This window comes from Sphaerodactylus townsendi, linkage group LG01, assembly GCF_021028975.2.
Source record: "Sphaerodactylus townsendi isolate TG3544 linkage group LG01, MPM_Stown_v2.3, whole genome shotgun sequence".
Classification (NCBI taxonomy): Eukaryota; Metazoa; Chordata; class Lepidosauria; order Squamata; family Sphaerodactylidae; genus Sphaerodactylus; species Sphaerodactylus townsendi.
In genome coordinates, this window is record NC_059425.1 from 78,550,695 (window position 1) to 78,794,487 (window position 243,793).

At 42.8% G+C, this 243,793-nt stretch overlaps 4 protein-coding genes across 5 annotated transcripts; 1 reads left to right on the forward strand and 3 right to left on the reverse strand.

The window, feature by feature from the left end:
- Nucleotides 1-107,104: 107,104 nt before the first annotated feature.
- On the reverse strand, nucleotides 107,105-120,636 carry LOC125438624 (sulfotransferase 6B1-like). Its single transcript, XM_048507091.1, has 7 exons — nucleotides 120,376-120,636; nucleotides 117,932-118,044; nucleotides 117,447-117,536; nucleotides 115,510-115,636; nucleotides 114,619-114,713; nucleotides 109,946-110,102; nucleotides 107,105-107,790 (listed from the first exon to the last, which is right to left on the reverse strand). The coding sequence occupies exons 1-7, from the start codon at nucleotides 120,569-120,571 to the stop codon at nucleotides 107,657-107,659; spliced, it is 912 nt and encodes a 303-aa protein (XP_048363048.1). The 5' UTR covers nucleotides 120,572-120,636; the 3' UTR covers nucleotides 107,105-107,656.
- A 4,282-nt stretch (nucleotides 120,637-124,918) lies between these two features.
- CEBPZ (CCAAT enhancer binding protein zeta) lies at nucleotides 124,919-156,002 on the reverse strand (the record flags this gene model as incomplete). Its single annotated transcript, XM_048505064.1, has 16 exons — nucleotides 124,919-125,190; nucleotides 125,744-125,825; nucleotides 125,912-125,973; nucleotides 126,629-126,712; nucleotides 127,957-128,147; nucleotides 131,630-131,690; nucleotides 132,187-132,287; nucleotides 132,915-132,981; nucleotides 138,680-138,748; nucleotides 139,037-139,139; nucleotides 139,704-139,757; nucleotides 149,124-149,212; nucleotides 150,540-150,702; nucleotides 151,911-152,142; nucleotides 152,867-154,362; nucleotides 155,820-156,002. Coding segments are annotated over 16 exons (3,177 nt in total), but the record flags the coding sequence as incomplete, so codon positions are not given.
- Nucleotides 156,003-156,131: 129 nt separating this feature from the next.
- NDUFAF7 (NADH:ubiquinone oxidoreductase complex assembly factor 7) lies at nucleotides 156,132-170,650 on the forward strand. Its single transcript, XM_048484561.1, has 10 exons — nucleotides 156,132-156,285; nucleotides 158,710-158,873; nucleotides 160,289-160,369; nucleotides 160,973-161,083; nucleotides 161,871-162,078; nucleotides 163,794-163,852; nucleotides 165,730-165,843; nucleotides 169,160-169,303; nucleotides 169,721-169,894; nucleotides 170,197-170,650. Exons 1-10 carry the CDS (start codon nucleotides 156,213-156,215, stop codon nucleotides 170,395-170,397), a joined length of 1,329 nt encoding a protein of 442 aa, XP_048340518.1. The 5' UTR covers nucleotides 156,132-156,212; the 3' UTR covers nucleotides 170,398-170,650.
- Nucleotides 170,651-178,852: 8,202 nt separating this feature from the next.
- Nucleotides 178,853-242,161, reverse strand: PRKD3 (protein kinase D3). Of its 2 annotated transcripts, none has more exons than XM_048484573.1 (19): nucleotides 242,037-242,161; nucleotides 237,789-238,792; nucleotides 215,115-215,253; nucleotides 214,091-214,222; nucleotides 213,545-213,702; nucleotides 212,896-213,085; nucleotides 210,112-210,189; nucleotides 208,112-208,301; nucleotides 207,096-207,219; nucleotides 202,928-203,005; nucleotides 198,335-198,611; nucleotides 190,287-190,339; nucleotides 188,094-188,166; nucleotides 185,870-185,976; nucleotides 184,898-185,059; nucleotides 183,686-183,784; nucleotides 183,089-183,356; nucleotides 180,298-180,383; nucleotides 178,853-179,493 (listed from the first exon to the last, which is right to left on the reverse strand). In XM_048484573.1, exons 2-19 carry the CDS (start codon nucleotides 238,074-238,076, stop codon nucleotides 179,320-179,322), a joined length of 2,676 nt encoding a protein of 891 aa, XP_048340530.1. In that variant the 5' UTR covers nucleotides 238,077-238,792; nucleotides 242,037-242,161; the 3' UTR covers nucleotides 178,853-179,319. The 2 variants fall into 2 exon arrangements, with proteins under 2 accessions (XP_048340530.1, XP_048340537.1); XM_048484580.1 differs by lacking the exon at nucleotides 242,037-242,161 and adding an exon at nucleotides 239,791-239,922.
- Between the last annotated feature and the right edge of the window lie 1,632 nt (nucleotides 242,162-243,793).

Genomic DNA, 243,793 nt, shown 5'->3' on the forward strand with positions numbered 1-243,793 from the left:
AAGAAATCATGAGGATCCACAAGGATCCATGTTTTTCAAGCAGGTTTTTGCACCACTGCGGCACCATGTGGGATGTGTGATTGTTGTGTTCAGACATGTGGCTAATGGCTGGAGTTATGATGTGCTGGTGATTTTGGGATAACTTAGTGCAAAAATCATGAGGATCTCTGTTTTTCAAGCAGGTTTTTGCACCACTGTGGCACCACAGAGCGTGGGATGCATGATTGTTTGGGTGCTGCCTGTAGACTAAGACATGTTTTATAGTTTCATGGTGGTTTCATTTAATTCCAATGCAAAATTATATGAATTCATGAGGATCTGTTTAAAATCATCTGGATCCGGCTTTTACCGAGATTTGTGAGTTGGGGGATGTTCTATAATGTGATGGTGACTTTGAGATGACCTGGTGCAAAAAAAAACTTTATTTGGTGGGGGGGGGGGGCTCAGATTTTGCCCCGGGCTCCATTTTCCCAAGCTACACCTCTGCTGAGCAATCAAGCTTACCTTTCTTGGAGAGAGAGCCTTGCTGTTTAATGCTACCATTACAAATGTTCATTTGTTACTAATGAAAGACAATGAAAGCTTAATGTGATGGCCTTATAAATATGCAGCTGTAGAATATTATTTATTGCTGAAATTAACGTTGCAGCCGTATTTATTTTGATAAATTCTTACAGGAAGTGGAAATCTGTTGCCTACTATTTAACATAAAGCAAATTAGAACGGTGACATTTTTATGGCATACTAATTAATGAGAAGCTCGAGTGGAATTCTCATGCAAATATTGTACATATTGTATGACAACAAGATTAATACCAAAGGATTTCATTGTGATTAGAGTTGTTATGCTGAGCATTAAATAAATTAACTGTAATGAGGCACATTTTCACACAATCTTTAATGGATAGATTTCTTCATGGTTAAGTCTAATCAAATTGTGCAAGTATATTCTTTACCCATCATTATTCCCAATGCAGAAAATGGTGAGACCCACTGCAGACTAGTTCCCTCACTGTTCTTGCATTCACTGTTCTTGCAGAGTATTCAGAGTCATCAGGGCAAGAAGGCCTGTCAAAGCCTTGGTGAGCTCTCAGGGAAACTGGAAAGTAAATAAATGGGATCACTGGGCACAGTCCCTCTCTCACAGGTCCAGTACTCATGTTTAGTTATAGAGGTTTCTAAAATTATGTATTTATTTATTTATTTATTTATTTATTTATTTATTTATTTATTTATTTATTCGGTTTATAAACCGCCCTCCCCCTAAGGGCTCTATATAGTAGCTTTATAAAATTATGCACAGAATGGAGGGAGTTGACAAAGAGATCTTTTTCTCCCTCTCCCAAAGTACTGAAACTGGAGGGCATTTGGCGAAGCTGAGGGGCCATAGATTCAGGATAAACAAAAGGAAACACTTCTTTACACAGAGTAAGCAGAATGTGGAATTTGCTGCCAGAGGATATAGTGATGGTCACAGGCACAGGCAAAGTACGGTTTTGAGGTAGACATGTTTCCCAATAATGAACTGGGGAAAGAGAAATGGGTGTGGTTTTAATAATGTAAAGGTTACTTTAGGCTGGGAAATGAATTGCCATTTCTCCTTAACTTCCTCAAGCTGCATTGGGGTGGGGAGGTTATATCATTCTATAAATCTGAAGTCATTTTCCACTCCAGGAATCCATCTGGAAAAATCCTCTGTACGCTATCTGTACATTATAATTATATAGTGGATGAAGACTGCATGAGATTTGAATAAGTCTGGGTGAAGAGGAAGAGTTTAGTTGTGTGCTTGATTTCCACACATGCAAGCACAGACAAAGAAATCAAATACATAAATAACATGATGATTTTACAGTGGCACTAGGAAGGAAGGGCAGGAGACATAGTTACTAGGTTTGGTCAGTACCCTAGAAATTCGGTAAAATTCAAATTCAGATTTATTCAGGCATAAAATTATATGTATGCCCGAATAAGACAAATAACATGTTCAGATATACCCAAATATTCGGGTAAATGTCAGGTTGATTTTTTTTTTTGCATTTTTGGTGTTTTTCTGTGTTTGTGCCTGCAGGGGGCATAATTTTAAAGCTAGCGGCACCAGGTTATCATCCAGAGACTCACCAGATGATATCAATTGAGTTTGGTAAGGTGTGGTTCAGGGGGTCTAAAGTTATGGACCCCAAAGGGGGTGCCCCATCCCCATTGTTAACAGGAGCTAACAGGAGATGGAGCTACCCATTTGAAGGTCCAAACTTTGGCTCCCTTGAACCAAACTTCACTAAACTAGGGGGATATTATCAGGACATTTTCCTGATGAGTTCCTGAAATGTTTGTGCCAATATCTTTAAAAATGCACCCCTGACAGGCACCCCAGGAAATTTGCCCAGATTCTCTGTTCTGCAGTGCCTTCACTCCATTGTAGCCAATGGGAAATTTCTAAGTGTGTAAGCAGGTTGCACATTTTTCAAGATAGAGGCACAAGACATTCAAGGTGCCTGCAGGAGGCCTCTGGGTAATAGCATCCAGGCTTGGTGAACTTTGCTTCTGCGGGTTTAATGTTATGCCCCCCAAAAGGCTTATTTTGTTTCCCTGCTATTACCAGGAGGACCTCCTGGAGCCACTTTGAAAGTCTGGCGCCTCTATCTTCAAAAATGTGCAGTCAGTGCTTACACAGTCAGAAATTCCCCATTGACTACAATGGAACCACTGCAGAGCACAGAATCTGTCAGACTCTCCAGCAACTTCTATGGTGAGAAAAATTAATTAACTTTTCCAACCATAGACTTCAATAGGGCTTGCTGTTATGCCCAGCTGACTCTGTCCTGGAGATTGGAGGGCTCGGGGGCGGGGGTTGTTCTGGGTAGGGGTGCCTAATTTCCTGCAGGGCTGCTGGTGCGACCCCTCTTGACATCAGCATATGCTGATGAACTGCCAAGAAAGTCTGGGTGGCCATATTGACTAGGGTGGTCAGTACCACCACAGCAGCAAATGATGGCCTGGAATCATGTCCACATCTGTTCAGTCGACCTGCCTGGGGAAGTCATCCGGGAGGTTGGTCCAGCCAGCCTGCGTGGGAAGGGCACTTAGCCATGTTTTATTGTTCAATTTATCATCAAAAGTTGCTGAATGGTTAAGGCCAGACTCAGCATATATTTCATTTCAGTCCAATTCTTTACCTTCATTTGGTCCAAGGTGCAATGATGTTTTTCTTTTTTTCTTGTTCATCTTCTTCCCTGAAAATTCAGCGTATTAAGTCCCCTGCTGAAAATTCTTCTGCAGGCTACTCCATATATTTTCAGCATATTAACCTATGAGTGATGAATTTAATGGCAAGCTAAGGAGTTTTATCGCATGGTGGCCCTTAGATCCTACACGACCAAATACGTGATTGTATTTTAAGTGGTTGTCTCTAATATTCTGTTTAAGCATACTTTTTTTCTCTCAGAAGGCAATTCCAAAGATTAAAAAAAAGATAGAACACATCCTTGTTGGAAACGTGCCCCAAATCAGAAAATGAAATGAGAGTGACAACTGCCCAGCATACAAATATGTACAACTATGAAAAACTCAGTTTATTCTACATCACACAAATTGCAATGAACTGAGCCTACATTGGTCAAGTAACTAATTTACTGATCACATTGTAGAAAATAGTTTGTCATAAAATCCCAAACCCTGTCTTGCCCATCATATAGTCAGTTTGTGAGTGTGTATGTGGCCCTTGCTTTCTGAATTCCAATATGCCACAAATATGAATGAGTTTGTCATGCCTTATTCCTGACATAGTCTTTCCAGAAACTGAGAAATTTTTCCATCATCTGACATCATAGATTTCCCCAATTTAAATTCCAATACCCTTTGATAACACATAGATATTTCATTTTTTTAGAATTAGTTTTTGTTAAGATTTTTTGGCAATTGAAAGTATACACAAAAAAGAGCTCTATTACAAGGTTAAAAGGTTCCCGATTTCCAGGGACATATATACCATGGGGACATGGGGAGTCAAATGTCCCTGGGTGCCCCCCATTTGGTCACATGGGGGCACAAAAATTCAGGTTCATTTGTGTGTGTTTTATATTTTTTTAGTGTTTTTTTCAGTTTTTGGCCTGCATGGGGGCACGGTTTTTAGGCTAGCAACACCAAAACTTCAGGGGTTTTTTTTTGGAAGACTCTTCTGATGGTACCACCTGAGCTTGGCAAGGTTTGGTTTGGGGGTCCAAAGTTATAGACTCCCAAAGGGGGTGCCTCCATCCCACATTGTTTCCAATGGGAGCTATAAAAGATGGGGGCTACACCTTTGAGGGTCCATAACTTTGGACCCCCTGAACCAAACTTCACCAAACCTGGGTGGTATCATTAGGAGAGTCTCCTAAAGGTACCCTGAAAGTTTGGTGCTGCTAGCTTAACAATTGCACCCCTGACAGCAGGAACCCCCCAAGTTTCCCCAGATTCTCCTTTTAAATCCACCCCCTTCGGCATGGATTTAAAGGGAGAATCTGAGGTCCCCAGTTTAAACATTGAAAGGGATGCTGTTTCACCCCCAAACAGCATCACTTTCAATGTTGTTTTAACTGGGGACCCCAGATTCTCCCTTTAAGGTGGATTTAAAAGAAGAATCTGGGCTCCCTAGTTAAACACCATTGAAAGCAATGCTGTTTGGGGGTGGATGTCACTGGAGGTGTTTTTTGAGAAATGATGGTAACATTTGTTTGGTCAATGTTTTCCTGATTTTGTAAGAGATTTACATGCTTAATACCCACTTGCACTGACTTGGAGCTATTTCTCAGGCTAACAACCTACCTCACAGGGTTGGTGTGAGGACAAAATTAGGAAAAAGTTGGTGTGGAGAAAGCCATGTATGTTTTGCTGGGGGTGGAAGGTGTTTTGTGAGCTGGTGCAAAAAAATAATTGTTTGGTCACTGTGGGGGAGGGTGGCTGCCCATACCAGTGGGGAGGGGGAGATGCCAAATGAATGGACTTAATAAATGTAAACAGTACTGCCACTTTGTTCTCTGCTTGGGACCTCCAATTTGCAACTTTAGTTCCCAATAGTGCTTTATTTTTAATTATTAATGAGTCTGTCACATAGTATATTAATACATTTTTGAAACATTTTTATGGCTAATTAAGGTTTGATAATGGAAGTCTTTGCTGGTGAGCAAGAGAAGTAAGATTTAAAAAAAACTAAGGGAGGATCACCTACTTTGTTTTCAAATAACACCGAATGCATAAAAATATCCAGATTTTTTAGGTTCCCTTAATCTGGGGCATCCAGGACCATTACAGCTAGAAATAGTATGCTGAGCAGAGTCCAGTTCTGATCCAATGTAAATTCCTTTGCAAGAAACAAAGTAGATATGGTTTATACATATGGATACCAGATCCAGCAACATGAAAGCATCTTGGTGTCATGGGCCATCCCCTGGACAGCAATGAGTCTTCAGGGGATGAGCAGAGCCCAGTATGCCCAGACCAGGTTGGGAACCAACAAGGGATGGGCTTGGAGTAGCCGGGGGCCCTGCAAGCTTTACAGGGTGAGCAACAGCCAGGTCAAAACTCAGAGCCAGAAGTGCCTGCTGAAGCAGGCCCTGCATCCAGCCCTGCTGCAGCTGCAGAAACCACCCTGAGCCCCCAAACTGATAAGCAAACAAACAAAACCAATTAATGAGATGGATGAAGCAGGCCAATAAAATGAGGCCCAACCAGCGATGAAGAGCAGCCATGACTTACCGCGGCAGCCATTGCTGGTGGGGAAGGGACAGCGTCCATGATGCTCCCCCCTTCCACTGTGCCTCACAAGCTCTCCAGAGCTCAAGAGGCTTCAGGCTGGCCGGGCAACGAGGGCCTGGCAGGCTTCAGGGCATCAAACAGCGACGCTGGGTGCCCTGATGTCACCAAGGAAGGTGGGGCTGGGCCTATTTAGGTCAGGGCCCGGCCTTCCCACCTTCCCATTTGCCCCCAAATCAAGGGTTGATGAGGTGGCCCAGAGCTCTAGACGGCCAGTTAGCCCAGCACGCTCTGCATCCCCCCACATCCTGGCCTCTCGCGGCTCAGGTGGGGTTGGTAACTGTAAGAGGAAACACCCTGCCCCAGTAAAGCATACCCATGGCAGCGCGTGGGAAACGTTCTCATGCAAAGCATGGCCAAATTGATTCAGCACCTGTCCAAGAGCAACAGCTGGTCAGAGGCCCATGACCATTCACCAGATTTGGACTCTCCCAGCACCAGGGGTTCCAGGGTAGGGGAGGTTTCTTTTTTCTCTTATCAGGTCTACAGTGATGAATCCACGGAGATTTCATCCACGGGCAGCGAAGAAGAAGAGGAGCAGAGGCGGTCTCACAGATCCCAGACCCGAAGGCACAAGACTTCTCAGCGCAGATGTTCAAGAAAGCACCATGACACCTCGTCGTCCAGTGAGTTGTCCTCGGATGAGGACTCTGCACAGGCAGATGGGTTTTACTGGGTTTCACGTGAAGGCATCCCCTCCCTCCCCTCCCTTTGGCTAAACGCCGTGATCTCAGCTTAGGCCTCCCACAGGGTGGAACGGACCATGACTCGGTCCTGTCCAATGGTGAGCTGCTCCAGGAACCCCCAGGGTGGCACCTGCCTAGGAAAGTTAAAGACCAGGCATTGGATGGCTATTACGTGGACGTTTTTGGTTTTGTTTACCTTGAACCAATTTTTTAAATAAAATGTTTTACCACTCTAAAAATGGTTGCAGTGCTCATAATTTCTCAAAAGGTTAGGAGAGCTATCAGCTACTTCCCTCAGGCAGCAACTGAGATGCTGTTGGTCAATAACAAAGCCACCTAAGAGACAAGCATTATTCTGCCTGAAGAAAGCTGTACCACCCCTGAATGAGCATGTTTACAGTTTGGAAGTAGTACTAGATCATGGCATCTGGTTGAAGGCTCAGCTTGACCCCAAAGTATACAGCAATTTTACTAGCTATGACATTTTTTACTAGACAAAGGGTCTTTTGCTCAAAGATGATGCCTCCCTCCAAGTGGTTTCTGTCCCAGTTCTTGCGTTAAACTGCCAAGGACTCAAATGTCATTTAGAGAGATGGTCATTATTTTCTTCAAACCATTTAGCATCACCCACTGCTGGAGACAGACTACTGATTCAGATTAATTATTGTGATTGTGATGCTCACCTGTGCTTAGTAGTCAGAACTAAGATACTCACAGGTTTCTGCTTGTAGGTTCACTCAGCAGAGACAGGAGTGTTTCAAACAACAGCCATTTATTAGGAAGAAGACACAGGGAGCGGAGTGCCTAGCTTCACAGCAAAGATGCTCATGCAGTCTACAATTCTAACAAAACTAATAAGCAGGGACTCACCCAATGAGACTAAACCAACAAATGAATATGACAGAGGGAAACAGACTGTTCCATAGTATTTGTATTAAAGTAAGTAATGCCTCTTCCATTGTTTTTTGCAGACTAACAATATTCGTGAGACAGTAAGAATTAAAATTTCTTCTCTTAGCATAACTTCTTCAAACTCTTGTGGTTATTTGCTGCTTTTTGCTGCTTGTAAAACTGGTTGTGGTGCCTATCATTTTTTCAAGGTCATACAAGAAATAACATATTTTCAAAATGTGCTGTTTGTGACAGTCAGAGGATTTTTTAAAAAAAAATTGATTTCTGGTTCACCATTTAACAGAATGACAAAAATCAATCCATCCAGAAAGTGACATTAAAGCTACTGAAGGCATCATTATGGGATGACATTAAATATTCATTAGAACCGCATTTAAACCAGGCCAACTATACATTTGTTTTGCCAGCCAGTCTGAATACACCTGCATTTTCAAGCAGCTTAATCAAATTCATGGAGTCTCTTTTCTGCCACACACTAGCAGAATTTTAAATCCTTACAAGGTGCATGTTTTTCCAATTGAATTGTAGAAGAATTCGACCATGATATTTCTGATACGATCAGTATTCTATGCTTATAATATTGGGGACTCTGTACAGATGTCTCTTGTGTTCACAGTAAAGTACCAGAAGTGTGTCCTTTAGAATCTTGCTTGAAAGAAAACCAGAATTTCTCAAAATAAATCTTGTCATAGAGCAGCATCTCATATGGATGTATTAATGGCGATGTATTATATTAATTTTGATCAGAAATAACTACATACCAAGGGGCATACTCTGTGCTGGATTCTAGTTTCCTAGACAACTCCAATTTCAAAGCTTCTATTTTAAAGATGTTCAGGATTGATCATGAGAACATAAAAAGTGCCCTATTGCGTTAGCCTAGTAGTTAATTTAACCCAACATCTTATTTCGTTCAGTGGCCAAAAAGTTGTCTGGGAGGGGTAACAATAGAGCACAGGAGACAAGATTTCCCCCTGATGTTGTCTCATAACTGAGAATCCATGTCAATTCTCAATTTGGGTCATCATAGCTTCGAAGACACATCATCAACATTTTTGAAAAACAAGAAAACTATATATTGCCACAATCAGTGTTCAATACAGTGGAGCCTCGGTTTTCACCGGTAATCCGTCTGGCAACACTCGGAGAAAAATGAAACCGACGAAAACTGAAGCTATGCCATTGCGCATGCACTACGCAAATAGCGTAGCAAATTTACACAAAAAACGTAAAGTTACGCAAACAGCGTAGCCAAAAATGGAGGCACCTGGTGAAAACTGAGGCCAAAAAACGGCTGGGGGCAACCAGCGAAAACCGAAACCGGCAAAACCCAAAGGTGACGATTACCGAGGTTCCACTGTAATGTATTCTATTGACTAAAAGGCAGGCAGAGCAAACATCCCAAGGAATCTTCAGCAAATGGCAAACTGCATGGAGGAGTCAAGTGGCAGAACATGGTGGGTGGGAGAAAGTGAAAGCAGAAGACTTATAAGTCGGACAGGAAAAATAAAATGCTTCCATTCTGTGCTGACAAAGGAAAACAAAGTGACAATGACAAAGAGCCAGCCTTTTCCAGGTTTGGGCACTGTGCAGCACCTGCCCACCAACATGTTTGCTCTCTCTTCCAGCATAGGTGCTACTTACACCAGTGGGGTGGGCGAACATGCCAGCATGGGCCCACACCACTCCCAGAACTACTGTTGTCCTCCCTCTACTCTGAATTCAGCTACCCGAGAGTCAGCGTGGTGTGGTGATTAAGGTGGCAGACTAGGACTATGGATATTCAGGTCTGAATCCTCACTCATGCCAAGGAAGATTGTTGAGTGACCTTGGACCAGTCCCACATTCTCAGACCTTGTCCTAGCTAGTATTAGGATGGAAGACCTCCAAGGAATATCATGGTGGCAGGCTATGGCAAACCACCTCCAAGTATCCCTTGCCTTAGGAAGTCAGATGTGACTTAATTTAGACCAGATAGAGTATACCAAAAATGTGTGCACCACAGAACTAGACAAGAGCATTACAATTACTGACCAATTAATTTTCACTTTCTTTCCTAACAATGATTAACATAGAGTTTACCTTTTTCACTACTGGTGCACACTAGCTTAATATTTTCATCAAGCTATCCACTACAACCCCAAGGTTTCTTTTCATCTCTGCCTCAGTCAGTTCAAGCTCTATCAGCTTATATTTGGCATGAGGATTATTTTGCTGTTGTTACTGCAGGGTGCATCACTTTACACATACCTTTAATGAGCTTCATTTGCCTCATTACTACCCACTTACCCAACTTGTAGCAATCCTTGTGGAGATCTTCACCATCTGTTTTAGTTTTCATCATCCTGAACAATTAAGTATCATCTTGTCACTGTGGTGGCAAAGATCTTGCCACAAGATCTTGCCATTGTGATGCATGCCCTAAACATTTGAATTAAATTACTGCAGTGTGCTCTATGTGGGGAAGCCTTTGAAGACTGTCTGGAAGCTGCAGTTGGTATAGAATATTGCGTCTAAAGTATTGATTGGAGTGGGTTATAGGGACCATATAACTCCAGACTTGTTCCAACTACACTGGCTTTGAATTTGCTTTCAAGCTCAATTAAAGGTGCTGGTATTGACTTTTAAATCCTTGTATGGTCTGGAACTAGCATATCTTTAGGACTACTGCAGTGAACCCCCACACTTTCCAATATCACCCAGGCAGGGAAACCACTCACAGAATGATCCTGTCAGTTTTTCCTGCCTTTTCCCCTTCAGGGACTATGAAGCTTCAGAACATGGTAGCATTTAGTTGAAAGAACCTCCCCTCATCCCTGTAACACACCCAGAAGATGAAGAACGCCAGCTGGGGAGAGAAGGACTGGGAGCCTTGGCAACCCTGGCAGCTGGCTCAGCTTCTCGCCTCCTGCCGAAGGTGAAAAACTGAGCTGGTTCTCGGAGCACCCAGTCCTGTCTTCCCCAGCTGGAGAGGGAAGGACTGATAGCCCTGGCTCCCGGAGGAAGGAAGCTGAGCCAACCACTGGGGCTCTTAATCCTGCCTTCCCTGGCAGGGAGTGGGGCTCTGATGGGCAGAGGTGGGGGGGGCGCCTGGAGCAAGTGTTGTCTCTGGGTGCCGTCCCCCCCCCATACGCCTCTGCTTAAGAAACTTGGGTGCTAGAGCTCTTAAATGAAAAGTGTATTTGTTTTTTCTTATTTATATCAAGGATGACAAACTGCCTAGAGAAACAAAAGCCTGTCCCTTTAGTAGAGGCCAAAATGGGATGTTATTTACCAGGTGATCCTATTTCCCTCCTCCAGAATCTTCAGATGTCCATTTCCACATTTAAAACCTCTACTAAAGGAACGAGACTTTTTCTCCAGATCAGTTGGCAACCCAATTTACATCCCATCTCTGCTAGAACAACAACACTCCATGATCGGTTGTAAGATAATAGTTCCTAGGTTTACATGAGTAGCTTAATCACAGAAGAGAAATTTGAATCCACAACTCTTTGCTACAAGTCTGCTACTATACTATATTTAATTGCCACTATGGAATTAAGATGGAATGCTCCTACATCCTTTCCCCCATCAAACTGAAAGTTTAACTGCATTCTAGATTGCAAAGTTTATGGAAGCAATGGCACATTAAAACCAGGACAGCCATTTGAATGCTTCCAGCAGCCCATTAGAGCCAGTTTCCTCATTTCCTAAATTTACCAGGGATATTCAAAGCTTTGTCTTTTAGCACACCGACTGCACATTTAAAATGTTCCAGTAGGAAGGAGGATGAGCAGAAATGATGGATGGTGAGTGTCTGATGGATACTTCCCAGCCAAAAAATGGTGCCTGGTGTAATTAGAGTTTCCTTCCAGTAGCCATTATTTCCTCTCCAATGCTCACTGATTTCGATTTCTTGACCTACCACTATTTCTCCTAATATACAGTGAGTACTATTTATCAAAAAAAATGACACTTTCAAATAAAAATGCAGCTCAAGAATGTAAGGACATAGCCTCAAGCAAATGGCAATCTGTCCTTTTCTATTGTGACAGGTCTAGCACTTGCTGTAAACAAGGGCTCCAATCATGGATCATTTAAAGCTTCTGCATTTCTCCATCTGTTCAACTTTGCAATGCTAAAGTTTCTTTTGACACATTTTAATCTTACACCTTCTTGTAAAGAGCTCAGCGCAGGTTAGATCCCATTTTATTCCTACCGCATCCCTGTGAGGTAGACTAGATTGAGTTACATGTTACATAGGAGATGCATGATCAGATCTCATGTTTGAAAATTAAAAAAGCAGTCTTTGGAAGGGGAGAACTAAATCTGTTTTATGGGTGCAGGGACCACTTCACACTTTTTTCCATGGGGTTTTCTTGACGGGAACCGCCACACACCCCTCCCCCTGGTATGATTTGTCCAAGTGGGGGGAAATATAAGTATCCACATTGTGCCTTTATTGTTTCTCAATAGGACTAGTAGCAGCATGAAGCAGAGTCTGGTTTCTTTGGGGAAATGGCTATGGATCCAGGTGTTGGGTTATGGTCCCAATCTAAATAATTCACTTTTCTCATAGCAGCTTTCAAAGACCAAATAATATTTTAAGAAAGACTGTCACACATCCACCATCCATGTAGTTCAAACCTGTCTTGCCTGAAGTTATAATAGAAAACTTTGTGGCAAGTCAGGGTCAGGGATATGATTCCGGGCTTCCCAATCCATCCTTCTAGCTGTTGTAACATGGGAACTATTAAGAAAATGATCCTTTCACCTAAGGCTGCTTGGGCAGATGCTGTGTTTTCTTTGCTTGTCTGTACACCGTCAGCATCCCACATGGTGCTGGAAAGAACACTAAATGGCCAAAAGACAGGTCCCTGCCCTGCAGAAATGACTATCTGGATTTCAACAGGCAGAGAGACAGTACAAGGGTGAGAGGGGAGGGAGGACAAAGATAAGGCAAAAGTAACAAGTGACAAATCAATGGGAGCAAATGCATTTGCATGCTTAGACTGCTTAGGTGAGAAACTGGCAAACTTTCTTCAACTGTGTTTAAAGCAACATAAGCTGATTCCTTGCACTTGTTTGTACTATCAAATGTGGAATACATATTCTGGCAAACAAAAATGAATTGTATGGACAATAAAACAAGAGACATTTCAATAGTTTTGAAAAAAACAAAAAAATCAATTCGCATGTCTTAAAAATGATTTTTTTTCAGATTCCAAAAGCTTTCCAGTTTCATTTGATTTTAAAAAACATCATAAGTCATTGATCTTTTCCAATGGAATGTTTTGATAAAGTGCAGCTCTCCCCCACAGCAAAATCTTTGAAGAACAATTTTGATGGCACATCTTGCTTGTCAAAGTGCATTTTTGTTTGTGCCCTCAGCAAAAGCCTGAAAAATGCATTATTATTGTTTTCCTGGTGTGACAACTGCACAAATGTTTAAGCAGCCAGGAGAATATTTTTAATTATGTAGACTAAGGTGCAACTATCTGGGATCCACCCAGGTAGCAGAATATCTGAGAATGAGGACCTAACTGACTGTCACTGGAAAGGTATATGGTTTTTAGAAGAAACAAAGGAAAAGGAGCAGTCAAGCTAGAACCAAGGAAAGAGGATCTGAAAGAGCAAAGAAATCCCTTCTTGAGAATGGATTCTCTGACAAGTGCTAAAAAAGGAAATAGGTTGGTGATGGTTAAGTGCAATATCTATTATTCTTTCTGAGTCTTCACTTCACTGGAAAATAGTTACAACTACTGTAAGAAAAATCAAAGTGTAGAGGGACATTTGACTCTCTTGAACCTTTCAAGGATATATGAACTATTCCTACTTATTCTATATCATGCCTGAATGATTTTTTTCATTAGGCTATCATTCCATCACTGTATCATTTGAGCCATAGACCCACAGCACCTCAGCAAATGACAGAAAAATCATTTTTAATGTCCCCATATAGCTGGGTAAGCACAAACACACACCATGGCAACAATTTTAGTGAAGTCAGTTGTGACTAAGTCCTACTGAAAGCAATGTGTTATTGACAACTAAATAAAATGAGGACAGGAAAACCACATGTTCCACTCAAAGCTCAATGGGATAAAATATATATATACTTGATGGATAAACATGTAGGAAATTGGTTCCTTCTCTTTCAAAACAGTTTGCAGGGCCATTCTAAGCACAGTTGCACCCATTGATTTAAAAGGATGTAACTTCTGAGGATGATGCTGTTGGTTATGACTAACTTTAGCTGGACTTGGCTGCATTCATGATTCATGAATCTATTGACTTTGTTCCATCAGTCACAACTGCTTCTCAACAGTTTGCTTTCTTCATCTATAGCTCATAACATGAATTACCTCCACTGCCAATATGTACAGAAATAAATTATCAGAAAAAGATCGGGGGCGGGGGGGGAGAGATATGCTTTAAGCATTTATCTATTTACATCATTTATACTCTGCTTTTCTTCACAGCAGGGATCTAAAGTGGCTTACACTGTTCTCCATTTTACCTTTGCAGCAACCCTGAGATATTGTGTGACTGGGCAAGGTCTTCTAACAAGTTTTCATGGCAAAGTGGGTTCAAACCTGAATCTCTCAAAGTCTAGTCCAACATTTCTAACTGCTACACTACACGATCTCTTGTGTTACAAGTACTACAATAAAAAAATAGTCCTTAACAATTGTTGCCTAAAATGCTGGGATCCAGCTTCGGCAGACTATGCTTTAGTGAGAGGCAGGGTAACCTCAGGATCTTTTCCACCAATGTTACAATAGGTATTTCTCCCAAGAAATCTGCAAGAGTGTGGGGTAAAGGTTAACAATTTTATTGGAGAGTAAAATAACAAAATGTCAAAAGCATACAAACTAAAGTAGCAGATAATTCACACAGTCCTAGGATGCATATAGAGTTATATATGATAATTACCTGATCTAGGGGTAGAATGGTCCGATGACTAGAGTCTGACAACCTGCTTGTTGATGTAACACTTAGCCACCATTTTGTCCATAGCAACGAGCACTTCCCTGCTCCAAAGCAGACCTGTAAAAGAGACCAGAGCATGTCTGATTGTTCTCAGTCCCAGCAAATTAATGTGGTTTCATGTCAGGACCAAAGTCCTTTGCTTCAAAACCTTGACAGTGTGCCCTCCACTTTGTGAGTGAGGCATCACTGGTTACCAGAACCATGGGGACAGGGCCCCCTAGAGGCATATTCATCTTGCTACCATTTCAGTGAGCATAAGACATAGTGGGGTATAGATAACCTACACCATTGAGGGTCTACATTGATCTGAAAAGCCCTGACAACCCAATTTTTCAGGGTCCTCATTCAAAGCCTGGCAAAATACACTGTGGACATAGCTGAGGCTATTAAGCATCAGAATTGTTTGCACTTTTTGCTCTAGTTCAATATTGATCATGTTACATTTTTATGCGAGTGTTGTTTTTGCCCGTAACCAGGGTGTAACAGGTTCCTTCAAAGATTATCTGCCATGTACAAGACGAACAGCCAATCATCCAGATAAGGAAATATGGTGCAGCCATGCAAGGTAAAAAATTCTACTACCACTGCCACTACCTAAATATAAGCCCTCAGGGCAGGTAACAGCCCAAAAGGAGAACACAAAACTCATACACACTGTTGTTTATAGCAAACCTGAGATATTTGCAGTCATTATCAGAAATGCCCACATGAAAATAAGCATCTTTAAGGTCTATGACCACAAACCAATCCCCTGTTTATGAGCGGTAGGATGTAAGGTATTAATAGCATACAAAACTTCTTAGGATGATAGTGGTAATATATTTATTCAGTCCCCTCAGGTCCAGGATAGGGTGCTAGCCACCATCTTTTTCTCTTAACAAGGAAATATCAGGAGTAAAACCCTTTCCTCGGAGACTCGGAAGGCACCCCTTGTAAGGAACTTTTGGTCAACAATGTGGTAACTTCTGCAACCAGTGCAGCAGATCACAGATAATCTGGTTGCGCTTTAGAAGATAAGGGAGGAAGAAACAGAATTCTGAGGAATAACCAGGTTTAATAACAGACAAAACCCATTAGACAACACAATAACCAATTGGGTAAAAACTCAGATAAACAGTTTTCAAATAATAGCTTATGAGCAGGAAAGCAGGAAGGCTCTAGTCAGGCAGATGACTTTTTGCTCATAGAAACAGAACCATCAGAGGAGTTATTTCTGTTTTCACCCCTGCCCCAGGCCTGATACCTGGGTTGTTGGAAATGGGATAGTCCTAGCCTATTCTAGTTACCCTGCTACAGCTGCTGGCCCCTATATTGGGGATAATAACTATAACAGTATTGTTTACCAGGATAGTATGCACGGCAGAACTGTACAGGACAAGGAGAAGCTCCCCTGGGCAGCTTGTGATATTTCCGTGTACCTGGTTGCAAGCTTCTCCTTGTGCATGCCATGTAAGTTGTCAAATGGTAGGTCGTCTACCTGGCGCTAAACATCTTGTGGCAATGCTGACCATCTAAGTCAGACACAACATCACATTACCACACTGGAAGCTATCACCCTGGTTGAGCCATAAGTGACATGCTTTGCTGCATTTATCTGGGACTTTGAAAGCTTCAGTCCTTCCACCTGCAGAAGGCATAATGGGTCTGCATCTCCCTGGGAACCATCAATGGATGAGTCAATTTGCTGCCACAGATAGTATTGGTACCTCCCTATCATGATGAGGTATTGAGCAACCCTGAGCACCATTGATCCTGCTGAGTAGATCCAACGTCCCATTTATGTTCTTTTTTCAACAGGGTCATGACTGAGCCCACTTTAGCCATAGATGGTAGGGCCTTCACTGTCAAAGAGTTAGGCATGGGATGATGGTAGAAATAGTCTGAGTTCTCAGAGTGCAGTTTATATCAGTTCTCTATCCTTTGGGTCACAGCTGACTCAGAGGCCAGTTTGACCCAGATTGGAGAGGCGATGCAAGTGATGCTCTCTACCATCAGCAGTTTCACCTGCAATGCGTCAACCTCTTCCACAATATTGAGAACTGGATCAGCAACCCTGGGCGCTTTGTGTAAAAAGTCAAAATTGAGGGCCTTGGCTATCCAAATGGGCTGTTCTCATACTGTTTCTGTGATTCGGCAGATGTATCTTGAGCACCCACAGCAGTCATCCCATGGCAGATAGTCTTCCTAGCCATCGCCAAACTTGCCCCCAGAGTTCGATTCATAGGGAATCAATGGCATGGGCCTGGATGATGCAGGGGTAGACCAGGATCTGTTGAGTGCAGCTCCCCACTGCTTCTGCTGGTGAAAAAGGACCAGGCCCTGGGGCATTAGCCATTGTTGCATGCCTGCATTGGGGAGGGTGTACTCCCAGACCCCCAGAGGTTGAAGGCATGCAGCTGCAGACAGTCAGGTTGGTGGTTCTGGGCATCCCAGTCCATGGTTTCCTCCAAGGAAGAGGGGTACTACAAGTCACCCAAGGAAGGGGACAGAGAATGCTGGGTATTATTGCCACCTGCCCTTGGATAGGAGGCTACGCAAGTCATGGTGGCCAGAGAAGGCTGTGTCCACCACCCAAAGGAGCACCTTTGGCTGAGGCAACAAGCCTTTGCAGGCACCATCTTTTCCCTCAAGAGGAAAAAGTCTCCCCAGTCAACTTTGACTCTGGAGTCTTGCTCCAGGGAGGTAGACTAAAGGTGAGGTGTAGGAGTCTATGCCCTTCTAGAAGAGGCTGACTGTCTATGCAGTGGGGCTTTCTTGCACTGGTGGCTTGAGGGAATTATAAGGCTCCCAAATGACCACACATTCCTTGTGGTCATTTAATGGAGCAAGAGAGCAGCAACAAGAGTGACAAGACTTTGCATGCACTATCTTGTCCCTCCTGAAGAAAAAGTTGCCTCAAGTTCTCAGGACAACTTAACTGATAGAAAATCAAATGCAAATAACACAAAACCTACTCTAACTAGTAATGTGCTAAAGAAAGAAAAAACTAGAAAAACTAACTAAAATAAAAATTATAGTCAGAAGTAGAATACAACCACTCCTCTTGGCAGCAGAGTTCTGAAGGGAAGGAGTATACCCCTTCTCCCTAGTCACATGTCCTGGGCAGGGAAAGCAGATAGCTCAGGCTGTGACTGGGGGAGGGGAGCCCTCACCTGATAGCTGTGAGCTTTAAAAGGCTAAAAATGCTCTGTGACAGGCCTGCATCAACACAGTCCCATGAGGGACCGTAAAGAGGCCACAATGACAATTTTGTTCCATATCTTCTCTTACGTCCCTACAGGTTGTGAATATCTAGAAAACTGAAAAGCCTGTTTTATGGCTTTTCAATATCATCCCAATATATAATAAGTTTTAATTATTTAGAATCAAATCTAGAGAAAGTCATGCTCAAGTCCCATCAATGGGGCTAATTTGTCCCAACTCATCGCCACTTATTTCAGTGAGATTTAAGTACAACTGACTTCCTACAAATTAAACTCTGACCATTTTCCATTCATTTTACTCATCCTGTTTCAGCATCTGTATGTTCAGCTGATTTGTGATGCAAAATTAGCCAGTTTTAGGGGAGCTGCTTTATTTCTGTTCTGACTGGATTTCTGGATTGGTCAGTGGGTGGTTACTATGTTTTTTTTAAAGCTCATGATATCTTTTTAAATTATATTATAAAATGTTGATGTTATTTTATGATTCTATATTTTATAGCTGCCTCAAGCACACAGTGAGGTATACTAGAAATAGTTTTAAAGACATCCGAGTTTTAGAAAAGTTGCTCTCACAACTGCAAAACAGAATGCAAAGTAAGCTTCAAAACTGTTGTCTAATAAATAGACAATAGGTAGAAAGTCAGTAATCGTTCATAAAGTAATTTTCACTGATTTAATCAGATCATTAAATGCCTGCTGGAAAGAACTAGTGGTTCCGTAAAATGTAATGACAGGTTGTCTAGCTTGGTGTAGAAATTCAATAACAGTGCAGCCGCTATAGCAAACAAACCCTTCAAGCACAGGCACAGGCTGCCATGAAGTCTTCTGAGCAAGTTGTACAGTAATTAATGGAAGCAGTAACAGGAATTTTAATGGGGGAACTTCATAGTGGATTGTGTCCATCACTTTTCTCATCAATTTACCAGTCTCAAGATACTACAACAGGGCTTCAAAGGGGCCTAAGCAACCTCAAATAATTGTGACTTTCATAGGAGTGGAGAGATACTCACAGAAAAGCAAACATATAAAAAGAACAGAAAAGGGTTTTTCCCCTAATTCACTTGTCTCTATGTATAAATAAAGGTGGGTGTCTTTAGAGCTATTTTCCCAGAGTATTTCAGATCAAGCGATGGATCGGTCTTTGTGTTCCCATCTGAGTTGCTTTTGGTATGTTTGTTTTACAGCCAGAAATAATGCCTTATTGACTTACATCATGTGGGTCTCCCAGCTGGGCAGGAGTTGTGACACAACAAAGCAGTGCATTTACCAAACAGAGAACTCTCAGATGCATGCAAAAGATGTGGGGAACAGTTATTAATAGCTCAGCATGCCCTTCGTTTGATTCACAGTGCCAGATTCTTGTTGCTTTCCAACGAAAAGCCTAATATTTCTGGTAGGCCTATGGGAGTGATGGAGAGAAGATCGGCTATGTTCCAAAACACAGATCTGAGAAAGCAGATGTTGCTATTGACAAAAATAATAAGGAGCAACTAAAGAAAAGCAAGAAAATAAAAAACAATGCAATCAAATGGTTCTTTGAACAAATCGCTATATTTGTAGCAAGAAACCCATAATTTAACATCCCTTTCATTCTTTTGTTTTTAAATTCAGTGAGTAGAGAAATACTGTGAGAATCAGAAATTTGGACTGTGTCATCAAGAGATAAATTATCAGACAGGCCAAGTAAACAATAAACCTCTTAAGAAACAGCTGTGAAATCCAGGCACTTGTCCATGCAAAAATGTATTATGCTGAAGTGAGCAAGCAGGTGTCCAGATTCCCAGCTAACATAAACCAGCACAATCTGAACAAACCTGTGAATCTATTTGTGTTCAATATCAGTTAACAAAGAATATGGGATCCTATGTAAGCACAGGCCTTTTTCCATAATTCCCAAGTATAGTACCAGTGAAAGGGTATCACACAATTCAGTGTGTTTATTTTATTTTTCAGCCTTTTACTGAGAGCCTTTATGCACAGAGTGCTTTGAGTGCATTTTAGTCCTTGTGCAATATTCCCCAGTCCAAGCACAGTAGATTAAGAAACGATTTACATTGCAAGCCTATGTTACTCAATAGTAGATTAATGAAGATACAGAATAATGTGCAGTGACTGCATGTCACTTACTTGTAACTGAATAAGCACTGTGGTCAAAGAGCACTAAGATGACATCCATTTCCCTTTAAATGGGCTAGATTCAAGGTCAGGTACGGGACAGAGCATATGCTTTGCACATAGGTGCCTGATCTGGTCCCTAGAATCTCCTGTAGTGCTGGGAAACATCTCTTCCTGTGACCTTGGAGAACTACTACCAGAATAGATAGTACTGGAATATAGCAAGGGGTGCTTTATCTGAGAACTATCATAGAATAGAAAGAATGTAGTTAGTACATAATGCTGCAGAAAGAATTTGACTAGAGTGAGTTGGGGCTGCAACATCAGTCTTGTTCCATCGACAATAGCTTCCAATTTGCATCCGAGCTCAGTTCAAGGTGCTGGTATTACCCCCAAATACTCTATATGGCTTGGGGAAGCATAGCTGATTGAGCACTTCCACCTACAAGGGAATGAACCTGTCCCATTCACACAGATCAGATAGACAGATAAACTTTATTACAGTCAAAGACCAGAAAAAGTTATAACAATAGAACCAAACTTTGCACATCAGTAATAAAACATAATATGGTAAGCTATAAAGGTGTGCTACTAAGTTGCGTTTTAAGTTATATAAACATTTTAAATCCTATTTAATGTACTCTAAAATAGTACACATAAATTAATTATTTAGACATTTCTCTTCTATTTAATACTAAAAATATATAATATAATTATTTTAAAAAATAATTAAAAATTGTTTATGCAAAGTCATATTATTAACTGCATTTGAACAACCTTTAAGTATAAAATAGATTTCTAAAATTTTACAGTACACAGTCAACATAAAACCTCAATAAAATAATTTAAAAGAGGAATATTCCATCAACTTTTAAAACACTCAGATGGGGGAGTCAGTATCACAGCACAAAATAGCACAAAAGATCCTCTGTCCTCCTACCCACCTGATTTTCTAAATGTGTTGATTAAAAGGCAAAATTGTGCTACGGATCTAGAGACCCATTGATCCTTTCCCAAAAGTAAGTGGGAAATCCAGAGAAACCCCCCCAAAAAAGCCAAAAGTTTCAGGCTTTTTTCAAGAGACTCTTTTTAGCTCCAATACAATGGGGCCTTTATGTAGGTGAAAAAAATTCCTCAAAAGCAGAAAAGGCTTTTTTCTGGAAGTTTTCCATCTTGGATTATCTGGATACACATGACAGACAGACCCTCCCATCTATCTATATCAAGCAACAAGTGCTCTCCAGCATTTCCAGTCTTGGGCAAGTATTTCAGCTTCTTCCCATGCAATATTCAGTGCTTTCAGGTCTTACTCGAATGTTCTCCTCCTGGCGTTTCGGGGATGTCCTTGCTGTCATTTGGAATCAGGAAGTATCCACCTCATTGCTATATTTGTGATCCAACCATTCTCCATGCGAAGGATGTGGCCAGCCAGTCAATCTTCTGTGTGCAACAATGGTAAGGAGTTTGCACATGCCACTTCTTCAGAGCACCTTTTAATATATACTGTATTTTAAATGCTGTTTTAATATTGTTGGAAACCTGAGAAACCCCTGGGCTCCCTGGCTCTAAAGAGACACTGGGACCCACTCTTAGTGCCCATGCAGCATTTTTAAGGCAAAACCTGCTGTGGTGTTGCTTGACAGGGACTTGCCCTTTAACAGCCTACTGTCTGATAGTCAGCTAGGATACAGTCTTCAGCCAGGGATGGAGAAATGAAGAGATGAGTCACAGCTGGGATATAAGGGGTTAGCAGCTTCCCACAGGAATTGCTCAGATCCCATGGGATTTCCAGAGGGGTGGAGTCTCCAAAGGGTTTGGCTCATGACAAGATAGATCCTTCATAAGGCAGAGGGAAATTGGCCAATGAGGATATGTTGGTTCTTGTTCCTCAAATTAACAGGAGCAGTGTCAAGAGAAAGGAAGAGAACGAGGATGAAAATAATTTCATTCCCTCTCAGTCTGAGGCCTGTGGGAGGGTACACAGTTCCTTTCCACTGGCAAGCATGTGCCAGACTCAACCAGTCTGTTACAAATCTCTTAAACGCTTTCATGCTGAAATGTTGAAATATTTTTATGTTCTTAACAACAACAACCTTTATTTGGCATTTTAAAATAAGTTCTAGAGCGTTGCCAGACATTTTTGAAATACAAATCAAGAGTACATTCAAAACGCAGACAGGAAGACTGTATATAGCAGTATACATTACTTAGAAAGTTATGTCACTTGTAAAAGAAATTTTGCTACTTTTTCCAAGAGCATGACATCTGTGTTGTTTAACAGAAGCTCCACAACAGAACAGTCACTTTCAGATTTGTCTAGGGCCAGCCTGGGAGAGAAATTCCTAATGCCCACATATCTCGGACAGTCAAGAATAATGTGAGCAAGAGTCTCCACTTGATTTTTACAGTGTGGACAAACTCGATCCTGGAGAGGGATGGATAAGTAACGACCCTTTGTAATGGCCAATGGGAAAGTATTGGATCTGGTCCTTGTGATAATTCATCTCTGTTGGGGTTCAGTTAATAATTCAAGATATTTGGCTATGTGCCCCTGTTCCGGTATTATTCCGACAGAGAGGGGTGAGCATGATTTATTTGCTTGCCCCAACAAGATATGATATTCCTGTTCTAGAAGTCTCCTTTTTAATGTTTGGAAAATCTCTCTGGGTGTCAGCATACAGAGATCTTCAAGTAATAAACCTACTGAGTAAATTTTTGATTTGAGAAGTTGATACCATTCAGAGGCAAATAGGTCTGGGCGTGCAGTGTATTTTAAACTGCGCGCATCAGAGTTAAAACATAATTTGATCCAATACTTGAATGTATTCAGCCATGCTCTTGTTTCAAGTAGGTTCTGACCAATTTCTAAACATAATACAGCATATGGTACAGAGTGTGGTAATCCGAGTATTTTATAGAGGAAACCAGATTGTATTCTTTCAACCGACTTGTTCCATGCAGTTATCCATAAGGGAACTCCATAGAGAAGTTGCTGAACTACCTTGGAGTTGAAAACCTTTAGAGCTGCTGGGACATATCCCCTTCCCCTGGTGTGAAAAAACTTTACCACTGCTGAAGCAATGTGATAACTTCCTTTTACAGCAATATTTCTATGTCTGGCCCATGTGGCTTTATGATGGAAGGTTAGGCCTAGATATTTAAAGGACTTGGAGTGTTCGACCTTAACCCCATTAATAAGCCATCTAGAAGGCTTAAATACATTAGAAAAGATGACAATTTTTAATTTTTCTGGGTTTAAGGACAGGAAGTTAGATGTACAGTACTCCATGGTTTTTTTTAAGGAGCCTTTTAAGGTCCACTTGAGATCTAGAGATCAGTATCACGTCATCAGCATAAAGTAGGAGAGGTATGGGTTTGTTTGAAAGAACTGGGTTGTGTGCATTAACATCTGACAACACTTGTACCAAATCATTAATGAATAAGTTAAACAAGACTGGGGCCAATACACAACCTTGCTTAACACCTGTCATGACGGGAATCTTAGGAGTTAGGTCTCCAGAGTTTGTACATTTTATCTGGCAGGTTGTGTTTGAATAGAGAGATTTAATAAGTAATAATAATCTAACATCGATCCCCATCTCTATTAACTAAAGCCACAGCAAGTCTCTTACATCTGAATCAAAGGCACTTTTCAGGTCGGCAGCAAAGATCTTAGATCGCCCCCTTGTTTTGTATTTTAATAACAGGAAGTTGAGGATCAGACAGTGATCAAGTGTAGAGCAACCTTTTAAAAATCCTATTTGCTCAGGGTAAATAATTTTTCCATCATTGATCCAGGTACATAGCCTATTTAACAGATGTTTGGCATAAAGTTTACCAGAGACAGATAAAAGGCTGATGGGTCTGTAATTAGCTGGTGACATATGGTCACCCTTTTTGAATATTGGTGTTATTATTGCATTTACCCAAGATCCCGGGATAGTACCTGACCTATCGACCAAAGTGAACAGAGCGGCCAGAAGGGGGGGCCACCAGTCTGGAAATGCTTTGTAAAAATCTGGGGGCATTAGATCCGGGCCAGGTGATTTATACAGTTTCAACTGAGCAATTAATAGTCTGATTTAATAGTCTGATTTCTGAGACTGCGGACCAGGATGCCACCTGACTGAGAGGTGTCAGGTCGTTCTGAAAGGCCGGTTCATTGTCTCCTTTAAATAGACTTTGAAAATATGTAAACCAGTTCTGGGGGTTAATATTAGACATTAAAAAGGTTGACGTGTGCATGGCTCCAACAACTAATGACCAGAACACTCTTGTGTTGTTACTCCTTGAAGCTTGTATTAGAGCGTTCCATGGGGATTCGATGGTCTTTAGTTTGTTTTCACAAAGCAGTTGCATTAGCCGGGACCTGAGAGAAAAATATTCTCGAGGTAAGGTTGCTGCTTTGCCGCTTTTAAAGGCATTGTAGATTTTTCTGATCGGATTTTTCACCATTTTACATTCCTTATTGAACTCCTTGTTCAGAAATTTGTCAGAAGGAGGTTCATTGGGACTTGAGTAACTTGCAACTTCATCTGTAATGGTTTCCAAGAGTGCCTCATACTGTTCTAAAAATTGGGTTGGTGATGTTGTTGCTATTAAGTCTTGCCTGGCTTTAGTTAGGAGGGGAGAAGAAAGAAAATCTTCAAGTTTCCTTTCAGTGGCCCTATTCCAAATAATTCTTGGAGCTCTAGTTAAGCATAAGCTATGAGAGCTAAAATTAAGAGCTGCCTTTTTCAGAAAAAGCACAAGTGGCATGTGATCGCTCCAAACCTGACAGTCCACTTGAAAGCTCTCAACCTGTTCGAAACTTGCTTGAGAGGCTAGTATGTAATCTATTTTTATGTTCACCATGCTGGAGACTCTGTTTGGGTGGAAAGGCAGCATAGAACTATAAAGTTCAACATCACTTTAAAAATAAAATAAACTGCTTAAGAATGGGAACAAACCATTGACACTTTAAAAAAATATATTTATTGGTGAGTGCATATTCCAGCATTTAGATTGTGTAATTGTGGGATATTTAATGTGACTGTGACCATTCTACCTCCATTTGTGAGGGATCACTCTACTCCTTGGCACAAGCCAAAGAATAGTCCCACCTGGCCCAACTTGTTCAGAAACATCTAGGCAGCCTTTGTGTGTTTGCCAAGACAATCATGCAAGCCTCAGTGACAGGACATGACTGAGAGTGATGAAACTGGTCAAGAGAAAAAGCAGAAGCAGGACAATCTATGTGAGTGAATTGTAGCAAAGAGGAAACATTGGCTAGTTTACTAGTCCAAAAAAGATGTGACACTGCCCAAGAGAAAAGGCCATGAAAAAAATTAATCCAATAAGTCATGGCTAGCAATCTGACCCAGGGATGCAGGTATAGATTTTTTATGGAGCCAACACAGCAATTTAACCTGAATACTGAGGTTTTAGTTTAGAAAAAAGGTTGGCTCCAAGGCGCGCGTTACTCGGAAGTAAGCTTGGTGGTAGTCGGTGGCTGTGCTTTGAAGCAACTATGCAACGCTTTGAATGGGTGAATCACAACCCTAGGAGGGTTTACTCAGAAGCAAGCCCCATTGCTAGCAATTGAGCTTACTCCCAGGTAAAGGATCGCACTTTAGTTCTTCCCATGAAAATCAGTGGGGTTTAACAGCACTTAACAGGGTTACCTAATTGTTGTGCCCAGCGGCCCAGGCCAGCCTAGATGTGTGGGGAAGAGATTTTCTGCCCCCCCCCCGACGAACTCTGCATGCACATGCCCACAGAGAGGGCTCCAAGTGCCACCTCTGGCACGCGTGCCATAGGTTCGCCACCACTGCCATAAAGCAATGGACTGTAACTGATGTGTTATATGGAGAAGATATTGCATTATTCCTGGTGCAAATTACATTAGTATGCTTTAAAATGTACAGTTCCCCTTCATTAAGGACCCTTCCGCACATGCAGAATAATCCACTTTCAATCCACTTTCACAATTGTTTGCAAGTGTATTTTGCGATTCCGCACAGTAAAATTCAGCGTCAAAGTAGGTTGAAAGTGGATTGAAAGTGCATTCTTCTGCATGTGAGGAAGGGACTTAAGTCTCTGACTCACATTGTGCATTTTGATGGTTTTGAAACTAAATGTTTCTGTTCCACTGAATGGAAGAAGTACATACTTAAATATCAAAGGAGTGCTTCTATTCAGCCATGATCTGATTCTCACTGAAGTTAAGGGTCAATTTTGCAGAATGGCTATTGTATTGTTCTTCCAAACACCTTAAACAGTGAAGGTACTGGAGTAAGCAAGCAAGCAAGCAAGCAAGAAGAAGAAGAGTTTGGATTTATATCCCCCCTTTCTCTCCTGTAAGGAGACTCAAAGGGGCTTACAATCCCCTTTCCCTTCCCCCACAACAAGCACCCTGTGAGGTAGGTAGGACTGAGAGAGCTCCAAAGAACTGTAACTAGCCCAAGGTCATCCAGCTGGCAGGTGATGGAGTGCAAATGCTAATCTGGTTCACCAGATAAACCTCCACAGCTCAAGCGGCAGAGTGGGGAATTAAACCTGGTTCTCCAGATTAGAGTGCACCTGCTCTTAACCACTACACCATGCCGGCTTTTAGAGAGCTACAAAGCTACAAGGATTATCTAAGAAGCAATGAAGATCTCTTGAAATGTGTCTCACTAAACGACATACAGGCCTGGACATGGAAGCAACAGACTATTTCCATAAATGAACAAAGTAGCATACTTTATTTAGTGCTAGAATGTGAAGAGAGGGCTTCAAGATTTATTTATTCGTAGTGCTAAGTATCTCAGAATTCAATATATTCCTGTGGTCAGTAAAGTCGATTTTTATTGATACTTTGTTTATACCTTATAAAATTTTAACATGCTGCTAAAATATTACAGACTCAACTGAAAGAGCTACAACTAATTAATGAGAACATCTACAGGTAAAGCATTAGTAGATGTCAACACAGTATATAAGCCATATTTCTGAGCAGTATTTTGACTTGTGGGCTAAAACATGAATTGATTAAGTACTGAAACTACCATTAGTCAATAATCAGTGCTGCATAAATGAAAATATATTATAAAAATGAGTCATAAATTTACATGAACAAATCATAAGCATAAGCATAAGCATAAGCATTTTATTGTCATTGTGCACGCACAACGAAATTTACAGCAGCATTCCTCGATGCACACAGTTTCAGACTCATACAATTTCAGACTCATGCAATTTCAGACTCATACATCATCATCCCCCACCCATCCCTACATAGCCCCAAATACATCAATATGAAGCAGCGGAGTTTAGCATAGCCACAGCTCTAGAGTAGAAGCTGTCTCTAAGCCTCTTTGTCCTAGTTCTGAGGGCCCTGTATCGTCTGCCAGATGGTAGCAGTTTAAAAAGAGAGTGTGCTGGAGCAGACGGGTCCCTTAGAATAGTTTGGGCTTTATTTAGACTTCGGGCATTATAGATTTCTCCCAAGGAGGGAGGGCAGCCGATAATCCCTTTGTGCAGTATTGATCACCCTTTGGAGCCTTCCTATTCGCCACTGTGCAACTGGAGAACCATACACAGATGCAGTAGGTTAGGACACTCTCTATAGCACAATGAGTAAAAGGACACCAGAAGTTTTCCATCTAGTTGTTGCTTCCTTAAAAGTCTCAGAAAGTACAGTCTTTGCTGGGCTTTCTTAACCACCGCGGTAGTCTGTACTCCCCAGGTCAAATCCTCTTTAATCATAACGCCCAGGAATTTAAAACTAGCCACCCGCTCCACTTGATCTCCATTTATAGTCAAGGGCTGAATTTCTGAGCTATTCCTTCTATAGTCCACTATGAGCTCCTTTGTCTTGTTAGTGTTAAGAACCAGGTTATTTTCCCTGCACCATGAGAGCAGTCGGTCCACTTCATTCCGATAGGCAGACTCATCCCCTCCAGAGATGAGCCCCACCACCGTTGTGTCATCAGCAAATGTGAGATCAGCTTGTGGCATTAAAGTCAGCCCGCAGTCTCGTCCTTATTACTTATTTATTCTCTTTTTCAGTAATTTGGTGAAACAATATGGAGCCCAGTAACATGTGCTAAACAGGTTCTTCTATCTAGGAATCAATCAACTGAGATTGTTCAGCTAATTAGTAGCCTGTTTTGTAACTTGTTAAATGAACACATGTGTAAATAAATTGATATTATGTGGTATAATCCTGGTTGGATCTTCAAGAGGAGAGAATGACTCCATCAAGTGTACAGCAACACTGAATTTAATGAACAAAAAAAATGGATCCAATATAAATTGGCCATTTTCATTAATTCCCCCTTCTTGTTGCAGTCTCAACTCAAACTTGATCTACTGAAACCGAGGGCTTCTAATCTGACCAGTCTCTTCTAGCCTGGAGACAGACTGCTTTTATACTTCATGTTCTCATTCTCTCCAAGTGTTGCACACCAAAATAGCATGTCTGCTCACACCCTGAGACAGGCCTTAGTTCCACACACATCTCCTCTCATCAAGAGAATGATCTCCAACTGCTCAATGCCAAGTTGGTTGGATGTTGCATCCACATTCAAATCAGCTCAAGTAGATGCATATGATTGGGTGGTTGGCAGCTAGTAGGTAGAAGGCTAAACAACCTCCTAGTGACTACAATTCTTTATCCTCAGGAATAGCTTTTTGTGAAAACCAGTGGACTGCAGCAGAGAAGGGAGGCAGGGAAATTCCATTCTGCTGATGTAAAATTTAGTTTGGTTCCAACTGCAAAGTTACTGAATAATCACAGTTGGAAGCAAAGAAGTAAAGGTTTTTACATGCATCAAATTTGGAAATAAGGACAAGTCCCATGATAGTAATAAACAGAATATATCAAAGTCCAAAAAAAATTAAAGTTTACCCACCAGCATTGTCATAGAGCAATGTATTGAATATTGACACCCACTGGCCATCAACTTCATCGACTTCAAGAAAGCTTTTGACAGCATTCACAGAGAGGCCCGCTGGCAGATCATGCGTTTGTACAGAGCACCAGCAGCTTTCATCACCATCTTCAAAGACTTCTACATACAATCGAGCTGTTGCATCAAGACAGATAATAGCTGCATAGACTTCCTTGAAATCATCACTGGGGTCAGACAAGGCTGCATTCTAGCTTCACTTCTCTTCCTTGTTGCCCTTGACTACATCTTGCAGAGAACTGGAACACGCTCAGGCAATGGCATACACTGGTCTGACCAAGATCACCTTGGCGACTTGGATTTTGCTAATGACATCACTCTGCTTGACGAAGATGAACCAAAGCTGCAGCGCATGACGTCTGACCTGAATAGAGAAGTGGGCAATATTGGTCTCAGGATAAGCACTGATAAATCAAAGATCACATATGTTAGCTCCACAGCCCGAATACAGGGAATCATCAATGGATGCAGCTAGAGAAAGTGGAGAGGTTCACCTATTTGGCAGTGTGATCTCCCAGAATGGAGATGCAGAGGCAGATGTCAGGTGCTGCAGTGGGGAGGCTACAGCCATTGTTTAAAGAATAAACAAGATCTGATGCTCACCAACCATTGCCCTAGTGATCCTGGCAGCCATTTATGCTAGCAAAACCTGAAAGGCATCAACAACAGGCTCAATGTCTTCCAACAGAAGTGCCTATGCTGAATCCTGAAGATCCAATATTATGACTATGTCACTAACAAAGAGGTGCTCCGAAGGAGCAGTATGTGCAAACTCCATACCATTATTGCACACAGAAGACTTCAACTAGCTGGCCACATCCTTCGCATGGAGAACAGGTGGATTACAAAGATGGCAGTGAGGTGGATGCCTCCTAATGCCAAATGACACCGAGGACACCCCCGAAACACCTGGAGGAAACGCATTTGAGCAAGTCCTGAAGGAAATGAATATTGCATGGGTGAGATTGGAACGCTTGCCCAAGATCAGAAATGCTAGAGAGAACTTGTTGCCCCATATGCTACTTAGCATGGGAAAATCTAACATGGGAGGATCTAACTAACAAACCAGTATTGTGGAAAATCCAGATTTAAAGACATATTGCCATAGCCTTGTGTTCAACAAACTGTCAACATTATGCACATGGATTTTTCTCCACAATGTCACACACAAATGTGTGCAATTGCCTATCATCCCCAATGAAGACATTCCAGGATACTCTGGTCTCCTGATCTCAGAAGTGTTGAAAGAATATATCCCAAGGCCTTTTGGCCCTAAGATGCTTTATGTGGAAGAAAGCATCTAGTATTATATTATGAATCAGTTTCCTGTTGAAAGAATGAACTGTAAAAGGTACTCCTGGCAGGTAGAAGCCTAATTTTCTGAATAGTCTGATCATGTATGCTTTAAATTTCTTTGAACCTCCTAAGCTTCTGTTTTGCTCATAAAAAAAGACTCAGGTTTGCTGTATAATAAACAAAGCTCTTGATTTCCCTTCCACAAACACAATTCCTAGCTGATACACCCAGAAATCCAGGAAGAATTTATTTGCCCATTTCCAGCCACTATTGGTGGGTCTGTATCAAGAATGAAACCTTGTCTAAATAAATCACCGCCCAATAAACCCATCTTAGGCATGCTTATTCAAGTATCTCTTCTATCATAGGTTGACTATTCCATCTTTATAAAGCCAGATCTCTAATTTGAACCAGTGTGGTTCAGGACCCTTAAAAACATCAATCAAAACAATTCAAAGACCAGCAATGGACAGCTGGGTTCTTAACTTCTGGCACAGATCCAGAGGTGACAAGGGGACCTGGGGGTGCATGTTGTACCGGGCGCGTGCATGGGAGGGGGGGAGCAAAAATTTCAGGTTTGTTTTTTATATTGTTTAGTGTTTTCAGTTTTTGGCCTGCATGGGGTGCAGTTTTTATGCTAGCAGCACCAACATTGCAGGGAGTTTTCGGGGGGCTCTCCTGATGATACCACCCAAGTTAGGTGAGGTTTGGTTATGGACTCCCAAAGGGGGTACCCCCATCCCCAATGTTTCCAATGGGAGATAATAGGAGATGGGGGCTACACCTTTGAGAGTCCATAACTTTGGACCCCTGAACCAAACATCACCAAACCTGGGTGGTATCATCAGGAGAGTCTCCTAAAGATACCCTGAAAGTTTGGTACTGCTAGCCTAAAAACTACACCCCCTGCAGGCCTAAAACTGAAAAAACACTAAAAAATACAAAAAACACAAATGAACATGGGGGGGGGAGCAAAACTCAGATTTTGCACCAGGCTCCATTTTCCCTAGCTATGCCAGCAATGATCCTGCACCAATTTAGACAAATAGCAGATTTTCTCCATTGGCAGCCAGGTAATTCCAAATCCATAAAAAGGGCATTCTCAGCCCTTCACTTGCATAGTTAGCTCCCTTGAAGCATCTACCATTATTACAAACACAGAGCTACCAGACTGTTCCTTATCAGCACAGCCAGAGGATGATTTCTTCTCTCTCATTTACTCTCCTTCCTGAAATTAAACCTCTAATGTGTTCTTTTTCCCACCTACATAATTCCCATTCTTTGATCAGGACTTATTTGCCTTCTTGCCAGCCAGCCTTTCTCAATTGCAACCTGGTTAGGGACTCCCTCCTCTCTAACCTAGGTTCCATTCCAATCAGTCCAACCTCTCCTTCTGGTCTCAATTCAGTCACCTATCTCCTGTAGCTAGGTTAGTTTCTTTGTGTCAAACTGGAGTACCACTTCTTTCCCCTCAATGGAGCGCCACAATCCATATTGTTTTTTGTCTGCACAGCAGCCATATCCCCAGGAATATTCTTTCCTGTGGATCAAAAGGGACTGCAGAGGTGGGGAAAAGGCAGACAAAATCTATATACTGGTGGTAGTTGGTTGGATACAAGCCATAGATTTCAGCTAAGAACTCTCTGAGGCCATTTCCGCACGGCCTCCTTGCGCCCCCACGCCGCCAAGAGTGCTGGCGGCGTGGGGGCGCAAGCCCGCTCGCACGCAAGCGTGCGAGCAGGCCAAGCGGAGGCCGCTCCGCACGGAGCCGCCTCTTCGCCCTCCTCCGTTCTACTCATGATGTCCTCGTCGTCGCCTGCTGGCCGTCGGAGCCCCGCCCACGCTGCCCTCCGACCCCTGGAGGTCGGAGGACAGTGTGGGCGGGGCTCCAACGGCCAGCAGGCGTACAGCGACATCGTGAGTAGAACGGAGGAGGGCGACGGCGTTCTGGCCGGTTCGCACTACCGCCACCGGGAAGGCGCTTTCCTTCAACAACAACCCTTTAAAGGGTTGTTGTTTAGGGCGGCCTGGCGCCACCCCTGGGGAGGGAAGCGTCGCCGGGCCAAAGGCGTTGCAGCAGCGGCGCCTGTGCGAACGGCGGCCTGGGGGCGGCGTTTTTACCGCCCCCAGGCCGTCGTTTATAGGCCGTGCGGAAACGGCCTGAGTTTGTTGCAGTTCTTTGCAAAATAAATATTCCATCCTAAAAGGACCTTTTCCCCAGATGTGCTCTACCTAAATGCCATTCTGGTATATACTCTGAAGGTCAAGAACCTGACCCTAAGGAATTGATAAGTACGTGCTGAAAGAACTTACTCTTAGAATTCATTGTTCAGTGGGTTTTCTATTAACAATTCAACAGTATCTAGTTCTCTAGATGCTGCTATTTACTCTGCCTTCATTCATTGTTCATCAATTGCTCAAGGCTTAGCTCTCCATTGTGCTTAAAAATGTCTGCCTCTGAGGCACTTGTTCAGCTGATACACAGTTGTTAACATTTGTTCACAGGTATGCTGTCACTGAGGGGGTCATCTTACATTCACATACAAGTTGAAGTTATGATGAATAATAATTTTGTGTATGTATAACCTTTTTAAGGGGTCTTCTGACATTCAGAGTCATCTTCCTTTCCAGAAAATACAGTAAAATGCAAAGCTCAGGGGAAAATCAAGTGAGATAACTCAATATGTGGATTTCTTGGTTTTAGAGACAAGTGATCATCTAATACTAATTGTAGGGTAGAAGTTCTCTTAACTCCCCTTTACCCAATTTTTCCATAAAATCCAACAAACCTTTTTTGTTCTCTCCTTAGGAATTTGAAGTCAGTTTCTAATCAATTGTCAGCAAAGAAAAAATTGAAGAGTGAAAGGGCAGGAAGGATCTGCAAAAATTCAGAATTTCATTCTGTAGATGTTCAGAGGGAGGCAGTGTCTTCCCAAACCTTCCTTCTCTCTTGCTAGAGTATCACCATATGATGTAGAACTCAAACAACTGCAAGGGCTGAAATTTTAAAAAGGGTGCATTGAGAAGTACAAGAGAAACCACTTCTTTAAAAAAGAAAAACGGAATAACAGGAATAAATTATTATCTCTAAAACACTGAATAATTGCTGGGTATCCCCTCCCCATAAATCGCACCCCAGGCTTCAGCCTGGCGGCGCCGTTGCAGCGGGGAAGGAATGAGGGAAAGCCTCCTCCCCCTGCCAGCCGGCCAGAGTCTGTCTATAAAAGGCTGCGTCGGCAGGGCCCCAGCCTCTTTCGAGGCCGGCAGCTTCAGAAGGCCCTCCCTTCCCTCCCAATTTGAATGGTTTTGAGGTTTTGTTGATTGTTATGTTTTGTCGCAGTTCACTGGGCGGTTCGAGCATGAGCACATCCTATTTTGGGAAGGCAGTAGCTTGCATGCCGGACCTTCCACCTCGGGGGCCTCCATATGAGGTCCGTGGTGGCGATAGAGCTCTTGAAGGCAAGCCTTGGGGCCGCGCTGAGAGCTCGCTGCCCGGCAGGGAGGGGTGTCACAAATTGGGTTTGCATCCATGTGGCACCTAGTAACTTCCTGTTCCAGTTCCCTTGGGGGATGTGCCGGACAGGGGTTCTGTCCAAAGGGCCTAAGGGGTCAGCTGGGGCTGCCCTATAACCAGGTTCAGCGGTTCGCTGCCTGGGGGCCAGGATGTGCTCTGTTATGCTCGTCCAACTTCAAAGTTTTGTTATTTGTTAATAAATTTGGGCTGTGGCCGATTTCTTTTCCAACAAACATGTGTCATGGTCATCAATTGAACGAGTCTTCACACATCCGCATGCAACTTCACTAATTAAGAGGGTTGCTCAGAATCATCAAACTGATAGTTTAAGGTAGTGACAACTTTCTTAAACAGCCCTTGAAAGTGTTCAGGCTGAAACAGCTTGGTTGATTTGTCCTAGGATTCAGTTTCCCCTCCTGACCATTTAGATCAGGGGTAGGGAACCTGCGGCTCTCCAGATGTTCAGGAACTACAATTCCCATCAGCCTCTGTCAGCATGGCCAATTGGCCATGCTAGTAGGGGCTGATGGGAATTGTAGTTCCTGAACATCTGGAGAGCCGCAGGTTCCCTACCCCTGATTTAGATAGAGATGTAGAACCAGGTGTCATCAACCTGTTGATGACATCCAGTTCCCAAGCGATGAATGATTTTTCCTAAAAGCTTTACCTAACAACAGGGATGAGGCTGCACCCTGTGGAACACTAAAGACATCAGCATTATAAAGTAAGAAAGTGTAATATCCACAGGAGCTTTGCAGTCCAGGTACAGAACTTCATCATAGGTTTGCATTTCACTTTGCAAAATGTGCATCTATTAACAACATTTTAATAAGAATTATTTCAGTTTCGATTTATCTCACACTTCCTATTTTAGAACTAGACTTTTGAGACTTCTGAGACTTCTGAGAACTAGACTTCTGAGACTTTTAAGGAAGCAACAACTAGATGGAAAACTTCTGGTGTCCTTTTACCGCTGTGCTATAGAGAGTGTCCTAACCTACTGCATCTGTGTATGGTTCTCCAGTTGCACAGTGGCGAATAGGAAGGCGCTCCAAAGGGTGATCAATACTGCACAAAGGATTATCGGCTGCCCTCTCCCCTCCTTGGAAGAAATCTATAATGCCCGAAGTCTAAATAAAGCCCAAAATATTCTAAGGGACCCGTCTCATCCAGCACACTCTCTTTTTAAACTGCTACCATCTGGCAGACGATACAGGGCCCTCAGAACTAGGACAAAGAGGCTTAGAGACAGCTTCTACTCTAGAGCTGTGGCTATGCTAAACTCCGCTGCTTCATATTGATGTATTTGGGGCTATGTAGGGATGGGTGGAGGATGATGATGTATGAGTCTGAAATTGCATGAGTCTGAAATTGTATGAGTCTGAAATTGTGTGCATCGAGGAATGCTGCTGTAAATTTCGTTGTGCGTGCACAATGACAATAAATGCTTATGCTTATGCTTTAGAACTATGGCCCTTTCTGCACAGGCACTGAGCGGGGGTGCATCAGCAAAAACAATGCCGACACACACCCCTGGGACCGTTCACACAGATGGTTCTGGGAGGGGCGCAGGGGAAGGCGCAGCCTTCGCACACGCTGCACCTTCCCCAACCGGCTTACTTGCTCTTGCTGGCTCCCGTCGCCTTGTGGAGGCCAGGGGACACGCACCCCTGGCCAGAGCATTAGCGCTGGAGACGGAGGCCAGTGGGGCATGTCCCCTGGCCTCCACAACATGACGGGAGCCAGCAGGAGCAGGTAAGCCAGTTGGGGAAGGTGCAGGTAAGCTGGCTGGGGGAGGCGGGAGGGAAATGCTGCCTTCTAGCCACTGCCGTTTGCATGGCAGCAGCTGGAAGGCACCCCTTTTGAAAAACTTCGCTCATGGAGCGAGGTTCAAAAGGGGTGTTTCCATGCCGCTTGAGCGACACGAGCACGGTGCTGCTGCGTTGCAGCAGCTCCTGCTATGTGAACGCTTCCCCAGGGACAGCATTTGTGCCATCCCTGGGGCACTCTATTCCACTCGTGCAGAAAGAGCCTGAGTTTCTTCCCCAGGGCCACAGCTAAATGCCTTCCATACTGCAAAAATAGATATGCAAGGGCACAGTTGTTCATTTACTTTTAAAGTACTTTCATTCTCATTCTTTCCCTTTCATTGGTACTGTAATCAGTGTGTGTGTCTGTATGCGCATGCACACGTGTACATACATGCATGTAAATCACAGCATTCTTTTACAAAAGTGGTCTAAGATGCCTAGGCACACGTAATGTACTAAGTATTTTATCAAAGCTTACAAAGAAAAGCAAACACAAAAGCAGCACAGAGAACAGCAGTGGTTGGAAAAGACTAAAATAAAAAGAATAAACCAATCAGCAAAAAGGCACTCATGAATTTATTGGGAGCATATACATTGCCTGAAGCGATCAGTTGGCATACAAAAAGCTTTTTTTAAAAAAAACAGAGGCAAGGGATACATTCACCTCAGGGCAGTTAAAGCTTTTAAAAGGTTTATAGCACTTTAACACCAGTAAGCATTCACACTTACTCGATTTTCTAAAGCACTCTAAAACCATTAAAGTACTTTACCCTAGGCTGCCTCCTAGCATGGTGTAACATAAAGTGATTTAATACAAAATGTTGTATGTGCTTTACTACCACTCCACTCAGCATTAGTAAAGCCTTATCTAGACTGGTGTTTACTTCTCAGCACTGGATTAGGGAAGAAGCCAAAAACTGAAAGTGTTTCAGGGAAGAAGGAAAAATAAAGAGTCCAGACAAGTTTTCTGATGAGATGTAGGGGGGATTATGTGCAGTTAGGAAAAGAAGGTGTAAGGAGGCAAAGGAAGACAGTTCTCACATAGAGTCATAGAAACATAGAGTCAGAAGGTATCTTCAGGATCATCTAGTGTTCTAGTGCAACCTTTTGCACAATGTGGGAAATTCACAACAACCTCCCCCCATGCCCAGAAAATGACAAAAAAAGGAAAAACCCTGCAAGATGCCTGGAAAATCTAGCCTAGAGGAAAACTGCTTCCTGACCCCCAAAGTGGTGTTCAGCATTACCCTAGGCCCATGGTGGCGAACCTTTGGCACTCCAGATGTTATGGACTACAATTTCCATCAGTCCCTGCCAGCATGGCCAATTGGCCATGCTGGCAGGGGCTGATGGGAATTGTAGTCCATAACATCTGGAGTGCCAAAGGTTCGCCACCACTGCCCTAGGCATGTAAGAAAAGGTCATGGCTTGACCCTTCCTGCCTCCTCATTCTTTGCCGAAGTTCACAGAATTAGTATTGCTGTCAGATGGCCATCCAGACTCTGTTAAAAACCTCCAAAAAAGAACAGCAATTTAGCACTACAAGCTTGCTATGGTACGCAGTACAAATTTTCAGCATCTTACTCAGAAGTTAGCCCACTAGTACACTTTAGATTAGATACTTCACTTGCCTCAGGTTCGGATATGTACATGAACATACTATTGATGATTTCTCTCGACGAATCTCCCCCATCTTACTTTCTACTACCTGACACACTGGGCTCTTTTGCGTGCCAAGCTGACTCCTAATTTTTGGAATGGTCATTCTCCAGGGTTTGAGATCAGCTTGGTAATGAATGCTCTGCTATATTTCCCCATGTTTTCTGGTACCATATGCAACAATATAATCTGAGGGCAGGAAACATCATTACAACAGTAACCTAACATAAAGGTACAAAAAAAGGAGTGCGTATACTTCTCAAAAGATTTGAGTGATATGATTGAATCAGTGAATGCACTTGTGCCTTGGGAGAATTTTTTTAGTCTGATTGCTAGCACAGTATTTATGATCTATGAATAAAACAAGAAAAATTGTGCTGAGGGATGTGGTGGGAGGAGGGAAATATCGGGAAGGTAGGGTTGTGTGGATTATTAGCCCAGGTTTGACAAGGGTGTGGATTTTTGATGAGAAAAAAAATTGGAGGCAGGATTTTGCTCTTTCTCAGGACAACTCAACCAATGGCTTAAAAAAAACATAGATGTATAAGCTTTCGGGGAAAACCTGGGGAAACCATGAAAAAAACCAAACTTACTCTGGCAAGAAGGAAAACTGTTGAGCAATGGGGGAGAGGGAAACCATTGGCATTCTAAAGTGCCATTACTAGTGGAAATTTTACATGTAGAATATTCCACTAAAAGAAGCAGCTTTTAAGAAAGTGAAAACACTGCTTCTTAAATCAGCCTAAGAATCCATATAATCTGTTTCCAACAAAGTAAGTCTACCAAGTCTCCAACATCTGGTACTGCTACTGAACACACAAATTCCATTTAGTTCCCATGACTTTTAACAGTTGAGATACCTATCTTCCATGGATTCATCTAATGGACTGTGCACAATATTTTATTATTTTTCATTTTGGGAATTTGTTAAAGTTTTTTTAAGTGTTCTTTTTCTTCCTTACTATTATTCTGCATGTTCTGATTCTTTATCTAAGTTTTCAATTAGTTTAATTGTTTCCAATTAGTTTAATTGGGAGAACAATTCTGGCCATAACTTTTTATCTGTCCAGGAAGGATAAAAATTCTCACGAACTGAAACCTTCTCCCTTCCAAGGATTCTCCATGTCAAATTTCATGTGGAGAAATGGTCTAGGGATGTGCTACCCAAAAAAAACATGGGTTGAATCTGGATATCAGGGAATCTAAAAATATTAGGTTTGCTCGTTATTGGCATTCAGAGTTTCTTCAGGATTCTGGTATTATTCAGCTGGTTGTTTTTAAGTAAATGGCACAAACATTGTATCAGAGTTGCTAGTGCTTGAACATGAAATAATCCCCAAGTTTCAACTGAATTGGACCAAGAGGTTCAATTCTATTGACCAAGAGGTTCAATTCTCAGCCATTCTCCATTGTTTCCTATGGGGAAAAAATCTATGCTTTCTCTCAAGCAAAGAATAGCCAAAGACACAAGAGCAAGTAAAGCAACTACTGGCCAAAAGCCTTTCAAGATATACAGAACTGACAAACCCAAAGAACCAATGCAAAACTAGAGAATTCAGCAGAAGTGCAGGGTAATATGTCAGGCCTAAGACAACAAATGAATAACCTGACAATTGAAGGCAATTTCAAACCAGAGAATCTTCCATGGTAAACCAAATAGGAACACTGGTGTAAGCCAAGGAAATGTAAAACCAGAGAATTGAAGGCAATGTTAAAACACAGGATTCACTGCAATCCATAAATCCAACACAAACCAACTTGATCAAAGAGCAAAATGTTGCAAGACCTATGGAACTAATTTGAAAGCACAGAATTGATCTGGCAAGCCAATATGAAGTCCTGGGAAGAAGACTCTGACAGAGACACACAGCAAAAATGAAATGAAAAAAATTCCTGGAAGCCTTACAGCCCAATCCAGCACCCTGGGCAGCCAGGGAAGGTGCCGCTGTGGCACCACTCTGCCACCTCCAGAGGGCTTTCTGGCACCATGGGAAGAGTGAAAAATGGGAGGAAAGCCATCTCCAGAAAGCCCTCCAAAGGACTTAACTGACTTACCCAAAATCAGTAATGGTGAACCTTTTCAAGACCAAGTGCCCTAATTGCAACCCAAAACCCACTTATTTCTTGCAAAGTGCCAACATGGTAATTTAACCTGAATACTGTGGTTTTAATTTAGAAAAAACCGTTGGCTCCGAGGCTCATGTTACTCAGGGGTAAGCCTGGTGAAGCAACCGTGCAACGCTTCGAATGGGTGAATCACGAACCTAGGAGGGTTTACTCAGAAGCAAGCCCCATTGCCAGCAACTGAGCTTACTCCCAGGTAAAGGATCATGCCCAGGCCAGCCTAGATGTGTGTGGGGGGGGTGATTTTTCACCCCACCACATGACTAACTCTGTGCACGCATGCCCACAGAAAGGGCTCTGAGTGCCACCTCTAGCACCCGTGCCATAGGTTCGCCACCACTGCCCTAAATGGTGGTATAAGTCGAAGGGTTGGGGCTGCAGCAGAACAGCTGTAAACCCGAGATGGAAGTCAATAAGGTCAACTCCACCTCCAGGAATGCCTCCATCATGCCCCCATCATGCCCCATACAACAGACTAAAAAATCCCTTTTACCCTGAAATTTGTGTTTGAGGTTTTCATGTGAAGGGGATGCTCTTCGTATTATTGACTTAACTGGGAAACTGATTTGAGTACACCATACTGTACCTTACTGAGTTCTACTGGGAGCAAGTGGGTGTAAGAGCAGGTGCACTGTAATCTGGAGAACCGGATTTGATTCCCCGCTCTGCCACTTGAGCTGTGGAGGTTTATCTGGTGAACCAGGTTAGCTTGTGCACTCCAGTACGCGCCAGCTGGGTGACCTTGGGCTAGGTAGATGGGGCTGAGCTCTCTCAGCCCCACCTACCTCACAGGGTGTTTGTTGTGAGGGGGGAAGGGAAAGGAGTTTGTAAGCCCCTTTGAGTCTCCTGCAGGAGAGAAAGGGGGGCTATAAATCCAACTCTTCTTCTTATGCTTGGACCATTATCAGGAGAGCCTGATGGGAGAAGAAACACTGAAACAAATCCCCCCTTCTTTTCCCCTCCCCCACTAATTTCAAACATGAATAGGAAGTTGTCTATCTTTTTCCCTCTTAGGTTGTAAGAATAGGTGGGGGTGGTCTCCTATTAAATGAAACCAAAGACATGAATTGTGCAATTCCTAACAGAGTTATATTCCACTAATTCCATTGATCTCAGTGGGCTTAGAAGTGTGACTACTTAGGATGGCACTGCAAGAGCTCTTGGGTCAACTTCTCATTACTGTGATCTCTTGGAACTAGGTCTCTCATATTGCTGATGGCAGCACAAACATACTAATGGCACAGAGATGCTGCTGCCTGCCTCTGGCAAAAGATCTCCTGCATCCCTCCCCTGAGGAGGAGGAGAGGAAGCATAAGAAAAAGTGCTTGGTTCAGAGTCCTAACTCTTACTTCATGGATGTGAAATGTCCAGGTTGCTACAGCGACACTTGCCTCCTTTCTTCTACCCCAATTTGCAACAACTGCCTGCCTGTACGGCAATGTCTGCAAGCAAAATATTTGCCTCTGTCTGGCTAGCATCAAATACTGTTTTTTCCACAACAGAGAAGAAACCATGTTAGAATTTGCCTGCATCAACCTACCCTGGGTCCTTTTTGGAGAAAAGCAAGCTTTGAAAGGTCATAAATAAATAAATAAATAAATAAATATCCCCCCTGGTGTATGCAAACAAAATGTTTGCCCCTATGTTTGAGCACTGCCTGAGAGAGAACAGAATAGCAAGGAAAAGGGGGTGCTGCATTTAAACAGAATACCAACAAAAATATCCAAAGTTTGTAGCTGGTGAAAACAACACTTCGGAAAGTAGACCTTCTTAGCAATCCTGATGGTAAGATCTCTAATTGTCAAATGTCCTGTTAAATAGGAGTGTCTTATACTTACTCTCCATGCTTACTCTCCTCACTTCTTCAGACCCTCTTGAAATCTAAACCAGACAATGTATTGTCGAAGGCTTTCATGGCTGGCTTCAACTGGTTGTGGTGGGTTTTCTGGGCCACACAGTCTGGAAAACCCACCACAACCAGCTAAACCAGACACCTAGGTACCAGACTAACAGACAGCTCTAGAGAATCATAGGGAGGAAAGGAAGAGATGTTTAGCCATAAGGTACCAGAATTGTGGACAGGGAAAGTACTGCAGGAGCCATTTCACTGCCATAGGAGGAAGAATGTCCTGAGATTGCAGGGGACAGTTGTCAATTGAGCTGTCCCAAATTACCACTGGATATAAAGAACTGGAGTGAAGACCTGCAGATATTTTCTGGTATGCATGTTGCAAACCTAATAACAATTTTGAACCAATGTTATAGTTATATCGTAGCAGAGAATTATATCACCAGCATAAATATGTCATTTCAAAGCATCCAACCTCAAATGCTGTGTAATGGATGGCAATATAAGAGTTAATAAAGTTTTGTTTAATTGTTTCCTTGTTTGAAAGAGAAAAGCTGTTCTATCAGTCAGCCCTTGTGAGTTTTAACAGGGTTTTTATTGCTTTCATGACTCAGCTTCATAAAAATGACTTATGCTTTTATTTACCCAGACTTATTTCAGTTCAGGCATCTCATAGCCCCATACATAACTCTAGCCGATGCTGTGACATACTGAAGCTGCACTGTGTCATTCCTATGTTACTTTTTCAGCTTTCCTTACACAGTACTTGGGATTGGTTTTGAAAATGTATGCACTTTTTTTCTCAGTTCCTTTCAAAAGCCTTATTTATAGAAATGGAAGGATGGGGATTTTGTTTTTCTGAAAGCTCTATGTGATATTTTATGTCCTTATGACGGGTACTGCTTGAATAAGTGTAGGCATCATTTTCCAAGGCTCTGCTGCATGTCATTCTAGCTGGACTTTAATAAAGTATTACAGTAAGATTGCTATCATTTCCTGTAATGTGGAGAGAAAGTTACTGCAGGTAAAATGGCAGAGAGACACGATGGCAGATTTTCCACACTAGAATGTCTGGATTCCTCCAGCCCAACTCTGAAAGCTAATTTACATGCAGTCTTGCAAATTTATCTGTCTGGTTAATTTTGCTGTGTGCACTAAATAGGTAGGCTGTCTTAAGAAAATTGTCAAACTTCAAGGAAAACTCACTGGGTCTATAGTCTTATTAAAACGTAAAGTCTGCAGCAAAAAATGACCACCCAGCTCTGTCTCTGCCAACAGCTACTGCATACATCTGATGGAGTGGACTGGGGCTCACCAAAGCTTTGCCACAATAATTACTTAAAGTCCCAGAAGACTCAACAGATTATATTCAGTGAACCATAAGTGGTGCTTCACTTGCAGAAAGAGATGGTCCACTTCGGTCTTCCATCTAATTCCCATCATGGTTCCCAAAATACTGCCTTTAGAGTCAAGAGGGCCCACAGGAAAATAGCTGGGCACAGGGTTTCCATTTTCCCACCAGGGGCAGTGGATCGCATGGCTCCTGTTTCTCCCTGAAGCTCCTGCAGCAAGTGATAGAAACATAATGGGGGGAAATCAGTCATGGAACAGTGAGATGACACCTCCAGGGATAACTAGTCAACAGTAAGAATTGCTGGACACTGTGGTTTTAAGATAGAATTTCTAGTGATTACTACAGAGGCATGTCATCACTTCCAGGTTTTCCCCAGAAGTGATGTCACCCTATCTGCCAGTGGTGCCCCCCATGTCCCCAGGACTCCCAATCTCAGCTAAACATGATGTAGGAATCTGCAGTGAAAAGGTATAGTCAGCAGATGCCCGTTGCACAAGCACATAGTTGTTTTGGCTATGACTGTGGCAGACTAACAGACTAGCCCATCTGAAATTTAAAATACAGGGGAGGGGGCAGGGCCCTTCTTAGGCCTTACTATGAATTTTACACCACCAGTTCAGACATAGTGAACCAGTCCTTCTCTTCTGTATTTTTCCCTATTAAGAATTACACTACCACAGAGGAGGTCAAGCCATATATTCTGAATAGGTTCCTGTAGGGGCAGTGTCTAGTGCCTCCCTGTTGTTTCCTTTAAGTCTTTCTGTGATTGCATATTACTATTCAGGACATTTTGACCTTCAGATCTTGAAGATTTTCTTATACATTTCACATGGTACCTATGGTTTCATGCAAAGTTTAAAACAGAGTAGGTGTTTTCATTTCACTTCAAAATCAGTGCTTTTTCATTTAGTGGTCTGTAAAAAAATCTTTTTGCTTTTTTGGTATAGTTGTGCAGTTTGTCTTTTTCACATCTGCTCAATTTAGTTAAGTCTACTATAATTATTTCACAAAGCGCTATGCCTGACTTGGTTCTGTATCTTTTTCTAATGGTAGTATTTTTTTAGTCTTTTATTGTTATTTTTTATTCCTTCAAAGATTTTTATGCAATTTTCACATTTATCATTTTCAACTGCTATTTTATTAAGTGCTTGTTTGTTGTCTGTTATTACATCTGCAGTCTTTTTAAAAAGTGCTTTCTAGAGTGCTTGAAAGCTGACCTGAGGTGAAGATTTTCTGACAGTATGGGGGAAGAAGGTAAACCATAGGCTATAATTTTCTTCTTATGAAGGCAGTTAAGGATGGGTGTCCTGGTGTTTGTCTTCTTTCTGGTTGGTTGGTTGGTTGGTTGTGTGTGTATATGTGTGTTTTCTTTTTACTAAAGTATTTGGCAGAAGCAGAATGCATGACAGTTCTTTGTTTTATCCATTCAGAGATTATGACAGAGTTTTTGGTAAAGTTAGTATACCACTAGTTTGTTTCAGTCAGTTCATTTGTGGTCTGAGGAATGACTCCAGTTTTTTTTTAATGGGTGGTTGTTTCTCAGGCTAGTTGCTGATCAGGTTACTGCAAGATATACAGTGCAAACATAAGAAAAGCTATTCCAGTTTAAGCCCATTCATTTCAGTGGACTTAGACTGAAGTAACTCTGCCTAGGATTTCACTGTTTGTGATTAAGTCTGTTGAAGCCTTTTGCAAAACTCAGCTTTCACGATCATGATTACTAATGTTGCTATTACTAATAATATTCATAAAGATTCATCTAGCTCCAACACTGCTCTAGGTGATGTACAAGCAAACTAAGTAACATCACTCCACAGAGTACGTACAGTCCACATTTACAAAAAGATAAGAAGGGAAATGTAGATGTTGTAGCTTGATCACAAGGGTGCAAGAGGGAAGGTGAGCCCTGTCCTACACTCATGCAGCAGAAAGAAAGAGGTAAAAATGTGGTGGGAGAGTGCTCAGATACTTTTTTGTGTCTGCTGTCAAGTCACAGCTGGCTTGTGGAAAGATTTTCAAGGGTAGGAAATGTTATTTTGCTATTGCTTGCCTCCACTTCATGACCCTGGTATTCCTTGTAAGTTGCCCCCTCAAATGCCAGTGCCATGGGGGGAGGAAACTGGTGCCTGGGGCAAAATAGTACCTGCCCGCCCTGCATGCCCCGCACCCCTGCCCCTCCCAACACCCCTAACTTACCTTTAAAAGTTAAAAGAGCAGCCTGCTCCAATCCGTGGGGGCTGCTCCGGGCTGTGGGGATGACCTGAGGGGAGCCAGATTCTCCGCCCCCCCCACCCTCCCCTCCCTGTGGTAGTTCCACTTATGTCAAATACTAACCACAGCCAACCTTGTTTAGTTTCTGATATCTGTTGAGAGGCTAGTTCTAGACCTATACAGGTCAAGGCACTGAGGTGCTAGAATGGCCTGTATCTGTGCAGACTACAGGTAGGTGGTTGCATCTTTTTTAAAGTGTCTTTTTACATAAATAGACTGTTTCAAGTACAGTGAGGATAAAACGGAAATGATTGTTGCTGCAGGAAAAGTCTTCCGTACTTCTTTTCCATGATGGAATATATTCCATATGAACAATTTGCACAGCACTCTGTAGAAACCGAGAAGATGTGTAGTTTATGTGAACCGGTGAGATGGGCTAAAATTGAGGGGAGTCAGAGGGTGGAGTTTGTAAATTTCCTGAATGGTCCCCATATCTTTTCACCCTAATTTGATTTCTGTCAAATACAATGGTATCTATAAATCATAGATAGCACACATTTCTGTAATGGCAGTCCCATTTACAGAAAGCAGATGCCCTTTAGCTACTGAACATGAATCTCTGGCACTTTCTGGAATTCCTGCTACGTCTATCAGACTATTCACTGCACTGCAAATCATTTCAGTTACCTTTGATGGATAAAGCTGCCATGGTAGATCATGTTGTACTAACGCACTATAATATGAGGATGCCTCCGAAGAGATCAGTTTCACCTCCTGGAGGGATTAACCAAGCATTTTAATGTTCTGCCATCTTGTACTGCATTCCCCAGCAGTGTACAATGAAATAATCATTCTATGTGGGGCTCCTTATGAGGTGAAAGGAGAGTTGTTGCCATTGTATTGAGCAGATATTGATGTCTACAGTGTTCCCCTGTGCAAAGAATCAAGAATGATCAGAATGTCTCTTGCTACATATCAGGCAAAGGGAAAATATGATCTTGGGAAAATATTAACTATACAACAGCACAAAAACAGCAGTCTAGAGAAAGAAGCCCCACCCCCACCAATCAAGAGAATGAACAAACTTGAACTAGTGAAATAAAAGATTACCAGTAAAAATATGTCAAAAAGTTCCAGTACATACAGTTAATCAATTATTTTCGCAGCTGTAAAAAAGCTAGAAAGAGGATACAAAATTTCAGCTCCCACATATGTGAAAAGGTGATGACCTCCAAACCCTTAGGCACAAGTCTTTCCCCTATCTGTTTTCAATGATAGAATCATTCACAAGACTTCTATTAAAGCAGAGTTAAGGCTGGATATCCACTGATGATTCTACAAAAATCTGGAGCCAGACTTGGATAAAACCCTTAAAAAAACATTTCTGTCTCCTCAAATGTAATCACAATTTTTCTTCTTCAACATGGCTGAAATATAATCAGGACACAAAATCAAATTGGTAATCCCTGCTGGAAGCTGGTTGTCAATTTCCCAGCTGGCCTCAGGAGGTTATTCTAAAAATTCATTAGGCAAACCAGGATTTGTCATATTTAAAGCTTCAGTTCCTATTATAGTCACCGACACAACTCAGTGGATTCCAAATGTATTATGGCACAAAAATGTTATGCCTTGAGGATATCCAAGTGCTAAACTTTTTGAGCACAGCAACCTTTCTAAGCAATTTCACCATCATATTGTTTGCCGTTAACTGGAGCTTTTCTCATCTCTCGTTTAATTACTTTACGGTCACCACTAAAACTCAACAAGAGACTTCCCTGTCCTTGTTAGCAAACTTTCATTGTCAGTATCTGTTCTCTTTCTCTAACCTTATTGATAAACTTTATTCTAGATTAGATTACTACAGTGTGCTTTATGGAAAGTTGACCTTCAAAAGTACTGAGAAACTTTGGCTCATTCCGCACATGCAGAATAATGCAATTTCAAACTGCTTTCAGTGCTCTTTGAAGCTGTGCGGAATAGCAAAATCCACTTTCAAACAGTTGTGAAAGTGGTTTGAAAATGCATTATTTTGCGTGTGCGGAAGGGGCCTTCAAGTGCATCAGCCAGGATGTTAACTGGAATGGGTCATAGGAATTATATCACTCCATTTTGGCCCATCTGTGCTAGCTCTCAATTTGTTTCCAAACTCAGTTAAAAGTATTCATATAGAACTTTAAACCCCTGTATGGTTTGGGGCCAGCATACCTGAAAGAACATCTACTTCCATTTAAACCTATTCAGCACTAATTAAGGTAATTTGGGGGGACTCAGCTTCAAGTGCCCTTGTCTTCTGAGATTAAACAGGTGGCAACCTGAGAGAGAACCTTCTCAGCTGAGGCACCAAAATTATGGTTCTCCCTCCACAATAATATTTTTCTATCACCAATTTCTGCCAGCACATGAAGACTTTTTGTTTCATCTGGTGTTCCCTTAAAGATTCTTCCTTGCTGCCAAGTGTTTTTAATACTGTTTGACATGTTTTAATGCACATTTTAGTTTTGCTTCTAAGTGTTCAATGATATGTTCTGTAATGTTTTGTTTTAACTCTTAGCCTCCTTGGTGGCCCTTGCTCGATAGAAAAGCAGAATACATATTTTATAAATAAATAAAACTTCTGAGGTTATGTTCAAGGCAGAGCTTATGAGGACTCCCACTGTATACACTTCACAGCCCATACATCATTCCTTCCTTTTCAAAGATCCTTCAGTTGCACTGTTCCATAGTTCCATAGTTTTTCCATATTGACAGTCTATCACTTGAGCAACAGGGCCTTGAAATTGTCTTAAACTTTACATGGTCTAGCAAATTAATGCTAGACCAAAGACAGCAACACCCCAACACCCACCCACCCCCACAAAAAAAATGGCTGTAGGCAGTCTTCCTAGCTGAAGTTTGCACAGCTAGAAAATGAATTAACAGGCAGGCAAAATGGAGGATCAGCTTGACTGGGAACTGGGAATTCCATTGAAAAGAAAACATGGAAAAACTCACTACAATGTAAACAGCCATGAGGTAAGCACTGCATGCATAAATGGCCAATGTCTACTCATTTTTCTTCTTTACTGCTTCCTCATCCCCTAGAGGAGACAAAAGAAGAAAGAGTAGTGTATACTAGACAGTGGAGGCACCACCATATCTAGGATATATATTACCTTATGCAATCAGCAGAGATTACATACTCGCATCCAAAAGGTTCTGGTGGGAATGGAGCTAAATTGGAGAAACACTCCCCAGTCCTCCTGAAGATAGGCCAAAGAACAAAAGAGCATATTTTCATTGTAAAAATAACACTGAAAAACTGAGGCACAGCGATGAGTTGAGGAAAACAACATAAACAGCTGCAGGGTACAGTCTTTGATCTGACATTTCATCATACAGTAAACTTTATTTCTGTTTTCACCTTCAGCAAGTAATGAAGCAGTAGCAAAAAGAATGTGACTGTTATGTGGCATAACTACTCCAGTGCATGTAATTTCCAATGCAATAGGGGGAAAATCCATTTCCTCAGTGGCAGACAGGCTGGTAGCTACAACTTGCAGTATCTTGGTTCAGTCACTCCTGTACTTGAGCCACTGTCTTAATCCCCTTGTAAGACATCAGATACATTAAGGGATGGGGAATGTCAAATACTTGACCCTCTGTAAAGTCTTAAAACAAAGTTCAGCTGGATGCATTTCTTTAGCAGGATAAGTATGGATTTCTTTTCTTCTCTTAGAGATTCTTTTATAGGCTGAGGATCAATGGATGCACACTAAAAAAACTCTCCAGGAACTCTGTTACAGAACATTCAATAGCTGGCTTTCTTGAATGATCAATATTCTTGTCTAATTGAAAAAAAGAAAACCCTGTACACTTGTATCTTTTTCTAGGAGCTGCTAGGAAAACCAGTGCAAATCCTACACATTTTGAACATCATTTTAGAATTTTCGGCTTACCAGACAGGCTGCGGCTCAGTGACAGATTATCGGTTTTACTTGCAAGAGGTCCCAGGTTCAGTCCCCGGCATCTCCAGTTAAACGCATCAGGCAGTAGGTGATATGAAAGAGTCGCTGGAAATCTTCTACTGGTCATTGCAGACAATACTTGATAGACCAACTCATAGCTTCTTATATTCAGATTGTAATGCTGAGAAGAACCCTGTCTCTTTTTTGAAAAAGTACCTGGTTTTTGAACATGCACTGTCCTTTCATCCTGTCTATGCCAAGCAGCAGCTAAGCAGAAGGGAACCTCATCAAGGAGACAAGTAAATCTGACTCCCCTTTTAAAAAACTCAAGCTGGCCAGATATAGCCAGCCATCTGCACATGACAGAACTAACTTGTTTGCAACTGTTAAGGCCATTTGCCACCTCTATGTAATTTAGTCATGGAATAAGAAGACGGGATTTCTTCTGCATTAGAAATTGATTGCATTAGAAATTGACGGGAAGCAAAAAGAATAAATGGACAGTTCTCACAATGGAGTAAAGTAAGCAATGACTGTTAGGATGACTGTTAGGACTGGTACTCTCATCTGGAATAAAGGGTGACCAGTGTAGTGGCCCAGTTTGCAGGTGACACAAGATTATTCAGGATGGAGGAAACCAAAGGTGACTGTGAAGAGCTCCAGGAAGATCTCCACAAATTGGGAGAATGGGCAACAGTGTGGCAGATGAATTTCATTGTTAGTAAGTGTAAGATGTAATGCACACTGGGACACAGAGGCGTTCCTCCCATTGGGCAAAGTGGGCAGTTGCCCTGGGCGCAGCCCTGTGGGGGGCTCAGGTTTGTTTGTGGGATTTTTTGTATTTTCAGTATTTTTTCATTTTTGGCCTGCAGAGGGTGCAGTTTTTAGGCTAGCAGCACCAAAATTTCAAGGATGTTTTGGGAGACTCTCCTGATGCTATCACCCAGGTTTGGTGAGGTTTGGTTCAGGGAGTCCAAAGTTATGGACTCCCAAAAAGGGTGCCCCATCCCCCATTGTTTCCAATGGGAGCTAATAGGAGATGAAACTACACCTTTGAGGGTCGATAACTTTGGACCCCCTGAACCAAACTTCACCAAACCTGGGAGGTATCATCAGGAGAATCTTTTACTGATACCACCCAGGTTTTGTGAAGTTTGGTCCGGGGGTCCAAAGCTATGGACTCCCAAAGGGGGTGCCCCATCATCCATTGTTTCCAATGGGAGCTAACAGAAGATGGGGGCTACACCTTTGAGGGTCCATAACTTTGGACCCCCTGAACCAAACTTCACCAAACCTGGGTGGTATCATTAGGGGAGTCTCCTAAAGATACCCTGAAAGTTTGGTGCTGCTAGCTTAACAATTGCACTCCTGCCAGCAGGCACCTTCCAAATTTCCCCAGATTTTCCTTTTAAATCCCCCCGCCTTTGACATGGATTTAAAGGGAGAATCTGAGGTCCCCAGTTTAAAAATTGCAAGTGATGCTGTTTCAGGGTGGGGGAGAATCAACCCCAAAATAGCATCACTTCCAATGTTGTTTAAACTGGGAACCCCAGATTCTCCCTTTAAGGTGGATTTAAAAGGAGAATCTGGGCTCCCTAGTTTAAACACCATTGAAAATGATGCTGTTGGGGGGTGGATTCCAGCATCACTTGTTTAAACTAGGGAGCCCAGATTCTCCTTTGAAACATTGAAAGTGATGCTGTTTCCCCCAATTGGGGGTACTGGATACAACACCATAAAATGTTTTCATAGCAGTAATAAAACATGTTGAAAGCATTTTGAAAATGTTTTCAAAAAATTATTTCTGCTGTGTGGCATGGCTTATTGCTGTGCTCAGATTTGTGAGTTGGGGCATGTTCTATAATGTGATGATGACTTTGAAACAACCTGGTGTAAAAATCATTGTGCCCATGGGGGGCGCCAAAAATCATTGCACCCATGGGGGGGCGCCAAACTCCAGTTTGCCTAGATACGCCACTTGGCGTAGCTACAAGGGGGGTGCGCGTTGCATTGGGCACGCGCCTGGGGGGGCATCAAACTCAGGTTTTGCCCAGGGCTCCAGTTTGCCTAGTTACGCCACTGCTGGGACAAAAAAAATCTCAACATCAAGTATAATGGTGTTTCAACTTCCTGTCACTGAGAGGCAAAAAGATCCTGAGATCATAGTAAATGGCTCAATGAAAGTTTCAATCCAGTGTGTGGTAGCAATGAAAAAGGCAAACTATGCTGGAAATTATTAGAAAATGGTTTGAAAATAAAAATGGCTGATATTATAATGCCCCTGCATAGATCTATGATGTTGCCTCATTTGGAATACTGTGTGCAGTTCTGGTCACCATATCTCAAAAAGTGAAAAGCTGTAAAAGGTACAGAAGATGGGGTTAGGGTTAGGGTTACTGTGTGCAGTTCTGGTCACCATATCTCAAAAAGTGAAAAGCTGTAAAAGGTACAGAAGATGGGGACCATGGTAATGAGGGGATTGGAGCACCTTCCTTATGAAAAAGGCTAAAGAGTCTGGAACTTTTTAGTTTAGAAAACAGATGACTAAGCAGGGGGGATGTGATAGAGCTCCATAAAATGATGCACAGAGTGGATATAGTTGCAAAAGAGGCCTTTTTTCCTCTCCCAAAATAGTAGAATTTCAGGGCAACCAATGAAATTGAGGGGCAGTGGATTCAGGATAGACAAAAGGAAACACTTCTTTACACAGCAAGTCATTAACATTTGGAATTTGCTGCCAGAAGATGTAATGATGACCCCAGGGTGTGTGTGTGTGTGTGTGTGTGTGTGCGTGCGTGCGTGCGTGCATGTAAAGTGCCCTCAAATCACAGCCAATTTATGCCAACCCAGTTAAGTTTCAAGGCAAGAGACTGAAAGAGGTGGTTTACCATGCCTTCCTCTGTATAACTACCATGGTACCCACAGGCATAGACAGCTTTAAAAGGGGATTAGATGGATTAATGGAGGATAGGTCCATCATTGGCTACTAGACATGGTGAACAAGGAGAACCTCCACATTCACCCTTTGAATTCTGGTGCCAGGAGGGAAGGCCTCAGCCTATATGCCCTGTTGTGGGACTTCCAAAGAAACTGATTGGCCATTGTGTGAGACAGGATACTGGACTAGATGAACCACTGGTCTGATCCAGTGAGGTACTTATGTTCTTATGGCAACCATAAAGGATTTAAACTGTTTTTTAAACGGTTACAAGTTTTAGGAGCAATGATACAGTGTCTTGTTTTGAATGTCTTTAGGGACTGGAATCTTTAAGGCGTGTTTACAATATCTATTTATTTCCATATATGTAAGCAAAGCATGATGGAAGCAAACAAGCATACTCTTGTTGCTATATTTTTCAGCAGACTTTTAATGTACAAAGCAAAGCCACTATCCTGCATTAGAAGCGACAGTGTAAATTCTCCATTATCCCAACCAGGATGTTAAACTCATAACGGCTTATCTCAAATTACAACAGCTTCCTTTCATCTCAGGCAAACCAGAGTCCCATGGCACCATTAAGGACTAACAAAAATGTATTCCTGCATAAGCTTTCATGGTCTACTTCTTCCAAAGTTATGAGTGGATCCTTGCTATACATACTTTTTATGTAGGAGGTGTGGAAAGAAGAAAAATAAAGTGCATGGGAAAGGAACCATGAAATATAGGGAGTACAGGACAAAATATAATGATATAAATTCAAATCTACTGGGGGAAAAAAACAGAGACCATTCACATGCTAACACCTGTAATGGTTGAGGAGTCCCAGGTTTTGCTAAGGTAGTTAATTGATATGGTGATAAAGAAATCGCCATCACACAGATATACCTTCAGAGTTCTGTGGATGAATTGCCCACTCAATAAAATGCCTTCTAATAATTAGATTCTGCTGAGGATGTGAGTCATCCCTGCCCATCAGCCAGTGATAATCATCAATCTATACTGTGTGGTTCATAGTAACAATGGTGGAGCTATGCCTCAGTGATAGAATACATTATGTGCATGCGGGAGGACCCAGGCTCAATCCCTGGAACCTTTAGTTTATTTTAAATTTTATTTTTATTAATGTTTCAAACAGAAAGCCACCTCCTAAGCAAATAGTAACCAAAAAAAACGCCTTTTACTTTAGTTAAAGGGCTCACAAAGCAGGTGCTGGTACTCTGGGGAGCCACAGATGACACACAGGGCGGATGGACACAATATGACAGCTTCATAAGCTCAGCTTACCAACAGATGATGTGCTCTTCCTTGACACCCCAGAGTGACATTCTTGATAATATTTCTTGGTAACAGAAAAACCGCATGGTGCACTGCAGAGGGAAAACAGGTACAGCAAGACACTGCACCTCAAATGTTTATCAACTCTATGCAGAAATGAGAAATTCTGGCCAGCCTACAATGCTAAACATACCAATAACCTATTCCTTTGCATCAGGGGCATACTGCCCACAGGGATAGGGAGGTCAAATAACCCTTGGTGCACCAGCGGGGGTGCAAAATCTCCCCCCACCCCCCTCCTCCCCATGCTGACCCAGAGAAACCCAGAGGACTGAGGAAAAACAGCCCACCACAGGAAAAATATTTCTACCATACATCAATGGAATCACAGATCAAATAGGAAAACTGATGAAAAAACATAACCTACAAACCATCTTCAAACCTACCAGGAAAATACAGCAGATGCTATGCTTTGCTCAGCAAAGGACAAGAGAGACCCCCTCACTTCTGCAGGAGTCTATCGCATACCCTGTAGCTGTGGAAAGGTCTACATTGGAACCACAAAATGCAGCATTCAGATTCATATTAAGGAGCATGAAAGACACTGTCGACTTAACCATCCTGAAAAATCTGCAGTAGCAGAACATGTCCTAAACAAAACTGGACATAACATTTTATTTGAAAACACTGAAATTCTGGACAATTTAGAAGGTTACTATGTCAGACTGCACAGGGAGGCCATTGAAATTCACAAACATCAAGACAACAACAAAAAAGAAGAGACTCTGAGAATGAACAAAGCTTGGCTACCAGTACTTAAGAACACCAGAATCAAAGACCAAGGGCATGCTAAGTTCATGGACAATGGACTCCACCCAGTCACAGGGTTTGCATCCACCAATACTGCTGCTGCAGGGAATGCAAATGCGACTACAAATGTAAATGGACTGATAACCCCACCCGCAATACAATGCACTCAACCACACCTTTGCATAGCAAGTTCCACCCAAACACTTACTGATTGTTTCCCCACCCTGGGACATGGACAATATATACCCCACTAAATATTCCCTTCCCACTAGACACAGTATATAACAGACTTCTCTCTGTGATAAACCTCTGAAGATGCCAGCCAAAGATGCAGGCGAAACATTAGGAACAAGATCTACTAGACCACAGCCACACAGTCCGGAAAACCCACAACAACCATGCCCAGTAACTTTAATCAAAGATTTCTACTGTCTATCTATGATCCACACAGTGGTGATTTCTTGGCATCCTACTACTTTTCTGATGTTTATAGCTTTGATTGCATGTATGTCTGTGAACTGCTTTATTGGCATCATTTATTTTTGTGCGGTCAATCATTTTTGATGTTTTATTATGATCTTCAAGCATTCCTTTTGAAAAACACAGACTATTAGTTTTCTTAATAAATAACTTTTTAAAAGAAAGACCTGCTTACACATTCTGTTCATAAAAGCAATGTGTGTTGGAGTAATCAATACTGGATTGGTGCTGAATAAAACTTGAAAGAAAACTCTTTGTTCCAAAAGAGCGAAGTCATAGGTGAGATGCTCAAGGTTATTGCAAGTCTTTCAACCTGCCTACTGATCTTGCGCTAGGCCAGTGCTACACATACAAAGGTTGTGTCAGATTCCTTTTTTGAAAAAAAGTGCTCTGCTGCACCAAAGCTTTCTCTAGCTTTGATGATGACTCTTCTGAAATTGCTTATTTTTCAGATCAGTGGAGAATGATACTGACGGGTCTTGGATCATTACAGAACATGAAGATCCTTGCACTTCACACTATATTGCGAGTGACAGCAGTATGTGGACTGAGCCCCTGACAATATAATCAGCAAGCTGTGTTATAAAACTGACATCTGAAGGAACGGGGGGGGGGGGGGGGTTTACTGAAAAATACTTCCTGTACATTCAGCGCACTTGGTTAATTTCATTCCAGGGTTTATATTAGATAACGTTCTTAGATCACTTCCAGGTTGCAAGGTCACACATTCATGAGTTTTAGATTTCTTCTCATGGCTATGAAGAACTAACAAGTATTATTTCTCACAACTTAGCAATGATATTACAAAAACCTGCAGCTTTTGAATTGTTTACCACTCCCCCTGCTCTGGTGTTTCTAGTGGAACCATGAAGAAGACAAAGAAGAGGAAGAAATGTTTATACCCTGCTTTTCTCCACCTTAAGGAATTTCAAAACAGCTTATAAATGCCACCACCACCAACACACACACACACACACACACACACACCCGGCAAAAAACCAGGCACTTAGTGAGATAGATAGGGCTGAGAGAGTTCTGAGAAAACTGTGATTAGCTCAAGGTCATCCAGCAGGCTTCATTGGAAAATCAAACCTGGTTTTCCAGATTAGAATCTGTCACTCTTAACCATTATACCACACTGGCACAATGATGCAGAACAACAGAACAGCAGAAGAATTCAACAAGACGTACACTATTTTGTCAGTACATTTGGAATTGTTTGTCAGTCCCTGGATACATCTGGGCCTTTGGCACTGATATAATCAAAATGGCAGGGACTGGAAGAGCTTCTGTAATAACAGCCTCTGTCTAAGCTTCCCCTTGACATCAAAGCATTCCCCCTGGCCATAATCCTGACCCATCATTAAATTGATTTTGTCAGAGTTGCAAGTGTGCACCTGTGTCATGGGGACTTGTTGCTTTCTCAGTCATCAGCAGTGCATTCTTGAGACTTCCAATTAGGAGTTTCAGGCTGGGGTTCAAGAAAAAGAATTATTGAATTGCATGATTGTGCATGCAAAACGTTGGGGGTCCCCCTTATGTATGGAACTCAGTCGTGTGCAATTTGGTTGTTTGTAGGCACCAACAGCCTTCTCATAGCATTTTAGCAACTGCTTATCTTAAATCAGTTGGCAAGTTAATATCCCAGTCAGCAATTTCTAAGCCTTTTCAGCTGAATCCATAGATTCTCCCAAAGCTATCAATCCATGCTTCTGCTCACCCTATAGTATTATGTAGGGTCAAACACAGTTGGGGGGGTCTTCTGATAGGTTGGGTCTTTTATTGTAAAAAATCAATTTGGGCTGCCCTTTGGCAAGCTGTGCCCCCCACAACAAAAGCTTTATTTCAATATTAAGATGTTTACAACCACTCACAGTTAAATGTTTCACATGAAATGCACAAGAATCACCCAGTACTGTATTGCTGCACTCTCAGCAAAAGTCACAATTTATGTGGGCAAACTTCAGAGAGACAGGGTAAGAAATCCATTTTGTTCAAAGATAGGCTGAATTCCCACTGAAAATTTAATCTAGATACAACCAAGTTTCAAAAGAATCGGCACCTTTTCATCCAGGTTCCAACATCCTCACTGCAGCATGTTTCTAGTGAAGACATCTAGGCCTGCCCCTAGGGGGGGATGCCTACTGTCAGGGGTGCAATTGTTAAGCTAGCAGCACCAAAATTTCAGAGTATCTTTAGGAGACCCTCCTGATGACACCACCCAGGTTTGGTAAAGTTTGGTTCATGAGGGCCAAAGTTATGGACCCTCAAATGTGTAGCCCCCATCTCCTATTAGCTCCCATTGGAGTGTTTTTTCAAAAAGGTGCATATACAAGCAGGTCTAGGAAAATCCTGTGATAAGGGGGAGGAGCACCAGAAATGGGACTGATCTATGTTCTGGTATGGCTGTGAGGAGATTTTGAGGGAACCTGGATATTTCGGGTGACTATCCCAGGATTAATTGCCAGTGATGAAACCACCATAGAGGCTATAACTAGGCCAATTCAGGATTAAAAATCTAGCAGATTAACATCTGGCAGTCACCTCATGAAAAAAATTGGACTTCATAAACCTATTCTCTCATGTGGTCTACTCGTCAGACAACAAAAATAGATGAAGCATACAACACCTGTACCAGAAAATGATTTAGCACACAATCTTATGTTAATGATCTGATCACAGTTTTAGGAAAAGTAGAAGGCAAGTTGAGGCAGTAACATGAATATCAAAAACAAGATGAACTATATTCCAGTCCAATTCAAAATTCAAGTCTTTTGGAGAGAGGGCTTATACAGTACCTAAGAAACTAAGCAATGAGTTCTTGCCAAAAACACTGATTAAAAAAAACAGGGACAGACTTGGTTGGTATGACAACCAGATCCTGGGAAGGGGCAGACTCAAGTATATGCCCAAATATAGAAAGCAAAGGTGGGCTATGGGAGGAGGGAAAGATTAGGAGTATGACAGGCAGTCTATATGTCTTCACAGCCCAACCAATGGATAATGTTGGAAAAGTTGCTTGGGAGGGTTTAATGAGAAGAGTATAAGTTATTGGTTGTGGTGAGTTTTCCAGGCTGTGTGGCCATGGTCTGGTGGATCTTGTTCCTAACGTTTCACCTGCATCTGTGGCTGGCATCTTCAGAGGTGTATCACAGAGGGAAGTGTACACAGTGTACACAGTGTGTAACAGACTTCCCTCTGTGATACACCTCTGAAGATGCCAGCCACAGATGCAGGCCACACAGCCCGGAAAACCCACCACAACCAGTTGAATCCGGCCGTGAAAGCCTTTGACAGTATAAGTAATGTTTGTGAACAATAGAGCTCTGAGACTCCTCCCTGAAGCTCACAGGATGTCAAACTCCCCTGCATATACAACAAAACTCTTGAAACTTCAAAGTTCAAAAATTTTAATGTTGCCTGACAGGACAAGGCAGAAGCCTGTTCTAAGATCACCCCTCAGAACAGTAGATAATATATATCAGTATCCCCCCCCCCCCCCCAAGTGTGAAAGTAACACAGAATACCAGCTCTCCAGATTGCCAAGGTTACATGGGCAGATAAGCCACGTGTGAAGACAGAGCAGAAGCAAAGCACAACTGTAGAAAGCATAACTGTCCCAGCAATAGCCCAGCCCCCATGGCACCATCCTGACACAGGAGATCTCCCGAAACTGCAGTTTTGAACAAATAAAACTTTGAAACAGAGGAATCTTTTGGAACTGGTTTATTTAACCTGGCAGGGCTTTGCTCTGTGCTTAACAAGTGTACTGTGTGTAAATGAGATACCACAGTTACTGTGTAAATAAAAACATAGTGCAGCAAAACAGAGCATGGCAAGGAGCCTTCACAGGATTGCATTTAATTGATATTGGTAATTGTTAGTGAGGTATGGGGTGTAGTGGCTGGAGATCCCTTTCACCAAAACAAGGCATTTGTCTGGGGCTTAGAAGTCTCACAGCAGGCAATGATTCCCTACAGTGCATCGCCACAAAGACCATGTCATGTCGACTTCCTTCAAGCACTCCAGTCTTCCCCATCTGACTTAAGCAGGCCTTCAAAGGAATAATCTGGATGGGAGATGCCATAGAAAGACCGCCTCAGGTTGCAGGTCTCAGAAAGTAGACATTTCAATGTATATAAACTGCAGGAATATTGTGGGACAGGAGTTTATTTTGGGGTTTTATTTTGTTGGCTTTAAAATGTTATTTTCAATTTTGATTTATAAGCTGCCTTGTGGTACAAGGAAGAGCAGGATATAACTATACCAATTAACCAATAAATAAATCAGGCAGATATATCCATCTGCATCTTTACAGGCCTTTGGGATGCATTTGAAGACCACTCTCTTCCTGAAAGCCTTTGATTGTGTTTAATCATATTTTATTTTTTTGCCTGGAGTTTTAAACTGGATTGGTACTAATTATATGAGTTGAAAATATAATTACTTAACAATTCATAATTATGTGACCAGGATGTTACTTGTTCTTTCTGTGAGCACAGTGTGTGAAAAGGCTCCTGGTGGCTTTTTGCTGTTGTGTTCTTTTGGTCTGGGAAGATCTTAACCTATGCTTTTTCACTACATTTAAGGTGAGACTATTACCTATTGAGCTTGTAAGAATGAACATAGAAAATATCATCCATTAAGAAGTGTGTTTTCCTTAAGCCTTCTAAAAAGTGGCATCCCATGACATATAATGATAAGTTAATGCAAGAAGACACCAAAGAAAATAATAATTTAATAGAAGTTACTGAAAAAAAACTAAAATGACAAAAGGACCCAGATTACATTAATTTCATAATAGCAGTTCTACTGATCTGAAAAAAGCCCATTCAGTTCTACCAACACATGTTCATGTAACAAACTTCCTTCCTATTTTGTTTCTGCTGCCATCTGAGGGGTTGCATCCATCTTTAATAAAATAGTGTAAAGCTTTCAAAAGCACCTTGATTGCTAGTTTGCTGTCATAACCACTCTCTTGCAAGAAAAATAGTTTAGTGCACTGACTGTGCATGAGTTTTCTGTCTTTTTATATATTGTTCTTCTGCAACACCAGGAGAGAGCACCGGATGTACTGGTTGCAGGAAACTGTCTGTCCCATCTTCATGATTCATTTGCTGGCATTCTAGGATTACAGTGTTAGAAATAAAAACAAGACAAACAAGCATTCCTTCCTAGAGTATCTATTTATACTCTGTGGATACCAGAAAACCATGTTTCTATTTTCCCCATTTTGACAGCTGTAAAATAGCTGATGCGTCCCATCTGCCCTCTGTGGCCTATCCGTTACAACAGTTCTCCAAGCAGAACAGTTATTATCTGCATCGTGCTCTGATCACTGCTCTGCCTCAACTTTATCACAATCTTGAGCAAAGCAGAAGCTTCAGTCAAGTCTCTGGATACATTTCAGACTCGGTCTGGTCACCAAGGTGCTTAAACACATCTTTTCGTCACACTGGAGTCCAAGAGTTTTGCCATGTGTTTAAAGCTAAATGTGTTTTGTTGACGAGGGATGCCCTGCTAAATGGAATCTGAATCAGAAGCAGCCACTCAAGAGTTGAAGTCCTGTCTTTTGCCAGACCCTGAGAGTAGGTGCACTTGGAGTGAACAACAATCTGAAAAAAATTGACATTAGATGAGGAGCAGTTTGCTCACACACCCAAAAATGAAGGCATGAGACAGAGGTACATGGGTTAAAAGTAGATATTATTACAAGGCTGAAATGCAGCCATCTGTTCACATTACTTAGCCTCTATCTCTATCTAGGGGGGTGCAGGTTTAATCTAAAAGCAGCCCACTGAAGGTTGTTTACAGAAGAGCAAGCCCTTTTTTGTTCAACATTCAGCACAGCTAATGCTGCTGTGCCTTGCTTTATATTGCCTGCACAGACAAGTATTTAGACACTCCCTCCCAAATTTAACCCTCCATATCTTTCTATCTGTCCCCTCTTCCTCAGCTCCCCTTCTTCCATTTTTGGCTGGTCTGCCCTACTGCCAGCCAGTTACTCCCCACTGTATCCCTCACTTGGCTAGAAACTTCTCTTCCCCGCTTATTCCACCACACGTCCTGGTACCATTCTGGACAACCCTATTCCTATCTCTTCTCTTCAGGTTGGTTGACTCTGAACAAACCACACTAAAGAAACATAATTTGGATTAAAAGTAACATAAATTGGGTTTTTATGTTAAAGTAATACAACTGAACACTAGGACTCAGGGACATAGGTAAGGGGGGGGTTCACGAGTTCAAACCCCTCCCTTTACACGTCCGGCTTGCTTGAAACAACGCATGGAACAGAACAGCCGGAAAGTCAACTCAGTCACTGAACCCACCCCATAAAAAATGTATACCTATGTCACTGCTAGGACTATACAAATGGTGGATGGTTTTATTGGATTACCACATATAAATTGCTGTGGCATTATTACAATTGCTCTCCATTGTATATTTTTATGGTGATAGAACAATAAAGTGACTTGCTGGTTGCCATCTCCCTTTCATCTTTAACTTTTCAAAGATTTATTATCCATGTGCACAAAAGACAAAATGATCCCTTGTTCTCACTAAGTTCATGTTCTATGTTTTCATGTGTAAGGGATGCACATCATGTGACAGGCCTGATGAAGGGACTGATTTAGCAACAGCTGATAGAAGTTTGCCTTTCCTGGCAATATTTCCATCTTTTTGACAGGTGGGGAAAGGAAGGTTTATCAGGCTAGCAAAGGGCACAAGGCTCAAAAAGGCTCAAAAATATTAGGACAGATGACCCATTTTTTTTCCCTGTGTTATCACATAAGCATTTTTCACCACATGTCTGACAACGATTGTCTCAGTCTCTGGAGAAAGAGTTGCATTTTACCCGCTTCTCAGTCATTTTCTTCACTATGTTGGTTGGAGTGAAGCTGGTTAGAAGAGAGTGATGCAGCTGCACTCAAGTCCTTCACCTACCCTTGACAATAAGAGCCCAAGTGTGTGGTTTATTTGTTTGTTTTTATTTTCTTGCAAGCCACTCAGTACTAGCATGTTGCCTCCTCCAAGACTTTTGCAGGACAGTGATTAATGGAGTCATTGTAGTGCTCGTTGATTGACGATGACTTTTCTCCCAATTCACTATCCTCATCTATTACTTGGGACATTTGTAAAAACCAACATAAGGTTGACTTTGCTGGTTTAAAGATTTTAAAGCACTTAGTGATAAAAGATTCATTTGTGCTCTCCAAAAAAATCTATCATGTAATTTCCCTCATCACAGAGGTTAACAAATTATTTCCAAAAACAAATTTCCATTATCAAAAACAAAATTATGGGCAAGATAAAGGAAAGGTGATTTCTTTGAGTAATTATTAAGTACACTTAAGGCTTTTTCCTGCATCTTTCTTCCTCTTGTCCCAAGAGGTACATACTGAGGGCAAATGGTTTCATGTAACTATTAGGCTGTTTTTGCATGGTCAAAATATCCCAAGTGAGCACAGAAAATATCCCTGTGCAGCCAGGAATTCTGCGTGGTTCCTGAAGCTACACAGGGTTTGTTCCAGTTTTGCATTGCTATTTTCCCTTTGCCCTGCAACTTTCAAAAACATAACCCAGTTTAAAGCCCTTCTGATCAAGTTTGTGAGCCTCCTGGCAAAGATGTTTCTATCTACAGGCATGAGGTGCAACCCATCCCTTGCCAGCAGTCCCTCTTCATGCAACCACAGACCATGGTCCAGGAACTCAAATCATTCCTTGTGGCACCACTTGCTAAGTCAGTTGTTCACCTCCATTATTCTTTTTTCTCTCCATGGGTCATGGGAGTAGAGATGAAATGACATGGGAGTAGAGATGAAATGACAACCTGTGCATCCAGTTCCTTCAGCTTCCTTCTGAGATCCTCAAAATCCTTTCTGATGTCCTGAAAACTACATCTAGTAATGTCATTTGTTCTGACTTGGATTAAAAGGAAGGGATAACAGTCAGTGGCCTTGACAAGTTTTCTCAGCCTCTCTGTGACATCATGGATTTTTGCCCCAGGGAGACAGCATACCTCTCACAACATCTTGTCAGGTCTGCAAATCGCTGCATCTATTCCCCTCAGCAGGGAGTCCCCAAACACAACTACAAGTCTCCTCTGAGGTTTTGCAGGGGCCATTCTATGGGCTGAACCTTCTATTATCTTGCACATTTTCTGAGGGCTGACTCTGTTGCTCCTGTGCCAGTTCCTTCTCCTCACTGAGAAGGGAGTGATCTTCAAATCAATTTTGTAGCTTTAAGTGCACAGAATACACTCCTAGTCCCTCTATTTCTTTTGTCAAATTCCTCCAATTGCCCACCTCCAGTGTTTGAGAGCTGCTATCTTCCTCAGAGAAATCCCTGATGTGTTCTTTACCCAGTACCATCTGTTTCACACTGTTGAGGAAATCTTCCTGTTTCCTAATGTCTTGAAGGATAGATACTTATGCCTCAAGCTGCTGGACCATCTCTTCTAAGAGAGCAATCAACTTACACTTGCCGCAGGTGTAGCTACACACATCCTCCTGCAAAAAAAAACATCCCACAGCTGTAGCAAGTAACTGCAGCAACTCCTTCAACAGCCATATTTAACAGTTAGGTAGTGCAGAAACAGAACTCAGGGCCTCCTTTCCAAAAGTACTGTATGAATTTCTTCTACTCTCTCTCTAAAGTAAAAGAGTAAAATAACTGCTTTCAGAGAGTGAGCAATAGAGCTGATTGGCACTTAAATAGCAAGCCCCGCCTCTCAGAAGCCTGAGAGAAGCACACAGCCAGAACAAGAAAACCAAAGAAAAGCAAGAAAAGCAAGAAATTAGATTCCGTATCGCTCATAAAACACAACCATCTTTGAGAGTTTTCAAGAAGTCTGGAGGAAAATGTTCTGTCCTTGCAACAGAAGTTTAACATATGGAAATGTGCAGCTGAAGCTTTCTTGTCATGGAGGTAAATAATGTCACTGTTTTTTAAAAAAAAAAAACACACATTGCATTGAGCCATTATTACAGCCCAGTTCAGTTTGTGAGCCTCCTGGCAAAGATGTTTCTATCTACAGGCATGAGGTGCAACCCATCCCTTGCCAGCAGTCCCTCTTCATGCAACCACAGACCATGGTCCAGGAACTCAAATCATTCCTTGTGGCACCACTTGCTAAGTCAGTTGTTCACCTCCATTATTCTTTTTTCTCTCCATGGGTCATGTTTTTCAACTGGGAGTAGAGATGAAATGACAACCTGTGCATCCAGTTCCTTCAGCTTCCTTCTGACTTTGGGCCCGGAAGTGGAGTTGACCTTCATAGGCTTCCACTGCCCACCCAGCCCCTGCTTGCCAGTGGAGCTGGTCTCAGAGATATGTCATGTTTTTCATGGTGTATCTCCATTATCCCCCATGAGGAATTTGTGCTGACTGCTTGTTTTCTTTTTGTTTTCAGGCTTCCCACTCCATGAGGAAACCCTTTGGAGAGGGCACAGCAGCACCAGAGCTCTTTATTAAGTATTAATACTTAATTACTTTATTAAGTATTAATTAATATTAAGTATTAATACTGATATTAAAAATATTTTAATACTTTTTAACAGTCATTATTTGAATCCCACCACCATCGGAACCTGTTGTTAAAATGTTTGAATCCCACCACTGATTCCCCACCCACCAGATCTGAATTGGGCTATTAAAGGAACAGGATTTTTTTTTCTCTCCTAGCAATCACCAATCCTGTTTCAGAGTCTGGCAATGTCCATAGTTCCTTCTTTAAATATATTGTTTGAGTCTGCACCACAGGGGCACCATTAACCTTGACCAAGGATGGTATTTGTACATTGCACAAAAATTGCTTCTGCTGAAATAATCAATATTTATTTTTCCAGAAGTTCTTTATTATGTTTTTTCAGCTTTAGTTTTTTTTCAGGTGGAAGGGGCACCATGTCTATAGCTGGCTCCATCTTTATTCTAAGTTGGAGTAGTAAAGGGTCTTTATACACAGTTGTTGCTATTGGATTATATCCTTTTGTTTCCATGATCCAAGTGCCTCTAGATTGCATGGTAAAATTGCACCTCTGGCTTTGCCTACAACTGAGAGCGCAGCTGTGACTTATTGAAAAGTGCCAACATCTACTTTTGAATTCAGGAATCCTGGGGTGAGAGCATTTAGTAGATCCAAGGGCAATTTAGGAAGATGTGGAGTTGAATATTTGGCTGGTGCCTCTGTAGAATCTCCCAAAATAATTCTTCCTGTCATTAATTTGGAGGAACAGCTAGGGAAACTTTGTCTAACTGATTGATCTGTGTGACTACAGCTATGGAGATAGGCATAGTTCAGTATAGTGCATGTATTTCCTATTCAGGATATGGCTTGCTCCTGGCACGTCTGTTTAAAATGATGGCAGGTAGAAGAGCTGGAAAAGTCCCCTGTTTGAAACACATACAACTGAGATAGCCAATAGGAGAACTTTATACCATTAAATTGGAGTGTAGTCCCAATATGGCTAAAAATACTTGTTGGTTGAGGATGCTTCACAGAGGAAGAGCTTTTGAAAGTGCAGACAAACACGTGTTGCATTTTGAGGATTATTTGACACAGTTGAGAATTGTCCATCATAGTCTTGCCTGATGGCTTTGGAGATTCCCTGAGAAGAACACAGATACAGGTGCTAACAATTGCAGTTGCAAGTACAAGAAGCCAGAAGGAAGCCGACAATTAGCCACATAGCTGCAGAGTTACTCTTCCAGTTACTCAATGAGCAAACACTTCAAGTCCCAAGCAATATCGTAGTTTTTGATGTATAACATCAGGATACATATGGTATACCACCTATGAAGCAATAGAAAAAGACAATTTAAATAGAGTTTATGAATGCTTCTGTTTGGACTTGCATGTGAAATAACTGTATATATTATATATAGTTCTATAGATGAAATTTATTGTATATTTACTCACATGGTGTGTTCATGGGTATTATGGTAGTTTAAGTTTATGATTTATGACACTATATACATAAATAAGATACCTGTATAGGATTGATATTCAATGTCTTTTTGTAATTTATTTATTCTAGTGCCATTGTTCTGTTGCATATTGTTACTATATAATTCCTTGAAACACTGAAGTGCCTTTGCCAATCCAAATGGACAATAAAATGCTAGAATGTTTGGTGTTCTAATTTGGAGTACTTCTACACAGCAATGATTTCCAGGTATCTACTCTCAGCTCTGTAAATACAGAGGCATCCACAGTTGCATCAGAGCACCCATGTGCAATTTTCCCTGCACTTACTTTGCCATAGCACCCCCTCCTCCCAACAGACAGATCCTTTTACTACTATAATGTCCTGAGTCTCAGGCTGCTACACTAATGATGAAAAAGGGTTCAAATCCCTCCCTCTATACATTGTACTTCTCTATATTAACAGAGCACAGTCCAAGTGCCCTGGCTTCCTCCCCCTGCTGCTAAACTTGCTTAGATGCTTAACTTTCTAGGCCTCTTCTTTCACTAGTTTCAGAGTTCATCCAGAGCTCCATACACTTTAAAAAAGAATCCTCCAACTGTGGTTTGTTCAGCAGAATGGCATCAAAAGAACTGCTGGACCATGCTATTTGAAATTAAGATGAAACTTTGGTAGAATTGAGTTTGTGAGAAAAGAGAAGCACACAGTGAATCAATAGCATGCAGATTAAAATTTGCCTTGCAAAGCCTGAAAGCTCCTTAGCTGCTCTGCAAGACAGTGATGCTAAAACTGTGAAGCTATGAGTTCAGACAGAAATCTGTTGGTAGATTCATAGAAGTGGCAAAACCAGCATAATGAAGTCATGACAGAACAGATGAGAGTTCTTGCGTTATAGCCATTAGAAACCATGAATAATTAAGTTACATAATACATCATCTGTAAACTAGTACATACAAGCAGGGGATCCTTAAGAACTCCCTCTCCTTCCCCTTCCCTTTTCCTCCCCCCACCTCCCCCCATCTGCAACACGAGCTCCCAAGCCTCGCCTGACCCCCTGCAGAACCACGATCACCTGTTCACCTCCCTGGCCACCATGGTGGCAGACCCTGCTGCTCCCTCGTACCTGTTACCCACTCAGCTCACATCATCATGGGCAGCTGCTCCTTCCTTTTAAAAATTGGTGACCAAGAGCTCTCAGTGTAGTATCGCAAGATTTAAGTATTGCTGTTAAAACTTTTTTGTATTCTTCTGCCGCCGCCCCACCCCCCAGGGGTGCCACATCAGGTCTGTGCAGTATCTGTACCATAGTCCCTCTGTCTGGGGCTTTTTGATCCACACAGGATCCATATTCAGAATTATAAACATGATTGTAACAACTACACTGGCTGATGAATTTGCTGCTGCACTCAGAAGCAACTTCCATTCATAGGGAACTGGAAATTGTACCCAAATGAGGGTCCCAGCCATTGACTGGGAGGAAGCCAATAGTAGTTGTTACCAGAGGCTAGTAAATGGACAAGTATAATAACATTATCAATAGTATTGAGCTGCCTCAATTTTTTTAGTGCCTTGGAGAATGATTTGCTGTTGGCTGCCCATTTTTATCTCTCTTGTGACACACTCTGCTGACAGATTAATTCAGCAAAGCTTTCAATATAATAGTTTTCTTGCCCAAATGGTTTACCTCTGAGTGACCCCCTCGCAGGTCAAGAGCACAAACAATGTATCTGGGTAAAATTAAATTAGAGACCTCTGCCTGGTTATACCAAGGTTCAGAATTGGATAGTAGCACTTTATTGGGGGAAGGTTCCCAGAAATAAAGCAAGTGGAAAATAGAATCAGAGTGTAGATCTTTATTGAGAAATATAGATCAAGAAAAGCAGAAGGCACTGAGACAGCTGTAGGCTTTCACACCCATACACAAATACACAGAGCCTTCACCTTAGGTCGATTTCCCACCGAAAAAAATGAATGCAGATACAAACCAGTTTGGGAAAAATCGGGACCTTTTGAGCATGGTTTCAGCGTCTCCACAACAGCTTCTGCCTCACAAACGATCCTTGTTCCCAGAAACGCAGCAGCAATGAAGGATTCCCCACTGAGGCGGATTGAACATGCAATCCACTCAAGGGCTATCCTGATTGCCTGTTGCGTTGTGTTGGGGCAGGATCTTTTTTAAATTTTCAAACTTCTGGATCCACGTCTCTGCAAGCATGCGCAGAACAACCCTATGCGGAAACGGGTAAACAAAGCCCCATTTCGACATGCCCTCCTGTTTTTAAGTGAATGCAAGATTTACTACTGCCTGGTATTGCTATTTATTGTTTTAAACAGTCAGAAAACCAGTCCAGCATTGCCTCAGATCCACGTGGATCTAATTGGATGGGAGGCTCCACGTCACTCACAAGGGAGGGTAATACAAATCTGGATTCAACCCCCGATCTTCCCCACTGCTCCACATTCGGCATGTGTTTTTAAAAAAATCTACTTCCTATCAGGTTCTTAAAAAACATGTGCTGGGGGGGGGAAGAGCGCCAGACACGGGATGAATCCGTTTTCGGCGCCAAGGTAATGGGGAATTCTGCAGGAAACCTGGATATTTTGTGTGATGAGTACACATCTAATCCTCAGTGGGGAATTGACCTTAGACAACCTAATACCTAAGCAATAAAAGCATACAATAAAGGGGAAGGCAAATGAAAACATGCAAGTCTGTCCTAACACAATGATGGGGTCTTGAGGTCCTGGGTAAAAGAAAAGCAAAGGAGAAGGAAGGAGGACTTTTCCAGTGGCTCTTCTTCTCATAATGTAATGTCAGCAAGTGCTTTAGGTGGAATATTTGAGCGACTTCCATACTGTCATTCTGGTGGAAAGGCCTTTCTGGAGCTTCATCTGAATTTTACTGAAATATGGGGAATCCATTATGCATGTCCATGTGGTCTGAAATCAGTGTGCAGTTCCAGGTTTCTGTTTTATTTCCTTTTGGTGCTAGAACAATCATCTGAGTTTTTAAATATAAAAATAATTTCTTCCATCCAAATTCTTTAAGCTTGCCGTATTAGATGAGAAGGATTCAATCCACATGCCCAGAAAGCATAAGTGGTACAGTCCTCATGTGCCATGTGCTGACATCTTGTGGAAGACTGATTGCATGGAAAAACCAAAATAGTCCTATACTGAGATTTCATTTCATGTTGAAAACTAACATGTTAGAAAGATGACTCCACTGCAAGTGTGCAAGGGTTTTTGTCTTTTTCAGGGATTGTTTGGTGTTTCCATATTTATCTATCAAAAACATTTTTATTCTGAGGTGATAACTGGCTCTTGAGTGTGGTAGCATTCTTAGCTAACTGCAGGGCACTCTGCAGTCTAGGCCTGTGGTTACAGTAGGGTATATCGTCTGAGTCCTAGTGATCCATAGTAGCTAACTTAGTTTCAGCACTCATTAGTCATTCCACATTAGTTAATTCATCATTAAAGGATGTGACTTAAGGATCTGGATGGTCCAATGCCTGCCATCAGAAGAGGACCAGCAATGAAGACTATGATTTAAATGGTATTTAACAGACATTTACATTTTCATTACCTTCTCTTGGGCAAAGCAACAATTCTGCACATCTAGCTAACATGCTTATTAATTACACAGGTGACTGCCAATTGCCTAGGAGCAAAATAAGTTGGCCACTTTTAATACCCTCAGTAAAATCAGCAAGTTCCTGTATCAACGTGAAAGTGATCACATTGTTTTTATTCTGGCAGCCTCCCTAAAAAACTGTGAGATTACCTGGGGGGGGTGGGGGCGGTCTGCTATTTCTATTTAGATGCCTGGCCCAAAGCCAAAGTATATACATAGTCTTTACAAGTGTCTTCTTTTTTTTCCCTGAGATAATTAACATCCCAGTGCTTTAGAAGTATGCCATTATAGTCCATAATTTAAGATTTTTTTTAAAAAAATGCATTGTATTGCAGAGAAAGTAATGCAGGCAAAAAGAAATCTGATGAGCATTTTATAATACTTGGAAATACTATCACTGTTTCTGAACTTTTCTAAGCCAAACTTTACATTAACTTTCATAGCCAAGATACCTTGTCAGTGGACAGATGTAGACTAATTTGCAACCAATGTACCCCACTGGGGTTCATAGTCAACGTGGTGTTCAAGGAACCATTATAGTTAATGAGTTGCTTCTAATTGCACCTAATTTCCCAAATAAGATATTGAAAATAGATCCCAGAGAGACAAAGTATGTGTTTTGGTCATTCATACACATCTTGGACACTCAAGAAAACTAATGAGCTGCTGTGAGAACTAAGGCACAATATGTGATGTGACTACCAGTTTTGTTTCTTTTAAAAGGAGAAAAATATTAACCACCTCCATCAAGAGCCTGTCTGTGCCTAAAACAAACTTTGAATTATTTCATTTCAAAGAATAATGTAGCCTTACAGAAGATAAAACTATATCTGCATTTCATGTCCCCTGAACACCTAAATCTTGGAAAGTATAAACCTCGAGGTACCTGCAGGTATACAGTGAGCAGGAGACATTTAGGGCTCATCCATCTGTTCATGAAACTTCAAGAATAATCCCAGTAAAGGAGGAAGGGCCCAGGTAGCCAATGGCCCTTTCCCCACTTCCCTTAAGCCCTGCGCTACTTGAGGAGAGTAGTGCGGGGTCCCTCGGCACTCCCCTCACCTCGAGAGGAGGCTGGCGACCAGCGCAGCCAGCCCTCGAAGCTGCTTTTCGCTGTCAGCAGCCCCTCAGTCAGCGGCATCCCAGGCGCTCTTCTGAACCAAGCGCCTTTTGACTGCAATCCCTGCACAGAGTGCCGAGAAGGGTGCATTGTGAGGAGCTTCTGGGCGCGCGCCTGGGATGTCGCGCGCTGAGAGCAGCGTGCGGCATAGGGGGGATGGAAGCGAGTGGGGAAAGGCCCACTGTCTGCCTGCTTAATTTATCCTGTCCTTTTCTAAATGAGAGCTGTAGCTGGAGTCCACAGGGCAGGCTGGCAAAATCCAGTCTTCACAGTCTTCACAGGATTACTCAGTCTGGAATTAAAGAGTCTCAAAATGATGTTCCAGCTAAGGCTAAAGGCTGACTGAGGACTTAAATAGTTCTGCCAGTAGGGGTATGCCCCTCTGGAAAAGATTGCTGGTTAATGTTGCCAACCTCCCTCTGGGGCCTGAAGTTCTTCCGGAATTACTTTTGATCTCCAGACTACAGAAATCACATCACCTGGAGGAAACAATAGCATCAGAGGGCTCTATGGTATCTATGGTATCACATCCCCACTGAGCTCTTTTCTCTTCCCAAACTCCATTCTCATCAGGCACTGCCACTAAATCTCCAGGAATTCCCAAAACTGGAGTTGGCAACCCTACTGCTGGCAATTGAAAGTGTCATGATTATGCTGGTGGGTGCTCTGGTTGGGGTGGGATACCTCTTACCCTCTTGACAGTTGAGGAAAGGTCTCAGGGACCACAACTGATTCTGGAGTGGTTTGTTTGAGTCTGAACAGGAAGGCAGGACTACCTCTCAAGGTAAAAGAAATACTCCAGTTTCTTGAGGCTTTTCATAAGCATTGGAGGAGCTTCTCGAGGTGCCCTAGATGCTGCTGTCTGTGATTTTTCCAGGACCCCAAAGGGTAGAAGGATCCAGTCACTTGGTCCCTGACAATTTTATTCTCACAACAGAGATGCAGCTGAGAAAAGAACCAGTCCCCAAGGCTATCTAGTAAATTTAATTAGCAAGTTTTTGAACCCAGGGTTCAACAAAGGTTTAATTGTTGTAATGAAGTTACTTTGATGGGTTTAAATATGTTATTTTATTATTTGTGTTTTAATTTGCTAGCCATTTTGGTAGCCCTTATGATGGTAGAAATGTGGGGTATGAATTTTGTAAAATAAATAAATAAGTAAACAAACACATAAACTCCTGTGTCACATTCCCTAGGGTTTTTTAAATTAATGAAACCTTTGCAAGTCCAGTTGATTTCTTAGAAAACATGCTTAATCCTACCATTTTAAATCAAAGAGGCCTAAAGTGCCTACACAGCTAAACTGTGCCCAATTTTTTAACCAAATACCCCACTGAAAAATTACTTTAACTGCAAATGAAATGATTCAGATAATAACTACCTTTTCACTTTTGAGAAAATACAGTTCAACATTATGGTATTATATTCTTCCCTCTTTTTAAAGGAACATTAAGATAAACTACTCTTTCCTGAAGGTAACTAGTCTAGAATAATTTAGCCTCATGAATCATAAGAAAATTCATGTGATACCAAGGCTTGTGATATCCATCAGATAAAATCCAAAAGGCACCACATATAGCAGCTTGCAGATCGTTCCTGAAGGGCTAATGCCCTGATACACAAATTCATAAAAGCACCTACATTTTTTCAGTCCATGTGTGCTTGAAGGGAAATTGTGAAAGTGATTACAGAGTTCATCCACTCCCTACATTTCTTCCTTGTGGGACTTTTAAAAAATTTAAAAATTTCTTATCTACAGCGGCCGCCTTTGCTTCCAACTAAATGTGGATGAAAACAGCTCTGATATGGTACCCAAAGGCAAAATGGATATTAAATTGTGCAGTCTTACAGCTATGCTTTTGCCAGGGGCTTGTCCATCTTCCATGATCAAGAGGCACTACCCGATGAGCTCTCTTTGGAAGACTGGGCCAAACTGTCAGATGATGAGGTGCCATTCTTTTTCCTGAGAGCTCAGCTCTTCTACAATTAAGAAGCAGACACAGCAGCCCTCCCCAGAGAATCCCTCATTATAAACAAATTGAATATTCCTGTCACACCATCTTAAAACTACAGGGCTTTCTTTGCTTTTTTAAGGAGAACTTACAATTTTGAAGAGTAATTTTCACAGGCAAATTTGCATGTAAGCAATTTGCAAATATAATTTAATTTTACCCGACCTTTTTCCTTGATGGAGACTCAAAGCCACTTACATTGTTCTCCTCTCCTCCATTTTATTCTTACAACAACCTTGTGTAGTAAATTAGGCTGAGAGTGCATGACTGCCCCAAGTCCACCCAACAAACTTCTATGGGGATTCAAACCTGGACCTCTGGATTCTAGTCCATCAGTCTAACTGCTATACCACATTGATGAAAGAGGGTTGCACCTACCTGTAACCGTTGATTTTCTAGTGGTCTTTTGTGTAGGCACGCACTGGGACTGCACGGGGAGAGGCTGGCCACAGAGACAAACGTTCTAATGTTTTCACTGTGGGAGTGCTCACCCTCTCAGTTGCATTCCTGCCAAAATTTGTGGCTGAGAAAAGGGAGTGCTTCTTCCCTCAGTTCTGGGACTCTTTCCTCTAAACCTCAATCAAATCCTGAGAGACATTACTGACTGACTCCAGTATCAGAGTTGTCCACTCTCTTGATTCCAAGTATGCTGTCAGTTCTGAGTAGTGCATGGGAACCACATCACCAAAAGGATTTAAAATAGTTCTAAGGGAAATAATAGTTCCGCTTGGGAAATGCAAATGTGTGGGGGGTGGGGAATGTGCTCATATATTCAGGATTGATGCAAAACACAAAAAAAGCTTCTACAGTCTCTGTAGGACCGCATGCTTATTCAGCAGTGCATTCTGTTAGTCTGCATTAGAACTACTAGTAATAACCACAGGCGTAGCAAGGGGGGAAAGCACCCTGTGCACTGGTGCGTCCTCAGCCCCTGTCCCACCCTGAAGGTCTTCTGGGAACTGTAGTTCCTCAGGCAGTTTCTACCCTGAACTGTAAATAGGCCGCTTTTTTCAGCCTGAAAAAGTACTAGAAAAAGAAAAGGAACTAAGGTAAATGTGGGAAGGGGGTGGGGGTGCAAGGAAAGGGGGGAAGGGCCGGGGGCGACGCATGCACAACGCATACACCCCGGTGCACAACGCATACACCTGGTGCACAACGCATACACCCCCGCCCGGTGGACAACGCATACACCCCTGCCCCTTGCCGCTCCGCCACTGTGTGGAGGCTTATCTTGTGAACCAGATTAGGGCGGATTTCGCATGGGCCAAAAACAGCAGTGTGAAAATGGTGTAAGCCCTTTTACACAATTTTAAACCGTTTTACACCGTTTTCACACCACTGTTTTTGGCCCATGCGGAATCCGCTTAGCTTGTGCACTCCAACACATGCCAGCTGGGTGACCTTGGGCTAGTCACAGTTCTTCGAGTCTCTCTCAGCCCCACTCACCTTACAGGGTGTTTGTTGTGAGTGGGGAAAGGAATGGAGTTTGTAAGCCCCTTTGAGTCTCCTTACAGGAAGGAAAGGTGGGGATATACATTCAACTCTTCTTCTTCCTTACTTGTGGTTACTGTTACGCATGTAAACTGGAGATGGGAGACATTTCAACTACATTCTGTAGTTAATGGCCATGGGTTTTTTTAATCATGAATGGTATTGATTCTGACTGTGGAGATTCACAGATTCTATATGCTACAATCTCCAATCATTGCTAGCTCTGGGTTGGGAAATACCTGGAGATTTTGTGGGTGGAGATGAAGAGGGCAGAGTTTGGAGAGGTAAGGAACCATAGCATGGTACAATGTCATAGAGTCCACCCTCCATACCAACTATTTTCTCCAGGGGAATTGATCTCTGTAATCTGGAGATCAGTTATAAAAGCTGGAAATCTCCAAGCCTAAACTGGAGGTTGGCACTCCTAATGGCCATTAGTTCACCATTTGGTGTGAGATCACCAGGTCTTGCCCCATGAGTCTTGGAGTTCAGGATGCTGGGGATCTCTCAAATCTCGGTGGGGGAGTAATCACAAAGAGAGGGCAGAAATTTTAGCAAACCAAGACTTGGACACTGCTAGGCAAAGCAGAAATTAAAAACAATCCAATTCAACAGTAAACAAAGCAGTGTGGTTATGAACTGTATCCAAAATAACCATTTTAACTTTTAGTACAACAATTTTTATTATTGTTGTTGTTGTTTTACTATTCAGTTTTTTATTATTGTCTCTACTCTTATTTCAATTTAGTCTCAACTTAGTTCTGTATTGTAACATCACTGTTTATTATTGCAAATGACAATTAACCACTTAGGCAAACCCTGTTACTTGATTGACTCATAATACAGATAAGAAAATATTATCAAAGAAAAGAGTCAACCAAAGAAAGTAATCTTGAGTGTCACCAAGGAAGACCCTCTGGATGCAATCTTTGAAATTTTTGTTAGTGTAACTTGTGTTCTTTTATGTTAGGAATTGAGAAATACACAGCATTCTGTAACAATCACTGAACGTAGAATTCTAGTACCGAGTTTATAATTTTAATTTTTATCACTTAATTAAAAAAACACAAAATAAGCATGTGATCAGGCTTCTTCCAGTGACAATTCAAAGGCATTACCAGCTTTTCCAAAAAATGACCACAGAATACAAAAGTCCATGTTGCAAATGTTCTTAACAGATTGCATAGAATGTACTGTCTTGGACCTAGAACCCACTGCAGCCACTGGAGAAGGCCAACCCCATGGACGCACAGGCAGACAGACAGCCTTCCATCTCAGACTGTCAAGGCAGTTTTTCACTGAATTACTTAATATAAGTAAAATAAATTGTACATATCCCTCCATTTATCTCAAAGGGCTATCTGATTCTGAGAAAAAAATATATGGAGGGGTCATAAAATTTCACCTGTGCCATAATTTTAAAATAATGCTGTTTGGATCACTCAGGCAGTGTACCAGCTCTGACTATAGCAAGTACAGAAGTATTAGAGAGATTTAGCAGAAATAGCTTTGGTAGTTCTTATTTGTCAAAATAATAGTATTGATATTAAGATATCTCACAAGTTAACATTGCACAGAATAGAATAGAATTATACAGTGGACATATTTCTACATAAGATAAATTTACATAATTTTCTATGACTGGAACATTTGGCTGGGTTTCATTTGTTTCTTGCTTCCAAGATTCTATATAAGAAATGTGAACCATCAAACAGACAGAGAACTAAGCTTCCTGATAAATATTTCAGCTGAAAATACCTGGGCTTTTAATGAGTTGCCAGTTTTAAACCATCTTGCTTAAAGGGCTCACCTCTACACCAGCAGCTGTGCAAATAGACTTTATTTGGACAGACATTTTGTACTTCAAGTGTCTTCTCTTCTAAATAAACTTTACACTGCAGAAAGGACTGGAGGGGCCTCTGTTGTTCCCTGGTGTAAATGGATAGAAATCACATGAAGTCACGTGGGATCAGCATCAAAGCTAAATTTGTCCCACAGTCTACAGCCATGTGAAATTAAATCACTAAAGTCTTTCTTGTCTGCCTAGGGACATTAGCCAGCACAGAACAGAGCAGGTCTTTAGGAAACATGGAAAAATGGAAGCAATTCATAAAAAACTGCTGATCTTCTCTTCCAGACTGCTTCCAGACAAAGGGTGCTTTCCTGTTACAGCAACACAGCTTTAACAGTATTAATCATCCCTGTTCACAGTTTATGGAATGAGGCAAGGCTATGCTTCCCATCAAATGACAGTCTTGAGGCATAGTAATACAGCTGCTTTTTTTTTGCTTAAATTGAAAGAGATATTTATTCAAGGGGAAGGCAGGATGACCCCCACAGGAAAATAAAAAATGAGGGGAGGGAGGAATATTGGCTTAAATATTAGTTCGAGATGTGTATTATTCAAAATATTCCAAAGTGGTCAGGCCTCTATGGGGCACGAAGGATTGGAACATCCCAGGACCTCTGGCAAGGAATCTGGAGCCATCAATGCGGTTAAATATGTCTGGGTGTGGACAGCTTCTGGAGTAAGGAGGCCTACAGGAAACAGTGGGCAGCAGCCAGGGGTGTATCGCCCAGGGGGACATATGGGGTCAAATGTCCCTGGGTTGTGGTCATTTAGTCACCTAGGGGGCGGAAAATCGCCCACCATACCCCTCCTCCTTCCTTCCAGGTCCATACACTGACTTCATACTCCATACACTGGTGGGGGAGGGTTGCCACCTATACGGGGACGGGAGCGGAAAACTCTGATTTTGCACCAGGCTACATTTTCCCTAGGCCTCTGGCAGTAGCCCTGAAGTCTTTCCCCCATGAACAATGACCCAGGAACCAACTATCAGCCATAAGGTGCAAGGGTCCTTCTTTAGTCTTCATCCTTACCACTCCCTCCTCTTCATTTTAATTCCATAAGGAGAAGTAGGCCAGGGCATGAGTGTCTGTTCATAAAATGTTAGGAGTATTGTCCCAATATTTCCAGAACAACTTTCTGACACAATAACAGTACTCCCAATATTTAACATAATGATATTCATGTCCTTCCTGACACACAAAAAAAATTACATGCACACCCAACAGATCATGTGTGAAGGTTTACTTATCACCTTAGAGCCAAGTGAAGGAGCTGTGTTCATTAGTTTGCCTAAAGATATCCCAGCTGCCTTTGGGGGGAAAGGAAGGAAGGAAGGAAGGAAGGAAGGAAGGAAGGAAGGATTTCTTTCTAAGTTTTTTCTCTTCCAAAGTTCTCCTTAGAGAATTCTTTGATCAGCTGATTAACAATCTTGCAGGAGTATATTTGGGGGTTTTTTAATTAAGAAGCTAATAAAAATAAAATAAAAGGAGGCATTTTAGGCTTTCAAGGGATAAAATGGGGAAGGAGAAACTGAAGGAGAATGAGAATCAACTACTTGATTATGCTTCTGGAGCAAAACTGCGTTAGTAAGCATAACATCTCACTGTTACCTATTTGTATCTTATCACATCCGTGTCAGGATTACTTAATTTATTATATAGTTGAATAGCCATATTTGTATTAGTCTGTGCTCTGCACTATCAACTTTGCCTGTTCAGTGCAGGCTATAATGTTTCCCCATACATCAGGACAATGAACAGCCAAGAGAATACACACACACACACATTCCAACACAATTTTATAAACCAGGGCTGATAAATTATACAGCAGAACAAAGACAGCTTGAGTTTATTTTTGCTGGATTTCAAGACTGAACAACAGACTTGATTTTGTTATTCATGTCACGAGATGGCAAGAAGAACATTGCTATGAGAATACGAATGGGGGACTAGAAGATGCTAGTTTTCCACATATAACGGTCAACTCAGACAAGGTCATGTATACAGTCACAAAGAAAAACTGTGTTTCAGTACACAAACATAAATGTAAGATCCAATCCTGCATTTCTGACATACACACGCCTAAAATCATAAGCCATCATAACCCTAGGGAGAACAGAGTCAAGCCAAGTCTAGAGCCACAGCACAAATGGCTCTGCTACCTGGAGGCATATTTTGACTCTGCATGCTGAATAGCAACTCCTTTCTTCTACTCTGAACTGCAATTCAATCTGCAGCTCTGAATATGCATTAGATTTTATAACCACACAGAAAGCTCAGTAAAAGCAAACATTTTGTTCTGCTTCTTTATGGGTTCTATGCTTTGTCACTAGTCATATAATTTCAGCCACCCGAAAAGGTCCAGATAAAAAGCAACATATTCTGAAATTCCAATAAACTGTAGACATGAGTGGGTGGATGAATGGATGTAGAGTCACATGTTGGCAAATCTGGTAAAGAATGCTTCTTTAAAGAGGTACACCCCATTTACACTGCAATCCTAGAGTTATACACTTCTAAGCCCATTGACCATTTTACTTTGGTCAATTGAAGAATCAGTGGGCTTTGAAGGGTATAACTCTGTTTTTGATTGCACTGTTAGACTCTTCAATGCAAACTATTTATCTTACCTGTTTCACACAGAGCAGCCCTTTCAACCTAAAGTATAATCATTGTATGTATCTCTTTGACATGGGCTATACTAAACTTATTCAGCTAGCAACCATTGGGAATACTGCCCTGTTCTCACTTCTGCTTTCATTGGGTTGCAGAAATTCAGCAGCTTTGTAGCAGAAATTATATAGAAACAGGATGCCAACTGGAAAAGATGTTGGCCTAGGTTCAGAAGAGAGCAGAACTAAACTAAACTAAACTACAAACTTTCAGTTAAAAGAGCTGTGGCTAAAGAAGAGGACCACTAAGATGCCTGCAGGTAAACCTGGCAAGTGAGCAGTAGTAATTTTTAAAACCAGAAGACTTGAGGTGAAGATTGTTAGCAGGGTGCTAGGTGCTCAGAGAAGTGGCAGCCATGCTCATTAAAAGATAAAGGCAAAGGTTTATTAGGGAACTACATTTCAGATAAGAAAACCCATAGTAGGTCGAATGCACTCTGTTTTCCTTTGCTTTTCCTGTGCAAGCAGGGGGAAAGTCACACTTTTCCTGCTTTCAGAACTCAGGCAGTGAGTTTGGGAGCAGGGAAAAAGTGTTCACAACCAAGAATCTGACCCAAAGAGAATGTACACTCATGGCAGAGCAGTCCACGTGTGCATAAGTGACCATCAAGATTTACATCTTAAGATTGTAACTTCCCCTTGTTCATTTTGAAGTAAAACAGTGTTTTCTTGTTGTCTGAATCTACTACCAATTAACTTCATTTGGTAATCCTGTATGCAAATATGTAGGGGGGGGGATTATTCTGCACTTCTTGCATGATGTGCATAATATTATAAATCTCCATACATAGACAATTTTCACTTTCCTCTTGTGGGGCTTGCTCTCCATCTACATTCTGCAGTACACTGTAATGCCATTCAACTGTGACAGCTTACTTAAAGGAATCCTGAAAGCTCATTTGGAGATATGCCTTGAAATCTGGCACTCACACACATTTTAAAAATTCTGAGGACCTAGTCCCTGATAAATATGTGGAAAATGTGCAAAAAAAATTGGGAAAGGAGAAACATGTTGATTGCTAATTGCACAAATGCAAATTGGATCAAAATGATATAAAACAGATTTTAAACATCATGCACAAAGGAAAGACATTGAGGGCTGGGCAAGGAAAAATTTAGAATAATTACTCCCTCCCCCCAAAAAGATTTTGAGCAGCTACGTCAAATTCAGGATTCTTGAACAGCCACACGTTCAGCTGAACATCTGTTTGGTGGTTGCAAACAAAGAGATGATTGCTCATCCATCAGTTTGGTGTTTATGAACAGTTCAAGCCTGTTTGCCGGATTACTTTTCAAGTATTAAAACAGTACTGCACATGGCAAAGCAATCAGTAGTGTTTCCAGTGCTGATTATCAATATAGGTTTGTGCATGCCCATTTTTGCACAGCCTTATGGGAGGCATAATTCCCCCTCATGTTGTTTAATGGACCTGCTGTAGCCATCCATGATTCTAAGCAGAACCAATCTGTCATGATGTGCAGATGCAAACGCCTTTAAAATTAACACTGCAAGGAAATTAAACTCTACCACTTCAGCTACTGAGCAGATGCAAAGCTGCTTGACAGACACTTGAAGTGCCTAACGGCCCAACAAACATATTGGGCAGCTGGCTCACAGGTCATCACAGCTGTGGAAGAAGGTGTGTTTGACTAGTAAATATGTTCTCCATGAAATTGGTAGCATCTCTACTCCAAATGGGTTTTGTAGAAACAGAGGGATGAAAAACTGTTAAACTGTTAAAAGGGGTGCTGAGTTTATGAAGTATTAATTTTATGGATGGGAGAGGGTGTGAGAACACACTCAGGATTAGGAATAGAATGTGCATACATTGTGCATTAAAGTAAATAGAACAGTGCAGTTACCATATGAAAACTGACCAGTGTCACTATGTGTGAAAGAAGGCAAAGGGGAGGGAGGAACTTACAGACCCTTAAAGGAATTGGGAGAAGCCTCTCCAGTAGTCCAGATTCTCTCACTTTATTTAACTGAAAAGCCTAGCAGGTGCTCTCTTGCTGCAGTAAAGCACTTGCTTATGATTTCTATAGGAGAGAGTTAAAGTGAGAAATTATAAATTCCTAAAGAGATTTCTAGCTTTTGCTGAAGTCCTGAGATTTACAGGCATTCTGCCAGTGTTGCTTCCTTGATCTTTTATGAGAGCAAAATAAAGCAGGAAGACTGCCTGGTTTCTCAGTCCCTGAAACTACCCAGGCTTGGGAGATTTTGTACCCTTAGTCCCTGTCCCCCCACTTGGCACCCTGGCACTTGCCAATGCTCCAGTCGAATTCACAGCTTCCTGTGGCTACAGTTCATTAAATATAAAACTGTCAGGAGACTCCTCATGCATCTCATTAATGCATCCATGCTTCATTTGAAAGGCAGGATTATTGTATTGATTGGGTCCTGGAGATATCAGAGGTGGATTAATGACTTCTGACAAATAGCTAGTATCTTCCCTTTTTTACCCTAAAGAGAAATATTGGGGGTTTTGAAAAAGTTTTGTATTTTAAAATTATTTTTTCATCAATTATCTTGAGGTCAAAGTTACCCAAATCCCTCATGCATACAAATAAAGCTCTTGTTCCTGAAATCTGTACATTTGTCTTATGCTGAAGAGATCATTCCAGGGCACTGTTTTTCCTTTGCAGATGAAATGTTAGATGAGGATGAAAAATGCACACAGAATTTAGGAAATATTAGACTTCCAATGACTGTTGCTTTGGCATTTTTTAATTCCACCATGTGGGTTCTTCCTTCTGTTTATCTGATATTCTGCAGTGACTCCTGCGCTTCCATGCTTCCATGCACATTATGAAAAATGTGCCCCTTCCTTGCTGCTGTCTCAAAACTTGGATAAAAATCTGCCATTTGATATAAATCTTCCTGTGAAATGCTATCGGCCCCTGTGGAGAGATAACCTTTGCTTTTATTTGCATCTGCCTAGGTTGACTTATGACAGAATTATGCCCCTAAAATAACATTTTAATAAGTGTTTACATGCTACCACTCCCCAAAGACTAGGCTGATAAAATTCTTCCTCGAAACTAATTATGCTTCAAGACAAGGTTACTCTCTGTGGGTAGTGCACCGAAATCATGCTGCAGAAGTGGACCTTAAGGCAACGGCAGGGCTCCTCCATGTGGACAGCACTGCAGATTTGTACAGGTGGAAAAGTAGGTAAGTTAGCCTGCATTTCAGAACTTGCAGTCTGTCCTATTTTAAACTATTTGAGACTTTGAAAACATTGTTTTGGGGTCAAACAATATATCGTGCAGAGTTCCATGCTCCTTTTCTCTACCTTTTTAGGAACTCAAAACAGTCCTGCTCTGCTATGTCTGAGTGGAAAATGGGTAAAGGGAAATAGGTTGCTTCTCTCTTTTCCCTCCAGCTATTTTTCAGGTAAAAATTTCCCTCCCCAAACTTTTCTCTCTGGTGGGGGGCATGGGAAGCAATGGGGTGGGAGTACAGTGCTCCCTATAACATACAATTCAAGCCAAAGTTATAAACCTGGCCTGTATATTTCTGGATGAAGTACTTTATGAACAAATCACAGCCACTACTATGCACAGCAGCAATCAGCCTTTCACATAAATTGGCAGATGTTGGTAATAGTACATCACAAACTGTGTTTCATTTCCCAAATATTTTGTGCAATGCATTTATTTGTTTATTCATTTATTCCATTTCTATACTGCCGCTCCCCTTTCTGGCTCAGAGCAGTTCACAACGATTCATAAGAACAAGATAAAATACAAAAACCATAGATGTTTAAAACAATGACTGATTTAAAATCTATACTTTCTAACCAGCTCAGATGGCAAAAATATGGCCCATTGTACACAAGGTGTCTGGTGTTTGATGGGGACAAATTCCATTGCAGCAAGATCTCTTGTACAGACATATTTCCTTGAGCCCTGCTTTCACTTTCCATTCTCTCTGTGGCAAGCAAGACCACATCTAGCATGGTTTTCAATTTGCTTTGCTGCCAGAGTAGGCAGATTTGCCAGTGAGCACAGCTTTACCCCAGACATTTTCCCTCTCCCCAGTCAGCCTACCTAGCTCCACCTTTCCCAATCCCTCGTATTGCTGCCCATACCTTACCCCTTTTTCTCTCTTCCATGTTGCTAGCTCCTTGCTGCTTCTCTAAATTCTCACATCGAGACATCAATATCTCAATATAATAATACAAGATGGCTTTTCCAAGGAACAGTACAAGCAGGACCTCTTTTTGACTCCAACCCCCAACTCTACTTCTGCCCTCCCTGATGACCAGAAGGGCTTTTTTAAATGTTATTTTAAACAAGCCTTTATTTTAAAAGAAGACTCTCTCTTTTCTGACGGCAGCAGCAGTGGCAAGAAGTGTATGTGTGTGTGTGTGTGGAAAGGAGGGGAAGGATAGGGAATACCAGCTCTACACATGGTCCCCTTCTTAAGCAGTATGTAGTCCAGGAAATTGCTTTGCCTCTTTCATTTAGGAGGAGATTTTTTGGAAGAGGCTACAATATTGATATATTGATATTACAATAATTAAGAAGCTTTTACAGAGCCAGCGATCTTGAGACTATTGGAGATGATGAGATCTGTGCCTTTAAGAATGACTTTATGGGCTAAATTAAGAGACCCAGGAAAAGCAGGGCAGGGATTGTTCTCAGCAGAAAAACTGTGTGGCAGGATGAGTGCCTCCTCCATTGTAAACAGGAAAATGCAAGGAGATCCTACTACAAGCCCACTGTGCAATAGAAAGTCCCAAGGTAAGTGTTCCATGTATAATGGGCCACATCTCATTAACAAAGAACTCAAAAAATCCTACCAAAAGGGAGAAGATGGAAACAATTTCCACCTAATAGGAGAATAGCAGGAGAGATGGTGGACAATGGACGGGGAGGGGGAGGGGGAGGGGGAAGACCAGAAATGGTAACCACTGCTGCCTCAACCATATGTCTGGTGGAACAGCTCCATCTTACTGGCCCTGAAGAACTTCATTAGATCCTGCAGTGCCCTTGTCTCATCAGACAGAGTGTTCCACCAGGCTGGAACCAGGGCCAAAAATTTATTTTCTTCATTTATGCCCTGCCAATGGAGCCCCAAATTCTCCTTTCTTCCATTTTATCCTGACAACAACTTTGTGAGATAGGTTAGGCTGACTGGCCCAACGTCACCCAACAGTCTTCCATGACATAGTGGAGATTTAAACCCAAATCTCCCAGATTCGAGCCTGATATTCTAATATTATCATTTACAAATTAATACAACCAGTCTCCAAGAAATAATAAAAAAGAATTATGTATCTAATTCAAGAAGGGTGATGTTGGCACTCAGTACCATTGGAGTATGTTGGGAGTGAACCCAAATGTCCATATCTAGCCAGCCAGCCACGCCCCCCCCCCCACACACACACACACACCACAATACTGCAAATTGATCTTAGAGTAGTTGAGCACTGGCTGTGCTTGGGCTGGGATAGAGCTGTTGGCTGCTAAGACCAACACTCAGGAGTCACCTCTTCAAGCTGCTCTCCTCTTTCCTTTTGGCAGCAGTGGGAGAATTTTCCCGTGAGTTCCTCATGGGTCCCCACTTGTAAAGCTCTGAACCCTATGCCACACCCCATATTTAGCTGTTAAAATAACTCTATATTGTGGAGAGTGCATAAAGTTATAAAATGTGTTAGTCTATAAAGTGTCACAAGACACCTGATTATCTTCTGGCAGTTAATGTAGAAAGCCAAGGCAAAGTATTTGCAACATGAGGTTTCACATTAACATTAATAGATAACAGAGCCGAGAGCCGCTGTAAGTCTCATGCGAGAAAACACCCTTGAAACACCTACTGCTAGATATACCTAAATATCCAGAAATAGATATATTATCAGGACACTTGATATAGTAGATATATTTATAGCTATAGGCAGCCTGGCATATTATCATTGTGATGCCTGAGATAGCATTCCAATTGGCATTCTTCCATACAGATATAAACAGTTATAATATTGCTAAATAACACCACCAAATTCCTCTAACTACTTTGGCTAAGAGCCATCAACAGATCTCTCCATTTATTTGTATGCTTGAGCTGCCCTAGAGGTGCCAGGTTCATTCCCTTGAGTCTCCAACTGATAGGACCTCAGACCCTGGAGAGCCACTGCCAGTTTGAGTAGACAGTAACTGACCTCAATGGAACAAGGGTCTGGTTCAGTATAAGGCAATTTTATGTGTGTTCAAAATAAAAATCATTAAAATGGACAACTCATTGAAAACCCAGCCAGTTACAGCTCATGGGCTAGAGTCTAGATCATTTGAAGCAGATACATTAGAACAGTGGTTCTCAACCTAGGGGTTGGGACCCCTTTGGGGGTCGAACGGCCCTTCCACAGGGGTCACCTAAGACTCTCTGCATCAGTGTTCTCCATCTGTAAAATGGATAAATGTTAGGGTTGGGGGTCACCACAACTTGTATTAAAGGGTCGTGGCATTAGGAAGGTTGAGAACCACTGCATTAGAAGAACATTCACAGTAGAAAACATTTACTACCCATGTTCTCTCTTCTCATTCTCTTTGGCTCCCTCCTCCTCTAGGCCCTTTAGTCCCATGGGTACAGATTTAAAATGTCTTTTCAGGGTCACACATAGCAGGCTTCCATTTGTCAGCTTTGCCTCACCCTATGTTGTAACTCCTTCAGGCAGTCTACAACTACAAACTGCCTTTATAACAGAGAAGACCAGCTGTATATGTTATTTCTCAAAAATACTGGAGCCAGAGCTGAGAAGCACCCTACTTCACCAGCCAAATGCATGTAATTTAAAAAAAATTAAATTGAACTTGGAAAAACAGAGTAAAATTGTTGTGGAACATTGCCATCTAATGGTCATCCAAACTCATTACAAGTTAAAATATAAATTCCAAAATAAACCCTTGGCAGCTCACTCATTCAATCTGGTTTTATTCAGTAGCGTATCTACAGAAAGTGACTCCAAGGCAAGAACTGTTTTGCCACCCTCCCCACAAACACATACATGCATCTGGCACCCATCTTTTTAATAACTGGGCAAAAAAGTCAGTATCCTGCCACTTACAGCTAGTTTTGCTTAAAGCAGTCCAAAACTATTACATCTGCTTCTCTCATATTTAGAATCCCTGAGTACCATGCATTCATTAAAACTTATACTCTAACCAAAAGCAACAAACCCCTACAACCAATAGCTCTTTGATCTGGAAATGACTTTTGAAATGTCACCACTTTGCACAGTCTTCCAAATCTGGTCGATAAAGGTGCTTTCTATGGGCGTTTCCCCACTCTCGACGATCCCCCCTATGCCACACGCTGCTCTCAGTGCATGACATCCCTGGCGCGCGCCCGGGCATCCCCGCAAGGTGCCCTTTACAAGAGCGCCAGGGATGCCGTGCGCTGAGGGGGCGCGACAGCGGGAGCGGCGGGGCAGCTGCGCTGTCGCTGCCCGTGTTGTGGGGAGTGCCAGGGGACCCCGCGCTACTCTCCTTAAGTAGCGCGGGGCTTAAGGTAAGTGGGGAAAGGCCCTTTAATTCCTCCAGAAGCTGTCCCAAAGCAACAACAGATGTAGTAACTGAAAAGGCACGTGACTAGATCATACCAATGAGGACCAAGCCTAGCACAACAATGGCTCCTCAAGTAACATGTGCCAAGAAAACCCCAAGAGTGGATACTGGGAGAGAGGCTCCTTTACATACAAAGGTCTCAGATCGTGAAGGACTAAGCAAAATAACTAACATCAGGAATCAAACCAGGAAACAAACAGCAAACCAAGGAAGCAGGTTCAAACTAGACATTTAGGTGCTGCTTTTCCTCTAGCATCTAAATGGTTATAAATTGTAACAGCATACATTTCATTAATGCTTTTATGCTTGAGGCAGTTGAAAGCACCATGTTATGTATACATTTTTTTCAGAACTGAAAGAACAATTGCACTTTCAGCCTGTTTTATTCAGAATTTATTCCCAATGAGTTCAGCTGAATATTCTGCAAATTAAACTTAAACTTAGTACAGTGGCATATAAAGCCATAGCTACCTTTCCTCCTGTATGTTTTGTGATTTAATTTTAAAAAATAGAAATATTTTGCTATTTGCTATTTTACCCCACACACTCTCTTCCCATCTCTCTTAGTCCTTTCTTCAACATCCCTCCCACAAAAACCTCAGACCCCACCCCTTCTTTCCCCCCTTTCTGCATCTGCTCCATCTTCCTCTCTCCCAAATTTCTCCACCACCAGCCCCACCTGCCTCTTTCCCCCCTCTTTGAATCTCATCCACAGCCCACCTCTTTTCTCCCTCCTTCCATGGCCACTCCTTCCTAAATGTGCTTCCTGGGGTTTAATCAAGTGGAGCTTACTTCTGAATAGACTTGCTCAGGTCTCATCCCTTAGAAAGCAGCAGCGGCAGGCAGACAGGCAGGCAGGCAAGCGGGTGGGCGGGCAGGCAAGTGGGTGGCACTGGGAGGGAGCTCAACACACAAGATGGGAGTGCCCCATCCCCTGCCTGGCTGCTGTGCCTTCCTTTCTGCCTTCACTCTGGGGGTGCCAACCCAGGGCAGAGGTGCCATGGGCAGAAGAAGCCCAAGCAGAGTTCCCTTTCTACCTAACTATCCTGGAGTCTAGTCAGCAGTGCTCCAGTTTACTCATCAGAATATCATAGGGAACCCTGGCAAAAGCTTTACTAAAATCCAAGTAAACAACCGCAATGGTGTTCCCATGATCCAGTAAGCTCATCACTCAAATTAGAGAAGGAAACAAGGATCCACAGAGACAAATCTGTGCTGATTTCTCCAGGACACCAAGTTTAGATGCTCACAAACTGACCCCTTTAAAATCTGCTCCAGTATCTTCCTGGGACAAAGGTTAGACTGACTGGCCTGGGTCATCCCTCCTTCCTCTTTTGAATATTCGGATAAAAAATCGAGCCCTTCGGGGATGAGGCGGCCTATAAAGTTAATAAATAAATAAATTAAATAAATAAATTTTCCCTCCTCCAGGCTTGTGACACATCTCCTTCCTCCAAGAGGTCTTGAAGATGATTGACAAAGGCTCTGCAGTTCTTTGAGCACTCTCCAGGAAGTTTTTTTATCACTCTTAGGTGCATACCATCTGGCTGGGGAATTTGTATTCAACAGTTGTAGCTAAGTGCCTCTCAACAGTGTCTCTGTCTATGTCAACCAGCAGCCTAGATGCTGTGGCTTGTCTATCACCATCTCTAGATGAGCCCATTCTCATCTTCAGGGGAAAAACTGAGGCAGAATAGACATTGAGCCTTTCTGCTTTCTCTTGTCAGAGTTTCTCCATTTTCACCCAACAGTGGGTCTTTCAGCTCTTTTGCCTTGTGTTTGATCCTCATATATCGATAGAGGTCTTTCAAATTACTAGCTGCCTGACCCTTTTAGCTGGAGATACCAGGGATTGAACTGTGGACCTTTCAGAATACAAAGCAAATGCTCTATCACTGAGCCATGCCATCACCTCCCCAAATTAAAATCTTGCATGTCTGACTTCCGGTTTCTGACAGTACTATGGAAGAGTGTTGTCTCCTTTTCGCTCAGGTGATGTCTCCAAGTGACTGCAGTGCCTTGGATTAAAAAGTGCTATTAGAGAGAAAGGCACTGTGCTCTGCAGAAATGGGAATGGAGAGGTGATGGGCACTGGAAGAAAACCAGAAGTCCTGACTGTTTCACCCATCGGAGCCTGCTTTACATCCTCTCAGCAAAAAGACAAGAAGCAGTTTTTAAAACCATTTAAAGCAGTAAGTGATGTCGTTTTTTTCTTCTGAAGAAAGTAAGAAATTAAAAAAGGAGTCTCACTTATCATCATATACATCATCCAGCAAGAATTCATTTCTTACAAACAGATAAGTACAACAGAGGCCCTTTCCCCACTTACCTTAAGCCCCACGCTACTCTCCTCAAGTAGCGCGGGGTCCAGCTGCACTCCGCACTTCAGGGGCGGCGAGAATGCAGCCGCCCTGGCGCTGCCTCTCTCGCACCCCCTCAGCACATGTAATTCCTGGCACCTTTTGAAATGGGGTCGTGGGGAAGCCAGGGTGCGCGCCAGAAATTGCGCGCGCTGGGAATTGCGCGCAGCAACCCTCGGACAAAGGTAAGTGGGGAAAGGGCCTGAGTTATGCACCAGATTTATGAACTGCATCATAAATTTGCCATGTTGGATTGAGAGACCTTGCAGAGAGATCTGTTAGAGCTGTATTGCTGTTGGTAGGGTAGCTGGTACACCATCTGGTAGTTTTGTAGTTAAAAATTAAGAAAAACCACCAAAAAAATCATGAAGGATTACCTGAATTAGTATATCTCTATGCAAGTATGACCCATATGATAATTTCACAGCCACTATAGCCAATTTTTTTAAAAAATCTGTACTTCTAAGTCATTTCTGACCTCTGGGTTTTTTATTTTTCTGTTCCCGCTTTTGGACTCTGAAGGGAGAACAGAAGAAGTGATCATTGAAATTAAATGTGCCTGTGTATTGATATGCGGCATACAGTTGAGATTAGGAACAAAACATTACAGAAGAAATGGAACCATCAAAAATTATTACAATTGCCACACCTACACATTCTACAAATCAACTAATGTTGTGTCAGGCCAGAAAAATAAAATTTGGTCAAGATCACCCTAATCATTAGCTAATATATTGTCGAAGGCTTTCACGGCCGGAATCACTTGGGTGCTGTGTGGTTTCCGGGCTGTATGGCCGTGTTCTAGCAGCATTCTCTCCTGACGTTTCGCCTGCGTCTGTGGCTGGCATCTTCAGAGGATCTGAGATAATTTTGAGATAATTAATAATTTTGAGATAATAATGAGAGATAATTTTGTAGACAGAGATGATCCTCTGAAGATGCCAGCCACAGACGCAGGCGAAACATCAGGAGAGAATGCTGCTAGAACACGGCCATACAGCCCGGAAACCACACAGCACCCAAATTAGCTAATATACTTATAGAGTGAGCATTAGTAGAATTCATTTCATAGTAGCATTATTGACAGCAGTACTAGCAGAAAGGCTCTTTCTTTACACAACCTTAGCTCTATATTATTAAAAATATATTAAACCAAAGATCCTTTCTTCTTTCACAGGGGAATAAATTCTGCATCCCAGCAAGCCACGGGGTTGCTTGCTGAATTTTGTAGACAGAGATAACAAACAGGATTTACCACAGTCCCATTGTAAAATGCAAAATCAGTAACAGAATATGGGGAAATAACTTCTTTGACTTAAAAGGCCAGCATATCAAGGACATGGGTTTCCCCTTTTTTTCCATCAAAACCTCCTTTTCCTGGGGCAATAAAAATAGCTCCTTTTGAAACCCCAGTGATTGTATCTGAGAACCAGTTTTTGTTGTATCCTTACATATCATCTGTGGGTAAAATACAAATCCCAGGGATGTGTTTGATGCTATAAAGACATCTATGAAACCATGTACTAGAAATGCTGTGTTTTAGCAAGGAAATATGATTATTCCTAAATGAATAATTATTGCCCAGTATAATTCTGTCCTGGTTAGGTAAGTATTGTGTTAAATTCTAGAGAATAGAAAAATATATGTGTTACCTGTCAGCTACAAGGCAGCTAACTTTGTGACCTTAGGGCAGGGGTCTTCAAACTATGGCCCTCCAGATGTTCATGGACTACAATCCCCATCAGCCCCTGCCAGCATGGCCAAGTGGCAGGGCTGATGGGAATTGTAGTCCATGAACATCTGGAGGGCCATAGTTTAAAGACCCCTGCCTTAGGGTAACGAACATTTGGCAAGGAAAGGAATTCCTCTTCCAGGAATGATGTCTCTCCCACATCAAAGTCCAAAGATCCTAACTATCCTAAGATGTTGTGATTGTGCCATGTAAACTAATCTCTTGTGATCTATTATTTGGAATTCCTGGTTTATTGTGTACTTCTGAAGAACACAGATGTATTTTACAAGATTTGTAAACAAGATTTACAACAAGATTCTACAACAAGATTTGTATACCGCCCAGTTTAGAATCTGCCATTTCTAGATAAGGCAATTGATAAGGCTCCAGCAGTTCCTGGATAACACAAACATATTGGATCCCTTCCAGTCCGGCTTCTGCGCTGCTCATGGGACAGAGACCGTGTTGGTTGCCGTTGTGAACGATCTCCGGCTACACTTGGACAGAGGCGGTTCGACGCTGCTGGTGTTGTTAGATCTCACCACAACATCTGATGTGGCAGATCTTGACCTTTTGGTCCACTGCCTCGCTGGTATTGGAGTGCAGGGTTCAGCCTTGTGTTGGCTGACCGCATTTCTCCGAGACCGGGGACTGCAGATGGCGTCAGCGGGTGAGATCTCCAAACGACCCCCCATTGTATGAGGAGTGCTGCAAGGAGCAATCCTCTCCCTGATGCTTTTTAATATCTACATGCACCCCCTGGCAAGTCTGGTTTGGAGTTTTCGGCTGCAGTGCCACTAATATGCGGATGACACCCGACTGCGGCCCCTGATGCTCTCCAGCGTTGTTTGGACTCTGTGGCTGGTTGGTTTAGTGCAGGGGTAGGGAACCTGCGGCTCTCCAGATGTTCAGGAACTACAATTCCCATCAGCCCCTACCAGCATGGCCAATTGGCCATGCTGACAGAGGCTGATGGGAATTGTAGTTCCTGAACATCTGGAGAGCCGCAGGTTCCCTACCCCTGGCTTAGTGCAAGTCGGCTGAAGTTAAATCCTACAAAGACAGAGGTCCTGTGGCTGGGTCGGGGGGAGTGTCCAGTGGCCTTTGGCCTGCCTATGCTACATAGTGAGGCGCTAAAGCTGGCCTCATGCGCCAAGAGCCTTGGGGTGATCCTGGATCCATCATTATCATTGGTAGCCCAGGTCACCCAGACGGCACAGGCGGCTTTTTACCATCTGTGGCAGGCACGGCAACTGGCCCCATATCTCTCCTGTCCCAATCTGACACTGTGATCCATGCCACGGTCACCTCTAGTTTAGATTACTGTAACTCGCTCTACACAGTCTTACCTTTGGCCATGATCCGGAAATTGAAACTCGTGCAAAATGCAGCAGCCAGGGTCTTCTCTGGGACAGCTTTTAGGGACCGGATTACACCGGTCCTGTACCAACTGCACTGGCTATCAATCGAGTACCGGGTCATGTTCAAAGTTTTGGTTTTGACCTTTAAAGCCATTTGCGGCCTCGGACCTGCCTAACTAAGGGACCGTCTCTCTCTGTATTGCCCTGCCAGGCCCCTCTGCTCCTTGGAGGCAGACCTGTAAGTGATCCCTGGCCCCAAGGCGATCCGACTGGCCTCTACAAGGGCCCGGGCTTTTACAGCCCTGGCCCCTACATGGTGGAACAGGCTCCCAGGTGACATCAGGGCCCTGCGGAACATACAGAGTTTCCGCAGGGCCTGCAAAGCAGACCTGTTCTGCCAGGCGTTTGGCCAACTGGGGTAATATCGAATATTTGCTACAAATTAACACCTGGCCTCCCATGGGCACAAGGAAGGGAAGGAGGGGGGGGAAACAAAAACAAAAAATTTCTGATGCCATCAACAAATTATGGTTCTTTTAATTTTTGTGAGGGTGGAATGTTTTAGCTGTTTAATGTTTTAACGTATTTAATTGTCGTGAACCGCCCTGAGCCCCTTGGGGGAGGGCAGTATATAAATTGAACAAATAAATAAATAAATTGCCCCCTTTTGATGTATTCTGTTTCCCATGACATTTCCTATAAAAATAGAAACTGCATCCTCTCAGTGCTTCACTCAGGAGGAGCCAAACAAGGAGGTAACACAGCCCTCCAATTAAAGCTTATTTCTTTTGACCTTCTGTCTCTCTGTTTCATTATTGGCCTGGAACATTGAGATACAGAACTGATATCAAAATGGGACATATCAGTGTCATTGTTAACTGAATAATTCTTAAGGTTAGATTGTTAAGATTAGACCTGCATCTTCCTAGAGAAGAGGTCTAATTTTTCATTCCCCAATTCTTAGCAGACCTAATGTGAGACATAACTATCATCCCAACTATTCAGATGAAAATCAATGCATGTGCATCACTTCTTTCATGGATGTCTTTGTTCCTATTAAGTCTCCTTCATCTCCCTGCCCATGATTTATAATAGGAGCGAAGCATAAATTTAACAGAATGGAAGCAAAGCAGTTCTTGAGATTCTTGTGGAGGGGAATTATAGTGTATCTGCTTTTTGATCAGTGATTGCTTGAAAAAGATTACACCTACCACCAGGAAACGAGACACATACTGCCCATAAACACCAATTATTCTGAAGAAAGAACAGCAGAGGATAAAATCATGCCTTGTTCTCTTTCCCTCCTCCCCTATTCTGCAGGTATAATTAAATCTCAGGGAAAAATTAAGAGGACCTAGATTCTCAGTTGACAATTATTCAGTCGCATCTGGCAATCCACAGAGAAAGAAGATTACTATTTAAGTCTGTATATATATAATTTCTCCCTCTCAGCCTTGTTTTCACACTCCATGCCATTTCATTGTAAATATTTTAAAGAAGCTTGTTCATTGTTGTATTGCTGGAAAAGCTTTATGTATAGGCAAGGACTGTAAGCAAAATGTCTGTTGCAAAATCCATTGAATTAAGACGAATGTTCTCCAGTCAGGCACCAATACAAACCCATAATTTCTTTCATAAGCATTTTTCTAAATATTGTTTGTTTTCCTTCTTCTCTCTGAACAGTAAGTAAGTATCCTTCTTCATATTTGATTTTTCTTGCCAATTTATCTTCATGTTTGGTATACAACACCCCTGTCATTTCAGTAGAATAATGTATTCTTGTATCACCATCTCCCCTTTCTACAAAGCACAGTTCTCCCATTTTTTTCATCACACATGAAAGCTCACACATGTACAAAAAAAACCCGTTTATTATAATAAAAGTGTGGCTATGTCAGGGGTACTTTGCTCCCAGCATCAAGTAGCCTGTATAAATATTAGTTTCTCTTGATATATACAAGGTTTGTCAAATGGAAAGGAGGGAGATTATGGCAGGCTTCCTTTCTTATGTCAGGTTCAGATGAGACATGTATTTTAATGCAGGACTCTTTCATGTCTGTTTCCTGCATGCTATCCAGTGGTGGGATTCAGCAGGTTCGCACCACTTCGGAGAACCGGTTGTTAAAATGGTGCTTGTAAACAACCAGTTGTTAAATAATTTGAATCCCACCACCGGAAACGGTTGTTAAATTATTTGAATCCCACCATTGATCCTATCCCACCATCTACTAAAAGCACAATTTGGTTTGAACACAGCAAGGCATGCCCCAAAATGGCATTGCACATGGGGTATAAAGAAAGAAAGATTGTGGAGAGGTGGGATGGAATCTTTCCTTTCTCTTGGGTGGGTCCTTTTGATCCACATCCCAGTCTGTATAGTAATGAGAGCGGCATTGTGCTGGGGGGGGTGTCTTTTTTAAATGCAGTTTTTTTGAAGAGAAAGGGAAATAAAGGGGGAATGTGACAGACAAATTTACAACTGCAGGAGGGGTGTTTCCCAACAGCAAGAAGTGGCCATCAATCAGCCATGGTATTGATGCTTCTCAACTGCTGATGGTGGTGGGAGGGCAGAGCAAGAATAAAAGCATGCTAGAGTAAAAACTAGGTGGGGAGAAGGAACAACATCCACAATTTGAACATGGGGATCCAGAGCAGTGGAAGTAAAAATTATTTCCATCTTCTTTTTACAGGGTAAAACACACATTGATTTAGTGGCTAAAAGCTGAAAGTGTTGCAGGAGGAGGAGAAGAGGGGGTGGGGCAGGTAGCAGGCAAACAAGAATTGCACTCTCCAAGCGCCCCCCTCCAAAACAAAACATTCCAACCCTTCCATCCAAACCCCACAGTAACAGGGAACATCTTCTCCCCCTCTCCCCATCTAGATAGACACAAGGGAAAAAAGAGTTTGTTCCTTCTTTCTCCTTCTAGTAGGTCTGCTTACTCCTTTTCTTTAAACAGGTCAGCTACATTTGGGCTCCAAGGTTCAGCCCCCCTGCCCCCCTTTGCTACTATCAATGGGCCATTGAGGGGCTAGGGCTAGAAGACTGTCCAGTTATTTCATTGCAGATAAAGAAATCTGATGCACACACTTAAAAAAGATAATTCCTATCTTGAAAGACACAGTTCTTTAGTCAAGACATTATGGGTCTTCTACACAAATTGGTCTTCAACCGCTAGATCAGGATCCACAAGTGTTTGTGTCATGATCTAGAATGTGTTTCATTGTGACACAACTAGTATTTCCATTTCTTGATTTGTGTGTTTAAGGGCGGGGGGGGGGGGTTGCAAGAGAAGAGTTGACATGGGAGAACAGAGGATACCTTCTCTCTAATGGTTGTCATATAGATTAAGATCTTTTGGGTTAGACATTTTAAAGATGTGCATGACATCAAGTTGCACACATTAAAATTATTTCTTCCTTGAAGGTATTAAAAAGAGCCCTGCTCTCTTTTACACCTGGTTACCCTGAAGAGAAAACTGGCATATTTGATCCAAAAAAGTGTGAAGGGGTTAAATGGTTTGAACCTTCAACAAAAATTACTGCTGACAGAACTTTTCATTGGTGAAGTATGGTTTTCTGATTTCCTCCTTCTGACCCCGACCCCCCCCCCCAAACAGTCCTCTTATGGGATGGGTGACTTAAGAAGCTGCATGAGGAAAGAGGTCTGTAATAGGAAGGCTAATTGCAAAAAAAAAAACCCTTCCCTAAACAGAAATGTTAGGCAGATTCCACCCAAATTTCATTTATTTATATTCATATTTCTTCTGTCAAGGAGCTTGGAAGTTTATTCAGCAAGAACACCAGCAACATTCAGAGTTGAAGAAATGCAAAAACAGTGGCCTAGAATGATTTAAAATAACAGGCTTCTGAAGGCATGAGGGATCTGTCTTCAGATGTGCTAACAGTGAGCCTAGAGAGTAATGTCCTCCTTTTATTTTTAAAATATTTAGCAAGACCTATCAGCATACTCACAAGGAAAATCTGTAATGTTTTATAAGCAGAGATTGTGCGCAAGGTTCAGCTGAAACACTGAGGCACCATGTTTCCCAGCCATATGAACAGCTGTTTGCTTTCTGTACCTCCTTTTCTCCTGAACTGTTCCCAGTCCTCAGTCTCCCTGGGAATATAACAGGAACTAATTTAACTCTATGTATCACAGAAAATTAATATTTAATTACAGCAGGCATTCCTATGATTGCTTTAGAGGAAAAGCCAGATCATTCAGAATTTGGGGGACTGAAACAGAATTAATGAGCCAACAGTGAAAATAAGAACAAAGCATCATAAGGAAGTGCTGACGCCTCTGAGAATGACTGGGTAGTGTGTATCTACTGGGCTAACAATATCGTCTACCTGTTCAAGGCTTTTTTTATTTTTGATTTTGACTAGTTTTGCAAATTTTTATTTCTAGTCCCAGAAAATGATGTGAAGGCATACTCTGCAGTTCTGTCTCTGAAGTGAAGAAAGCCTGTTTCAGTAAGGGTTATGGGGTAGCTTTGCACAGACTGCATCTCATTTAAAGTGGGCCACGATACAAGCAGGTAGGGATGGTGTAGCCCAGGGGTAGGGAACCTGCGGCTCTCCAGATGTTCAGGAACTACAATTCCCATCAGCCCCTACCAGCATGGCCAATTGGCCATGCTGACAGAGGCTGATGGGAATTGTAGTTCCTGAACATCTGGAGAGCCGCAAGTTCCCTACCCCTGGTGTAGCCCCATCTCTTCAGATCTCAAAAGCTAAGCAGGGTCAGTGGATGGATGGGCAGCCATCGAGGAAGGCTCTGCAGAAGAAGGCAATGGCAAACCGATTCTGCTTCTCACTTGACTTGAAAGTCCCTTGCTGGGATTGCCATAAATCAGCTGTGACTTGAAGGCACTTCACACACACACACTCCCACACATGCAATCCTTTCATTGCCCCAATTTAAACCAACCTAGGCTATCTATGTACTAACCTTCATTATGATGAGTTTAAATTACATACTGGTCATGTGCTGGGCACATGGGTCTGTTCTTCCATCCCACAAGTTTCCTGCATCGAAGTTTCCCTAGAAAACATGATTAAGCCACTCTGAGCTTGTTGAAGGTATACAGGTGAGTGATAAATCAAAATTCCACAGGTGTTCATGTGGTTCACCTTTTCACAAACATTGGACTAGATGAGAGTAGAGGAATTGTTATGTGATGTCCTAGCAGTGGAAGTTTTGTTTAGACAGTCTCCTTACATCCCTAATTTCTCCTCTGCCCAGCAGCCAAAGGAGAGAAGAGTGCCCCTCAGGGGCAGAGCGAGGGGGAACTGCGCCCAGGGCACATGCACCCCTGACATGCCCCTGCCCACTCCCACCCTGGACTTCCATGCCACACCCCCACACCAGCGCATGCCTAGGGCATCGTGCCTCCCCACCCCATTGGCGCTATGCCACTGCTGCCCCCTTTTCCTGTGCTCTTTGGTCATGCTTGTTTCCTCTGAGACATTTGCACTGGTACAGAAGAAGAAGGCCTTGGAGGGTTATCTGGTGTTGCTCTTCCAGAATACCTTTTACATAGCCTTGAAAACCCCATCCTTGCATATTAACCTTTCACCAGGGGAGGCATCAAAAAGGCTGGTGGGACACATGTATTGCTGGACTGCAGTAGGGCTTTTGAAACTGATTGGGGCAAATCAGAGAAACTGGGAATGCTCTCTGCCCTGCTGGCTGTCACATAAAATTGAAATGCAGGTCAGGTAATGCTTCTGCCTGCCTATGCACTTAGCCAGTTATAATAAATGGGTACCTGCACTGTTAGGTGAACAGCGTGATGACAGCATTCACTGACAAGGGGAAAGCGGTGCCTTCTTCCTTCTCACTATGCTGAATCAGAAGAACGACGGAATGAGATTTAGTAAAACACCCAGTCCTCTCCTCTTTCTATACTAAGGATTCATTTATTGCCATCTTATATTGTGAAAGTAACTGACAAAAACAGCACATTCTGACACTTCATTGAAAATATACAATGTCAATAGCCATATTAAACAGCAGTGGGTACAAATAGTCAGAAACCAGACTGTGGCTCTGTGTCCCCAAAGCCTGTTCAAAAAGGTGGTATTGTACTGGTAAAAAACCAAAAAATCTTCTTCTACCTGTTAGGGTATATGCTCTCCCACTTGAATGTCGATGCTTTGTGCTACTTAAGTTCCCTATGAATCCTAATCAAGATAGGATAAATATGATTTGTAAAAGGATTTTTTAAATCTTATTTTTGCCTCCAAGAATGGTGTGCATCATTCCCCCCTCATATTTAATCTCACAACAATCCTGTCAAGTAGGCTACGCGGAGACATAACAACTGGCCCAAAGTCACCCAAGGAGCTTTATTGCCTGGGGAAAGACTTGAACATGGGCTGATGTCCTTACTGCAACTTTTGACTGTATTTTTTTTCAAAAACTGTCACCAGTAACCACTCTTGAGACTCAAAAACTGTTGCTGTTTGGAACAAAAATAGTCCATGCATGAGGGTACTTCCAGCTTCAGGGACTGGTATAGTCTGCTTGTGCACAAGGAATACACCTTTTCCTCTACCTCAAATACCATCCCCCATGTCACCATAAAATGTTACAACTCTCTGCAGAGTTTAAAGTTTGTGAGTGTAAACAATATTTTTGAAAGAATCTCACAAAATCTGAAATGTTTGGAAGCCCAAAACTTAACTAGAGAAGTTGAACATCGATACATGTGAGACTGCAATGCATGTAAAAGAAAATGATCTATATTTTACTTCCTGTTCATTTCCAGGTCAGATTCCTGATAGTATAAAACTCCATTCATGTAACTTTAATCATTGTTAGAGCAGGTGATCTTTGCCCTGAGTTCTGATGCACATTCTCCTAACCTCTCCAATTAATTCAGCAGCTTCTTTCATTGGACAGCTCCACTCAGCCATAATTAAACAGTCCTGCTGAGACAAAGGGAAAATTAACATAGCACCCACTAACACACACACCCCCCTCCATTTTACAGGGAAAACTAAATTGTGATGTTTACATGTTAAAAAGCAAAGTGGGACTCACTAGGGAAATCAGGGTTCTCTTTACATTTGTTTACATATTTAATTTTTTAAAAAAAACTACCGAATTTAAAAATACAAATAAAAAAATTTAGAAATTTAAAATAATAAAAGCAGCCACATTTTACAAATCAAATTAATAAAAACTACAATAAAAATAATTAAAAGGCAGAGACTAAAACAGCAAGAATAAAAAATAATTGTAAAACAGGTTTTATATTCTGTAACTGCTTATAGATGGCAAATTTCTGCAAATGTTTTCACAAGGAACCTAGCATTCAGCAGTGCTGGGGACCATGACCTATTTTGCTATTGTTTTTTAAGCTTGCTGTATTAATCATTAATTTTTCATTACTCTTTTATTAATCTGATTTTTTTCAATGTGATTGCTTTTAAAAGAGTGATTTTGGCTGCACATCTATGCATACTTTGTTGGGAGTCAATCTGTAGACATCTCTAAGTAAACAGGATCCAGCTGCAAGTCTAGTGATCATAAAAACAGATGATATCTACTAAGAGAGGTATTTTGTTAGAAAACAGAAAGGATACCCTAATGGAAGTTTTTCTTAAAAGTGTGTGAAGAGTGTCTTTAATTTGTTAAGGTGATGCAGCTAGAGAAAGTGGAAAGGTTCTCCTACTTGGGCAGTGTGATCTCCCAGAATGAACATGCAGAGGCAGATGTCAGGTGCTGCAGTGGGAAGGCTGTAACCATTTTTCAGAGAATGACCAAAATCTGGCACTCACCAACCATTGCCCTAAAGACTAAGTTCCGCCTATTCACCTTCATTGTAATCCCGACAGCCATTTATGCTAGCAAGACCTAGGAGGCATCAACAAGCCTCAGCAACAGGCTCAACATCTTCCAACAGAAGTGCCTACACCAAATCCTGAAGATCCAATATTATGACAACGTCACTAACGAAGAGGTTCTCCGAAGGAGCAGCATGTGTAAACTCCATACCATCGTTGCACACAGAAAACTTTGACTGGCTGGCCATGTCCTTCATATGGAGAAATGTCAGATCCCAAAGATGGCAATGAGGTGGATACCTCCTGATGCCAAAGGACAGCGAGAATGCCTCAAACCTGGAGGAGAACATTCGAGCAAGATCTGAAGGCATGGGAAGAGGCTAAAACACTCATCCAAGACCGGAAATGCTGGAGAGCACTTGTTGCTCGATATGCTACTTAGCATAATGGATTTGATGATAATGACGCACTGAGCTTTTTTTTTTTCAGTTTTAAATTTAAATAGGCTTCGTGTAATTTTCTAGTGACAGATAGAAGAGTAATTATGTGGATCATGTCTATTTACTTTATTCTTACAAAAGGAACCATCACAACTTTCTTCCAGATAAGAGAAATAGTCTTGAGTTGTTTATCATAGAGAACAATGGGGCCAAAATCTCAGCCCACCATTTTGGATTTTATTATAACAGGTCTACTGGAACTCCATGCATACCTGGTGCTTTTCCTTGTTTCCTATTCTACATTATGTATTCAGTGGTCTTAACAAGCACTAACAGCTAAAACCTGACGTCTCCAGTCTCAGTTAGATTTTCATATTCTACATGTACAGCATGACCACCAGAATAAAAGAACTAAAAAGTAGCAGATAACATGGTTAATCATAGCTGCACTTTTTTATTGGTTACCAATTGTTTTCAATCCTTTTTAGCCAACTTAAAATTGGTTAAAGTATATTCCGATCTTCTCCATCTGAATTCCTTGTAACAAGCTCTCTGTTTACTCAGGTGGATCCAAAATTCAAGTCAAACCAATCACTCTTCCTTTCTTTTAGCTGGCTGAAAAAGGCTAACTGGTAAAAAGGTTTGTATAGGTCCATGATCTGACTTAAAATATCATAATATGTTGAAACTTCATTAGTATAATTTAGACTTCTGGGTGTAAATTATAGATTGAGTGAAAGACAATGTCCATTTTCTAAGGCTTTCACAGCTGGAATCAACTGGCTATTGAGGGTTTTCTGGGATGTGTGGCCATGGTATAGTAGTTTTTGCTCCTAATGTTTAACCTGCATCTGTGGCTGGCATCTTCAGAGGCATGTCATGGCCAGGACAAGTGGTAGTAGAAGAGACCTTGATGGGTTCAAAAGTAGAGTCAGGATGCATGAGGACAGGGGCAAGAGCCCAAAGAAAAACTGGTGCAAAGTGGGGAAAAACTGGAAGGATTTGAAATGGTAAAGTGCTGTACTAATTACTAGTCCGAAAAGGATTTTGTCAAACTGATAAAACTCTTGCTATCATTGTACTTATCAGTGTAAAAGCAGTGACGGAGCCCCATATGAAGCAGTAAGGACAGACCTGTGTATTTGTTACTGTGCCCTACAATTCAAGCATTTGTTTGGGGGCTTGTGGAAACTGATCCATGCCAAAATTCTTTTAACCTGAAGTCGTTCCTGTTGGGTAAAAATAATGGAGTACCACTTTAGACATAACACTGCAATACTGTAAGAGGTGCAGCCCCCCGTTGCCTAAAAATTACCAGTTATACTAGTGTTAAAAAAGCCATTGCTTTCCTTTACCGCAATTATGTTACTCATTCTCAAAATAACCCCAAAGTTAAACATCCCCTCAGTGCACCTTGCTGACCTACTCAAGTACTGTGTACCAGCTAGAATGCACTTTTCCATCAGGTGCACTTATTCCCCCTCTCTCAAACACAGATTCTTGGAGTATTAACAACCATAAATAACTACAAAGCAATTTAATTTCAGCACTCCCAAACAGACTGCCCTGAGTAGACCATTGAGGCACCATTAAATACAGGTGGTCCTGAAATAGAAGTGGGATTGAAAAATCACTGAGTTCTTTAAATCACAAATGCATTGCAAGGTACTGGTGCTCTCGCCAAAGCACCATCATTAGAGAGAACACAATTGCAGATAATTGCCACCGTAGTATAATAGATACAACTGTATTTCAAGTCACCCTTTCATTATAAATCCATTTGGCTTCTCTTCTAATTGCCAGACTGCCATCAGAATTTATTTGATGTCATCTGTGCCTTGTACTTTTATGTTCCTTTTATCATAATTTGACATTAATTATATTTCCCATTAAGATGCTGGAAAATGCTGCCATTTGAACCGTATGTGTTTTGTAAATGAGAAAATGGATTTCGGAGGCCTCATCTGCTTTGGTTCCAGTTTGCTTTATTAGCAACCTGTACCATAAGTCTCTCCCTTTATGGGTTAATCATTGCTGTTCTGATGCAACTATCTTTCTCACAAAGAGGATTTACAGTTCGCTCTCTTTTCCACAAGCACTGTCCAAGGTTTTTTCCTCCTGTTCCGCCTTGTTATTCATCTCTATACTTGCTCTGTTGTTGCCATCTTAACTTGAGCAGAAATTTGTTTGCTGAACTGGAACACAAATCTGCCAGAAACTTTTGTGTAAAGCTTTGGGGAATCACTTGCCCAACATTTTCCCTTTCTAAAAAAGCTCCTTCTCCAAATTTCCGTCATTTGAGTTGTGATGCCTTTTACTTTTCTTGTCAGCATTCAGTGGAGCCAGTGGACTGCAAGCCCTTAAGAAAGGGCAGCCCGCTAAGACAAGAGCAGAGGCACATATAGCTCTACACTGCCACTTCTGACTTGAAGTGGCCTTCTTCAAACCGAAGCACTCCAGACACCAAAGAAGCTTCTTCCCCTCTCAAAGTCTCAAGCCCTCCCTGCTCCCATTTGGTGGGCACTGATGGCCCCAAGAATGGCTGGGTCCAACAGGTGACTGGCCCATTCTTGCACCATGGGGTTGCCAAATATCATCTAGAGGTGAGAGGATTCTTTCCCAACTGGTTGTTTAGTAATCTAAGCAGGGCTAATTTACACAGTCATTGGCACAGATTTAGGAAATGCAGCAGCTTGATAAAATATTACCACTAGTCAGCTCTTTCCTATAAAATATTTGACAAGGACCATAAATAATAAACTAAACTGATAGACTCCAATCTTTTAAATTTTGTTTCTGCAATAAAGAGCTATCTAGCTTATTGACACCAGTTGCCCTGCCCGTGAATAATACTGCTGTTATGGGGTTGAAAGGCAGCGTGTTTGAACTAATAAATGGATTCTGGCTGCTATTAATAGGGCAACTCAGCAGCTCAAAATAACAGAGCTGACCAAATACCAGTAAAATAATCCCCAAGGAAACATCTAAATTTTCTTTAAAGGAGCAGACTGTCTTATGTTTATTCTAAAGATGCAAAGGGTTTTCTTCCATTATTAACTCACCATCTCCAAATTTAGTGCCCTAAATCTTCAGATCCAGTGACTTCTTTCCTACAGTAATCTGCATGCTTATCTCTCTCTCCACTCTGCTTTTGCAGTGGGACAACCATGAGCTAGCTAAAGGAATGTGGAATGTTGGCTGTCAGGGTCTGTTCCCCCGCTGTGTCTGACAGTGAAGATGATGGCCTGTTATGCCAGTCTTTTGACTCCAATGGAGGTGAGACCCCCCGAAGCCAGACCTGGCAGCAGTGACTCATTGGAGGATGAGGAACCAGCTGCGGCCACACTGGCCTCTGACCGCCTTACAGAACCAAAGCCAGCACAGCAAGCACCCCCAGAACAGTCCCAGAGCTCACCTCCAGCGCCCCCAGCTTGCAGTCCTCCTAGTTCCCCTACCCTGCTAGAGCAGCGCTGGCAACGGCTGCGTCGGGACCTGACAGAGCGACAGTGATCAGCCAGACTGGCTGCTCACAAAATGTGCGTGCTCACAGACTCGGCTCCCTAAAGCAAGATGTGAGTGCTCACAGACTTGGCTCCCTGAAGCTTGGCAATTAGGCCCACGTGGATAAAGAGGGCTGGTTGCTGCTTCATGCCTTTGCAGACAACAGCTCATGTTGATGGCTGCCCTGCTCTGAACCTTGTGTTAGACCTGACTTTCGGATTACAACTCTGCTTGTGAACTTACTTTTGCTCAACTTGTGGACTTACTTTGTGTGAACTGTACTGACCTTGTGTTGCTGAACTTGTGGTCTTACCTTGTGTGAACTTTGGTGAACTGTTCTTGAGGACTTAGTTTGAGTGGACCTGGCTGCACCAATGGAGCGGTGAGTTTCTGTCAGTTTCTTTGCCTAACTTGTATCAAGTAAAGCTGTGAGTTTCTTTGCCTATCAAGCAAAGCTGTGAGCGTTCACTACACCGTGCCTTGTGCCTCCTTTGAGGCCAGCCCGTGACAGTTGGCAGGACACTGAGCACAGCAAAGGCACACAACCTGATCAAAGCTTTATTCAGGAACTCACATGCTCAATAATGGAGAGGAGAGGCAGAGATAAGTGTTCTCACTACATCACCTGCTGAGAGGGAGGGAGAGGGAGGGACTAAGTGCGAAACTTCCAAGAAGAAGCACATTATAACCCTAAGAGTAGCAATCTGAAGCCCGATGAGAAATGACACTTAAGAAAAGGTGCTGACCTCACCATCCTATCTAATTGGCCTTTCCTCTTGTTGCCCCTGCAGGGTCTTCTTCTCTTCTTAGTACACCAGACATTGCTTATTCCAACACAGAATAGGCCCTAAGATAGGTTCAACCTCACTGCAGCAAGAAAAAAAGAACACTGAGACTGTAATCATTGCATGTATACATGGAAATAAGCCCCATTCAACTTTTATGCAAGGACTCACGGGGGTGGGGGGGAGGAAACCTTCAGGTTGTAGTAAAAATAGGGTCTTTGGCTACCCAGTGAGTTCACAGTAGACAGGGGGTTGGATTCATCAGTGTGTGCATGGAAAGGAAAATGTACTTCTGCAAGCAATTGAACAAGGGCTGCAACAACACGTGGCACATAAATATGATCTCTAATGAAATAACAATGAGCATATGGAGCAACACAATATACAACAGATGGGTTTCATGATTTTAATTGGCTTTTGAAATTCTATCCAAAGAAACACTTTGTACTATGTCTTGTGTATCCAGGAAAGATAGTTGGGATAGAATCACTTTCGCTTAACAGAAGCAAATGATGAGGAATTATGGTAGCACTTCCACCGGGACTGTTGCATAGGTAGAATCTTCCAGGGAATCCAACCTATGATATTTAAATTGGGCACTTCTCAACTCACAGTTCTTGCAGCCCCATGTCAGCTGGTCTCAAAAGAGGGACATTCTCAGAACTGGGACTCCTTAGAATTGGATCAGATCCTTGTTTACTGAGCCATTGCTTGAAACCCATGGACCAGCCCTCTGCTTTCTTGCCTCTCTTCCCTACACAAACCCTCTTGCCCTACACAAACCCTCTCTTCCTCCCAACAAACTTCATGCAAATAAAAAATCAGCTCCTGCATGATGTTCACGTTTAGTACCCAGTATCATGCCCTATTCAAGTCTTGCTTCCAGCTTCTACCATGATCCTTGTTCTACATGCTACAGAGGTCAGTGCTATCAGTCACAGACCAGGAAAGGGATTTGGAAGTCTTAGTTGATAGTTCCATGGGAATGTCAACTCAATGCATGGCAGCTGTGAAAAAGGCAAACTCTATGCTGGGGACAATTAGGAAAGGAATTGATAATAAAACTGCAAAGATTGCCATGCCCTTATATAAAGCCATGGTGCAACTGCACTTGGAGAACTGTGTTCAGTTCTGGTTGCCACTTCTGAAAAAGGATATTGAGGAGATAGAAAAAGTGCAGAGAAGGGCAATGAGTATGATTGAGGGATTGGAGCACTTTCCCTATGAGGAGAGGTTGCAGCGTTTGGGACTCTTTGGTTTGGAGAGGAGACGTCTGAGGGGTAGAAGTCTATAAAATTATGCATGGGGTAGAAACTGTTGACAGATACATTTTTCTCTCATTCTCACAATACTAGAACCAGGGGGCATCCATTAAAATGTTGAGGGGAAGAATTAGGACTAATTAAAGGAAACATTTCTTAATGCAATGCGTGATTGGTGTTTGGAATATGCTGCCACAGGAGGTGGTGATGGCCACTAACCTGGATAGCTTTAAAAGGGGCTTGGACAGATTTATGGAGGAGAAATTGATTTATGGCTACCATAAGAACATAAGAACATAAGAACTAGCCTGCTGGATCAGACCAGAGTCCATCTAGTCCAGCATTCTGCTACTCGCAGTGACCCACCAGGTGCCTTTGGGAGCTCACATGCAGGATGTGAAAACAATGGCCTGCTGCTGCTGCTGCTCCTGAGCACCTGGTCTGCTAAGGCATTTGCAATCTGAGATCAAGGAGGATCAAGATTGGTAGCCATAGATCGACTTCTCCTCCATAAATCTGTCCAAGCCCCTTTTAAAGCTATCCAGGTTAGTGGCCATAACCACCTCCTGTGGCAGCATATTCCAAACACCAATCACACGTTGTGTGAAGAAGTGTTTCCTTTTATTAGTCCTAATTCTTCCCCCCAGCATTTTCAATGGATGCCCCCTGGTTCTAGTATTGTGAGAAAGAGAGAAAAATTTCTCTCTGTCAACATTTTCTACCCCATGCATAATTTTATAGACTTCAATCATATCTCCCCTCAGACGTCTCCTTTCCAAACTAAAGAGTCCCAAACGCTGCAGCCTCTCCTCATAAGGAAGGTGCTCCAATCCTTCAATCATCCTCGTTGCCCTTCTCTGCACTTTTTCTATCTCTTCGATATCCTTTCTGAGATGTGGCGACCAGAACTGAACACAGTACTCCAAGTGCGGTCGCACCACGGCTTTATATAAGGGCATGACAATCCTTGCAGTTTTATTATCAACTCCTTTCCTAATGATCCCCAGCATAGAGTTTGCCTTTTTCACAGCTGCCATGCATTGAGTTGACATTCCCATGGAACTATCAACTAAGACGCCCAAATCCCTTTCCTGGTCTGTGACTGATAGCACTGACCCCTGTAGCGTCTATGTGAAGTTTGGATTTTTTGCCCCTATGTGCATCACTTTACATTTTGCTACATTGAACTGCATTTGCCATTTCTTAGCCCACTCACCTAATTTATCAAGGTCCGCTTGGAGCTCTTCGCAATCCTTTGTGGTTCTCACCACCCTACATAATTTGGTACCATCTGCAAACTTGGCCACCACGCTACCCACCCCTACTTCCTGGTCATTTATGAATAAGTTAAAAAGCACCGGTCCCAATACAGATCCTTGGGGGACACCACTCCCTACATCTCTCCATTGTGAGAACTTCCCATTTATACCCACCCTTTGTTTCCTGTTCCTCAACCAGTTTTTAATCCATAGGAGGACTTCCCCTCTTATTCCTTCATTGCTGAGTTTTCTCAACAGTCTCTCGTGAGGAACTTTGTCAAAAGCCTTTTGGAAATCCAAGTAGACAATGTCCACTGGTTCCCCCTTATCCACATGTCTGTTTACACCCTCAAAGAACTCTAGTAAGTTTGTAAGACAGGACGTGCCTCTACAAAAGCCATGCTGACTCTTCCTCAGCAGGTCTTGCTTTTCTACATGTTTAATAATTTTATCTTTAATGATAGATTCTACTAATTTACCAGGAACAGATGTCAAACTGACTGGCCTGTAATTTCCTGGGTCCCCCCTAGACCCTTTCTTAAAGATTGGTACCAATCTTGATCCTCCTTGATCTCAGATTGCAAATGCCTTAGTAGACCAGGTGCTTGGGAGCAGCAGCAACAGCAGGCCATTGCTTTCACATCCTGCATGTGAGCTCCCAAAGGCATCTGGTGGGCCACTACAAGTAGCAGAGTGCTGGAATAGATGGACTCTGATCTGATCCAGCAGGTTTTCTTATGTCCTTATGTTTTGGAATTCAAAATGACCTGGACAGATTAGAGAACTGGGCCAAAACAAGCAAAATGAATTTCAACAGAGAGAAATGTAAGATATTACACTTTGGCAGAAAAAAATGAAACACACAGATATAGGATGGGTGACACCTGGCTTCACAATACTACATGCAAAAGGGATTTGGGAGTCGATGTGATGGCCAAGAAAGCCAATGCAGTTTTGGGCTGCCTCAATAGGAGTATAGTGTCAAGATCGAGGGAAGTAATTGTATCTCTCTATTCTGCATTGGTTAGAGTTCACCTGGAATATTATGTACAGTTCTGGGCACCACAATTCAAGAAGGATGTTGACAAGCTGGAATGGGTCTAGAGGAAGGCAACCAAAATGGTAAATGGTCTAAAATCCATGCCCTACAAGGAGAGACTTAGGGAGCTGGATATGACAGCCATGTGAGTGGCTCCCTAAGGAGAGACTTAGGGAGCTGGATATGACAGCCATGTGACATGACAGCCATATTTAGATATTTGAAGGGATGTCATGTTGGTGAGGGAGCAAGCTTTTTTTATTCTGCTTCAGAGACTAGAGCCAGGAGTAATGGGTTGAAGGTGAAGGAAAAGAGATTCCATCTAAACATCCGGAAAAACTTCCTGACAGTAAAGGCTGTTCGACAGCAGAATGCACTACCTCAGAGTGCAATGGAGTCTCCTTCTGTAGAGGTTTTTAAAGAGAGGCTGGATGGCCAACTGTCAGGAGTGCTCTGATTGTGTGCTCTTGCATTGCAGGGGGTTGGACTTGATGGCCCTTGGGGTCTCTTCCAACTGTATGATTCTATTATTCCTCCACAGGTTTTATCCCCTAGCTGTCTCGACTGCAGTAGTCAACAGTAATTTGTCTGCAGCACGTGGAAACACAGAATGGTTAAAAGCAGCCTGTGGAAGAACATCAGAGGAAGAACTGCAGCTTTATCCCCTCTTGCTGGTTCTCAGAGAAACAGGCAAAATCTACAAGTTGACACCTCTCTGTCCTACTCATCATCACCTTCTTTTCCGTGATGGAGATATTCCTAGTCTCTCTGGAAGGTACAGGTTATCCAGTGCTCTACTGAGTATCTTCTTAAGGCCCAACTTAAGAAAAATGCATCCTAGAAATCTGACACTACAGAGTATTGCAGGTCTCTGAAAACTGCCACAGAGAAATGTGTGTTCTGATTTTGGTTTTTCTTGCGCATATGAAAGAAAATGTTAATGAAAATGAACCTCTTCACACATTCAGCCGGCTTTGCAGTACACATCGTACTTAAGTTTTGCTTCCAGTTTTGTTCCTGCTAAACACTCCTTAAATTTTGCATCCATTTTCTGGTTTTGTGTTTCATTGAAAAGGCTCTTCCAATCACCTACTATACCTAGAACAAAGACAAAATTGGGGGGTGGGGGTTGCAGTGAAGGAAATTTTGACCATATAGGTAATTTGACAATCAAGAGCAATGTAATAGCTTCATAACTTTAAGGTAACTAGGCATTTAAAAAAACCACCCAACTTGCTTGAATTGGGAGATGAGAAGGATCTGAACATAACAAGAAATTCACAAGGTCTCTTCACTACCAAGTCCTTGGTTTTGCTTGCATGCTGCTTGATGGTACCATACTGTGGTACCATCAAAGTGCAAGTGATAGAGAAAGCATGGTTTTGTGAGTGTGTGTAGGCACATGTATGCATGCAAGTATGTAGAAACAGTACTTCAAGGCCCAATGGCTCGGTTCAAAGGTATCGCCTCACCTAGACATATGAAGCTGTCTTATACTAAATCAGACCACTGGTCCATCAAGGTCAGCATTCAGACTGGCAGTAGTTCTCAAGGGTTTCAGGCAGAGGTCTTTCACATCACAACATGGTGTAGTGATTAATGTGTTGGACTAGGACCTGGGAAAACCAGGTTCAAATCCCCACTTGTGCCATGGGAGCTTGCTGAGTGACCTTGGGCCAGTCACACACTCTCAGCCCTGACCCTGACTAGTATTTAGATGGGAGCTTTCCAAAAAATATTAGGGTCATGACACAGTCACAGACAATGGCAAACTACCTCTGAAGATCTCTTGCCTTGAAAACCCGGGGTGGGGGTCAGCATAAGTCAGCTGTGGCTTGACTGCAAAAAACAAGCAAGCAAGCCTAGATGCCAAAGACTGAAGTGAGGAACATCTGTATGCAAAGCAGGTTTTCTACCATTAAGCTGGGCCTCTAAGAGGGGAAGACTGGGGGGACAGAAGTCGAGGGAGGAGTGAGCTTCGGGGACCCTAAAGCCAGCCTCATGCTCTATTCAGCCCAATGCCATTCCATTTATTTTCTTTGCAATGTAGTTCTGCTTGCAGTCACTAGGGGTGTAGGAATATCGGAGCACAGTAGCAGTGGGTGAGGCACAGAGAGTGAAAGTTACCTGTGTGTGAGGGGGGGGAACCCCACCTGACGTCTCACACAGCAAAGTGTGTATGTGTTTCACTTCCACTCATATTACTTAACAGTATTACCTATTTACTGTTTTCAATGCTCATCTCTGGCCATCTGCACGAACATTCTAAGGGCATACCAACCCCTCAGGCCACAGACATGCTGCACGAACATTCTAAGGCTGACAGTTAAATACAGCCAGCTTCATGGCCTGGTGCGCCAGGAAAAAGACATTTTACCTGGCTCAGGTATGGACTTTTGGTGATTTGAAGGTCCGATTACCTGCCCGCAACAGGAAGGAACGTCATGTGAAAATTTGGGGGTGATCCGTCCAGCCGTTTCAGCGTTAGGGCATGACTAACAAAGTCACTGTTAGCTTTTTATATATATAGATAGGATTGGGGGGTGGAGGGAGTGTTTCAAGATAACCTGGACAAGGATATTCCTTTCATTTTTGGTACTGAAACTCCCACAATTATCCTGAAGCTGGTAGTCAATTTTGAGTCTCCTGGTTTTACTCTCTGATGAGTTATGCCTGCTGCAAATGGACAGATGGACAGACAGGATGAATCTATTATTGAATTTATTATTATAGTTTCATAATAACAGTCAGCCAAGTGATTTGTTTTGTTGTGATATTTTGTTTGGATCAGGGTCCTATATGGGGAACGGAGAAATAATCATATGTGTGCGTCCACAGCTCTTTCAACCCTGTTGACATAGCACCAAACCAAGGGTTGACATCACATATGTACTAAACTATAATATTCCATCCCACTGTATAACGTGGTAATTGTGGGCCAATTTACAATTTGCTTACTCTCAAGACCTGCTGCAGAAATTCTGAGGATGGATATCCTCTGCTTTATCTCACCTTTCCTTTTAAAGCATTACAGTATTACAAGTGATGAGAACACAGAATAGCCTGTCAAATATAACCTTAAAAACAGGCATAACCCTTATGCAGATAACAAAAAAGTCATTTTCAGTAGATAGGTTATGTATAATCATAAGAAAATGGAAGATTGCTCATCATCTGATGCTACAAATCATGCTGGTGGGGGAGGGGGAGTCAGAGAACAGTATTACTAACTACCCTTTTTTTAAAAGCTTACCTTTCCGGAAGATGAGTGGACCAGCTGCACCATGCGTCTCCTTTGATCTCTCCCTCACCACTTGGAAAGAAGCTCTATCTGCAATTGCCTGACTTTGCTCCAGCGTAGGAGCAAAACAAAAAAACTCAGCAATTTGCTTGACTCCAGTAAGCAAGTCCTGAAAGCAATGTAGTGGTACATTTACTTATTTAAAATATTTTCATGCTGCCTTACCACCCAATCAGGGGTTACAAGGCAGCAAACATAAAAAACATTGGAACATTGAAACAATGAAAATACAGTCAAAATATAAAATTCAATTAAAATGCATGTCAAGGTAGCAAGTACAGTTCATTGCCCATTGTAAGGCTAGTAGATTGTGTCTCAGTACTGGATTTAGAGCACAAAGTCATAATCAGTGCCTTCCCTGGCCTAATCATGTCAGAGTCACTAAGGAGCTATCTATCATACATAGAGTTTAAGTTCATGTTCATGCAAATGTATTGGATCCCTTCCAGTCCAGCTTCTGCGCTGGACATGGGACCGAGACGGTCTTGTTTGCCATTGTGGACGATCTCCGACTGCACTTGGATAGAGGTGGTTTGGCGCTGCTGGTATTGTTAGATCTCACCACAGCGTTCGATGTAGTAGATCATGCCCTTTTGGTCCACTGCCTCACTGGTATCGGGGTTCGGGGTTCAGCCTTGAACTGGCTGACCTCGTTCCTCCGGGACCAGGGACAGCAGGTAGTGTCAGGGAGTGAGATCTCCAAGTGACACCCCATTGTATGTGGGGTGCCACAAAGAGCGAAACTCTCCCTAATGCTTTTTAACATCTACATGCATCCCTTAGCAAGTCTGGTTTGGAGTTTTGGGCTGCGGTATCACCAATATGCGGATGACACCCAACTCCTGTTCACAATGGAGGGCCACCTGACCTCAGCCCCTGATGCTCTCCAACATTGTCTTGATGCTGTGGCTGGTTGATTGAGTGTGAGTTGGCTGAAGTTGAATCCTACAAAGATGGAGGTCCTGTAGCTGGGCCGGGGGGAGTGTCGGTGGCTTTTGGCCTGCCTACGCTTCATGGCAAGACGTTGCAGTTAGTTTCGTCCACCAAGAGCCTTGGGGTGATCCTGAATCCATCTTTATTGCTGGTAGCCCAGGTCACCCGGACAGCCCAGGTGGCTTTTTACCATCTGCGACAGGCACGGCAACTGGCCTCGTATCTCTCCCGTCCTGACCTGGCCACTGTGATCCATGCCACGGTCACCTCTAGACTGGATAAGTGTAACTCGCTCTACGCAGGCTTACCTTTAGCCATGATCCGGAAATTGAAACTCATGCAAAATGCATCAGCCAGGCTCCTTTCAGGGACAACATCTAGGGACCAGATTACGCTGGTCCTATATCAGCTAAACTGGCTGCTAATGGAGTACCAGATCATGTTTAAAGTTTTGGTTCTGACCTTTAAAGCCATTTGTGACCTCGGACCTGCATATCTGATGGACTGTCTCTCCATGTATCGCCCCTCTAGGCCCCTCCGCTCATTGGAGGTGGACCTGATGGTGATCCCTGGCCCCAAGGCGATCCGGCTGGCCTCTACAAGGGCCAGGGCTTTTACAGCCCTGGCCCCTACCTGGTGGAACAGGCTCCCAGATGAGATCAGGGTCCTGAGGGACTTACAGAGTTTCCGCAAGGCCTGCAAAACGGACCTGTTCCGCCAGGCATTTGGTCAGCTGGGATAATATCAACATCTTGCCACATAATAAACATCTGGCCTCCTGTGGGTAGAAGTAAGGGGAAGGGGTGGGAGTTTTAAAGCCATCTGTAACGTTTTTATGGTCCTTACTTATTGAGTACTGATTGTTAGTTGTTTTTAATTTTTATAACTGAGCCCTTTGGGGGAGGGCAGTATACAAATTAATTAATTAATTAATTAATTAATTAATTAATTAAATGTTTCTTGGGTCCAGGTCCACCCTATGGATTGCCAATCAGAGATGCCTTTACAAGTTTCTCACCAGGAATTCAGTTCCCAAAAGTGCAGGCTCCATTTACATTGGGGATGTAATTAACTAAGAGAAGGTGCTCATGCCTTCCATCTACACCATTTTATGTGCCTTCCATCTGCACCATTTTAAGACTGAAAGTAGCCTTCGACGAGCACTATTTGCCTGGTTGAGGAAACCTTCACGTACCCTGTCAGTATAAACGGAGCCCTCAAGTGGGCAAATAGTGGCCCACACTTGGCCATTTCAGGATGGGAAAATGGCACAGAGGGAATGCTGAAGCCCCTTCTCCTCAAGCACTGTGATTCTTGATCTGGCATGCCTGGTAACTAAGGCTCATGAGTATATTCTGACAATGTAGACACAAGGAGGTCCACAAATACATACTGATTATATGGTATACAATACATAGGGTTTCTTCCCCCCAGCACCATTCAGCTGGCCAGCAGAAGTCTTGCCAGGATCAAAATAAGGCCTAACCCTCACATAGTCATTGACGTGTCGACATCATTTCCAGCACTCATCAGAAGGGACATAATCACATTGCGAATGACATGGAAACTCTGTTATTCGACCTCAAACTCCCTAGTAAAAACAGCTTCCACCATAAAGTTTTTGCCCAGACACTAGACTGTTCCCACTTCCGGCAACTGCAGGAAGTGACATCAGTACGTTGCTGCTTACATAGGGGCTAGACCTCAGTTTGATGCTAGTAAGTTCCCTCATCACCTCCGTCCCCACCCCCTGCAGTTGTAACAATACATACAATTACAACTATGCTACAGAGATGTGAAGAAGAAGATGCATGAGGATTGCAACAGTCAGAGGAGCATGGGATGCACCGTTTCCCCTGACCCACACACTCAAGGAACACCAATTTATTTGGTAAGAAAATTTACACAGTTCTTGCCATTAGCATAGGTTTTGAGGGTAATCCTCCTAACAAAATAGTTCTGCTGTCACAGTTGCGGCGCAACAAAAATAAAGCTGCCAGATCTTTATAACTGGGCTTGTTCTTTTTGCTTTCTTTAAAAATCTAGTTTGTCACAGTAATCACGGGGGGGGGGGTTGTTTTGTTTTGTGGGGGGGTTGCCAAAAAGATTTTTTATATGATGGCATCCCACTTATGAAACATCCACACACAGAGATTTTCACCTGGCAGCTATTCTATCAAGTTTTAGGTGCCAAATTAAATTATTCTATTTACCCATATTTTAGTGAACAATGATTTTATTTATTCATTTATTTTATGACTATTTTATTCACCTTATACAGAGCTCTCTAGGTGGCTAATAATCAAGTTAAAAGATTTGTATTTGCATCTATATGCGACCCCTTGCTCAGCTGGTACGGAGCTTTGGGCTGATCTGCCATCAATATGCCGATGACACTCAGCTCATTCTGTTGATAGAGCGGGGAACGGTCGCTGCCCCTGCAGCTCTACAGCTTTGTTTGGAGGCAGTCGCTGGTTGGTTGCAGCAGAGCAGGTTAAAACAGGTTAAAACTTAATCCATCGAAGACGGAGATCCTTTGGCTTGGCCGTGGGAGCGAGGTTGGGAACTTCCAGCCGCCGGTGTGGGACCTCCTCCGTTCGCAGCCTGGGGGTCCACCTGGATTCGTCCCTTTCAATGGAGACCCAGGTGGCCCATACAACCCAGGCTTCCATTCTTCCATCTTCGTCAGGCCCGGCGGCTGGCTCTCTTCCTCTCCCACACTGACCTGGCCATGGTGATCCATGCGACAGTCACCTCCAGGTTGTAACTCGCTCTTCGCGGGCCTACCCTTGCATTTGATCCGGAAGTTACAGCTGGTCCAACATGTGGCGGCCAGCCTGCTCACAGGGGCCCCTTTCGTGATCATATCCAACCTGTGCTGCGTCGCCTGCATTGGCTCCCAGTTGAGTTCCGGATCATCTTCAAGGTATGGGTGTTGACCTTTAAGGCCTTACGCGATCTGGGACCCTCGTACCTTCAGGACCGCATTACCCCATATGTCCCTTCTAGGCCTCTGCGCTCAGCAGAGGCCAATCTGCTGCTAGTCCACGGCCCCTCCATGATGCGGCTGGCCTCCACCCCTGCCAGGGCTTTTACGGCCCTGGCCCCTGCCTGGTGGAACCCCCTTCCTCCAGCTGTCCGGGCCCTGCGGGATCTTGGTGAGTTCCACAGGGCCTGTAAAACGGAGCTGTTCCACCGGGCTTTTGGAGTGTCCGGACGCTGATGCGCCCCCTCCCCTCCCTCCCCCCTCCATTCTAGTTTCCTGTACTGGGGTCCCTTTACCATCTATGGGACCCCTCTCCCCCTCCCTTCAGGAAGGTTTTTAATACGGACTTCGTTGCCGATGCTGTTTTTATATGTTGATCGCTGTATTTATTTTAAATGGATTTAATTGTATGTTTTAATTTGTTGTTCACCGCCCAGAGCCCTTCGGGGGTAGGGCAGTATAAAAAACTCAAAAATAAATAAATAAGTTATTACTATTTTGCAGGCTGTTTTTACTGGCTATATCACATTATGATACTTTATTGTTGTATAATCTTCTATTGTGTACATATTCAACCTATCAAATTAGGTGAGCTCTGCTTCAAGTTAAGCTCTGGATCCTGACCTGGTCCCCTTGTGATTGCAAGTCAGGCCCTTTAGCATTAGGAAGTAAGATATCCCTTGCTAATAAATATGAATAAGCCCACCTCTTTTAAGTCTTCATAGGTCAGCAGCAGAACATTTTCATCATCGATGTGTTTGTTCCATGCAACGGCATGGTCAAAATAAGATCCCCAGACCACTACAGATTGAAGACAATGTGTCAAAATAATTTTATTACTACTGGAAGGTGCCACATCCTTAACAGTAGACTATTACTAAAAAGCTTTTGTTGTGGGGGCACTCTATCCTTTCATACCCCATAAGAGTCATAGCCACTCAGAAGGAAAGAGAGTTGATTACTATTCTCAAAGAGAATCACTAAGTGCAATCCTAGGAAGAGTTATTCCAGTCTAAGCCATCATTTTAAAGGACTTACACTGGAGCAATTCTGCCCAGGATTGCACTATAAGAATCTTGACAGTTTTTCCCAACTCATGATACAAGTCAGCTCTTTAAGAAAATATTCTGTATGCTTGCCATTCAACTTGGAGACAGATAACAGATTTTTCAGAGTACTGAATATGATACAATAAAGTCATCATTGCTCCTAGTGTGTACATTAATCCTAGTCTTTCTCCGGCAAACAGGTTTTGCCGGATTTTGTAGTGGTTCAAAACCATGTTTGACCAAATGTAACAATATGACAAAACAAATCCCAAACAGCAATATTTCTAGCATAGTATTTTCAACTCTTTTCAAATCTATAATCTTTTTCAGATAGATGTATCAATCAAAGCACAGTGGATGAAAAGGTGCAGATGTCTCCACTTCAGAATACATTCCCTTCTCCTTTGCAAGGAAAATCATAACTGCTACAAAGCCCAACTCTTCCCCTGCTAGGGGAAGCAAACAGATCAGATAGGTAATGTAGTCATCTTAATACATTTTTCCTGAGATTGTAAACTCCCAAATCATACAAGAGTAACGAAGAGTACCTTTCCCATTCATAAATTCTGAAAAGAACTCCTCCCAAGAGTCATAACTTGGAACGCTTGGAGCATTATTATGAAAATGGTACAACGATGCAGCTGTATCTTTAGGATTTCGAAACATCACCAGTATCTGGAATGAGATAAACAGGACAACAATTTTTAACTTGCCTGCTCAACAACAAGACCACCATTTCATAGTCTGCTCTAGGTGTCTTAGGTGTCAGCTACAGGTAGAAGTGAGTAATTCTTGCATCAGGTCAAAATGATAGCCATGGTTAAGTCCATGAGATTCCTCAGCAAGCACAATCTTGGGCGCCCTCTCCTGTTTGATTTTGCCTCCCTAAAAAGCAGGGGGAGCAGAAAATCAGGTATAAGTAAGTAAGTAATTGGATTTGGTATACCACCCAATCCCCAGATGTATAAGCAGATATTCTGCACACAGAATCTGACCATCGAGGCTCTATCAGTTTCATGGGGGTGCCCCAGCCGCATTCTTTGGACAGTGATTAACAATATTTCATAAACTATGGGCCAGCAAAGTATAGTGGTCAGAAAGCTGAGATTAGCACATGAGAAACTTCCTGAACAGAGAGATCATCTCTCAGCCTAATCTACTTCACAAAGTTGTTGTGGTGATCAACCAAAGAATAGAAGAACAATGTATGTTACCATGAGCTCCCTGGGGGGATTATGGGACTTAAATATATATATATATATATGTAGAAAACTGTGCATTGTGCGAGCATGGTGTCGTGTGGTTAGATGCCAGAGTAGAATCTGAGAGACCCAGATTCAGAACCCTACTCTGCCAGACGCTTGGTGGGTAACCTTGAGAGGAGAGGAGGAGTAGAGGAGAGGAGTAGCACGGAGAGGAGAAGTGGGACAGACATCACTAGGTGAACTCTGGTTTTTCTTTTTGGAAGCAGTGGAGAGGAGTAGCAGTGGAGAGGAGAAGTGGGGCAGACAGCACTAGGTGAGTTCTGCTTTTTCTTTTTGGAGGGCTTTTCTCAAAGCCAAATCTTTTAATCTTTTAACAGTGTGTTTTAAACAGGGGATTTTTTCTTGTATTCTTTGTTCTGGCCATGTGCCTGCTCCAGGCTTCTGAGAGGTGGGGCTTGCTATTAGCTCTGTTGCTCACTCTCTGGAAGCAGGTGTTTTACTGAATAAGGACACATCTTGAGCAGTGGCATATTTGCCTAGGGACGAGGGGTACCCTCTGTCCCAGACGCCACTAATCTGGTCACGTGAGAGTGCAAAATTGACCCCCTCCCCACGTAACCAGGAAGATGGAAGACTTCCTGCTGCCTTGTCATCTTGGCGACCTCAGCCCCGCCCATGTCATCATTGGCATGGGCGGGACCAAGGAACCCCCCCCCTCACTGGCTCTGCTCCCCCACTCCCAGCTCCCAGTTAGCAGCCCCTTCTGCCCTCTCCTCTGGGGAGAGCAAAAGCAACTGCCGTCCCCCATCCTCCAGGAGCTGCTTTTATAAACACTGATGCCGGGGGCAGGGCTCAGAGAGGTGGGGGCCATGTCTCTGTGGGCAGGGTGGGGGCTTGGCATGCCTACCCTTTGTAGCATTAATTCCTATGAAGCAATGTATATTTTCTCCTTGCAATGTGGCTGATCCAGTCTACAGCTTAAAGCTCCCCTACCACTTAACCACTTGTGTACTAATAGCCACTGCCAGAAACATGACAATTTATCCCCACAGCTTAACAGACATCAGGTATTACCCTCAACAGGGGTGGAAACAGCTTGAATTTCTCACAGTATTTTTCTGTCTCAAATGGCTCAAGGCAGAAAATGGGAAGAACCACTTCTGTCACTTTCATACCATTACTCCACACCAGCCCATACCCACATGCTTTCACTTCCCCATGATATGAATTAATGTTGTAAATTTCACCTAATGAATTCTGTAAATGAATCAGTCACATACCTTGGCTTTATTTTCAAAGATGGACTTTGGAAGCCGGTTGTAATTGAGATGAGTGGCCACAATCCTTGGAGATGGAAACTGTTTCATCCTCTTTTTAAAAACAGAAAAGTAATATAATTGTACATATACAACAGCAATGTGCTTTATGTTCCCATACACAGTATTCACATACCAATGCAAAGGCATTTGGATTCTATAGAACAAGCCTGGTGACCCACCAAACTGAATGCAATTATCACAGCTTGATGATGCTTAATAACCACCCTGTATTTGCAGTCCAAGATAGGCAACCAAACCAGGATGGCTTGTGAGTTCTCGATGGGCTGCTATAAAGGGGTCATTAAATATTTTAATTTTGTAAGTCACAAGTTGGGTAGGCCTGCTCCAGAAGCACTGCCGCCCTTCATTCCACTGACCTTCTGTGTGCACAGGAAGCATTGGATTTGCAGTGGGTGGGGGGGGGGGAGGTCCTGCAATATACTGACCTGAAACTTGTCTGGGTCTCCACATTCAATGAAAGGCAATTCTGCATTCTCATGCTTAGTTTGCAATGTTGTGACAATCAAATCATTCACAATTTGAATAAGCCAATTAGTACCTGGAACAAAAAAGGATTTATTAAATCAGTAGGTCATATGTTTTTCAATGCCTGCATGTCCTTTCACAATATTGAGCTGTGTAAAGTAAACTGTACCTGGATAGGGGGGAACAGAAAGGATGTCTAGTTACATCAAAGCATTTACCACAGGCTGCGCTGACAACCTCAGCATTAACCATAACTAAACTCAGACAGGGCTGGTTAATATAGATAGAAGTTTAAGCACACAAATTCCTTCAGTTGTTGGAAATTGACTTAGATGAATAAAATTTGATTCTAATGGCACTTTTAAAACCAAAAAAGAGTTTTATTTTTGATATAATCTTATGTGTGCATGCACACTTCTTCAGATACACTGAAAGAGAAGTCGCCAACCATTACATATAGTTAGAGGGTTGGGAGGGCATTTCCCTAGTCAGGATTAATATGCATAAGTAACTGAGCATTAAGTAAGACTGGATTAATACCACCCTACCCACCCTCAACCTGTGTGTAATGGTTGTTGATTTCTAGTTCAGGGTATCTGAAGAAGTACGAATGCAGATACATGCTTATATCAAGAACAAAACTTTGTTGGTCTTAAAGGTATCACCGGACACAAACCTTTTTCTGCTGCTTCATACCAACATGGCACCCACCTGAAGCTGAATTAGATGGTTCAGAAAGGACTAATGCACAAACACAATGGGGATACCTGTGCCTGGCAGTTTCAAATTTGAAACAATGAGGAAACCTTGGTTCCCACAGAAACTCTATGCGCATTTTACAATGCTTAAGGAAGTGCTAGACCAGATTATTTCTGTTATTATTCCAGGTGAGCCACAGCAATGATGGCTGTCAAAGCAATCTATTTCAAAACATTACAAAAAATAGCTTAAATGACAAATAAACCATAGCCAATGTATTGTCGAAGGCTTTCACGGCCGGATTCAATTGGTTTGGGTGGGTTTTCTGAGCTGTGTGGCCATGGTCAGACCACAGCCACACAACCCAGAAAACCCACCAAAACCAAAACATAGCCACTTCCTCACACACTAATACCAGTGGTGGAAATTAGCAAACAGTACCTGATTTGGAGCAGAAGTATAAATGGTAGAGATTATACAAGAAAGAAATATTATCACAGTCTCAACTAATGATTTTGTCCCAGAATGCTGGCAAGAATGTTTTTATTAATATTTCACTGAATAATTTCCAATATTTTTTCTTTAAAAAAGGGCCTCAACAGTGTGGCATTGAGGGGATGGAAACCAAAACCAAGAACACTTACAGGAGAATTTTTCTCCTTTCTGTTTAATGCTTCACCGTGATTATGTTTTCCTGTACCTCAGAAATATATCATGTTAGTTCTGAACCATTCATAACAATTGATGGAACTAAATTTCAAATCAATTATCAATTGATTTATCAATTGATTCCATTACCAACAAATAATGTCATTTCAATTTAAATATTTGGTACCTCTAAAGGATTTTTTTAAGTTAAGGATTTTACACTGGCTGAATTTTTTATTCTAATACACATTAAATTTTTAAGTTGGTCTTTTATGATCAGGTGGTAACTTATAATACTGAACAATCTCCAAGAAAGGCACATTTATTATGATTAACCATATGATTTGTATAGACAGAAGAAGTCACAAAGAAACAGAAGATAAGAAATCCATTGACAACAAAGATATCAGTACAATGTTTTTGTGGATTAGTCCAAACTGAATTTGAAAGTGTGCTAAAACTATGTAATGCATTTTTATTATTTTTGTACCAACTTGGTTTTTCCCATCACACTTCCTTTATGCACTTTTATTTAAATTGTCACACAGAACATTATTTATTTATTTATTTATTTATTTATTTATTTATTTATTAAATTTATAATATATTATTTATTAAATTTATAATTTTATTTATTAAATTACTACCAAGTCCATTCCTCATTCCCATAGGATACTCATCAGCCTAATAAGGACACACATTGATAGCACTTTTAAGCAATCATGTAACATTTCATTATCCATTGAAACAATTTACCACAGAACGCTGCTTGATCTTTTCAATACTTCCTCTACAGCTGGGCAAAATTAATGTTAACTTGTAATCGTAGCTGTGGAGGTGATCTAGAACAGAGGTGGGGAGCATTGGTGAATTAGAGGTGGGAAGGATTGGTAGCTTTAAAGTGAATTAGAAGTTAAGAGTTTGCAAGCCAAGTGATCTGCCACTATCAGCAGTTTAACTGCCGTACCATTTCCACAATGCTATTTAACTATTTAAACATTTTCTCATCACTTTATTGCTTTAAGATTCTAGGAAATAACTTAAAAGTTGTATTCACCACATTTGGGAAAAGACACCAACACCAAGTCATCTTTTCTGGCTTCAAAATTCTCCAGGGCTTGGAATGTTTCTGGGCTGCATACAGTAGAGGGATAGCAGGTCCCCTGATAGCAAAACAGAAGCTCCTTGAGATTAAGGCCTTTGGATTTTTCCAGGGCTTTCTCAATTTCGTCTACAAATGTTTTGTCAGTCATGCTTGCTTCTTCTGTTGTAAGATAGTGCAGCTTTGTTAGGATACCAAATGCCCTTAAAAGAATATTTTGAGGGGTGGAGTAATCAATCTTAGCACCAGGTTTTTGGATTTTATTTCTTTTACAAACAAACCAGCCAGATCAATTTCCTTATCGCCTCCCTTTCTATTCTCCTAAACAGAAAACTGAGATACCTTACTAACCCTAGGTGCTGAAAAGAGGATTTACGCTTTGCAAGCAATCCACAAAAGGCAGTCAATGTTGCCATGATGGTTTGAAAAGTCAAACAGAGAAATAAGAAAGAAACTGCTGGCTTGACATAGTAAACAAAATATTATATTCAGCATTGCATAAGTTTAAGAGGAAGTTTCTCATGGAGTGATCAAAGGCTTCATAACATCCTTTGGTAGCCAGTTGCTTCAAAACTTCCCATCTCAAGATTACTTTGTATTACTGCAAAGGAAAACATTCAGTATTTCAGCCGCAATTTCTTATGTAACAGCTTGTGAAAAGAGCAGTACGAGTCACATATGATTCCCCCTGTCTTTGTGGAAGGTAATTCTTGCGCCCACTGTATATTTGAGCCAGTGATGTAGCTAAAACTTTAAACCTGGCTGCCCACCCCTGGATCCACTATTATGGATTTATACACAAGAAGTGGCTTTGCTGCAAAACATCAAAAGTCTGTTCCACTTCTGTTTCCAGGGGTGGTCATCTATATGCAACGAGAAGCCCACATCCATGTCCTTGTTACTACCATTAATAAAGTGGTACACTGCCTCTAACCAAGGAGGCTTTTAGATAAGCTTTTTTGTTGACATGTGAGCTTGTATAGAGAAGCAACTAACCCTGCAATGTTCTGGTTTGGGGTTTTTCACTATCACTATCCATTGCCCAAGGTAAATACCCGTTGCCCCAAGGTAAATAGGCTTGAACCCTTGAGGGTACATTGGTCCCAAAGAAAGGATGTGGTCATGTGGGACAGGAGATTATGTCTGGATTATAGCCTCATGGTCACATCAGTGATGCTCCCAGGGGTGAAGTGACGGCTGAATGGTTTTCTTAGCTAGGGCCAGAATTGAACTGAGGACTTCCAGCTCCATTTCTTTGCATTTTGTCCCCACCCTCTCCCCAGGCAGCATGCTATGAAATAAGGTGTAATCTGCTGATGTTGCATAAAAGTTCATTCTCACTCAATGGGTTAAGAGGCAGAGACACTAGGGCAAAATAATTTTCCTAATTCAACTGTATGGGGAGCAAATTTCACTGCTGAGTTCTTGGCTCCTCCCCTCCCGCCCCAAAACCCCCCAATTATTAGCGCAACTTTAAAATATTCTGAAGCATCCACACAGCTCAAGTTAAATATATAGAAAGCATTTATGTCCTGGTAAAAGTTCATCTCGTGGCACAAAGAAAAGGCAAAAAGGATGTCATTGCACCATAGAGTCTAATGTACTGGGCTTTTCCACATGCTCAACGTAGTCCTGATTTTCTTGGCAGTGGATCCACAAGCATTAAAATTGGTTGTTCCACATGTGTCCCCTCCCTGGCATTTTCACAAGTGGAGTTTATTTTCTTCCACACGTGCCTTCAGTAATGAGGATTTTCAAGGGAGGTTGCTTTGTCATTGATGGCATTACATTCACCTTTTTTTAGAACTACTCTAAAATATCTGAATATTGCTAGACTATTGTAGCAATAGACTTAGCAAGGTCTCTGAATCCTCAGCGGTACTTGCCTCTGCTGTCCAGTTACCTGGCATAAACAATTCATTCCTTATTATTTGATTAACCATATATCCCACCCTTCCCAACCAAAGTCAGGCTCAGGGTGGCACACAAAAATATTTAAAACACTACTTAAATATTGAATTTGTAAAACTAGCCTACATCTAATCTTAAAAAGCTAAAAATGGCAACACAACCTAAAAGATGGCAAAATCTAGAAATAACAGTCCTATGAAGGAACATCCTCACCTTCATAGAGCGCCTTTGCTAAGGGCTGATCAAGCATGGGGAGCGGGGGGGCAGATTAGGAAGAGAGGAAAGACAGAAGGCATAATATGTGCATTGGTGGTAAGTGGTTGGGTGGGCAGCAGATGGCATCAGTTGAACAGGTGGCCTCAACCAAAAGCCCGGTGGAACATCTCTGTCTTACCGTCTTACCGGCCCTTCACAACTTAAAAAAAAATTATTCATTTGATTTGAGGTCCAACAGGGTCCTAGTGTCAGCTGGCAGCATTCAGCCAGGCTGGAGCCAGGGCAGAAAAGGCTCTAGCTGAGGTCAGTTTAACGTCCTTAGGACCAGGAACCACCCGGTTTTTATCGGAGGACATCTATGATGGTTAGTCATCCATTTCTGATTAGTACATTAGTACATTGTCCATTTCTGATTAGTACATTAAATCTATTGGTAACTCTTAATACAGGAGTCACCATTTGATATATAAATAACAGAAGAGCATTTTTACTAAATAATGGTATAGATTGCACTGGAGGACGAGCAAGAGAATGAGCATAGTGAAAAAACAAGTGTGGCTGTTCTATTAATATTTTGTGATAATGCCTGAATACTCTCCTGATCGCGAATGAGTTTTAATCTACTGGAAGCTGTCTGCACAATGAATCCTCTTCTGGCAAAAAAGGAGTTCTGATCTTGGAAGTTTGCTGAGTTGGTGGAGCCTATTGGCTATATTACAAAATGGACACAAATCAAGGTAATGATAAATAAGTTTCTGTCAAATATAACAACTGTTTACAAAATCTGTCATCAAAAGAATTTTGATAGTTTCCAGTTTGTACTGTCGAAGGCTTAGTACCAATCAACCTTGTACATTAAATCACATTCTCCTTTTTTTTTACAACATAGTGGTGGCACTGAGTTCCGAAGAACTGTGACTAGCCCAAAGTTACCCAGCAGAAATGTAGGAGTGCGGAAACAAATCTGGTTCACCAAATAAGCCTCTACCATTCAGGTGGAGGAGTGGGAATCAAATCCAGTTCTCCAGATTAGAATCCACCTGTCTTTACCCACTACACCAACACTGATGCTATGAAGCTCTGTCACCCCAGCCTTTGAGAGCCCCCTCCCTCACAATAACCATGCTTATTTTATTTCACAGCTCTGACCAATGGGACAGACTTAAGATAGTTCTTGTTTTGTCTAGGCTGAATATTTGTATTGTATTGACAAGGCTTGCTACAATACTTACGCTATCTATGACTCTCCCATCTCATATATCAGCTCATCTCAGATGCATAGACAACCCATGATGTGAGCATATATGGGGAATACTCAAGCAATGTACCTTGTTTTAATTGGTTATTTCTGTTCTCGGGAAAACCATAGCTTATTATTAGATCCATACCACAACATATAGCATGTGCTTTCCCAATAAACCAGGATTTTCAACTGGGAACAAGAAAACAGTGTTTTGAATATTTGTTTGTAGGAAATGCATAAGAATATCATTTGGAGTTCAGACAGAGCAGCAAGTTATGGGGTGCCACAAAAACATAAGTAGTTATACTCTGTCTCACCAAAGAAAAAAAACAAAATTGTAACTTCATTTACCACATGCTAGACTGTCTTTGTTTTAGAATGCTCCAGTTAGATCCTAAGGCCTACCTAGTTCCATTAGGTGAGTGCTAGGACCCAAACGGAGCATGCTGAAACAAAGACAGTCCAGTATGAGGCAAATGAATTTTGGTTCTTTCTGGCCTTGTGTGTGCACAGAATGAGTATGGAAGTTCAATGATCAACCAGGGAGATACAAACCACATTTGCAATTACATTTGACCTACGTCATCTGGAAACAGCCTGTAATGCATGAGAGTCAGGTGATCAGAGTGCTGGACCCCAGGGAGAACCTAAGTTCAAACCCCTACATGCTATTAAGCTGACTGGCTGATCTTAGAGGAGGCACTCTCTCTGAAACCAACCTATCTCACAGGGTTGTTCTGAAGTTAAACAGGAAGAATCATGCATGCTGCCTCAAACTCCTCAGATGAAAAGCAGGATAAAAATACACTAAATAAATACATAGAATAAGCAGATTTATTTGGGAGGCAGTGTAGATATTTATGAGTAGTAACAAAACTAGAAAATTTATGAATTGGGTAATTGCTGTAACTAAAATCTGATTTTAGACAAAAAATGAACAGGAGATATCCAGTTATCCTGGAAGGTATGTTTTACCTTCTTATAATTAGTAAGTCCCAATTTTTCCTCTCCATTCTACTGCAGATTAAAGTATAGTAGGGCTTTTCTCTCAGAATTAGTATAAAAGCATAACCAATTGTATCTTTAAAAAGATTCATTTGATGTTCAAAAGAAAACAACAACTGAGTGTGTATTTTTACAGTTTATTACAAATGCAATGAATGGTCTGGTAGAGAAAGAGATCAGGAGACATGGTTGAGCAGAAAAAACTAGCTCTAAGTAGAAATAATTTTAAAGAATTTATTTTAAGAGTGGCAATAGCTATTTCCTGTTCTTGTTGCTTCTGTGGTAGTTTTTCAGTAGTCTGTTCCGGAACTTCTTTTTCTGCCTGATGATACTTTTTGCATCTTTATTGTGAATCCACCTGTCACGCTCTGCCTCCCACTTGAGCTGTTTGAAATCTAGTGAAGAAAGACACAAAGCAAATCAGAGAAGTTGGCAAAATGGTCTTCCTTTGAAAGACCCAAGACTGGGCTTTTGCACAGAGACTATTGCCTAAGTAAAGAGTTTCAAAAGACATCAATAAAGCATCAACTAGTTTTAGTATCGTCCTTCTTCACTAAACAAAATAAAACTACATATTTTATATTATAAACTCTACAAAAGTTGATTTTATGTATAATTTGAATATCTTCACTGCAGGCACTATCAAACTTTATAAAGACAAACACCACAGATCTTATAGTACATGCTACAAATCACTATAGTTCTAAAGCAATCCATTCCAGTTTTTTGGATACATATTTCTTCTCTTTATTAGAACTGTGTTTCACTACAGTTGTCAGTAAAAAAAGGTGGGAAATCCAATCCTATATCACACATACTCTACAGTCTACACAGAATTCTTTCCCAGTTTCCAAGTACAAACAGAAGAGTTCCAAATGCATGATTTCATAAACACATAATTTATGTGTTGTGTCATCAGCGCACAATCTAACATGAAAAGTCACTTACTTGCATTATCTTTATTGGCCATTGCATTCATCCCAATATTGTCAAACTTGGTCCCAGTGTTTTCATCTAGCAAGTAACCAAACTTCAAAAAAGGAGAAGTCAATTAGTGTTTCAAATACTACCACACAAAATGGATTTTATTAGATAACAAACTGTAGTGAGGCATACTTCTTCTGCTGCAGTAAGCATTCCAGTATCTCTGAGTTTTCTTTTTCTGCTTTCCTTTGATCCTTTAAATAAAAAATACAATTAGATACCATTGCCAATGGATTCTACATAAAAAGCCAAGTATGAAGACTATGCAAAGGTTAAGCTTGCCATAGTTAGTACTAAAAGTAGAAGGGAGAAGGTGGTAGTTGCAATCCCTTAACTGTGATTCTGTCTACACCAAGTCACTAGATTGTGATTTTCCATCCTTAGGGCCTTCACATTTCTTCTTCTGTGCAGGAGTGATCACAGTTGTTTCCCTGTGCAACTGCACTCCTAGGGGATTCTTAATTCAGTTGCACTTATTACAGTCTGCATCTCTCTGCACTGAAAGTGAAGATTTTTTCATTAGCAGAAACTGGATGGAAATAGCAACTAACTGGGTGAGCTTTCCATAGGTAGTCTTAAATGCATCATAGTATTCATTCAGAGAAACTGAACTGCAAAGTCAATTCTGTCTCATTCCTAAGGATGCCATTAAAGTAATTCAGTCCTCATATCTAGCCATGCTGGCTGCTTCATACCTCTGTTCTTTTTGAAATTATCTGTTATTTTGAAAGGGGAGGAGACAGAATTGTAGTGATTTGAATTAGTACACACTTAGTACATACGCATTACATTCCATATACTTCCCAGACTCAATATTCTTCACAAAGGTATTAAAAGTCTAGATGTTACCTTCCAATGATCCAGCAAAATCCATATTTTTTGTCCTTTTGGCTTTGTTACTATTAACAGGCCGGACTTGGTCTTCATTTTCATCTATCATCACAAAAACAGTGATTCAAACTTGATTCAGAATATGTAAAACAGAACACTGATAATGAAAATTCTTGAATATTCTGTTTGGAATATTTAACTGAATATTGGAGTTTTCTCATTCATTTGTTTTACTTTCCTAAGGTGTCTGTTGTGGGGAAGGGGAGGGAAGTTGCTTTGAGACTCCTTAAAGATAGAGGAAAGAAGGATATAAAAACCAACTCTTCTTTTTACTCACTGAAACCCAGCCTGGAAAGCTGTGGTTGCTTAGCAACAGCAACTGAGTGAATCCATTTTTTTAAACTACATGAACTCCTTTTTTCTCAGCATAACTCAGAAGTCAACCTTGCAGAGTCAACCTTGGCAAGTATTTGGATGGGAGACCTCCAAAGAATACCAGGTCATGATGCAGAGGCAGACAATGGCAAACCACCTCTTAACAGCTCATGCCTTGAAAACCATACTAGGTCACATAAGTCATCTGTGACTTGATGGCAAAACAAAATGCTTGTTTTCACATTTTACTGCAAACCTATGGTCCTTTTCAGGTCTGTAGAAAGATTTTTTTACCTAAATTTCAATCCAGGAATACCAAAAACAAAAATATATTGAGGCAGAAAATTAAATGGTAAACACTTCCTGAATAATTGAACACGCAATGTAATTATACCATTTTTGTACAGCTACAGTTACATATATTATATACATTTATCAAAATTTGCCATTAATCATATCTCTCAAAAACAAGTCATGCCATACTAATCTTATCTCTTTTTTGATAGAGTGACAAACTTGGTAGATGAAGGGAATGCTGTAAATGTAGAATACTTTAATTTTAGTAAGGCCTTTGACAAGGTGCCCCATGATATTCTTGCAAGTAAGCTGGAAAGAGGTGGACTAGACAATGCAACTATTAGATGGATTTGTAATTGGTTGACTGGCTGAACAGAAAGAGTGCTCATTAATAGCTCATTAATAGCTCATTAATAGTGACTAGTGGGATGCCACAGGGTTCTGTCCTGGGCCCCATAATATTCAATATTTTTATCATGACTTGGAAAATGAAATACAGGACATGTTAATCAAATTTGCAGAAGATACCAAATTAGAAGGGATAGCTGGAGAGTTCTATTAAAAAAAGATCATACTGCAATAATTACATATGCCTACAAATAGCTAGCTCCCTGTGGAATATAAAATTAGAATTTCAATAAGATTATCTATTTTAACATTAAAGGAATTTTTACCTGGATTGTTGTCATCATCTGACACATCCATGAAAGTTCCCCCTTCTTCATCAAGGTCTTCTCCAAAGTCTTCATCCATGATATCCAGAGACACTTCCTCATCATCAAGGTCATCAAAGTCATCCACATCAGAATCTTCCAAGTGTGCAGCATCACTTTGGTTTTTCTTACCACTGCTATTTTTGATATTGCTAGAAATAAATTAAAAAAACATTTACAATGGAAGGCCACACATCCACCTCTCTCAAAGTGCTTGGATGAGAAATTCAGGATTAATATACAGGGGTATGATCTTTTTTATTTAAGTGATCCCTATAAGGCTTAATAGAAGCCATGTTCTCCCCTTGCACACATAGCATGTACCTAGCCAGTAGGGTTACTTGTCTCCAGGTGGTGGCTGGAGATCTCCTGGAATTACAAATGGTCTCCAGGTTACAGAGCTTAGTTTGCTTGGAGAAAATAGCTGCTTTGAAAGTTGGTTTGTGTAGCGTTACAGTCCACTGCGGTCCATCCCCTCCCCAAACCCTGCCATCCTCGGGCTTCACCCCAAAAATCAACATGTGTTTCCCAACTCAGAGCTGGGCAGCCTGCTAGGCAGCAAACCAGGGCAGTTCAAGTGGATACGTGTTTCCATTCTTCCCTTTCCTTTCACTTAGTCAAAGCAGCCAAGCTAACCTGGTATGCTGTTTGTACATGTAGAAAGAGTGGGAAGGAAACAGGTCATTGACTGTCCCTACTATGAGTCCCTACCCTGTCTAAGTACTGGTGTTGACCTTCAAGGCCTTACGCGGCCTGGGACCCTCGTATCTCCGGGACCGCATCACCCCATATGTCCCTGCACGACCTCTTCGCTCAGTAGAGGCCAATTTATTAGTGGTCCCTGGCCCCTCGATGATGCGGCTGGCCTTTACGGCTCTGGCCCCGGCCTGGTGGAACACCCTTCCTCCGGCTGTTCGGGCCCTGCGGGACCTTAATGAGTTCCGCAGGGCCTGTAAAACGGAGTTGTTCCGCCGGGCCTTTGGAGAGACCAGCCGCTGATATGGTGCCCCCAGCTGGCCCTTTCATCTGGGTCTACTATCCAATGTGACTCACCGCCCTCCTCCCCCTCTTTCCTGGGGAGAATTTTAAAAGTGGGGTTGACCGGACACCTCTATTACTACTATTATTATTACTGCCATTGTTATCGCTGTTTTAAAGGTTTTAATAATTTATTTATTTTTATGTTTTATATTGTACACCGCCCAGAGCCCCTCGGGGATGGGGCGGTATAAAAGTTTAAATAATAAATAAATAAATAAATAAGTCTATATGCAGCTAAAGTACCATATGAAATTTGAACTGACAAAACCAGCAACGCCACTACAGAAATATGCAGTTTCTCAAATAATGAAACTCCAGTAATAGGGAAAAAATGCTCTAAAAGAGACACACTAACAGTGCTATCCTAAGAGTTCTATTCAGAATCCAACTGAAGTATATTCAAGAGGGCTTTCTCCCAGGAAATTTTTCTTGAGCTGGTACTGTAAATAACAGAATGACTAAGTGGTCCACGCAGACAAGTATGTAGTAGCCATATAAAATATTTAGGAGTGGCTCCCTGCCCTTACTAGGATGGCTCAAATTAGGCCAATCTTGTGCCAGATCTTAAAAGTCAAGCAGGGTTGGCCCTGGTCATTATTTGGATGGGGGAACCACCAAGCAACTCCAGGGTCGCTATGCAGAAGCAGGCAATGGGAAATCACTTCTGAAAATATCTTGACTTGCAAACCCTACAGCAGGGCTCACAACCTTTTTGAGCCTGCAAGCACCTTTGGAATTCTGACAAAGAACACTGGACACAAACACAAAATGGCTGCCATAGGAGGTGGAGCCAGTCACAAAATAGCTGCTGCAACAGGCAGAACCAACCAAAAAGTCAGGAATCCAGGTCATATACAACTAATAACTTTCACATTTCAGGCAAAAGCTCTGTTTAATAGGATGACTTTTAATCTGCACAGCCAATCAGATGTCCTACCCACTAGCTAAAAGCATTTGGTGGGTAACATGAAAGTTGCTGGCAGGCACTATGGCATCTATGAAGAGAGACTTAGGGAGTTGGGGATGTTTAGTCTGAAGAAGCAAAGCTTAAGGGGTGACTTGATAGCCATGTATAAATATTTTATGGGATGTCATGTTGAAGAGGCAGCAAGCTTGTTTTCTGCTACCTCAGAAATTAAGACACAGAGTAATGGATTCAAGGTGCACGAAAAGAGATTCCACCTAAACATTTTCATGAACTTTCTGACTGTCACGGCTGTGCGACAGTGGAATTCACTGCCTCGGAGAGTGGTGAAGTATTCTCCTTTGGAGCTTTTTAACAGAGGTGGATGATCATATGTCAGGAGCACTTTGTGTGTTCCTGAATGGCAAGAGGTTGGACTTGATGGCCCTTGTGGTCTTTTCCAACTCTATGATTCTATGTTTAGAACCCATGCCCTATGAAGTCACAATAAGTCAGCTGAAACTTGATGGCATTTTCTACCAGCAACAACTCCTTGCTCACCAAGTCCTCAGTTCCTCCTCCTAGCATTAAAACAATTTCTGGCTCTTTGAACATCAAGCTATAGGAGCCAAAGATTAATGATGTTCCAAGACTTGTTTATAAGGGCTTCCCTGGAAAAACTAAGAGGGAGCCCCAAGTTCTGCAGCCACCCCACTTTTTCCAATAATATAAATACACTATAGAAATTGGATTACATAAAGTACACAGTGTGTATTTTGATGAATAACTTTCAATTAAGAAATTAAATCTTCTAAAGCCTTATTATATAAAAACCCTCATACAAGTCAGAAACCCATTCAGTCTTCCTGTTTAACATTACACAGTTCAAAGTGAATGAAATTTGAGGCACTGGGAACAGAAACATACAATGAGTCTGTTAGATCACCACATAACACTTATCTTTGCATTATGGGCCAAGAAGGTGGAAGTACTATGCTACCAGATGGTTTAGCTGATATGGGGTTAGAGAGAGGAAGGGGGAAACCCCACCACAATCAAGTGAGATCATTCCTGGGGGAAAAACTGTGATGGTTAATCCCACCGTTTCTAAGGGCCAAGCCAGGTGCAGGTTTTTAAAGAGCTGGAACTGGGTTCCCAATTCAGCTTTCCCATCACCATACACCAGCTGTTTTAAGATGAAGAAAAAGTATATTTATAATCAAAAGGCTCTCTTCCCATATTACTCACCACCAAACAAATTAATAAAATGGCAGAAGAATTTCCTGTATTATTCTAGGTTAGGAGTAGACCCCCCCCCCCATTAATATAAAAAATCAGGCAAGCACTTGCTGTAGCCACTTAACATATGGAAGATACACAATTTAAGTCATTCTTAAAACCCTTTCTGTCCTCAAAATGGGCAGTGGATAGAAATATATCACGAGGATATGGAGTTTTACACAAATAACCAAACTACAAAGAAGTAAATTTAATTTGCAGAGCCCACCCCCAATGAGGCCAAATTTCAGAAAGGAAGGGACATAAATATGTTTCACTGACATTTTGTTTCTTAAGGGAGTTTTACAACAGCATTGACACATTGAGACACCCAAGCAATAAACAGAGTATATAACAGTGTTCAATTCGGTACTATACTGATCGTTTTGTTTTTAAACAAAAACATCTTACCCAGCAAAATTAAGGTCTTCCTTGTCAATTGTATCATAATAACTATCTTGTTCAAGTGAATCTGAAAGAGACAAGATGTAAGGAGAGGTCTGATTTCACAATGAAGTAAATTAAACATTTTGATTTGGTTACAAAAAATAAGTTGAATGAATAACGTTGGTTGGTTGAAGTATTCTGTGGAAACCTGACAGTTATACTGATTCATATTCCTGTGTGGTCTTTAATTGCATTTTTATTGAATATCTATGTTTTAATGTACTTAACATGAGCATTAGGAAGGGCAGGCAAGAAAGATTTTAAATAAATAGTCATGCCACATCGTAAGCAGGTTTACAGATTTCAGGATATTTTGAAGTGTGCTGCAAGCATTCAGTGAAGTCTAACTAGATTTCCTCATGTACACATCTGAACTTGGACCCTTTTATAGAATCACCTTGCACTTCAGCAACTGGTTCAACCTTAGGAGATCTGTCAAGGAACTGTAGCCCAGTTTCAAGGGGAGTCAAAGTATTCTGCCTACCTTGAGAGGGTTAAGGGACTGGGTGCAATAGCTTTACCTAATGCTCTTTCAAATTCATCATCATCCACATCTTCCACACTTTCATCATCTCTCACAGGTCTCCTTTTTTCCTTTTCTGTGTTCACCTTTTTATAAAATCTGAGGATTAAAAACAAAATGCTGTCAACATTCAAATAAATCAGGATCTCCAAAATGGTTATGACTCTACAATGCTTATTAATACAGTATTTGCTTGGAGAAACTGTACCATCACAGAAAGCTTCACCAAAGATGAGAACACCAAGTTACCATATTTAAAAAATGATGTGGGTACATCTCACTATAGCTGTACCTGCTGATACAACCTGGGCCAGAGTACTGAATGGCTGCAGAGAGCAGGGAACAGTAACATTCGTACTTGACAACAGAAACAGACAGGAAGAAACAAGAACAAGAAAAAAGATTTCAAAATGGTCTAGTCGTGGGAAAGCTGTCTGTGACAGTAACTATGGGGCCTTTCTAAGGATTGTCTAGATGGGCAAATTTCAACATGGTTCCTAAAATCCCTCAGTGGAATCTAGCAATCTCAAATATTTTTTCCAGCTGTGACCGTTCCAGAGCACACCCTCCTTTTAGCCATGGAAGTGATTGTCAGGATTTCAAATTATAAGGGTAACAGGCATCAACCAGAAAGTGGAGAAGTTCCACCCCCACCCCCCAGGAAAGAAACTGCCACATAGGAAACACAATTGGTACATAGAAATGTAATTAAAAGCTTTCCATTACCTGTGAAAAAAGACTTCATCTACTGGGATCTGGCTTTCATCTTGTGCAAGAAATTCCTTACTGTTTACTAGAAACAAAAGACATCATAGCTATTTCACCAAACTCAAATTCCAATAAGAGCCATTCAAATTTCCTGCACTGTATTTTCTTTTGAATATATCCATATTTCTTAGGTATTTTCATTTTGTAAATTGCCTTGACCACAGTTTGGGGGGAAAGGTACAATTTTTAAAAAATTAATGTAGATGAGCAGTATATTTATGTGGCCCTGCAAGATTAAAGTAGTTAATCAGAGTGTTCAATCAAACCACTGAATCCAGATTGAAGTTTGTTTGTTTGTTTGTTTGTTTGTTTATTTATTTATTCAATTTATATACCGCCCGATCCCCGGGGGGCTCCGGGCGGTGAACAACAGGAGCAATCATACAAATATAAATACATAGGCTCCATCCCATAAAATAGCTTAAAACTCATAAAAACAGCAAGTAACCATAATACATAATAAATAAATAGAAGGCGTCTGGCCCCAATTTAAAAACCTACCTCCCTGAGGGGGGGCCAGTGGGGCTCCCCATATGAGGGGGCTCCTCATATGAGGGGACCCTGATGTAACTGCCCCAGGCACAGAGCAGTGAGGGGGCACCATATTAGCAGCTGGACACTCCAAAGGCCCGGTGGAACAACACGGTCTTACAGGCCCTGCGGAACTCACCCAGGTCCCGCAGGGCCCGGACAGCTGGAGGAAGGGTGTTCCACCAGGCCGGGGCCAGTGGCGTAAAGGCCCTGGCCCGCGTGGAGGCCAGCCGCATCATAGAGGGGCCGGGGACCACCAGCAGATTGGCCTCTGCAGAACGCAGAGGCCGAATTAGGACATATGGGGTGATGCGGTCCCGAAGGTACGAGGGCCCCAGGCCACGCAAAGCCTTAAAGGTCAGAACCCACACCTTGAAGATGATTCGGAATTCAACCGGAAGCCAATGCAGCTGCCGCAACACAGGCTGGATGTGTTCTCTGAAGGCGCCTCCTGTGAGCAGGCGTGCTGCCGCATGTTGGACCAGTTTTAACTTCCGAATCAAACGCAAGGGAAGGCCGGCGTACAGCGAGTTACAATAGTCCAGCCTGGAGGTGACCGTTGCATGGATCACAGTGGCCAGATCCGCCTGGGAGAGGAAGGGAGCCAATCGCCGGGCCTGACAAAGATGGAAGAATGCAGTCCGGGTTATATGGGCCACCTGGGTCTCCATTGAAAGAGACGAATCCAGGTGGACCCCCAGACTGCGAATGGAGGAGGTCGGCGCCAATGAGACCCCCTCCCACACCGGCGGCTGGAAATCTCCAACCTCACTAGCCAGAGGATCTCCATCTTCGATGGATTCAGTTGCAGTCTGCTCTGCTGCAACCAACCAGCTACCGCCTCCAAACAATGCTGGAGAGCCGCCGGGGCGGCAACCGCTCCCCCCTCCATCAACAGAATGAGCTGAGTGTCATCAGCATATTGATGACAGATCAGCCCAAAGCTCCGCACCAGCTGAGCAAGTGGTCGCATATAGATGTTAAATAATAGCGGGGATAGCAGCGCTCCCTGAGGTACTCCGCACTGAAGCGGGCACTTCCTGGAGGCTTCATCCCCGCACCACACTTGCTGACTCTGGTCCCGGGGGAACGAGGCAATCCACTGAAGGACAGTGCCCCGAACCCCGGAAGCGGCCAGACGGTAGGTCAAAAGGTCATGGTCGACCATATCAAACGCTGCGGTAAGATCTAACAAAACCAGCAGCGCTGATCCGCCTCGGTCAAGCTGGATACGGAGCGTATCTGTGATGGCGACAAGAGCGGTCTCCGTCCCATGCCCAGCACGGAAGCCGGACTGGAAGGGATCGAAGGCCGATGCGTCAGCCAGGAAACCCTGAAGCTGCTCCAACACCACTCTCTCAATTACCTTCCCCAGAAACGAAAGATTCGAGACGGGGCGGTAATTGGCCAGATCACATGGATCTAACGATGGTCTTTTTAAGAGTGGGCGGACCACTGCCTCCTTCAACCCATCCGGAAAGACCCCTTGCTCAAGGGAGCCATTGATGATATTCAACAGATGGGGTCGTAGCTCCGCCCGGCAAGATTTTATAAGCCAGGAGGGGCACGGATCCAGAGGACAGGTAGTAGGTCTAACAGCAGCCAAGGCCCTGTCAACAGCGGCTTCGGAGAGCAGGGAGAACTGGGCCAAACTTGGGCCCGAAGACGGCAAGGGAGCCTCCAGTTCACTAATTGTAGATAACGTGGCGGGAAGGTCCTGGCGGAGCAACGCGACTTTATCTGCAAAAAAGCTCATAAATGCCTCACAGCTAACAGCCAATTGTTGGTTTGTGGACCCTTCCGATAAGGTCAAGGACCGAATTATACGAAATAATTGTGCCGGGCGAGAGCTAGCAGACGCAAGAGAAGAGGAGAAGAAAGCCCTCTTCGCCTCCTTCATTGCCATCTCATAGGCCTTCATAAACGTCCTATAGGATGTTCGCGCCGCTCCGTCACGAGATTTCCGCCACACTCGCTCTAGCCGTTTCATCTGGCGCAGCTCCTCGGTATACCAGGGAGCCTGCCGAACACAGGGGCGAAGAGGACGCCGGGGAGCAACAGTCTCGATGGCATCGGAGAGCCGGGAATTCCAGTCCTCCACCTGCTCATCGAGTGTGCCAGCGGGTTCAGGATCCCGCAGAGCATTCAGGAAACCAATTGGATCCATAAGTCTCCGCGGGCGGGCATAAATCAGCCCCTCGCCTAGATGGGTTTGGCGCGGCAGGTCCATCCGAACCTTCAGGGCGTAATGGTCAGACCATGGCACTCTGTCCATAGAGGATATGACCACATTAACCCCCAAACCGAAGACCAAATCCAGCGTGTGACCGGCCTCATGAGTGGGGCCAGAGCTTACCAAGGAGAGGCCCAGTGCCGCCATGGATGACACTAGGTCCGCGGCCACCGTACATGAGGCGGTGTCGACATGGACATTGAAGTCCCCCAGAACAATAAGTCTGGGGACCGCCAATGCCCAGTCCGCCACCACCTCCAGCAGCCGCAGCAGGCTGTCCCCTGGTGCGCTTAAGCGACGGGTACACCAGGAGGACCGCCATCCTCTCCGCGACCAACCACTCTAGGCCAGTCAATACACACTCCATGGCGGTGATCTCTGGGATGGGGGCCGCCCTGAAGGGAATAGAATCACGGATGAACATCGCCACACCTCCCCCCCGGCCCTGTGTTGCGTGGCTGATGGAGACACGCCAACCCGGGTGGCGACTTCGCCTAAGGCTTACGGTTTCACCCCTCAAGCACCCACGTTTCGGATAGATGCAGGCCAGGTCCATCTGCTGGGCTTCGAGATAATCTCGGAGTACAGCGGTTTTATTGTTGATGGACCTGGCGTTAATCAACACCAGCGACGAAGTAGAGTAACCCTGAACCTCGCCACCATCGTCCCTTGGGATAGGTCGGAGGTCAGAAGGCGAACGAGCATGACCATATCTCGTTCGTCTTCTATCATATGGCCGCCGCCTACCGCTATATCTACCCCGCCCCATCAACACTGGGATCCCCTGCCCCAAGGTAGGTGCCCCCATTGCTCAGCTGTTCTCCTCAAGACCTATAGCCTCACTAAACACTACCACTACCACACTAAGTAGGCCCAATCCTACTACTGAACTAATACTAATCTAGCTACGTTAACTTAATATCACATACAGGCTGGAGGCTACAAGCAACAACTGTGCCTAACCAGACCTATATATATAACTATATAGACCTATATATGTAACTTCCTCCTGGCTGGCAGGCAGGCAGACCAACAGAAGGATCTGTCCCAGGCAGGGCTGAACAGGCTGGCTGCCTTGGGCTGCTGGTGGAACTCCTGTTGTAGCTGCCAGGCCCCACCCCCTGCAGGTGTTTCCAATGGGGTGGGTGGGGAAGGACTCTCACTCCTTCCCAGTGGCAGCAGGCGGCAGCTCACCAGGTGGACATCCGCTTGGCTGGCAGGCAGGCAGACCAACAGGAGGGTCTGTCCCAGGCAGGGCTGAACAGGTTTGGTCCTTCCAGCTAGCTGATGTGGCTACAGAACAAGCAATGATTCTGGGGCATGAAACAATGAAAGGCCCAATGGCCATGCATTCCACATAGGTGTACTGGCTTCCTCCTCCCTTTTCTAGATTTGATGAAGAAGCTTAAAGAAGCACTGCCATACAAATCACATTTAAAACTGATATAAAATTTTAATTGTTGAATGAAATTCCTATAGCTTTCCTAACATTGAATACTTTTTAAAATTTCTAGAACGTCCTTAATACTGAGACACCTTGAGGTATCATGCGCTGGAACATAATATACTCAGATTTAGACCAAATTATATTATTTTCCTAGTAATTCTGGACATCATGTCAAAGCTAACATTAAGGGAACACTGATTAGACACTTCCTGGTCCAAACTATGCAAATAAGTGCAAGTAAAATCCCAGTAGGGACAGAGGAAGTAACAACACTGCTTGTGTCACGGGGGAACGAGGATGAGGGACCGATTTTTAGTAGCAACAAAAACTATTGCTGCAAAGGTAAGAGAGAAAACTGAAAGCACTGCATGAAAGTAATAATACAAAACAAAATTTCAAAAGCCTCCCCAAATAGGGATCCCAAAGTGGCTTATCATATCATTCTCATCTTCTCCAATTTGTCCTAACCCTGTGAGGTAGGTTAGGCTGAGAGATATGATGGCCCAAGGTCACCAATGACTGTCAATGGCAAAGTCAAATCCAGTAATCCCAGGTCTTAGTCCAGCACCACTATACCACATTATCTCTCACATTCTTAGAACTTAAAGTAAAACCAGAGATTGTGAGCACAAGTTCCTTGATAACTTTAAAAAACAACATTATATAATCTAGTCTGGTAAGAAATTTTCTGGTTTCAATAATTTAGGCAGATGTGGTCACAGGATATCTTGGGAAAATGGATTAGAAATAGAAAGTGGAGAAGTTCCACCCCCCAGGAAATCACCCTTGTACTTTTAAGTATTTAGTTCATTAGAATGTTGCTTATGTTAATCTAGCATAATGACTTAGAATATGACTTCAAAGTTAACTCTTACCAGTTTATCAGTCTCTTGCACATTTAACAACTACAACATGGACCTCTTTCAGAAAAGCTTATTTTAATAGTGTTTTACAGACACCTAATATTTACTAATAGTAACAATCTAATGTGAAAACCAGAAAAATTCTGAACTACCTTCTGATGAAGGCTTAAGAATCATTTGCTAACAGATGCAGCATAAATAAGCAACTTGGAATCCCCCAAGTTGTCAGCTCAAATAACAAACAGGCCAGCACATTGCAAGAAGGGAGATATAATGCAAAGGTCATCAGGATTCCTTATCTAATCTTTCCCCAGAATAAAATGCCCCAAGCTTGCATGAGCCCTGAAGCAACATTTTTTCCTGTTTATTATGAAACAACTGTTAACAGTAAAAAAATAACTTTTTAGAACCAATCCAAAATGTATACAAAAAGAAGTGTTAGGTACTAAGCAGGTATCTGTGGCTGCATTCCTAAGAACTTTTTCCTGAGATAAGCTCCACGGAGTAGCATGGGACGTCCTTCCAAGTAGACCAGGTTAGGATTACACCCTGTATGGAACTCCTTGTACACATTTCTCCTAAACCTGATGGAGATTAGGATAGCTCAGTACATTTTTTTTCAGAGTACGCTAATAATATTTGCACTTACCAACAAGATTTCGTATATTACTCATGGACTGCTTCTTCTTTGGCTGCATCACCACGCTGCTGGTGTTCTCTACAGCAGAAAGTCAAGAATTCATAAAAATTTCTACTAACTTTTACCTGTTCCTTCTATATGTTTCACACCCATTTGCAGCAGCCCCAAGATAGTGACAGAGCACATGCAAAAGGTCCCAGTCCAGTTCCTGGCACCTCCAGTTAAAATATGTCATGTGACAAATATTGGGAAACACACAGTTATGTGGACCAATGTTCTTGAAATATGGTAGCTACTAAGTTGCATATTATCAAAGTTGCATATTATATTATCAATGCACATAACAAAAATGTACAGGTTTTATACCTTTGCCTTTATTGCCTTTGGGATTTCTGTACACAAAACGATCCAAGAATCTCATTAGTGTGAAATCCTGCAGAGGATCACCTGAGTATTCAATGTAGTTCCCCTGAAATAAAGTAAAAATTCATGGTGTAAAATAAACATTGACTGAAAAGGCATTAAGAGCTGCATATGTTTATAATCAGGTCATTGATACTTAGGGATGAAATCTTGAAGATCTGGTGTTGGAGAGTTAGAAGAAAAAGCGCAAGTTGCAAGGTAGCGACTGTCAGCATACACACCCTTAAATGTCTTGCCCCTGCCCTCTAGTCATCTGCCCCTCTCCCCACAGTTAGGGTGAGGGGGACTCCAGTGCACCATAGGGAAGGGGACAGCAAAAGAACAAAGAGAAAACAATGAGAAAAAGCTAGTTATCTCATCTCTTCCTTAAAAGCAGTAAACTTCAACCACATCTTGGTTGCAAAATAATGATCCCACCCAGACTGCTTCTCAGAAAGGAAGGGACGGGATGACTGATCAGAGAACGTTACCACCATTCACTTCTACCTCCCCTTTTGTCTGGAAAAGGGGGGGGGGAAGCACTGCTACATATATGCTATCTTCAATGCACATGCCAAGGATCATTTTAGACCAGAAGGAAAATGCTCAAAACAGAAGAAATTCAACTCACCTCTAGGATGGTTTTTGCAAAAAGGGCCACGGATGGATGAAAGTGTTCTGAAAGCTGGAAAAATAAAATCCATCCTGTAAGAGCTACTTAAGAGATAGGAAAATAAAATACATCCTTGTCTGACACCTCTGCCAATTGGAGACCATTCTGTTTCTCCTTATTCTGTCCTAACAGCAGCCTTTTGTCCAGAATGAAGGTTGTCAGTCAAAATGATTAGATGCTGTGGCATACTCCTTTCCTTTTAAAAAAAAGCCACACTTTTTCATGATCCAGTCAAAAGCTTTGCTGTAATCTATGGCCCTTTCCGCACGGGCGATATACAGCGGCCCAAGGACGGCAAAAATGCTGTCCCTGGGAGGCTGTTCGCACAGGAGGTGCTGCTGCATTGCAGCAGCGCCATCCTGGCCACCTGAAAGCAGCGTGAAGCCACCACTTTTAACCTCGCCAAACAAGCGAGGTTTTTGCAAAGGAGCATCTTCCTAGCGGCGTGGTGCGAACCACACCGCTGGGAAGACTCTGCTTCCTCCGTCACCTCCACTCACCGTCATGTCCAGTGTCACCCTGGAGGGTTGCAGGGATCTCCAGGGGTCAGAGGGCAGCGTGGGCGGATCCCTGCAGCCCTCCAGGGTGTCGCTGGACATGACGGTGAGTGGAGGGGACTGACCGAGAGGCAGCTCCATGCAAAGCCGCCTCTCTGGCTGGGGGGGGGGGGGAGTGGAGGCCGCTCGCACGCTAGCGTGAGAATGGTCCCAGAGCCTCCATCGGCATACATTATGCCAGTAGAGGCTCGTTTCTGCCCGTGTGCGGAAAGGGCCTATGAAACACATGTTGATTTTCTTGTGAAATTCTTTCATATGCTTTAGTAATGAACATAAATTTGAAATTTTATCTTTAGCACCTCTTCTTTTTCTGAATCCCGCTTGAACATCAAATATTTCTTGTTCCATATATAACGGTCTTTGCTGCAATTTTTTGACCATCACTCTAATTGCATGAGAAATTAATGTAATGATCCAATAGATGCTGCAGCTTTTATAATCTCTTTTTGGGGGGGGGGGAGAGAATTGGAATGTAAACTGACTTTCTAGTCAGTGGGCATTTGTTTTGTTTTCCATATTTGTTGGCATATTCTTGTTAAGGATTTCATGGGCTACGTTTCTGTGTTTTGGGATAGGTCTATTGACAATCGCATCTGCTCCTAGTTTCTCCAATTGCTCCCAGAGCAGCTTTTACCAGTTTCTAGAACTCTAGGTTCCTCTGAAAAATTCTTCTTGAAAGGGGTCTGTCATCTTTCCATCTCTTCTGTAAGGTCCTTCAGTGCATTGTCCTGTATATGATTGTAGTAATGCACTGCTGACCCAGCAGCACCGTGGTAGAACGTTGGCACACCAACGGACCTACGGCCTTCTGGTCGCACCGCACCCCCACTCCTCATCCCCCTATGAGTCACGGGTCATGAACTGTCTGGCTCAGTCACCGGGCGCAGGGACAATGGTCTTGCCCCCAGGTGAGGATTAGGCTCAGACGCTTGCGCTCCTCTCCGCACGTAGCCAGGTGAGATCATGCATCACATGATGATCTCCCGACCTCCCGCCTCCCGCTCTCCCGGAACTCCCCCCGTTCCTCCCTCCTACACGCCCCCGATGGAATAACAATAAAAGGTGCCGAGGAGACCAGCACGCGGGAGCTTCGCTAGGAACACGGCCTCAAGGCTCCCCGCTCAAGCCGCTGCTGGCGATCTCCACCAGATATTGTTATCTCCGCGTCTGCGTCTCGATTTCCATTCACGCTGACACCGTGCTGCAGAGTGGGCCTCACAAGCTGGGTGCCGAAACGGTCCGAGGAATCCCTCGAACCTCCACCCCTGCTCGCTCACCGTGCAAAGCGCAGGAAAGGGCCGCTGATGCAATCGAAGTCCCTCGGCTGGATCGGCGCATCCAGGGACCACCGTTTGGTATATGTCGCCTGTCCCCCTTTCTGGATCGGGCGCATCCAGGAGAGCACACGATCCCCTAGGACACTCTCTCGTCCGGGGACGGAACACCGGTGAGTATGGGAGCTTGCAAAAGCAGGGCTTATGACAAGCTTACGTTAGACGAACTGGAAAGCAGTTGCAGCGAAATCGCGGCAGAGGTCCCCAGTATTAAGAGAAGGGGAGCTTCGCGCAAATTGGTTGAGGAGATTGAAGCTCAATGTCCCGCATGGTACTTGCCCAGAAGGGGGGGGACATTGGCGAATCTTAAGGACTTCTGGGAAAAAACATCGAGGCGCACTTCTTAGCGACAGAGCCTCCTGTAGCGCCCGATGTCACTGCTACTGGCGATGGAGACAGTATGTTATGTTGCCATCAGCCTGCAGACCTATGGCTCCCCTTGGCCGTGAAGCCGCCCTCCCTTCGGGACATCTTTCACCTTCAATTTCAACCCCGGAATTTTCTCTATCCGCTAAATTGGACGCCTCTTGTCCTCCCTTCTGCCCCCTCTTGCTCCTCCGCCCATTTCAAATTCTCCCGCTGGCTCAACGCCGCCCCTCCCCTGCTCCGCCTTCATTTTTCAGCCAAAGCCTGGCCGCACCTCCGTCAGCGCCCACGTAATGCGTCGCGCTAAGGTTTCAGAACTCTCGCAGAGGCGTATTAGCCCACGATTCTGCAAAGGAAAACCCTGACGGAAGACGATGCCGAGTATTCCTCATTTATTCCATGCCTTTCGGTCCATTTCACAGATACCGAGGGAGGATGATGGCTTTGTCCGGGCGGCTGGGTTGTCGAGTTCCACCCCTTAAGCTATGGGTAATATCTCCACTCACTTGAGGCTCCGCAAAGCGGTAAGGGACGTAGGAGGTCCACCAGCCCCTATGTGAGAGGCATGCTAGAGGCAGTCACAGGGAGTCACTTTCTAATGGTTCCGGACGGACTGGAAGACCACCTTCCTCGCGATGCTCCTGGAGCCCTGCACAATTGTATGATCTTGAAAGCGGGAACTCCGCCAGCCTTGGTGCTTCAACAAGGGCAGCCACTGGCCCGGCGCCCTGCCGCACAGCTGGCAGATGCAGCCAGCAACCCCAACAATCAGATTGTCCTACCTGAGGCCACCCTTCACGCATCGCCTCCCGGTGCGCCTACAAAGGCGTTTGTCAAGGTTCCCAATGCCGGCCAGCCCACCCGGAGCTTCTCCACCATCCGGCAAAAACCCCAAGAACCCTATGCGAGGAAGTTTAGTAGGCAGGCTCCAGGAAGCTCTCAAAGAGCAGGTTGGACAACGAGGGAGGCTCAGAGGCCGAGACTCAGCTTAAGCTGCCTCTTGCCAAGGAGAGCATCCTCCACGCTTGAGTCAGCTAGCAATCACGCAGGAGTCTAGGTTAAGGGAACCCCTGAACTGGCCGACATCGCCAAAGCGCTTCTGCCAGGATATCCGGGTCCTTTCCAGCCCACTACGCTGGACCTCCTGGCCGCAGCCCTCTCCATTGCTAGGAAACAGCCCCGAGGCAGATGTTTCAATTAAGCCACCAGTCCGGACACTTCCGTAGAGACTGCAGGCTGCCCAGTAGGGGGCCCGTAACTCAGACCAGGGGTCTCCCCCAAGGGAGAGAGGGACCCCCAGGGAGGCCCGTCCCCCTCGGACCTTCTCCACCCCTTAAACAACAAGAACTATCCCCTATTGCAGAGGGCCACTGACCTCGCTTGCCCGGAGTCCGCTGCACACCCCAATGTGGGCGAGATTATCCTGCAGGAACGTGCCCTCCACGAGGGCAGCCATGCACGCCGCTGGGCTCCTAACACGCCGCGGGCTCCTACGCCCAAAGCAGCATCCCGGCCAGCCTACACTTCACACAGTTCAGAGGCCCTGGTAAAACCCAGGGTGTAGAGGCTCACGGCACCGCCGATCATGGCCAGTAGTGATGGCGGGCAGCCCTGGATTCAGTGGGTCGGGCTGGGGCATTACTTAAGCACCTGGGAAGAGAGGAAGGGGAGCAGGCCACACCGGAAGCCCCCCCAGAACTTCCCGGGCGGCGCAACTCATGCCAGCTCTCCCGGGCATTGCCATGGGAGAGCTCGAGGTGAGTAAGCCAGCCCCCCACTGCCCTCCCCCCCCTCACATGGGACCACGTAAGACCCCAGTATGGGTGGAACAGTGGCCACTGCCCAGGAGAAAAATTGACTGCCATGCACTCCAACTTTCGTGGAGGAAGCAGCTGGCTGCGGGCCACGATGATATTGATGGGACCTCAAGCATCAGCCCATGGGAACCATAGCCTGTCTTTGTGATAAAAAAGAAGAGTGGCCGCATGGCGATTGCTACAGGATCTCAGGAGCAGTAAATGCCCTGCATCCAACCCATGGGCTCGCTCTTTCAATGCGGGTTTTACCCAACCCCAACCTTATCCCCTCGGACCTACCAGGGTCCTGGTTGTTGACCTGAAGGGATTGTTTCTTTTGTATTCCCCTCTCTCCGGGGTTGACCGAAAGTACGATTTCGCTTTCCACGCGGTTGCCGCGCGGTGCTTAATCATCCAGCAGCCCACGGCCCAGATACCAATGGAAGAGTATTGCCCCAGGGAATGCTCCAACAGCCCCTGCTTGTGTCCCAGTTTTTTTGTCCCATCACGCCCCTAGTTCCCCGTTTAGCCAAAGCCCGGAGCTTGCATAATCATCCATTACATGGATGATATCCTAGTAGCCGCACCGGCCGTCCCCACGCGAATGGATAACGCTGCTGGCCGGCACATTAAAACAAGAAAAAAAAAAAAAAATTCAGGCCTATACATGCGGCTTCCGAAAAGGTGCAAAAGAACGAGCCATTCTTGTATCTGGGGCGTAAACTCCTCCACTCCCTACTCCGCCCCTGTCATACCAGAGATGCAAATCCCAGACACGCCCACTCTCCCTCTCAGCTCGCAGCAGCTGCTCAGAAACCCCTCAAGCAATCGGGTCGTCCCTTCTTTGCCCTCACACTCACCTCCTTGCTCAGCTCCCTCTGTTCTCCAGCTACTCCCGCTTCGTAAAACCCAGGGGACAGGATCCAACTCACCCAAAAGCACAAGGACGCCTCTTCGGGCAGTAAGGGAGGTCCTAGTCTCATGATGGGTGGATCGGGATTCCCCCTCAAGAGATCAACCTCTCCCTCTTCCTCTTGAACACCCCCCCCTCTCCCCAACCGGAGTCCTAGGAGATTTACACAATGCGACCGCCACAAACCTTCTTGAGGTCGAATGGCTCTACCTACCTCATGTGCCCGCAAAAAATCTCTCCACCCCCCGGGCCAGCTTTACGCCCAGATCTCATCAACCAAGGGCGCTACAGGCGCACTATGGTAATGGTCATGGGTGGGGACCCTCGAAAAAATAGTCATGCCCTCTAAACAGAGCAGAATTCCAGCATCTCTTGGGCGAACGCTTCTTCACCCCTCCAGCTGGCCCTGAGAGGGATTTCGTCGGGGAGATCCCTCTTCCACCTCCCCCCCCCAGATCCTCGCCTCACTTTCTCCACTCTACCCCTGTCCCGTTATTTGCCTTTGAGCTGACCTCTGTCCCACTCCAAAGCGCCCCCACCATCTTCGCCGACGTGGGGCAAACAGCCAGCGTCGGCGCCATTGCATTTCAACAAAATGGTCAATGGCAGAACAGCTTTTACACGCCGCCCCAAGCCTCCGCTCAACGGAGCGAAGCCTCGCCCGCCAGCCATTTTGTGGCCTATTCAAACCTTCCCCAACCCTTTCCAACCTTTTTTGGTCGATTCCCAATACGTGAAGCGCGCGTGATCGCCCACCTACCTTGAGCCTACATCGCTGGCCCCGAATGCGACTCAAACCTCATGAGTCTCTTCCTGACATTCACGGAACCGTACTAGCATCCAGAACCTTCCTCAATACTTCGTAGGCCATATGCGCGGCCACACGTAGCTCCCAGGCCCCCCTCAGCAGAGGGGAACCAGCATGCAGACAACGCTACCCACATCTCCACCCTCTTCTCCGACCCCTTCCAGGTCACACGATTTCTTCCACCAGGGGCAAAAGCACCTCACCCGATCCATAGTAGCATCCCCCTCAACCAGTGCCACAATCTATCGTTAAATCTTGTGCTCAAGTATGCTCACGCTTTGGACCCTCGTCAGCCTCCGGGGTAAACCCGAGGGGGCCCCTGGCAAATGACTTGTGGCAAATGCGATCCGGTAACCCCCTGGTCCCTGCCCTAGCCCCTGGAAAAGCACTCTACATGTAAACTTATAGATACCTACTCGGGATCACGTCTGGGGCCACCCCACTCCGAGGTGTACAAACAACCAATCACGATCATCCAGCACCTCTTTGCATGCATAACCGTCGCGTACCTCCCCCTCCATACAAAAGCGGACAAGAGCGCCCGCGTACTCCTCCGCGCAGCCATGCTCCATGTTCTGCGCCAACTGGGGAATGCGTGCCTAACACCACGGAATTCCCTACAACAGCACCGGGCGAAGCAATCGTTGAGAGAGCAAATCGCAACTTCAAAGAAATTCTAGCTGGAAACAAATTTAAAGGGGAGGTAGCCTCCCCATTTGGAGCCACATACAGCAGACAGGTATCAAAAGTAATTTCTTCTACCATGTTAATCATTTTAAATCTGCTCGCCCTACCATCAGGGCAACAAGATCACCCAAAGTAGAAAGACATTACCTCTTCAGGGGCAGTCAGACCCCCTCCCCCACGCCAAGGTCTACTACCGCCAGCTCTCAGATCCGAGACCTGCTGGCGGGACCGGCCCCCCTCATAACCTGGGAAGGGGTGTATGCTTCGTCCTTCTTCCCACAGGTCCTTCTATGGATTCCCCCAGCCGCCCGACATGTCCGAATTGTGCCATTTCGAGGGGAACGATGTCGAACGGAGCCAGGCCACACCACGAAGATGGAGCAGGTCTCCCCAGAGTACCCCGTCCCATAGTTTCAGCAAAGCAGATCTCTACAATCCAACATCCGAAGACGACCCGAAGATCCAGAGGGATCCATAAAGAGGCGTCAGAGCTCACGATCCACGCCCTAACCCGAAGACTCCGCTGGCAGCAGCCGGCCCGCCTCAAGACAAACCCAAGAATCCCAAAGGCTGCAACCTTTCTCATGACTGCTCGCTCGCGTGATTTCACAATAGCCATCAGCGGCTACCAATCTGCAACTACCCCCCCCACCGGTGACAATCGGTCACCCCTGCAGGATCTTTCATCTACAACCGCCATCCTTCTCTTCCTCCCAATCACCGCCCCCCGGCTGGAATTTGCAGATTCTCTTACAGCCGGGAACATCTCTGATAGGTTAACCCTTGGAACTCTCCGCTGTTCTCAAGCCGCTTGGAATATTGTTGGAACTGGCGCCTTCTCTTCACAACCTTGCTCGTGAGAATCACTTCGAACTCCTGCAATTGCTAAAGACTATCAGTAGCTCTCCCTACGCATCTTGAGAAATCGCATGGACTCTAAGCCGACCGGCTCTGTAGTTTTGGTGGTCAAACAGCAAGAGCCATGCATTGGACAACTATGCAAACCACGGGTTGCCTTCCTTCCGTACATCATCCAGCCTCATGTATCATTTAACCATAAGTTTTATGTGTTTAAATTTATTGCATACCTTAATTTTGGAAGTTATGTTGGCTTGTTATTACTGCATTTCCGCCTGTCTGTCTGTCGGGACTTCTCCGCTACCGCTTCACCATCGTTCTGCCTCTAAGGCTTCACCCTCTCGGAAGCCCAAGCACAGCCGCATGTCCGCCCTTTCCCTCGACCCCCCTTTTGCCAGAGGTTTAATGTGGCAGCCTCTAGCCAAAGTAGAGTGGTGTTTCCCTCGCTACTTCCCTCAGTGGAGCCCCCCCGGACTTATTTCCTGTAAATATTCACCAAGACTATTGGCCAGCTGGCCTGCTGTGCTCCTTCGCGAAGTCCATCAACTCTAATCTCCATTGGCCTGGATGCCCTGGCCTCCGAGCATAGCAAGAACTTCTGGTCAAGCTGTCACTTTAGATAAACGTGCAGCCATTGGACTCATTTGTTGTTGTTGCATCACTCAGAGTTAATGAGAATGGTACATAATACGTGTTGTTTTTAATCTTTCTGATAATTCCCAATTGATTCATAATGAAAGTATCGTGAGCTGCAAGAGGAGTTGTATCTAATCTGAAGTATGATGTTTTGCCCCATTGGTGGTCAGCCCTCTGGAGCTGGCTGCCGAGGAGATGGTTGAGTGCTATTGTGCAGCTCTGCATTGGTTTAAATTGTATGCCTCGGTTATCGGATCTTGTTTTTCTACGTTCAGTGTGCCTGGTCTAATATTGCTCTGTAACGTGTGTAAGAAGCCCCTCGAATTCTCCCTTACCCCGCAACCAAGTTCTAATGTTACACAAGCAGCTTCTGGTCCGAAGCTTGACCAGGTCAAGCGGAGGAGACAAGCGTCCCTTTAAATCACCCCCTAGCATTTCGGTCCCCCTTCTAAAATGCTAGCGAGGGAGATGTAGTAATGCACTGCTGGACTCCAGCAGCACCGTGGTAGAACGTTGGCACAATTCAACGGACCCTACGGCCTTCTGGTAAGCACAGCACCCCACTCCTCATCCCACCATGAGTCATCGGGTCATGAACTGCTCTGGCTCAGTCACGAGGTATGAGGGACAATGGTCTTTGCCCCGAGGGTGAGGATTAGGCTCTAGACAGCTTGCGCCTCCTCTCCGCCGCGTAGCCAGGTGAGGAGATTCATGCATCACATGATGATCTTCCCGACCTCCGCCTCCAGCTCTCCCGGAACTCCCCCGTTCCTCCACTCCTGCACGCCCCCGATGGAATAACAATAAAAGGTGCCAGGAACCAGCACGCGGGAGACTCGCTAGGAACACGAAGCTCCGCGCTCCCGCTGCTGGCGATCTCCACCAGATGTTATCCTCCTGCGTCACCGTCCTACGTTCTTCACGCCTTGACCATTAGTATCGACTCATACATATGATATTTCCCACTGAACAAGACCATGACTTTCAACAAAATGCTGGAGCAAACCAAATATAATTATCCTAAGTGACCTAATAACTTTTCACTGGTGCAAGCCATTATGGTGTATATGGCCAACCCAGCACAGTGAGAAGAGTTAACCTTCACAAAGACACACTCTTCTAACCCAGAGTAAACAATGATATAATGAATTGCATGAGAAAAGTTCCACTGGGGGGAAAAAAGTGATGCTTAGAAGCACTAAGAAGCTCACAAGTTCAGACAGTGGAACATATAACCCTCTTGACAAAGGCAAAATGTCTGAATTGCTTATCTCACCATAAAAATAAACTTGTATAAAATGTATACAATAAAATAACACTGTCTGAAAAAGCATTGCTAAAGCCACTGACAACTAAAAAGTATCTGCAAAAGCTTAACTTCCATTTAATTAAAGGCAAATCTTAATTCTACTGGCAACTGTACCTTCTTTAGTTCCCAAAGGCTTGTCCTATCTGCTCCACAGTATAAAGGATTTCGATGTAATGGGTCATAGCTGTCCAAGTTCTTGCCACCTGGGAAAAAATTATTGAAACACAAAAAGAAAAACATATTTAAACTGGAATGGCCGCTGCTAACTGAATAGTTGAGAGATTCTCCTGCAGTAAAAACATCAAGGTGTAGCAAAAGCTGAGTGTGGTGCTCAGATTTTATGCAATTAGGATGGACAACATGAAGTCCAGGCTAGGATTTGCCTTTCTGGCCCCTCCCCTCCCCTGTACATGAAAAACCTGCTTTCATCAGAGACATGGCAAGGTCCTTCCCAGTCAGGAAAGGATCAGAACATGGACTCCTAGTTGGGCATCTGCATTCTGACTATTCCCTCTGTCCTCATAGATTATTGGCTGCATCCCAGGAAGAGCTTTTGGGAGGGAGAGGGATTAGAATGCAAGCAGCATTTTGATTTTTCTCCTCTTCCCACACTTCCTTTGCATCCCAGGAGTTTGGGTTTCATTTGAGAGCCCCCAAACTACTGGGCAGAAATTTCCTGTCATGGAGAACACCTCTCCCCACAGATGAAAAATCTCTCTGTTGCATCTCTGGTGATTACAATTGAAATGCAAGCTTCTGAAGGCAACAAAAAGGTTTCTGGGTGATGAGGGAAGATCCGGAAGGCACCTCTAAATTCAGGGAACAGATGAATGGTGGGTTTCTGATTCCCCTGAGAAATGTCTCACCTCATGCTTCTACTGGGGGTTATAATGGAGCCTGGCACCACTTAGCTCATATGGTTATGGCCCATGTATGAGTCATGCGCCCTTGTTGAACAATCTCTAACAGCAGAAACTAATGCAGGTAAGCAACTCATGCTCTTTTAGTAAAAGGGAATCCCAGTTTAAATATGCTTGGTCCACAAAGCTATCAGATGTGAAGTAGGGTACATGAATCTGCATTCAAGCACATAGAGTTCAGAACTGGGAATTGAAGAGTTCGACTTATTTTCCCTCACAGCCAACATCTCTCAACTTCAGTGCACATTCTGGGAGTGAAAACAGCTTCTTGATAAAACGAACAAAATATGTTCATTTAAAGGACAGTTCACTTCCAGAGTACTACAGAAGTAATAAACAATGAGAGGCAATGACAGAACTTATAGAAAGTGTATCTCTCTAGGGATAGTCCTGCTGGTGTCTTATCTACTAAAGGTATGTCCAAATATTTTGGCACATATCCTTCACTTGCCTCCTTCAATCTCATTCATAACTGAGTACTGGGTAGTGAATTCGCCCTTGAGCAGTACCCCTCAAATAAAAAATCTGCCAGTATTAAGACATTCTATTAGGAACCCCCATCATTACATTGATCCCCAGACCAAGTTTGGAAGTTTCCAATTATTTTTACCTGTTAAGTTCTGGTGATGGACCCATGATGCTCTTGAACCTGACTGATGAAGTTTCACACATTCTTCTGTTCTTTTATTTTCTTTCGCTTCATCCACATTTACAAGTTTTGCCTCCTCTTCAGTTTCTTCAAGGTCATGAAAATGTTCCTCCTCATCTGATTCCTAGGAAATAAGTTAATTAAGCCTCCTGTGGCAATTTTATTATTTTCTTATTGGACCAATCAGAGCAAACTCACAGACAGCAAGAGATATAAATCACAGAAAGGCCATTTCTCTCCTCTCACTTGCTCAAGGTGCAAAGTAAGATAACTGGAAAAGAAAAATGGAAAATTGCTTCAAAAGAGCAAGTAATACCATGAAAGGTTAAACCTACTTAAATTACATTTCTTTTACATTCTGTATAGTATTGCTCAGAGTGGGCCTGCAAGGTTTTTTTATAATCTTCTTAATCCCAGGATTGGCTTTTTTTCTGGAAAAGCTTGTAGCCCAAATGATTATACAGGCAAAGCTGAAAAACATGATGGTAATGTCAAGCTGAGAGTACAGTGCCTGGTTTTTGATGCTATTATTATGATGTATTTAGGCTTACTTTCCTTTTTTCTTAAACTTTTTTGGGGGGAGGGGTTCTGATACTTTGGCTTATTATCAGAAAAAAGGAGACCATAAGCCTAACTAATACATTATGATAAAAACTGGGCACTGTCCATTATTGCTCTACACTCTCAGCACAACATTCTAGAATAGCTTATTCACAAGGTGTGAAACATGTTCACTATAAGTAGCTGGGTAACCTCCATGTTAACAGAAAAAGGGTAAATTGTGAATTATGTGCAATAAAATGTGCAAACAGGGGAAATGAACAAAAAAGGGAAGGAGACTTCAACCCAGAACAGACCAAGTAATCAAAAGAATTGTAAAGGGGGGTGGAGGGGACTTTATCACTGTCATTTTTTTAAAAAGCTAAAATTATATTCCCCAAAATTAATTACAATTGGATTAAGGTTTTTGGAATATAATTTTAGATTGTTTTAATTGACAGTAGTACTTACATATATAAGCGGTTTTCCCCCTTTTTCAGCCCTTTTGGTTACCCAATAAAAAACATGCAAGTCAGCATTTAGACATATATTCTCTCTCCTCTCAATGCAGAGCAAACTGCCCATTTCCACCAGATTCTCTCTAGAATTCACCTCACCATATCAAAATATCTTTTTGTTGTGCAATTACTTTTAAAAAGTAACATTGGATAGCTCTTACATGGATGTAAACCATTCATCTCAAGGAAATAATTATTTGTAAGATAAAGCAAAATTAGAAGCAGAATATGTTAAATCAGATCAACAACTAGAGAAAGCAAAAGGATACCATACCACATGATCCTGAAGCTGTACCCATAAGCCTGGCCTGATTTTCAAAAGTTCAGATACTAGGTACAAGGTGCCACAAGTGAATGGTGGCATTTGTGAACAGGTGACTTGAAGTAGTCGCTTGACAAAAGCTTTCACTCGCCGCAATACAATATCAGCCTTCAAAGATTTGTAAACAAGGTTGAGGAACATTGATTGTTTGGCACACAGAGTTAATCCTGGGTCCAACAGCTTCCTGCCAAAAAAAAAAATACCATTATCAGTGTTACCTTAACGTTAATTCACTCAAACTATTTTATTGGATTTATAACAGAAGCCACAATACTTAAAACATTTAAATCACACAGTGATTAGCTTATAACCAATGGCTCCAGAAAGAGATAAAATCAAATAAAATTAACAGATATGTCTTGTTTTGAAAAAAATGATTAGTACTAATGATCACAATAGTTCATCTTGCCTAACTGCATTCAAAAAGGCATCTGCTTTAAACAAATAAAAACCTAGAATTTAAATACTGTATATATAAGCTCTTATAAGCAGTGAACAATCCTGAGTTAACTCCTGCACATACAGCAACTGATGACTTTATAAAAATTAAATGTGTGAATCATAGGCTGGAATGCATTGAGGGACAGGAAGAAAAATACTGGTTCATAATAAGGTTCTTGCCTCAACTCTCCTTCCTCTCAGTAGAAAACTAGTAGCAGGGTTCTGTAACAGTAGTTCACAGATAAAGGCATCATCTTAAAAGCCATCAGGAACAAGCTTTCATAATCAATAATCTACAAGCATCATAGCCTTAAAGGAAGCACAGCAGTTACTTCTGGTATACAGAGGTGACCCAGGTGAAGTTTCCATTCTACTATAACTTATATATACACACACACCATTTAAAAACAGCAATTATAGCATAAAATTATATTTGATGGATGCATCAATGCCCATCTAATGCTTACTTATATAGGGCTGTGTAATATCGGTCAGATATGGTCTGGTTAGAATCCATCACTTGGAACAGCAACATCAAGGCCTGGATGCTGGTGCTGAAGTTCACAACGTGCAACACTTTAAACAAAGTATTCATCTGTTCCTTTACTTTTTCATCACTCGTCTGAGCATAAGGATAAGCTCTGTTCACCCCTGTTAAGAGAGCACTAAGCATTTTGGACTCAACATCTTTTTTTTTAATACAAGAGCCAAAAAAGGAGAAATAGAGGGCTATGAGTTTATTGGCCAGATCACTCTCTTCATGGCTAAGGACCATCTGGTTCAAAAAGCAAACTGCATAGTATTGTGCTTTAGGGCTAATGTTTGATCTGTAGAGAAGCCTTTCCACTTCATTGCACACCACTCCTTTCATGTTGGGATGCTTATGAAGCAATGTCTCTAAGAGATAAGATGCTTTGGTGGCTACTTTGTTTTGAGGATCTCCAAGTTTATTTACCAACTGCACAAGAAAAGCTTTCTCTCCCTCCACCTTGTTACAAAGGAGCTCATGAGCAACAGCAAGCACCCGAGCTTTTGTTGCCTGCAAGGGATCATGAGTCAGAGCTTCTAGCACTTGCACGAATTCGGCCACCCAGTGCTTCAGATGATGCTCAAAGTACCACAGTATCAGGCGCCTGTCCCTCGAATCCTTGTTGCCACTTGAAATCTTTTCCAGAGTGCCAAAAGGATGTTGGGAGAAAGTGTGCAGCTTACGATTGTCTGGTAAAAGATGTGTCATGAGAAGCTCCCTGAATGTATCCAAAGCCATTAAACTCTGTCTTCTGCTGCCTTTCTTTTTGATCAGATTCACCAAAGTCTCTATAAAATGAAGGGAGTGGACAGCAGCATCTTGAATAAGAAGAGTCATAGCAGCCATTCTGTCTGCAAGAGTGCCTGATGACACTACAGTTTTCATCCAAGCAGACGATGATCCCTTCTGCAGATCTTTTTTGCTCTTGTAGAGGTCAGCCTCCTGCTGGTACAGCTTTTCTGCCAAGGTCTTATACTTGGAAACAAGAGACTGATCTTGAGGTTCAGCAGAAAATTCATTTGTATACTCCAGATCATACCATTTGCCCCCTGGTTTTATCAGCAGTATCTGCCGCTCATGAAACTGAAAAATTTCTTCTTCCTTTTCTTTCTTATCTTTACAGGGAACTGGATGTTTCTTACTGACTTTAGCCAGCTGTATCTTCCCTTTGCTTTCTTTCACTTGATTTTCTTTTTTTCCTATTACAGTTCCATTTACTTGCTTTTCCTTCACTTTCTTTTGTAGCTTTCCCTCTGTTACCACGGTGGTTTCCTCTTCTTTCACTGCTAGCGTTTTCTCAGAATATCTGCTCACACCCAAGGATTTTATAAATGCTTCCAGTTCACCTTCCTTTAGATCATCGATTGATCCTTTTTTGCCACCATCTACGAGTTCTTCAGCCTCATCCAAAGCAGCAAGCATGAGATAATCTTGCTGTATAAAACAAAAGAATGACATCTCATCAATATGCTTATAGACTACATTACTAGGACTCACATACTTGATAAAAAAAGCCAAACCACACCCATGTAGGGGTTTAGAGCACTTCAGCAAATGAGCCTAGAAACTTCTATGACGTCACAGATAAAGAACAGTAAGCTTTTTTGTATTTAATAGACACCACTAAGGACATTTGTAAGGTGATCAATCAGCTTCACATTATGTTAAGATTTCAATAAGCAAAGTAGACATTAGAACAAAAGAGCACCCAAGTCACATGCTTGCATCAAAGAAACGGAAGGTGCTCAATTGGTGATCGACTCCTCTGCAACTCTCATTACTTTTCAATTCTTCTTAAAAACAATGCATACAACTCAATTGCATTCAGTGCTAGAGATTTCTTACATTTGTCAAAATCCCACTAACTCTCAAAGTGTTGTATACTGACAAGACCAACTGAGAAATCAAAACAGGTACCCCATTTGCAACAGAAACAACACGCCATCTTGGAACAATTTAAAGACTAAGGAGAATACAGCCCAAGAAGATTTATTGCAACATATGCTTCTGAAGATTAAAACCACATGGGCTTTAACAAATAAAAGTATCGGGGGGAGGGGTGCCACAATATAAGCATTTGTCATTAAAATGTCACAAGACTTTTTGTTCAAAACCAAAGAGAGAGTTGCTTAAAAATAACTACTGGTTGTTCACTTCCCAAGTTGTTGCTGTTGCAGCCAGCTTATGGCAACCCCATGGGATGTTCAAGGCAAAAGATGTTAAGAAGTAGTTTACCATTACCTGGCTCTGCAGAATGTCCCTGGTATTTCTTGGTGATCTCCCATCCAAATACTTTCCAGAACTAACCCTGCTCAGCTTCCAAGACATAACAAGGCTGGTCTAGCCTGGGCTATACAAGTCAGGGCATTTACTAAATGAGGAAACACCCAAAGTTGCCTTAGAGAGTACTGAACCACTGGGTCGTGCAGCTCAATAAGGTCTGCTCTAGTGTATTCTATGTGGTCTTAGATGTGAAGGGTCATTGCCAACAGCTCACTACTTGAGATCCAGCACAAATGCCATGTTACTTAACTACGTTATCTTACAAAAATAGAAAGGAGGCACAAAATCCATACCTCGCATCCCACAGAGAACTCCTCACGTCTAGAAACTAAGCGTATTTCTGTCACTTGAGTTACCATCACTTTGTAAACAGGATGTTTGTACCTTCAACAGCAACACAACCAGAAATTGAACAAGGATCTTCCCCGATATGGAATTCTCCAATGCTTGGGGAAATCAACCTGTTAAAAGTCTGTCTGCCAAGACGTTTGCGCAAAAGAAAACATCTGCAAAGGAAAACTTCTCACGCCACGTGTTCTCGCACACCTCAGCATCCACACATCACCTCTCGTCACTCTCGCCAGGCCACCTATGGATCTCTTCCTCACCTGGGTACCCCCGAGGCGGAGCACCTCCTGCAACGTAAAACCGCTTCCATCATCGGCGTCGTCGGCATCAACCCCCCCAGCCTCCTCGGGATCTAACTGCTCTAGGGCTGCCATCTTGCTTTGTCGCTCCACGCATGCGCCACTCCGACTTCTGCGTGATGGCGAGGGTGACGGTGACGAAGGAAAGGTCCTGCAAGGTGCAGAAATGATGGAACGAGCCACTGGTGTGGGGAACAAATAGGGGGGAGGGACCGTTCGTGCCTTTCTATCACTGGTTCAGGAGTGTAGCGAGAACCCAGAATCACGTGGTGTTACAGAGATTAAAGTCTGATCTATTCAGCTACTAGGAACTACCGGTACTTGAAAAAAGGTTGACGTGAACTACAAGTGGCGATGCCTTTCGCGCTTTTAGGACGATCCCTTCTGCGCTGTGGCGCGCGGAACGACCGCTTCCTCCGTCTCCATGGTAACAGTGAAAGTGGATGAGCTCGCACCTCTTATGTCAGCCCGCCTTCCAGTTTCAAAAGAAGAGTGGCTGGGAGAAGTTGGGTTGACTGGCCTTTTAGTGCTGCTCCACAGGCTGAAGTGGAGTTGACTTCTGGAGACATTTGTTGGTCCTGCCGCTTCCCCCACGTGTAGTGATAAATAGGACTGTCGCCTTCATACACCACCACACTTTAGGAGGGACGCGATGCAGAAGCCTATATATAATTATTGGTATTTGTAGGGGAACAGTTGTTGAACTTGACCAAAAAAAATCATGGAAGATCTTTCTATTATCAAAGGTTTTCACGGCCAGAACCACTGGGGTGTTGTGTGGTTTCCGGGCTGTATGATGATTTTCTAGTAGCATTTTCTCCTGACGTTTCACCTACATCTGTGGCTGGCATCTTCAGAGGATCTGATGGTAGTAAAGCAAGTGGAGTATATATACCTGTGGAATGTCCAGGGTGGGAGAAAGAACCATTTGCCTGATTAACAAGCGTAAAGGGTGCAATTAGCAAGCTTGATGTGCATGTGTTGAGTGGGATCCACACATTTTAGCATGTGAGTAACCATGAAGATAGCATAATCAATTAGTGAGGGCATCTGCATAGTAGTAGCCTGGCCTTTTGATCCCTGTGATTGCTTACTGCCTAGAGACATCCTTTGTCTGGGTGGTGTTCACTAGCCCTTTGATTGCTTGCTGCCTGGAGACATCCTTTGTCTGGGTGGTGTTCATTAGTCACTGTCTTGATTCTAGTGTTTTTCAGTAGCCAAATTTTGTTCATTTTCATGGTTTCTTCCTTTCTGTTGAAATTGTCCATATGCTTGTGGATTTCAATGGCTTCTTTGTGTAGTCTGAAGTAGTGGTTGTCAGAGTGGTCCAGAATTTCTGTGTTTTCAAATAATATTCTGTTCCCAACTTGGTTTATCATGTGTTCTGCTATTGCTGATTTTTTCAGCTAAATTAGTCTGCAGTGCCTTTCTTGTTCTTTGATTTGTGTCTGGGCACTGTGTTTGGTGGTCCCTATGTTGACTTAGCTGTGGGCTCATTTCCCAATTATATAGCCTTTTGTAGATTGGAAGACATCTAACCCATATCATAGTTCTCTCAAAATTGTAACACCACTCGGAGACAGGCCATAGCAAACCATCTCCAAACGTTTTTGCCTTGGAAACCCCACAGGATTGCAGTAAGTTAGCTGTGAATTAATGGCACAGACACACACAACCTTTATCACTAGGTATGTTGTTTTGAGGCCCAGGTACATTTAGGTTTGAGAATGACAAGGGTGTCCAATGTCCCAGAAGTTAATATATAATTAGAAAGAAGGGGTGCATTGGCTGATGAAGGCCAAAATATATTAATTATGCATGTGAGACTTGGAATTGCTATTTTAAATAGTGTCACAGGGTAGCCATATCACTCTTCTAAAGAACAGCTATCTTCTAGTCCAGTAGCACCTTAAAGACCAACGAGGATAAGCTTTCAAGAGTCAAAGCTCCCTTTATTAACTACTGTTTTAAAATAGACATTGTTAAGATAAAAATTAGCATGAATGAACTAACAATTTTATATATTTCAAGTAAATATGACTGTGTGGTTTTGAAGCTGTAAGATAATTCATTTGGCTTGATCAGAGTCTTCCAGAATACAGTGCTAATGAAAACTTCAAGTGGGATGACTTGCTATTTTTAGGACATGATTTTAAAAACCTATAAATATGAGAAGATGAATTGGTGAGTAGCTTCTTGGAAGAGGCTCCTTGCTTGTGACCTTTGAATAAGATATTCTTACAGATTTGAGTAATTGCTCTCATTTAAATATCTATGTATAATTAAAAAAGCAAAATTGGTATGCTTTAATTAATAATTAAAATGGAACCTGAGATTCTGTAGGAGTACTCCTGGTGTACTAGATCCACATCAAACGTAAGTGTACTCTTACTGGAAATTAAATGATCTGGTATAAGAAAGCCAACTGGATCCCTATGGTGCCTTAAGTGCATACATGAGACTTGATCAGAGTCTTCCAGAACACACTGCTAACGAACACTTCACCTAAATAATAGAACAATGGAGAAAATCCAAAGTTAAGTGCTTTCAGGCACTCTTGATTTATCTGGATTTTGACCAGTATGTTTGCTTCACAACGTTTTTCTTCATACCTTCTTTGCTAGTACATTTTCATGTTAAGTAATTAATTTAGAATAGAAATCATTATTATATAGAAAAAAATGTATGCACTGTCCAAATTCTATAGGTATTTGTGAAAAGTTCCTTACAACAGTGGATCACTTAATAATTACTTGGTTGTTTTAGGTGCTTCTATGTCTACTGTGTGATGCATTTTAACATAGATAACACAGTAGCTTAAAAGTGTCATGATTATTATGTTTTTACACAGGTGGTTCAGCTATATGGAGATGCCAGTGCTTTAGCTCAGAAAATAAAGTAGAGGAAAACAGCCCAGTGACTCCAATGTTGAAACATCTTTTGATGAAAATAAAGTCAACTGGCCCCATTACAGTTGCTGAATACATGCGAGAAGTCCTAACCAATCCTGTGACGGTAGGAATGGCAATACCATTACACTTGTATTACACACACTGGCTTGCAGAGTGTATAGAAAAGTAACTTCCATAGCCCCCCCCCCTTCAATTTGACCCCCTGAAACAGCTGTGGAGATGGGGGCTCAGCAAAATCACCCTTTGCAATCAGAAAAATAGTTCTGAAAGGAATTGCTTCTGTTCCAAAATGGAACACCACCATAGGTTTAATACCATTGGTTTTTGGGATTAGAAACTCTGGTTTATATTATACCCTACTTTCAAATATTGTTAATTGTAACAAGCCTTTTGAATTTGTTTAGATGATGAGTTGTTCCCTGCTTTTCTGAAATCGTTTTGAATACGTTTCTGTCTGTTGTTTTTGGGCCAAACTGCAGATTACAAAGACGAAAAGCCACAACAGGCAGTTGATTCTTTACTTTCACTTTATTTCAAATTTATTCCCTGCCCTACCCTGGCATAAACATTTCACTATACATATATTGAATAGTTTTCTGATGGATTTTTTCTCAGTTAAAAATAGCCATTGGGGACTGCCAGTTTGAGTGGAAAGGGAGCATACATTGCTATTCTGCTCAAACTGATTGTCCTTCATGGTTGTTTTTCTTTTTAAAATCAGATTACTATTACATGCATGCATTACTATTACATGCTAAAATTGATCTTTCAGTTCAATTGGCCCAGTAGATTTGAAGAACCACTATTTTTCTTCCTCCAGTTGTAGTCACATACCACATTTCTGATGTCAGAACCATCCCTGAACATCAGGCAGGTTGAAGATTTCTGCCTTAGCTGGCAAACTTTGGATTTGATGGATGATTCTTACCAAGTTGGTTACAAAATTTTAAAGAAATTAATTTATCAAGTTGAGAATATAAATTGTGTTATACAAGAAGTTACTTTTTCCCTAGCTCTTGGCCTAGTCTGTTAGTAACTCTGTGGCTCATTCCACACATGCAGAATAATGCACTTTCAAACTGCTTTCAATGCTCTTTGAAGCTGTGCGGAATGCAAAATCCACTTGCAAACAGTTGTGAAAGTGGTTTGAAAATGCATTATTTTGTGTGTGTGGAAGGGGCCTGTGTTTCAGAAGCAGCTTCCAGCCAGATTTCTCTCACTATATGTCCCTGATCTGGAACCATTCCACTTCTTGGTCCCTCTTACCATGCAACTTCCTAGCTATGCTTAACTAGCCTCATCTTTAGCTCATCAACAAAAAAAATCTGCTTTGACAGAGTCAAAATAGTGCTTGAGAGGAGATATATTGTCAATCTTTGCTTTACTCTGGAGATAGGCCTTTAAAGCTACCTTTGTTATTACAGTGGTCTGTAAGGTGAATTGATTGTGAAGGGTTAGTACAGTTAGTGGAACATTTCATAAGCAGGAGATATGCTGATAAATCCTCTTTTCTCATAGGGATATTATATGCATCATGACATGCTTGGAGAAAAAGGAGATTTTGTTACATCACCTGAAATAAGTCAGATGTTTGGGGAGGCAAGTACACTAATATAAATCTGTTATGAATATTAGGTCATATATGTTTTGATAAGATTCAATACTATTTTATGGCGTAACTGTTTAAGTCTTGATTCTTGCAGACTTTAGGCATCACTCATTATTACGCAGCAAATTCATAGCTGTGTTTTGAAGGATTAGAAAAATTGTCGTATTTTGTTCAGAATAAACAATATAATAGTTTATAATTGTATCAATAATTTCAAATCACCAGTAGTGAAGAACAAGCAGGTCAAGCAGTTCTCAAATAAATCTCATGTAATTTGTTATGAACATCTGAAATGTATTATACAGAGCACAATTTGCAGACAGCAAGTCTCTGTAGGTAATTTCTGACAGAAAGTAAATAAATTAAAGTGAAGACCAAAAAAAAAAGACCTCTTGTTAATCCACACGGAACTAGGTATTATTTCTGTTCAGCTCTTGATATAAGAGGAAGATCCTGCTTGGCACCAAAACACAGAACTTTAACCATTCTACTTGGATTGTATGTTTTTAAATTTTCCATTTAATATATCTGTTTCTTTTCTTTTGTAGCTGTTTTCTAGGAATAATTTATCTTTGATCTCTTTCTATTTACAGTTAATAGGCATTTGGTTTGTTAGTGAATGGATGGCCTCTGGCAAACCAAACAAGTTTCAACTGGTAGAATTGGGCCCTGGTAGAGGCAGTCTTACTCAAGATATTTTGCGGGTAAGTCTAAACAAAAACATAAAGTATTGTCCACAGCCCTTTGGTTTGAAAAGTAATTTATATTGCATTCTTTTTTAAAAGGTGAAGCTTATTTTCAGGGTTCTGCCACAGCAAAAATCAGTGTAGTGCAGCACAATTGTGCTCATGTGATGGACAGCTAACTGCCAATGACTTGTACCAGTCTGGGAACTCTGAATGACAGGGAGGTAAAAAATGTCTACTGTTGAGCTGGAACAGTGACAGTTGAGAGTGGCAGCTAGAGGTTGGCAGCGAGAGTGAAAGAGGAAGAGGAGTGTACAACTGGGGAGTTGTCCCAGCAGTCTTTCTAAAAATCTCAGATTTTTAGTGCTTCATAGGTTCCCAAGCATCTTCCACTTCATGCTTATTTCCTAGAGAGTTATTTGCAGATGTCATGGTTTTGGTCATGCCATCAAAGCAGCTGATGTATCATAGAATCATAATGTTGGAAGAGACCACAAGGGCCATCCAGTCCAATCCCCTGCCATGGAGGAACACGCAATCAAAGCACTCCCAACAGATGACCATCCATTTTCTGTTTAAAAACCTCTAAAGAAGGAGACTCCACTATCCTCAGTTATCATAAATAATTGGAGTGGGCCACTGGTCACTATTGAAAAATAAGGGGAGCATCCATACATCCACATGACTGAGAGGCTATTATTGGAATCTTATTTCTAAGCACAACATTAAAGTATTCTTTTAAATCACAATATGTAAATCACAATATGTAACATGCCTCTAAAAGAATGTTCTTCTGTATTTACAGGTTTTTAATCAACTGGACTCTTTACTTAGTAAATGTGATATTTCTATTCATCTGGTAGAAATCAGTCCCAAGTTAAGTGAGATCCAAGCATTAACACTGACAGAAGAAAAGATAAAATTAATTGATAGCTCCCCTGCTTACATGCAAGGTGTTGCTAAGACTGGAATTCCAGTTTTCTGGTACCGGGATGTGAGTGATGTACCCTTAGGTAAGGTTTTACTGATTTTTGGGTTATCTAATTAAATGTTGAACCATAATTAGCTCCTTTCTTAAGTCACTTACATCTTAAGATTAAAAACAATTTCAACAGTAGTACATGAGTTGGATTTGTTTCTGCTTTGGACTTTTTGAATGAGTTTTGTAGAATATGAAAGCTTCCATTTTTATGGTAAATACAGTCTTTGAATTGTTTTTCATTTTCTGATTTAAAACATTAGTGGTGAATCCCAAACGTGTTGTATCTCCAAAATAATTAATTTATATAAACTCACACTTCAGTTATCTGCACAGCAGGAGCTTTACCTCTTCATACAACCCATAGTTGAACTGTAGAATTTCCTGCCCCAGGATGTGGTGGTATCTGCCAACTTGGAAGGCTTTTAGAGAGGAATGGACATTTTCATGGAGGATAGGGCTATCCATAGCTATTAGTCAAAACAGATGCTAGTCATGATGTTATACCTGTTCTCTCTAGTATCAGAGGAATCTATTATATAAGGTGCTATGGAACTCAGGCAGAATAATACTGCTGCAATCATCTTGTTTGTGGGCTTCCTACAGAGGCACCTGGTTGGCCACTGTGTGAACAGACTTTTGGACATGATGGGGCTTGGTCTGATCCACAAGTCTTTTCTGATGTTCTTATGCACTCCAACACATGCCAGCTGGGTGACCTTGGGCTAGGTAGATGGGGCTGAGCTCTCTCAGCCCCACCCACCTCACAGGGTGTTTGTTGTGAGGGGGGAAGGGAAAGGAGTTTGTAAACCCCTTTGAGTCTCCTTACAGGAGAGAAAGGGGGGATATAAATCCAACTCCTCTTCTTCTTATGTACACACAGATAAGCCATATTAGTGCTGTAAAAAGATGGGAAGGGATACAAATAGGGGACTGCAGTAAGCAGGAGGAATCAGCAAGGGAAGGTTATTTTGTCTCTTGTGCACCATAAACTCAGCTCAGTTCGGACAATCTGCATTTGGACAAAAGCCAAAGAGAAGAATTTGCTGGATTCCTCTTCCTCACTGTAGCTCCCAGTGCTAGGAAGCACACTGTCCATAAGAGTCCCCTGATCCTCAGCAAAGGGTTTTTAGGGAGGAGTGAGGAGAATCCTGTTGCATAAGTAACTGCTATTCATGCAAACTTAGACTCCAATGCAGTGATTTATTCATTACTGTCTAAAGCTGGTGACAGGGGAAAAAATCAAGAAGTGAACATCTTCCACTTCATCTGCTTGAAGAAGTATTTCTTTCCTAGGGCAAAATGCTAAGGTAAGATACTTGTGTCACAGCAGAAACTGCTGAATTATAATCAGTCCTAGAAAATAAGTTTAAAATAGGAATAGGAAGGAATATTTTTTGCATACTGTGAGAACAGTGTTACATGTTAAGTCAGTTGTACAAATTGTCTTGGGTAATAAAAGAACCAATTGATCTTTGGGTCTGCTTGTGGTTGCAAGCATTTTTAAACATTCAGTCCTGTTGTGCAAGATTTCAAAACAATATTCCAATTTCAATGATTGCCTGTTTTAAAAACTGACTTGTTATTTATCTTAATTTTTTTCCATTGGTAGAGGTACCATGCATCAATTTCTTATTAATTAGCATTTTAAGATTCTCTTATTAATTAGCATTTTAAGATTCTTAAGATACAGCTGATGTGGAAAATGTTATTTACATTGACAACTGACTGAATTTTTTTCTTCTCCAGGATATAGTTTTTATTTAGCACATGAATTCCTTGATGCTCTGCCTATACACAAGTTTCAGGTATGATCAAAAGCCAGCTATGTAATTTTGTTTAAGAAGTATGGTTTAGACAAGAACTAAACATGAAATAAGTGAAGGAGATTGTGTAGTAAGTATGTAACTGACATATTTCTGTGAGTTATTTAAACCAAGCAAAATTATGCTTGATAAGATACACAGAAAGATGCAGTAATGGTAGTAGAATTTTTTAAAAATATACCATTTGATACAATACATAGTGCCCTGATTTTATAAGTTCTGATATCAGCCAATCTCTATGGATTGTATCAAGTAATAGCTAACAGTGTAGGACCCAGACAATCACCCAGGACACAAACAGCTTGCTTGTCCAAACTGACAATAACAGGTTAAATTTTATATTGGGGTGGGGTGGGGTGGGGTGGGGTGGTGTTTGTACAACTTCATTTCTGATACCTGAAATATTTTTTCAAAAACTTGCCTGAAGAAGATAGGGCTCTTATGCTAATCTGTTTGCTTTTAAAATGTAAATTTTAAAAGTCTAAATTTTCACTACAGAATGTGAGGGGTTTTTTTGTTTCATATTAAGGCTGTTTCTAAATTTTCATAGATCTTGAAAGCTGAATTGCTAGTCAAGACAGTGAGAGGAAGCTTCCTTGAGGAAACTGTTTGCAAAACTGATTTAAAAGCTGGCACTTCTGATTGCACTGATTTTGCTTGATGGGTTATTGCTGGTGCATTTTTGCTTGTAATGCTGTGTCTCTTTGAAGCGTCTTGATTTGGATATGTTTGTACTGTGACTATCGCTTTAAATTCTAAGGGACCAGGATCCAAATTGAAATAGTGCATTGTAGGAAACTAGTTTTCCAGATGAAAAAATTGTAAACGCTAATTATTAAATGTTTTGTTTTCTTCTTAGTATGTTACAGCCCTGCATGGGAATTTCATGATTCGCAGTTTACTATAAACATGGTGTGGTTTGTGCAACTGAGTGTTATCTTGTGTTTGATAATTTTGTCATTGAAGCCCAATGAGGCAGTTGTCCTGTATCAAACTCTTAATTAAGGTCCTTATGACTGTAGTTTAATTCCGACCAGTTTTGTCATGGTCATAATTGTAAATAACAAGTACGCATAGCAAACCATGATATGAAAAACAAAAACTTTTTTCACAAACTTGCTGTTGAAAAGATTAATTGAATAATAGGCCTTTTCTTTACCAGCCCGGTAAAACATCGTTGGGGGGGGGACAGTTTACACAGGCGGTGCTGCAAATACAATGCAGCGCAGCTCTTTCCCTCCCCAAATGATGTATTCCAACCTCTATCGGAAAGCGAGGTTGTCAGAATACGCCAGTTTCCACCCGTTGCCGAGCAAATGGCAGCAGGTGGAAGCCGGCGTATTCCCTGCGCTTGCCCCAAACACCTTCCTACCTTGTCCTAGCTTCCTGTGCTCTGAGGAGGACAGGGGACACGCCCCCTGGCCTCTGTTGCTGCAGCTGTCGCACTGGCCATGGGGGCATGTCCCCTGGCCTCCTCACAGTGCCGGACGCCCGGACAAGGTAGGAAGGCGTTTGGGGGGCTGTGCGGAGCCTGCTCCGCCAGCTGTGCAGCCCGTGGGGCCGTTTGCAAGATTAATCATGCTGATGCAGTCCCGCAAATCTGGCCATGCAGAAACGGCCATATATTGTGTGTTTAGGAATGCATGATTAGGGTCATTATTTTGCTCTAGTGTACAGTATTTCCCTAAACAGCAGCATTTCAGGGCATATTGTGGGGTGTGGGGGGGTGGGGTGGGGTCACAGTGTGTGAGTGAAAATCCTTCTATCCATGGAAATGCTCCACTGGACCCAAGCCAACATTTATAGATTTGTTTGAACGCATTCAGTTACATTGGATTGATTTTATTTTAAATTAATAGAAAACAGAAAAGGGGTGGCGTGAGTTGTTGGTTGACATTGATCCAGAAACTCCTGGCAAGTTGCGTTTTGTCCTTGCACCATTTGCTACTGCTGCTTCAGAAGCTTTCATACATGTAAGTTTATGATTTTAAAATTGTTTATCCAGGCCAGCCCAATCCTATTTAATCATGCTGATGCTGCCATTAGACATTTACAGTTTCTAAAAATGTACTTATTCACCTTGTTGCCGCCATTTCAAACATAGTTTGCTGTTCAGCAGCAAAATATTACACTGTGTAATCTTTGGCAAAGTATTTTCTAGAACTTTGTTTATCAGTTTATGCTCTTCTAGTAAAAAAAATCATTAAGACAAAGTAAAAATTGGACTTCCCATGAAGGTCCTTTTACTAGGACAAAAGTGGAAGAGGAAATTGAAGTAGAGGAGGAAATGTTGAGACATTTGGATACTTGCCTTTCCATGATTCCTGGAGGTAGGAACTAAGTTACTGTTTACCATCTCGGATAGGGAGAGAGTGCCTAACATTTTCAGTTTTGTAATTTAACCCTCAGCTCAACTATTGACTTTGGATCTCTCAGAGATCAGAATCCCTGATCTTTAACTCAGAAAAAAACATTATTCAGCTGACAAACATGGTGCCTACTAAAGCTGGACCATACACAACAAAACAGTGAACTGTTTTGGAAGAAACACTGGAAAGGGACAAAGAAAATCAACATTAAAGTTGGCAGCAGCTGCCTCCAAACCTCCCACTGAATAATTCATAAACGTTCCTTCCTCAAGACACCCCCTGCAAGCAGGTTGAATCAAGATTTCATAGTACATCTAATATTCGTTTTTAACTTGAAAAGAGGAGGACATTCTGAGATATTTGGGAAAGAGAAGTCCTAACCTGCTCATTGAGGGAATTATTTATGTGTTTTGCCTTCAGAGAGGCTTGATGACTTTTGGCCCAAGACCCCAGAGCTGCAGCTTCCTGCTGAAGGTTGCTGGACCTGGTGCCCACTCAACAGTTTATGTGGGCTTTTGATACTATGTTGTTAGTGGACAAGGGTCAAAAGGGTACCCCTGTACTCCAGTAGATTTGTACTTAGAGAGACGTCCAAGTGCCCGGCATGTAGCATAGAGGACAGTGCCCTCCCCAAACAGACAGGCTGCCTTTGGTCCCTACCTACTTTCTGCCTCCTTCCACACATCTTCTTGTTGTGTACAGCTCCAGCTGATTCCCCTTGCCATGTGTGGGCTTCTGCGGGGCACACTTGGCTTTTTGCATGGCTGCCCACATCCTATTCCAAGCCTGAATGAGAGACTGTACTTTGGAAGACAGAGATGGAGAAATGGTGAGACACTTGTACCAAAGTCATCTTCCAGCTCTTCTGCTGGTGAACAACTTGTTCCATGTCCCTTTACAAAGATGCTGTTTTATCTGCCGATAATCCAGTAGAGACCCCTATCAGAGTAGAAGGAATGGCTGTTAAGGGCAGAGCAGAGGGAAAAAGTGGGGAGAGGAGAAAATATGTTTTCTTTTATTGTTGTTGAGTAGAAGATAGGAGAGAGCTGCACAAAGAGAAAGCAACTTGAGAGCTCAAAAAGAAGGAAAGTTGCAGAGCTCTCTAGAAGCCCTGGGATCATAAGAAGGCAGAAGGGAAAAACTGAAAGTGGCAGGCACCCCTCCACACACACTGGAGAAGAGCAACCTACTGACTGTCTCCAGGCAACATGAGAATACCCAAACGTCTCATGGAGTCCTCCTCTGTTCAAGTGAAAAACCCTCACGTATCTGTTGTTCAATTTCTACCTCACAGTGGAACTTTTCACAAGGTTGTTTTATTGTACAACAGTGTATAGTTGTAATGGAAAGGTGAATGTCCACATGCCTTTTCTTACAATTTCAAGGCATTAATTTCACTATAAATTTACAGTCAGGGCTTTCCCCCTGTTCCTGAGAACTATAATTGTTATACCTTTTACCTATGCAGAGTTATTCCCATCTTTCCCATCTTGCTCAGCTGGTGCGGAGTTTTGGGCTGGCCTGTCACCAATATGCGGATGACACCCAGCTCATTCTGTTGATGGGGGGGGGGGGGCGGCCTCTGCCCCTGCAGCTCTACAGCATTGTTTGGAGTCGGTTGCTGGTTGGTTGAGGCAGAGTCGGTTAAAACTTAATCCAACGAAGACGGAGGTCCTCTGGCTGGGCTGGGGGGAGAGACCGGGGGATTTTCAGCCGCCTATTTTGGAGGGGGTTGCGTTGGCCCCGACATCCCTGGTGCGCAGCCTGGGGGTCCGCCTGGACTCTTCATTATCAATGAAGGGCCAGGTGGCCCATGTCACCCGGGTTGCGTTCTTCCATCTTCGCCAGGCACGGCGGCTGGCTCCCTATCTCTCCCGGTCCGACCTGGCCACTGTGATCCATGCGACGGTCACCTCGAGGTTGGATTACTGTAACTCGCTCTACGCGGGCCTTCCCTTGCGACTAATCCGGAAGTTGAAGCTGGTCCAGAATGCAGCGGCCCGGCTTTTGACAGGTGGTGACTACTCAGATCATATCACCCCTGTGCTATGCCATCTACACTGGCTCCCAGTGGAGTTCCGGATTGTTTTCAAGGTGTTGGTACTGACCTTTAAGGCCTTACGCGGCATGGGGTCCTCATACCTACGGGACCGCATCACCCCTTATGTCCCACAGAGGCCGCTGCGTTCGGCAACGGCAGAACTGCTGGTGACCCCTGGCCCCGCGTTGATACGGCTGGGCTCTGGCCCCTGCCTGGTGGAATGCTCTACCTCCAGCTGTCCGGGCCCTGCAGGACCTTGGTGAGTTCCGCAGGGCCTGCAAGACGGAGCTATTCCACCGGGCTTTTGGAGAGGCCGGCCGTGGTCCTGCTGACCCCCACCGAATCTGAGGCTGCCTGTTTCCATCTTTTTATCTTTGGTTGGGCCTGATCCATTGAGAACATCGCGGGCCCTACCTTTCTCCTCCCTTCCTTGGCCTTGGTTCGGGTGCCTGTTTTAAATAATTTTCATTTTAAAATATTTAGTTATTTAATCTATTTGCTGCATAGGTTTTAAGGGATTAAGTTTTATAGGCTGATTCATTGATTTGTTGATTTGATATGTTGATTTGCTGTTTGTTGGAACAGCCATGTTGTGAGCCGCTTCGAGCCCTTCGGGGATGAGGCGGCCTATAAGTTTAATAAATAAATAAATAAATAAGGCTATTTAGATCAATTATCTTAGACTGGTTTAACTCTAAATAAGGATACACATTTGAGCTCTTCAGCAGGCCTCTCAACACCCTCAAATGTACCATTCTCAGCATTTATTGAGGGTAGCATAGACACCATTGAAACTGTTCCCAGCTTACTCACATGTACATTTTTTATCCCTTACAGTTTGAAGCATCTGTATTAACCAACCGTTTTGTTCTAAATCAGGAAAAGGAATCCCGGGATCATGTGGAAGTGTGTCCTGATGCTGGCATCATCATCCAGAAGCTGGCACAAAATATAGAAAAGAATGGGGGATCTGCGCTGATTGTAGACTATGGTCATAATGGAACAAAAACGGACACCTTCAGAGTAGGTTAATTTATTCAAACTGTCTTGTCCTGCAGGACATACATATGTGTGTGTCTAAAATGGCAAAAGGAAACACCTGGTTGTTCCTTCCATGGAGTAGTTGTTGAAGGAAACAGCCCGAGTGAAAAGTGAAGTCTAAGTCAATTTGTTGCACTCTATTGCCGTTGATTGTCTTCATTTGTGAGGAAATGTAGCATCCTTTTATGAGAGGTGAATGGTAGGGGTGGAAGGTTAGCGCCAATTGTATAAGGTAATGTGTAAGCAGGACTCTCACCTTTGCCATAATGGATGTTCTGCAAATACAAACAGCCCTGCATTGAGGCTGTATTCAGTCTGAAACCTAAAAGACCACACTACTCATCCAAACTAAGCAAAGGTTTTTTTTCTTTCCTCCCCGCCCTCAATTACTTTTTTCAGGGATTCTGTGGCCATAAGCTACATGATGTGTTGACAGCTCCAGGGACAGCAGACCTCACTGCAGATGTTGATTTCAGCTACCTGCAGAGAATGGCACAGGAAAGGGTAGCTGCTTTGGGTCCCATAAAGCAACAGGACTTTTTGAAAAACATGGGAATCGACATCCGGCTGCAGGTAAGAGCGACTGTTTGACATAGAGAAATGAAAGCCATTTTTACTGAATGTTATGGCTACAATTATGCATGTAGGATATCTTTAGTGGAATTCCCGCTGATTTTGTAAATGCTATAATCGGCTGTCATTTTTCAGTAGATATTATCTACTTCTGAAATAAACACTTCACTAGATTTACCAACAGGGAAGGAAAAGGGAGAATGAGAATTCTGGGATACGAAAATAACTGGAAAGTGACAAACTGTCAACTGAGATGGACAAAGCCATAATACAAAAAAACATTAATCCATTGTTTGCTTTAGGTGCTGTTACAGAATGTGAAAGATGTAGTTACTCGTCGTCAGCTACTTCAAAGTTATGAAATGCTCATGGACCTGGATAAGATGGGAGGACGGTTCAACTTTTTTGCTTTTCTACCTCACCACAGACTTGTGGCTTCTGACAAACTAAAGTCACATCATTCAACACCTGTTGCTGGTTTTGGTGAACTCTTATGGAAATGAGCCCTAGCTGAATGGTTTTTGTATGACAAAGATTCACTTTGCCATTCAACTACGCATTATAGAAACAATTATATTGTTATTCAGATGTAATATACAATGAGCATAAATAGCTATGCTGTAAATACTTCTTCATTTGCTACATATCATGTAACTTGCAGCAGGTGTTGCATTATTCCTCCAATGTTTTAAAAGATGCTAAATTTGGGAAGGAAACATAATTATATTCTAAAATAAAAGAAGACATTTATAATAATTCACCTAGCCTTGTATTTTTTTAAAAAAAATCTAATACATAATTGAAATTGTTTGGCTCCCAGCAAATATTTGCAAATTACTGCATTATCATGTCTTTTCTAAACCGACTGGGACTTTTCAGTTTAGGGGGCGGGGCAAAAGACACCAAAGAGGGAGTATGATAATTTATAAAACTATACATGGGGCCGAGAGGGTGAACAGAACAACTTTTTCTCCCTAAGCATTAGGACTAGAGGTCACCCAATAAAGTTGATACCCGAAAGACAGACAAAAGAAAATAATACTTTACTGAATGAGTGATTAAAATGGGGAATTTGGTGGCAGAGGATGCAATGATGGTCCAATCTTTAAAAGGATATAATTTCATGGAGGATAGATCTATCTGTGGCAACTAAAGTCATGGCAACTAAAGAAAACTTTCTCATTCACAAGCAGAAACCGTCAGCTATTGATGTTAGCAAGAGTCACATTGGGGGAAGGCCTTGGCCGCTATGCCATTATTAGTGGCTGTGAGACAGGATACTGGATTAGATGGACCACTTGTTTGATCCAGCATGGCTTTGCTGATGCAACACCTTATGATAATGAATAGGATCCGATGTAGCTGCAAGTACATACCTGTATGCCCCTCCCACTCCATCAGCGCAAACAACATCCTCCCTCTCCATCAGCGCAAACAACATCTCTATGAGCAAGACACGTAAAGAAAAGGGTAAGAAGGATTAAACCCAACATCCCTCAGGATATGGAACTCTAAAAATCATTAAAGATTCAATCTTAGCTCTTCTCTGTGTCATGCACTTGTGCCCTCAGGAAAAGGATATTTTCAGCCATAAATATCTGGCCTGTACTGGATTTGATGCAGCATAAAAACTGTGTGATTCTGCTATACCAATTGTTGCATTTCTACTCCATAGATAAAATTAGAAGAGCAGTGGTCATAAAGGAATTCTCATTTTCTGAACAGGAAGCATCATAATCTTATGAAGGATTACAGCAAAAAGCCTGGTTCTTTGCATAATCTATTTTGCATTGTGCTTGTGAGATCAAGATTGCCAGTAGCAATTGATCAAACAAATACCCGGGGGCGGGTGTCTGTTTACAGATCAGTTGTTACTTTGGAGTTAAAACATCACATTGGTCCAAGGAAAGAATCAATTTTATGGGATTGGCTGACCACTCAGGAAGAATTCCCAGGAAATGGTGAAGATGGAGTGGGCAAGGCTGTAGGTAAAGTTGGGGTTCCTGGGTTCAACCCCCCCATTACATGTCTGAAGCTCCAACCCCCCCCCCCTTCAGCTGGGCTCCCAGCCAGTAGTCCCTCCTGCCCTCCCCTCAGGGGAGAAGAGACTGCTGTCCCCAGCCTCGGAGAGCTGCTCTCATAAGCACTGAAGCTGGAGGGTGGGGTCCGGGTAGGGCCACGGCCCACCCCCATGGGGGCATGGCCACACCTCTCCAAGCCCCGCCCACCAGCCTTAGTGCTTATAAAAGCAGCTCTCCAAGGCCGGGGACAGCAGTCTCTTGTGACCTCTCCGGAGGGGAGGGCAAAAGGGACTGCTGGCTGGGAGCCCAGACAGTGGGGGGGGGGTTGCTGCAGGCAGGGGCGGAGTCAGGTGGGGGTGCAACCTCTGTCTCCTGGCAGGGGTGGAGCTGAGGGTACAGGCCTTGGGGAGGTGTGGCCACACCCCCAGGGGCGGGTGGGGGTGTGGCCCCACCCCATAAAAAATTTATATCTACATCACTGGGAGAGGGCAACTAAGAAAGAAATAGGATAGCAATCCAAAGTTGCCTAAGGTTGCTATCAGTAAGTCTTTGAAGGTGAGATTTGGACATTTGTGACTTTTGTGATTGCTAGTGTTTCAATAGTTTAAAACAGGGGTAGGGAACCTGCGGCTCTCCAGATGTTCAGGAACTACAATTCCCATCAGCCCCTACCAGCATGGCCAATTGGCCATGCTGACAGAGGCTGATGGGAATTGTAGTTCCTGAACATCTGGAGAGCCGCAGGTTCCCTACCCCTGGTTTAAAAGAAACAATGAGGGCCAAGGTTGGGTGAAGAAACTAAATTTCAAACAGTGCTTTGCCCTAGCCTGCAAGTTTTTTGGCAGCACATTTCTAGGACTATAGAAGCTGATTTTACGAAGTTATGTCAGTGTGTGGTGTTTTAAAGAGTAGAATCCTACAGTTACTTTACAGCAGTGATGCTGAACCTTTTCGAGACCGAGTGCCCAAATTGCAATCCAAAATCCACTAATTTATCGCAAAGTGCCAACACGGCAATTTAATCTGAATACTGAGGTTTTAGTCCGGCGTGCACCCGCCGCTCTGCCCTGCGTGCTCCAGTGCCTCCACCCCTCCCGCTCAAGCAGGGGCCAGCCTGCTCTAGCCTCCAGCAAGTCCCTCGCGCACCGCTCTGCGCCTTTCTAGCATCTCCACCTCCTCTGCCCGCCTCAGGCATCAGCCACCCAGAGCACAGGCACCAGGTCTGCCAGCCGAGTCCTCCCTGCTCGCCACAGGGCATTGTGCCCAGCGGCCCAGGCCAGCCTAGGGGTGTGTGTGTGCCTGTAGGATGATTTTCCACCCCCCACCGCCCACATGATGAATTCTGAGTGCCACCTCTGGCACTCGTGCCATAGGTTTGCCATCACTGCTCTACAGCCATATCAATTTTCTGTAGGCATTCCTGCACAAGGGATCCTAATACACAGTTATCAGAACAAAGTACAGGGAGAAAATACGAAATGGGAAAAACACAAATGATAGGGAAATAAAATTTATTTCTGCGCTTAGAAGATATTTACAAACAATGGGACATATAAAAATATAAAAAGTACTTGACAGTGTCTCTTTGAAGCTACGAGTTTTACACGAATATTTTCTAGCTCAATACAGCACTGTTTCTTCAGTGAATACAGCCTAACTCAAAAAGCAAAGGTTAATGATAATGCAACACAAATTTACCTGGAGCAACTGATTAATGACAACTTTGTCAGTGACTTAAAAGCTCTGATTTAATAATAAGTCAGGCATTCATAGGAAAATTAGAGTGCAAGCGATGCAGCTTTATGGTTTTTAAGACCTGTGTAACAGCTATTAGAGTAGAAACATTCCAGTTATTTCACATATTCAGCCACAACAGGGTTTGTCGTCCTACTCTACTGGTCCACAACATTGCTTTTCAGAGTGCTGAAATTCATTTCTGAAGCATATTTTATATTATGCCCTCTTGGCTTACTGCTCTTTTAATATGCAGGCTTACTACTTAAAGTGATCTGAAGCATAATAGGAAGCAATTTAGATTGTATCCTGCTGCTGCAGAAGTGTTTTTTTAATAACATTAAGAGAAAACAATGAAATATTTCACTTTCATTTCTGGTGCAGAAATTATCTCTATAGAAATCCAGTATTAAAGTGCAGGCTTAATAGTGATCCAACAGCAATTTTCAATGTTCAGACCCATCCACTAATACAGAATAGTCCTAACTGTACATTCAAAAACAAACTTTCAGCCTGATTAGTAGTTTCAGAAAGTGGCTTCCAATCATTTTACTCAACTCATGACACAGACTGATTAAGCCTTACTTATCCTCTTTCCTGCTGCAGAGATTTCTTTTCACTGACTGCACAAATTGTGGGGAAAAAATCTAGTGGCAGATAAAAGCAAAAATGTGCATATTTTTTCATTAGGGAATAGTAAAATCAAAGATTTTCTGGTTTAAAATCTGAACATGTCTCTGTTAACTTACTAATATATATTGGCTATTTAATGGCCCAACCACAAGAATAACCACTGGAAAATTACAATTGTACCATTTTGAAATCATTAGGTTATGGTGAAGCCTCTTCCAGCTTCTCATCTCTTGTGCTTTTCAAGCAGCTTCCATATTCTATAAGGGGTTTTTTGGTAGTTTCTTAAAATAAATTTCACATTTAAGAACTCTGAAGTACTTACAAGCCAACCACACATGGAGGATAACAGTCAAATGGCAATGACTGCAATTTATAAGGAGGTTTACCAGAGTACTCAGGCCTAATTTACAAATTATCACTGTGGTAAACTTGCTTTCACAAGTTTGCTCCCCAGTGAACAGCTCTCATGGTACAGTTGGAACATCTAAAAGTGCCAATCATGTGGATCACCCTTTTTACATAAATGGCACATTTACACATGATGGCTTTTGACAAGGTGCCTCACCGAAGATTCCTGAGTAAACATAGTAGTCATGGGATGAGGATGGGTTCTGTTATGGATTAATAATTGGTTAAATGACAGGAAGCAAAGAGCATGAATATTTTGTTTATGTTATTATAGTCTGCCTTTCTCATAGGGACTCAAGGCAGATTACATAAAACAGTTGATATTATAATGCCCCTGTATAGATCAAAGTAGAAGCCTCATTTAGAATACTGTGTACAATTCTGGTCACTGAACCTCCAAAAGGACCTTGCAGAGCTGGAAAAAGTACAGAAGAGGGCAACCAGACCTTCCCTACAAGAAAAGGCTGAAGAGTCAGGGACTTTTCAGTTTAGAAAAGAGATGATTAAGAGGAGCGATCATAGAGTTTCATAAAATTATGCAAGGGGTGGAGATAGTTGACAAATACCAGCAACCATAGGTGTCCAATGAAGCTGATGGGCGGTAGATTCAGGACAAATGGAAATACTGCTTTATACAGCAAGTTATTAAAATGTGGAATTTGCTACCAAAGGATGCAGTGATGGCCACAGGTATAAATGGCTTTAAAAGGGGATTAGACAGACTCATGGAGGGATTGATGGCTACTAGCCATGGTGACTGAAGTAAACCTCCATGTTCAGAGGCAGTCAGCCTCTGAATACCATCCAAAGGCAACATCAGGTAAGGCCTCAGCCTCTTCACCGGGTTCTTAAACCTTCAGAGGCACTGATTAACCACCATGTGAGACAGGATGATGGATAAGATGGATCCTTGGCCTGATCAATTAGGGCTCTTCTTGTGTTCTTAAGTGGTGAGAGCTGACCACAAGGACAATGGTCTTGTGACACCACAGAAGTAAGATGCAAATTGGATCCAAGTCACATATGCAAGCCATACTTGGCATCGCATGTTTACAACCAACTAAACTAAAATTACTAAGGATTACTGACTCTGTCTGTAATCATTCACTCTGTCCGCTACGCAGGAGTACCTGGAATTAGACAAATGTTTCTTATGGGCCTCATAAATGTGACCTATACACAGAACCAAGTGCAGAACATATAGTGACAATGAATTATTCAAACAGCATTGTAATATGGATACATCCATGGATACAAACCATACAAACTTGACCATATCATGTCTGAAACATAAAGCAGTTCACTACATAATTTTTAAAGAAGATAGGACTTGGGGTGAATTTATACATGCAGTCATTTGGTGGAAAACATGCCCAATCCAAGCATGCATATGTAATAGCCAATATTATCAGTCACCAGAGGCCGAACTTTCATCTCATTTCAAACAGATCTTCTCAGTAGTGACAAGTTTCCAGGTTCATCTGCAAGTCATCAAGTGATGGACAAGCATGTATAAAACAGGCCACTATATTTTATATTAAAATACTTTCGTTCAGACGGCTTTGATGATAAAACTGTGACAATGCAATTCCAAATGATCCTGCATTCTTTACTGTAGTACAATCCTATGTATCTGAAATTAGGAGTTCATAAACCACCACACCCGGTAACTGAAATCTGAACATCAGAGAAATGCTACCACTAAAACGGAGAAAATATCAATCTGGCAAACGCATATACCATAAACAAAGAGGGATGAAATGTGTAACAAATTAAGTTACTGTACAAGATGTCTCTTAAGCTACCTCTATGTGAGACCTCTATATTACTTAAGTTCACTTTGCCCTTCTTGTAGCTTCTAGTCTTTTGGAGAATGGTCACAAAAAGCATCTCTGTACAAAGATAGTACAGAGTATGCACAACATCCATGGTTAAAAGAACAAGTAAAAACAAGGGGCTGGAAAAGTGGCCAAAATGTTCTCCTTTTGAATGAAGTAGTAAAATGGCTTCACAGTGACCAGATTTTAGATGCAGCAAGCTAACTAGCTATTAAAGGTCATGGCACAGAAAAGCCCTATGCATGTATGGGTACATGTTGGATATCCAACAGCTGGTTTTACTGCAGGGCCAAAAGCAGCTTGCCTCTTCCACGTAAACAGGTCACAGTGCTATTACAGACAGCTCCAGATGCATTCTGGTGCTTGCTTGAATCATGTCATTTCCATGGAAAGACAGGATTCATAATCCCATTCAGCCAGTTAACTGTCCTGGATACTAACAATCTATCATCATACAAGAGTTAGAGGGAGAGGAGAAATGTGAAGTCAACGTTTTCTTTTCAATTTAGAGTACCAGATACTTGAATATTAACTCTATATAGTCTTTCAAAATGATCACACAAGCTGATACATTCAGGAACAAAAATGCTGGATGCAACCATATGAGGTGTTTGCTCACAAAGTCTATTTGCTGTCCTAGATGGAACAACCTCTGCAACTGACCCAGCACATACTGCAACCTTCTCACACCTGATATTCAGGCTATATTGTGAGGCCTCCTATGCATTAGTTTAAGAATAATTCTTAGCACATAACATGCACAGTAGCTATCCCTGCACATTGTATCCCTGCAATTGAGTTCCTGAAGAAAAGCGCTGCCTCTATAATTTCTCAAGAGTCCACTGGGTAGCTTAATAAAGGGCACTGATGAAACAGACAATTTCTTATTGGGAGGAGAGAGATTTCGGAGGCTGTGCTTTTAGGTTCACTTAATTCCTGTCCTCTTCTTTATGTGTTTATACACAAAGAAAAACAGCACACTGCTAGGTGAGATAGTCAACTGGAAAGAAAGCAAGACTTCAATCCAGTTACTTTCCCTGTCTGTGGATCTTTTAGAAAAAAAGACAGCTGCATCAAAGGCAGGTTGTTTCTCTTAAAAAAAAACAAAAGAAGAAAAGCAGGTTGTGTGACAAACCACTGCAGAGCTTCCAAATTTACATAGCAAAAGGGGGGGGGGAATCCCTTTAACAAAATCAAATACAATATTTATTGTTTCTTTATTTAAAAGACTGCCTCTTCCTCCATGAGTACAGATATTGTACTACGACCTCTAAGTTCAACTGGATTAACTGGAAAATTAAAAAGCAAAACAGCCTTCCTAACTGTATGGTTTCAAAACATGAAAATATATTTTAGATCACCCCAACAGATCTAATCAATTGCCCTGACCTAACACAAACATGACAGGTATTCTTTCCCAAAGGTACCCAATTTTTTTGTCAGTGTAACTGCCCATAAAGCTTTTCAAACAGGAAGGCTAAACTATAGTAGGTCATAGGCATGCACTGTATGCTACTTGGCTAGAAGTCAAGTATGAGTTGTCCATATGAAGAAGAACTGCACACAAAGCTGGAGCTTCAATTTCTATCTGAGGCAGCAGCTCCCACAGAAAAGGTGTGATTCCAAACAGAATACCAACTTTTGTCTAGCAGAGGGAACTGGAGTACTAAAAACAGCAAGTCCCCTCCCATTATCTTTCTACTGCATGTAAAGTAGAATCTCTGGAACTTCCCATCAGAGAAATGACGGTCTAAATCAGTGATACATCCAAGTCACCCTAACATCTGCCACACAGTACTGGCCTGCCGTCTCTTCTAGAGAGTTGGAGTTATACCCCACTTTTCTCTACTTTTAAGGAGTCTCAAAGTGGTTTACAAGCTCCTTCCATTCCTTTTCCCACAACAGACACCTTGGGAGGTAAGTGAGACTGAGAGAGTTCTGAGAGAACTGAGAGAGCCCAAGAACACCCAGCAGACTTCATGTGTAGGAGCACTGAAACAAATCCAGTTCACCAGATAAGAATTTGCTGCTCCTGTGGAGAAGTGGGGAATGAAACCTGGTCCTCCAGATTAGAGTCCACCGCTCCTAACCACAACACCATAATTATAGATTATTGTTCTCCAATGCAACCATAACTAAGTAATGTCAGTATTCATTAGGAATGTGAAGTACTTTTTCTCCATTCTGTTTCCATAATCAAGAGACTGCTCCAGTCACAATGAAGAACCCAAGAATCACATCTTGAACTGTCTCAATATCATCTGTCCCCTTCACCTTCACTGTTTTGCCAAGTCATACCTGTAAAATAAATACCAGTTTCTCTATTAGCCTTCAAATCAAGCTTTTTTATAGTTGTGGTATATAATACATGTTATTTTTAGTTTATAGCCTCTTTAAAAGATGCATTTGAATACCAAAAATAGAATTCTGTGGCTTAACAGGTAGAGCCTAGAAAACCATTACAAACTGTTTTGTTATTGTGTAAACTACAAAACTGGAAAATCTGCACACTGCATCAAGTCTCTGTGCACTTCATCTGTCAGTAACATCACTGTGATGTACAGGTAACGAAATGTTACACAAAATACTTCATGGCTTTTAACCCAGTGCTGGATCACATTCATAGTCATAGACATCATAGATGGAGAAAGACTTTCCAAATCATCCAGTACATCCACAAACTGATGCAAGATCCTCCACTGCTTTGTTGAATCTCCTGAACAGGAAAGAGCAATGCTTGCTCTAGCAAACTATGAGTACACATTTAACTTAAATGCCTTTCTCCAGAGAATTATGGGTCTTCCTCCATATCATCTAGATTGGGGGCCATAATGAAATGTTTGGGGTACACAAGATTGTGTTCATAAGCGTGTTCTTCCCAGCGAGCATCATCACTCTCATGGGTAATATAGCGCTCTCCAATGCGAGTTTCAAACTCTCGAAGGTCAAGCCAAGTTTGATAATCCTGAAGACGGAAAAAAAGGTTTGATTGTGATTTGAGAAATGCAGTAATGAAAAATAAAGGATCAAGTTTATTGACTCAGGGAATGGCTTCTAAACACAGCGAGTTCCTTAACAGCACTAAGTTCTTAAGATGAATAACCTTCTTTGTCCACCCTCTCACTGCCTTTGCAGAATCAACATCTACCACAATGTAATCAAATGTGAGTGAGTGAGTGAGTGAGTGAGTGAGTGAGTGAGTGAGTGAGTGAAATGGGCAAGCAGTGATTGAGAAGGGAGGGAGGGCAAGCAGCAAGCAGGAGACTAGCAAAGGCTGGTGGGTGGAGGCACAGGAGGAGGTAGGGCACAGCAGCAAGCTGGGGTGCTGCAGCCTGCCACAGACTTCAGCAGTGGGGCCAGAGGCATGCCTCTGAGGCTGCCCACCTCCAGCTCGGGCTTCTGCAGCCCAATGCAGCTTGCTCCCAGGGGATAGGGAGGGGGGGTCAGTTAGATGCAACTCCCCAAGTGACATTTTAAAGTGGTCATTGGGGTGTCTGTCCCTTCTGTCACACACACACACACCAGTATGTCATTGCAGGCTACAGAAAACTGTGTCTAATACAACACTTTGAACAATCCAGGAGCACAAACTGAAGACTGCATTGTTCTCAGAAAGGTTGAGGCGGAAAAGAAGTGTTCTAACATTAGGCAGCTGAACTGAAAAACAGTAACACTGTACTAAAAATATACATTTTGTAAAGCCTTCAATGTTAATGATTCATGTAATTGGATTGGGTAAAATATACATATTTTACATATACATATATACCTGTAACCATGGATGACTAAGAGATTTGTCAACACTATAACGTTTTCTCATCTTCACTTGAAGCAAATTGTTTATTAAATCGATAGCTGGAGGAAGAAGCAAGTAAAAAAATAATCAATAATTTAATTTCTTGCCTGTGCCCTTCAATAATAGTTCTGAAAGCAAAACTATGCAGATCAAAGTGAGAGATTTAAACAAAACATTCAAACAGGAGCAGCAGTGGCGTAGGAGGTTAAGAGCTTGTATATCTAATCTGGAGGAACCGGGTTTGATTCCCAGTTCTGCTGCCTGAGCTGTGGAGGCTTATCTGGGGAATTCAGATTAGCCTGTACACTCCCACACATGCCAGATGGGTGACCTTGAGCTAGCCACAGCTTCTCGGAGCTCTCTCAGCCCCACCTACCTCACAGGGTGTTTGTTGTGAGGGGGGAAGGGAAAGGAGATTGTAAGCCCCTTTGAGTCTCCTGCAGGAGAGAAAGGGGGATATAAATCCAAACTCTTCTTCTTCTTCAAGAGACAAAAGGAAAGCATTAAAAGTGTGTGCATATAGGTAAACTCACAGTAATCTAGTGTTTTATCTCCTCTGAAATCAGAGCCAAAGTTCTATTGTTTGTAATTGGATTTAATGACATTTAGTTAGAATTCTGTAAAATTTAGTTTAAATTTTAATCCTATTTAGCAAATTGAGTGATCATAGATAGGATATTTCAAAACAACATATTTAACACTTTATGTGCTTTGGACTGGATTATTGCATCTGAAAGTTTACAATCAGTGGAAAGGCATGCTGTTAAAGGGAATGATGACAGTCAGTGTGGTAACAGACTGTGGTAACAGACTGTTGTACTGCAATTTGGAAAACCCAGGTTTGACTCCACACTCTACCTTGGTAGCTTGCTGAGTGATGATGGACCAGTAACATTCTGTCAACCTAACCTACCTATTAGGATTGTGTAACTGCTAACATTTTAAGCTGCTTTGGGTCCCCATTGGGTAGAAGGGCAGAGTATAAATGAAGTAAATAAAATAATGAACTTCAAATTGTCTGAATTTAGTTCTTGGCTGTACTGGAGAGTTCTTTATAAACAGGCCCAATTTGTCACTGCCTTTCCCCTGGGCACTTAATTAGTGCTACTTGTAGTTGTGTAACCCCCATGCCCAGAATGGGTTGGCCCAGAATGGGTTGACCCAGTAAGGGGGTGGAGACTCAGAGCAGCAGAAAGGCTGAAAGAGCTCTTTGCAGAAGACAAGGGTACCAGACTCGGACCTTGATTTCTATAAGCCCTTAACACCTTGTTAAGGTAACTGAAATATTGTTGGGAACTACTGGGAAGGTAGTTGTTGTTTTTGCTATGTTGTAAATGTTGGAGTTTATTGTTTCAGGGTTTTCTTTTGTGGTTGTAATGGGTGAGAGTTCTCCTGGAAACCTTCATCACGTTGCAACCTGTTCATCAAGCCCTTGGAGTCTTCAGGAGCCAGCCAACTTGCAAAGAAGAATTTGGACTTGGCAATATCAGTAGACTGTAAATAGAAGGACTGGAAATGCAACCTGAACAGGACCTTGAATTGTAACGTTAAATGTTGATGTTTTAAAAGTGTTAATTGTAAAGAAAAGTAAACCATTTTGTTGTTTAAAAATTGTTGTTGCAACTCATTCCAAGTACTGCCCCACAGAACCCACAAGCTGAGGTTACAAATGGCATTAACCAACGCGGTGGGGCTTGGAAGTGAGATTGCAAATATAAATTGCTTGCAATGGAAGTGTGCAGCAAGTTGGGGTTTGATCCCCATATAATTGTTTTGTTATGTGATGTAAGTTCAAGAGATGTTGCTATGTGAATTTAAAGCACATGATTCTGTTTGGCAGTTGCATGAAGGAGGGGATTCCAGTTGCAACCCCCCATCCCTTCTGCAAACTAATTGGCTGAATAGCAACATTTGCTGGAAAGTTTTGCAAACTTCCAGTGCAGCTAAGTTTGGAACAGTTGGAAATCCTTGCAAGGGAAAGACAATGTTCTGCATTCAGATGCACCAAATGTGGTTCCTCCAAGTACAGGAATCTCTGAAAGCATTGTGCAATGATTTCAAAAGTTCCATTGCAATTACTGTCGGGACGACAGAATTTTAGTGGGGGAGAATGTAACCCCCATGCCCAGAATGGGTTGGCCCAGAATGGGTTGACCCAGTAAGGGGGTGGAGACTCAGAGCAGCAGAAAGGCTGAAAGAGCTCTTTGCAGAAGACAAGGGTACCAGACTCGGACCTTGATTTCTATAAGCCCTTAACACCTTGTTAAGGTAACTGAAATATTGTTGGGAACTACTGGGAAGGTAGTTGTTGTTTTTGCTATGTTGTAAATGTTGGAGTTTATTGTTTTAGGGTTTTCTTTTGTGGTTGTAATGGGTGAGAGTTCTCCTGGAAACCTTCATCATGTTGCAACCTGTTCATCAAGCCCTTGGAGTCTTCAGGAGCCAGCCAACTTGCAAAGAAGAATTTGGACTTGGCAATATCAGTAGACTGTAAATAGAAGGACTGGAAATGCAACCTGAACAGGACCTTGAATTGTAACGTTAAATGTTGATGTTTTAAAAGTGTTAATTGTAAAGAAAAGTAAACCATTTTGTTGTTTAAAAATTGTTGTTGCAACTCATTCCAAGTACTGCCCCACAGAACCCACAAGCTGAGGTTACAGTTGCACACATCATAAATACTATGAACTATAGACCAACTAAGTGTCTACAGAAATTATTATGAACCAAGATATTACATCTCAAACATTCAGATTACATTTACCTTCACTAGATATTTCCTTCCAAGGATTTGGTGGATACATAAATGCTGCATTTTGTATCTGATCATTTATGTCTTCATCCTCATTAAATGGGAATGTTCCACTAAGGCTCACGTAGATGATGACCCCGACTGACCACATATCCAGAGATCTATTATAGCCCTTACTCCTGAGCACTTCAGGGGCAAGATAAGCTGGAGTTCCTACCACAGACCGCCTGAAAGACTTCTCACCAATAATGCGTGCAAAACCAAAATCACACAGCTTCACCTGTAAAGCAAATATACTCCTTGATTAAATAATCACACACTGAACATACAAAATGTCTATTTATAAAATGAACAAATCTGTAATGGTCAACATTATTTAATATGCATTATTTAATTGTGGCTTTTGTACTATTTTACTTGAGAACTATTTATTCAGACACCTACATGTTCACTTACAATTGGGGTGTGACCTTACAAGATCTGGCTGAAGTATAAAAAGGATGCTCAATAATAAAATACCAAAGTCTCTGTTTCTTCCATTAATGCAAAAGTATGAATGAAAATCCTATACTTCTGCCAAGTATACAGTCATCTCTATGCTTTACCCACCTGAGGAAATGGCTCAGCTGATGCTAAGAGTACATTTTCAGGTTTTAAATCACAGTGCACTATGTTTTTGAAGTGTAAATTCCTCAAAGCCACAAGTATCTAATAGGAAGGGAAAAAAGTAATTTCAAAAATCACATATGTACCAAAAGGTCAAGTAGACAAAAGCATCCAAGATTTGACCAGAAACCTTCTAGTTGGATCAAGCCAGTTATTTTGTTTGATTTCACCAACCTCTCCTCCTTAATAAAGTTCCCTGTAACCTTTTTGGTGGTCAAAATGGATCACTGCCCCCCTTTTTCCCAGCAGAAAACCTAACTGGATCCAACTCACGTAGTTCCCCTTCGAGTTTGGAATTCTTTACAGACTTAACACTACCCAACGTCCAAGGGCTATGCAAGGCTGGGGCTCCAGGCTTCAAAGCCGGTAGAAGCCAACTAAAGTCAGCTCCACCCCCAGGAACGTCCCTAGCCCACTCCCACCTGCACCAGCATCCAACTTCAGGCTAGTGCAGCTCTGTAGAATGCTGGCTTTTCCAGATCAGGCGCTGCTCAGTTCTACAGTACTGGCCTGCCTCCCAGTTTGCCCTCTCCACTGGCATAAGTGCCACTTATGCCAAAGCCTGATTCATGCCCTCCCTCAGATTGGGCTGTAACATAAATCTGTTACATTCTACATTACCCACTGTATAAATCGCATAGAGATGGTTTCTGGTTACAGTTATGGTCTTACAGATAGTTTCCTACTTCCTTACTGATATTAATAAAACCAGGAATGACCTTGTATAACCCATTCTGATCTTCTGTTGTGCAGATAACTGAATATAAAAGCAATCATGAAGATATTTTAAGATCTGTGACTGCTTTGTTCATGTAATCCACATATTTGTAGTTTTCTCCTTTCCTCACTACCGCACTGAGATGTGTATCAATAAGTCTGATTGATGGTTGAAATAAGCATGCTGACTAGCATTACATGCAGCTACAGAAGTTATTTAATGGTATTTAAATAAGGCCTTGAATAATTACACACACTAAAAACTAACATACCGGAATTAGCATATTGCTCAAATCAATTCAATAGCTTTTGAAAGAACTGAAAGCAATGAAAGACTTCACCTCATGTATCGGTAAAGGGAAAATTGGTAAAGGTTAATTTTTCATAAAACTATAATGCAGAACAGGACAAGAATTTACCAAAAAAAAAAAAACTCACTTGAGTGACCATGAACTTAGTGATTCTTTCTGGAAGTCGGCTTTTCTCACTAGAGAGAATCATCTCTAACATATCACCATGCAGTTTTTCCATCACAACAAAAACTCTCTCTAGAGTTTCAAACATACATTCCAGGTTTACAATCCCAGGGTGGTGTAAATTCTAGAGAAGTATAAAATATTACCATGAAAAACAAGATACCAGTGTGTACTATGAGAAAGACAAGGAAGTATCTACTATACACAGGCCCTTTTAGAACTGGATATTAGCTACTGCTTATTATTCAAAAATCACTCAAGGAACCAGAAAAAAATGTTCAAAAAAACTTTTACACAACAATGCTCTTATTTTGCATTAAGAATGTGTATTTCGGTTGTTTTAGAGTATCACTGAATTTAAGCAGAAAAGCACATAGGCCCTAAGTGGGTAATTAAAGCAAAATGAGCAGGGGCACAAAAAAATTTTGTCTAATAAAATTGGAGAAAAAAAGAGAACAAAATATGCCATTGGAGGATGAGAATGTTGAGAACAGATAAATTTCTGTTAAAGGGAAAAAGGAGGAAGGCAAGACTCATCAACTCCCAAGAAACTGAAGATAAAAATGTTAGGGTGGGGTAGGATTTCTAATCCCCTTCCATGATTCTTCCTGGGCCCCTAGACTGTCACTAATTGTAAAGAAGGAAAATCAGCCCACCCACAGACAAGGTAGGGAATTCTACAAACTTGGAGGACTTCCAAGTATGCAGATGAGTCGAACTTTGGATGCTGACCAAACGAAAGGGGGAGAGAAACCAGATGACTACTGCTGAAAGGAAAAACAGAGGGCAGGGGTTGTCTGCTCAACTCCCTGAAAATTCTCGAGGGAGAAATTTTGAGACAGGATTTCAAAATGGTCTGTGCTCCCCATAAATCTATACAACCTTCCTCCTTGCTGCAATACAAGTTCATTGGATATTTTATAACAGATTGTACCTGCAAGATAGCCACTTCATTGCGCAGCTGACTTTCCTGCTTTGTAGGGAATCTCATTTTATCAATAACTTTGATTGCTACGTCCCTTCCAGACTTCCTATGTTTTCCTGTAAATACACAAACAAAAAATATCTTAAAAACAATCTATCCAAAAAGGACAGAGTGGGAACTTACCTTTTTATAGTATTAAAAATGAATTATAATACACCTTTTGCTATAATACTGAAGCCAGGATGACAATTCTATCTCTCTTTTCCAACATTCAACACAAATACACAGTAATGGGCTGGGATCATGCCCATTCCATGTTCCTATCTAACCTGAATGTGTTAGACCAGTGGTTCTCAACCTGGGGGTCGGGACCCCTTTGGGGGGTTGAACAACCCTTTCACAGGGGTCACCTAAGACTCTCTGCATCAGTGTTCTCCATCTGTAAAATGGATAAATGTTAGGGTTGGGGGTCACCACAACATGAGGAACTGAATTAAAGGGTTGCAGCATTAGGAAGGTTGAGAACCACTGTGTTAGACAATATACAAAGCAAAGCCTTTATTGGCATAAATAGAACAGCATTAGACAATATACTTTCACATACACACGCAGAGCCCAGAGGGTTAGGCCCACTTCATGATCTGTAGAACACAAAACCAGAGTGGACAGATCTCATGGAGAAGACTTATAGAGGATGGTCTTTAAGTACAAGCACAAATCCAGCACATTAATGCCAGATGGGGATGGAGAAGTTGTACCCAAAGATGGCAAAAGCCTGATTCACATCCACCCAGGGCTAAAGTCTGCATCAGGTCCAAGTATTTTCTTTATTATTATTATTTTGCTTAAGGTGTGTATTGTTCTGCTGTCTTTTCTGAGGAAAAAAGTATTCACACAGTCTTACTGTAACACTGGCAGCCTTGCACCTACAGGGGAGGGGAGGAAAAGGAGAATGGAGTATGAAAACCTCCTGTCCATACCTGCTAGAGGTCAAAAGAAACAGACCCTTGTTTATCAGTGCAGACCCAGCATAGCGCTAATGCATGGCAATAAAAGGAAAGCTGTTTCTTCTCAAAATATATTCTTCCTTTAGTATCTACACATGATAGCACAATGATAAATAAACGGAACCAGAATGTACTCCTTGTGATTGTATTACTGCTTTTTCTAGAAGTCAATATGCAAAGAGGTTTATTGTTCTGATCATGTTCACAGTCCCTTAAGAGGGAAATCACTACTATTTTCATGTTATTAGGCAGTTAGGTTGGGAGAAAGCTTGTGCCCACTATTACACAGTGGATTAATAAAACAATCAAGATTGTTTTACCATTCTACCTTCTAGGTGCCAATATATTCAATGAAAATAGATTGCAGGGTACATATATAAGAACCTTAACTCTATAACACAGATTAACAAAAAGGGAAAATGAGTCTAAGAATACAGGAAGGACTTACACAAAAGAAAAGGGTGACTGGTCTATTTGAGAGATGAACAAAATATAAATAAATATTCAAGGGGCACACAGAATGCTAAAAAGAGTCTACAGGGATATTATACTAATGTTATTTTAGAGGCCTAGCTAGACCTCACCTGGAGTTCCTTATTCAGTACAGGTGGTCCTGTATTAAGTCACGGTACAGTAACTGCTCTGGAAAACTGTTGCATGGAGCAAGCAGAAAGATAGTACCTGTCTTAAAGATTTAAGGATAAGTAAAAGATGGAAATATTTTGCCTTATTACCACCAGCCAAAATAAAAAGCAACCTAATGGCAACATCACCTAAGCATCCAGGAGGTAATAGGTATGCCAAATTAATGGGAATGAACATGACAAGAGATAGTACAAGACAGAAAGTGTTTGTCTCCTAGTTGAAGAACAGGAATCACATGAAACTGGAGTGTCCAACTGAGCTGCAAATACATGTCAAGGCCCTGTTGGGTCAGCAAAAATGACATCCCCTTACAAGTAGACATCCACTTATAAGTAGACATCTAGACCTTGTGGTTCCAGAAACAGATTTTAAAATGAAATGACAAGACAGAAACAAGGGGAAAGTTATTTAAAATCTCAAATTCATTGTACCATGTGTTTCATTTGGCTGTTCACATTTCTGCTTTTATCATTACAAATAGGCAAGTTTGTTCTACTTCTCAACCTACTCATTTCAGAAAAAGAATACTAAATAATGCTTCACAACCCTGTACTTCAAATTGAATGTTTATTTAAACTTACCTCCATACACAATACCAAACTGACCAGAACCCAGCACCTCATCAGCAAAGATCTGGTATACGGAACTTATATCCTAGTACACAGAGAGGAACAGGCAGGGGGAAAGTATGCATTAGGTTAAATATCCTCAGATACTCAAATGGATGATACAAAAATGATAATAACTGCTCTCCATCTACACTACAGACTGGTTCATCAGGTGATACACAATCTTTGAGACCGCTACAAAGACACTGTATTAAATATGCACTGGGAGTTCTGAGCTGCCCAGGAACACAAAAGTCATATTTTGACCCATGGCATGGCATGGCATGTGTGGGGAAAGGGTTTTAGCTTTCTTCTTCACCACCACCACCTTCATAAACTTCAACTGTCTATGAGGAAACTTACATGTAACAATGGCAACATGTACATTTCTAAACAGAGCAAATAGCAACTCCATGGGCCATTTTAGTTTGTGAAAACAGGCCGGGGGGGGGGGTGGTGTTTAAAAACTCATTGCCACATGTGTTGTGGTTATGATCAAAATATGGCCCATATACTCCTTGAAAGTACATACTCCCAATGTATATGTGTGGCAGATGATTTCTAATGCTGCCCTCCAGGTCTCACAGCTAATCCCTGTTCCCCATGGAATATGTAAATTTTCAGCCAATGAGAGGATGAGGAGAATCAATATGTGGTTCAACAGGTATGGGAAAAGCAGAAATCACCCCCAAGTGAACTTTAACTGAACTGATTCCCAGACCTGACTTCTTAAAGAAATTAAATAGGCCATTCATAACAGCCCAACTAGAGATACAGGATCACTTTGCACAGCAGGATTTCTGTATCAAGGATTTACAAGCTGCCTCCAAAATCAGTGAAACCAGGAAGTTACAGAAGGATCAGCCAAGCAATCAGACTGCAATGACTGTATTTGTAGCAAAGTATGCAACCTATGCTGATCAAGTTTGGCAGTTGAATGAACTTGTTAGATGCCACAGAGTGGGCAACCAAAACCTCCTTGGCCTGTGGGGGGCTACAAGAATGCAAGTGGTCTTGTCTGTTTTGAGTTTCCCTAGCACCCTGTGTAGTAGGGGGAAGGCACAAAAACACAGCTCTGGAAAAGAACTGGCTGCACTTTGCAAAGCTGAGAGAGACCCAGCAAGGGAGAAATGATACAGGGTGATTTTAACCCTCTTCTCTTCCAGTACTGATGTCACAAAGATTTCCACAGAGGACAGTGGAGGGAGCCCAGGATCCTAGCTTCTGACATTGTAAGGATTCTTAAGAGAACTGCAGTCCCTCTTAACTGCAAAAACTGTTATACTTTTACAACACTTTACTCAACCAAAATAAGATGCTTAATCCTTCTGCAAAAGAGACAAATTTCTGATCGCATTCTTGGAATAAGTCAAAGAAGGGGGGGGAGGAATGTATAAAACACCCCTTCAAGCCTTCTAAAAACTTGTCTCCATCTGAATGTTGATGGAGTAAAAGTCAGCCTTCGTGACAAATAGCATAAAAAAACTCTTTAAGAACCAAAGCTCTTCCTTTGTGTTTTTTCATATTAACTCAGGAATTATTGTCTAGAGGCAAACCAGGAAAGCTGTAAATCATTCACACAACTCAAAGCTATTTATGGATCACTTAAAAGTATACCTTAAGTATAAATGTACTTTATGATGACCATGACTGTAGCATCATACAATGAGTGCAAAAGCAGGGATGGCATCAGCCTCTCATATGCATCCCACTGAATCAGTGAATTGCCATAAGGCCTGATCCATGATGCAGTGTACTTCCATAAGGCCTAATGTAACAGATCAGTAATCCTTGGTGCAGACTCCATAGTCCACACTGAGGGTGCCTCTTCTACTGAAATTACATTTCATTCAATTCTGTGATCAGAAGATAGACAGACAGACAGACAGACAGACAGACAGACAGACAGACAGACAGAGTATCTTTATAACATTTGCAGGGCTTGACATTTTGTGGGTTTTTATTTTATGAAAGTTTTACGATACATAGAACTTCTTCAGAGAAAGAAAATTCATCACACTAAATAAGCTATGCTGCCTAGTGGGAACAGGTGAGTTCTTCAGCATTTCATGTGCCTTTAGCCTTAATTGTTTTGAAGCAAAATAGCTGTATCTGGGAAAATGGATATGTCTGTATACACTTTTTTTTTTTACCTATGTGACTTACCACATTTTCTTGGATCTGGCAATTTGAAACAGAAATGCTGACAGACAGTTCTTCTGCAATGAGAAAAATATGTGGTTTAAACATGGAGATATTACCAAAAAAAGACTAGCGACGTAGCAACAGCCAAATTTTAGACTGATGTTCCAATCAGAATGCAAAATCTACCCCAGACTACTCTGAGCACCACTAACCAAAAGCTTCCAAATATTTCTATTGCATATACAACCTACTTCACTAATACCTAACCTGCATGGACATTTTCCTTCAGCCTCCTGAGTTGTTTCAGAAAAAAAAAACATGAGGGAAGATTAAGCTCTTTCTCTTCAAGCACCAGTCTTAAGCCGAGTTGGGCCACACAGGCCTAAGAATTAAGTTTGTAGAATGGAACTTCCAGAACACAGCTGTCAAAAGGACTGGCGCCAACACAAAGGGGACATGAGGACTTTGCAAGGTGCTAAGGATTCATTTGAATTGGGATTCACTAAGGATAACCATGGAATTTGTCTAATGTCTTAGCTGAGTTCTGAAATGTGTGATGGAAGGTAGTTCTGGTATGTGCAGAGTGCATTTTCCTCAACACATCTTGTCCACCTTCCCACACGTTGTACCTCAATAAAAGGTGCCAATCACTATCATATAGACCTGAACTGGAGCACCTCTCACACAAAGCACTGCCACCAACTCCTTTGTCAGTACAATGGGTAGAAAATCCAATCCTACTCACAATGAGTAGAAAATCCAATCCCTTGCTCACAAAATTGCTCCCCCAACCATTCTGTCTCCCCTGTAAAGATCTCAGTGGGGCTGAATCTCTTCACAGCCGTTTGGCCTTGACTGAGTTTCCTGGCACGGGCGACGGGCCAGAATCTACAGTAACCACACTGTCGGAGGGCTTATCTCTTAGAGCGAGATGAGAATTCCGTTCCCATGAGAATGGGACTGGAGACTCCGGGAGGGGGATGGAACTAGGGGGTTATAACCCTGTGGTCTGGGCGGGAAGGCCCATTCCTGTCATGTCGTGTGTGTGAGCTTTCTAAGTTGTCTGAATAAATGGTCTTTCAACCAAAAGCCTTTTATTTCTGCCTCGTTGGAATTCCTTACATTATGACAGGAATCAATCGTTATTTTCCTTTTAAAACTCCAGTGGATCTCTCTGGTGTTTGTAGCATGCAGAGATTGAATATTCCTAATGAAATTGTGGGAAAGTGGCGGTAGCCCCGCATAGAGGTTTCGAGCCTTCTCTTCCTGATTCTGAGGAAACCAGCCCGGAGCGGCAGGTCTCTGGCTTTGGTGACTCTCTCCGATCCTGGATCTCAACATGGAGTCTTCCGCTACTTAAAGGTTGGGAAGGAGATCTGATTCGCATTGACTAATGCTTGGAGTTACCACGAGAGCGTTTAGCCAGCTGTCATCTATGGATCAAGGCGCCTGTAGATCGGATCTCTACCACCCGTTGTCCGAGGTGTGGATTTTCGACAAAACTCTAAAATGCAAACCAGTCTCAGAAGAGATGGGTCTGACTAGCTACTTCATGCAGCCACACAGAATTACGTCGACGAGCGGTTCCTTGACTTCGATACCTTCGAGAATGCTCCCAGAGACCCACCGTGCGCCAGCACAGCACTGGAGCCCGTCCCAAATCCAGCGCAGTTTGAAAGGCGGGGCGGCTGTCAAGATCAGAAGGATTGATTAGTTGGGAGAGGTTTCCGTGCGGTTCCCAACTCAGTTCCAAAGCGCTCGTGGGCCGGAGCGGCGGCTACCACGAGTGTGCAGAGGCGCCCGTTGGAGCAGTCGGAGGGTCGGAGAGGTCAGAGTTACCCATCCGGAGAGGGGAACTCCGGAGAAGATGCCCATCCAGACCCTATTCCCCCTCCCGTCCAAAGAAAGCTGGGGGACTGATGGAAAGTGGCCAGACTTCTTGCTTGATGCCAAGGAAGCATGGGACCCGAGCACGCAGGCTCTGGGGAGGAGGAGCATGAACAGCTGCAAAAAAAGATCGTGAATGCCTGCAGAGGGACCGAGAGAACAACAACGTCCAGGGCGTATCCAACTTCGAGAGTTAAATGTCAGACCAAGGAGAATTTACAGCAGCAGTACCAACAGAACTTATCGATTCATGACAAAGTCCTGGATGCACTTCCAAGATGGATCCTGGAAGCGCCAGCCCAGCGAAAGCATAAAGAGACCATCAAGCGCCAAGCGAGCTGGACTCTGCGCAATTCAAGCCCGGGATGAGCGAACAAAATTGGATGCGTGAAAGAGCTGACCCTACATGCGCACCAGGATGCCTTAACTTTCGGCCAAGAAGAGAGAGAATTGGCTGCCTTGGAACAGGAGCTGAAGAACTGGCAGCCAGATCACGATGAGAAACCGCGAACCCGGAGTCGGGGCTTACAACTTTACCAGAACTTCCACCAATCGTGCTGCCCCTGCCATGGGATCAGCAGCTGCAAGGCCCCATCGCCGGAGATCCTCTCCCAGCGCTCCTGCTGCACTCTTTTTTTCTCAGCGGGGCGTCGCTGCTGGAGCCCGCTCTGCCTCCTCAACCAGCCGGTAACCTCAACTCCGGCTCCTGCCTCCTTCCCCAGCTCACACCGCCCCAGCCATTGCAAATCCTCATTAAATCGGCTGGCCGAGGCTCCAAGAGCTTCGTTGAAAGAGGATATTTATGAGGGCCACCCATCCCTGCTCCGGCTTTGATGGTGCGCCTCTAAACTCCCTCTACTTCAATTCCTGCAACTTGGCAGCACTATATGGAGGAGTTTGATGATCTGTGCCGTTCTGAGCATTGAAAAAATCACGGGGATGTCGGGGTCCGCCCCTTGGATGCAAATTGGCTGGCGGACTGGTTTTGTGACTCTTTACTTAACAGTGCAAAGCGGACGTGGCATACTCGCTGACAGGCTGGCTTCGCATTTCCTTCGAAGCCCGCGCTTCCGGCCCAAGAGACCGGATGTGCTGAGGCAAGCGAAGCTTTCATTAGTACCATAAAGTCCATTCAACAGAACAGGGCAGCAGCTCTTTTGCCCTTGAAGATTAAGCCCGCGTGAATTCCGTCGCGGCGGCGCTACTAAACTTCCTCCTGACTGGCCTGAACAGGCATGAAATGTGAATACTTTCTTGAGAAGCTATGAATATCAAACTTAGGAAACAGTACTCCTCATCCGCATTCCACCGTGGCTATTGAGTGGATTGATGTCCTGGAGTTCTGGAGTTGCGGCTTCAGTCCTGGATTATGCTGCGTGCGGGACGGCTGGCGTCCGAATCTCACCTCTGGCTGCTTCAAAACACCCCGGTCCACTTTCATAAAGCCCAGCAATACCCCGTCTCTACCGTGAGACTGCGCATCCTGAGCCGCCGCCCGTTTGGGATTATGCCTCTATTGTGGTGGTCCTGGTCATCTGGCTGCCAATTGCCCCTAAGTATAGAAACAGAAGCCCGCATGATCCTGGTCTCGCACCCAGACTTCGCCAAGCCTCCAGGAAGTCTGGTCCTCCACAACTGGCTCCATCCAAAGGCCGCCATCGAGGGAGGATTTCGAGGGAAGGGGAAGTGGCGAGGTGTGCCTATCTTTCAGCTACCTTGGACGGCGGGTCCTACTCCGGATCCGTGAGTGGAGCTGAAGGCAGCTAGCTAGCCCATTACTATTCAAGCCTCTTTAGTAGCTGCAACCTACCTACCAGCATACACGTCTCCTAGCCTCCGCCCTCGTTGACTCTGAAGCGCTGCCCTACTTGTTTTAATGAGCCATGAGGGTGTGGCTGAGGAAGCAACTTGGCTTAGAACAAAATTCCCTAAGCGAAGCCCATTCCGTTACACAAATGGATGGCAGCCCACTTTCGAGGGCTGAGGGTCCCAGCCTGATTCATACGCATAACCCGTTTTCCATCCGTTCGCCTGGACCATTTGGGAGGAAGAATTGGTTTCAGTACTTGCTCCGGTGGCCAGGCACTCCATTGTCTTGGGCATGCCATGGTTGTTATTATGACGAGCCAAATATCATTTGGAAGAGAAGCGCTTAATTTTAGAATTCACTGGCCCCCCTCGCAGGAACACATGAAGTGGGGGGGAACTCTCACACTCCAAATGACACATTGAAATCCATTGGCTGGCGCATTACACCACGACGGTGTGACTCCTAACCCCAGTAATGAAATCCTAGAGTTTATAAAGACTTGGCCAGGGTATTTCCAGGAACAGGGGAATACTTGCGATCAGTTGCCTCCCCCATGGGGATGCAGTTACTCTGCAGGAAATCCCAATCCGCGGCCAGCTCAACTGCCCAAAGGTGGAGAATCTATGGCATGTAAGGAGCCCTCACCGAAGAGAAAGGAGAGTTCTCCAAAAGTCGCGTTCTTAGATAAGAATCTGGCCCTCGAGAATTCATATCTGACGAGCCACCAAACCCTGCGCCGCCCTGGGTTCTGTTTTGTAAAAGAAAAAAAGATGGCTCGTGAGGCTTCTTGCACCGACTTCACCGTGGATTAAAATGTCTGTTTCCATGTCTAATAAATATCCTTGCCCTTTTAACTTCCAAAGACCTCCTAGATGCACTGGGCAGGGCAGGATTTTACTAAGTTGGATTTAAGAGAGGCTTATTACAGGGTCAGGAATCTCATGGAAGGCTATGAAGCATTTAACAGCGTTTAATACCAAATTTGGACAATATGAATATTTAATAATGCCATTACCGGTTTGGCTGGAGCTCCTGGAGCTTTTATGGCCCTTATATCAATGAAGCCTTTGGTAAGACTTATTGTATAAAGGTGTGGTCGATATTTTGTACTTAGATGATGTTTTGATTTATTCTACAAACTATGGAAGAGCATGAATCCCTGGTTAGGCGAGGTATTATAGCGCTATTTAGCTTGATAACTCTCTCTTAGCGAGAGTTGTCAAAGTGCTGTTTAATCAGTCCTCCGCATAGACTATTTGGGCTATCGGATCTCACCCGAAGGCTTAGAAATGGATCCTGCAAAAGTAAGAGCCTTGGCAGTGCTCCAAATGGCGGCTCCCACCAACAGAAAGGAATTTGCAGTCCTTCGCTTGGCTTTGCCCCAATTTGCCAAACTAGCTTCACTTCCACTCCACACGGATCTTTTACGCACTAAAGCAAGTAAGCAGGGGGATTCCCTTCAGGCTGCCAAGCCCGGGGAGCTCCACTCCCTCCCTTTGGTCTCAGAGAATGTCACTAAAGCGGCATTCCAGCTTTTTGAAAGTCAGCTTTTCACTACTGAGCTTCCATTTTTTTGAAACACCCCGACCCTGAGAAGCTCTTCCTTTTAAGTAGTTCACGTGGATTGCATCCGGACAAAATTTCGGTATGACCTCTTGCAGAAAAAAATAAAGATGGAAAACTTGTTGCGTGTGCTTACTTATCCAAAAAAAGTTCTCTGTTGAACTCCAACTGGACTGTGGGTGGATAAAGAAGACTGCAGTAGCTATTAAAGTAAGCGCTATGCACCTGGCGTCTACTGGCTTGAGGGGCTAAACACTCTTCCAAGTTTGAGTCGGATCATAAGAATTTAGCCGCCCTCTCCACCCCCCCTCAGAAATGTCCTTGAAGCAGCTTCGTTGGGCTGATTTTTTTTCTCAGCTTCTCCTTCACAGTGCACATTTTTTTCCCTGAAGAAAGCTAATAAGGACTGGCTGATGCACTATGCTCGTCTTCCCGGGAGGAGAGTTCTTCCTTCACGGGAGATCCAGCGTCCTCTCCCCTCCCAGCTGGGCTTGGCTGTCACTTTCCAGATCCACAGGCCCTCAAAAGCTACTCCTCCCCGCCAGCCATTCAAAGCATAAAGCGTCTCCCCTTCCTCTCGCGGGGAACTTCGAGGGAGGCCCGGGGCTCCATGAACTCCCAAGCGGAGGGAGAGAGAGATTCCCAAAGTGCGCTTGGAGACCCGTTTAGGCTTGGGGGGGGTGTTGATGCGTGCCTCCCCCCCTCCGTAAGCAAGGTCCTCGAAGCCTGCCGCCGCATGATGCCAAGGTTGACTGGACATTTTGGCTTCCTTAAACGCCGCTACACTCCTGGCCCGATGCCAGTTCTGGTGGCTAGCGCCATGCTATAAAGAACATTGAGGCTTATATCCGGGATGCTCGGTCTGCACGTGAGGCCAAGCCCATCCGGGGAGAAAACCCATGGCCTTTTAAAACCTCTCCCGTCGCATCCGGCCCTGCGGAGGTTATTTCCCAATGGGATTTTATTACGGATTTGCCCGGGGAAAGCCAGGGGAACACTAGTTTGTATGGGTGCGGGTGATGAACCTGTTCTCCAAGCAAAGCTTATTTTCCCATCCCCTGCACCACCATTCCTTCTGCCCCGAAACTGGCTTGCTGATTTGTTTATCCAACACTATCTATATCGCCTGCCTCCGCCCCTCAAAGGTGGTGTCAGTACCGCCGGGCCCCAATTCATTTCTAAATTTTGGAAGGCTTTCCTGGACTTGTTGGGAACAACTCGACGTTGCAGGTGCTACCCTACCACGCCTTCAAAGTGGCCCGGTGAGGTCAGGGGGGGACGAACAGGACTCTAAATGCCCAGTATTTACATTTGTTTACACTAACTACCATCAAGACAATTGAGTGCGAAGTTAGTCCTCCATTTGCGAATCGCAGCTTTGGCAACAATGCCATATTCATAGCAGCACACAGAAGACTCCCTTTGAAATTGTGTCTGGTGGTTCTTTCCCCACCACTGCCCCAACTGCTTACATAGAGGCTTACAGCAACCCTCCTGAGGTTCAATCCAATGGATTTCATCCCTGGCTGGAGGGGTGGGAGAGCCGGTCCAGACTGCCCTGCAGCAAACCAAAGGACTCTCAAAAAGTTCCAGGCGGATAAACATCGTTCTGACTTTCCTTTCACGTGTAGGGGCTTGGGTCTATTTGTCTACACAAAGAACCCAGAGGCGTTCCTGGAAATATTGAAAGCTAGGCAAGAAATTACATTGGAGTCCGTTTTTAGGATTACAGAAGTGATCGAATAATGATGTTACTGCTCGTTTAGGAATCTGCCTAATTCCTTAAGTAATATCCATCCCGTCTTTCATTCCTAGTTTGCTCAAGGAGGCTCCCGCTTTCGATGCCTGGCCGCGACCCCTCGGAGAGACCCGCCGACCATGATTGATGGCACACAAGCACTATGAAATTGATGCTATCCTAGACTCGCTTTAATGCATGGCGGCTTTACACAGTATTTAGTTGTCTCTTAGATTGGGATATTCTTCCGGCCATAACCAATGGGTGTATTCCGGAAAATATCGATGCCCCTCCACTTATTTCTGCTTTTCATCATGCTTTTCCACCTGAAACCAGAAGAAAGGGTTTTTTTTTTTTTTTTTTTCTTAGGAGAGGCAGAATGTAAAGATCTCCAGTGGGGCTGAACCCTCTCTTCACAGCCGTTTAGCCTTGACCCTGAGTTTCCTGGCGCGGGCTATCAGGCAGAATCTACAATAACCACACTGTCGGAAAAGGGCTTATCTCTTAGAAGCGAGATGAGAATTCCGTTCCCATGAGAATGGGACTGGAGACCTGTCGGGAGAGGGATGGAACTAGGGGAGTTATAACCTGCGATGGTCTGGGCTGAGAAGGCCCATTCCTGCTGTCATAATAGGTGTCGCAAAGGTGAGCTTTTCTAAGTTGTCTGAATAAATGGTCTTTCAACCAAAAGCCTTTTATTTCTGCCTCGTTGGAATTCCTTACACCCCTCTCTTTCTCTCTCTCACACACACAAAGTTTTCTATTCTTCACTCCCATAATCAGCAACATTGCTTTTTAAAAAGTATTAACTTTAAAAAAACAACCCAGGAGCTTGGAAGGTAACGAATGGAGGCAGAATGATAGCGTATAAGCATATTTAAACAGAACACCAGAAAACATAAGGTTGCTTACTGGCGCAGCATTCTGCATGATTGGCGTGGCCAGAATGTTGGGAAAATATATGGGGAAAATGACCTCAACATAGCCAGGCAAATAAATGACAATGTTCTGTTGAACCAGGGCTTCAAGCAGTGGGGGAGAGGGGAAGAGAGCGCCTTTCTGCTTTCTTACTGTGAACTTTCCCTTGTCCTGCTGAGGTGCAAATGCTGGCCTGAGGTGTGACTGGCATCAAAGCTTGACGAATCGCTTTTTCCCAGCTCTGTGCAACATCCAGTCCAACTCCAGTAGCAGCCAGAACTGGATTGTTATGGTTGCTGCCGTTGTTCTCACCAACAAAGTATACCATAGTGTCTGTGATTATCTCAAAACAGTGAGGGTTGCTGCCTTGCACTGCATTGGAGAAATCCTGTGGTGGAATCACCTGGAGAATTTCAGAAAGTGGAAGCTCCTAAAGGAAACACAAAGTGTTAAGTTTTTTAAAAAATGTATATGCACCAATAAAGGGTTCAGAAGTTTATTATGTCAGAAAAATGCACTCAACTTTTGTTTATTTTTACATATTATCAACCCAGTCGGTGCTGTCATAACAACTGAACCCTCACAATGATTCTGCAAGCTATATTCATAGCCCCAGACCAGTCACATTCCTCTCAGGGTGTTATATGGTCCCCCCCCCACCATCCACCACCACCCAATCCCAACATGTCTGCCACAGATTCTGGCTCGCAGATATGCCGGGAGTTCTGTGCTTGGAACTGAATTCCCAGATGTGGTACAACCTAAACTGGATTGGGATTGTGAGGCACAGGAAGAAGGCACTTAAAGCCTTCCTCACACCGAGCACTGTTTTCTCCATCTGAAACAGCTAAAGAGGCTCTATTGGACCACTGAGGAAACTTGCTTGTAGCCCATAATTAAACTTATAGCCCAGCAGTCCATGTACATTTTCTCAACAGGCCAAAAAAGGACTTCCTGGGACCACTTCAAGTCAGGAAAATAGAGTGGAGAGGAGGCTTAAGCCCCCTCCCACCATGTCAGTAAGACCAATCTTTCAGGAGAGAGTAGAAGGTAAGCTAGAGACTGGATTGGGAGCAGAGGCTTCAGCCACTAGATCTCAGTCCCTGGAGCTCAGTGAAAAAGAGCTTGGCTAACAGGCAAGGCTAACAGCAAGACTCCTTATGTGGAGGAGTTTAGTGGGGGACTTTTTGAAAGGGAGGCCCAGAGGTCTGTTTCTGTACTGTTTAAGACTACTATGGATGATCAGGGAGTTGCTGCAGTCACCTACAACAGCTGTGGTAAGTATGTTTGTTTTTGCCAGAGGATGTGAGTAACTACAGTTGCAGCAAGTACAAGTTGGTGGCTCTCTTGGAAGAGAAGATCCAGCAGCTTGAGGTAGAAGTGTCCACTCTTCAGAACATTAAGAAGAATGGCGATTTCCTGGGGAGAGTGGAGCAGACAGTACTTGGTGGGGAACACACCAGGGATTTTGCTGAGAAGATGGGCAGTTCTCAAACACAGAAGGTGGACATTTGCAAGAATATGACACAGAAGTAAAGGAACCAAGAAGAATTCTGTGAGGTTGAAACTGCAAAATCAATTTGAAGTTCTCTCCCTTGTCAGGAATGATAATGAACAGGCACATTCAGTCCTTGGAGAAAGTGCAAGTGGCAGAAAGTTCAGCCCATGGAATGGCCCCTGCCAATTCCCAGAGGAGACGTTTAATGGTGCAAGCATAACATGAACAAAGTGCTCACAGCAGCATGTCGCTTAGCATTCTATGGGTACTTTTTTCTTTTCATAGCTTGGATATCCAGTACTCCAAGATTAATTCAAGGCAAGAAAGTCAATATGAATGGCCTCATTTGTACCTGGATTGCCGTTTTGTATGTATTGTGTGTTTGTTGCTAGATTACAGAGCAGTGAATCTATACAGGATATATTGATTGAGGGTTTGAACTTGCAGTTTATAACATTTCACTGTATACACTAACAGTGTTTATTTGTTTGTCTGCAGCAAGTAGGGATCCAGTGGTCTTGGTTGTTTTACTTCTACACACTGTAGCCCAATTTTATCATTTTTGTGGCATATCTAGAAGATGGAAGAGGCAACAAGGAGATCGGCTATTTTAGATCTGCTCCTAACCAACAATGATGACCTAGCTAATGAGGCAGAAGTGATAGGATCCTTAGGTGGGAGTGGCTATGTTTTCCTGGAGTTTGTTATACTGTGAAAAGGGGATGCCAAGAGTAATCAGATATACATTCTACACTTTAAGAAAGCTGATTTCAGTAAACTTTGGAAACTACTGGGTGTGATCTCATGGTTAAGAATACTAAAAGAGAAGGGAGTGGATGATGGATGGGAGTTTCTTAAAAGTCAGCTCTTGGAGGGATAATTTCAAACAGTTTCAAAAAGGAGGAAAAACGGGAGGTGTCTAATGAATTTTCAACTGAGCTAGGATTTATAAAGGGCATGTACAAGAAATAGAAAAGGGGGAAATCATCAAAGAAATTCAAACAAGTAGCCATAATATGTAAAGATAAAGTCAGTCAATCTAATGCGCAGGCTTACTATAGGAGTTAAAAAGGATAAAAAAACACTTTTTGGTTTATGTCTGCAGCAAAAGGAAGAAAAATGGTACAATAGGGTCACTGTGTGGAGAAGATGGCCAAATGATTACAGAAGACAGAGAAAAGGCAGAAGTACTGAACACCTTCTTTGCCTCAGTCTTCTCCAAAAAGGAAAACAGTGCTCAAACAGGGAGAAATAGAACAGAAGATGCAGTAAGGAAATTCAGCACAGAATAATGAAACAGGTAGTACAGAAATACCTGGCTACTTTAAATTAATTCAGATCTCCAGGCCAGATGATATTCTTGGAAGCAAAATGTAGGCTAGACAATGCTACTGTTAGATGGTATTTGTAATTGGTTGACTGACCAAAACTAAACGGTGCTCACCAGTGGTTCATCTTCATCCTGGAGAGAAGTGACTAGTGGGATTCTGTACTGGGGCCAGTGCTATTCAATATTCTTTATCAATGATTTGGATGATGGAATAGAGGGGATGCTAATCAAATTGGCAGATGACACCAAATTAGGTCAGGTAGCTAATAGTCTAGAGGACAGGGTCAGAATTCAAAATGACCTGGACAGATTAGAGAGCTGGGCCAAAACTAACAAAATGAATTTCAACAGAGATAAAATGTCAGACATTACATGTAGGCAGAAAAAAATGAAATGCACAGATATGGGATGGGTGACACCTGGATTGACAACAGTACATGTGAAAGTCTTCTGGGAGTCTTAGTAGACCACAAACTGAACATGAATCAGCAGTGTGATGTGATAGCTAAGAAAGTCAATGCAATTCTGGGCTGCATCAACAGGAAAATAGTCACTAGGTCAAGGGATGAATAGTGCCACTCTATTCTGCAGACCTCATCTGGAATACTGTGTCCAGTTTTGGATACCACAATTCAAGAAGGATATTGACAAGCTGGAACGGGTTCAGAGGCGGGTGACCAAAATGGTAAAAGGTCTGGATTCCATGCCCTATGAGGAGTGGTTTAGGGAACTAGGTATGTTTAGTCTGGAGAAGAAAAGTTTAAGGGGTGATATGAAAGCCATGTTTAAATATTTGAAGGGATGTCATGTTGAAGATGGAGTGAGCTTGGTTTTTGCTGCTCCAGAAACTAGGACATCGAGTAATGAATTCAAACTACAGGAAAAGAGATTCCACCTAAACATTAGGAAGAACTTTGTGACAGTAAAGGCTATTCAGCAGTGGAATTCACTGTCTCAGAGGGTAGTAGAGTCTCCTTTGGAGGTTTTTAAATAGAGGCTGCACGGCCATCTGTCAAGGGAGCTTTGATTGTGTGCTCCTGCATGGCAGGGGCTGGTCTTAATGGCCTTTGTGGTCTGTCCCAACTTTATGATTCTATGGTTTTATGTACTGAAGTCCTAATCCAGATTGGACCCCTGCTGTCCTAGGAAATTAGATCTAAGTATAAAGTTCTAGTGCACTTTAGGAACAGAACACAGGATGGTCACAGGACCAGGGTGGGGACCACAAAGACAATGTACCACGTAGTTAGGTCCTTGGACCACTCTCCCTGCACTTTCCTCTCTCCAGAAAATAAAAGTTAACAATCACAATCATAAAATACAAAAAGTGAATAAGATTTTTAAAATCAAGTCAGAAGTGGTACAGTAGCATAGACAATAAAGCATATAGACAATACAGTAGCATAGACAATAAAGCCTTTACCGCTCTGGCCCCTGCCTGGTGGAATGCTCTACCTCCAGCTGTCCGGGCCCTGCAGGACCTTGCCAAGTTCCGCAGGGCCTGTAAGACAGAGCTATTCTACCGGGCTTTTGGAGGGGCTGGCCGCGGTTCCACTGCCCCCATTAAATCAAAACTGCCAGCCTGGACCATCTGGTCGGGCCCTAATTCCACCTTGGGCCCTGCCTATCTCCTCCCCTTCCTTCCTTCCTTCCTTCTTCTTCCTTTCTTTCTTTGGCCTTAGATCGGGCGCCTGTGTATATATGTGTTTACATAATCTGGTTGTTTTAATTTATTAATTGCTGCTGAGTTTTAATGGCTTAATTTTATGTTGTATTATTTGCTGTTGGAACAATACCATGTTGGGAGAACCTTCGGAGCCGCCGGGGGGATGAAATGACCTAATTTAATAAATAATAATAATAATATGCTAGTTGCTACAAAAAAACCACTTCAGTCTTCATTTGTACTATCACTTACCTTGTAATATTTTGTTCCAGATTCATTCTGAAATAGTGTAAGACATTTGCTGTCCAGCCTCCAATAATGCCTTTTTCTCTGGAAGAAATATAGCACAGTGTGTCAGAGTCTGTTAGGATCCTTTACTCAAGTCAGTCCCTTGGATTTCATTGACAATTCTACCTGTCAATGCTTAGGAGAGCAACCTTAAGCAGAGCTTTAAAATTTAAGTACTTTATGCTTCAGAATTCTAAAAATCTAATCATGTGAAATAAAACAGCGATGTACTTATGTGTAACTGTTGCTCATCAAGTGGTCATCTGTGAAGGCATACATGAGAGTATGTGCAGCAACAACCCTGCCACATGAGTCTAAGAATGCTCCCCTCCATCTCACATGGGATTTCCCACTCAAATTGGAAAGTGACAGAGGCACAGAGAGAGAGCTCTTCCCTCAGTTCTCCTTTTACTATCATGGGGAGTCAAGATGTAGAACTAAGGGAAGGATATTTTCCTACACAAAAGACCAACAACTATTACTAGTAAGTGCAACACTGTTTGAATCATCATGGTTCCTGTGCAAACCCACATGGGAGAGTAGCAAGCTCACTTTCTGAGGAGGCGGGTGAGGGTTAATCAACAAAAAATGGATTGCAGTACTTCCTTTGTATTGTCGAAGGCCCAGAATCACTGGGGTGCTGTGTGGTTTCCGGGCTGTATGGCCGTGTTCTAGCAGCATTCTCTCCTGACGTTTCGCCTGCATCTGGGCTGGCATCTTCAGAGGATCTGAAGATCGCCTGCATCTGTGGCTGGCATCTTCAGAGGATCTGAGATCCTCTGAAGATGCCAGCCACAGATGCAGGCAGCACGATCAGGAAGAGAATGCTAAGCTACAACCCTTCCCAACCGAAAGCTCACAGCACCTCTACCTTTCCATAGCCATCTCATTTTTTGAATTTACATTGATGGAGTAATGTTTTACAACAGCTGAGAGAGTAGGCCAGGTCGCAGCTTTGCAGAGATCACCTAATGAAACCTTTGCCTGAGGACACCTGAATCCTGGTGGGGTGAGCTCTCAGCGGAATTAGACATCCCACATTCACTTTGCCATAAGCTAGTTTTATTGTGGAAGCTAGGTTTATTGTGGAAACGACCATCTGGATGACATCTGGGTGGTTGCTTTACCCTTGTTGGGCCCACTAAAACAGACAAATATATTCAGGTCTTTCCTAAATTCTTTTGTCTGATCCAAATGAAAAAGGAGAGCTGTCCTAACATCTAATGCAGGGGTAGGGAACCTGCGGCTCTCCAGATGTTCAGGAACTACAATTCCCATCAGCCCCTTCCAGCATGGCCAACTGGCCATGCTGACAGAGGCTGATGGGAATTGTAGTTCCTGAACATCTGGAGAGCCGCAGGTTCCCTACCCCTGATCTAATGTATGCAGAATTTATTCTGATGCGAATGTTGAAAATAAGAAGATGACTGGCAGGACTATATCTCAAGCTAGGTGGAACCACGAGACTATCCTTGCAAGGAAGCTCAGACTAGGACGCAGAACAACTTTGTTGGTGTGGAATTTCAAGATAGGAGGGCATGTAGCTCTCCCAGTCTGCGTGCTGATGTCACAGCCAGCAGAAAAGCAGTTTTGTAGGGCAAAATAGACAACTCAGTCTCCACCACAGGTTCAAAAGGTTTATGGATAATTTTTGTCAACAGCAATGACAAACTCCAATGAGAGATTGGAGGTTTATAGGGGGGTATAAATTAAGAAGGCCTTTCAGGAACATTTTTGCAGAAAATATTTTAGTGTCTCTGACACCAGAACAAAAAGCTAATATTGCCACCAAGGACACTTTTAGAGATGATGTTGCTAATCCTTCATCATTAGTGGTAGAAAGTAATAAAAAATGTATGATAATGGGAATATATCTGTCCTAATTCCATTTTGGGATGCCCAAATGGTAAATCTCCTTCATTTGGAGGAGTAGAATCTTTTTTCCCTCCAATCTGAGAATCCAGGTAGACAAGTGAAAGAGAACCATGGAAGTGATTCAACATCTGCTAGCCATCGAGACAGTCCCTGCTTCCCAGAGGTTCGCAGGAATTTACTCACATTTCTTAACAATCCTGAAAGGATCAGGGGACTAACAAGCAATTTTGAACAGATTGGAGGGAAAAAAGACTGGCTTGGGAATGTCGGCCAATTCTATCACGTAACCTGATGTTACTACTTCCCTGGTCCAGGTCCACAAAAGGTTGGGTCCAGACATGTTGGAAAAATAGCAGCCCCTACAGGGATGTCAGGATAAACACTGGTTTTTGTCAGACCTGGGGGTTCTGTCAAACTTCCTGAAGAGATTACAATTTCCCCTCCCTTGTCCTGAAGGATGGTTCTGCCAGTTAGGTCTTCTGCCATCCCTGGGTGCCCGGGGTAAGTAATGATAGGTACGAAAAGTGGGTCTGAATGGTGGTCTGTCCTGGCTGACGAAGTGGGGCAAGAACTTTTTTGTCTTTGATGTCCACTAGTACCTGTTCCAGATCTTTTCCAAACAGCCTTTGGCCATGGAAAGAGTAGCCAGACACAACGCATTTGGAGTAGAAATTAGCCTGCCAGGGTCTGAGTCACAGATTACGCCTGGCTGGGATGGCACATGCCATTGATCGGGCCACCAGCAAAAAGACATCAAGGGTAGAATCCACCAAAAATGAGGCCCTTTTCATAATCCTGTCTATCCCTTCTGACACTTCTCTCTTCCGGGGGCAAAATATCAATAACTCTTTTAAGACAGGCTATAAAGACTCTGGCTACCATGGTGGAAGGAATCAAGGCTTTCATGGCCATGACCAACCAATCATGTGCTCTCTTAAGAGCAACCTCAGATCTTTTGTCCAACTGATCTTTAATGTTTCCTTCTCCACTGCTAGAAACTAACCCTCCCCAGTGTAGGTTGGCTACAGGAGCGTCCACTACTGGGACCTGCAAAAGGTGGTTGACACAGTCTGGCACCACGTAGAGCTTCCTGGAAGAGGGAGGTGCAGCCTTAGTGCCAGTGGGGTTATACTCTCTTAATCCTCTTTCAAAGGGTTTAGGCAATGGGAAAAACTGTTTGGGATGTTCCTCATGAGGAAAATAATCTTGATTCCCTTTGGGACAGCCCTTAATAGGTTTTTGCTGATCCTCTGCATCCACAGAATCCTGGAGGTTCAATTGGATCCTCTGCATCCACAGAATCTTGGAGGTCTAGGGCGGAAATAGTCTTATTAATGAGAAGGGTTAAATCCTCAGGTTTGAAAAACCTGGGAGACTGATCCATATTTTCAGGGACCACTTCCACATTTTCAGATAATTGATTTTCTTCCTCCATGCATTCCCCCTCACTAAAATCCTCCTCTTCAGAAAGGGCCTGAGGATAAGAAAGGGCCTGTCTATGGAGGATTTGCAGGGAATACCGTTGGTGCCCATAAGGAGTAGGGCTTTCATTCTGTAAAAGCTTCCTCCTAAAGGACTGGGTCAAGAACTGCGAAAATTCCCAGGGGAAAAAAGAGTTCCATATGCATATTTTTTAAAAAGCTCTGGTTGTAATTCATCAGAGCCTGGTGCCTTACCTGTCTTAAACGGTTCAATTAGTGTCGCTACATCAGAGGGAGCAACTGGGCGCCTGTCCGGAATATTATCAGGAAGTGGATGGTCTTGAGTTACAAGGCCAACCTCTTCCACACTAAAGATGTTCTTATAATGCTGATGCCAAGCTTCAATTGAGATGCCAGCTACTGGATTGTTGTTCGTTTTTAAATTACTGGAAACTATGGTCCAGACGGATCTGGAATCATTAGAATCTGTGACCTGAATGAATCTTTCCCACTCAGCGTTAAGACCATTTATTGTCCTTTAATAACTGAATAAGTTATAACAATGATCCTGTTATTGTACTTGGAATGTATGGTATTTCTGGTTTATGCCTAATAAAGGTTTTTGGATTGGATTGGAATAAGTTGTTTTTTAGATTGAAAAATAAGCAGGAGGTAAGGAAGGTTGGGCTCTTGTTGTCATTTTGGCAGACAGAGCTTAACAAGCACATTGCTTTTGGGGAGGTTTCAAAGTGGAGTTCTTAATTTAAATGCTAGTAGTTTATAAACACTTTTAATATACAAATATGTGAATAAGTAGAGAGCTTACAATTACTGACCAGGTTGTCTCTGCTAGTGTAATGGACCATCCAGCCTTCTTTTACCATTGTACTACTCTTCCTCTTTGTATGCTTGATTGACTGCACAACCCTCATTAATGGAATATTATTGCTTGTTGATGGGCTGTTGAAAAAAGAAAGTATTGCCCGGCTGTAGTTACCAATATTTTAAAATACTCAGATAATCCATTTAGTGTATTTCAAAAGGAATTTTCTTGTCCAAAACCCCCACCTCAACTCTCTTCTAAAAACAATTATTATTTAGTCAAAACTGAAAGGAGCACTCAGTTGGCAAGACTGCATTTGAATCACCATCCCTCAGCCTCAGACAGACATCTGACCACCCCAAGTGCTTTACAATGTCTCTAATTAAATATATCAACTATTTCCATTTTCCAATATGAAGCTGAAATACAGCTTCCCCAAGGCTGCTAAAATCCATGGTTAAGCATGGATCTCCTATACTTATATCCGCTCTCCTCTTTTTTAACATTACAAAGGGCATTACAGACCCTCAAGGCAAACAAAACAGGAACCCAAATAACTGATCCTTGCATACAAACCTTAGAAACACAAACCACCCTGTTAGAAGTCATATTCAATAAGCCAAAATGGATTCTTTTATCCCAACATACAGCTGACACACACACAAAGCAAACACATTGATTCCTTATGTAACTTCATTTAATTCATTGATTTGCATTAGGATTGGAATTTTGGCTTGCAGTCAAATGAACAAAGTAGTACTGTATGTCGAGGTGAGCACAGCAATTTCCATCAATTTGTCTGCATAACAAATCATTTTTAATAATGTAATTGAATTTTCATTGTGAATCTCACAAGACTGTAGTTCCAGCTGGTATAAACATATTTATTGCTAGGCTCTATCTTTATTAAAGCTGTTCACTGAGCTGTTTTTTAAAACTTGAGGCTCTGAAAGCATGCCTTGCAAAACTAAAGAATTTCACAGAACTGCAAGTGCCAAGTCTCCAATGTAATGTCTTGATTTCACAAACCTAATGGTTTTCACAGCTTCTTCATCTTTGTCTCCATCTAGATCTGCTGGGTCCATAAAAAACATTTTGTCTTCAGGAGGAGATGGTTCTTCTGCATCATCCAAGTTCCTGCCACCATCACTACTCATTTCACTGCTGTCAACCTCCATTGGCATATCAGCATCTTGTCCTGGACTAGCTGGTTCTTGTTCTACAAAGAGAAAAGAGATATTAGCCCTAACCTTTTCAGTTTATCAAAGATAGCCACTGGAACAATGTTCAGTATCTGGCAGCCATTATATCCAAACACTTCCTTCAAGCTGCTTTAGAAATAGTATTTTAAAATAAAATAAAAGCTAGGGAAAGGTCTAACTCTGTTCAAATGGTATTTTTGATGCATACTATTAACCACAGCCAAAGCTTTAAACAGAAGATACAAATCCTACAACACAAATTATTAAGCTTGGGGCAAGGAAGCTAATTATTTAATACAGCAAAAAGACCTGGCTTACCAATAACCACGACCACATGACTCAGCATCACTTTCTGCTATTGGTTATTTGTGTGTCAGGGTGAAGGAATGGACATCCTGGTTTCATAGGGTTGTTTTGTTTTTTGGATGGAGATGTCCCTAGACCCGAGAACACAGCATGGCAAATATATGCGTGAGGAGCTCCAACTCAGTCACCCCACCCTCTAGTCCTTTCTTGGGCGATGTGGTGGCCTCAGAAAGGGAAGTAAGGGTGGAGTCCTGCAGCTCCTTACTGTCCCAGGATAGCAGTTCTTCTAGGAATCTGTCCACTCTTCTTCTTCCCTGGTTTTGCCTGCTGGGGCCTCTTATCAAGGGTTGTTCCACCCCCTTTCCCCAGTCTGACCCAGCCAGGCTCCCAAGGACATTCCCTGGCTCTCCTTCTAGGGACCACACTGGCCAGCCCCTTTGCCACAGAGCCTGGCCCCACCTCTCCATCACCCTTCCTTGACCCTGACCCCACCTTGGCTTGCTTGACTGGGGTTGAAGCCATTGCTGCCCATCTCTGAGCCTCACAGCGAGATGAGCCCAGCAACGTTGGGCTACCTCTCACCTGATCATCTCCGTGCTACCGTAGGCCTCTCCACCCTGCCATGGCACCACAGAGGGATCGCCTTTGCAGGTCCCATCTCCCGCTTGTGCGGCCAAGGGGCTCCTGCTGCCACAGACTGCCTTGACCCAGTCCGCCTTCTGCCATCATTCACCACCTCCTGTTACCCATCCCCCTTCTTGCTGCGGGTAAGTACTCCTGGAAGGCCCAACAAGGTGGGAAAGTGGTGACAGCAATCCCGAGCGGCAGCCATCTAAGGGCAATATGCATGCAGGTTAACACCTTCTTACTGCTGTGTAACTTGGGAATATCCCCTTAGCATTTGTTTAATAAGGAATTTAGTTCTACAGCACATTTGAATCAGACATCACAGGCACTTTTTAAACATGCTGAGTAATGCAACTTCACTCCAATGTCAATACACTATGCAGCTGGATTTTACAGTGCAATGAAATGATCAGTAAAGTGCATTGGAGATGGACTGAAAGCACATTATTCAGCATGTGTGAAAGCATGAAAATAGTTTTCATCAAAACAGAGTCTAACTTGTGGAATGGCTGGCCAAAGTTGTGTAAACATTTGCTTCAAGAAATGACAGCACTTTTCAGTTCTTTGCTTTCCAATGAAAGTAGCCTATCAACTGCTAGAGATGCCAAGATGTTTGCCTGTTTTATTTTAGCAGAGATTTGTTTGTTTGTTTACATTAATTATACTCTCCCTATCTTACTGCAACTCAATGCAGATTACGCAAAGTGAAATATAATCAACACACTGTTTCTAATCCTCAGCACATTAATAATTCTGTACAACTAAACAATAGATACTGAATGAGCTAGGCTCCCTTACAATTATTTTATATTTGTATACTAAGAAACTGCGAGAACTAAGGTTTGCAATTTTGCCACTTTTCCAAAGGTACTTTAAAAACATGACTGTTCTTACCTCCATTGAAGACTACTTCTCCAAGACAATCCTTCGGTACTTTAGAGGCACAACGTTTGTGACAGTTAAACCTGCAATCTAAAGTGAGAAAACAGTGCTTATTTAAGTCATTTTAATCTACCTTTCTCTCATTATGGATGCAACGAAGATGACCATGGGAATTAAAAAAATACAAATTGAAAAAATAATTTAAAGTTAGACAGACAGCAAGACATCCAACTGCCTTCAACAACATGATCCAATCATCAGTGAAAGGCCCACCTAAGTAACACATCTTGCAATAATAATATACAAAGTATATGTCTCTTATCATTGTCATGAAGTTCCCTCCAGCTGACAGAACTTCTGCTTTCCAACCTCCAGGTTTGTCCCAAAGTTGGATTCAACCTATAAATACACCAACCCTGTAGGGTGGGCTTTGTATCAATGTAGATAGCATGATACTGGGTCCTTGAAAGTTGGTAATCACTAGAGAGCCAAAACTATTTCTTAAGACTTATTTTTCTTAGAGGAGAGTGCAACACAAGAACAGGAAGCACAGTCAATAAACCAAAACAAACCTAATTAGTCCCCACAAACCTAATTAGTCCACACTAACTGCAAATTCTTCTTAGGCAGCCAATACATACAATTTCTACATAGCTGGCTAGCAGCTTCAATCAGACTTCTGGCTGTGCCTACAGGACACCCTGGTTTGCAGAAGCCCTGCCTTCCATCAAAAAAATCCAATTCAGCCATTATGTTCTTATTAGAGACCAAAGCCAATCACAACCTTCCTTCCTAGGTGTTTTGACCAAGGACTCTGTTCTATTATACATGACTCAGCACTCCTGAGAGCTGCCAATTAATTCATTTTACTGACTGAATTACCTACAGTTGACCCTCACACTCTTGTTTTCAGCAAATACCTCTCAACCAAGAAGACATTACTTTCAAAGTGGCAAATCTTAACAGTCATTATCAATTAGGCCATTATACAATGTAGACATCTCTGCAGCAAAAGCCTGCACTAAGAGACAAGGAGCAAATTCTGGTTGGATGAATGTGGTTGCCACATGAGTGCATACTACAAGAAGGGTCCCACACATCCTAAGCTAGGGGTCCCAACATGATGCCCATGAGTGCCATAGTACAACCTGACACTTTTTGTGGCACCCATCAAATGTTTTTAGAAAGTGGGTGGAACCAGCTCAGGGTTTTGTCTTCTGATTGGCCACTAGAGACCTGATTGACTGTGCAGATTAAATAAAACTTTTGGCAGCAGCTGCCACCACAGCACAAGAATCTTCGCTATGTGACTGAAGGTCAGCTGTACACATGCAAGGAAATACTTTTACACAATATGTTTAGTATCCTGTTAAGAAGAGCATCTTCCTGAAATACTGAAGATTTACTATTAAAGTTATACATAGTATCACAGTTTGTGGTTGTGGCAGCCAAACAACCTGCCACATTCCACAGCAATTACATTTCTACAAGTTTTAAAGGGCAGACCCATGTAAGTATATTACAATAGTATAACCTTGAGGCCACTGTTGCAAACATCAACTTGGCCAGATTGTTCCAATCTGTGAAGGGAGTCTCTTTATGTGAAAGATGAATCTGAAAGAATGTACTCTCTGCCCCTTTTCTTCTAACAAGGGAGCAGGTCACTTTAATGGGCTTTTACTGGTGAATCATGTGTACCCCAATGAGTTACAGTGCAGTCTATGTCAGACAAATACTGCCAACATCATTTTAAGTCTCAAAGATCAAGCTGACTCTGAAGCTCATTCCGCACATGCAGAATAATGCACTTTCAAACTGCTTTCAGTGCTCTTTGAAGCTGTGTGGAATGGCAAAATCCACTTGCAAACAGTTGTGAAAGTGGTTTGAAAACGCATTATTTTGCGTGTGCGGAAGGGGCCTCAGAGACTGCTGGAGAAAGAGAAGAAAATTCAGGAATTTGACATGCATATTCTTTGAACATTTCTGAGGCATGGCAGCAGCTACATCGCGTTGTATTATGTCCTCCCAACACAGCTTTGGCTCTTGTGCTGTCCAATTCTGCTAAAGGAAAGGGCTTTGAGACTACACTGTTCCCTATATTCCCTAAGCAATCCCAGAAGCTACAGTCCAAAAGTCGATGTATTTCCAAAGAGAAACAAAGCCAGGATGTGAGTGTGCATGTGTGAAGAGAGTAAAAATGGTACAGATTTCAGTTTGGGGCACAAATAAGAAGAAAATGAGAATGCAGGCCTTTTATTGGATAAAGAGTATCCAATGCTTCAATCTCTCCTGCCTTTCTTATCTTCCATGGTAGAGATACAGAAATGTTTTAATGAATAAAGTAAAGCAGCACAAGAATTAAATAGAATTTTCCTAAACAACGTGTATACAATTCTAAGTAAGACTGTTCCCTGATTAATTGATTATTAGAACACATACATGATCAAAGTCTTGCTGGAGGTGCCTTACAGATAGAACTTTAAGGAAATACAAATAATTTACAACTTAACAACCAAAAGCAATCAGGTACTAACAGAAAAAGAAACACATATATATTTATTTCACTCCTTATTAAAATAACACACCATGTATCCTTCCCTCTTAGCCCCACTACTAGAAAGCATTTCCTATTAATTGATCAGCTAAAGCTGTAGTTGATCAATCCCGTGATTAAAGTATTCAGGATTTGAACTAGTACTTACTGAAATATCAACTTTTGATTTTAAAGTAAGAGTGTTTAACATTAAATAATAACCTCCATTAACTTTCCACCTGCAAAAAGATTTAACCTCCTACCTTTGCACTGCATTCCTTGGCGAAAAAGGCCCTTGAGCAGCCGTTTGCAGTACTGGCATATGGTAGGTCGAGTGTAAGAATGAACAGCAAAGGTGTGGGGAACCTTCACTCTGCAGAGCACCATCTTTTCCATCCATATTGGACGCCCACTCCAGGAGGGAATCCTCTTACTGGGTTCTGAGTGACAACGCTGAAAAGAAAGTTAGATATATAGGGTTTCAACTTGTGAGTATACATAACACTAATATGCAGCACCAATTCCTTTACATATTATACTTTTACTCCCCAAATAAACAATGTTGCACTTACCTGTCTTTCTCCAGATACATGGTTTGTTTGTCTCACCCCCACCACCCATCAAAGAGCTGACTTTGAAAGAACTACTAATATGGCAGCTAACCAAAGTTTTTTTTCCCAGAAGTGGCAAAAACATCTCATCAGCTTTACAGGTGTTTCAGGCAAAAATTACAGCACAACACCTATATATAGTACCTAAACGGATCCAAGCTTTTGGTTCCATCATAGAAGCCATCTAATCGTCTTTCTTCCGTATATTGTTTGGCACTCCCCTATGTATTGCTTCATCAGTCCTATGCCTAGAAGTTTAATTGTAAACTATTTTTTTTCTTTTCAAGGTGGCATTAAATACCTCCTCTGTAGTAGAAGCTGGGCATTCAGTTTGTGCTGTTCTTGGGACCGAAAGTGCCGCTCCTGGTAAAGACACATTGGATAAACGCCTCTTTCTCATTCCACTGCAATTGTTTGGAATCTTGAAGGCGCATCGCTTGTGGTAATTTAATCCACACCCTGGTGAAATTAGTATAAAAATACAGTGAGTGAGCAGGGAAGGAAGAGAGAAATAAGATAGCATTTACTAGTATTATTGAAATGTAGTGTCAGGTTTTCAGAAAATACAGAATCAATAACATTCAGAAGAGTGCAACATTGAATACTGGCAATGAAAAGAAGCGTGTTGAAAAGAAGCGCGTTTTTAACTTTGTAAGATTTCTCTGAAACCAAAAAACCCACCAATTTCTGAAACAGAGTAATATGTCTTATTCTAGAACTTGTATTGCTTTTTTTAAAAATGCAGTACAAGTATAGAAGCAAAGACATTAGAAATGCTTCTTACGCTCTGGAGGCTTTTAATAGAAAATGTCTTATGCTAAAAGTTTATAGTTATGGACAAGCTTACCTTCACATTTCAACCCTTGTCGTACCAAGCCCCAGAGCATCTCTCCACAATAGTCACAAAAAGTAGGGGCCTTGTAAGAGTGGACATAAAGCATGTGAGGACGTATCTGGAAATCTTCAACTGTAGCCAAGGCTTTTTTTAAAACAGCAAATCATAGGAAGGGTAAGTCACACTTCTTTTGCAAAGATAATAAAAACATTGATACCATTTTTTAAGCAGTAGCTTAAGCCAACAGCCTGCCCTGGTAAGAACCTTAAAAATGCTCTCCATTCCAATAAAAGACATGCACTGTAAAATAGGCATCTATACCCAGAATTTTAAACAACTGTTTCTGAAAGATACTGAAAACTTTCAAACATTATATAACTCAGAGACCTGGTAACTTTATAATACTTATGTAAATCAAAGATGGGTCAATGAGGTTCTTCTTAGGATAGAGCCTCCAAGATCAGTACAGACTCTGAGATCAAATCCAGAAGACTGGAGCCCAAATTGTAATAGTCTAGGCATTTGTTGAGATTGCCAGTTCTGAGACTAGAAGAGCAAATATTAGTTCCTTGCAATGTTTTGGCTTCTTCTTGGGTTTTGATGATTTTGTCCTTCTCTTCTGGTTATTGGCCAATCTCTCTGGATTAGACTTAAGGAACAGATCAAACTTAACAAGAAGGTGTGACCTTTTCCCCCTCAAAATATGCAGTGTGAGATGTCTTTGCATCAAAAATTAGTTCTAAAAGTTTCTAACAGTCAGTTCTGTAAAAGCCCATCAGTATGACGCACAAAAATCACAAAGCAATTAAGAAATATATTAAATAAACTGAAATATAAAAATGCAAAAATGTTGATACTTCCAGTTCATTCAAATGCCATCACATCGATCTCACCAAACAACCTTTTCATTTAGCAAATGATAAATTTCAGCTTGTTCAAAGCAAAGACTCAGTACCGTTTTCATTAATGCTGGGTACCATAACAGAACCATGTAATTAATATTGAGGTGCCCTTCCTGCAAATACAATATCCTTACCAGACAGAACAACCTCAACAAGGTCACCTTCACGTATTTCTTCAGCAGATGTAATCCGCTGTAAAATATTTTCTGAGTTCAGGTCATGGCGAAACAGGAGGATTTTGTCATACATGCCAAAAAACCCACACTCTGGGAACTGCAACAAAAAAGCATATGCCATTATTTGTTTCTCTTAAAAATTCATTTTTCAACAAAATTACTATGGAAAATCTGTTAATATAGTAGCTCAGTATTCCTCACTTTGATAATCACAGGGTATTTTGCTCTTACTGTTTGCCATGCAGCTGATATGCAGTCAGCTGCATATCACAGTGAAGTTTTCCTGTTTTTGCCTCACAGTGAGGTTTTTCTGTTTGCACAGCCTCTTTCCCCCCGGGGTTTTCTGTCTCTACTGGTTTTCCTCACCCAAAGTGTCTTTCTCTGGTCTGATCCACCATTTTCCCCACCAGCCTGATTTGTCCCTGTGCATGATGGGAAGTTGCCTATCTTTAACTTTTTTGGGTTGCTCAACAGATCATTGACCAGATGGGAAAAAAACAGAGGGTCTGGATTTCAGCACTGTGTGATCGGGAGAGGGGTTGATGGGGGGTATCTGGTGGTGGCAGGACGACCCTTCTGTGATCAGCCTCACATCTCATTTAAAAGCTTCCCACTTCCCCCTTCAGCATGCATTCCAATGAAATCTGCTGGTCAGGATGCTCAGATGCACTTTTACGCCTAGCCAAGCCTTGTCGATTTCACCAGGTTTACTGCACCATCAACAGAATGCAGTGAAAAATTTTTTAAAGGAATTCTGTGGCATGAACCTCCCAGTCTTGCTGTTCTCCACAAAATATGTGCGCAAACAAAAATCTGACCCAAAGGAAATATAGGCTGAAAGCAAAGGAGATCACATGTGAATAAATGGTCATAGACGACCACAGATGCAACTACCATTACCACAGAACTAACTATCATTAACCTAAAGAGGCCCATTACTACATGCCCTGTGCACCACCCCATTATCAAACATACTCAACCAATAATGTTAACTATTAATATTAAACTATACATATAACCCAAAAAAATCAGTACAAGAAAACTAAACTGCACTAATTTGTTGCATGTATTTACTTCTGGACATGCTGCTGAAAGTGCAAAGAAACCAATACTAGAAGAGCCAAATGTAGCATATTAAAGAACCACTTATGGTATGATGAGTTCTACTGCATTTGCATCTGAAGAATAGCTTGTATTAACTACAATACATACCAAACCTAACAGCAATCCTCTAAAGCGACACACGTGTTACCAAAATACAAAGCTTTCTGCTCTATTTTCTTATTTGCTTTGATAGAGCTGTAATGCTGATGAATTACAGATGTATGTTTGCCTTGCACAAATGTTGACAAATTTAAACAAATTATTTTTCTTTCTTCTAGACTATCAAACAGCAAGCTGGAATTTGTTCTCTCAAACTTAATCACACATAGTACATGTAATAAAGTAATAAAACTAATAAGTAAACTTCTGCCTCTGTTCCTCTTTTGATAAAAGACATAATAATTGAAGCTAGGAAATATTGCTGTTGATAAGTGATAATACACCTTCTGGATTCAAGTAGAAAAAATACTCAAGAGAATAAAACCTTGTAAGACCATATTTATGTTGTCACATTTTGACCTTAGTTCTATATACACACTGTGTTAATCGAAAGCCCAGGATATTGACAAGATGGGGCCAGTATTGACATTACATTTTCATATTCATGTATCGAAGAAGCCAGAAACAAATTAAGGATGTATGCTCTTAGAACATCAAAAAGGGTAAACTCACACATCCTAGACAAATTTATGTAATTTGTAATTTACAAACTTTATGTAATTTACAAACTTTTGTAAATGAATATTGAAAGTTTCAAGAAGATATTGTTAATGAGTAAGAAGTCACGCCCCACTTTGTTCCACATTGTTCTCCCTTAGGAGGTGGACAATGACTACATCTCTTCCCTGTCTACCAGAATCCATAGCCTTATTTCATTATCATCTGTTGCTTTGGTATCTGAATTCCAGCGTTACTGCCCTTATCACAACTTTCGAATCCCAATTCCAGCATTACAGCCCTTATCAAAAACCAGAGGGGGACAGGAGAGAATAATATGTCAAATTGTAAGAAGTACGCTAACAAAAGCATGTAGCTTTTGAAGTCGCCAGTCTGTGGGGGAGGGGGTAGAAGGATCCATTGGATACTCACCGTGAAGGGTCTTTCTACTGTAGGTAAGTGGGGCATCTTGTGTGGGTGTGATCTCGACCAATTGCAGAGAGGCAGGAAATGATGAAATTCTTCCATGTACTTCCTGTGAGGTCTTGGGGTCACCTTCTTCAGTACCCCCGCCTGGCATAGTAGTATAGCACTTAAGTAACAGGAACATATAACCAAAAACACGGAAGGAAAAACAACGGCTCGGCAATAACTAGGATCACTAGAACAGTGACAACAACAACGACAACCCTAAACGTTGAACAGTCTGAAAACATGAATTTAGTTGATAACTGAGAGAGTAACATCGGGAAACAAATGGAACTAGGGAGGGCCAAGATGCCCCACTTACCTACAGTAGAAAGACCCTTCACGGTGAGTATCCAATGGATCCTTCTACTGTAGGAGTGGGGCATCTTATCAATGACCTCCCCGAGCAGTGTCCCAAGTCGGGTGGAGTTTCATTAGTCCCCGACGATACTTTCCAGCACCCTTTGCCAAAGGCTGATTCTGCCGAGGCCAGGGACCCGAATTTTATAATGGCGGTATGAAGGTGGAAATGGAAGACCAGGTGGCAGCTTTGCAGATGTCTTCCAGTGATGCATGATTTCGGAAGGCTGCGTTGGTCGCAGCATTGCGAACTGAAGTGAGCTGTGACTCCCTGAGGGACCGGTAAGTCAAGCTTTGTATGCTTCGCATATACAGGCTTTCAGGGTACTACTGATTGCTGCCTTGGACATTTACGCTCCCAAGTTGGGCGGGCTAATGTTGATGAACATACTCTCTGATTTGTGTAACTCCTCCGTTCTTATTATGTATGCTTTTAAAAGGCCCGTTCGCGTCCAATGTGTGCCACGATTTCTCTTTGGGATGAGAGGGGTTCGGCATGAAGTTGGGAACGGCGATCTCCTGGCGCATGCGTGGAAAGGGGAGTTAACCTTCGGAATGAAAGTTGGATCTGTCACGAAGACATACTCTATCCTTATGGAACACGCAGAATTTTGAGTTTATTGAAAGGGCGCGGTTCAGCCACTCTTCTGGCGATGTTATTGCAATTAAGAATAACGTTTTCATTCTTACCCATTTGATGTGTACAGTTTGAATGGGTTGAGCGAGGAACCTAGTGAGTGCCGACAGGACGAAGCGTTCAGGCGCCAAGAGGGGAACCTGTGGACTACCGCAGGTTGGGACAATTTTACCCCTCTTAGGAAGTTCAGAACGTCCGGATGTCTGGTGATGGGGTGTCGCCCACACAAGGGATGACGGTAGCAAGAGCTGCCAATTGTCTGCGTAAGGTGGAACACTTGAGTCCCATTAGGTAGCCCTGTTGCAGGAACTCCAAGATAACTTGGTGATGGATGGATCCGTGGGGTCGAGTCGTTCGCGATGGCACCACCTGGCGTAGGCCTTCCATGAATAGTTGTAGATATTGACCGTCGACCTGCGTCTGGCTGTTAAGATTGTAGATGTGACTTCTTCCGAGTACCCCTTTATCCTGAGGTTTGCCCGTTCAAGAGCCATGCGGTCAGCTTGAACCAAGCGGGATCGGGATGTATGATGGGGCTCCTGCGTCAGGAAGTCGGAAGTGATTGGCAGAGTCAGTGGTTCTGCGATGGCCAGTTCCAGGATAGTGGTGAACCAGGGTCTCCTGGGCCATCTGGGGGCTACAAGGATCACCAAGGCGCCCGGATATGATCCTGCGCAGGAGCCGAGGGATCAGGAAAAGGAGGGAATGCATAGAGAAGATTTGAGGCCATAACGCCGTTCAGGGCGTCCGTTGCTACTGCCTGTGGATGGTAGTGTCGGGTCATGAACTTTGGAAGTTGATGGTTCTTCTGAGAGGTGAACAGGTCTACCTCCAGTGCGAAGGTGTTGCATAGCTTGCAGAAGACCCGTGGATCGAGTCGCCATTCGGTTTCGCACAGATTCTGTCTGCTGAGCCAATCCGCCTCTAGATTCTGGACTCCTCTGATGTGTAGGGCTTCTAGCGATACCAAGTGCTCCTTGGCCCATCGGAGGATTTTTTTTTTTTTGCTTCCGAGTGGAGCCTTGCTGATCTGGAGCCGCCCTGGTTGTTGATGTACATCTTCGCGGCAACATTGTCTGTTCTTATGATGACATGTTGGTGACGAATTTGTGGCCGGAAATGTTGAAGGGCAAGGAAGATCGCTCGAGTTTCCAACACATTGATGTGGAGCCGAGATTCTTCCGGAGACCAAGTTCCCTGGACATACATTTGACTGAGTGTGGCCCCCCAGCCCTGAAGGCTGGCGTCTGTGAAGACTTGAGCTCGATGAGCATGTAGATAACGTTTTCCCCGTCTGAGGTTGGAGCGGTTCGTCCACCAGAGAAGGCTGAGACGGACTCTTGGGGGTATGGTCAATTTTCTGTCTTTCTTGGCAATAATGTCCAGCTGGTATGCACGGAGGAATCGTTGGAGCGGTCTCACGTGAAAACGTGCCCACTGGGTCAGGTCGATTACTGAGATGAAGGTTCCCAGCAGACTTGCCAGTTTTAGCAAGGACGATCTTCTGTTGGACATGACTAGTAATGTCGTTTTCCTGATTCTTTCTACCTTCTCTTCTGGTATGAAAAGGGAGTCTTGTACCGTGTCCAGCACTGCGCCTAGGTGTTCTAGCCGTGTGGAGGGAATGAAAGAGCTTTTTTCTTTGTTTACGATAAAGCCATGCTGTGCTAGGGTTTCTTGAACTACCTCGATGTCGGCGATGGCCTTGGGGACGGAGCGTGAACGAATCAGCAGATTGTCGAGGTAGGGGTAGACGTGTATCCCCTGTTACCTCAACATGATGACTGGAGCCAATAGTACCTTGGAGAAGGTTCTTGGGGCCGTGGCTAGTCCGAATGGCAACGTCTTGAATTGATAATGTTGATCCTGTATGGCGAATCTCAGGTACTTTCTGTGAGAGTTGTGAATAGGGATGTGCAAATAGGCTTCGGTCAGATCTAACGAAGTCAGCAGATCTTGATGGCGAAGAGTTGCCGTGATAGACCGAAGGGTTTCCATCCTGAATTTGGGGACCCGAATGAATTTGTTGATGCGCTTCAGGTTGAGGATTGCTCTCCAGTCCCCATTTCTTTTGGGGACTGTAAAGAAATGTGAATATGTCCCTGAGAAACGTTCCGCTGTCGGTACAGGTTCGATGGCTTGGATCTTGGTTAGGTGGGAAACCGCCTCCAGAGTTCTGCTGGCTTTGGCCGGATCCTTTGAGAGCAGCGAAATGAACAGGTGGTGATGTGGAATAACATTGAATTCTATCACATAACCTGTGGAGATGACTTCCTTTGTCCACCTGTCCATGTGGTTTCCCTGCCAACGGTGCTGAAAGTGTTGGAGACGGCCTCCCACCGGGATGCTTTGATCGTCATTGCTTGTTCTTATTGGAGTTGAAGGACTTGCCCGGCTTGTTGTATTGTTTGAAGGACTGTTTGTAGTTCTGAAAGGAATGTTGATTCTGCCAGTGTGGTCTTTGCCCGTCTCGTTGCGTGCCGGGTAAGGATTTGTGGGACCGGAAGGTAAACTTGCTGTTGGTAGAGGACCTGTCGGGTGCCCGGACAGATTTTGGCATTGTCTTTTTGTTGTCCTTGGTTTGGACAAGGACTTCGTCCAATTCTTTGCCAAATAGGGCCCCTCCATAGTATGAATAACCAGCCACTCAGCCGTGTTTAGATTGTATGTCCGCTTGCCATGGGCGAATCCAGGCGTTGCGTCTTGCTATCATGTTAGAGGCTAAGGATCTCGCTACCAGTGACATGGCGTCGAAGGTGGCATCTGCTATGAAGGAATTGGCAGAAAGGACCCTTTCGATGCCTTCTCTGATGCCTTTTGCTTCGACTGGAATCATCTCCAGGAGACGTTTGAGCCACACCATGGAGGCTCTGGCCACTGTGGAGGAGGGCGTAAGAGTTTTGATGGCTGCCGCCAACCACTCATGGGATCCACGGCGCTGCTTCAGACCTCCTATCCAAGCGGGTCCTTGATATTGCCCTCCCCCTCTTTGGCTACCAGTGCCCCGGAATGTAGGATGGACACAGGGGCATCAACTGGAGGATTCTGGAGGAGGACGTGAAACTGCTGAGGCATCAGATATTTTTTCTTAAAATTAGGGGCAAGCCCTTGTGGGCAGTGGGATTGAGCCATTCCCTATGAATCCTTTTAACAAAGCATTCAGGAACAGGGAAATACTTGTCGCCCTCCTATCAGCGGGGAAGTAGGATGATGTGCCTTTGGATAGCCCTTGATTGGCTTGTTGGAAGCGTTAATGGAAGGCTGGGAATTTGTTCTTCCGCGTCCTCAGGGTCACAGTGAATCCAGAGCGGAGATAGTTTTAGAAATTAAGGATTGGATTTCTTCCAGTTTAAAGAACTGTATGGATTGTTCTACAGCTGGCTCAGGGGTTTCCTCTGTGTCAGAGAATTTTTCTCCCCCCATCAGAGCCGTCTAAACTGGATAATTCTTCTTCCTCCCTCATTAGGTAGGGCTAAGGGGTCCCTTCTGTAGGAGCCGGAGTCCTCTCGGGTGGGGACTGCGGGATCTATGGGACCCGAGTAGAGGAGCGAGGCATTAGCTGTTCTTTGATCTCTTGCATCAAGAGCTTTGTCTATCTCCCTTCTAAGGAACTCAGCGAAAACTGCAGGGGGCTGCGTTCATCCAGGAGGAGGCTGGAGTTAACTGCCCAGTGTTAGAATCTCCCCGTTCAGGATCCTGTGGGTCTTGCCTGTTAGGGGCACAGGGAAGAACCAGTTGATCGGGGGGGCCCGCTTGAGGTGTAGCTCGACTGCTCCGAGGCCCTGGGAAGGCCGGAGGAGTGATGCGGCTATAAGGAAGTTCTCCGGTTAAGGGCGCACTCCTGGGAAGAGGCTAGACTCCCGGCCGTTTTAGCTCTTTTTTCTTTTTTTCTTGGTGAGAGTTGGGATGACTGGCGCATGCACCGAGGCGCCAGATTTTCCCTTGCACGCCATGCGTTCTAGCGTCCATTTGAGTGGAGCTTCTCCCCCCGCTTCTTTATGGCCGCCCTTCGACTTTGCGGGAGGCGTAATGCATCGCGCTCCGCCGCGGAGCCTCAACAAAGGTTTCGCGTTCCGAGGCGAAAAGCGCGACCTCAGCGTCCATGATGAACTGTCTATTTGACCCCATAGCGTTCTATTTGCCAAGGGGGGGGTGGGGAGGGGTGGGTGGGAAGAAGCGGTTGCTTTCAGCGGCAGCTGAGACTACTCTTCCCCACCCAAGCTTGAGGATCAGCGCTTACTCACCCCTCTAAGGACTTCAGACAAACACAGACTGACACAAACAGACTACGAATAGGGTTTTTTGCCAGAGCCAAAAAACGCGTCTGCTCTCTGCAGAGGCAGGAAAATACTGAAGAAGGTGACCCCAAGACCTCACAGGAAGTACATGGAAGAATTTCATCATTTCCTGCCTCTCTGCAATTGGTCGAGATCACACCCACACAAGATGTCCCACTCCTACAGTAGAAAAATCTTAACTAAAGATCACAAATGACTGCAGGCAGCAAAGCAGTTTTATCCAACCTTTACTGTAGCTTTGGGGGCATTACAACAATTCTGAGGTCCTGTAGTCAGTTTCACACTGGCATACTTTTGCCTTGGTACTGCCTCAGTCCCACTCTCAACTCTCTCTCCATTCCTGACTCACTTCACTATTCCTCCCCACTACTCACTGCTTCTCAGCTCTCTTGCTTCTCTACCCTCTTTCCCCTCTACTGTGTGATTTTGGTTTACCTTTTATACTCCTCCCTTGGTTGCCCCTCCTGTGTCCACACCCTTCTCCCACGTTCTTCCAGGCCACCATCTCAACCAATCAGGCCAGGGCCTCTGCTCCAGATGGGGTTGGACTCTCCCGCAATGGGAGTTCTGGTTATTCCCACCCCTGAACTAGGGCATGCCTTTATTTTAGCATTGTTGAAGCCAGCATCGAAAGGCAAAGGCTTTTAAACGATGATCAAGAGTGGTGAAATAGGCAAACCCTTACTGCACAGGGCTCTTCCATCACTGCAGCACATCCTTCCGTTTGACCCACCAAAATCCAGGTGAGGAGGGAACAGAGCTCCCCAATCACCAGGGCGTCAGAGTGGCTGTAAAATGATTTAAAAGGTATTTTGCCCAGGAGTCACTATACTATTGAACATATCTCCAAGAAGAAACATAAGGTGATTGCTACAAATAAGTTAAAGAAAACTACTTCCCAGCTGTTGAAAGCCTCCACACCACCACAGTATTCAGAGCTTCTTTCATTTGCGCTTTCCTCCCCTGTCCAACATTGTCAGCCTAGTTTCATTTTCTCAAGATAGTCAACTATATACACATCCAAATTCCTCTTATCCAATTTTTAATTAATTTTCTCATTGCTAACATGATCTGTGCTGAACATAGAGTATAAGGATATCTATTGCCATCCTTTACTCTCAACACAAAAGATTTAAAAAACCTGGCTTAGGACTACACTTGTAATTTACATTATAAGCATGGGAAAAATATTGTTAGCTAATTGAACACCCATTTCTTTACCATCTTAAAAAAAAGAGAAGAATCCCCATCTGCTAGACATTTATAGGAAAGTATTCCTGGAATTTAACCACTTGACTCCTGGACTTGTTTTTTAATTTCTCAGTTGTTTTGTGTTTTCATGTTTGAATGGGTCTTTTAAATAAAAAGAAGTCAGGATAACTTTTCTAGTGTGACCTCATCTGCATGTTCTTTGGCCTTAACAAGTATGCATATCTTGGCTTACAAAATGATTTGCTCTAGTATCAGCTCACCACAGCTGTTTGCTACAAAGAAAAAGGAGGCAGGGTTTGGAAATTAACATGAACTGCAAAGAGTTAAAGAAATTCATCAAGCAAAGAGAAATGAAGCAACAACCATTTGAACAAAATTCTTGACTCCACAAACCAAACAGACACCACTGAATAGCCTGCTCCTTCTATGCATACCATTAGTTCCATTTAGGACACATTTGGATCTTCGATTTGGATGTTCTTTAGGACACATTTGGATCTTCGATTTCAACTCTGGAAAGTTCATGGTGATATATTCATATTCTTGAGGAGTTCCTAATTTAAGCCGCAAACTCAACATCTGGTTTCCTAGTAATTTAACTTGCTTTTGTGTTCAATATATTAAAACACTTCATTTTTGCACCACTGGGAGAATGGAATTTACACCAACACGCATGCACCCCCCACACTGCCATACACAAAAACACTTTGCAATTTACAGGTCCTCTGGTCATTTTCATTCTGCCTCCTTCATCCATAACAAACCTACTTGTGTTGCCATTCTGAAGAAATCATAACTGCTCCCATCCAAGCGGTTGCTCACCAGAAAAGTTAGGTGAGACTCAGTCAGAAGATATGTGTATATGAAATAAAGGATGTCATGCTGGCTAAAAGAAAAGCGGGAGTGGAACATGTTTGCATAAATTTCAGTCATGGAGTATAAAGGTTCTGAAACTAGGTTATGGAAAGGACAAGCCAGGGATAAATCATTCTGCACAATTGGCTTCATATGTACCACACTATAGGATACTTTGATCAAAAGGAGGCCTTTATGATCGTGTCCACCCTTTGTCCCATTTTGGTTCTCCTTATATGACAGTCATCTAGTTTCAGAACTCTTCCTGAATTTACCTCATCTTTGAGCTTTTGTGCTTGCTACTTGCCTCAAGGCTGTTTGCTTCATAATGGGGTTTCCCCACGATTTTCTGTTTGCACAAGACAAGAGTTTGGGCAGGAGAACTCAAACAGTTCTCAGGAACACTCAGAGGAAACAAACCGGTCCATAACAATGTTTATTTGAAAGGAAGATACCTCTTACAACCATCAGCATTAGCCACAAGGACTAGAAACCGAAACCAAGCACTCCACCCAGTACGACCAAATTAAATCACACAGACAATAGGGATGGAGTCTTCTATTCTATACATACATGCACAATAAATGTATCACCCCAGCAGAGCCCCTTTTGCCTACACTATTTGATTTTTAGGGTCCTTTTTTTCTTACCTAAAGTACTTCTCGCAGTCCAACAGGACAAACGTTTAAATCCTGCATGCCTTGTTGTTTTCTTGCAAGCTTCTTCCACCCCCAATTCTTTGCTCCAGTATTAGACCAGTCCCTTGCTCTAGCATTGGACCAGGAAAACACACACACGCACAAGCCCTTCTAATTGTTCAGAAATAGTGGCCAGAAGAGCAAGAAAACCTGCTGTTGGGTGAGCTCAGGAACGAGCAACAACACTCAGATAAAGAATTACACTTCTTGTTTAGCCATTCTGCTTTAGGTGGAAAAGCGAAGCAACAAGAAAGGTCACATTTTGCCAGCATTTGGAAACTGCACCGCTTATCTGCCCTGCCTCATGGTGGCTCAGAAAGAGCAGAAAAGTCTATGGTGAAGGAACAGTAAGCTGGCTGCGAGGCAGAACCCTAGTACATAAATGGCCTCTGTCTCAAGATGCTCCCCTTTCCTCCCTGCTCAATCAAATCACAAGGCTCACTTAAATAATATACATCTCCAATCCTGGCATATAGCTGAGAGAGGGAAAAACAAAGATTTTGCTGCTACATTTAGGTTGTCTCACCTCCTTGCCAGTGCTTAAAGCATGGGTGGTACCAGTAGCATGTGCCAAAGGGCTCTTGGCCAGTGGCTCACAACCTAAGGCCTGCATTGGAGCTCCATCACTTTGACAAAAAGATTAATAAAACAGAACATAGTGGTTGAAGTCCATATTTATTTATTCAGAAATTTATACACCACTTCTCCACAGAACCACTCAGTTTAAAGCCTGGGTATAAAAAAAAATATTTGCCTTGGCACATAAAAGACACACAAGTAGGTATTAGGCAAAACTCAAGGAAAAGGCATTCCAAAGGCTAACCACCATTGAGAAAGGCCTGTTCCTGGTTGTTACCTGCTTCAGAGGGCACTGGCACAGACACCACGGTTTGAGAAGAAGATCTTGATTTAATGGGCTGGGCAAGATACAAGGAAACAGTATCTCAAGCATGCTAACTTCTAGCTGGGTATTAAAACCTACAACAGCACATCCTGGTAAGGTAGGATAAGATTATAAGCAGAACCACTGGTCTGCCTAATCCAGAATACTGTGTCACACAGAACCAACCAATTGCCCTGGAGGACTAAACAAATAGGTTACAGAGGTCGAAGCCTCCATACAAAACAAAAATCTACACAGAAAAATAGGTGCTAGGAAAAAAATGTACAAGTTTATCTTTCTACCAGATACACCATTTTAAGTATTTATATCCTGCCTAATATCCGTAGGCTTAAGACAGATAACACAGCAGCAACTTGACAGGATACCTGAACAGCATAACAGATAATCAACAAGTTTGTTTGCTTTTGTATTCAATATTTTTTTTTAAACACAGGTTAAATTCCTACTTGCAAGGATGTTTATTGTATGCACCAGGATTCTATCATGTAAACTCCCATCATCCTGAAGTGGTATAATAACCCAGATACAAGTCTGCTACCTCCAGAAGAACAAGGTGTCAGATTCTTATGGTTTTTGTGCTGTTCTTCATGTGTATAAGCTGCAAACACACAAAGCAGCAACACAAGAACAATGATAGACAATGAGATATAGCAGCTGGGTATGCTCATACACACTTAAAGGAGACTGAAGACTGCCTCCTGTTCAAAGAACATGTTCTGATACTGCAAAAGAGATGAAACCCACTAAAATGGCAGACTCCAGGCAAAGCCCCACTGCAAAGTATCAGTTGTCACTGGAAAGGTGCCAAATCAGCTCAGATGTTACTTGTTTCTGCATGTTATTGCTGCTCAGGAGACAGGTCAAAGAACTCCCTATTGGAGAAGGGAACTGCTACCTTGTGAACAACTGCCTTAGTAATTCACTGCCTACTGCCCAAAGCAACAACTGTAGCCTTTGTTTTAGCCTGTTCTTATTCCAGTCTGGGGACTCTGCATACCCTGAAAGATGTCACAAAAACTTATGCCCCAAGATAGTGTGCACATATGTTTTGCAAAGACATCTTCTAGTTCTGTTGAATAAGGTTAACAACTCCATCACATTAAGTTACAATAACTTGGTGATCAGCCATCAATCCATTTTGGGTTTGCCCAATTAAAATAAAATACTGGGGGGAGGGGGGATTCCCACTAACCATTCTCTACATGTTAGGAGCAGTTCTTACTTCCATTTGACCTGCGTTCTATCAACTCAAGCCACTTAGGTGATCATCTTGGGTATATGACATGAAAAGGCTGCATAAAAAATCAGCAAGCCTTCTCAGTTCACCAGTAGAGCTCCTTTTCTGCCCTCTGGAACTGTGGGCATCAACTTACTTGAAGAGCTTACACCTCATCACTCCAAAGCTATTTATTATTTATACATACTTTACAGATACCAAGTTCCTTTGCAACATCCAGTATTGGTCACAGGAGTCAGACAATGAATTTCTTCCCACCACCTGACAAAAGGTATAACTCTCTAAGGCCCTTTCCGCACGGGCCATTAACGGCGGCTTGGGGACGGCAAAAACGCCGTCCCCAGGCCGCCGTTCGCACAGGGGGCGCAGCTGTGCCGCAGCCGCGCCGCCCTCGCGCCGGCCGCCTGTCCCCACGCCGGCGTTTCCCCAGTGCGCTCGGAAGCGCACTTGTTGGGGAAATGCCGGCTGGAAGCCGCTGCCGTGCGAACGGCAGCGGCTTCCAGGCACTTCCCCACCCCCTCGCTCCCTGTACTTACCTTGTCCCTGGGCCTCCGGTGCGTCGTCGAGGCCTGGGGACACGCCCCCCCTGCCCTGCACCGCTGGAGCAGGCGCGCAGGGCCAGGGGGCGTGTCCCCAGGCCTTGGCGGCGCGCCAGAGGCCCGGGGACATGCCGGGTCGGCCGGGTGCCGGTGCTCCGTGGCGCCGGCTGCCCGGCTCTTTCTAGGACCGTCCATGTGGACGGTCCTAGCGTCGTCGGGTCGGCGTCGAGTACGCCGACCCGGCCACTTCCGCATTTGTGCGGAAACGGCCTAAGACTGTAAACCTATGACTGAAGAACACCAGATTTCAAGTGGGAACACACACGACTAAATGCTCTTCCATTTAAAAAAGAAATCCTCCACACAAGAATATAGGTATGCCATGGAGAAAAACTGAGACAGAACCCTCCCACCTGAAACCTAGTTTTCACCATAGAAGAACATTAAATAGAACGTTCTGGCAGAGGTTTATCACCTCAATGATGCCAATGCTGAAAATGCACTCTCTTGTTTTCACACCAGACTCCCTGCATATTTCCTTCCATCTGGCATATTTCCTCCCACCTCTAGTCTCTCCGGTTCACCAACGGGAGCTCTATTCTTTGTTTACCAGTGGCAAAACCTATTAATCACCCACAGGTGTTTCCTCAAAGCAAGCAATGAAGATTGCTGTTTGACTGAACCTTCTTGCCCCTCTCAGTTTTCACCTACAAGTTTTGCCAAATTTGTAAGAACCCTGGGAAGAGCACAGCTTGTAGACCCAAAAAGTCCCCCATCCTCTCAGTCAAAAATCCACTAACAAGTTGATAGCTGGGCTTTATAGTCACCTGTGGCAGCTACAACCTCTTTACTAACGCAGTCATCTCAGCAAAGCAGCATACAAAAAATGTCTAAGCAAATTGCTAAGGAACTGGAATTGAGCTTGAAATGCCTTAATTTAAATCTGATTAATTTCAGGCTTGTTCATGCAATCAGGAATGCCCAAAGTTGATACAGACATAAGTGCTTAACAGTTGCTATCCCAATGCTGTAAATCTAAATCTAGACAAATAAGAAGTTGCAGGCTGCTTTCTATCACACACTTTACTCCCTATTTTGGACTGTTCATAGAACTCCTGTGTTTGCACAAAACTATGCACTCCAATGGCTGTCAAAGGGAACCATTCCACTTTTATCAGGAATGATCAGCTTTTTCATCCTGGGGGTCAGATTCTTCAACTTTCAAACTGTCTGGAACTACAGCCCTGACAACAATACCTCTTTCATCTTCCACAGCACCTTAAGAAACTCCAGACAACAGGTGGAAGAAGTTTGCAGGACTTCTCTCCTCCAGCTAACATATAATCCTCCCTGCATAAAATTAAGAGATCATTCCAGAACCCTCTGGAGTGAATTCTCACTGTCCGGTGGGAGGGGCATCTGTCAGTAAAAGAAAAACAGCACCTTGTAACTCACAGTTTATGGAGTGGTTCCTATGGCTCCCTATGTAAGCTGTTGACTCTGAATGACTGCATTTCCAATAATACACACTGATTCCTGGATAAATATGCCGGGGAAGCAGCACTAACCAGGTCAAAAGCAGCACACAAGGAGATTCTTCTTATCTAGCAGGTCTCTCAATTCCCACTAGAAAAGGCACTTACCTGAAAGGAGCCCCATCTACAGAGCAAAGAGGAACAGGACAAATTCTACAATAAAACTGCTGGGTGGGAAAGAGTTGGAGGGTATAGGACAAAATGGAGGGGTGAATAACTTGATCTACCATACTAACTGCATATACTGTTTCACACAATCAACCTACATCAGTATGAGAGAAACAAATCAATACTTCATGACTTTGGACAAGTAACTTCTTTGAAACAGAAACAGCAAAGCACTTAAATTAAGCCACATCATGGAGTGGGCATTAATACATCCAGAGACTGCAGAAGTAAGGGCAAGAACACTCTGGCCACTACCACCAGCAAGAGGTTAAAGAGTCATTGAGAGGCAGCACTCCCCCTCTTCTCCCCAGCCATCTCAGTGAGAAGACCAGCCATCAAGAAGAGAATGAGCAGTCCCAGAGACATTGCTTCCATTTTACTGTCAAACAGAACTAAGCTCTGCCCCAGAGCCACAAAAGCTAGGGAAAAGTTATTCTGACCTTTGTCACCACTACAGACATAATACCATTGGGAGATTGCATCCAGTTCCCAGGAAGAATAGCAGCAAAAGAAGATGAGCTTGGCCCTCAACTGGTTAGATTTCTCAATTCATTGTGACACTGGCTAACATCTCCTTCCCATAACTTTTCCCTTTGTTCCCCTTCCCATTTCTTTTAGGGCAAGGACGATATTCTTGAAGGATGCAAGTCATTTTTGGTCTAAAAAGCAGGATTAATAATAATAGCAGCAACTAAAATACACAAAGAAGTTGATGAAGGAAAATACAATGGATTAGTAAAAGACTTTGACAAACAATATGCTGTATTATGGATGAATAAATTGTGAGGACTATTTTGTGGGATTCATTGTCCTTTGATACAGTTATTACCTCTAAGTATATATAACTGAGTTTTTAAAAGTTTTCCTCCTGCATAATTATATATCAAAAAATAAGAAGTCAGCCATTCAGTTTTTCAGCAGAGCTTAAACTTGGAAAGGAGGACTATAAGCAAAATTCATTTGCATCTCTAGATCACTGAGGATTATGGTTCCATCTAAACACACAAACACATACTACCTCCAAGAACAAGCTACTGACCACTTTACCCAAATAGCTACTACACTTCATCTTAAGCACATTTTGCTACACAAACTTCTTATGACTCTACATTTGTTTGAACGTCAGATGTCTGCAAACCTGATTTGTAGATCACATGACAAATTTCTTAGATGCAATCTTTTATAAGTACAATACTTTCTGAATACATGAAATCACCTTTCAATGCCCTTTTTATACACCGAACTCTGACAAAGTTTCCACTGATGAAGCATTAATGAAAATCACAGCAAAACTGAGGCCGTTTCCGCACGGCCCAAATATGACGCCTTAGGTACGGCAAAAATGCCATCCCCATATGCTCGGCCACAGGCGGGCGCTTTGCTGAACGTAACGCGCGAGCAGGTGCTGACCTGGCTTCCCTTCACCTCCCCCAGGGCAGCGTCAGGCCGCCCCAAAAAACCTCCCTCCTGGAGGGAGGTTTTTGAAAAACAGCGTGTTCCCGCCAGCATGGTGTGAACGGCACCACCGGGAACATGCTGTTTTCCCCTGCCGTTCTTCTTTATTCTGCTTCCGTTATCCTGCGTTGCCGTTCAGCCGATTGTTGAGATTCTCCTCGCTGTCCTCCGACCCCTGGAGGTCAGAGGGCAGCGTGGGCGGGTCTTAGCAGTCCAGCAGGGCGACGCAGGACGACAAGGTGAGTAAGGGGAAGAGTATGCGTTCGGAGGAGCCTCCCGCTGCCGCCTTATGGGGCCAAGCCGCGACGCCCCCGGCTTATCGGGCTCTGACCCTCCACCAGCAGGATTCCTGCCGGTGCAGGGACGCCCTTTCCGCAGTGCGGAAAGGGCCTGAGATTACATCTTTTGTATCTACATGATCTAGTATTAAAGGAGGCAGTGCTTTCCATATTAGAAAAACATTATATTTCATTGAAAAATGGTGTGCCTCTCCATTTCATTTTTTTCACTCCATCAGTCATGCAAAAGTTCATGTAAATTACACCAGTTCCAGTATTAATTGCACTGTCCCTTAGAGCAATTTTTCATGTTTAAGAAATGAACTAACTTGTATAGATGTGAAAGTGATGCTTTAAACTTTCTTTCACGTCGCAGACAGATTGAAGCCTGGACAAGAAGCAAAACTGGTACTAAACAGTGTTTGTTCTATTACCTGTTTAATCTCTCTATTGCTTTTAAGACAACTGAGCCAGTGACTCCTGATTTTTTAAATCATTTGCAAGCATCCTAAGTGTAACTGCTATATATGAAAGAGGCAGGACAACCACTTAATATAAAAGATCCCTACTGACATCTCTAGGTGGGGGTCAATGAACAACCCAACTTCTTCTCATCAACCCCTACATCTCTCTCAGAAGTCCAGTCCACTCATTTCTTTTTTAAAAAAAATCAGTATTCCTTATACCGTTTGAGGGCAGGGCAGTCAATAAACAGGATTATGGGGAGCTGTCTCACTACAGTCTGTATTTAGGATCCACTATCTCTAAAGCTTCAGAGGATCCAAACTTAGCCAAATCATTTCAATTCACCTTTTCTATTGACAAGGAATTGAAGCACTTTCAGTACTGTATAACAAAACAACATGACATGTGTCAGGGAAAGTTGTAGAAGAATCTGGGAACAGGAAAAATGAAATAGAAGCAGAAAAGTGTGCACAAAAGTTCAGTTTCTAATCCAACACCTCGTCTTGAAACTAAATTCTTACATCCACAGTGACAAAATAAATGCCACAATTTAGTTTATAAAACATATCTCTTAGACTCTAAAACAGAACGAAATAGCCTAACAAATTATCATTTACTTATTTAAAATCCAAAAATTATTATTTTCAAGAGAATGCAACCTTAAGTCTGACCTCCAAAATAGTTCTAGAACAGCCAATAAACTAGCATAAGCCGTTTTCAGTCACAGCACCTAAAACAATCTGTAATGTGCTTATATTTAATGAAAAAAATATTTTTACTGAAAGAACAATTATCTTACTAAAATATTTCCACGAAAATTCATCTAATCATTAGTGTGGAAGTGAAATGGCTCCCATTATTATCGATATACCTTCAACTTCTTATTCTAAATACAAATCTCAAACCTATCATATCCAAATAGGGCATATTGTGCATTTCCCACTTATTTTTAATATAAATTTAGCTTTGCTTCCTGTTAATGGCTTTTTAGCAAAGTTTCCAATTAATCTATGGTCATCAAGTACTGTTTTAAATGGAAAGTCGAACTATTGGATATTATGAAAGAAAGGGGGGAATTAACATTCATGAGCCAAGATGAAGAGGAGGCAGGACATGTCTGAAATGTATTCTTTACAGATGGCATAAGAGCAAAGATCAAAAGACAGACAACAATGGAAGGCAGCTTCAAAGACACAGCCAAAAGGATGGGGAAGTTGCACTCAGACATAAGCAGAACCAGCTCACACAGAAACAACTTCGATGCGGTAAGACAGATCAAAAAGAGTGATGTGTCTGCAGTGGGGAAGAGAAAGCACTTTTAAAATAACTGGAGAGCATTGCTTTAAATGGAAATCTGAACAGATGTTGTCATGCTGGACACAAAGAATAAAGAAACTAAAAAAGTGAAAAAGAAAGAGAATGCTTCAGTCATCCTATCTTTTTTTGGTTAAGGAGCATTCAGTTCAGGGACTATACAGAATTCTCAATAAGCACAGTAAATAGTTCACTCCCAAAACATGCAATGCTAAGACTGCAGGTTTGTTTTCACAATGTCAGTACAGTAATCTTCACCACACGAAGTCTTACTGGGATGGTCATGATTTGAAGAAAATAATATAGTAACATATATAATAGGATTCACCAGTAATTTCCAAACTGTACCCTAGGAAAGAACATCTAATGTGCTGTGAGAAATTAGAAGTTCCTATGAACTCAAGATATGCATCAACTTCAGAGACTGCCTATTGTGCTTCTCTCAGGGACATATCAAGAGAAAATAGCACCCAGGGAAGCACTGAAATTGCGCTCTCTCCCTAAAACAATGAATGCTTTTTTTTCCTGGTATCTATAGATTTACTACATGCAGCTGAAATCAAAAGCAGGCTATCGTGACTGCAGCAAAAATGGCAACAGAGCTAAGCTGAGAATCCCAAAACAGGAATAATAGCAATCGGCACTTTGACTTCAAGACAGATAAATAAAACTTTTGTGCACAAGCCAATTTAACTAGAACAGCCTGGCAATCTGGTGGGTTACACACAGATTGCCAACTGGGAGAAGGTTTGGTGGGCAAAGGTGAAATATTCTAGAAATCAGTCCTTTATAATGTGCATATGTTTACATAATTAACCTATGTAACTAGGAAAGAAGTATTCCTCCCCCTTCTGTGTCTGTGACATTTGGACGATTTTTCTACATTTTCTGTTCGAATTCGTGAAGTTTCAGTTTCCTAATCTCTTCCACTTTCCTCCTCTAAAGCTGTTTCCACAAGTCTCTGGCAGTCTCCAAAACCTTGCAGAAGAGGAGCCATCACCAGAAAAAGGAATTTGAGTCTGCGGTGGCCTCAGTGCTTTCAAATGAATTCCTGTGTATCTTGTCAGACTAGGTGCTATAGATCAACCTAATGCAGGACTTGCAACAAGTGGATTTTTTGACGCATAAGTGATTGCTGCCATAATAGCTGGCTAATGCTGTTTTAGGATTGATTTCTCTCGGATTTAAAAAAAGGCTGCTTTTTACTGGCCTGTGTGGGTGTGAAATGTCTTTGTGTTATACCTGGCATATGAACTGTAAAAAAGCATACATTTATGTTATGTACAGATACAAGCAGTGACTAATATAAGACCTACGGCACGTTTTATCTGTAGTGTGTTCTTGGGAACCCAGAAATATCAACAACCCCCCATCCCAACAACTATCCGTGAAAGCCAGTAAGCACTGTAGCCCACAAAGAGCATTTCTGATGAGAGCTTCCAGAAATGATTTCATAATTTTTTGGCTTGACATACCTGATCTAATATGATTTTCTACTTTTCCCTACATATCAACAGCCAAGTATTGTCTGTTTTAGTGTTCTGCTGTAAACACTATTTTGAGTTCACTGTTAGGTATTCAGCCTATAAAATGGTACGTTAGGTACCAATTTAACCTCACTTCTTTACAAACTTTAAACTGGCACCAGCTTAAGTGATATTCTACAACTAAATGTAAGAGTCTCAGTCAAGAGTACACCACAAGTCAGTAGTTTAAGATACCCAATTACCTAAGCCAAATTCCAGTAACGTATCTAAGATGCATGAAAGGATAAGTGCCCTGTTACAACATGATTCTTGCATGTGGATTCAGAAAAACAGAATTTGAAGAGGGCATTATATTTTATAGCAATGATACTCCAAACAAAATGGAATACACTAAAAACAATTACAGATTTTAGTTTGGTGTATTAAAACATGATCAGCATTCTGCAATTTGAGATGCCTGCACTATTTCTGACTGTAGTTGTAGAAAAGTAGAACTTTGACAAAAGGGCTCATTCCGCACATGCAGAATAATGCACTTTCAAACTGCTTTCAGTGCTCTTTGAAGCTGTGCGGAATAGCAAAATCCACTTGCAAACAGTTGTGAAAGTGGTTTGAAAACGCATTATTTTGTGTGTGCGGAAGGGGCCAAGATGATGTTCCTATGGAACAGTGATATGCAATGGACTTCCAGGAATGGGTTCTGGACCAGAGAGGCATTGCACTCGCTCGTGTGACCAGCGGAATTTTTGCCTACCTATGGTCGACAGCGAGGCATTGCACTTGGCTCCCGTCCGTCAAAAGCTTGGCCATCACCCTGGATCCAGCATTATCGCTTGAGGCCCAGATGACTCATACAGCCCGCGTAGTGTTCCATCATCTGCGGGAAACTGGCCCCGTACCTCTCCTGTACAGACTTAGCCATAGTCATCCATGCAATGGTCACCTCCAGGTTGGACTATTGTAACTTGCTGTATGCTGGCCTGCCTTTGACTGTGATCCTGAAATTGAAACTCATACAACCTGCAGCAGCTAGACTCCTTGCAGGCTTGTCTAGCCGGGACCGGATCACTCCAGTCCTATACCACCTTCATTGGCTGCCGGTTGAGTTACGGGTCACGTTCAAGGTGTTGGTTTTAACCTTTAAGGCTATAAATGGCCTTGGGCCTGCATACTTGAGGGACCGCATCTCCCCATATTGCCCCGGTAGGACCCTCCGATCTTCAGAGGAGTTCCCATTAGAGGTCCCTGGCCCAAAACATGTCTGACTGGCCTCAACTAGGGCCAGGGTTTTTTCAGTCCTGGACTCCCTCTGGTGGAATAGGCTCCCTAAAGAGACCAGGGCCCTGCGAGACTTAACGAGTTTTCGCAGGGCCTGCAAAACAGACCTGTTCCACCAGGCATTTGGCCAGTCGGGCTGAAGTATTTCCCGGCCTCCAGTGGGCGGGGGGGGGGGGATCGCCATCTATGTTTCTGTTTTAAATATTGTATAATAGGTTTTAATTTTTGTGTTGTATCTTAAATGTACATCGCCCTGAGCCCTTTGGGGGAGGGCTACTAATAAATCGATAAATAAATAGATAAATAAATAAATAAAAATATTCACTTCTCCCACAAAGATAAGAGATGGCAGAAATGGTTAATGAGCATACATACCTTACAGCCCCTTCTGGTTTCCATCCAAGTAAATCTTGGGGCAGGGGGCGGGGAAAATTATCTGAACAGACTATTTTTAACCTAACCTGTCTTCTACAGTTGCTGTGGCACTAATGTATGTTCTAGGCTCCTCAGAAGAAGAGTAGGGCATGAATGTAACTACAGTTTTATTTTAAAAGTATTATAAGAGGGACTCTAAAAATTCATCACTGCTTGGATCTTCAGTTCCTGATCACATCTCCTATTGAGTTTAAAAGTTGCTACTACTTGCAACCAAAGAAGTTATTATACCACTCTGCGGGGGATGGGGGAGTGTTTCCCTCCTTCTCACCAATAATATCATGAATAGTATTACAGAGAAAATACTAGATCCAGCATTTCTACTGGAGAAGTAATGCAGTCCCGAAAAAAGACTTTCTTCCATTTCAGTCTAGCCTGCTCAATGCCCACCCACCCCTATCTTGAAAGAACTGAACTGGCCACCTGGATCCACAGTATGATAACATCAAGACTAGGCTACTGTTATGCATTCTACACAGGTCTTCCCTCTAAGTCAATTCCGACTTAATCAGAACATCGCCACTGGATTATTATGAAGAATTAGGCAGAGCATGCATAGCAAACCCATTCTGCGCTTTGTTGATTGCCCATTAGTTACTAAGTTCAATTCAAAATACTGGCTATCATATACAACACCCTGCATTGCCTTTGAACATCATATCTGCAATACCATCCCTCCAGCTACATTCCACTATAACAACCTCACTCGTCTGAACAGTGCCTTCCGTAGGTACCATCCTGCAAACGGGCAACATCAAGAGTCACCCATAAGCATGCCTTCCTAGTAGTGGCCTCCACCCTGGGGAATGGCCTGCCTGAGGAGGTCAGGAATTCTCCCATACTTCTGGCATCACAATTGTTCAGAAATATGCTTTGGAAAGAAGAAGATACTATTGACTACATTATTATATACTGTCTGTAGCTGTAAGTATGCACCTACTATGTAATTTCTGCAGTATTTAATATGTCATGTTTAAATATCTATGCTTTGTTACACATTTGTTTCACTGCTCCATTTTAGATTTCTGAAATCCAGACCCTATTGAACTGTTTACTGTATGTCCCATCTTGTTGACTATATTTCACTTATACTCTGTAAAACTGTATTGAGTCTCAGTAGAAAGGCAGACAACAAATAATAGAAATAATAAACATTCCTTACATAAGCTCAGTGTAACTATTTTTTAAAAAAACAGCTAAATAAAAGACAGACATGAACATATTATTTTGAGCTGAATTGTACTGTACCTTTTGATAAACAACAGAACATACTAGGTCTTTGACAACAGAAAGGGAGAGATCTTGAGCCTCAATGGTGACAGTCTCTCGTGTGAGACCAATCTGAAGCAGGAAGGAGACCCCATGCACAGAACCCCTAGAGTTCGTGAGACTTGGTGTGCTGAAGCTGCCATTGGACAGCTGACCTGAGAGCCCCGATTGTGGACTTGAAGATAATGAAGGGGTAGGTGGAGCAGCATGAGACACAGACGGGGAAAATTTCTGTAAGGTGGAAGGAGAAGATTCGTTCGATGACATCTGACTTAATTTAAATTCGTCAAGACTTTCTTAATAGTAAAGAAAAAATGTAGGCTTTTTTCTTTACCCTGCAATGCTGCAAGAGTAATTTCACGCTTCCCTTTTACAGTTCAAGAAAAAAATCCTCTTGTCTAAGTCATCTTCATTTTCCCTTTCATCTTGTGCATAATAATATTATTTTGGCCAGAAGTTATTTTAATGAAAGGTCCTTTTTACACAGCTTCGGATCAGCTGATCTAAAATACTTTGCCTTTAGCACCACATCCAGATGTTGGGAGAGGCTTACATCATTATGAAAATGTTCTCTTCAGAAACAGACATTGTTTTTTCACACAGGCTCTTCATTCCAGTGCTTTTGAGAACACTTCAGCTTGGCTTGGGGAAAAAAATCCTTCATATTAAAATTACTGTGCTCAATGATCTAATATCACATTCAGAGTTACAATTGATGTTGATACCCTTGCCAATTTGTTTTTCAGATGTGAATGATGTCCTGTGCCTCATGTATTGTCTTTGGGGAAATTATTCTTTTTTCAGACGTTCTTGTTGTAATTCATAGAGATGAGAAAATAAGGTTGCCCTCAATGGTCTCCCAAGTTTTCATTTTTAGAAGGTGTTCATCTGACAAAAGGAAGAAACATTTCTACAAGTACACCTTCAATAAACACGAGCAGCAGATTCACAAGCGTAGTTCGCAGCATTTTGAAATGTATTGCCTAGTGGAAAGGGGGAAAATTGGTTATTTTACATGTACTGAGATTGTTACATAGCACCATAAATGTACACCTTAAAATTAAAAATACTAGACCCACAAATGCTTGTGCTATGGTCCATTTGTATACACTGTATTGGATTCAGATATATTATCCATGCTATACATCCTATCAAGAACCTGATGTTTTTTCTTCTGACTTATACCCAGGCTACATCCATTATAGTATGGCTCACACAGCAACCGATTAAAAAATATAACACATCCCTGTGCTGGAAAGCTGGATGGCACTAAAATAATCATATTACAGAAGTCATAACTTTGAGGGGCAATAATACAAAGTAGGCACTTGTTTGGAACACGTCAGCATTGAACAGGTAAATATTTCCATGCGTAAGAGTTTTCCTTCCACAATAAGTTCAGCTAGAATAATCAAACTGATAATACTGCCTGTAACAATTTTTTCAACAACCACTATATTTTATACTGGTGCTTTCCAAACATTTTTGTAAGAGCACATATGCACTGGAGCATTATGCTTCCAGTTTAATATTCTGCAATAACAGGAAGTGCAGAAAGTCCCAGAAAATGAGGTACCATTTAATTCCTCCACCCACACTCCTCAGCACATGATTGCTACTACATACACACCAATTTCCCCCTTTGTGCAGTACAGATAGGAAACATATCAGGATGAATATGGGCAGCATATATTTGTGTGTACACTAAATTGCACTGACCATGGAAGTGTGTCTTTGTTTAGAATGCTATAATCAGTTTTAAAAGTCTTCATTGCTCAGCTTCTTCTACTACGCTGCTCTAAGCACCCATTGCTGGAATTCTAACAAACCAGTAAAGTGGTTCCTATCACAATAACTACTTACTGCTAATCCTAAAAATCACTGTTCATGCAGAATTAAAAAGCAAAGCTGCCTCCTAGCTTTCTTTCAACTTAAGAATTGTATTTGTCATTTGGCAATTATTTTAATTTTCAGTACTTACCTTAAAATTTTTATTATGCTCAAAAATAGCAAAAAATGGTTTGCCTAAGACAGCATTTTAGTCCTTGTGCTAAAATTTTAGTCCTTTCTGCAGGTCAAGAGAAAATGCAATTATTAAGCACTGGTATTTTAATAACTGCAGTTCCAAGAAGGCTGAGAGTTTAAAGAAAGAGGCAAATCAGCATTTCAAGACTAGAGTCAACAGTGTTGTTTATATAAAAGAATGATCGACAACCCAAGCTGATATAGTGGGAATCATGTCTGATGCCTACATTTCAGAAACTACACATTGATGCCAATCTTATGAGATGAGACACACACCATAACTCAGCTTGAGAAGAGCCAGCGCTATACAACAGCAAATTGTGGGGACAGCAAGGCTACATAAAATGTCTTCCCACATCCACAGTGAAATACGAAAATTATTTGCAGTTCTGCTTAACTCTTATCTCTCCCTAATATTGTTGCTACTCCCATTCCTAGAAAAAAAAGTTTGTAGGACACAAGAGGAAAACCAAGCACATATTACTTTACGAGGTATCTGGCAAAGCAGTATTCTCACAGGAACAGAATCAGTGTTACAGACAGGAAGAAAGCACAAGGCCAAGACAGCAGGTATGTCAAGCCCTGAAGGCTCATCATCCATTTACTATCTGTTCATATATTAAAACAAGAACCACTCATGTGCATTAAATGGCAACGTTGCATAACTTCAGCAGTACTAAAGGGGGGAAAAGTGGCAAATTTAGGTTTCTTTCAAAACCTTTCATGAACTAATAGTAAATCATTGTCACAGCCTCTAAAATATTGTGCACCCCTCAATTAAAAAGATAACTACAGAAAACAGATGCTAAAGAATTACTTTTGTGTTGATGCCAGGAAAATGCCGATGACTCCAAAGGTAAGGGACAATGACAGAATCTTAAATACCAGTAACACTTGTATTGCCCGCAACTTATTACTTAGTGATACAGAATCTTAAACACAGTAGGAAATGCAAATGCAGCAGTTTCTATACAGTGGGCTCATAAATTTGAACCCTGAATTAAAAGGGAAGGGACAATTTGATCCCAACTAGAAGACAGCAAAGAAGTTTTATCAGACTTTCTGAACTGATTGAAAAGTAGTGTGTCAGAAGGTAGGAAGAAAGCTTTAGCAATCTAGTGAGAGAGGACCAGGGCACAGTAACTATAACAGAGGGCGAGAAGCATTTCATTAAAGCTGATATTTCTTTTCAGTTGAGATCTGAACAAACAAATGCTATACAGATTAGTATTTAAAGCATTTATTCTAATACATTCCCATCAGGTTCAACACTAGTCCTTTCATGTCAGCAGCCTGATCTCCTCAGATCTCTCATGTTAAGCAGGGTCGACCCTGGCAATTATCTGGATAAGAGACCACCAAGGAATACCAGGGTAATTACACAGGCGCCTCTGAACATCTTCTGTCTAAGGAGGTTGCTAAGGCACCCGGACGGCATAAAAGTTAACGATAAACAACTTCTCAGTAAGAACTTAAGAAGAAAGGGAATCACACCACAGCACATCAAGCTACACTTAAAGATGATCCGATCTGGGCCTTTTCCCCTTTATTTTTATTATTCACTCGCAATCCAACAGTTCGCCAGGCTGAGAACTCGCTACGGAGGCTTTTACCCGGGACAAAACCTTCGCAGCACCTTGAAAACAGGTTGCAGGTCTGCGGGCGAAGGCTAGCCTCTCACTCCCCTGCCTTCCCACACTGGAGCACGGGCGGGTGACCAGCAACAGGCAGAAAAGGCGAATTGGCTCCTTTCCCTTCCTGATAAAACTGGCCGAGGAAATATTTGTTTCTGAAGGGGAACGGGAGTTTCGGCCCCCGTAAGATAAAGCAGCCTGCACCTAGACGAGACTTCGCTCGAGGCCAGGATGATGTGGCCGGGGCGAGCAACCACCAGTCCAGATCTGGATGCCCTCGGCCTCCCCCTTCGACCACATCTGGATGGGGGGAGTTGCCCTCATGGCACAGGAGGAGGAGGGATGCTCCAAGGAGTGCGCGGCTGCTTCTGCCTCCAGATCGTCCACTCCCTCCGGACCACCACCACCACCCCCACCTCACTCCCGAAAGGGCGGCGTTGCGGGACTGAAATAACTTTTCACACTGTCCAGCTCTGCTTTTCCCCCTCCCCCCTTTCTCTCTCTCAAACCCCCCGCCTCCAAATGCCCGACCATTCACTGGAGCTTCTGGCAAAAGTCCGTCTCTTACCGGGACAGGCAACTTCACACGCATCTCATTATCGCCGCTCCCACTTGGAGCACACACCGAGCGCCTCAGCCGCCAGAGACGGGACAGGAAAGGCATGCTGGGAAGTGAAGTTTTTATCCCCCTCTGTCCCCCAGAGACGGACGACGAGAAGAACTACAGCAACCACTGTGCCGTTGCGGGAGTCGGCCAACGGGGTTGAGGTGGCGCAGGCGCAGGTTGCTGACCAGAGTTTCCGTTACTTCTGGTGCCTGTGGCGGTGGATGTTCTGAACCGCCAGAGCGAGGGCGCGGGGGAGGGGGAGCCGCTGCGGGAGAGTGAGAAGGAGGGGGAGGAGTGGGCGGGGAAAGCCGCGGAGCGCGTGAAAGAAGCTGGTGAACGAGGTCACAAGGGAGCGGGAGGTGGCAACAGGCATCAGCGAACCGCCACCGTGGGGATATAACTGTGGGGCGAAATACGAGCATTTCTTCGCAACGTGCCTGAAAATGCCAGGGGAGATCCACTGTCCGATAGAGTTTTCGCTGTCCGATCTTTCTAGTCTCGCTTGCCGGTCATGTTGTTTGGGCTGCATGGAAAGTTCTGCAAGTAGTTTTCAATTGGAGGGTGGGAGAGGGGAAAAGAAGCAAAAAGCGGACTGCTAGTTAAGAACATAAGAGCCTGCTGGATCAGACCAGAGTCCATCTAGTCCAGCTCTCTGCTACTCCAGTGGCCCACCAGGTGCCATTGGGAGCTCACATGCAGGATGTGAAAGCAATGGCCTGCTGCTGCTCCTGAGCACCTGGTCTGCTAAGGCATTTGCAATCTCAGATCGAGGATCAAGATTGGTATCCATAGATCGACTTCTCCATAAATCTGTGCAAGCCCTTTTTAAAGCTACCCAGGTTAGTGGCCATCACCACCTCCTGTGGCAGCATGTTCCAAACACCAATCACACGTTGCGTGAAAAAATGTTTCCCTTTATTAGTCCTAATTCTTCCCCCCAGCATTTTCAATGAATGCCCCCTGGTTCTAGTATTGCAAGAAAGAGAGAAAAAATTCTCTCTGTCAACATTGTCTACCCTATGCATAATTTTATAGACTTCAATCATTTCCCTCCTCAGACGTCTCCTCTCCAAACTAAAGAGTCCCAAACGCTGCAGCCTCTCCTCATAGGAAAAGTGCCCCAGTCTCTCAATCATCCTTCTGTGCACTTTTTCTATCTCTTCGATATCCTTTTTGAGATGTGGCAACCAGAACTGAACACAATACTCCAAGTGCGGTCGCACCACTGCTTTATATAAGGGCATGACAATCTTTGCAGTTTTATTATCAATTCCTTTTCTAATGATCCCCAGCATAGAGCTTGGCTTCTTCACAGCTGCCATGCATTTGATTTGACATTCCCATGGAACTATCAACTAAGACGCCCAAATCCCTTTCCTGGTCTGTGACTGATAGCACTGACCCCTGTAGTGTGTATGTGAAGTTTGGAATTTTTTGCCCCTATGTGCATCACTTTACATTTTGCTACATTGAACTGCATTTGCCATTTCTGAGCCCACTCACCTAATTTATCAAGGTCCGCTTGGAGCTCTTTGCAATCTTTTGCGGTTCTCACCATGCTACATAATTTGGTATCATCTGCAAACTTGGCCACCACGCTACCCACCCCTACTTCCAGGTCATTTATGAATAGGTTAAAGAGCACTGGTCCCAAAACAGATCGCTTAGGGGGGGTCACTACCACTCCCTACATCTCTCCATTGTGAGAACTTCCCATT

Bases quoted from the DNA above. Each gene is read 5' to 3' on its own strand.
- NDUFAF7 (XM_048484561.1), top strand. From the start codon at position 156,213: ATGCCTTTCGCGCTTTTAGGACGATCCCTTCTGCGCTGTGGCGCGCGG. The intron at 160,370-160,972 runs GCAAGTACACTA...TTCTATTTACAG, and splicing joins TAAGTCAGATGTTTGGGGAG to TTAATAGGCATTTGGTTTGT. The intron at 169,895-170,196 runs GTAAGAGCGACT...TGTTTGCTTTAG, and splicing joins GAATCGACATCCGGCTGCAG to GTGCTGTTACAGAATGTGAA.
- PRKD3 (XM_048484573.1), bottom strand. From the start codon at position 238,076: ATGTCATCGAACGAATCTTCTCCTTCCACCTTACAGAAATTTTCCCCG. The intron at 207,220-208,111 runs GTTTGTGAAATC...TTTTTTCAACAG, and splicing joins GAAGCTGTGAAAACCATTAG to CCCATCAACAAGCAATAATA. The intron at 203,006-207,095 runs GTCAGTAATTGT...TATTTCTTCCAG, and splicing joins ACACTAGCAGAGACAACCTG to AGAAAAAGGCATTATTGGAG.
- LOC125438624 (XM_048507091.1), bottom strand. From the start codon at position 120,571: ATGACTGACAAAACATTTGTAGACGAAATTGAGAAAGCCCTGGAAAAA. The intron at 118,045-120,375 runs GTGAATACAACT...TTTTTGTTCCAG, and splicing joins GGTGTCTTTTCCCAAATGTG to GTACTAATTGGCTTATTCAA. The intron at 110,103-114,618 runs GTGGGCTTATTC...CATTGCTTTCAG, and splicing joins CCTATGAAGACTTAAAAGAG to GACTTGCTTACTGGAGTCAA.